This window comes from Geotrypetes seraphini, chromosome 8 (assembly GCF_902459505.1).
Source record: "Geotrypetes seraphini chromosome 8, aGeoSer1.1, whole genome shotgun sequence".
NCBI lineage: Eukaryota > Metazoa > Chordata > Amphibia > Gymnophiona > Dermophiidae > Geotrypetes > Geotrypetes seraphini.
Genome location: NC_047091.1, coordinates 118223939 through 118512296, shown reverse-complemented (window position 1 = coordinate 118512296; position 288358 = coordinate 118223939). Strand labels below are relative to the sequence as shown.

General features: G+C 43.6%; 5 protein-coding genes and 1 long non-coding RNA gene across 8 annotated transcripts; 2 read left to right on the top strand and 4 right to left on the bottom strand.

The window, feature by feature from the left end:
* Positions 1 to 60347: 60347 nt before the first annotated feature.
* LOC117365509 (CENPB DNA-binding domain-containing protein 1-like) lies at positions 60348 to 60752 on the bottom strand. Its single transcript, XM_033955989.1, has one exon. It carries the CDS (start codon positions 60750 to 60752, stop codon positions 60348 to 60350), a length of 405 nt encoding a protein of 134 aa, XP_033811880.1.
* A 13753-nt stretch (positions 60753 to 74505) lies between these two features.
* On the bottom strand, positions 74506 to 101104 carry CILP2 (cartilage intermediate layer protein 2). Its single transcript, XM_033956503.1, has 9 exons — positions 100932 to 101104; positions 99287 to 99367; positions 94585 to 94854; positions 92745 to 92933; positions 87173 to 87331; positions 83569 to 83883; positions 81911 to 82019; positions 78757 to 78914; positions 74506 to 77438 (listed from the first exon to the last, which is right to left on the bottom strand). The coding sequence occupies exons 1-9, from the start codon at positions 100993 to 100995 to the stop codon at positions 75040 to 75042; spliced, it is 3744 nt and encodes a 1247-aa protein (XP_033812394.1). The 5' UTR covers positions 100996 to 101104; the 3' UTR covers positions 74506 to 75039.
* A 30688-nt stretch (positions 101105 to 131792) lies between these two features.
* Positions 131793 to 134924, top strand: LOC117365737. Its single transcript, XR_004540448.1, has 3 exons — positions 131793 to 131861; positions 134027 to 134133; positions 134245 to 134924. It is a non-coding gene; the product is annotated as an uncharacterized LOC117365737 (long non-coding RNA).
* YJEFN3 (YjeF N-terminal domain containing 3) lies at positions 134853 to 250002 on the bottom strand. Of its 2 annotated transcripts, XM_033956504.1 has the most exons (6): positions 249827 to 250002; positions 161524 to 161632; positions 154186 to 154296; positions 144452 to 144565; positions 138555 to 138705; positions 134853 to 135932 (listed from the first exon to the last, which is right to left on the bottom strand). In XM_033956504.1, the coding sequence occupies exons 1-6, from the start codon at positions 249880 to 249882 to the stop codon at positions 135733 to 135735; spliced, it is 741 nt and encodes a 246-aa protein (XP_033812395.1). In that variant the 5' UTR covers positions 249883 to 250002; the 3' UTR covers positions 134853 to 135732. The 2 variants fall into 2 exon arrangements, with proteins under 2 accessions (XP_033812395.1, XP_033812396.1); XM_033956505.1 differs by lacking the exon at positions 154186 to 154296.
* Positions 250003 to 253622: 3620 nt separating this feature from the next.
* Positions 253623 to 281784, bottom strand: NDUFA13 (NADH:ubiquinone oxidoreductase subunit A13). 2 transcript variants are annotated; one of them, XM_033957210.1, is made up of 5 exons: positions 281539 to 281774; positions 264926 to 265004; positions 264771 to 264842; positions 263374 to 263443; positions 253623 to 253845 (listed from the first exon to the last, which is right to left on the bottom strand). In XM_033957210.1, the coding sequence occupies exons 1-5, from the start codon at positions 281630 to 281632 to the stop codon at positions 253726 to 253728; spliced, it is 435 nt and encodes a 144-aa protein (XP_033813101.1). In that variant the 5' UTR covers positions 281633 to 281774; the 3' UTR covers positions 253623 to 253725. The 2 variants fall into 2 exon arrangements, with proteins under 2 accessions (XP_033813101.1, XP_033813102.1); XM_033957211.1 differs by lacking the exon at positions 264771 to 264842 and having other exon boundaries at positions 281539 to 281784.
* A 1846-nt stretch (positions 281785 to 283630) lies between these two features.
* Positions 283631 to 284536, top strand: TSSK6 (testis specific serine kinase 6). The gene has a single exon (XM_033955988.1). The coding sequence runs from the start codon at positions 283724 to 283726 to the stop codon at positions 284534 to 284536; it is 813 nt and encodes a 270-aa protein (XP_033811879.1). The 5' UTR covers positions 283631 to 283723.
* Positions 284537 to 288358: the final 3822 nt, after the last annotated feature.

Sequence of the window (288358 nt, the reverse complement as noted above, 5' to 3'; positions counted from 1 at the left end):
ACAGGAGATGTTAAATAAAAACCAAATCTAAAGAAAAGACTTCACATGAGCAAGAACCTTAACATTCACTATCCAACCACAATTCTTGGATTCTTCAGGCTACAATCTTCTTTAAATCAATAAAGGCTTTCATCTGAACAGGAAGAAAAAAAATATATACTTTACACCAAGATATTTAACTAGACATTGCAAGGATATGCTAATAAAAAATGTAGCACCCAATGCCAAAACATCTTTTCTCAAAGCCAAAAAAAAAAGTGTCCTCCGTTCTTGAGTCTGTCTTGTTACATCTGGATTTATCCAAACTTTTTTTTTTCCCCACAGAATGGAAGCTGGGAATTTCCAAAAACACATTCTCATAATAGCATTCAGATCTTGCTCGAAGATGAAAGAAACAAGAAGGGTTGCTCTTTCTGAATCTTCAGACAAAGATGCCTCCAGAATTTCTGAAATATTCAATGCCTCTGGTCTGATTTCGTCTTTGTCCCATGCTCCATTGCACCCTGAGACCCAGTCAAAATTTTAGAGGAAATATAATAAAATGTTATTCAATGGTGATACAGATTCAGAAGAAAATGTCAAGTTCTCAATTAGGTACTTTTTTTTAATGCATCTATAGGTGAGACTCCTGGTGACTCTGGAAAATTCAAGAGATGTAAGTTTAATTTTCTGTTAACATTTTCAATTTGCTCACTCTTTCAAGTTAGCACCATTTTGTCTTTAATAATAGCTGACGTTAGATATCTTGCGATTATCTAACTTCTTCTTTAACATCCTGAAGCTTAGTAGCAAAATCAGTTTAAATAACCTGAAAACCTTTTTAGTTAGCGAATCCATTTTACTCACGATATTGATCTAGTAAACATCGAATCCAACATCTAGAGAGATTTCCAAATGCTCTCCAGAGTTATCACCATGGGAGCACTAGTTTCCACTACCTCAAAGGCAGAGGCTCCAACATGGACAGACTCTTCATCTCCACCCACTTCAACCAGACCCTCGATAGGAAGGTCCAAAGGCACTCTGGGAAGATCCTTCGGCATTAAGGAGTCAGATGAATGTGATAGAGGGTTGAGAGCTGGGGGCAAAGATGTAACATCAAGCCCCCGGGAGACAGGGTCTCCTCTCTGAACTCCAGCAGGAACATCTCTCCCAGCTGCTTTCTCACCAGTGAATCCGCTGATGGTCTGCTGAACCAGGGAGCAAGTCCTTACCACTAAAGGAGCAGCCTTGTCTTTCCCCTTCCTTTTGGTATGGGGCATAGTGTACCAAAGAAAAATGAAAACTAAAGGAGTATCCTGGTGGCAAGGGTAGTCTCATAGCCTATGTTATTCAGATGATCTTCCCTTTCTTGGCCTCCACACACTATTAAGTGAAAAGTGACAGCTTCAGTCTTTAGTTCAGTTCAAAATGCTGGTCGTGCAAGTTGTTCCCACTGCATGTGAACACACTGCACTTGTGCGAATTTTCATAGTCAATTCAGCTGATTTCTTCTGCAATAGGATAATTTAACTGGTGCAGTGTCAGCCCAGGTTGGCAGGGTGCTGACCATTAGAAGAAGAAACTGCATGCTTGCAGGGCTGGTTTCATTTTTCACATGTGGCATGACAATCTGTAGGTAGGAATAGGGACAGCAGTATCTGGACCATAATATATTACACACATACAAAATTCCCTTTTCTAGCTTTACAGTTTTCCACTGCCTCCAACACTGCCCACCTGCTGCTGCCCAGATGGGTGCAAAGCACCTTATAATGATTCAAATTTAATAACAATATCTTGTATTTAACTTTGCAAGTGCATTATTGGTAGAAGAATAACACCAGCTTTGAGTCAATACCAGGACTAGAGCAGAGGGCCAGCTGGTTCTCCTCACAGCTCTGTGCCAGCTGAGTGTTCATTTACCATATAGATCAGGCTCACTGTGATGCCTCAGTTCATCCCTTTCTTAACATTTGTCAGTATCTGTCCACCAGATGTCCCTGAAGCTCAGTGTACAGAAGAGGCTCAGTGACTGATTGAAGGTACACAATGTATGCTCTTTATCCTCTGCCAAAGTAACAAAGATGCAAAGAAAGTGTGAAGCTATAGTGCCAGAGAAGGCCATTATCAAAAGGAAAGGACCCGGCAGAACTGCTCTTTGAAGAGTACAGGGCAGTGATAGGATGAGATGCTGCAGGCTTATGGAATGTTCTGGCAGAAGGCAACCCAAAACACAAAAAGCCAGAACGCAAATGTAGGGAACATTTTGAAGTGTCTCCCTTCACTGATCAAAGCTGGTCCACCTGGAACTGCTCCTATGCTTAATCTGCATGAGGTCAATTGTTCTCAGACACCAGAGAGCAGTAGATGGAAGAGCTAATCATATTCAAGGGGCACAATTCCCCCTCCTCCCCTAGTCAGCTTGAATAACCCTGGTGCAGTAAGGCCCAGATTCTGTAAATGGTGCTGTTATCGGTGGCTGCCTAAAAACCGGCTGCCAATTGCGTGACGATCATGCAATGGCGCCATTTGCAGAACTGCAGCTACGTGAAAGGTAGATGCTGGACATGTAGGCCATGTTTTTAAAGGACTACATTCCTGGCACCTACCTTTCATAAGAATTGTGCCTATGGAGGCGTTAGGCATCATGAGACACCTCCGTAGGTGGGATAACAACGGCCTTCTTGGAGGCGCCCTTAAAATTTCTTTAAAATTGCATCTTAATTGGGATTTAATTAGCACAGCCAATTAGAGTGCCAATTAAGTTAAGCAGCGGTGGAGTGCCTACTGCCACCTAATTTCGGGTACCGTTTACAGAATCAGGCCCTACTTGAAAAAACAAAGGGGCTATTTTGCTAAGGTGTGCTAAGCCCTAATGCAGCCCTAACTAAATTGGAAGAACCAATCATATTCAAGGGGCACAGTTCCTCCCCCCCCCACCTAATCAGCTTGAGTAACCCTGGTGCAGTAACTGTTTGAAAAACAAGCCCTAATGTAGGCTTAGCACCCAAAAGGCTTACCGCAGGACAAACTAAAGCTTTCTTGTTTGCACTAATTGCCCATTATTTATTTTTTTGTATTTATTTTTTGGAGGGAGTGTATTATGGGCAGATAGTGGGCAAGGAATAGGCATTAAAGAATTATCCAGCTAGTGCACTCACATTATCCAGCTAGAGCACTAACTGGTTAATGCAGGGTTAACACAGGATGTGCTCCATTAATTATTCTCAGTTGCCATGTGCCAATGGCAATATTAGCATGCAACCTGAAAAAAAGAAAAAGAAAAAGCTAGAAATGGGTTTAACACATGAGAAAATTCTGCATCTGGATGTGCTAAGTCCATTTCATAGCACACCATAGTAAAAGGGTCCCAAACAGACGAGCATGGCAAGAATTTTCCGTTTTCTCTCCACTAGTGTTGTAACTTTCTTCAGGGTCCAGCAAGGAAACATAGAAACATGATGGCAGATAAAGGCCAAATGGCCCATCTAGTCTGCCTATCTGCAGTATGGTAAACATTATCTCTTTCTCTCTCTGAGAGATCCCACGGGCCTATCCCAGGCCCTTTTGAATTCAGACACAGTCTCTGTCTGCACCACCTCTTCTGGGAGACTGTTCCACGCATCTAACACCCTTTCTGTAAAAAAGTATTTCCTTAGATGACTCCGGAGCCTATCACCTCTTAACTTCATCCTATGCCCTCTCATTGGAAGCTCACTAGCACTAATCCAGAACTGTTCGTTAGTCTAAAACCTGGTTTTTGTTCACTTTGATTGAAACTGATAAACAAAAGGGCCTTGATTATGAAATGACTTTCCCCTGTCCCACCCTCCTGGCAGTCCTTGTGATAGAAGTCATCTCATTCCCAAGTTTCTGGAGTCAGAAGCTAGGAAGGGACCCAAATTTGTTTAGTTTGGTAGTGGGGAGTACAAGCTCCTGGCCCTCCAGCTAGATTAAGATGACCCGAAGGAGCAGGCTGAACTGGTTCTGGTTTGAACCATTGGTTCCATGAACTTTGAGTTCTTTCTTTCCTTAGAGAAGTTGAAATTACAAGTCCACAGAGGTGATGGGAATAAAACTAGAGTTTAATCAACTAGGCCCAGGTGACCTGGAACTAGAGAATGACATGGGTGGGACAAATTTGCCCCCATCCCCGTGAGCTCTGTCTCATTCCTCCAAGCTCTGCCTTAACTGCACAAACCTTGAACACTTATGATTTTAAACTGTTCAAGGCTTGTACAGATGAGCACAGAGTTTGCAGGAATGGAAGAGAGACAAGGACAGAGCTCACATGGATGGGACGGGAATATTGAGAGATCTCACGGAGATAGGGAAAATTTCTGTGTCATTCTCTACCTGGAACTGGGTCACACTGTGTGCATTCTAATATACAGAGCTATCTCTTGATACTAGCCACTGATTTTTCTGGATTATGGATCCTGTTTGAGGGAATAATAGGCTTCTTTTACAGATAGCATGAAATTACTGCACAATTTGGAATTTGCAGTGAAACTGTCGATTCTTTAAGCCAAACCGATTTATTATGCATATGTTGGAAAGCAGAAGCAGTTTCGGAGCTAGTAATCAGAGGGTATGTCACATTTTTTTGTCTCTATCTAAGGATTTGTCAGAGCTGAGATCAGAAGGAGTGTTTTTGTGAGATTTGGGTGGGCAGGGGGTAATAGGGAAGAGAGTCAATAATATACAGTCTAGACTCTAGACCATAGCACATTCCTTGCTGTCTAAGCCATGGTGTACCTTAAAAGACTCAGTTTTATTGCCCTGAAACCGTAGCTTTCTACTCAACAAACATATAAAAGAATGTCCCCCTTCCCAAATCTGGTTTTAATGGGAAGAACAGGACTTGTTTCTTTCCCTTGTACCAGTGTTCTCAGCCCCAGACACCTGTGAGCATTCCGCCTGCCAGATTTATAAGGTCTGAGGGGGCGGCAGTCTCTGCTGCTTTCCTGGTAAGGGCCTCTGTTTCAGTCCTGAGAAGCTCGAGGAAGCATGCCTTGGTGAGGGAGCACACAGAAACTGAGAAGACCAAGGCACAAATGTAACACTGAAAGCTCCATTTAGCACAGGGTGTCTAGGTCAGAAAAGGGGTGTCCAAATCAGGGGGTTCAAAAGTTATTTATATTAAATGGAAGAATGACTCTAAAGAGAAAATTTAGACTTTGAACTGAATGTTTACTCTATGAAAACATAATGTTAGTAGAAGCTTGTTATTTTAAGAGATCTTATTTTTCATTGTATGTATGTCTATGTAGCTTATATAACCCTAGGTAGCATATATAATTCTATGTATAATCCTGTGTAGTGATATGCCGATTGTAACCCAACTAAGCTAAACTAAACTTTAACTTTGTATACCGAGTCATCATTCTAAGAAGGCTTGACTCTGTTTTAGTTTAGTTTATTTCTAGTCTAGTCCAAGGCAGATCACAAAACAAACATACACAACTAAAACAATTAAAACACGTGGAGGGGCATTTTCGATAGGACATCTAAGTCTGAGGTTGGATGTTTTGGGCAAGATGTCTACAAACCCAGCAGAAAAAAATGTCCATATTCAAAGCTGCCAGATGACTATCTTTTATTTTTGAAAATGACCTATGTATAAGTTTTGGTCCTTAGGACATCTAACTTTTTTGGCCATTTTCAAAAATAAAAACATCCACATGAAAAATGCACAAAAGCAAGTTTTGTAGATGTACCCAACTACCTTGTCTGATCAATCCCCATCTGCTGAGCCAGTTTTGGGGATTCCTGCCGGCTCAGCTGAGTCGCAGAGCCCTACACCCCTCCCCTCAACATCCTCCAACATCACCGGACCCCCTGCATCCCCCAACATTGCATTCCCCCCATCCCTGGACCCTCCGTGACACCCTCCACATCACCCAACCTTACTGGACCCCCCTGATATCCCTGGATCCTCCCCAATAACCCCCAACATTGCTGGCCTCTCCCCCCCCCCCCCGACATTCTAGGATGCTCCCTGACATCCCCCCCACATCTCCCCTCATGGTTGGACCTCCACATCCCTGGACCGACCCCCCCCCATACCTACTGATGACAGATCGGCAGGGAGGCAGCCCACTTCCTCCTGCCTACAGGGCTGTGTGCTGCAAATGACAGGCCTTCCTCCTCCATGGGATGCAGTGGGAGGGGTCTAAGGTGAACTCAAGGCATTTTATGATGTGCTTTCAAAGGTAACCCTTCTTCATCAGACCAGATTTATTTAGAGCTTGCTATACCACTTTTAACTGTGTAGAACAGAGAAGGCAGTGTACGATCTAAAAAATACATTAAAGGAAAAGAACTACAATAATTTGATCAACAGTATCATTTACACCAACACACAACACTACAATGCTAGGGGCCCTAAGAATAAGCCGACCTCCAAAACTCACATTTTTGTAGCTTCAAGGTAGCTCTCAAAGGCCAGGGAAGCACCACAATTTCCCCCTCAAACTCTCTGCCCAAATGAGATGTTAGCCTGTAGTTATACATAACTCAGCACAGGTGGAAATATTGACAGGATAATTTTCCATTGTATTACTGTATTGCTTCTTTGGAATACAACTAGGTCCGGATTCTGTATATCACGCCCGGTCTCAGAAGCCAACGGACGTCCTAAACAGAATCGCACCTAAGCCCGCCTAACCCCCCCCCCCCCCCCCAATTCTCTAACTGACGTCCATGTTACAGATGCCGGTTAGAGAATCAGGTTGCTGCTGAGCTTAACACGGCAAGGGATCTCCCTGCCACAATAAGTTTAGCGGCAACCTGTCCCGTCCCCCCCATGAAGAGTACAGGCAGGAGGGATGCTCAATTCCTCCTGCCAGAACTCCACCCCCCCCACCCCCCGTAGACCGCTGGAAGGAGGGATGCCCAATCCCTCCTGCCGGAACTCCCCCCACCTTGTTGATTGACAGACCTCCCTCCACCTCCTCCCGGACCTCCAACCCCCATTAGAACTCCTCCTAATCCTACCTGAATCCCCCCAGACTCACCGCCAACATCAGGGTCAAAACTTAGTCTTTTAGGTGGGTATATCTAGCTGCTAGCTTTAGCTGGCCAGCCATTGAATATTGGCAGTGACTAGCTGTGTCATGCGATGTAGCCAGTCACCGGCCAATCCAAGTAAGATATATGCTATGTGGTTGATCTAGAGCTGTTCCTGGCTGGAATACATCCAGTTGATTTCTGATTTCACGTTGCTTCTTTTATTTTATGCTAAAGCTCAATGCCCATTATTCATATTCAGTATTCATATTTGGCCGAATGATATTTGTTATTATTTGCATTCAGGTAAATAGTAAAATTTGCTTTTCGGTACAGCTCTATAACTAGAGGGAGGAGGAGAAGTCTGCATACAGAATATGGCAGGGGAAGGGGGAATTGGTGAGTCTGTAGGTAGGGGAAGAAGTCATCCATGACTATGATGGGTGCCAGTAATCAAAAAACATTACTTTAAAATAATAACTTTAGGGTGAATCCTTCAAGTATCAATACAAAGTTCAACGTTACATCATACGGAACAGAAATAGAAATGGAAAGCAGTGTGGCACTTAACGCACAAGCCAAAAGCAACATCTCCCTTGTGATCCTAAGATCAAAACATCCACATAACGTCTCGGTGAACACACAAATTACATCTTGATATTTGAAGTGCTTGTGGCACATAGAATTTTATTTTAAACGTAACCATATGTATCTTAGCCCTGGATGCATCGCAGAGCCACACGATACCGAAACCTGAAAGACAAACAGTTATTTCACAAAGAAAGAAACAAACGCTCTCTCGCTCTTTCTCGTCCATTATCTCATTAGGTTTGCAGAAAAATCAATCCTACACGCCTTCACCAACACCACAGCTAGAATCTCTCTGCTCATTCTAATTAGCACTTAGGAATGTTTTACAAATTGCATTTTTATCATTGGGAACAGGCGTTCAAGAACATGCATCTCTGTGCTCCTTCAGATAGGTCAGGGGTGACTACTTTATTTAATTTGATTACACACTCTGTCATTTAAGCCTGGAGCGAGTTACAGTTCATTTATACACTACAGCCATGAAGAAAAAGAAAAATCATACAATGAAAATAAAGTGATCTCCTCCTGCACCACACAAGTCAGATAGACATAACAACTCGCCCAGTCTCAGATTCTGTCCCATCCATATCTCCCCTTTGTCCAAGGAACATCAATCAATCCAACATGTGGTATCTTAGTCCCAGCTCTGGATTAACCATGAAACAAAATAAGCAGCGATTAGGGCACCAATGGAAGGGGGACACCACAGAGTTTTTTGCCCCTAGCTATTATGTCCTTAACTCTTTCACTACCACCTGCCACACCCATTATTCAACATGAATTTCAATGTTTTTCGAATCAATATAAATATATATGATATTTTGTTTTATACAATAACGTTATTTCTCAGCACTTGTTGAGTCTTTATGTTTTCTCAGTTGTGCAGTGAAAAGACTGAGGGGCACCTTTGTTGGGTTGTGCTTAGGGCATCAGCTGGACTTAATCTGGTCTTGCTTAGTACCTTAGGAGCTGATTCTATAAACGGCGCCTAAATCATCCGGCGCCTAGAAAAATGGCACCAGCCATGTGTCAATCACACTTAGGCGCTGTTTTATAGAATCGCGCCTATGTAAAAACTCGGGCGCCTGAAATGTGAAATGTAGGCCAGGGTTTTAAAGGCCTACTTTTCTGGTGGCTAAGTTTTTGGAGACTCACGCTTAGCCGTGCCTACACCACGTTCCACCCATAGAAAAGCCCACTAGATGTTGGGCACCACTAAGCACCATGCAATAGGCGCCTATCTTTTATAAAATTGGATAGGCGCCCAATTAAATTTTTTCCCCCAATTATTGAGGCTATTAAGGGTATTTTGCCAATTAGTTTAGGTGCCTAACTTGAGGCATCAGCCCCTAACTGCCTCTGACTCAATGACCACATATACAATCTACTGAAGATTCAATGTATCCTTTAGTACAAATTCCACCCTTCCTAGAAAAATCCTAACCTGCTCTCTGGCATTGACCACTTAGTCTAAAAGCGTAAAACCATGCTGTAAGTTTTTCATGAAAAGTAAGGTACTTAATTTCCTATTCTGTATGAGAACAGACTTAAAGATCTCAATATGTATACAATGTTCCCCCACAAATTTGCGATTTGCGAATCGTGGACTCATTCATTCACGGTCTGCTCCGACCGCCTCTTTCTGTAGTAAAATCAGGCTACACCAATCAGGAGCTGCGTGTCAAAGCAGCTCCTGATTGGTGTAGCCTGATTTTACTATAGGAAGAGGCGGCGGAGTAAACCGCGAGTGATTTTCTACACCTGCCGGCGCTCCAGCTGCCCTCTCCTGCCCTCTTCTGCCTCCCCTGCTTTTCTGAAATTTGCAGGGGTTTCTGGAACGGAACTCCCGTGAATTTCGGGGGAGAACTGTACTTTGAAAGACAGGCAGGATAGGAGAAATATAATAGAGGCATTTAAATACACAGGAGGCGAGTCTTTTTCAATTGAAAGGAAGCTCTGGAATAACGGGGGGAGGGGGGTGTCATAGGATGAAGGCGAAAGGGGATAGACTTCGAAGTAACCTGAGGAAATACTTCTTCACAGAAAGGGTGGTGAATTCATGGAATGGCCTCATGTATCTGAATTCAGAAAAGCTTGGAGCAAGTGCATAGGATTAAGTTTCATAGTTTATTTAAATTTTGATTAAATGCTTTTCCAGAGGTACGAAGCGTTGTACATAGTAATTTAAAATAGATAGGAGATGAACATATTAAATAATTAAACATTAAACAACAAAACAAACATACTTATGACATGAAAACATTAGGAGAAAGGGAAGAACTACAATTTATTATAAAAGAATACATAAAAGGAAAATACAATAGGGAAGGGAGACAAATAAGTAATGCGGAAGTAAATATATATGTAAGAAATCAATTATAGGCATCTTTAAAGAGAAAGCATTTTAAGCTACTTTTAAATTTCTGCAAATTTTGTTCTGCTCTGAGGTATAGAGGAAGAGAGTTCCAAATTAATGGGGCAGTGACTGAGAAAATGATGGTACGATGAATACCAATTATTTTTAAGGATGGGACATTAAGGGAATGTTGAGAGGCTGATCTTAAAGTTCTGGGAGGATCATAAGGAATCAGTAATCTATCTATGAATGCAGGGGTATCAGTTTGTATAGTTTTAAAGGTTAAAGAGCGATTTTATAGGTGATACAATGTGAAATAGGCAGCCAATGAGTTTTTTGTAACAAAGGGGTGACATGATCAAATTTTTTGGAGCCTGAAATAATTTTGATAGCTGTATTATGTATGAGTTGTAGGCGTTTTATATCTTTTTGACGCGACCCTTTATATAATGAGTTACAATAATCAATTTTAGATATTATAAGGGAATGAATTAAAACATTAAGAGAATTTACGTCAAGGAGGGGGACCAAAGATCTGATCATCCTAAGTTTGTAAAAACAGTTTTTGACCAGAGCATTAATTTGGGGACGGAATGAAAGTTTATTATCAATAAGAACACCTAATATTTTGGTTGTTGAAGTTGATTCGAGAGGGACATTGTCAATGGAAACTGGTGCGATTAACTCTAAACCTTCTTTCCATGGAAAAAGAACGGTACTTGTTTTAGAAATGCTTAAAGAAAGCATATTTGTGTTTAGCCAATCATGAATTTTAGCTAATTTAAGATTGATGGTAGTGATATCATTTGGATTAGTGGGATTAATGGTGTGAAGAAGTTGAAGATCGTCGGCATAAGCATAGACAGTGAATCCGATAGATTGACTAAGGGTTAGAAGAGGAGCCAGATAAATATTGAAGAGTAAGGGGGACAGTATGGAACCTTGTGGAATGCCAAAGTTAGAATTAAAAGGCTTAGAGACTGAGTTATTGAAATGGACAGTGGAAATCCTATCAGCAAAATAAGATTTTAAACCATTCAAGAACTTGATCAGATAAACCAATGGAAGCAGATCGTTGAAGTAGGAGATGGTGATCTATGGTGTCAAATGCGGCGGCAAGGTCTAAAGAGACAAGAAGGACAGACTTGTGCTGATCATGGTAGTAATGGATGGTTGTGGTGAGTCCTAAGAGAGAGTGTTCTGTAGAGTGATTTTTGCGGAATCCTGTTTAATTGGGGTGCAAGGTCTGTGTTTTATCAATAAAATCCGAAAGCTGATGAAAGATGATTTTTGGGGGTTAATTTTGCTAGAAATGAGAGATTCGTAATTGGACGATAGTTTGCGCAATCCTTTGAGTTATTTATAGGGTCTTTGATAATAGGATAAAGGATCGAATGTTTCCAATCTGATGGTAGACTGGCTGTAGTAAGACTTTTATGAATGATTTGAAGAATACAGGGACCAAAAATAGAGAAGTGACGTTTTAGAATGAAAGGAGGGAGAGCCTTTACTTTGGAACCCTTTATATTAATGGAATGAAGTATGCATTCAATATCTTTTAGAGACGGTAGAAAGAAATTGGAACAAGAAGCAGTTAGAGAGTTGCTCTTTTGTCGATGGTGATGGAAATCGTAGCACCCAAGGAGTTAGTAGCTTTACTTGTAATTTTGGACCTTATTAAGTTGATTTTCAGCTGAAAGAAATTGGCTAAACGTTAGGCTGATGGAGATTCATCAGTGAGAGTGACTGGTTTATGTTTGAAGTAAGTTAACTGTTTAATAATTTTGAAGAGACCTGATGAATTTTTTGCTTTAGTGATTTTTTAAATATATGAATTGTTTCTATACTGCATTAAGTGTTTGATGGTAATGTGAATGTTTCTTGTAATTATCCAAAATGATTTGAGTGGGCTTAGAATGCCATTTGCATTCCACAGAACACAATTGTCGTTTTAGAAGAAATAAAGAAGTGTTAAACCAGGGGTTAAGTTGTTTTTTAGGGGGGATGGTTCGAGTGATTATTAGTGCTAATGTATCTAAGAGGGAACAACAAGCATTGTTCCAAATTTTTAATTGCTTATTTGAAGTTACAGCTCTGAAATCCTTAGTTTCAATAGAAAATATAGCAGGGATTAGGGATTCATTGAGATTTTGAAAGCCTCTTAAAGAAACAGTTTTACGTAATTGGGGAATAACTAGTGGGAACTGTAAAGTGCAGAATGAATAAATGAAACTATGATCAGACCAGGGAACATTATGTATGATAGGTTTAGAGAAATGTGAATTTAAATCACAGGGGACAAATATCATATCCAGTGTAAGGCCCTTTATGTGTGTTGGGCCATAATTTAGTGCAGCAAAGTTGAGATCATGAACATGGGTTAGAAAATCTGACGTGAATGGGTTGCTTAAATCATCAAAAGAATGTTATAGTCTCCTAGTAGGAGTGGAAATTCTGAGATTGTGGAAAAATCTGAAATAATGGATAAAACCTGGGTAACTGTGGACTGATTAATTGGTGGGGGAATATATAGTAATAATATATCTATGGTTGGATTAGTGTTGATTTTGAGTTGAATAGACTCAATAAAACTTTTAACTGGAACAATATCTATGACCACGGATAGGGAAGATTTGAAGATAATTGCAAGGCCACCGCCCTTCTTACCGGAACGATGACTGAAGCAAAAGTTGTAGCCTGAAGGACTAGCGTAGGTTAGGTATGCCTCATCACCTTCGTAAAGCTAGGTTTCCACGATACAGAGAAGATCCAAGGAGTAATTAGTTATGAGATCCTTAATAACATGGTGTTTGGTACGTAGTGATCTAGCATTGATGAGGCCTAAATTTAGTGTGTTGGGTGAAAGAACTGAGGGAAGAATAAGGTCATAGCGAGAATAATTGGTAGATATCTTAGATTAGAAGGATTAGAAGTGACTGGGTTAATTTTGGCTGTGGGTCTGCAGCCCCATAGGACCGGGATCTGAGTGGAACCAGATTCCATAGAATAACGATTATTACCAGTAAGCAGGGAAAACAGAATCATAAAAGTACAAGTGTAAAATTTTACTGATGTTTTTGAAGAAGGACGTTTTGGAGAATTGTTAATTTAAAGTTAGCAGAGGGAAGGAAAACAGGGGTAACCTGGAAAGTGCGCAAAGTTGCACACAAAGGAGCACAATAAGGAGCAGGAGCAAGTGAGTGAAAGAGAGAGTCGATGATGAATCGAATGGGCCGTATGGCCTTTACCTGCCTTCATTTTTCTTTGTTTCTATATTTACAGTTTTATATTTTTATATCTTATATTTATATATCACCACTCTGTAAATCTGGGGAAACTTGCGAATTTCTTCATACAAGATCTTAAATATTAAACAGCATAATTTGAAATCTACCCGCTTGTCCACTGGGAGCTAATATAACTCCACATACAGTGGTGTAATGTGATGAAATCTTTTTTTTTAATTATTCTTTATTCATTTTTACATCAAATACATAGTGCAAACAGAAGAACAAACAAGTAATATTGCATACTGCACTCTGTTCCAATCAAATAAAATACAGTTATTAAATCCCACCTCCCAACCTCCCTCCTTCCCCCCTTCCCCTCCTGGATGTGTATAACACTCTTTCACAAAACAAAGGGAAATAATATTAATATATCATAACTTGCAGTAATTTTTAATGGGCCCCAAATTTCCTTAAATTTACTATGATGTCCCCTCTGTATAGAATAAATGTTTTCAAACTTATAAATTTGACATAAGGACTCCCACCAAAAACTATAATTCAAGTTATCCCAATTTTTCAGTATCATCTGCTTGTCTACTGGGAGCTAATGTAACTCCACATACAGTGGTGTAATGTGATGAAATCTTGATTTATAAAATATAAGTCTCGCTGCCATGTTCTGTATCAGTAGGAGTTTTAAAAAAATTAATTTCACCAAAATTCCTGGGAGTAGTGCATTACAATAGTCTAGTACTAACAGAATTACGAGTTAACTAAGAAACCTCCCCCCATTATACTAATGTATATTCAAAGGTCATACTTAAGGGGGGAATTCATCAAAGGGCGCCACCACATCAGCATGCGCCAAACGCTAAAGATGTCTATTATAGTCCTATCCTCCTTGTGCCATATTTTGATCAATGAGCAAAAAATGGTTCAAAAGCACTCCAATCCTTTTCTCTGAAGCATTCGTTTATCACAAAATCACCAATAAGCACTTCAAAGCAGTTAAATCTTAAACTCTAAAATGAGTTAAGTCCTTGAGTAGTGACCTCAGCTATACGTAAAGGAGGAGAGGTACCGGTGTCGGATTACTGTCTACAGGACGTGCCTCTAGCAAAAAAGAGGCTTATTATGTAAGCAGTCTCCCGACGCCGGTACCTCTTCTCTCTCTCTGCCGGCCCTTCTCTCCAGCGCAGGTCCTTCTCTTAGCTCAAGGCCCATTTGAAGGGCCTTTGCGCATGCATTGATGTCGGCGCGCTGATGTCACGCATGTGCGTGACATCATCACGCCAACACCATCGCACTTCCGGGTGTCTCGAGCCAGGGACACTAGGTTTAGTGTGCCCCAGCTCTAATCCCTAACCCTAATTCTTACAAATTCCAGCACAAGGGTTTTATTTAGAAAAGACCCGATGCAGATCTGCGTTTCGATGCAGAAGCGCCTGCCTCAGGAGTCAACAGTTCACTATAAACAGGTATAGATGCATACACTATTCATACAGATGAACTGCAGAAGCAAGAACAAGCTGTATCCAAAATAGCGAATCTATTTAGCACACAGGGTGATTGTCAGTGACACAGTGAAGATTATTACACATGCAGCAAAAAGCAGCAAGTCAGCAGAGGAACAGCATCAGTGCATCTATACCTTTTTACATTACATTAGGGATTTCTATTCCGCCATTACCTTGCGGTTCAAGGCGGATTACAAGTGGATTGTCAGGACATTAGAAGTATTTAGGGAGTAGTTTGTACATTTCTTTGAGTTGCTAAGGATTACATTTGAATTGTCATGGTATTAGAAGTACATTTGGAGTAGTTGCGAGTGATGCTTGGGACATTTCTGATTGAGTTAGTTTGGTTTTATGTGTTTTTTGAATAGAAAGGTTTTTATTTCTTTTTTGAAGGCTTTGTAGTCTGTGGTCGAGGTCAATAGGTTGTAGAGTTGGAGGTCGAGTTGCAGCTTTTTACATTGAATTGTTGACTCCTGAGATAGGTACTTCTGTGTCGAAATGCAGATCTGCATCTGGTCTTTAAAAAATAAAACCCTTGTGCTGGAATGTGTTTGTTCCACCTCTACTCTTCTTTCTTCCTTTCTAGAGCCATATATTATTGTTCAGTTACACTCAGTAAGTCCCCCAAACTCCATTCATATGTGCAAAAGTCAAACTGTAAAAAGAAAAAAAAAAAGTGAATCGGTGCCTTCACATTTCAATAAGCAGAGTTTCATTCTGCTGATGTCAACTTTGTTATTTCCAGTTTTCCTCAGACTCTCAAGTACTCCAAGTCTGTATCCACAATGCAGTTACATCATTCAGAATATTGAAGATCCTCATATCCAACTGACCAGTCTAAATATTTAGTTTATTGGCAAAGGTATCCAAGAGTGAAGCCAGCCCCTGGCCACAGAGGACATTGCCAGCACCCCCCAGATTCACCACAGCGCACTACTAAATTCAGCACTGGATTTCTGAAGTCATTGGAAGACAAGAGGGTGCAGTAACGACAGTGGCTTATATCCAAATAAGAAGAAAAACTTGATTCTGCAGTGAGGTTTTTCATCTTTCCCACTTTCCAGACCTGGAGTCCCACAGGAATCACCATTTGATCACAAGAGCTCCGTTTCCAAGTCTGGTCATCTTATTGAATAGTTGTTTCTCTAGCTTTCACCTCAAGATTTTGCAGGGTGAACATGCTCTCTGTTCATTACTGAACGAACACAAGAAAAGAGAGAAGACTGAGGCATCTGGTTCTAGACCCAAATAAAGTACTCCCCCCAAATTCACGAGGGTTCCGTTCTAGGAACCCCCGCGAATTAAAAAAAAAACTGCAAATGCGGTTTTTCACCTGTCGAAAGGCAGGGGAGGCAGGAGAGGGCAGCTGGAGCGCCGGCGGGTGAAGAAAATCACTCGTGGTCTGCTCCGACTGCCTCTTCCTGTAGTAAAGTTGCGCTACACCAATCAGGAGCTGCTTTGATACGCAGCTCCTGATTGATGTAGCCCGACTTTACTACAGGAAGAGGCAGTCGGAGCAGACCGCGAATGAGCGAGTCCGCAACTTATGAATTGCAAATTCACAAGGGAACACTGTACTAGTATGGGGGTGAACCCACGGCAGATGATGCTGGAAAAGAGTGGGAATGGTCTCCACTCAGTGGCATAGTAAGGGGAGTGCGGAAAGGGGGCGGGCACCCCTCCCTCCCTCCTCTCCTTGCCACAAGCACACCCCCCCTTGCCTTTCCCCGTACCTTTTATAATTTTTATGGCATGAGCAGCATGCCCATGTCAGCCTCAGCACTATCTCTGACATCACTTCCGGGACTTGCCAACACCGACGTGGGCATGCTGCTCACGCCGTAGAACTTAAAAAGCACGGGGAAAGGGGCACGCGTACAGCGGGGGTGGGGGTGGGGGGGGAAACCACTGCCCTGGACACCATTTGTCCTCTTTCATTTAAAACAGTAATCTATGTTGGGTTATTATCTGGGGGTATGCGGTCTACTTTCTTGCTGTGGTCTTAATATTTTTGTATCGCATACCAGAGGTTGCTTCCTGTTTCGGGGGGGGGACGGGGACGGGGACGGACTACACTGTTTCCTATTGCTTATCGTTCTAGTTTGTATGTGATGTGTTTTCGTCTGGGGCTATGCTCCATGTGCTTGTTTGTATCTTCATTGGAAGCCAACAAAATTATTGTACCATAAAACAGTAGTCCAAGGGTGTCCAACCTTTTGGCTTCCCTGGGCCGCATTGGCCGAAAAAAATGTTTTTGGGGCTGCACAAACACGCAAACACTGCAGCAAGACAGGAGGGAGCCAGCAAGACGGTAAACACCCAGGGGTAGCAGAGGAAAACACTGACCGGGGCCGCACAAAATACTTCACGGGGCTGCATGCGGCCCTCAGGCCGCAGGTTGGACACCCCTGAAGTTGTCTATGTTAAAGCAAGGTGTGCACAGCCTCCACCAGTGTGAAAATTTGGATTCGTAGTTTTGATCCAGTTCTGCTTGGATTTTGTCGTTCCCTGGCATAGCTGAAAGCTGTTGATCTGGAAAATGTAAAATTACCTTCAGGAAACATGAACCCAGGCACTGTGGGTATGGAAAACTCACGCATGGAGGTTAAACTTTGATGGACACCCCTAGCTCTGTCTGCTTTTATTTGGCAGCTAGGCAAAGGGGCAAAGAGCATCCATAATATCCCTGTCTCTAAAGGGTGAGGGATTATGAGCTCATTTGTTGCAGGTTACAGCTGTGAGCCATAAATCCAACAAAAATCAATCTGAGATAAAAAGTTCCCTAAAATAGGATTAGCTGTGAATGAGGAAAGCAGGGAAAGAAAGTCTCAGTATCTCTTGTCACAAATGAGGGGCATCCATCTTCCTCAGTCCTTCCATCACCGGCTATAGTCACTGAGATGGAAATTCATCTAATCCTCCCATCATCAACCACAATCACCGTGATGGAATCTCATTCATTCCCCCTCCCCCAATCATCTACCTCTATCACTGTGATGAAACCTCACTGAATTCTTCCATCATCGACTGCAGTCATTGTGATGAAATCTCCTTCAATCATCCCATCACCAGCCACCACCAGCCTCAGTCACTGTAATGGAATCTCACTAAATCCCTCCATCAACAACATCAGTCACTGTGATGAAATCTTTACTCCTGGCGGAATTATACGCATAAATTTCAAATTACAGCACACAAAATTAGTAAATTCTGCAAGTTTATTTGTCATAGTTTAAACAATATTTTTGCTAATTATTATCCATATTCCTTTTAAAAACACTCAAAATAAAATGGGAGGTTTTTTCTACAGTTGTCTGGACATTTCGTTCCAGTACGTCATGTTCGTTCCAGTTTCTCTTTCCAGTTTTCTGCTTTCCCGTCTGTTGTCTGCTAATTCTGGAAAGAGTGGATGTGAAGTAGTAGATTTAAAACAAACCAGAGAAAATATTTCTACATCACTCAACATGTAATTAAACTCTGAAATATGTTGCCAGAGAATGTGGTGAAAGCAGGTAGCTTAGCAGTGTTTAAAAAAAAAGTTTGGATAATTTCTTAAAACAAAAGTCTGTAAACCATTATTGAGAAAGCTTGGGAAAATCCACTGCTTATTCCTCGAATGAGCAGCATAAAATCTGTTTTACTTCTTGGGATCTTGCCAGGTACTTGTAACCTGGTTGGCTACTGTTAGAAACAGGATACTGGACTTGATGGATCTTCGGTCTGTCTCAGTATGACAACTCTTATATTCTCTCTCCTGTCTAACCCCTCACTACACCTGCCTCTGACATATTGATCATTCTTTTTTAGCTCTTTTCTGCCTCTTTCTCACCCTTCTTCCTCTTTTTCCCTTTTGAGCTATCAAACTTCCATCTTCTCTTCCATTCCCCTTCTTATTCCTTCCTCATCCCTCCATTCCCTTTCATCTTCCATGTACTCATCATGATGGTGTACATCTGAGGATGTTGAAGGAACCTAGGGAAGTTCTGGTGGCTCCACTGACTGACCATTTCAGTGCTTTTCTAGAGTCGGGAGTGGTACCAGAGGACTGGAAAGGGCAGATGACCCTCCACACAAAAGTGAAAGTAAGGAATCAGAAGGGGATTAAGGTCAGTAAGTCTGACTTCTGTGGGAAGCAAATTAATGGAAACGCTTTTAAAACAGAGAATGGTGAAGTTTCTGGAATCTGGTGGATTACAGAACTGGATGAAACACGGATTCACTAGAGGTAGGTCTTGTCAGACAAATCTGATCAATTTCTTTGACTGGGTGATCAGAGAATTGGATAGAGGGAATGTGCTAGATGTGGTGTATTTAGATTTTAGCACTGCCTTTGACAGTGTTCCACATAGAAGTTTAATGAATAAACTGAATGACCTCGGGATGGCCCCCGAGGTGACGGGATGGGTCAGAAACTGAGTGAAAGACGACAATGGAGATCACTCTGAGGAAAGGGATGTTACCAGTGGTGTGCCTCAAGGTTCTGTTCTTAGGCCTGTTCTTTTTAACATTTTTATAAGTGATATTGCTGAAGGGCTGTCAGGTAAGATTTGCCTCTTTGCGGATGATACCAAAATTTGAAATAGACATCCCGGATGGTGTGAATAACATGAAGAAAGACTTAGCGAAGCTTGAAGAATGGTCTGAAATTTGGCATCTAAAATTTAATAATAAAAAATGCAAGGTCATGCATTTGGGCTGCAAAAACCTGAAGGAATGGTACAGTTTAGGGGGTGAACTTATGTGCACGACAGAAGAGTGGGACTTGGGTGTGATTGGATGTGATGATCTTAAGATACCTAAACAGGTTGAAAAGGTGATGGCGAAAGCTAGAAGGATTCTAGGGTGTATAGGAAGAGGTATGGCCAGTAGGAAAATGGAGGTATTGATGCCCCTGTATAAGGCTCTGGTGAGACCTCATTTAGAATATTGTATACAATTCTGGAGACCACAACTTCAAAAAAATATAAAAAGGGTGGAGTCAGTCCAGAGGAAGTCTACTAAAATGGTGTGTGGTCTTCATCATAAGGCGTATGGGGATAGATTTAAAGATCTTAATGTATATACTTTGGAGGAAAGGGGAGATATGATAGAGAAGTTTAAATATCTACATGATGTAAATTTGCATGAGTCGAGTCTCTTTCGTTTGAAAGGAAGCTCTGGAATGAGAGGGCATAGGATAAAGTTAAGAGGTGGTAGGCTCAGGAGTAATCTAAGGAAATACTTTTTTACAGAAAGGGTAGTAGATGTGTGGAATAGTCTCCTGGAATCGGTGGTGGAGACAGAGACTGTGTCTGAATTCAAGAAAGCCTGGGCTAGGCAAGTAGAATTTCTTAGAGAGAGGAAGAGATAATGGTTACTGCAGATGGGTAGACTGGATGGGCTATTTGGCCTTTGTCTGCCATGCTTCTTTGACCATATTTCTATCCTCTGTAATAACTGTCCTCTCATCCATTTCCTTGCCACCCCCTCCTGGCCTTTCCCTCAGAGTTCTACCATTCTCAGCATCTTCTTTCCTCCACCCTTATAGCCTAGCATCTGCTCCCTCTTCCTGTAGCCTGACCTCTCCCTGTCCCTTCTCTCTTCCTTCTTGCACTCTCCCCCATGGTCTAGCATTTCTCCAACTCTCTTCCCTCACTCCCATTGTCAGGCATCTCTCCATGATTCTCTTCTGCTCATAGATCCAACATCTCCCTCCCTCTCCCCTCCACCTCTTGTGTATCTCTCCTTCCCTCTCATTCATCCCAATGTCCAACAACTCTCTCTCTCTCCCTCCCTTTCGCCCTGGATCCAATGTCTTTCTTCCTACTTTCTGAACAGCCTCCTGGTATTAACAGGACATCTTGAAGGACAGGGCTGAAGCCTATGAAGGGGAATGTGATGCTAAAAATGGAATTTCACTTCTTAGTTCTTCCAGAATGAACACAATGATGACTGAGATAACAGAAGAAGGAACAACACCGGTGTGAGAAATCTGGGCATTCTTCTCTCTTCCTGCTTCCATCAGATGCAAACAGCTGGATGCAGCTGCCATGCTACAGAACCATAGGTGTCAGAATGGGAGGACCATGGGTGCCTTCTGTGCAGTGTCTGCTCACCTCCTGCATCTCACTGCTGCCGCTGCAAGACTGCCCCCAGATCCAGGATCCTCTTCAGCACTGCTGTGCTCGTTGCCACCTGCCACCAGACTATGCTGTCCCAGGGCCACTGCGGCTGCTGCTACCGCTACTGCGGGACCGGGATCTCTGTTCAGCTCCAGCCCAATTAAGGTTAGTTGGGCTGGGGCTTGGCCTGGGGAGCATTAAGGGGGGGAAGAGCTAGAAAGCATCGGAGAGGGAGAGCTGGAGAACACGGAGGGCTGTAGAGAGCATTGGGCTTCCTCAGGAGGAGATTAAATGGAACCGAAGCTGACAGGTTCTGACTGACAGCTTTGGTCTGTCAGCTTCGTTTCCATTTAATCTCCTCCTGAGGAAGCCCATTTGGGTGAAACTTGGGTCTAAGTAGAGGAGCAGTCAAGCTAATTGCACTTTATGAGCCCGTATCACTTTGAAGCTTAAAAGAAACCAGAAAAAATATCCTGTTGGGCCGCTATGTAGCCACATCTTTCCAACATGACTAGTTTCTTCACACATTAAGATAAGTGCTACTATATTCTAAATGCATTGATCATGGTAGTAGTGAATACTTTGTAACTAGTCCATCAGAAAATATCTGGTGGGACTGAAAAGTAGCATGATGGTCCCACATTTGTTCTCCTAGGGCTCCTTTTACTAAGGTGCGCTAGGGCTTTAACGCGTGGAATAGCGCGCGCTAGACCTTAACGCCAGCATTGAGCTGGGGTTAGTTCTAGAAGCGTAGTGCGTAGTATAGCATGCGGTAATTTCCTGCATGCGCTAAAAACGCTAGCGCGCCTTAGTAAAAGGAGCCCTTAGCGGCACCAACTTTGCAGGAGATAAAGGGCACTCAGCACTTTTCATCATAAGAATAATTTATTCAATTTTGTATTTTGAGTTGATTATTTATTGAGAAAAAAAATTATGCTGGCACTGTGACACGCAGTTACTGAGGTGACATTGCATATTTTAAAGCCATCTGACTTGACCTCTCTGAAAAAAAAAGCAGAGTATAAATGATAATCAAAATTTTCTCTGCATACAGCGTGCTTTGTGTAGTTTAATTCTGTGGCTACCATTATATATTGTTTATGAGGAGTGTGTGGCGCAGTGGTTGGATCTACAGCCTCAGCACCCTGGGGTTGTGGGTTCAAATCCCGCGCTGCTCCTTGTGACCCTGGGCAAGTCACTCAGTCCTCTATAGCCCCAGGTACGTTAGATAGATTGTGAGCCCACCGGGACAGATAGGGAAAATGCTTGAGTACCTGATTGTAAAAACCGCTTAGATAACCTTGATAGGCGGTATATAAAATCCTAATAAAACTTGAAAACTTAAAAAACTTGTTAATAAGATTATGGGCTCCAAGTTTATTAGGTTTTTTATATGCTGCCTATCAAGATTATCTAAGCGGTTTCACAATCAGGTACTCAAGTATTTTTCCCTACCTGTCCCGGTGGGCTCACAATCTATCTAGCGTACCTGAGGCTATGGAGGATTGAGTGACTTGCCCAGGGTCACAAGGAGCAGCGCGGGGTTTGAACCCACCACCCCAGGGTGCTGAGGCTGTAGCTTTAACCACTGCACCACACACTCCTCCTTTTACTAAGCTACGATAACGGTTTTAGTGTGTGCAGAATTGCCCCACGCACTAGACACTAACACCAGCATTGAGCTGACGTTAGCTCTAGCCGTGTAGCGCGGGTTTAGCGTGCACTAAAATTCTGCACGCTCTAAAAACGCTATTGCAGCTTAGTACAAGAGCCCTATATTGCGTGTATATTAAGAATGAATGGAAAAAATGGCATTATAACTAGTACTATTATTATGGGGGTCTGTGGCGGAGCTTTGGCATCCCCAACCAAAACAGCGTTCCGCCGCCCCTGAGAACTGTTCCTTTTCCACTGTCACTGGCCACCAAATTCCTCTCAGGAGGGCTGGCTTAAAATTTAAAAGTATGTGAGATTGTTCTAGAAGAGGTCATGATTGTCAAGTTTATTGATCAAAATCTCAGCAGCAGATGACTGAACGCTATTCGAAGGGAGTACAATGCAAAATGTTCACCTTGGGTGCCCAAAACCTCTGGACCGGTCTTGCATTCCAGGAGATTTGGGAAGGAGAAACCAACCTCCCATCCCATTCAACTTACTGGATAATGGGGCATCATTTCATCCAAAATATGTTATATATGTTACCAGGAGTTAATCATATGAAAAGCCCAAATTACAATTACCCTTATTAAAAAAGTACAGTCTTTAGGTAGGACTCTGGGAAGAATCCAGATTGTGGTTCAAGACCGGCATTAGTAAGATATTTTAAAAAGTGTGTATGTTGGCTTTAAAGGACTATTTGTGTGAAGGTTTCTGTTATGACTCTTGGCTTTCATTCTAGCTGAAGAGGCAATTTCTAGGTTTAGAACTCCCTGTCTTCCAGCTGCTTTAGGCATCCGGAATAATTAGCTTCTCTTAATTTTCAGAATCCTGTAACATGGGTCTCATTCAGCTCTTTCAAAGCTACTTAAGAGAGGAGAAATAGAGAGTGAAAAGAAGATGGATGGATGGACAGATGTTGTGGGAATGAGTGATGGTGTGTAAGAGACAGTGAAGATCATGAATACTAAACATTTACCAAGAAAGCTGGTCATCAGATTGAAGGATCAGGAAAATCTAAGGCAAAAGGGCTGCACGTGAATTTATGAGGACAACTGGAAGTGAAATGCCTTCTGCTAAGGCTTTCAGTGCTCATAAATCCTGTAAAAAGATGTGTTGAGTAAAAGCTTTAATTGAAAGCTCCAAAGGAGTTATTGCATCCTTTTATTTGTTTTTTTTTTTTTGGGGGGGGGGCATAGCATAGGAAGTAGATAGATATTTGTAGTGCTCTTTGCATCTGATCTGCATCAGAAAAGAGGCAGGAGTAAATTATTCAACAGTTTCAAGACCGCGTAAGCAAACTGACTCTTTGGCTTTCTTCAATTCATTGCCCCTAAAATAACATAACATTATACTTATAGACCGCGTTACCAAAAAGTTCTACGCTGTTATTTTTTTTACGTTTGATTCATCTGTGGAATTTGCAAAACTGTTTCCTACTCAAGGGAGGTTACGACAAAAATCACTGAATATCTGAAAGGAGCATTTTCCAGGAGCATTTAGAAAACATTTCTTCACAGAAGTGGAAGGGGACAGAAGGAATTACAAAAGAGAGTGTGAGACAGGCACAGAGGATCCTTAGCTGCAAGAAAGGAAGCACAGAGCCAGAGATGAAGTTGAGTCTGAAGTATTACAACAGGAAGAGAAAAGAAACAAAAGCTAGATGGACCTTGTGGTCTGTATCTGGCATCATACTCTGTTGTTTCTATGAAGAAAAATATTTGCAGTTCTCCAGCAGCAAATGAAGGTCTGGGTAATGAAAAGGTAGAACCTAAGAACCATCAGGGCAGGCTAAGAGCTTGTCTTTTGTATTTAGGAACCTGTGTGTGGCCCATCTGGTTCTGATAAATCAGGGACGCGGGTGTCTGGCAGGAGCAGAAAGTCCCATAAAACTCTTTCAAAATAACTCGAGTGCTTTAATTTTAGAGCAATCATTTTCACATTGACTGTCCATGCATGTCATGAAAATGCCATTGTGGTTCTGGAAACAAAGCCCCCCTAAATCTTGTTGACTGAATTTGAGGTTTTCACCACATGTTCTGAACATCTGGAAAAGTCAGACTGAAGGAGAAGCATTGTTTGCTTTTTTTTTTGTATTAACAGGCAAAAACATGCCTTTGATTTATCGTCACTGCTGGGGAATGTGTTCTAATTGAAAAGAATATTGGAAATGGATTTTCAGACTTTTTGCTTCTTTTTTTTTTTTTTTTTTTTTTTTTTAGAACGTTTAAAGACGACCAACTTCCAGCTCTTTTTTTATATTTTTTTGTCCATATCTCTTATTTGATTTGCTATTATTAGCATTCATGGATCTATTATATAGCCCACACAATCTTCAAATGTAGGCAGATCACAATAAGACGTACATAATGAAAACAAACATTAAAGTTCAAAAATAGACAAACAGACATGTTACACTATAGAAAAAACATAATGAAATAATATAAGACTACAGCAATAAGCAAAAAGCTTCCCTATTTTCCCCAAAGAATATGAAGCTCAGCAAATAATGTTGAGCCTAGACGACAATTTGTTCTACCTAATTAAACTCAGAACATGATGAAACATCTCAGTTAGAGCAGCGGGAATACTTGTCGAAATAAATATGCTTTCAACTGCTTCCAGAATGCAATAAAAACTGGAGACTAGTTCTCAACTCAGTGGCTCGAGTGTTCCAACATGTCGAATCAGCCACTGTAGGAAGATGGGAGCCTGTCTCTGCCAGACAAAGATGATGGAATGAAGGAGCATCAAGCAGACGTGATCTTTCTAATAAGAGTGAGGCGGATGGTATTTATTTATTTTTACAAAAAAAAATAGAAAAGCACCAAACCCTACAGTAGCGGAACAAAAGGATTAGGGAAAGATAAATGATCTTCCCAAAAAAATGAGGGCTGAGGAGGTCCATATACAAATTTTATTGAGTGGCAAATGCAAAGAGCTATTAATGTCCACCAAGTTCCAAGAAGATATGACTCAACACGAGGCCTTGTTTTGGCACTTTAAAGCCTGCATCAGGAGTCATAAATCTTATGGTGATTGTGCAGTTATATAGTGTAAATTGAGAGTGTACAACATGACATAAATGCGCATGAGGTGAGTCTAATTTGAAAGGAAGCTCTGGAAGCTCTGGAAGAGAGAGCATAGCAAGAGGTGATAGACTCAAGAGTAATCTAAAGAAATACTTTTTATACGGAAAGATGCGCGGAATAGTATTCCGGTAGAGGTGATAGAGACGAAGACTGTGTCTGAATTCAAGAAAGCGTGGGATAAGGAGAGAGATAGTGGATGTTGCAGATGGGCAGACTGGATGGGCCATTTGGCCTTTATCTGCCATCAACTTTCTATGTTTCTATGGAAGGCGCAAATTTTGTGGTCGCAGTATCAATTGTTGCTGTCACGGTCTGAGGGCGTTCTGCTGCACCTTCCAAGTTGTGTGCTTCCAGTTTACACTATAGGACTACACAAGCACTATAAGATTTGCGACTCCTGATGCAGGCTTTAAAGTGATGAAACACGACCCCCACGTTGAGTCATATCTTCTTGGTGGACACTGAGAGCTCTTTGCATTTGCCACTCAATAAAATTGGTGTATGGAACTCCGTAGGCTTAATTTTTTTTTTTTTTTTTAACTATTTATCTGGCCCTATTAATTTTATCATTACAGGTAATTTATTTATTAGTGAAATGGTGTGGTGGCCATGTTAGTCCACTCTTCAAAACATAAAGGAAAAATAATAATACTTTTTTATTGGACTAACTTAATGTAGTTTAGGATTAGATTTCCAAAGGTAACTTCTTCCTCAGATCAGGATTGATTTATATATATATATATATATATATTTACCACCTTTTTGAAAAAATTCAACCAAGATGGTGTACAGCAAGTTAAGGGCCCCCTTTTATCAAGCTGCGCTAGAGGTTTTAAATGCGAGCTGGCTTGGTAAAACGCTCCAATGCTCGCACTGAAAACCTCTAGCGCAGCTTGATAAAGGGGGGGAGGGTAAGTCAGAAACAATACTAAGTGGAGCTTCAATAACTAATAGGTCTTTTTACAAAGATGCCCTGCTGAACAGCACACGCTACATGCCAAGCTGTTCATTCTTTTCCTACGGGTGGCTCAGCATTTAGTATGCGCCGCGTGACAGCGCAGTTTTGTAAAAGCCTGCCTAAGGCCTTAAAAACAAATACTGTACCAACTGGCCAGTATTCAGCACTATTTAACCGGCCAGAGACGTTGTTGACCAGTTAAATAGTTCTTAGCTGGCTAAATCCAAATAATCAGCATGAGATAACCAGTTATCTCCCCTGAATATTCATAGTTAGCAGTCAAAAAGTTATCCTGCTATATCGTGCGATAACCAGCAAATTTCAGAGCTGACCGGTCATGTTTAGCAGCCAAATTGGGCCATACAAATAGCAGTCCTATCTTTGGCTGCTATAAATGTAGGACTCATTTTACTAAACTGTGAAAGAGCTTCTTACCGTGGGCCAGCGAGGTAAATGCTCAAATGCTCATTCTATTCCTATGAGCATCGGAGCATTTACCTTGCTGGTCTGAGGTAAGATCTTTCGGGGTTTAACCCCCCCACCCCCAGCATTAACTGGTCAGTGCGAATATTGACTTAGCCAATTAATACCCCCCCCCCTTTTACTAAACCGCGATAGCGGTTTTTAGTGCAGGGAGCCGCGGTGAATGTTCTGAACTGTTCCCGACGATGCTCCTAGAGTTCCTATGAGCGTCAGGAGCAGTGCACAGCATTCAGCGTGGCTCCCTACATTAAAAACCGCTATTGTGGTTTAGTATAATAGGGGGGAGGGTAAGTTTATGCTGGCCCCAAAAAATGGATATTCAATGCCTGTCACCGGATGCAGCCTGGCACTGAATATCTGCGGTTGCCACCATGGGAATTAGCCAGCCTGCCTATCAGTCAGGAGGACCTTGAGCCAAATTCTCCAAACTGGCAGCCAGTTTAAGGAGTGCAAAACGGGGGCACTGTGATCACTTGAACATAAGAACATAAGAATTGCCGCTGCTGGGTCAGACCAGTGGTCCATTGTGCCCAGCAGTCCGCTCACACGGCGGCCCTTTGGTAAAAGACCAGTGCTCTAAATTAGTCCAGCCTCACCTGCGTACGTTCCAGTTTAGCAGGAGCTTGTCCAACTTTGTCTTGAATCCCTGGAGGGTGTTTTCCCCTATAACAGACTCTGGAAGAGCGTTCCAGTTTTCTACCACTCTCTGGGTGAAGAAGAACTTCCTTACGTTTGTATGGAATCTATCCCCTTTTAACTTTAGAGAGTGCCCTCTCATTCTCCCTACCTAGGAGAGGGTGAACAACCTGTCTTTATCAACTCTGGACCTTTTCGAGTAGTACCGTTGATCTTCTTCATGTACGGTGACCAGTGCTGGACGCAGTACTCCAGGTGAGGGTGCACCATGGCCTGGTACAGCGGCATGATAACCTTCTCTGATCTGTTCGTGATCCCCTTCTTTATCATTCCTAGCATTCTGTTCATCCTTTTCGCTGCTGCCGCAAATTGCACAGACAGCTTCATCAACTTGTCGATCAGAACTCCCAAGTCTCTTTCTTGGGAGGTCTCTCCAAGTACCGCCCCTGACATCCTGTTTTCGTGCATGAGATTTTTGTTACCGACATGCATCACTTTGCACTTATCCACACTGAACCTCATCTGCCATGTCGATGCCCATTTCTAGAGCTTGATTATGTCACGTTGGAGATCTTCGCAATCCCCCTGTGTCTTCACTACTCTGAATAACTTTGTATCGTCCACAAATTTAATCACCTCGCTCGTTGTACCAATGTCCAGATCCTGATCCCATAAATGAAGCAACATTTTAAGAAATTTGAGGAACCAGCAATGAAGAGCCTGGAAACCCCCCAAGAACAATCCATGGCATTGGTCAAAGTGGGAGATACCATAGACTGAATTACTGAATTGTCATATGTTAATAGTTAGATGCATATCATCCACCTGTTTCTAAAAAGGAAGGCAAGCAGGAACAGTTCTAAATACTGTTACCTATTTTTAGCTGAGGAAATGGAAATTAAGAAAACCAGCCAAGTTCATACAGAGAATCGCTGGCACAGCTGGGATTTGTACTGGGGGTACACAGAGATGAAGGAACTTTACTGGGGTTTTCCTTTCCAGGGGTTCAGTAGGTAGGGCAAGTCTGCCTCAAGGTTAGCAGAACCCCCCCCCCAAACACTCAAACCTAATCCAAACCTAGTTTCTTAATAGGCACTGAGAGATGTGGGCAAAACCAGTCAAGTTTAACAGTCAGTTGCTCTCAGGCATGTGAGGCGTGCTCAGAGTCCACTGCTGGCCTGAGGTTTCTTTGAGGTGTTTATAATTTTGCAAACATTGGAAAATTGAGCCTCCTGGAAGCAGCACAAGTGTTTTTTTTCATGAGACAAAAGATGTGCTTTCTTCGTTCACCCTGACGCCTGCGCTGGATTCAGGCCCTGACCACTGGTATTCCTGGGATAATCATCACCTCGTAAAGCCTTATGGAGAAAACACATGCTCAGAGAGAAAGAGAAGTACTAGCAGCCTTACAGAAGCAGACTCTGGGTGCAACCCACACCCAATATCCTATGTTCTTTGATCTCAGAAGGATGACTGGATGATCAGGAGGTAAGAAATGAATAGGACCTTCAGTGAATAGGGACAGGAGATTCAGTCTCTGGCTTCTAACATTTATATTTTTATCTAGAACTTTTCAAGTCCTGTTTTTCTGTTTCTCATCCCAATGCATCTCGCAAGGCACAAAGGCCATAATGCACTGGGGAAAGAGCTTGAAAACAGGAAACAGACAAATGTCTATGGCATGGAGTTAGGGTGACAGTGTTGTTGACCAATAAAAAATCCCTTTGATATTATAAAAGCAACAGGAGTCAAATATATTTCATTCCATTTCCTGTTCAGCTTTGTCATTCACCGAAAGGACCCTGAATAATTAAAGATGCTTAAAATGCCTTAAGGTGAATCTCTTCATAAAGGCGATTAATAAATTCCAATACATTAATAAATTAAGTGGGCCTTAGCCATAAAGGTCAGCCTCAGGAATTGGTTACTGGAAAGACAGCAAGATTCATTTAAGTAACAATACTGACTACATAACAGTTTCACACAGATTATTATACCAAACCCATGTGGCATCATCTTCAAAATCACATCACTCACCTGCAGACGCTTCAATGACATAACCTACTGAACCATATCACTCACCCTGGAGAGATTTTAATGGCAACCTACTGCCAACCATATCACTCATCTCAGAGGTTTCAAAGATATCATGCCCTAATCGTGCCACTCACCTGCAGACACTTCAATGATATAACCCACCTAACTTTATCAGTCACCCAGCAGAGACTTTAATGACAACCATCTCTTAACCACATCACTCATCAGCAGAGATTTCAAAAAGGTATCACCCACCTCCCATATCACTCACCTCCAGAAACTTCAATGGTATCACTCCCTAACCATGTCATTCACCTTCAAAAACCCCACTTAACCATATCTCTCACCCTGCAGAGACTTTAATGATAACCCACTCCTAACCACATCACTATTCTCCAGAGATTTCAAAAGTATAGCCCCCATGGGCAGGATTCACTAAACCTCCAAACCGTGCACGATCCGTTTCTCTTTGTATGCCGGCCGACAAATTCAGTAAAGGCCTGCATGCAAATGGGGGATGAACGTTAGCACGCCCCCCCTACCCACGGCCAGAGCGATCCCCGCTCATGCGCACACCCTGACATTAGTGACAGGAGAAGCAGCCTTCTGTCACTACTGTCAGGGCTGTCAGGGCTCAGCCCAGCCCAGATCTTTCTTGCCTGCTCTCGGACTCTCCTGCTGTCTGCCAATGGCCAATCAGGGACTTCCTTAGACTCCTCCCTAAGGAAGTCCCTGATTGGTTGAGGTGCCCCAGGCCCCTCCAAAGGGATGAGCCTGAGGTGCCTCAGCCAATCAGTGCCTTAGGTCTCTCCCCGTGCATCAGATGATGCGCCGGGGTGGGGCCTAAGGCCGCTATTGGGCGGCGGCTGGCCAGAGAGTAGGAGCAGGAGGACTTTCTTCCTGCTCCCAAAATCTACTTTTTATAGTCTCCGCCAAATACGTTCAATTAAAAAATTTCTTTGTCCAAAATCTTTGAATATCTTGATACATTCCTTAGTTATTTCAAAGATTGACTATTGTATTGCCTTATTTAACGGAATAAGTACAGGCAAGTTAGATGCAAGGCATTGATATAGAAGGCTACAAGAGAATTTGAAAAGAAATTTGCTGTAAAGACAAAAACCTCACAGCAGAAACATTTCCAGGTACATTAGAGGCAGAATGCCTGTGCTGGAGTCAGTTGGAGTACTCAGGGAGGACAAGGCCATAACAGAGGGACTAAATAAATTCTTTTCCTGATCTGTACTGAGGGGAATGATATTTACGGGTGATGATAAGGAGGAACTAAAAGAAATCTTGATGAACTTCAAAGATGTACTAAGCCAAATTGACAAGTTAAAGAGCAGTAAATCACCCGGACCAGATGATATATACCTCAAGGTACTGAAAGAACTCAAAATGAAATTTCATATCTACTACTGGCAATCTGTAACCTGCCATTAAAATCCTCTGCGGTACCTGAAGATTGGAATATAATGCAACATAATGCAAATATCCAACATAATGCAACATAATGCAAATAATCCAACATAATGCAAATTTTTAGAAAGGGTCCTAGGGTGGTCCAAGAATTTACAGACCAGTAAGCTTTCCCCTCCTAACCATGCCACTGACTCCCACAAATTTTGATGGCATGGTCATTCACCTATACAGTGTTTAAGTTCATATTCTTTGTGCATATACCAAACCATTCACATTCATAAATACCACATATTTCTGCAAGGATTCAATGCAGTTTACAGCAAGATTTCTAATCAATGGACATGAACAATGATCTGCAGGATCAAAAACAGAAAAGTCTTTGCATTACGAATTATCAGTTTAGAAATGTCTCTGCAGTTCGAGTTATAGGTCAGCAGAGAAATGTAAGAGAGTATAATTATTGAATGTCTCACAGATCGCTCATATTAGCTTCAGACTCTATAATGGAATTGAGGATGTGGTAAGAGCGGATAGTGTGGCTGGTTTAAGAAAGGTTTGGACAATTTCCTGGAGGAAAAATCCATAGTCTGTTACTGAGAAAGACATGGGGGAAGCCACTGCTTGCCCTGGATCGGTAGCATGGAATGTTGCAATTCCTTGGTTTTGGCCAGGTACTAGCGACCTGGATTGGCCACCGTGAGAACGGGCTACTGGGCTTGATGGACCATTGGTCTGACCCAGTAAGGCTATTCTTATGTTCTTAAATGCAAAGGCATAGGCAAGCCTAAATCTCTGCCTGGTCCTACACGAGTTGTACAGCATGTCCTCCTGATTGCAACGGAAGGTCCCAAAGAAAACAAATTGGGAATGAAGCAAGTTTTTTCTTTTACGACATTATTTTAACAATGTAGAATGACTTGGCAGCAGATCATTATCCAATAATTTAAACCTGAGATGTGGTCTCTGTCCAGATAATTGACAGGGATTTGCATGAAGACAGTCTTGATGACCAGCATTTGTGTAAAGTCAGCAGACGTTTGCAGACAGGTCCCATTCTGACAGTGGGTATCATTTCACCAGGCATATGCTCAGCTTTACTTAGCGGTTTCCCATTCCCCCCACTAAAATCTCTCTCGTCCCACTAACAATGCCTGCTATCTCATTTACTCTTGTACTCATGGCATTAGAAGAGAAATTTAGGCTGCAAAGCCCCCTGTTATTATTGTATCATGCAATCACTTAAATAAATCAAGCCTACTGTTAAAGGACACAGTCCTATCCTACAACACAGAGAGAAGCTATTCTGCGTCCAGGATAAACCACAGTTTAGCCCATAATTCATACCTCATGCCTGGACCATGTAGTAATGTGGATCATTTTACTCTGTAGAGGGTTTTGTTAGTAATTGGCCCTCCCTATGGGTAGACTTATGCTCCTGGTCCAGGTATTTCCTCCACCCTCCAAAATGCTGAGGAAAGTGACTCAGAGCCGAGTACACAATAACCAGGCTGGCACTAACCAGCCAATATATTTTTTGTGAAAGTGCTGGATACTCATCACTAGCATGAGATACTAAGAAATCTTTGTCCTCACACCCATCCATAATTCTAAATATGAAAAAGTCCATTGCTTTACATACACTTGACCAAGCTCTTTCACACAGGTAATGAGTGATCTAATTCACTGTTAGATGAATTATGTATGGTCAGTTGTAACCTGCCTAGGTGTTAGATGGGAAAGAAAATGTTTAATAAATAAATAAAGGGGGTAAGTAATTTAAGTGGTAAAATACACACCTACTATGAGGTATTTTTGTGTGCATGTGGTCACAAACAGACATAAACATTTACAGTATGTCTGTTTTGTTTTGGGGTTGTTGTTTTTGTTTGTTTTTTTTACAAACTTACTATAGCTCTCCTCTGGGCAAATCAGAGCAGTATACATTACATAGTAACATAGTAGATGACAGCAGATAAAGACCCGAATGGTTCATCTAGTCTTTCCAACCTGATTCAATCTAAAAATTTGTTAAGAACATAAGAATTGTCGCTGCTAGGTCAGACCAGTGGTCCATCGTGCCCAGCAGTCCGCTCATGCGGTGGCCCCCAGGTCAAAGACCAGTGCTCTAAATGAGTCCAGCCTCACCTGTGTATGTTACAGTTTAGCAGGAACTTGTCTAACTTTGTCTTGAATCCCTGGAGGGTGTTTTCCCCTCTAACAGACTCCGGAAGAGCGTTCCAGTTTTCTACCACTCTCTAGGTGAAGAAGAACTTCCTTACGTTTGTACAGAATCTATCCCCTTTCAACTTTAGAGAGTGCCCTCTCGTTCTCCCCAACTTGAAGAGGATGAACAATCTGTCTTTATCTACTAAGTCTATTCTCTTCAGTATCTTGAAGTCTCCTCTTTTCAAGGGAGAAGAAGTCCAGTTTCTCTAATCTGTCGCTGTACGGCAACTCCTCCAGCCCCTTAACCATTTTAGTCGCTCTTCTCTGGACCCTTTCGAGTAGTACCGTGTCCTTCTTCATGTACGGCGACCAGTGCTGGACACAGTACTCCAGGTGAGGGCACACCATGGCCTGGTAAAGCGGCATGATAGCCCTTTCCAATCTTTTCGTGATCCCTTTCTTCTTCTTAGCTATTTCTGGACAAGAATCCAAAGCTCTACCCGGTACTGTTCTTAGGTTCCAACTACTGAAGTCTCCGTCAAAGCTCACTCCAGTCCATCTATACCCTCCCAGCCACTGAAACCCTCCCCAGTTCATCCTCCACCAAATGGCCATATATAGACCATGCAAGTCTTCCCAGTATTGGCTTTAGTTCTTCAATATTTACTATTATTTTTTTAGTCTAGATCCTCTGTGTTCATCCCACACTTTTTTGAACTCCGTCACTGTTTTCATCTCCACCACCTCTCTCGGGAGTGCATTCTAGGCATCCACCACCCTCTCCATAAAGAAGAATTTCCTTACATTGCTCTTGATCTCAAACCCCTCAAGCTCAAATTATGCCCTCTGGTTTTACCTTTTTCCTTTCTCTGGAAAAAAATTTGTTCTACGTTAATACCTTTCAAGTATTTGAACGTCTGAATCATATCTCCCCTGTACCTCCTTCATACCTCTGATAAAACACAGACAGTGCAGAAGTATAACACTGCAAACTTTACCAGTGGGCGTGCACAGGGGTGGAGTTTGGGTGGAACAGGGGCAGAGCGTATAGATCATAATGTAATATAATTTACTAGTCTTTAAGCCCGTTACATTAACGGGTGCTAGAACATATGTGTGTGTGTCTGTCTTTTTTTCTCTCTCTCTCCTTAGCCGCTTTCTTTCTTTCTGCCTTTATTTTTCCTTGGCTGTCCATCACCACCCCTTGCCTGCTCCCCCTGTCCATTTTCCCTTCCTTTTACCTCCACTGTGTCCACCACCACCCCTTCACTGCTCTCCTTATGCAGCAGCAGCCCTTCTCCCTTTGTTTTACCTCCCCCCTGTCCAGCAGCACCTCTTTCCTTCTCCCTCTGTCCAACATTAGTCCTCCGTTCCTTTTTCTTCACCTCCCCTGTCCATCAGCATCTCTTTCTTTCTCCCCCTGTCCAGCAGTAGGCATCCCTTCCTTTTTTATCCTCCCTCCTCCTTCTTATCCCTATGATACTCTTACCTTGCTCTGCCCCTGATCAAAGGTTCCCAACAGCTGCCCAGTTGCACCCATTGGAAAAGTTCCCACTGCCGCATCCCGCACCCCTCCTGACGCGGCTCCCGCTGTCCTTTCTGTCTGTCTCTGTCCCTGGCCTCCTTTGCCTGTCTGTCTTTCTGTGTATCTCCCTGACTCTGTGTCTTTCTTCTTTCCTTTCTGTCTCCCTTCCTCCCTCTGTCTGTCTGTCCAAAGCAGCATTCCATCCCCCTCCATTTCCCTCCCCCACACCAATTCCCTGAGCACCTGCCCCTGTGTATTTCTTATTTTCTTTGTGTTTCCCTTCCTCTCTCTGTCTGTCTGTCCGTCCAAAGCAGCATTCCCTTCCCCTCCATTTCCCTCCCCCCCACCAGTTCCCTGTGCAGCAGCATTAGCGTTTCCTCTACCCCCCCCTTTCCCTTCCCGCGGGCCGGACTACAAAGGTGGTGATTCCAGCAGCGCTTGCATCAGTCTCCACACGCTGTTTCGGGCCCTTCTACTGCCCTGATTTACTCTGGCACGTCCCTGATGACATCATCAGAGACGCGGCAGAGCAAATCAGGGCAGTAGAAGGGCCCGAAGCAGCGTGTGGAGACTGATGAACACGCTGCTGGAATCGCCATTCGGGCCCGCGGGAAAAGAAGGGGGTGGGCGGCAAAGGAGAAACAGAGATCGGCGGCAGGAGAAACGGAGAACGTCGTCTGGCTGCGGTCCGGCTTGTGGAGGCGATAGGCTGGTGACGTATTAGCGCGCATGCGCACTCCTTAGGCCACAGACCTACAGCGCACGGAACACGCAAATAGGAATGCGCATGCGCGAGTTAGCCTTTTATTATATAGGATGGACATAATTGACAAAAAGTCATCAACTCCGGGGCTATAAATGTCTCCACTTGCCACTTGCAATCTTATTTTATAAAGACAAGTATTTGTCTTGATAGAATAGGCTTCACATGGGTGTCTTAAATGATGCTTGTTATATGTTTCTATATATTATGTACAGTTCTGGAGACCACACCTTCAAAAAGATATATACAGGATGGAGTCGGTCCAGAGGAAGGCTACTAAAATGATCGGTGGTCATCATAAGGTGCATGAGGACAGACTCAAAGATTTCAATATGTATAGTCGACTCCGCATAAGTCCTTGGACCGGGTTGCCACGTGCACTTAAATGAAGTGTGCGCTTAATAGGAGTGGGGGGAGGGGCTGTTGGAGCCTAAAGTGCAGGAAAGCTATGCCCTACAGCAGGGATGTCAAAGTCCCTCCTCGAGGGCCGCAATCCAGCCAGGTTTTCAGGATTTCCCCAATGAATATGCGTGAGATCTATTGGAAGGCACTGCTTTCATTGTATGCTAATAGATCTCATGCATATTCATTGGGGAAATCCTGTAAACCTGACTGGATTGCAGCCCTTGAGGGGGGACTTTGACACCCCTGCCCTACAGCTTGAATGGAAGCAGAGCACTCACTTTCCCAGCTGTCCCAGCACACACTTTCCAAGCGGTCCCAACGCTTAAACTGCTGTGTGAAGCCTAGCCATTCCCAGTCAGAACGTGATTGCATTTAACTGGAGTGAACGTAACATGAAAGAATAGAGGTTGGACCTATGACATCAGTGCGCATAAGCAGATTGTGTGCTTATCCGAATTGCAAATATCCGGAGTTTACGTCCATTGACTTTAATGTATAAAAAACGGGACCATGGTGATAGGGTGCGGATAACCGAAGAGTGCGCTTAACCGACGTGCACTTAGGTGGAGTCGACTGTGTACTTTGGAGGAAAGGTGAGAGAGGGGAGATATGATAAAGACATTTAAATGCCTACGTGGCATAAATGCGCACGAGGCGAATCTCTTTCATTTGAAAGGAAGCTCCAGAATGAGAGGGCATAGGATGACGTTAAGAGGTGATAGGCTCAGGAGTAATCTAAGGAAATACTTTTTTTTACAGAAAGGGTGGTAGATGCTTGGAATAACCTCCTGGTAGAAGTGGTGAAGGCAAAAATTGTGTCTGAATTCAAGAAAGCATGGAACAAACATGTGGAATCTCTTAGGGAGAGCAGGAGATAGTGGATGCTACAGATGGGCAGACTGGATGGGCTATTTGGCCTTTATCTGCCATCATGTTTTTATGTTTAGTTATTTCTTTCATTTTCTATCCTGTCCTCTCCAAAGAGCTCAGGTTAACATACATAATATAGTTTACAGTTTGCAATTTGCCATAGTTACACTGCAAGTTTTTCAATTCAAGTTTTTTTATCCTAACTCAACACATACTGAGGATCTTACAAAATTACCCTCCAGAAGTGTGCATGGGAAGAAGTTTGGCACACAGCCACACAATAAGCGAAACAAAATGAAAGACGTGTCATCAGATCCCTGGTGCTAATACTGAGTGAGGACACCACCTCGCTGTCATTCACAGAAGGGCTTAAGGAAAATAATCCCTCTCTGATCTGAAAACCCTTGAATTTTTTTTTTTTTTTTTTTTTTGCAGACTAGCATAAATTGAGCAGTAAGCCTGGCTTCTGATGTCTGCTGTGGCTTGAGAAGGGGGGAGGGCTGGGGGGGGGGGGGGAGAAGGGTACCCAGTTTTATGAAATGGATGGTTTCTGCACAGACAGCCCTTGTGTTAAAAATGAAACCATGGGGGCTGTTTTTATCATTTGGCTTCTCGTCGTGTCTCATGAGTGCGCACATCTGGAGCAATTAACCACAGCTCCCTAGAAATAAAAAAAAAAGATACATGAAATGAAGTGAAGAAAACTTTACAAAAACAAACACCATCTCCTGCAGAGAATGAAACAAGGGGCTTCGTGAAATAATGTGGTCAGAATCTTACTGTTGAGGAGTAGGGGGGAAAGATCAGGGATTTCAGGGAAGAGAAAGATTCAAGGTGAAAGATCACACTGCAGCAGCCACTGGAATATCTGGTGTGCATTAAAAGGAGAGTGGGAAAGATGAACAGCTGGAGGAATTTCTGCATGGCTAGACTCCAGTCACCCACAAAGCCTTAGGACAAGCAACTTGCAAATACCTTTCAGAGAGACATTTCTGGCTATGTGACATCATAACAACATAAGAATAGTCTTATTGGGTCCGACCAATGGTCCATTAAGCCCAGTAGCCCGTTCTCACGGTGGCCAATCCAGGTCACTAGTACTTGGACAAAACCCAAGATGTAGCAATATGCTACTGATACAGGGCAAGCTGTAGCTTCCCCCTGTCTTTGTCAATAACAGACTATGGACTTTTCTTCCAGGAACTTGTCCAAACCTTTCTTAAAACCAGCTACGCTATCTGCTCTTACCACATCTATGTTTCTATGTTTCTATCCTCTGGCAACGCGTTCCAGAGCTTAACTATTGTCTGAGTTAATAAAAAATTTCCTCCAATTGGTTTTAAAAGTATTTCCCTGTAACTTCATCAAGTGTCCCCCTAGTCTTTCTAATTTTTGACGAAGTAAAAAATCAATCCACTTGTACCCGCTCTACCCCACTCAGGATTTTATAGACTTCAATCGTATCTCCCCTCAGCTGTCTCTATTCCAAGCTGAAGAGCCCTAACCGTTTTAGTCTTTCCTCATACGAGAGGAGTTCCATCACCTTTATCATCCTGGTCGTTCTTCTTTGAACCTTTTCTAGCGCCACTATATCTTTTCTTGAGATAAGGAGACCAGAACTGAACGCAATAGTCCAGATGAGGTCATACCATGGAGCAATACAGGGGCATTATGACATTCTTAGTCTTGTTAACCATCCCTTTTTAAATAATTCCTAGCATCCTATTTGCTTTTTTTGGCCATAGAGTGAAAGCAGCGGCATAGCGAAGGCGAGACGCACCCGGGGCAGTGTCGCCCCCTCCCCTGCCCTCATCTCCGTTCCCCCCTGCTGCACATGTGATCCTCGCAACCCTATCGGCTCTCCCTCTGACATCACATCCTATGTGCGGCACTCGGAAGTGACATCAGCGGGAGAGCTGATGCAGTCACAAGGAGCACGTTGAAGTTGTTGCTTGCAGCAGTGAACAACTAGAGGTATGGGGGAAGGGGTGTACGCGTGGTGAGGGGAGGGGTAGGAAGAGGTGGTAGGGGCGGAGAAGAGGAGGGGTGCCCGTGCCCCACCAACATGGTGCATGGGGTGAACCATCCCCTTCCCCCCTTACTATGTAACTGAGTGGAAGCAATGATTTCTGTTTCCCATTGAAGATAAGAACAATAAGATGAAGAACTCATGAGGTATGCTTCAGTAATCCTTAGCAGGGTTATGTGGGGTTACGTTCAGAACCGGTGTTAGGGAAGGTCAAAAAGGGCAGCTGCCCTAGGCACCATAGCTCCAGGGAGCAGCGCGGTCTTGGCATCTCTTCCCCTTGTTGGTTTATCTCCCTCCCTTCCTCTCACCTTTGACGTCATCTTTCAGAATCAAAGCTTTTCTTTTCAGAGATGCTGGACCATGGGGAGGAGGGAATGGAAAGAGAGAGAAAGATACTGAACTATATAGTTTGTAGGGTGAGGGGAATGCTGGACAGTAAATGAACTGCCACTGGGGGAGCATGAGTCAAGAATTAAAGGGGCACTGGACCCTCAAGCCCTACCACCCCATGGCTACGCTCCTGGCAAGGGAAGACAATGGCAAAGATGTTGGACTTAGGGGAGGCAGGCAGGCCCCGGTAGGGGAAGATGCTGGATGGGCATTTGGGAAGAATAAGAAATATGTTGGAGCAGGGGATGAGAAGGAGAAAGAGAAGGAAAAATTTTGGATGGGAGTGGACAGGTGGGAGAGATGCTGGATCATGGGGGCATGAGGAGGGAAAACCATCAGGAAAGAGAGTGGAAGCAATCATTGGCATAGTGAGGGTAGGAGATGTCCAGGGTGGTGGCATCTCTTGCATCCTCCTCTCCACCCTCTGCCTCTTCTGTGCCCCCCACATCACACTTGCGCCCTCCCTTCTCCCCTCATATCTCTTTAAATCATTAACAGCATAAGAAGCTTCTCCAGCCTGCTGCTTGTGCCAGCGTTGGCTTTCCCTCTGTTATCACTTCCTGGCCCCACAACCTGGAAGTAATTTCAGTGGGAAGTCAAGCTGGCTCGAGCAGCAGGCCAAAGGATTTGCTCGTATTGATGAAGATTTAGAGAGGCATGGTGGGGGGCAGGGAAAGGATGGCACAAGCGTGGCATTGGCGTGCGGAGAGGTGCCCAGGGTGGTCTACCTCCCCGCCTTCCCTTACTACACCACTGGGAGCAATGTTGGACCATGAGCGGATGATGGATTGTGGGGGGTGGAGAGACAGGAGGGAAGAGAGATGGGACTGGAAGATGGTGGAGGAAAATGGACAAAGAGATGTCAGTCCATGGGGGGGAGGTAAGGGAGGGAGAGACACAGGAGATGCTGGGATACATGCAATCATATCCTGGGATCTGCAATCATATGGGAGAGACTGAAGGTATAGCAAAGAAATGAATGAGAGGAGGATAATAAGTACAGAGGTAGAAATGTGGTATTGAGGTAAATGAAAGATAGAAGGGAACAGGAGGCTGGGGAATGCATGAGACAGAAAAAGGGAGAGATAGAACATGAGAAAGGAAGATGAAAGTTGGTAAGTAGCTGAAATTTTTTTTTTTTTTTTTTTTTTTAAAGGACAAGAGTAAAATTTGAGTAGATGGAGAGGCAGGAATGTAAAAAAGAGCAGGAAGAGCTAAAAAGGAAAGATCAGTATATCAAAGACAAGAGTAGTGAGGGAATGAAACAAGACAGGATAGAGGAGAAAAGACAGGGACAGCAACCACTGGAAAGGGAATTATCAGAATAAGAGACAAAATGGGACCAACATGATGGAAAAATATAGCCAGACATCAATGGTAGAAAAAAGTGGTTTTTGGGTTGTCTTGGGTTTTGTTTTTCTTTTTTACAGTATTTCAAATGTATTACCCGAAATATGGGATATGTGCATCTCAGATATTTGTATTGTGTTTAGTAGCTAATAGGTGTGAGAGGTGTGGATGGGCAGTGGCCTGGAGCCCAAAGTGGGCGGGTACTAAATTTTCTTCCTGCCATTCCCCAGGCCTCCTGCCCTGCCTGCTGAGGACTTCTTTCTCCAGTCCAGTGGCCAGAACTCTTCAAGCTCTGCAGCTGGTGCCAGCTCAGGGACACTGCCACTAGCTCCTGAACTTGGAGATTTCTGGCTGCCAGGTGGTCATCAACTGGCAGGGCTCTGGGATCTCCACTAGCCACAGCAAGAGAAGTGGCTAATTTTTGGTGGACCTGGGCCTGAAGCTCCTGTGTATTCGGTACAAAAAGAAGTGTTATAATACTTTCTAAGTTTAATTTCTTGGGTTTCCCAGTTTAATTTCTATTTCTATTTCTGATCCCTTGTTCTGTATTTGGTAAAGATCTGTCTGTGTTTTGTGAGTAAAGAAGTCATTTTAGTTATTTTATGTGTGGTAGTAATGTGAGGGCACAGGGAGGAGAGGGAATCAGGGGCCTCCTCCTTAATTTCTGCATTGGGCCCCAGCCTGTCTAAAACTAGCCCTGCAACCTGGTTATGGATACAGTTTTTCGATTTTGCCGGCTATGCTGGTCAATGCGTTTGCCGATTAGACTGTTAGGCCTCACGTCTCATATCTCATGGCGTCAGCTAGAAGTTATGCCATTTCACGGCCCTGCTGGCCCCCTGGGCAGCTGACATTTTGCAGAGCCTCTCTTTGCCTAACTTTCAACCATATTTGGACATAGTATATGCTGATATGTTGCCAGTAGTATTTACTGATACTATTACCTTTCCTTTGACAATTGCCATTCTTTCCTCTCACTGCTTTGTTATCTCCTCAGGAAAGATTAAACAATAAACTACTGTATAATATATTCTCCTAGGACAAGCAGGATGAGTCAGCCACATATGGGTGTTGTCCCAACACCTCACAATTTGCGGATAAGCTCTCCAGTAGCTCAGAGAGATTTTTTTTTTTTTTTTTCTCTGAGTACGTGCAGTGCCCGGGCCCCACTGGGCATGCCCGAACCCTACCCATTTCCCCCTGCTTCCCCCTAATCCCCAGTCTTTAGTTTCCGCCCGTTCCCATCGGTCGGATTTTTCTACAGCTCTCCATTACAACTTTTCTACTCATCAACTTGAAGATGCCTGAATCATCTAAAGAAACAACTGGGATGCAGGAGGAGGATGAACACACTGGATTCTCATGAATTGTGCGCCCACTGATTGGATCCGGCGCTCGAGGTTTCCGTGTGGCTTGCATTGTGCGCACATGTCACCACGTGCACACAAGCTAAGGAAGAGGGCACTGAGAGACTTCATGAAGAGAAGTGAGGCCCGAGAATCTTCCTCCAGCAGCCATCCTCATCGGAGCGTAGCAGCGGGGGATCCACAGACGAATCCGGTGAGGAGCCTCCAGGACATCCTGGCTCAGTCAACCCCCCCCCCCCCCGACTGCAACTTGCCCGGTCGAGAAATCTCTCCTGGAGGTCCTGCATGCTGTCGCTAGCCGCCAGCCCCTGCAGGAAGCCGATAGGAGTCTCACCAGACCGAGAGATCTCTCCAGGAGTTCCTGCATGTTGCTGCTTACAGCCAGGCATGAAGAGAAGTGAGGCCCGAGAATCTTCCTCCAGCAGCCATCCTCATCAGAATGCAGCAGCGGGGGATCCACAAGCTACAGTGGCAAGGAGCCTCCAGGATGCCCTGGCTCAGCTAATCCCCCCGCCTGCACTTGTCCCGGTAGAGAAATATCTCCCGGAGTCCCTGCATGTTGCCGCTTAGAACCAGCCTCTGCAGGGCAGCCGATAGGAGTCTCGCCAGACCGAGAGATCTCTCCAGGAATCCCTGCATGTTGCCACCTACAGCCATCCTCTGCAGGGCAGCCGATAGGAGTCTTGCATGCTGCTGCGTAAATCCACAGCCTCTGCAAGCAACAGATCGGGGCTTTCACCCTCCAGACAGCATACTGCCTCTTACAGCCAGCCTCTGCAGGGAGCCGATTGGGGTTCAAAGGTAAGTCCTATCTGCTTGTTTTTGGGAAAACCTCTGATAATCTGTTGCAGCCCCGAGGGCTCTGCCCCACCCTCCTCCCAATCTGAATTTAAGGAGAAAGAATCTCCCATGCTTCTTTCCCTTGGAGGGGACCTGCAGACCTCTCCCCCCAGTAGGAGACATGCTGCCCCAGAGTTCAGCTTATAAAGGACATGCTGAAAAAAAAAACAAACAAACCAACTCAATGTTTCTTTCCCTCTTGGGGTCCTGCAGAGTCTACAATTCACACCTTTCCCACCCTGCCCCCCTCCCCCTCTCATGTTGGGAACGAGGAGTCTGCCTTTCTCAGCAGGGTGCTGATATCTTCAGAGATGCGGCATGTCAGACCATGCCTCTCCAAAGGTGGGGGTTTGAAACTCCTCAGTCTAAAAAGCTGTTTGCTCTTCATAAAACCTAGGCAGAGTGCTTTTCCAGCTAGCATGAGGGACTCTGTACTATTCATGATTTCTATAGCACTGAAAGGCATATGCAGCGCTGTACAGTTTAATATACAATAGGCAGTACAGCATCAGAAGCCCACTCAAGAGGCATTATCACTCCTCTTTCTCTGCCTCCAGGCACAGTGGGAAATGCAGCCAGGAGCACTGGCACAGATGAAGGGGTGCATCCTGCCCCTTCTCTGCAGGCTCTCCCCCCCTCTCAAGAAGGACAGAGAAGGGCGGTGGGGTACATGGAGCCACCCAACCAGTCAAGTGGAGCAGCACATGAACCTGCGAACCACCAGGGGTGGGACCAGCAGCCACAGTTAATCCTCCTGCTGACCCACTCCTCTCTCAGCGGGCTACATTCCCCACTATGTCCCCCTTTAGAGGGAGCCACGCACAACAACATGGCGCGGTTCAGCAGCATGCCATGCACCCAAGCAACGGAGGAACAAGCTACACACCAGCCTCCAGCCACGACCCGAGTCACCACCCACAAAAATAAATAAATATTTACTAAAAAAAAACAAAACCCACAAACGAGGACTCACCCCAAGTCCCTCCAGAAACTCACAGCCTTTCTCAAGATCCACGTGGGTGGACAACAAGTACCCAAGATAGAGTACTACAAGGCCTGAACTACCAGTACCAGTACTTCACGCAGGCAGTGGCGATTCCAGTCCACAAGAACCTCCTGGACTGCAGAGACGAGATTTGGCTGACTCCCTCCTCAGGGCAACCAACATCAAGGAGACTGGGATTGAAGTACCAGCTCTTTCCAGCCCAGGGATTCGACATTCCGCAGCAGCCATACATGGACTTTGCGGTAGCTTAAGAGAAACAGGGCAGCACGACCCCCCCCCCCCTCCAACCCCCGTCAGGGAAGGACCTGAAAAACCCTGGTTTCCACGGAGAAAAAGACCTTCGAGGGCGCAATGCTGAGCGCACGAATTGCTGCACTCCAGTTCCAGATGCGGCTTTATCAGGAGGCCAGTGAGAGGAAATAAATAAATAAAATAAAATAGAGACTCCAGCTCACAACTGAGCCAGTCCACACTGGCAGCAGTCTGTGCGCCAGCGCTCGCAACAGTAACATAACTGCTACGCAAACAAGCACCGCCCGAGGGGCAGGGGCATCCAAGGGCAGCCCTCTCCCCAAGACAAAAACAGAACCTTGATCACCCTCCGGCCCAGCATGATCAGATTGTCTGCGAAGGCTTGGCCCAGGATCACCATCGACCAGTGGGCCCTCAGCATCATCAAGCAGGGATTCCGAATTCGTCTCCACTCCCGCCCCCCCCCCCTACGAGTGGGCGGGGCACCCTCCATCTGACGACCCAACTTTCCTGCAGCAAGGAAAGGACCTGCTTCGGCAGAATCAATAGAGGCGGTAATGAACAGAGGAGATCACCAAGGGGTTTCTACTCCAGGAACCCCCGCGTCATCATGGACAAGGACAACGCTCGTTCCTGGATCTCTGTAAGCTCAACAGATGCATACACAAGGTCCAGACGCCCTCTCTGGGTACAGTCTTGGCCCTGTTACAGCCCGAGTATTGGCTAGTATCCCATGCACCCAGCCCACAGGAGGCATCGTCGCTTCTAAAGCCAAGACAGACGCCTCCAGTACAAGGTCCTGCCCCTTGGACTCTCAACGGCTCCAAGAGCGTTCACAAAGTACATGGCAGTGGCACATCCTCGCCTTCAAGGGGTGCGCATCCTATCTTATCTCGACAGCTGGCAGCCCCGTCAACCACCATAACCCTCCTCCAAGAACTGGGGTTCCTCATCAACTACATGAAATCCCACCTGATACCCACCCAGGGGATATCGTTCATCTGGGCAGTCATCAACACCACGCAGACCAAGGCCATCCTACGGGACTACCAGATCGACGCCATGACATCCCTGGCCCAGCGCATCCCTGCCAGCAGCTCATCGTCAGCACGCTCCGGTCTTTGTTGTGCAGCACACCAGACTACTCATGTGATCCCTGAAAGGGCACCTCAGACGTCACTGGGACCAGTGTACCCAACCTCTGACTACCCACCTACTGGAGCTCAGGGCCTTAGGGAATGCCCTCGAAACCTTCAAACAGGCAGGGCAGTCCTCACCCAAACAGAAAACCAGGTGGCCTTGCACTATATCAACAAACAGGGAGGGACAGGGTCGACCTCGCTATGCAAGGAAGCTTGCCACATGTGGGAGTTCTTCAACTCCATTCAATGCCCCATCCAGGCAACTTACCTCCTGTGGGAGCAGAACGACCTGACAGAAAGACTCAGCCACCAGCTGGATCCCGATGAGTGGTGTCTCAACCCAGCGGCGATGAAGAATATCTTCAGCACCTGGGGCACACCGAGCATCGACCTGTTTGCAACTGAACCGAACTCAAAATACTCGACCTTCTGCGCAAAGAGATCAACCCATCGCCGTCTCAGCCCCAACGGTCTGTCTGTGAGTTGGAACACCCTAAGTCCTGCAGAAGATTCTTCAGGACAGAGCAACGGTGATCATGATTGCCCTGTTCGGGCTCCTGCAACCATGGTTCCCGTTCCGGCAAGAGATAGCGGTTCACCCACCTCTCCCCGCTCCCGATCAGTGCAGTTCTCATTACACAACGCGGGAACCTTACCCTCCACCACGACTTGCATTCCTTAGCCCTGACCGCATGGATGATGAGAGGATGAACCTACCACAAGACGTGGAGCACATTCTTATGGCAGCCAGAAGACCTTCAACCAGAAAACGCTATGGGTTGAAAGGGAGAAGGTCCCGCTACCAGTGCACAGACATGCAGCGAGACCCCTACAACTGCCCCATACCGGACATCCTGCAGTACATACTGAGCTTATCTCAGGGGGACCTAAAACCCACTTCCATCAAGGTTCACCTAAGTGCAATCACGGCATACCACGCTGGCCTAGACAGCAAACCAGTGTCGAGGCTTCCAGTAATCACAAAATTTCATGAAGGGACTGTCCAATCTGCACCCACCGGCCAGACCACCACCGCCCGGATGGGACCTCAACTTGGTGCCGCATCATCTCACCTCGACCCCTTCAAACCTTTGGGGGAGGCAGATCCCGTATTCCTGGCTGGGAAAACCCTGACCATCGTGTCTACCGACACACTCCCTCATGAGAACAGGGTGGTACCCAGAACCCACCCCTGATTCTTGCCGAAGGTGGCTTCAGCGTGCCTCCCGGCACTCTACATCTCCCCACAGGGAGGCACACTGCCATCTCAGCAACACCTCCTGGACTGTGTGCGGGCCCTGACTATGCAGCAGATTAGACAAGCCTCAATTGTTCGTCTCCTACGACCAAAACAGACCAGGACTTCCGGCCACCAAACGCAGGCGCTCGCGCTGGATATAAGAGTGCATCCCCTTCACCTATAGAAAAGCGCAGCATCAACCGCAGGTGGGAGCCAACGCCCACCAGCGCAGAACCATAGCCAACACAACGGCACTTCTGCACCACACACCAATAGGGGACATCTGCGATGCAGCCACTTGGTCCTCCATGCACACCTTCACCAAGCACTACTGCCTCGACATAGCATTCCACGCTCCAAATGCATTCGGCCGAGCAGTCTTGGAAGTGGCTCTTCCCTCCCGGGAGGGACAGCAACCACTAGCACAGCCTTGACAAACACTGATCAAATAGGGGGTTATAAATATCGACAAACACTGTTCAAGAAGGGTGTTATAGATATTGATTAAGTAGGTCTTCCAGCACTCCTTCCTAGACTGAATGTGGAATAGGCAAGTATGAATTCTCACATGCAAGTACGATTTGTCACTGTTGACCAGTTGGTTTCTCACTGTTCATTGATTGTCATTGACCAATTTCACTGTTCTGTGAGTTAAGTAGGTCTTCCAGCAATCCTGTCTAGTCTGAATGTGGAATAGGCAAGTATGAATTCTCATATGCAAGTACGAATGGTCACTGTTGACCAGTTATGAATTGTCACTGTTGACCAGTTGGTTTTCTCACTGTTCATTGATTGTCATTGACCAGTTTTCGCTGTTCTGTGAGTTAAGTAGGTCTTCCAGCACTCCTGTCTAGACTGAATGTGGAATAGGCAAGTATGAATTCTCACATGCAAGTACGAAAGTAAAGTACCAAAAGAATGGAAAAAATCAATAATTCGCCCAATTATTAAAGATAAAAATGCAAGTAATACAGATCCAACAAATTACAGGCCCATATCTAATATTCCTTTTTTGGCCAAGTTAACGGAAAAGATAGTTTTTAATCAAATATTAGATTTTGTGGAAAAAACTAACGTTCTCCACCCTAATCAAACAGGTTTTAGAGAACACCACAGTATGGAATTATCACTAGTTGGCTTAACTACTTCCATCCATTATTTTCTTGATCATCACAAAACTACTTTATTAATTTCACTAGATCTTTCCGCAGCTTTTGATACAATTGATCATATACTTCTCATAAACCGACTTCAATCTATTGGGATCACGGATCAAATTCTTTCTTGGTTTAATTCTTACTTTACAGACCGTTCTTCTTCTGTTCTCTTTAAAGAATCTATATCTAATTCCACTTCAACCACTTTCGGTGTTCCCCAAGGGTCCATTCTTTCTCCATTACTATTTAATATCTTTCTAGCACCATTGCTTACACTGTGTCAATCTATAGGTTTTCAAGTTTTCGGATACGCAGACGATATTCAGCTTTTACATCCTGTAGATACTGATAATATATCAGAAATACATGAGATCAGTAAGAAACTCGATCAAATTCAACATTGGCTAAACTCTAATAAACTGGCCCTTAATATAAAAAAAACAAATTTGATGATCTTTCCATGGAAGGAAAATCCCACACTTATCACCCCTATTACCATAAGAAATATTCCTTTACAGATAGTTAACAAAACAAAAATATTAGGAGTAATTATTGATTCTAAATTAAACTTTCATGACCATATAAGTCATATTGTTAAAACTTCATTCTATAGATTACGACAAATTAGATCCATCTCAAAATTTCTGAATGCACAATCTTTAAATATCCTTATCCACTCATTAGTCATATCAAAAATAGATTATTGTAATTCTCTTTTTAGAGGTATTGCATTAAATGAAATTAAACGTTTACAAATCATACAGAATGTCTCTATAAAACTTATTACTAAATCTAAAAAATTTGATCATGTCACTCCCCTACTAGAAAAGGCACATTGGCTCCCTGTCATCCATAGAATAACTTATAAAATCTGTTTACTTACATTTAAAACACTACTATATAAGACACCTGCTTTTATTCATAAACTTTTAATACCTTACCATCCAATTAGAACATTAAGATCAATTGATCAAAACCTATTAACAGTACCTTCATTGAAATTGATTAATACTAGGCGGCAATTTATATTTTCCGTAACAGCCCCTCAAACCTGGAATGCTCTTCCAATTTTTATACGGAACGATCAAGATTTGGTAAAATTTAAATCATTATTAAAAACATTTCTTTTTAATGACGCTTTTAACTCTTGATTTTTATTTATTGTTTCTCCTAATGTGTTTTCCTATGTTTAATCTTTTATTTGACGAATGTATTTCTTAACCCTATTTTTACCCAATGTAGTATAATAAGTTTTAACCTTTGTAAGCATTGTGATTCCCAACAGTTTGTTTTGTATGTTTGTTTGTTTTCTTTTAACTAAATTTGATTTGTACATCGCTTTGAATTAGAGAAAGCGATTAATCAAGAACAAATAATAAACTTGAAACTTGATGGTCACTGTTGACCAGTTGGTTTCTCACTGTTCATTGATTGTCATTGACCAGTTCATTGTTCTGTGAGTATTATTGCTCAGTTAACACAGCACTTTATCTAAAACCTTGTTTCCACAACTTTACCTGCTTTGCCTGATTACCCTGCCCGGTTCGGCCTCCACAGCCAGGCGAGGGATGCACAAAGCGCTAAGGCGCAGGTCCAGTCGGTACATCCCTCAGCTAGGGAGTCACCCATATGTGGCTGACTCATCCTGCTTGTCTTAGGAGAAAGTGTAGTTACTTACCTGTAACGTAGGTTCTCCGTGGACAGCAGGATAGTCAGCCACACAACCCACCAGCCTCCCCATACGGCCGACCCTGGGGATTAGGGGGAAGCAGGGGGAAATGGGTAGGGCTCGGGCATGCCCAGTGGGGCCCGGGCACTGCACGTGCTCAGAGAGAAAAAAATCTCTCTGAGCTATTGGAGAGCTTATCCGCAAATTGGGAGGTGTTGGGACAACACCCATATGTGGCTGACTATCCTGCTGTCCACAGAGAACCTACGTTACAGGTAAGTAACTACACTTTACTTAGCCAACCTTTAGCCCACACCTTCCTATTGCTTTTCAGGCCAGTTTGTTACAGCATGGCTTGATAGGTTCTTGAGCCTTCCAATACCCATTTCCGTTAGTCCTATTTTATATCATCTTATTAAAGTGTATTTCTTCCATTTTTATTAGGATTTATTAACCCAAAGGGGTTTAGAATTCATTGGATAGTAATCAAGTAGTCTGAAGTATTTTCCATATCTGTCCCAGCAAGCTCACAATGTAACTGTGGTATATGGAGAATGGCATGGTGACAGAATTTGTCACCATCCCTACAGATAACCACAGGAGAGAGGAATGAATCAGAGTATGAATGAGCACAACCACTGACCCTCAAGCCAAGCCTCTTCCCTTACCTTGTTCCCTTGTTCCCTCCAACCCAGCCAGCAGATTAACCGTTCCCCTTAACTGTATCCATGACATCCTGTTTGTCTGTCTTGTCTGTTTAGATTGTAAGCTCTTTTGAGCAGGGACTGTCTTCTTTGTGACTCTGTACAGCGCTGCATGTGTCTGGTAGTGATATAGAAATAATTCATAGTAGTAGCGCAAAGAGTTTCAGTCTTTGGGAAGCAGAACTGTGATGTCATAATGAGCCAACTTCATCAGTGATATCACAATGGCTTGATTATCCTGTACTCCCCTCTGCCCTCCAACCAAGCCAACAGATTAACCGTTGCCTTTAACTGTATCCATGACATCCTGTTTGTCTGTCTCGTCTGTTTACATTGTAAGCTCTTTTGAGCAGGGACTGTCTTCTTTGTGACTCTGTGCAGCGCTGTGTGTGTCTGGTAGTGATACTAGTGTGAAGAGTTTCAATCTTTGGGAAGCAGAACTGAGATTGTGATGTCATAATGCCTCATTCCACCAATGCCTAAGAGCCAACCTCATCAGTGATGTCATCATGGCTTGATTATCCTGTACTCCCCTCTGCCCTCCAACCAAGCCAGCAGATTAACCATTGCCTTTAACTGTATCCATGACATCCTGTTTGTCTGTCTCATCTGTTTACATTGTAAGCTCTTTTGAGCAGGGACTGTCTTAGTGACTGTACAGCGCTGTGTACATCTGGTAGTAGTAGGTTGAGATAGACACTCGGATGGTTTCCTGCGTTATCTACGAGGGTGGGGATGGTGACAAATTCTGTCACAGTGTCATTGTCTGACAGGCTCACTGTCTAACTATGGTACTTGGGGTAATGGAGCAGGCTGGGATTGAACTCACAACCTCAGGTTGCTGAGGCAGCTGTTAGGCTACCCCTCCACGCCTGACATTTCTTCTGTCTCTTGACTTTTCTGTTTTGATTTGGACTGATTAATTTAATTAGGTATTTATATACCACCTATCAAGGTTATCTAAGTGGTTTACAGTCAGGTACTCAAGCATCTTCCTTATCTGTCCCAGTGGGCTCACAGTCTTTCTGATGTACCTGGGGCAGTGGAGGAGTGAGTGACTTGCCCAGGGTCAGAAGGAGCAGTGCAGGGTTTGAACCCACAACCTCAGGATGAGGCTGAGGCTGTAGCTCTAACCACTAATGCTCCATGTGTAGGACAGTTTTACATAAGAACATAAGCATTGCCTCTGCCGGGTCAGACCAGGGGTCCATCGTGCCCAGCAGTCCGCTCACGCGGCAGCCCCCCAGGTCCGTGGTCCTTAACCTAAATTGTTTATTCCCTATTCATTTAGTACCTGTATAGCTACCCTCTGTCTGTACCCTTCAATCCCCTTCTCCTTCAGGAAGTCTTCCAATCCCTTTTTGAAGCCCAATATTGTACTCTGCCCTATCACCTCCTCTGGGAGCGCATTCCAGGTGTCCACCACCCTCTGAGTGAAGAAGAACTTCCTAGCATTCGTTTTGAATCTGTCTCCTTTCAATTTTTCTGAATGCCCTCTTGTTTTAGTTGGCCCGGTTAGTCTGAAGAATCTGTCCTTCTCCACCTTATCAAGTGTTTTGTTCAAGTAATGTAAAATCTCCCACTTGGGCACTTAAGCTCCCAGGGTTTAATTTTAACCTTGTTCAGGCAGCCAGCCTGCCATTTCTAAAACTATGTGGCATAAACAGCTTAAAGCTTTGAAGAAATAAAAACCCCATTCCAGGAGCTGGGTTTTGGGGGTGATTTAGTTTTGAATGGATGTGTGCTATGAGTCTTTATTAAAACTTCTTGAGCCCTTAAAGAATTTTTCCTTTGGCAGAGAATGGAAGAAGGGCTGTTTGAATAAGGCCAGTTATGTTGTTACAGCTGTTGTAATGGGAACTAGCAGGCTTTAAACACAGAAGGTAGAAGATCCTCAGCACTGACATTGGAGAGCTGGGACACCAGGGTTATTGGGGAGAGGTTGAGCCACCCCTGACTTGACTTTGCTCCATTATATCTTAAACTTTCCTGTTCTTAGGCAAATCCAAACCAAAGATCCTGAGATATAGAAAGGAGCACCATAACCTTTTCTCGCCGATCAGGGATCATGTAATAAACATGATGGAGGGGGGAAACAAGAGAAGACCTGGTAGAAGTGACCTGATTTAGATGACCCCCATGGAAGGCTGTCCTCACAAGTTTGAGAGACTGAAAGCCCTGGGATTAGTGAGTGGTGTTGTGTCTCAGCATATTTCAGAAGTCAGCATCAACCTCAAGATTGAATTAAACACATTTACAGTAGTAGCATCAGTGTGGCTGTTCTCATGCTTCCTTAATCTGCCCACGTGTAAATCTGTCCTCTAACCCCTGGCAACTTGGTGATTAAATCCCATAACCTCAGGTAAGGTATCAGCAGAACCAGGGCCAGTTTTAGACCCAGAGGGCCCCTGATCCCCTCTCCTTCCTGCAACCTCCTCCGTTATCCTCACCACCCATTACTACCACACATAAAACAACTTAAATGACTTCTTTACAGCCAAAACACAGACATACTTTTACCAATTACAGAACAAGGCATCACAAATAAAAATAGAAAGTGAACTGGGAAGCCCAAGAAATTAAACTCAGCAAGTATTACAACACCGGAAAAATAAAACCAGATATGCACTTCTTTTTGCACTGAACTCACGGAGGTTCCAGGCCCAGGTCCATCAAAAATTAGCCACCTCCCTTGCTGTGGCTGGTAGAGATCCCAGAACCCTGCCAGTTGATGACCACCTCCTCTGATCTAGCATCCAAAAATCTCCAAGCTCTGGAGCTAGTGGCAGTGTCCCTGAGCTGGCACCAGCTGCAGAGCTTGAAGAGTTCTAGCCGCTGGACTGGAGGAAGAAATCTTCAGCTGACAGGGCTTTGGGCAGAAGGCATGGGGCAGGAAGAAAATTTAGCAGCCACCCACTTTGGGCTCAGAACCACTGCCCACCCCATCTCTCTTACCCCATTAGCTGTCTGATAAGCTGCTAAACACAATACAAATATCTGTGATGCACATATCCCAAAGCTAGATATTTTATTTTCCACCATGTTGGTCCCATTTTGTCTCTTCTGCTTTCCTGTGTCTTCTGATGGAAACATGAAGGCAGATAAAGGTCAAATGGCCCATCCAGTCTGCATATCTACAGCATCCACTATCTCCTCCTGTCCCTAAGAGATCACATGTGACTATCCCATGCTTTCTTGAATTCAGACATTGTCTTTGTCTCCAACACCTCTACTGGGAGACTATTCCATGCATCTACCACCCTTTCTGTAAAAAAAAGAATCTTAGCCATCAAATTAGACAATCCTCGAGGGGAGGTGTCCATAGGCCTTGTCTGGCCCACAAATGACTCCATAAGCCTTCCGTACAGGTACATTTTTCTATGAATTCTACAGCGTTTCTAATCCCAGCTTCCTTTGTTACTGAATCTGTTCATATGACTGACCAGATCAAAAGTCAAGATGCCTACCAGAAAGTAGGTGTGGTTAGGGGGGCGGACCGTGGGCATGTTTTGTGTATAGGCGCCAAAAGTGGACTTAGGCACTAGTAGGCGTCTAACTTAGGTGCTGGTATTTAGGCCAAGAAAACCCCGGCATAAATAAGGTTCAGGCTCTTTAGGCAACGCTAGGCGTGACTCTGTAAACAGCGCCTAACTGAAGACTGACAGGTGCTATGCCGTTTATAGAGTCAGGCCCCTAGTGCATTTTAAGTTTTTGCTGTTAAGATGTGCTAAGTGCAAAACTCCCAAACCCTGAGAAGTCTCGTGTCTGTCTGTCCAAATAAGATTGTATGCTCTTCTGAGCAGGGACCATCTTTTGAATGTACAGTGCTGGGTATGCCTTTCAGCACTATAGAAATGATACATAGTAGTGGCAGTAGTGCTTTAGAACATAAGAACATAAGAGTTGCCTCCGCTGGGTCAGACCAGAGGTCCATCGCGCCCAGCAGCCTGCACCCGCGGCAGCCCATGAGGTCCATTGACCTGTTAAGTGTCCCTGCCTTTGGGCCCCTTTTCACCTAGTAAGGAGCCTCTTGCTATTACTACTTGCACAGTTTTCTAGTGGAAGCTGAAAAAAAAAGTCTTTCAAGAAATGAAAAGTCTTCTCCTTTCTTTACTTTCCAACTGTATAAGAGCCTGGGGCTGTGCAAGCTCTTTTCTACCCTGCTTCCAAATGTTAGGAATGGACAGACAGGACAAGCCATTATGTGAGCAGCTCCATAGTTCTGCCCCCAACGTGCCTTTTAAAATGAAAGTTATTTGAATGCTAGGCTACAATACCCCATAAATCTTCTGCATTGAACCCAGGAAAACAATTCACCAAGAACATCTTGCACAATTCTGAGCAACTGGCTGAGGAGGGGGGGGAGGTAGGAAAAAGATTGTGTTCTCTCGCAGGGCGAGACCATTAGGCAAGACTAGACAATCACCTAGAGCAGCTGCAGTCAGAGCAAAACAATAGTCCTTACACAGCCACAAAAGTCAAAGAACTATCAACATATACTTTCAGTGGCGTAGCGAGGGTGAGAGGCGCCCTGGGGCAGTGGTGCCCCTCCCCCACCCATGTCTCCATCCCCCGCTCCTTCCCCGATCTCCCCTGCTGTGCGCACACCCCCTTCCCTTTCTCATACCTCTGGTTGTTCACTGCCACAAGCAACAAGAACTTCAACGTGCTCTCGTGACTCTGTCTGCTCTCCATCTGACGTCACTTCCTATAAGCAGCACCCGGAAGTGACATTGGAGGAAGTGAAGGGGGGCACGTGCATGGCGAGGGGAGAAGTGGAAAAGGCGGGGGCAGAGAGGAGGAGGGGTGCCCCCACTAACATGGCGCCTGGGGCGGACCGCCCCCCTTACTATGCTACTGCTTTAACCTATTGATTATTAGGATTTATTTACCGCCTTTTTGAAGTACAGGAAGAATAAGTCAAACATAAGCAATATAGACAATTACAGCAGTAAAAATATTCATTTTGTAATACAAAGTATGGCATAGTATGCTATGTTGTCAACCCTCGATAACCACACCGGATGCTATTTGTTCTTCGTTCCTCCTTTTTTAATATATGGAATATATTTAGTCTGGGCTTCCAGGATGGTATTTTTGAATAACATCTATGCCTGATGGAAATTCTTGTCCTTTGCAGCTGCTCCTCTAAGTTTCTTTTTTACCATTCTTCTTATGTTATCATAGTCTCCTTTTTTAAAAGTTAAATGCTGTTGTATTGGATTTCTTATGTGAACTTATTCCAGGGATTATATCAAATCTGATCATGTTATGATCACTGTTATCAAGCGTCCCCAGCACCATTACCGCCCGTGCTCCACTAAGAACTAGGTCTAGAATTGCTTCACCTCTTGTCAGTTTTTGAACCAGCTGCTCCTTAAAGCAGTCCTTGATTTCATCAAAGAATTTTATCTCCGTAGCATACTCTGATGTTACATTTACCTAGTTAATATCAAGGTAGTTGTAACTCAATTTGTTAACCTCCCTGATTTCTGATAACATTGGTCAGGCGGCCAGTAGTATACTCCTTTTCCCCTTTACACATGGAATTTCTACCCATAGGGATTTCAAGGTGTGTTTCTGCTCCTGTAGAATTTTCAGTCCATTCTATTCAAAGTCCTCCTTAGCATATAACACTACGCCTAGAGCAGTGGTCTCAAAATTGCGGCCCGGGGGCCACATGCGGCCCGCCAGGTACTATTTTGAGGCCCTCGGTATGTTTATTATAATCACAAAAGTAAAATAAAACAGTTTCTTGATCATATGTCTCTTTAGCTATAAATTACAATATTATTATTAAGACTTAGCCAAATGGTAAGATTTATAAACTATAAAGAGTTTTACTTCATGCAAAATTGTCATTAACTATTTTTTTCTGAGACCCTCCAAGTACCTGAAAATTCAAAATGTGGCCCTGCAAAGGGTTTGCGTTTGAGACCACTGGCCTAGAGAATGATATGGGAACAAATTTGTCCCCGTCCCCGCAGGAACTCAATTTCCCCATCCCATCCCCTCAAATTTTGTTGCTGTCTCTGTCCCTGCTCCATTCCTGTAAGCTCTTCCTTAACTGCACAAACCTCGAACACATGATTTTAAAGTGTTTGAGGCTTGTGCAAATGAGGATGGAACTTGCAGGAATGGGGCAGAAAAGGAACTTGCGGGGCCAGGCCGGGAAAATTAGTTCCGCTGGGGATGAGGAAAAATGTGTCCTCGTGTCATTCTCTAGCTACACCTCCAACAATCTGGCCCACCCTATCATGGCAATAAAGTTTGTATCCTGGTGTGACAGTGAACCATTGGATACAGGAACACGTCATCTTTCTGAAGTCTTTGCTCTTTTATGGTATACTAGCTGATGCCCCGGCGTTGCATGGGTATTTAATTATAGCAATAACACTGTAAATGGATTCAAATAAAGATACTTTATAGTGGTGAATGAAATTATTTTTTTTACAGCTTTATAAAAAGTACAATATTCAAATTATAATGTGAAATATTTGACAAAATGAATACAATACAACAAACACAAAACTTGATTATAAACAACATTTTTAGTTTCACCTCCAGGAGCAAGAACATATAAATTCTTGGGTGAAGAGACCCCCCGAACATATCACCCCAGGTAGTGAGGGATCTGCATACCAAGTTTCGTTCAAATCGGTCAAGCCGTTTTTGAATTACTGTGAGAATGGCAGCTGTTTACATTTTTTCCATTGACATGAATGGGTGAAATCTGATTTTCTGTTTGTAGCTCCGCCCACGTGTGCAGGTGGGCCGAGAGACCCCCAGAACATATCACCCCAGGTAGTTGGAATTACTGTGAGAATGGCAGCTTTTTACATTTTTTCCATTGACATGAATGGGTGAAACCTGATGTTCTGTTTGTAGCTCCGCCCACGTGTGCAGGTGGGCCGCAAGACCCCCAGAACATATCACCCCAGGTAGTGAGGGATCTGCATACCAAGTTTCGTTCAAATCGGTCAAGCCGTTTTTGCGTGATCGCGGCACATACACACACACATACATACACACATACATACCTCCGATTTTATATATATAGATAGCTTTACTGTGTTTGCCAACCCCCACCCCCATTCTATAATTTTGTCTGCACATTTTTGCACTTAGTGATAAAATTGTGCATATAGATGATAGAATACAACCAGTCACGCGCACAACTGCACTTGGGGTGCAGTCATCAAAGGGCGCTACCGCGTCAGCGCGTGCTAGCTGTACAAGTGCGCGCTAAGTGCTAAAGACACCCATTATATTCCTATGGGCGTCTTTAGCATTTAGTGTGCGCTAATCATTAACGTGCTAACGTGGTAGCGCCTTTTCAGTTCCCTCCTTAGGTGTTATAATATAATGTTAGTGCCTAATGACTAATGGGGGAGGGGCCTGTGAGAGGGGGGGCAGGGACATGCCAAGCAGTTATGCACTAAGCTTTTCGAATACTGTCCGTTAAGTGCATAACTACTACATTTAGGAATGAGTCTGCAGTTATGAGCTTATGCTAGATAAGTCTTTGCAGCAAGCTATACTCATAACCGCAGACTTACAGGGTGCTAGTATTTTACAGCAGTAATTAATCACATACAGTACTTGCTGTTAGAGTTCACGCTTAGCTCACATTCTTTGAGAGACCTGTACAGAATTGACACCTCCTCCTCCCCCCCCAACCCGCCATATGCTATAGTGTACTGAATCCATTTGCAAAGCTTCTGCTAGGACTTGGGCATTCCTAGAGAGACATTACCCACTTCCCTATTTCCCCTCCCTTGCCCTTTCTCCCCATTGTTCCCCACATCTCTTAAGTTAATTCAACTTGTACGTCAACTCAACTTGTACTCCACTAATCTTTTGTAAACCACATAGAACTTAACGGTATTGCGGTATATAAACTGTTTTTATTATTATTATTACCTTAGCACAGAGAGCAGACCATCTCTCGGCAATCATAAACACCCAAGGTGCAGTTAAGCTCCAAGTAGTGTAAAGAGATCTGTGCTTTCTGATGTGATGGGAATGAACTGCTGGGAGTAGGATTATAGTACAAGCTAGAGCCAGGATCTCCCAGTACTCGCCAAAGACCTCTGTGTGTGTGAGTCGAGTGTACCAAAGTGCCCTCAGTAGCTGCAAAACAAAGCACCTCTCCCTCTCCTCATTCCAGAGAGAGAGAGTCTGTCTGGCTCATTCTTTTACCCTTACTTCACTGCTGGCTGCCATCACCTAGACTTGGCAGAGCCCAGGAATGGGTTCTTGGCAAAGTCAGGTTGCATCACATGGTGAGTGGAGAAAAGATTAGGGTGCTGCAATTAAACATATCCCCTTTCATTTCCTGCTCTCAAAAGAAAACAGCTCCAGCGTTATTTTGCTAGGTAGATAGGTAGTCGCTTATTTGGAGGTCAATCACGGCCAGTCCACGCAGCGTCCACAGAGGATGGTTTTCACAGTCAGGGTCAGCTCTCTGCAGGTAGCTCAGTGGTACTATTATGATCGGCCATGCAGAGGGACGGAAGCTAGGTTTGATTTCCAGCTGTCCTTAGGCTCTCCCATCTGGGTCATGGCTTGAGAACCCGAGGAGTCCCAATCTGTGAGCAATGCAACACCTTAGTGTAGAGTTACCAGATTTGATCACAGACTTCTTATACCCTATGCCCCCATTAGGACGCTCAGATCAAATGATCAACATTTATTAATAGTTTCCTCTCTTAAAATCATTAACACAAGTCAGCAATATATTTTTTTCACTCAAACGTGAAACTCCCTTCCCATTCACGAGAGGAACGTTTTTTTGACAGTTTCAAGAGCAAGTTAAAATGCTTTCTTTTTAAGGATGCTTTTGACCTCTGACTCTTCAAGCTAGGATAAGCCTTTAACTCTCGATCTCTGATTCCATATGTAAGGACAAGCTTCCAACTACAGGTACTCGTCAACTTACGACCGCAAGTGGTTCCGACTGACAAGTCGTAAGTTGAGCAGAACGTAAGTCGGCCTATGTTAAATTAAGGCAAGAATATTAGACTGAGTAATAATATTTTAATCATCTTAAAGTAATGAGTTAACATTTTCTTTCTTTCTAAGTCAAACTACAGTACAATTGTGGGAAAACATACAAAAATAAGAAATACATTGCAGTACATTTAATTCCTGGCACCACTGGTGCTTGGCTGCGGGTTGTCAATATCTCCTTCATCAGGCGAGGCTGCGGACAGGGTGATGGGTAGAGTTGCTCTTTTCATAAACATAGTGAGCTTCATCTGAATTGTTTGCTTTTTTTTCTCTTCATAAATTTCGCAATAAGGACAAAATGTGTTGCGTGCCATCCGTTCAATCCTCGCAAATCGTTCAATGTTTGGGTCCATGTCTTCAAAATGGGCGAGGAGTTTATTCAGTCGAGGCGCCATTTGTTGTGGCGCCTCATCCTCTTTGTCTTTGTCCAATTCTTTTATTTTTTCTTCTGCCACTCTTTCATCTTCTAATTCTATCAGCTCTTCATTCGTAAGTTCTCCTGATTTCCAGTCTAGCAACTCCTCAACATCTTCCATTTCACATTCCAATGAAAGGTCTTTTGACAGTTTCAGTATTTCTTCACGAACCTCATCAAGTTTTTGTTCACTGTTAAATCCAGCAAAGCGCTTAATACACTTCTTCCATATATCATTCATATACTTTTCGTTCACTGAGTCCCAAGCAGCAGCAAGATTTTTTATACACTTAAGAATATTATACTGTTTCCAATAGTCACGTAGTGATAGTTCAGGGTCGGCATCTATAGCAGCTATGGCTTGGGCGAAAGTCGTTCCGAGATAGTTTGCCTTCAAAGTAGCAATTGCCCCTTGGTTCATCGGTTGAATAAGTAGAGTAGTGTTTAGGGGCAAAAAAAAACCACATTCGCTTTGGGATAGAGATCAGCTAAGTGATGTGGATGTCTAGGCGCATTATTGAGCAACAGTAAAATTTTGAAGGGTATTCCTTTCTCCAAACAGTACTCACGCACGTGAGGAATAAAACAATTACTGTACCAATCCTCAAATAAAGCCTGATTCATCCAGGCATTACGGCTTGATCTATAATAAACTGGCAAAGTGTGCTTGTTCACATTCTTAAATACACATGGATTTTCAGTATGATAAATTGTGTGCTTTAAATCCTGGCATGTTTTTGGTTTCTTTGTGGATGTAAGTGCATCCTGGCATCCGCTTCCAATATAACCCTGTTTCATCCACATTAAAAATTTGCTCTGCGAGATAACCTTCAACCTTAATTATTTTGTCTAAACTATCAACATACTTATTAGCTCCTTCCTTATCTGCACTCGCTGCTTCTCGAGTCACCTGAACATTACGCAACTGGAATCTATTCTTAAACCTCTTAAACCAGCCAGTACTTGCCACAAATTATTGACTGTAGTCTTCTCCGGCACGTTCCTTTAAAGTCCCAAACAGACTTCTAGCCTTTGACTGTACGGTAAAGAAGCTTAAGGGCATCCGCTTGTGAATCTGATCTTCCATCCAAATGTTTAACAAGTTCTCCATTTCATGGATGGGCCCAGTACGTTGCTTCGTAATCACTGTTGACCGCAAAGGTGCAGAACCTTTCACAGCTTCACAAATTCTATTTTTGTCCTTCATAATAGTCGACACAGTAAAGTGTGATAACTTTATATCACATGCAATCGCATTCACTTTCTTTCCTCCTTTATACTGTTTTATTATCATCATTTTGGTGTCTAGATCTATGGCCTTTCTTTCCTTTTTGGAAGGCTGAGGAGTGGATAGAGACAATTTCCTCTTGGTAGTCATGTTAAGGGTACAAAATCACCAAAACAACAAGATGCAAACTCACATGGGGCAACACCCCATGTATGTTATTACGCTGCGTAGCGAGACTTGGGAGAACGGAAGACGTGTCGTAAAGTTGAACAGTCGTAACTTGCATAGGTCGTAAGTCAACGAGTACCTGTATCTTATTCCCACTCTATCACCTTTTCACTCTTCTTTTCTGTTTCTCCTCTTCTTTTTTCCAAACCCTACCTTATGTTTTTCCTCTACTCGTTTCTTTCCTATCTCATATTGTATTTCTCACCCCTCTTCCCCATTGGCATTGTAAGTCCTGTATGTTAAGTCTATGTCTCATATATTGTACTCCCGGAATGTTTTAAAACTTTTATCTTTGTTCATCGCTTGGAAGTATGATTAAGTGATTAATCAAATTTTAAATAAAACTTGAAACTTGTAGGAAAAAAATGAGGACACGTGGCTCCATCCCAATCTGCCCCCAGCCCCGCCCCCGCACAAACCTCATCTCTTCTTCCCTGAGTCCGGGCCACGTCTGAAGGGCCTTCGAGCATACATGGACATGACACATCATCACCCTACATCTATACGTGCTCGGAGGGCCTCCAAACTGCTGGGTTTTGGAAATCCGTCTGGACACCCGGACAGTCCTCTAAAAAGAGGACATCTCCAGGTTTTTCTGGATGTCTGGTATCCCTCCCTTAGTGGCTAGATTTAGGACCCATGATTGCAAGTTCTGGAAGGAGCCCTGGTGTAGTGATCAGATTACATATGGAATGGAGAACAGTACAGAACAAGTCATTTCTATACCGCATAACCGATAAGTTAAACAAATAATACAATTGCAAATGATGGCTTAGATAGCCACAGGCAGGCCGATTCTGTTGCTCGTCTCTGAGAGCGAAACATAAATGGGTCAATATTCAGCCACTGACGATCAGTGTTTTTTTAAGTGCTGACTGCCCACAATTATATTAGATTTGCATTTTCAATGCCAGGCCATGTCAGGTCACTGGCATTGCAAAATCCAAGTCTTCAGCACCACTGTAAAACCATTGGTAAGCAGGATGGGACAAGATCAGCCACAGACCAGATGGATCAGGGGCACTGCCAGCTGGCAGGAGGCAGGATAGGGTAAGGATCTTAGACTGGAAGCAGGTCCCCCAGAGACATAATCCAGAGGGAAGACCTGGAGTGCAGAGAGTGTATTTAAATGAGTTAATCAAGGAAATACTGCCACAAAAAGGCAGCAAGAGCAAACACAACCACTTTGAGCTGCATACGTGTGTTTGTGTGCACCTCTCTGTCAATGTGTGTTGCATGTCTGTGTGTGCGTTTCTGTGTACCTCTCTAGGGTGTGCTTCTGTAGAGATGTCAAGGGTGAGCCATCCCAAAGAGTGAGATTCACCACACTAAGGAGTGAAACTGAAAGCCAAAGAGTGAGATTTTTCACATGGTACATGCAGGGTATATATCTAATGATTTAAGTATAGTACTTAGGGTTACCAGATTTTACGTATGTAAAATCCGGATCCCTAGACCCACTCCCCCAGGCCCACCCAATTCTACCCATCCCCACCCCATCCTTGCCCCCTAAGCCTGCTTGTCTTGGTCAGAAGGGCATCTGTGCATACCTCTCCCTTCAGATCTAGTATCTGTCTCCTTCCTCTTTTCCTCCTTCCAGATCTGGTATCTGTCTCTTCTCCTTCCCCCCTGTTCTGGCATCTCTCTCTTCGCTCCCTTCCTCCTGTTCTTCCCTGGTCTTCCTTCTCAATTTATTTTCTGCCTCTGTCTAAATTCTTTTTTAATATTCAGTACTCAATTTCCCTCTTTCACTGTGTCTACCTATAGCTTGCCACCTCTTTCCCTCACCCCTTCCAGTAACTAACTCTATCCTCTTCTCTCAATCCTCCATGCACCCTTTTTTCTTTCTCCTCCCCACTTCCTTCCAGCATCTGCTCCCCCTGTCCCTCACACTTCCATTCAGCGGCTGTCCCTCCTCTCCCCCACACTTCCATTCAGTGTCTGTTTCCCTCTCTCTACCCCTTCCATCTACTGTTCACCCTCTGTCTTACCCCTTCCATTCACTGCCCTCTCTGCTCTTTCCATCCAGTGTCCGCCCTCTCTCTCTCTCTTCCATGTGGCATCTTCCCTCTTTCTATGGTCCTTCCATAAACTATCTATCCCCTTCCCCTTCTCTCCTTTGTACATGATTGATTTCTGCTCTGTCACCTCCATTTTTCTCTCTCTGTCACCACCCTCTCCCCTATGCTCTGGCATCTCTCTCTTCTTTCTTTTCTTCCCACTCCACGGTCTGGCATCATCCCTTCCCTGATTCCCTGGCATCTCTATCCTTTTCTTTTCTTCCATCTCTCCCTCCCCCTTCATGCTCTGACATCTCCTCCTTACTTTCCCCCTTCCTTTTCCCTTGGTCTGGCATACCTTCCTCCTTCCCTCCATGCCCTGGCATCTCTTCTTTCCTCCAAGCCCTGGCATCTCCTTTCATTCCCTCCCTCATCTTCCTTCTCCGTCCAGTTGGGTACAGCAACACTCTCCCCAATTCTCTCCCCCTCTACTCCCTTTCCTCCTTCTGTCACCCAAGGCCTGGTGTCCTGAACTTCATCAGGCAGCAGCAGCATTCACAATTCACTGCTGTTGCCGGGTTCAGGCTTTCCTCTCTGTCGGGTCCTGTCTTCATGAAAACAGGAAGTGGGCAGGACTCAGCAGAGAGGAAGGCCTGAAGCTGCCAACAGCAGCAAATTGTAAACGCTTCTGCTGCCCGAAGAAGGTAATGGCGTCAGGCCTTGGAGCACCCGAGGCAGATCGCTTCTCCCCCCTCCCAGCCGAACCCCTGCTGATCCTCCTATCTCTCCCTTCCATGCGAACCCTGCTGAGCCTCATCATCAGGGACGCGGCAGAGGGACTCACCAGCGGGAGAAAACCGCGAAGCAACCTGTTTAGCGTGCTGCGGCTGTCAACGCTGCTGGAGGTTTGTTGCTCAGTCATCTCGCTGGGAGGATCGGCAGAGTTCGCATGGGAGGGAGAGATAGGAGGGTTAGCAGGGCTCGAGCGATGATGCTGCCACTGCCAAATCCAGGCTGTGATCCCCTGTCCCATTGTCCCTACTCACAGCTTCGGGACGCCCTCTCTGAAAACGGAACATTTTGGCATCCCGAAGCTATGAGTGGGGACAACGGGACAGGGGATCTGAAAAAGGGACGATCCCGTTCAAAATGGGATGTATGGTCACCTTAGATATGGACCGTAAAAGAGAGAACAGAGCTGAAGTGAATGCAAGCTGGGCGGGGCATGGGCTGTGATACAAAAATAAGTGGGTGAGGGATGGGCTGAAGAAAGAGAAAGAGATGAGGACAGGGAGAGGAACTATGTGCTATTCAAAAAACAAGGGGCTTATAGGGGAGATAAGCTGAAAAAAGGGTTCTGAGAAGACAGGATCAGATTGGAGGGAAGAAGCATAAAGAGGTGAAAAAAAGGATGGATGTGGCAGGAGAATGAGACTAAAAAGAAAAACTAAGAACAAGCAACAAGATAATTTTTAGATTTTTGTGCTCCTGGTTTGAATTTATCAGCCCTTCCCCACAATTGAGTGAGCCCAAGATTCACTGGGTGGGAGATGTAATATTACTAATTGGGCTGGGCAAGTTTTGGATAGCTTCTGGTATCTGTTCTTTCCTTCTAACCTTGCAGTCACTGGGGATAAATAAGGATGAGTAAAGGGGAAGAGGTTGTGAAAGGATGGAATTCCATGAACTCAAAATCTCCCTTTTAAAACTTACTTTCTCTTGGCAGCTCTGATATTGAGAGGGGCTTAAGTCAGAGTGAACTGTGGGAGAATGGAGTGTAGCTTTACACACCACAGGAAGTAGAAATGGTGTGCCTAAAGAAGTAACACAGCAACAGGAAGAGGTGGCAATGGAAGTGTTGTGGGTCGGGAAAGGGACATACTGTCTCACAAACTGTGTGTTTCCTGGTTTGACTCCTTGGCTTTCTTCTTGCTTAATTGCTAAAGCCTTGCTCCCCTCTTTGCTCTAGGTAAAACTCTGCGACCACCTTCCAGGTGTCAACCTGGCTGTTGCTCAGGTTACAGCTTTTGTCTCTCGGCAGACAGAAAATGTTACCCAAGCAGAGGAAGTGGTTCCATGTGCAAGCTGTCTTCAGCTTGAATCCCAGTCATGAAGGAAGTACAGAAACTGAGAGAGAAGGTGGCAAGACTAAGAAACATCCGTGAGAATGAGAGGTACATTGATGAAATGCTTCATGAGACATCAAAGATTTTCAGGAGTGGGGAAGAAGAGGCTGTGCTGAGGGAAGATTCAAGGTTCCGTAATCTGGATTCTGAGGCGTCCATCTGCAGTCCATACATGATGTCCCGGAGAACTTCCTAAGACTCATCAAGCCTAATGACTATTATCCGAAGCTGCTCATCCATGTTGGAACTAATGATACTGCAAGGTACCTCTGAACATATCAAAACTGACTTTGTGGCTCTGAAAGAGAACGGGAAGCAGTCAGGTGCACAGGTATTCTCATCGATCCTCCCTGTCAAAGGTAAAGGCCAGGGCAGAGAAGCTCGCATCCTGGAGATGAATGCGTAGCTATGTGGATGGTATTGTCGATGATTTTCCAAGGACTGCTGAGCAGGGATGGTGTGTATCTATAAAGGAAAGGAAGAAGTGTCTTCAGCAGCAGACTGGCTAACCTACTGAAGAAGGCTTTAAACTAGAATCATTGGGGCAGGGTGATCAAAGCCCCCAGGTGGGTATAAATCCTCAGGTAAGTGAATCACTCAATACCTCTACACAAATAGGAACAGGGGAAATGTCTGAAAAGCAGTGTATACTAATGCTCGAAGTATGAGAAACAAGGTTCTGGATCTAGAAGCTGTGATGGAAAAGGCTGAGTTGGATTTAGTGGCAATCACAGAGATGTGGTTCATGGGGAACCATGACTGGGATATAGTTATACCAGGCTATAATATGTTCAGAAAAGACAGAAATAGGGATGGAGGAGTAGTAGACCCTGATCGATTTTCAGAGGGTTGTGTTCAATTAAAAGTAGACAAAGCGATGGGGCCAGATGGTGTACATTTGAGGGTGCTAAAGGAACTTAGGAAAGTTCTGATGGCTCTTTTCAATGCTTCTCTAGAGTCAGGAGTGGTACCGGAGGACTGGAGAAGGGTGGATGTGGTCCCTCTCCACAAAAGTGGAAGTAAGGAAGAAGTAGGGAATTACAGGCCTGTAAGTCTGACTTCTGTGGTAGGCAAATTAATGGAAATGCTTTACAACAGAGAATGGTGAAGTTTCTGGAATCTGGTGGATTACAGGACTGGAAGCACCATGGATTCGCTGAAGGTAGGTTTTGTCAGACAAATCTGATCAATTTCTTTGACTGGGTGACCAGAGAATTGGATAGAGAGCGTGTGCTAGATGTGGTGTATTTAGATTTTAGTAAAGACTTTGACAGTGTTCCACACAGACATCTAATAAATAAACTGAGTGCCCTTGGTAAGGACCCCAAATTAACAGATTGGGTCAGGAACTGGTTGAATGGAAGGCAATAGAGGGTAGTGGTCAATGGAGATCACTCTGAGGAAAGGATTGCTACCAGTGGTTTGCCTCAAGGTTTGGTTTTTGGGCCTGTTCTTTTTGACATTTTTGTAAGTGATATTGCTGAAGGGCTGTCAGGTAAGATTTGCCTCTTTGCGGATAATACCAAAATTTGAAATAGAGTAGACATCCCAGATGGTGTGAATAACATGAAGAAAGACTTAGCGAAGCTTGAAGAATGGTCTGAAATTTGGCATCTAAAATTTAATGATAAGAAATGCAAGGTCATGCATTTGGGCTGCAAAAACCTGAAGGAACGGGACAGTTCAGGGAATGAAGAACTTTTGTGCATGAAAGAGTATCGGGGCTTGGGTATGATAGTATGTGATGATTTAAGGTGGCCAAACAGGTTGAAAAGGTGTCAGCAAAACCTAAACGGATACTAGGGTACATAGGAAGAAGGAGGTTTTGATGCCCCTGTATAAGACTGTGGTGGGACTTCATTTCGAATACAGTGCTTCCACGGTCATTCACGGTCGGTGATTCGCAGTCCCAGTCATTCGCGGTATTTTCCGACTGCGAATGACCGGGCAGGAGAGGGCAGCTGGAGCACCAGCGAGTGAAGGAAATCTCTCACGGTATGCTCTGACTGCCTCTTCCTGCCCGGTCATTCGCAGCTCCTGATTGGTGAGGCCCAACTTTAGTGCAGGAAGAGGAGGTCGGAGCATACTGCAAGTGATTTCTTTCACTCGCAGGCACTCCGGCTGCTCTCTCTTGCCTCTCCTGCTGCCCTCTCCTGTCTCCCCCACTAAAAACCATATTCGCAGTTTTTCAAGATTCGCAGGGTTTCCTGGAACGGAACCCCTGCTAATGTCAGGGGAGTACTGTAATGTGTACAATTCTGGATACCGCACCTTCAAAAAGATATAAATAGGATGGAATTGGTCCAGAGGAAGGCTACCAAAATGGTTGATGGTCTTTATCTGAGGAAGACTGGGATGAAATGGGTTCTATTTCAATGCCTTTACTCTCCGTCAGGGTCCTCTGTAGTAGGTGATGCTGCTTCGTGTCTAGAGGGGCCCGGATGATCCGAATCTGGTGGAGGCCACTGATCTCAGGGAGAGCCTGACTGTGCGCAGGCGGTTTAAGTCCTCAGCACTTTTGGAGGTGATCATAGAATCCCTCCAGGAATTAAAGGTAGAGACTCCACAGACCTCTGCTACATAGTGCTCGCTTATGAGCAGCACAAAGGCACAAACCTCTTGTTTTCCCTCTCAAGACATTACCAAAATGCTCACGTATCATTGGATGGTCAAAGCCATGGTGAAGCTCTATGCAATGGATGTGGAATTTAACCAGTTTTTGTTCCTCCGAAAGTGGATTTACTGGTGGCACCCCTAGTGAGTGACACTTGGCATCTGTGTGCATGAACCTCTCTGTGTCAATGCATGTGCATGTCTATGTGTACCTCTCTATAGCAATGTGTGTGTGTGTGCATGTACACCTCTCTGTGTCGCTGCCTACATATGTGTTGACCTCTCTGTGTCAGTGCGTTAATGTGTGTGTGTCTGCCTCTCTGTAATAATGTGAGCGTATGTACCTCTCTGTGTCAATGCATACATGCATGTGTGTATGTATACTTTTCTGTCTCAATACGGGGGGGGTATACTTTTCTGTCTCTACATGTGTGTTATCACCTCTTTCTCAGTTTCTCTATGCAGCTCGCACTGTGGAATCTCTGCTTTGTCCAATGTGCCACCCACTTGACCTTGAGATGAGGCCCACTTGAGATATGTAGCGTAAAAATGTACCTAATTAGCTAACCCACCTTTTGGAAGCATTACAGAGCTATTTAGCGGTCATGAAATCACAATTTTAGACAACATGCACACAAGTGTAAATCATTGACATAGTGTCACATGTATGGATATCTGATCCTGTGGCCCATGCCTGAAAACACTGGGATGCCCCTGGTAGAATTGATCAGAAGCTCAGTTTGATGCTTGTGACTCCGTTCAGCTAGAATTTACAATGATCCTCAGTTCCCCTTTTACAAACCTAGCTTTTTGTAAGCAACGTTAGCTGTTTCTTTTGAAAAAAATGTATAATAGCAAAATTCTTTAAAATTATCGCAATGTATGCTCCGCATAATAGAAATATTCTACCCCCCTCCCCGGACAGGTCTTAATGCCTCATCTGGATTTATCACTCAAGCACACTGAGTAGTAAAGCACATACCCAAAGAGGATTTATTGTGTAAAGAATCATTCCCTAAGAATTCCCAGGAATCAGTGGTACCATTCCTCCTTCAAAATTCTAGCAGATGGCTTCATTAAAATTTCTGATAATTTTAAAAGGGTAAAACTGGCACAGGATTTAACTTGTGGGGTAAGGTTCACAGACTCAGTTTGAATTCAAGGAACCACCCAGAAAAACAGTGATTGTGCATATCCCGAGGGTGCATCCAGAACCCCACCCCCCAACCCATTAGTACCCTACTGGAATTCATACAGCAAAGAGTTGTCCGTCTTTTACCTAGAGCAGTGGTTCCCAATCCTGTCCTGGAGAACCACCAGCCAGTCAGGTTTTCAGGATAGCCTTAATGGGGCATGCCTGTCACCTCCATTATATGCAAATCTCTCTCAAGCATATTCATGTTGGGCTATCCCAAAAACCCAACTGGCTGGTGGTCCTTTAGCACAGGGTTTGGAACCACTGCCCTAGAGGCTCTTTCACAGGTTTGTGAGCTGGTGTGAGAGACTTTGACAGCAGCTGGAACGGAGGCAATGATGTCGTTATTATTGTTTGAAGCCTGTGCTAAAATCATCAGCTTATCTGGTCAAAGAAAAGAAGAGCCTGAACCAGAAAATCCATTCTTCTGTTTGGATTTCTACACCAGATTATTTCTGTCAGCATTGTTCCTTTTTCTTTTAGGCTCTTTGCTGAACCCCTTACCCCTTGCCTCTTCATGTGCCTTTTCTAGACTTTTGGTCCTTCCCCCATCTAAAATTTAGGTGATGCGTCCTTTACTGCTTTTCCTTTTGTATCCATCTTTCCCCTTTAGTGTGTCTTTTTGTTTGTCTCCTTTATTTAATTATGTTATGACCTTTGAAGCATTTGTGCAAGTGTGTTTCATTTTGCATAAACCGCCTAGGTACTTAGGCAGTATGTCAAATACAATAAACTTGAACTTGAAAGTCATGTCTGACCCTGCTATACACCAAAGGCTGGGCACACAGGGGGGGGGGGGCAAGGGTTGGTAGCATACTAGGCTTGAAGTCATACATATTTTAGAATAAATGATAACTTATCTAATCTAATCTTCTATTTGAGCGTCGCTCATACCTATACTGGCTTAAGGTGACTTAAAGAGAGGAGAGGGGAGAGAGTAGGGGGGTGGATAGGTAGGAGGGGAGAGGAAGTGAGGAAAGGGGATGGGTAAGAAGAGAAGGTGTGGGAGGGGAAGGGAGAGGAGGAGAGGATACAGGAAGATGCTTTCCAAAAATGATTTTGCAATTCAAAAATACCTGCATATAATGTAAGAGGTATGTAAACCACTTGGGTTGTATCGCAGAAAGGTGATATATGCCCACAAATGTGGCATAAAGAGGCTTTTCTTGCCAAACTCTTCCAATGTGCTATTTTTGAAACTTGTTTTCTAGATGGATGTCTATGGTGCTTGTCCACAGTACATGGCTTGGGTGGGACTAGGGCAGGCTTATTATTTGGACATTTTTCTGAAATAATGAAACATTTTAGAAAATGTCCAGAGCACAATTTGGACATTTGGGGCTAGACCTGTTTTAACAATGAGTAAGTGCCAAAAAGGTGCCCAAACTGATCAGATGACTACTGGTGGGAAGAAGGCATGACCCCCCCCCCCCACACACACACACGTACTCCCCCAGTGAGCACTAATCTCTTCCCACCTCCAACGATGTGAATAAAACAGTATATACCTGCCTGTTATGATGCTATGGCCAGTCCAATTAGAGCAGCAAGCAAGTCTCTGGAGTAGCCTGGTGGTCAGTGCAGTGGACTGCAGAGGAGGGAAGGCAATGGGGACTTGTATACTGCCTTTTTATGGCTTTGGCATTGGGGAGAGCACTGTGATTTGATCTCACAACCAATTCTACAAGTGAGCCACACCTTCCACCAGTGAGCCATAGCCCACTCTTATCTACTAGCAGTGGAGCGTATGAATCCACTAAAACCCACCCTAATTCCACTGTATTTATATATAGGTGACACCTGCAGACATAAGGGCTATTGGTGTGGTATATAGTTGGGTCCAGTAGGTTTTAGGTGGGTTCTGGAGGGCTCACCAAACATTATAAGGGGGTTATGGGGAGATTTGTACGTAGGCTTTTTTAGGTGAAGTTCACTGCAGTGCCCCGGAAGGTGCTCCACTGATCTGCTGGGGTGTCTGTGTGGCTAGTCTACTAAAACTGCTGGCCCCTCTTACATACATCCCATTGGCTTGTTTTGTGCATTTTTCTTTTGGACTTTTTTTTTTTTAATGGTTCAAAAAGATAGACACACATCTAAGAAATGGCCATTTTTTTTTTAAACAAAAAGACAGACATGTTTCTGTTTCGAAAATGGTCATGTTCGCTACTGGATTTTTGTGCTTCTTCCATGAAACGTCCAAACTCGGATTTGGACGTCATATCGAAAATGCCGCTCCAAATCAGTGACCTTTTCCTCCTTTACAATAACGATTCGGATCTGGCTGCAGGTTCCAAATCTGGCTGGAGGTTCCAAACCCAGGGAATGTATCTGCACCTAAGCTATCAAGATGAGAAACAGAGACCGGGACTGTGTTATATCCCTAATTACTGAGTTTCCCAAGCCTACTTCTTGCTTTTAAGAATGGAGATGGACAGTGGTGTAGTAGCCCCAGGTGCCATTTAGGTGGGGGTGCCAGCACCTTTCCTCCTCTCTGCCTCCCACTCCTTCCTACTCCTCCCCCACCGCACATGCGCCTTAAATCCTCCTCCCCCCCAATACCTCTAGCTCTTCACCAGCACAAGCAGCAGCTCCAACCTGCTGCTCACCCTGGACTCAGCACTCCCTCTGATGTCACTTCTGGCTCCTGCAACCAGGAAGTGACATCAGATGGAGAGTCAAGGCTGGTGTTGGCAGTAAGCTGGAGATGTTGCTCATGCCAAGGAAGTTAAAGAGGTAGGGAAGGAAAAGGGTGCATGTGTGCAATGGGTGGTGGGGAAGGAGTAGGAGATGGAGAAAAGGGTGGGAGGCGCCACCACCCCCGGGTGCCTCCCACTCTCGTTCTGCCCTCACTGGAGATGAATAAAGCCCTACTGTGCCTCCTCATTCCCTTCAGTCACAAAATGAAACAATGAAGCATAAAGGATGCCAAGAGATAAGGCGAGGACCACTGGATCTAACCCAGTCTGAAACCAAGAGAACTGTGGAACTGATGATCTTGAAATCTTTATTTGAATGAGGTGCAAATAAAAATCAAAATGAAACACAATATAAAACACAGTAAAGGTTTGTGGTATAGACCCGTGCTTCAGTCGTAAAAGACCTTCTTCCGTGGTCCGGTACTGCTATGAACCACAAATGAAGGATTGCAAAATGAGCAAAACAAGTTACTGTGTATGGGCTTACAAACTGCCTTTTACAATCCTTCATTTGTGGTTCATAGCAGTACCAGACCACAGAAGAAGATCTTTTAAGACCAAAACATGGTCTATACCACAAACCTGTTACTGTGTTTTAATATAGATCTTTGCTTGCAAAAGTATATGGAAATGATCGGAAGTTAGATGAGTGAACATGATGTGAAATTAAATGTTAACAAAATGGAGGTATGACTGGATGGAAGACCACAAACTGAAACTCAACCCAGACAAAACTAAATTCATCCTCCTAGAAAATAACAAAATCCCAACCATAACCAACTTAGAAATCAACTCTATCAATTACCCTTTGCAAACCACCCTAAAACTTCTAGGTATGACTATTGACAAAGGCTGCACCATGCAACCACAAATTAACAAAACAATACAGAAATCTTTCGCAGTTATGAGAAACCTTAGACAAGTCCAAAAATTCTTCAAAAAAACACAATTTCAGCTCCTAGTACAATTTCTAATCCTAAGTATCCTAGACTATTGCAACATCCTCTACCTCCCCTGCCCTGCAATAATGATTAAACAACTACAGACAATTCAGAATACAGCTCTGAGACTCGTCTATTCATTGAAAAAACATGATCACATTACTGAGGCATTCATCAATTCTCATTGGCTTCCAATCCAGGAAAGAATACAATTTAAATTCTACTGTATACTATTTAAAACTATAAATGGAGACAGCCCAACCTACCTAAACGACCGCCTCATCCAAACCACCTCTACCAGGCATAGAAAAACACCCCCCCCCCCCATTCACTTACCCCCCAATCAAAGAAGTAAAAAGGAAAAAACTATACAACGGACTACTGGCCATTCAGGCAGCGAAGATAGACAACCAAGTCTCCAACCTATTGACAACAACCCCAGACTACAAGATGTTCAGAAAGGAAATAAAAACTATACTCTTCAAGAAATCCCTTAATAAAGCTTAATACCATGATAAAGCTTAACCCCCCTCTTACCATCCCCTCCCTAACCCCAGATCCTACTTTTCCCTCTCTTGGAAACCTTCTCTGATCTAACGTTGTAACCCTTCTTCCATAACTCTTTTTGTAATCCGTTTTGAACCGAAAGGTAATGGCGGAATAGAAATCTGTAATGTAATGTAATGTAATGTAATGGTGGTGAAAGGCTGAAGAGATTAATTTTGAGTTGGAAAATGTGGTTGTTATGGGGAAAAGACTACCAGTAAAAAAGGAGATGACTTTCCTGGAGTGTGCTTAGATAGTTGTTTGACAATGGAAAGCCAAATCTTAAAAATAATCAGGGTGAGATACATGCAACTTCAAATGCTTTATAGATTGAAGCCAATATTACCAACATATGATTTCCATACTGTGGTTCAGACATTGATCCTGAGTAGGGTAGATTATTGTAATTCACTATACTTAGGAGTTGTGATAGGGAAGTTGAGGGCTTTGCAAATGCTTATCAACTCCGCTGCAAGATTAATCACAGGGGTTCCAAGGAGTACTCATATAACTCTTGTGTTACCTATGCCACAAAGAGTGCAGTTTAAGATTGTTGCGATTATACATCAGACATTATATAATGCTTCCCCAAAGATCTTACAAGAATTCTTTGAGATCTATAAACCGAGAAGAGAGCTTAGAGATATAAACGGGATGAAATTAAGTTTGGAGGGTAGAATGTCGATTATGCATGCTAGAATCAGAGCATCAATGATATCTATGGCTGGCGTAGAATTATGGAATGCCTTGCCTGGTATCCTGCAGTTTTATATGGGGAGGATGAATTTTAAGAAAATGCTGAAAACTCAATTATTTTCCAATGCCTTCTTATGCAAGGGTATATTTTAGTTGATAATCGCCTTTTAGAATTTTTTTGACAGCAATGTATGATTTAAAGCTTGCTTGTATTTCTGAATTGATTGAATTTGCGACCTATCCCTGTTTATAACAGGGATGATTAATGATGTTGTTTAGACATGTCTATGTTATATGTGATAATAGTAGGGAAAGATTTTATGTATGTGATATGGAAACCGCATAGTTGTATGCGGTATGTAAATTTTTAAATAAATTTATTGGGTTTCATTTTGATTTTTATCTGCACCTCGTTCAAATAAAGATTTCATCAAGATTGTTTTTTGCTCTGCTGTCTTTTGGTGGATTTTTTTTTTGTTCTCTAACCCAGTCTGCCCATCTCTGCCTGTTGACACAAGTCTTACTTAGTCCATTTGCTCCCTCCTTCCACCACTAAGGTCCCTTTGTCTATCCCCTTCATACCTGAATTCTACCACAGTTGTTGCTCCTATAACCTCTACTGGAAATTTGACTCAAGTGCTATAGAGGGGCACAGTCACTAGTGATAGTAGTGTAAGTGACATGGGGTAGATGTGGAGGGTATAAAGGGCAGAAAATTGATGTTGAAGGTTCCATCTCATTGATACTGGAACACTGGCCTTTCCACTCTACAAACACATAGACTCTGTGTTGTCTCTGGCTGCCATGAGCTAAGGGGCCAAGAGCATAGGAGACTCGAGAAAGAGAACTAGGGAAGCAGAACTAATTTTAAAAAAAACAGCCCAAACCATATATTTTCCCCCATTGGTTAATGAGGAGTGATACAGACAAACTAGAACAAAATGCTTCCCCAGTATGTCTGCTGACAGTAAGTTATTAGGAAGTTGCAAAGAGAAAAGAGCATTGTTTGAATATCATTAACAATAAAAAAAAGATATATTAAAAGTCAAGTAAAAAATGGATAAACCTGAAATGTGCACTCTAGTTTATGTTGTATTGTGAAATTCTTTCACGGTACCTTCTTCATTTTCTTTACCAATGTTTCACTAACGAGACATGAGTTTTTTGGTCCTTGTAGAATGAATATATGAATATGACTGTTCTCAGTTTCATTTTGGGGCTACTCAGAGGGTGCACAATGGCAAGGTCTTTCTATGAAACAAGTTCATTTGCTGGAGTCTTGCTGTTAGGATGATGTTGAGGTTATAGACAGTACTAGAGACTTCAAGAACAAAAAAAGTTGCATAACACAACTTGAGTTGGAGCAGAATGACTGTTTTTCCATTTTCTTGGCGAATTACTGTAGGGAGGGAGAACGGAGGGAATTCACCCTTCTCCGGATGCTTGTAATTCTCCTGGATTGGCTTGGAAACCGACTGCTCATTCCTGCAGGGTAAGGCACCACTTGGGAGGGACCCTGCAGCTGCTCATTCTCCCTCATCCCGCGCCGAATCTCAGACAGGGTGTCGCCAGGGGAGGTGAGCAGGCGCTGAAAGAAGCTATGACGTGTCACAGCCTTTTCCTGGCAAGTGAAGGTCAGGGCTGTTCCCATATCTGACTTCATCTCCCTGGAGAAACCATCAGAGGTGCCATCAAAGCACCTCCCAATAGCAATTTCCTTGGCCAGTCGTGGGTTCTGGTCAGTGACGGTGTAGATCCCATAGTTATGGCCCAATGGGTCTACAGGGGCAAGCATGCCAAAGGAAGAGGTGTCATTCTGTTCAATCAGTGGAGGGTGCCTGTTTAAATACTCCTGTAATAAAGGATTTATTAATGTACGACGACAACTTCCTTGCGGCATGATTGAAACAACAGTGCGGTCAACCTGGGCCTGATCAAAAAGCATCCCACTGCACTTAAATTCTACACAGGCAGCTGAGCTATTGTATATGGTCATGTCCCGCACGCTACGTATATCTCTTATCCCATAAAGTCTACCTCTGGTCCTAGGGTGGGTACCCCCAACATTTTGGGATCTCACTATGTACTCTACTGGACCATTGAGTTTTACTTTAATAAAGCAGGCTCTAAACTCTTGAGGGTTGGGCCACCAGGAAAGATAATCCCCAGTCCAAGAGGTCAAATCACTTTCTTGGAAGGGTACCACATTATATTCATACTTGTCTGCTTCAACTCGGTAAAATCGAAAGTGGTTAGCAGAGACAGGAGCATCATCACAGCCTTTAAAATTCCTGTAAGCATATATGGGACCATTGGTTTCATCAATGTTGTTGGGATTAGGCTTAGCCAGATTAATCTTGAAGGCTGTTTTCTTGAAGCTAGAATCTTCATGATCAGTTCTCCTGTAACCCAGCTTGTTAAGGTATGGCTGAGAAACTCCAATAATATTGGGGTTTAACCTAGGAGTGGAAGGTGCTGCCTCCATCTCCTCTCCTCCAAGAGTGGCAGTGACATAGGCCGTGTAAGCATCAACTCTTTTTTCATCACAAAAAGCAGGCAGGCAAGCTCCATTGGGTCCAGTTATAACACTGTCAAACCTGCCCCAGGCTCGAGGGTTGGAAGAGAAGCCAGCCATTGGCTCAAGATTAATAAGGTTGATGACCACTCCTTCCATCTGCTCATTAGGGATGAACTTCTCATTCATGTATGCCCGGACTTTGACAAAGCAGCGCCTATATTCGGGCACATCTAAATTAAAAAGACGTCTCTCCCGTATCTGTAGGTTGCCAATTAGGAAGGTTCTTTCCTCTCGCTTCTTTCGTTTATTTTTCTGGTACTGAAACTCACTCTCTTCCTCCCAGATACCTGTTTCAGGATTTAGAGACCAAAGTTTCATTTTCTGGATATGTTCGGGCATTTTGATCTGTTCCACATCCATATGTACTTCCATTTGGCCTGTCTGAAGGACCTCATTGGAAGCTTCTTCTCTGAAGTCCACTGCAAACATGCCATATGTCCTCAGAGGGATCAAATCACCTTCATTATTGACAAAAGTAAGGTCACTGGAGGCAGCAGCTGCTGCAGTAATGTTCCGGGGATCCAAGAAAGTGACACTAGCTTTAACTGTCCCATTGTACACCTCACCATTGGCTGTAATGAATGAATTCGGTGGTATCACAATCTCTCCAATAGGATTTTCCTCCTCAGCATCTCCCAAAATGATAGTATTGGTTTTCTTGGCATCTAAATCAATGGGATCTTTTTTCCTCATCACTTTGACATCATGATAGACCGAGCCCCCCCTTTCATCAAAGGGAAAGACTTTGATGGTGTCCAGAAACTTTTGGAAGCGATCTACAAATTTCACCACCAGCCTTTTAGTATTTGGTGGTACTTCAATGGTGAATGCTCCCTTGTATCCTGTGAAGCCAACCTGCTCCTTCCCAATGAAAATCTCCCCAAACTGAAGGGGTTCTCCATTGTCCACCGCCACCACTCGGCCACGGACCAGCATTTTGGGCTTGATACACTTGGCACATCCACATTCAGTCACTACTTTGATTGGGAGGGTGTATCCAAGGCACTTCACCTCCTGGATCTCCATGCGTTTGACCCCACAACAAAAGTTGATGCTGTCATTGCACTGAAGGTCAGATCCTCCCTTCCCAGCACATCGACTGTTGGGACACTTGCCTACATTGTAATAATGGGAGCGGGTTGCAGCTTGAAAGCACTCGGTGGGCATTTTTATCTGATGCTCCTGAGGTTTACTGTCACAGACAGACTGTCCTTTGCCTAGAGATAAAAAAAAAAAATTAATGAAATCATACAGTGACTGGAAAAGTCAGACAGGAGAAAATTATCCCTAATTCCATAATATTCCTTTTCAAATTCATAAATGATTCGGAGTGGGCACGGTGAATGCTAAGCTTTTTCTGTGCTCTCCTCAGCTTTGAGACAGGGATAAGACATGAGCAAGTGATGCTTGGGGGGGGGAAAGGGCTCTTTTCAAGTTTGTGTGAGTGCAAAACTTTAGTTTTTCAAACATCATAGACATAATGATACCAAATCCATCCCACCCCCTCATTCCCAGAGAATGGGATTGATATATGCTGATATGGGAACCTCCACCCCACTTAGCTACATAGAATTAGAGTAATGAGGCCCCTCACTACTACACTTTGACATTATAAAATTATAGAGAGAATGACACGGGGACAAATTTGTCCCCATCCCCGCAGGAATTCAATTTCCCCGCCCTGTCCCCGCGAGTTTTGTCGTTGTCCCTGCCCCATTCCTGTAAACTCTGCCTTAACCTCACAAGCCTCGAGCACTTATGATTTTAAAGTGTTTGAGGCTTGTGCAGATGAGAACAGAGCTTGCGGGAATGGGGCAGGGATAGGAAAAGAACTTACGGGGACGGGACAGGAAAATGAATTCCCACAGGGACAGGGAAAAATGTATCCCCGTGTCATTCTCTATATAGCTTCTCATGGGATAGCTATGTCCTTCTGACACACTCTCAAATGGATGCACCATAACTAGCAGAAAGTTAAATGTTCCAGTGCTAAGAAATTAAGCACTTCCTACTGGATGGAGCATAGATTTCTTATTTTCCTGTAATATGCATTTGTTTTATTTTTTTCTAATCCTGTGTTTTTTAAACACAGCAGAAACCTGATTATAGTTAAGGAGGCAAGTAGGCTGTTTTGAAGACCAGAGCCTGAATGTCCTTTAGAAACATAGAAAAAAGCAGCAGAAAAGGGCTATAGCCCACCAAGTCTGCCCATTCCAAGTATCCCCTCCCCTGAATTTACTCCCTTAAAGATCCCACGTGAGTATCCAATTTTCTCTTAAAATCCGTCACGCTGTTGGCCTTTATCACCTGGAGTGGGAGTCTGTTCCAATGATCCACTACTCTTTCGGTGAAGAAGTACTTCCTGGAGTCGCACCAACAAATCAGATATCATACTGTAGAATCACACTGAGCTTGCCCTGCAGTTTCTCTGTTTCAATATAGCGGCGAGATGTGGAATTGGTACAGTGTAATCCTCAAAAATTGCCTTCTTGCTAGCAGTGACTCTACATTTGCACTCCACATATATGTACTCACCTACGACGGTGAGATGAGCTGATGCAGATTTCATTACTCCGATGTTACTGCTTGCTTTGCAGTGATATGTTCCGGCCTGCTGTGGCTGCAGATTCCGCAGAATCAGGCGCTTGTCATATTTGTACACCTTTTTGTCCAGGAGAGTTTCATTGTGGTACCTGAGCGGAAAGACAGGCACCTTAGAGAGGAGAAAGGACTGGCACACAGCAGATAATAATAGGGTTACCAGACGTCTGGATTTCCCCGAACATGTTCTCCTTTTGAGGACATGTCCGGGGGTCTGGACAGCTTTTCAAAACCCAGCACTTTGTCTGAAATTGCGTCGGGCAGGGAGAAAGTCCACGCATACGCGGATGCCACGTGACATCATCGCATGGCATCCACGCATTCATGGACTTACTCCCTGCCCGGCAAGAGCAGGCAGTGGGAGGCGGGGCTAGGGTGGGACTGTGGGCAGGATTAGGGCATTACAAGGCGGGGATGGGCGAAACTGGGAAGGCCTGGGGGAGGGTCTAGGTGTCCAGATTTTCCGATTGGAAAATCTGGCAACCCTAGGTAATAACATATAACCTGAAGAACTGGAAACAGAATGCATCATCTACTTCTTCCACCGAGCACAGGAGGAGCTGGAGCACATGCACTTGATGACTCAGATACTTGGGGAGTAGAGAATGACACGGGGACAAATATTTTCCCGTCCCCGCGGGAACTTATTTTCCTATTCTGTCCCCGCGAGTTCTTTTCCTGCAAGCTCCGTCCTCGTCTGCACAAGCCTCAAACACTTTAAAATCATAAGTGTTTGAGGCTTGTGCAGTTAAGGCAGAGCTTACAGGAATGGGAGAGGGACAGCGGCAAAACTCATGGGGACGGGTCGGGAAATTGAATTCCTGCGAGAACAGGGACAAATTTGTCCCCGTGTCATTCTCTATTGGGGAGGTTAAAATGAGGTGGGGCTAGGATGTGGCAGGATAAGGTGTAGCAGGGCAAGTTAACATCTTTGGGGTTGGGTGGAGGAGCAACATTTATCGGTATGTCAGAAATATCTAGAGTGTGGGGACACTTTTGAACACAGCAGAGAAGGATCCCTTTACTGTGTTGCTCTGGTGCAACTGATACAGGTACTGATGGTAATAGTCACACTGAACATACTCCAGGAAATTATGTGCCAGAAAAAAATCAAAACAATGTACCAGAATAATACAATAGCAGGCTCATTTTCAAAAAAGATATACGTCCAAAAGACAGTATAAACTGGCACTTGGACATCTTACTAGTCAAAATGTCCAAGTGGCCATTTTCAAAACTGACTTTCCAGATGTTTTTCAGGTCATTAGGTCCCCAGTACATCTGAATTCTAAAGGGACATGTTAGAGGCGTGTTTTGGGTGACTTTCCAGATGTTTTTCAGGTCATTAGGACCCCAGTACATCTAAATTCTAAAGGGACATGTTAGAGGTGTGTTTTGGGTGGGTTTAGGACTTGGACATTCTGCAGGGATAATTCAAACTTTTAACAAAATGTCCAGGGCGCCATTTAGACATTTGGGGTTTGACCTGTTTTAGAAACAAATAAGGGTCTAAAAGGTGCCCAAACTGACCAGATTACCACTGGAAGGATTAAGGCATACCCCACTCCCCTTATTCCCCCAGTGATTACTGATCCCCTCCCACCACCCAAAGATGTTCTCCTACCTGTCAACAGAGCCTTTCCTGCTCCTCTTTTTCCTTCCCCTCAAACAAGGCCTCCTCTCTAAGTTCCCCCCTGTCCCTTTAACCCTCTCTGTAAGTCGCCTAGAGTCTGAATAGGTATGAGCGACACACAAATGGAAGATTAGATAAGATGTAAAAACAACAACAGTACATTGCAGCCTACTGTACATTATAGCTTCAGATGGCCACACAGACAGCTGAGCAGAGCAGAGGGGCACTTCAATGAACATAACATAAAAAGTCCCAGGTATACATTTCACTATAACCTGCTTATATTGCATAGCGAGCCCACCAAAACCCGCTATACCTACTTAAAGATGGCACCTGCAGGCATAAGGGCTACTGTGCAGGTGGGTACAGTAAGTTTGGGTGGATTTTGGAGGGCTCACCATACAAAATAAGCAGGTTATAGTGACGTGTGTACCTAGGACTTTTTAATGTGACTTTCACTGCAGTACCCCCTAGAGTGCCCCTATGCTCTGCTCCGCTCAGCTGTGGTCAGTTTGCTAAGAATGTTGGCTGCTTAGATGTCCTACTAGCTTGTTTTTGTGAGTTTTTCATTTGAATGTCTTTGTGTTAAAAAATATACAAAACATTCGATATACTTAAGGACCAAAACATCTAAATTAAAATAGATAGATAGATGGTAGAAACATAGAAGATAAGGGCCATAGCCCATCAGGTCTGCCCACTCTACTGACCCACCCCCAAGTCCCACTCCTGGTGACAGGTTCCCTTGGCTTAATCCTCTAAGGGATCCCACATGGGTTTCCCATTTGCTCTTAAATTCTTGCACGCTGTTTGCCTCGATCACCTGCACCGGGAGCTCGTTCCAAGGATCAACCACTCTCTCGGTGAAGAAATATTTCCTGGTGTCGCCATGAAATTTCCCACCCCTGAGTTTGAGCAGATGCCCTCTTGTGGCTGAGGGTCCTTTGAGAAAGAGAATCTCTTCTTCCATCTCGATACGGCCGGTAATATACTTAAACGTCTCGATCATGTCTCCTCTCTCCCTAAGTTCCTCAGGTCAGGTGTCTTGCTGTTTTGAAAATGGATATTTTACTGGATTTGTGGACGCCTTTCCCAAAACGTCCAAACTCCTTTTGAGGACATGTCCAGGGGTCCGGACAGCTTTTCAAAATCCAGCACTTTGTCTGGGCTTTGAAAAGCTTCAGACGTCAGGATGGCATCTGTGAATGCACGGATGCAACGCAGTAACATTGTGCGCAAGCATGCAATGTCATTGCGTCACATCCATGCATGTGTGGATGCTGTCCCGAAGCATGAACAGGTTAATGGGGGTGGGGCCGGGGATGGGGGCATGACAGGGCATGATGCAGGTGGAACTGGGCATGCCTGGGGGCATGGGCATGGCCAAGGGTCTGGATTTTCCATCAGGAAAATCGGGTAACCCTACTTCCGAGCTCTCTGCATTCAGGATCTCACCAGTAATATTTGAATGGCACTGGGGTGCCCGTTGCATCACAACAGAAAGCCACTCGCTGCCCTTCTGCCCGGACCCTTGACTCTGGGTGCTTCAATATATAAGGTTTCTCTGAAAAAGAAGAGAAATGACACCAGTTACAATATAGAACACAAAATGGCCCCCAGGAGCTATCAGCCAAAGAAATGTTCATTTTCATTGTGCTAAAACAAGGAGACAGAATGAGAAGATTCCATTAATATTAACACTGCCCTAGAATTAGCCATAAGATTACAATGGGAAGACCAGGTTGTGTCTCCTAAATTGACCTTAGCCATATCATCCCCATCCTAGGTTCTGCTCCTCCACTGCCCAAAAGCTGAGCACCTCCTCTAGTTTCAATGGACGAGGAATCGCTGGAGTTTGACTCACTTCACAAAGGAACTAACGTCCTTTGTGACTCATTACAGAGGTGCTAAACACAAAGGAAGAAAAACCTTGCCTCAGTATATAACAAACAGACATAAAGTTACATTTATTCTCATAAAAAAGTCCCAATATAGTTGCTTGAATTGGAAACAGGTCTTTAAAGCTAAAGGTCCCAGCTAGGATCCCAATTTCGGCAATCTGAGATGCCTTCCTCAGAGGACAAAACAGTAAACTTAGGCTCTAGGTCAGGTCTGTATGGCCCATTTCTCTTTCTTTTATTTTTATGCAATGTATTCCAACCATTAGCATGCTTTGTCTGTATTGTCCATATGACCAGTTTTTTCTTTCCCTTTTTTAAAATATATACACTTTGGCATTTAAAGCGGTATATCAAGACTAAATAAACTGGAAACTCTTTTTCTGGCTGGATTCTGCTTCACAAGCCAAGATGTATTGTTTTCTTAGCTTCTGCTGCCTAGGTCTGCTCCGTTCTCCACCACACCCAGAGAGCCATACAGACATGACCTAGGGCAGGGGTCTCAAAGTCCCTCCTTAAGGGCCGCAATCCAGTCGGGTTTTCAGGATTTCCCCAATGAATATGCATGAGATCTATGTGCATGCACTGTTTTCAATGCATATTCATTGGGGAAATCCTGAAAACCCAACTGGATTGCGGCCCTCAAGGAGGGACTTTGAGATCCCTGACCTAGGGCCTAAGTTTACTGTTTTGTCCCCTGAGGAAGACATCTCAGATTGCTGAACCTTGGATCCTAGTTGGGACCTTTAGCTTTTAAGATATGTTTCCAAGTCAAGCAACTACGAGTATATTAGGACTTTTTAATGTGAATACATGTAACTGTTGGTTGATATTAGACATCTCACTTGTCTTTTTTGTCTGTTCATTAAAGAGGAGGAAATCATAAGTGTCTCCTTCACAGAGCCGTCAGAACCCTACACTGGAGCTACAGGGCTTAAGTCAAGTAATTGTCCTGTGTTTGGAGGTACGGTTCCTTCCTTTGGTTTTAAAAAACGTTCAGGCTAGCCTTCGGAAATGTTAAACAGACCTAAATCTGTACTGCACATATTCAATCCTATGCACATCGACAGGACTTTTTATTGTTCCCTCTTTTACACTTATGTCCCAAAATACGAGCAGACTAGATCAATGTTTCAATAGACAAATGGACGAAGAAATAGAACTCCTGCAAATAAATACATTATTTGCTATGTTTTCATGTAAGATCTCTCTCACCTACTCGTCTGAGAACAACTTGAACGCTGGAGGTCTTAGAGCCATTGATAATGGTTGGAAGGGTGGCAGGTGCGTACTTCTCTAGCCGAATGGTGACATTGGTTTTGCCATCGGCACAGATCCCCAACACACGAAACCCGCCACTCTGGCCTGATGTGGTGAGAATGTCCAGAGGTTTCTCCTGCAGTGCTACTTTGGCGTTGGCAAGAGGCATGCCTTCGGTGGAAAAAACACGGCCCTCCAGCACATGGTCATGACAGCTGCAGCCGCTGCAGTCCTTGTTAACACCGTCCGCAATGCATGTTAACGGGCAAGCTGAAATGGGCAAGTATCAGAGATACAATGTTTGTCAGTTTGGGGCAAAACCTATGGCTGCTCCTTCAGCAGGTTACCAAGTGCACAGACTTCACAAGGCCAGTAAAACTCCATTGATAAAACTGATCTGCCTATAAAATGCTGACAATGTCAGGACTTCTGGCCCACTTCCACGCATTTACACCCCAGTTAAATGCATCAGAAGAAAACTGGGCTTTGAAACTGATGAGTAGTAGAGAATGACACGGTGGTTATTACCCGCGGCTAGCTGCAAGTAGCCGCGGGTAACCTGCCGAAATGGGGAGAGAAAAAATAGTGGTCGCTGCGGGGACAGGGACAAGGCCATTCACCACCCTGTGGAGCGGTGAATGGTCTGGTCCTGCAGTGAGGCAATCACGGATCGCATGGTCCAGCAGCCCCCTCCCGCCCGATCACAGTGTTCCGCCATCTCCCTCCCTCCACCTCACCTTAGATGCCAAGTTTGCCGACTTTCTTTTTCGCCCAGCCGCACGCTTTCAAAAAGCTGTGCACGCGTGGCTGCTCGAGTTGATCAATCTTCTCCTCTCCTGCAACTTCCTTTTTCCGGTTGCGTCAGAGGAGAAGATTGAAAAACTGGAGCAGCCGCGCATGCGCTGCTTTTTGAAAGCGTGCGGCTGGGCGAAAAAGAAAGTCAGCAAACTCGACATCTAAGGTGAGGTGGCGGGAGGGAGATGGTGGAATGCTGCGATCGGGCGGAAGGGGGCTGTTGGACCGCGCAATCACGCGTGTTCCCGGCTCACACTAGGAGGAGGGAGTGAAAGGAAAGAGATTCTGGGCCAAGGGGATGAAGAGGGAGAGAAAGAAACCCACAGCAGGAAAGAAAGGGGAGGGCAGGCAGGTGAACCAGATGCTGGAAGCAGGGAGGGGAGAGGAAAGAGGGAAAGAAGCTAGATGGGGTTGAAGAGAAGAGACACATAGGTGTGGAAGAGGAAGAGAGGGGAAATTTGGACACAGGAAGGTAACAGAAATAGAGGGGAAATTATGTGCATGGGGGCATAGGGACAGAGACATAAAGGGGACATACATGCCATGGGGATGGTATATGGACACGGGGGGGGGGGGGACGGACAATGCCAGATACATAGGGAAGTTATTAGAAATGGGGAAAATAGGAACACAGAAGTGAGATGGTTTGTGGGGATGGGACGGGGACCGAGCTCACAGGCTCCAGCGGCTTGCACAAATTACATTGTAACGCACCACGAAGGTAAGAGGGAGGGAGGGAGATAGGGAGATAGATAGATAGTTAGTTAGTCTGCTGAAGGGGAGCTGAAGGGTGGTAGAAAGGAACAGATGGTGAAGGAGGGAGGGAGGGAAGGGTGGTGGTGGAAAGGAATAGAACAGACGTTGAAGGAGGGTGGAGAAGAACAGACGCTGAAGGGAAATGTGGAAGACAGAGTGGGGAGAAGACGCTGGAAGGGAAGAAGACAGATGCCAGACTATGGGGGAGTGGAGGGAAGAAGATGGGTGCCAGACCAATTGGGGGGGGGGGGTTGAAGGGAGAGTCACAGTAACAGAGCAAATGGAAGACGCAGAGAGAAGACACACAGTGGATGAAAGGAATTGAATGAGAAGATGAGGAAAGCAGAAACCAGACAACAAAGGTAGAAAAAAAAATTTCTATTTCTTTTCTTCTTTTTTTTTTTTTTTTTTTTTGCTTTAGGATAAAGTAGTATATTAGTTGTGTTGATAAAAATTTATAAACAAAGCCCTGCCAGCTGAACATCTCTTTCTTTAGTTCAGCAGCCAGAACTTTGATTTATAAGGAAGGAATAAGCTAAATATTGCAGTACTGAGGCTTGTATGGATGCTGCAGGGACGGGGACGGGGCGGTGAAGGGGATGGTGGTGATGGGGCGGTGAAGGGGATGGTGGTGACGGTGACAGGGCGGAGAAGGGAATGGCGATGACGGGGCAGTGAAGGGGACAGTGGGCCGGGGACGGGGCAGTGACGGGGACAGATTTTTTTCCCCGTGTCATTCTCTAATGAGTAGCACTAGTGGCAGGGGCGTAGCGAGGGTGAGAGGCACCCCTCCCCCTCCCTCTTCTCCACCCCCTCCCACATAACACTTCCTCCACTATGAGCATCATCATCAACTTTGCTGCCCGCGACCGCCGTGTCAGCTCTCCCTCTGATGTCACTTCTTAGGCACAGGACCCGGAAATGACGAGAAAGGGAGAGCCGACACTGGTGCAAGCAGCACACTAAAGTTTCTGCTCATGCCAGTGAATGGCTAGAGGTACGGTGGGAGGACATGAAGGCACGCACAAGGCATGGGGAGAGTGGAGAGGAGGAAGGGTGCCAGCCCCTCCTCAGGATGGCGTCTGGGGCAGAGCCCCCACCCCCCACCCCCCCCCCTTATTACACCACTGACTAGTGGAAATCATAGGTTAATTTAATTGGGTCTCTATCTAATCCGATTGAATCTGAATTTTATATTCCGTAATTATCCTTAAAATATAAGATCCAAAATAGTTAACAAAAGCAGAGATCAATTCCACATAGCCCTATAAAATTAATAATCAATAAATTTCAATTTAAAAATCTCTGAAATTTTAAGAAACATCTCATAAGAAGAATGTACATTTCTCCCTCAATATTCACAGGGGTTAGGGGCAGTGTCGGCCCGCGAATGTTAAAAAACTGAAAATAATATTCAGGCTAGTTCTGACCCACCCCTTGCCTTCCCCCGGAATCCCAGACCTTACCTTAAGCCCTCTGAGACTCCCCAGAACTGTACCTGGTGGTCTAGCGGTCTTTCAGAGCAGGAGCGATCTTCCTACGCTCCTGCCCTGTGCAAATCACTCATAGGAAATGGCTGCCGTGAGCTCCCGTCATAGTCTCGAGAGACTATGGGAGCTCACAGCAGCCATTTCCTATGAGTGATCTGCACGGGGAAGGAGCGTAGGAAGTTCGCTCCTGCCCCAAAAGCCCGTTAGACCACCAGGTAAGGTTCTGGGGAGTCTCAGAGGGCTTAAAAATAGCCCCCCAAATTAAAATCGATTAAAAAAAAAAATTGCGAATAACCGAATCCTCGGATACTGAAACCACGGATTCGGAGGGAGAAATGCAATCTAATTGAAAGAGGAAGAACATTCCACATAGCTACTGCTTTATAAGTAAAGGCAGATTCAAGTAATCCTTTCTATTTTATTCCCTTGTCTATTTCATTAACATTTCCACAATTATTATACTATAGTTGTAACTGCAGTGGATATGGAATCTACAAGAACTGGCAGCAAAGTCCTACCTTGACAAGGGGAGCCAGCACACTTCTGAACTTCGATAGGTCGACCAACACAGAGGGATTTCTTGGAAGACTTTTGACAGCTCCTGCGCCTGACCCGGCGCCCTCCACCACATGTCTTCGTACATGGGGTCCAGGGACTCCATTTGCCCCACTTTGCCTCTGCATGGCATATAAAAATAATGTAAAACTGGGCTGGAGTATCTGTGACACCCAGGTCAGTGGAAGGAACAAATGATTTACAAATTATCTGTTCAGAGGAGATAAACCCATTAGCACCCTAGGGAAATAAACCTGACCTTATAAATTGATTCCCCTGACAACCAACGATGTCTGCAGTTTGGGCAAAGGATATATAAGTTAGAATGAGGGAATAGTCAAGATAAAAGGCCCATGGAGGTACCTCAACACCAGGAATCTGTGAGGGGCAGAGGATCATCCAGATTCCCCAAAGATAACCTTTAGACAATCTATGCCAGTGGTCTTCACTAATTTTTAAAATGGGTCCACTTTGGATCCAACTATGCTGCCATGCAGGGCCATGATACTGCTGACCAGCATGTGTCCATGACATTCATCCCTTACAGTCTACTCTCAAATTTTTCACTGGGAGTATTCTCAAGGAGGTGTGCTTTTCCAAATGCATTCTCTTCTTCTTTTGAGAAATAGAGCCATGGGGGTCTTTCCCTTAGCCACTTCCCCTTTTCTGTTGTGAGCTTAGATAGAGAGGCAGAGAGTAGAGGAAAGAAAGAAACCTAGAATATGATGGGGGCTGCCCCAGAGGTCTCCAGGGGCCACCAATGGCACTGAACACCCATAAACCCATAGGCAGAGGAATGCTATTTTGAATGGGGGGGGGACCCAAAAGCTCCACCCCAGACCTGCCCCCATAATAATAGTACTAATTGTAATGCCATTTTCCATTTATTTTTCATATATACACACAATATAATCTTTTTAACAATACAAAATGGTTAACCACAAAATTAAACTACACAAAGCACATTGTATGCTTCTCAACATTCATTCCTACCAGAACACCTGGCCTTGGTCACACATGCAGAACACAGATAACCCCTATACAAATATAGGATCACAAACTAAAAGTACTAATATACACAAATGAAACCCTAAGATGCCAGACCCTACATTTAGTACAACACCAGAGAAATAGAAAGAGATTCATTTCTTTCTGAACAGTGAAAAATATAGACAGCAGAAATATATTCTCAAAACTGACACATTTCAATCACTAAATTGCAAATAAAATCATATTCCCTACCTTTGTTGTCTGGTGGTTTTATTTTCCCAGTCTCTGGCTGCACTCCCTTCTGTCTGTGCTCTTAATTGTTTCCAGGGCCTTCTTATCTATTTGCTGTTTTTCTCTCCTTCTTCATGTTCTGCCCTAAATCTATCTTTATATATATCTAGGGAACTGGATTGTAATATAATAGGTTATGATTCTACCCCACTCATGTAAACTTCAAAAGGACGCCTCAGCCCCACTACTCCACCGCTATGTTATCTCAAAATCGTGGGAAGAATTACATGGTGCCTCATCATTGGCTGTTCATCTTGAGTACAGTTGTGATAATTTTCCATTTAGTCATATTTCATAATTATAAATTAAATAGTATGCCTTACTTGGAGTCGGATGACGGCAGCGACCTTGGGAGACCCTTGAGGCAGCACTTGTTGTACGAAATATGTCGGGTCAGACTCCCAGGTTTGGCTGTGATTAAGTTAGTACAAACGCACTTTATATCTATATTTATACTATTTAATTTATAATTATGAAATATGACTAAGTGGAAAATTATCACAACTGTACTCAAGATGGACAGCCAATGATGAGGCACCATGTAATTCTTCCCGCGATTTTGAGATAACATAGCGGTGGAGTGGTGGGGCTGAGGCGTCCTTTTGAAATTTACATGAGTGGGGTAGAATCATATCCTATTATATTACAATCCAGTTCCCTAGAGATATATATGGACTTGTAAAGACAGGGCTGGATAATATATAAACAGATAGGTTTTTGCCATTGACTGTTATGCTAAATCTATCTTTGGCATTTACTTTTAATATTCAGCTTTCTTCCATTTTTCTGCTTTCTTCTCAAAATCTATCTACTGTTCCATGTCTTCCCTTCCCTTTCCATCTATGCATGTGTACCATCTCCTCCCTCTTTTTTCTCCCCTATTCCCATCTATCCATAAGAAGCATTTCTTCTATCTCTTCTCTTCCATACCCATTGCTGTGCACCATCTCCTCCCTTTCTCTTTTCCTCTCCCATGGTCTGATTTTTCTGTCTTACCCCTTTTATTGTTTTGATTACTTCTGTATGTTAGCAATATATCAAATGAAACAAATCTGTAAATCTGTTCCCTCCTCCTATGGTCTGGCATCTCTCTTCTCTCCCATGGTCTGGCATCTCTCTCTCTCCTTCCCTCACCCTTCCTGTGGTCCAACATCTTTCTCCTTCCCTGCCCCCCACCCCTTCCTGCGGTCTGGCATCTCTCTCCTCTCCTTCCTGCAGTCTGGCAACACTTTCTCCCCTCCTTTCCTTCCAATCCTTGGTCTGGCATCTCTCTCCTCTCCCCTTCCAGTGGTTTGACTTCTCTCTCTCCCTCCTTCCATCACCCTTCTCTGGAATCTGACATCTCTCCCTTCTTTGAGTCATCCCTTTTCCCTCCCAGTGTAACATTTCTCCCTCCATTCCTCCTTTCTGCCCCTGCAGTCCAACATCTCCCCTCCCTTCCTCCTTTCTGGCCCCCCTCCCAATCCAACATTTCTCCCTCCTTTCCATCTATCAGTCCAATATTTCTTGCTCTCTGCCTCCTGCTTCCTCTCCTCTAGTCCTCGTTCCCTCCCCCAACCAACAACTCTCCCACTCCATCCATACATCTAACTTTTCACTCTCTGCCCTCACCCCCTTCTTCTGAGTGTGACATTTCTCTTTCCCTCCTTTCTGCCCTCCCCATCCAACATCTCTCCATAAGCCCAAAACTTTCTGCCTCCTGCACACTTTCTCTCTCTCTCTCCTCACCCCCTTCCCTTGAGTGTGACATTTCTCCCTCCCTTCCCCCTCCCCAGTCCATCTCTCCCTCTCTGTCTCTTTTGCACTCTTTCTGCCCCGGCTCTTCTCAACCCAGCTCCATGATCTACCTTCATTTGTGTCCCAAAGGATGTTGACGGCAGCAGCCAATCACATATGCTACCCTGCTGCCATCTCTTCTGGTCCACCACTGATGAAAACAGAAGTTACATCAGAAGGCAAGCCGCAGTAGTGAGAAGATGCCAGTACTGGTAGCAGGGCAGCACCTGTGATTGGATACCACTAATAACATCCTTTGGGCTGCAAATGAAGGAAGAACTGCCCCTACTCCGGATGATGATCATGCCAATTTTGGGGGGGCATGGACCCCGTGGCCCCCCCCCTGTTCTGACGCTTAGGCTTAAACCTGTCCTGGGGACCCCCAACCTGTCAGGTTTTAAAGATATCCCTAATGAATATGCATGGGTTTTAAAGATATCCCTAATGAATATGCATGAGAGAAATTTGCATGCCTACTATCTACTTTATAGGCAAATCTTGCTCATGCATAATCATTAGGGATATTTTGAAAATCCAACAGGACAGATTTAAGAACCACTGGTCTATGCTGTCACCTCATTATGGCTTGTGGTGAAAATACATTATGAGAGTCCCAAATAAATGCATTATTTGCTGTAATTAGATTGTAGAACATGAGTGTATTTTGCCTGGGACCAATTCAGCATTAGCATCCACACTGCTCCCATGCCCATCCCAAACTTCATCTATGTTATAGAAGCAGATGCCAGGGTCCTGTTGCACCTTGCTGCACTCCTGAGGATGTTGGGTGTGTCATGTTCCCCAGCAGTCAGTCTATGAAGTATCTGTGGGTCTGATGTACTTTTTTGATCTGAGGACACAGCAGATCACATTCCAGACATGCATTGGCAATTGCTGAACATGATCACACAATACCATGATAAGATGTTGCCTGAAGTCACCACACAGCAAAAATTTCCCTAACCAAAGCAGCCCCTTTCTAATTCAGTCTCTCTCAAGCTAAGCTAGGGCTGCTACCTGCTGGGCAAATCTGCATGCAGCAGTGGCCATGGTTACAACCTTAATATCAGTGAACACAGGACGGCTGCAGGTTCAGGCAAGAACTTCACTACATCTGGCATTTGTGTAGATTATTTCAAATCCTGGTGTTAAAATATAAAGGGAGACCTGCATGCTGGATTAAATGCAGCATTTGGAAGAAGCAAAAAGCAAGACCACAAGCCCTGAAATGACCTCCTAGTGATGGTCAGCATTGCAGTCCAATTTAAACATGTTTGGGGCAGATATAAAGGGTAGTGATAGAAACAAAAATATGGGATGGGGATGCTGGAACTGATTTAATCAAGCAAATTTAAATTTGCATCTATCCAATGTGCTAGTAATGGCAGTAATTATAATAAGCAGGATAAAAGGGGGCCCATAACTCAATATGTATAAGACACCCCTGGCCTGGGAATCCTGAAAAGACACCAGTATATAAATAAATAAAATATAAAGCTGAATGATATAGAAATGCATCAGAGTTACAGTAAAAGGAATATTGCTTGGTTAGATGTTTGACCCAGCTACATCCTGTTCCATTAGCAGAATATAGGAAGTACCTACATCCTAAAACATGTGAACAAGGTCAGTGTGCCCTACATGAACACATTGTTATAAGATGTGCAATGCACTGGAATAGAACACCCCCTCTATTGCTGACAGAGGCAAAAATAAAAAAACATGTGATAACTAAGTCATTATTGTTGCTAGGGAAAATTACTAATGAATTAAAATTAAAAAGAAACCATGTGGCTTGGAACTAACCAAAAGAACATTGCTGGCGTATGCAATTTATCACTGAATCTTAATGAAGCAATTGTAATTCAATTTGAAGATGTACCAACTACGCATGTTTAATTATTTCCTTAAGTGGTGTCATAAGCCCAATAAAATGGCAGTCACTTGTAATTCGGGGAGATTCTTGGTTGGTACCAGTTAGTAGGATGCCAAGAACACCCAAGGCCTTAAATGTTTAAACTATCATTTTTGTGTCTGATAATTATTTCTTTGGCCTCCCCCCCAGAGATGTAGGTATTCAGAGAAAACAGTAGAGAACCATAAAGATAGAGGATGGATGGATGGATGGAATGGTCTCTTGGTCGAGGTGGTGGAGACGAAAACTGTATCTGAATTCAAGAAAGCTTAAGACAAGTATGTTGCATATCTAAAAGAGAGGAAAGGATAGTAGATGGCATGAATAGGCAGACTAGATAGCCCATATGGCCTTACCTGCCTTCAGTTTTCTCAGTATCTATGTTTCTAGAACTGGGAAGATTGAAAGAGCAAAATTGGTCCCTGTCTTTCCTCCTCTGCTCTGTACATTTCTTTACTACACTTAATGAGCCCTTAAAAGAGCAAATTCTGAAAATCCCAGCAAGTTCCCTAGGAATTTAAACACTGGATAGAATCCTTCCCAGTGTGGTCTTGCTTGTGTACCTGTGCAGGATGTGGTGGTGCACACCCTCCGTTCTATTGCATGGCCTTCACACTTGGGAATTGGACCGTCGGATGATGGGTTTGCATTGTCAATCTCACAGGAGCGCTGGCGGATCTGGATCCCCATTGCCCCACAAGCAGTTTGGGAGCAGGCGCTCCAGCGCGACCAGTTTAACCAGTGCAGCTGATCTAAAAGGGGTCCAGACAAGTGCTAAAGTTAGATCGGTTTTCTGGGAATAGCACACTGCAGAGCTAACATCACCTAAGGCAAGAACATATTTTTTACATTACATTACAGAAATATTTATGAATCACTAATATACCCCAATAGGCGTTCAATGCAATTTCCAGGCTGATAAGAAGCTGACCATCACCAGGAATTAAAATCTTACATTAAAAATAAAAACATAAACAGATAGAAGATCTGCTCATCTTTTAGAATGAATGAGATATCTTGCAAACAAATAGGTCTTCGGGCCTTTACGGAAGCTCTTATAAGAGGGGATGGTTCTTAATTGTATGCTACCAAATATGGAACAGATATAGAGTGTATTGTATTATATTTAATACCCCTAGGATTCAGAAATCATAATCTCAGATGATTGCTAATTGAGCTATAGCTCTTAACAGATGGTAGATCTACTAGATTCATCATATAGTCCAGGATTTTTTCATTGATAGAACATTGCTACACACTTGAAATCAAACACTCTAAAAAAATATATTTGATTTTCAAAAATATGCAGGATTATTTTTTTTAAAGTCTAGCTTTCACAAGTTTTGCATTTTGTGAAATATGTTTCTGTGTATGGTGTTTAAAGCATTGCATGGTGTACGGCCAGTCTATTTGAAGATAGATTTGCAAGTTTATGCACCTAAAGTGGAAGCTTTACTCTAAGAATATTAATAATCCCGATTTAAGTTTCAAGTTTCAAGTTTATTAAAATGTGGAATGCTCAGGTGGGCCAATTGCGACTGTGTGTAAACCAGTTTCAATTTAAGAAACAGTTAAAATCAGCTGTTTGTTACTGCATTTTTGTAATTTATTAGTTGTCATATGAAGAAAAAAATCTGCTTAACCATGTTTGCTATTGTAATCTTGCGATTTATTAGTTGACATTTGAAGAGAAGAAATTGTTTAATTATGTAGATTTTATGACATGGTTTGTTTTTATCTTATGTATGTTTTAATTGATGTAAACTGTTTAGCTTTTTTGTAAATGGTATAAAAAAGTTTTAAATAATAAATAAATAGAGCTGAAGATTATGAACTCTATGCGTTGTGGAGAACTTTTGGATATTTCAGTAAAAATGTGTGCATGTCTCGACACGATCCGTGTTTTGGCCGACACAAGCCTTCCTCAGGGGTCCAGGTCAGTATGCGCTCAATAAATATGAGGAAGTGGATATAAATGTAGGTAAACACCTTGCATGAAGGAGAAATAGAGCGAAAATATGTGCATGTACTTAGCCTCTGCACAACAGATACGCACATATTTTGGCTCTTGTTCTCCTTCGAGCAAAGTGTTTATCTACATTTATATCCACTTCTTCATATTTATTGAGTGCATACTGACCTGGACCCCTGAGGAAGGCTTGTGTCAGCCAAAACATGGACCGTGTTGGGTCCACTGCCAACCCTTTTGGGTCAGCTGTTCTTTATAGTGGATATATTCACCTATAATTAATCTCAATAAATATCCTGTCAAGAACATTGGATTCCACAGTTTCTGACTTTAGATGTAGGCCACATGAATGTGCGTGTTTGACTTGGAGCTTGTCAGCATGGCAGGAAAGACAAAGGAACTCCAGAAATACACTACTACTGCATTTTACCTACCCAGGGGACACTGGAAGCGGACATGGTAGTTGGAGCATGTTACACCTTCAGGCTGCTCCTTGTTGACACACCAAAATCCTTTCTCTGGGCTGTAGTGCACAATCTCCCCTGTTTCCTCTGGAGGTACCCATTCCGTGGTTCTTGCCTCTATGGCAATAGGGCGGGCACAGAGACGTTCCCGGTAATAGAAGCGGATTGCCTCCAAGCTCTCATAGTCACCATCGCCTCCAGGATGGTCAACGTTAAACCAGGATGTCCACTCTGATGCACCTGGGGAGAGGAATGAAGATTTATCAAGACAAAAATGATAACAGAAGAAAACTTTACTCTGAAGTTTTGCTTCCAGCAGTGCTGAGAGAAATTTATCTTCCAGAGAGAGAATGACCTACATGAAGGGCAGATGTGACCCCAGACCATGGGTTTCTCCTGCTGGAATCTGTGGCTGAAGGCACTTTATCTTCCTGGATTTATTTTGCCTCAAATTCTTTTTGGGTGGGGGCTTCTGTACTTTTCTTTTGCTGACCATGACAGAGGAAAACAAAATAAACCCCTGATCTTCCCCCACTCCATACATACACTAGAGAATGACACACCCATCCCTGTGAGTTCTTTTCCTGTCCTTGCCCCATTCCTACAAGCTCCATCTTCATCTGCACAAGCCTCAAACATTTTAAAATCATAAATGTTCAAGGCTTGTGTGGTTAAGGCAGAGCTTACTGGAAAGGGACAGGGACAGCGACAAAACTTGCAGGGACAGGACAGGGAAATTGAGTTCCTGCGGAGACAGGGACAAATTTGTCCCCATGTCATTCTCTAAACACACAACAGGATATTTCACAAATGCCTTTATCATCTATCTACTCCAGTAGATGGAGCTGAGGTAAACTGCTAGGACTAGTTTACCTATCTAATCCATCATATTTAGACTGAGTGCCTAGACTTTTCTTAGTGCAAGAACATATGAACATAAGAATTGCCGCTGCTGGGTCAGACCAGTGGTCCATCGTGCCCAGCAGTCCGCTCCTGCGGCAGCCCCTAGTTCAAAGACCAGTGCCCTAACTGAGACCAGCCCCACCTGTGTAAGTTCCGGTTCAGCAGGAACTTGTCTAACTTTGTCTTGAATCCCTGGAGGGTGTTTTCTCCTATCACAGCCTCCAGAAGAGCGTTCCTGTTTTCCACCACTCTCTGGGTGAAGAACTTCCTTATGTTTGTACGGAATCTATCCCCTTTTAACTTCAGAGAGTGCCCTCTCGTTCTCCCTACCTTGGAGAGGGTGAACAACCTGTCTTTATCTACTAGGTCTATTCCCTTTAGTATCTTGAATGTTTCGATCATGTCCCCTCTTTGACACCATTTTATTGTCTCTGGCATCTGGGTCACATGGGAATAGGGCTGTCACCAATGCTATTGAATGATTGTTTTTGAGGACCACAGAGAGGTCAAGTTTCCGTGATGCTCCTAATGAATATGTATGAGATATATTTGGCATACAGTGGAGTTTTGCATGTATATCTGCAGTGGCATAGTAAAGGGGGGATGAGGGGGGAGGTCCGCTCCGGACACCATGTTGTTCGGGGCGCCAATACCCTTCTTCCTTTCCCCCGCCTTTTCCCATTCTTCCCCTGTTTGTGCGCACCCCCTTCCCTTCCCTCATACCTCTAGCTGAAGTTGTTGCTCGCGACGGTCAACGACATGCTCTTTGCGACCCTGTCGGTTCTCCCGCTGATGTCATTTCCAGGTGCCGTGCATAGAAAGTGACATCAGAGAGAGAGCCGATGGGGTCGCGAGGAGCATGTTGTTGATTATCGCAAGCAACAACTTCAACTAGAAGTATGGGGGGAAGGGGGACACAGCAGGTGGGATCGTGGAAGGAGTGGGGGGGGCAGAGATGAGGGCAGGGCAGGGGTGCCTCTCACCCTCACTACGCCACTGTATATCTGCCTCATGCATATTCATTAGGGATATCCTGAAAATCTGACGTGTTTGTAGCCCTCATAGGCTGGAAGTGAAGATCACGGGACCAGGTTGACCTAGTTGCCCCATGGCTTTTTGTACATTTGGAGCTCTGATTTTCTCATTAATTTCATTGCAAATCCATGCATGCCTCAGAGTCAAGACCTGGTGAAAAGATTTAGCAGCCAGCAAGGTGCGCAAGCTCTGTGAGTTGCAACTAATTTTGTTCATATTTTGAATTGGGAAGTGCATCTTTGTCCCAGATATGGAGGGAAACCTCCTTTACGCAGGACGTATTCTGGAATCTGCTATCCTCTGCGTTCCAGGAGATGAATCTGTTTTTCCTTTTCCACTTGTTTATGTATTGCAGCTGGAGATGAGTCCTTCATTCCTGGACAGGGACTGCTCTGTCATTCAGTTGCCCTCTGTTTGGCTGCTCCTGTCCCATAGCCCTGCAGGTCTAAATGAGTTCATTCATGCCGTGATGTGGCTAGGAGAGACTGCTGTCTGATTTTCCCTTTCAAATGCTGAGCTGGAAGGGAACTTTCAGAAAGGGGGAACGTGGTGGTAACTGCAAAGACAGAGAATGTGTGTGAGTCCAGGGAAGAAGAAACACTGGCACAAAAGGATGAACTGGGTGTGGGCACCAAGCTGAGGGCCGAATGAATCATGTCTGGCGTAACCACAGAGGATCCTGGTGAAGGCCAGTCCTAAGTATATTCCAGGGCAAAAAGGTGCAATTGTGGAGGTCCTGAGGAAAACAGGATTGCATCTCCAAATATGCAACGAGACAAAATCCAGACTTAGGGTCGTATTCTGAAAACTTACCGTGCCTTTAACGACAGCTCCAGCTGCTTTAGCGTGGCAGTATTCTAACGCGCAAATTATCAGAACGGTTCAATGTGGTCTTTTCCGAGTTTCCTAGCAGCCTCCAACTCTGCCATGCAAATGTATTAAAATGGATTCAATAATACTTAAATGAGCACTCCGGACAATTCTCCATCATGAACGGGTGCTGGCTTTTGATGAACAAAAATTACCAGCTGGTCTGGAGGTGCCAAAACTGAAAAGCACATCTTGGGCACCTGTTTCTGGCTGTAGCTCATGATAATTTTTTTTTAAAAATACACCATTCACATAGTAGTAAAGCTGTATAAAAGTTTTGGCGGGAAAAAAAATCTCAAAAGCACGCATCTCAGGCGCGTGTACTAAAGGCGTGTCTTATGAGTGCTTGTTGAAAGCCACCTCCCTTCCCTTCCATCCAATATTGCTGGCACACCTATGATTGACACAACAGCCACATGTGACGCACGCCCATGACGTGTGCATATATTGCACGCCAATAAGGTATGCCTACGATACGTGTGCCCGTGGCGTAGCTTTTTTCCTGGCACTTGCGCCTCTTTCCGTGGACTATTCTGCACATATGCCGATTGCTATCACCAATGACTCATCTCATGTAAATTTGGCGAACCTCTGTGAAACCCGGTGAACCTCATTTGCGCGCATGGCTCTGCGAGAATGACTCATCTTTTTTTAAATCATTGCATTTACAGCCATGACAGTGGCCTATCGGATTTTACCAGCAATATTAGCGCATCCAGCCCTTAGTCAGGTGGCTCTCTGCACATTCTGTAGCTGTCGTCTTCCCACATTACCTGCCTCCCGGCATCTTTCACAGAACCTGGTCAGATTCTACTCCTAAGATCAACTAGGGAAGTTGCTGGAGGTGGAAGTGGGGAAGGAGTTAGGTGTAGGGGAGTCCTAGTCATCTATCAACACCCAGAAGATGACGGAAAAATTCTGGAAGGAACCCTAGGGTGTGCTTTCCGGTCAAAAATCATCATTGCAATAACTGGGCTAAATTTTGGATGGGACATAAAATGGGGCGCCATTTCTTCAGAGAGAGAGCCGATGGGGTCATGAGGAGCAACAACTTCAACTAGAGGTATGGTGGAAGGGAAGGAAAGGGGGTGAACGCAGCAGGTGGAATTGGAGAAGGAGCGGGTGGGGGGGGGGGGGGAATTGGCTCCACAGCAGAGTTATTCCATTCTTAGTTTTACACTATTGCATGTATTGATATGCAGTGCTGACACCCCCACTGAATTCTCTAAGAAAAGTAAGACTGCATATCCCAGCAGGCAGTCGGGTAGAACCAGAACTGGATCTGCAGATTCTGGAATCAGCTGGTAGCACTATTTCAGACAGCTGTGAATGAGGGCTCATAATACTTGATCCACATCCCAGCTATTTCAGACAGAGCTGGAAGCCCAGAGGACCAGGCAAAGGTAGTGGAACACCTTTTTGGTTGGAAGGCAAACAAATCAATCTATAGTTTTGCCCCCAAGCTTTGCAATTGCTAATGCTCTGTTGAGCAAAATATAGGTGGGGCCAAGGTCCTTCTGACCCTCCTCATTCTGCTGCCTGTGGACTAAGAGAAAACTGTTAGCTACCTTCTACCCCCCCCCCCCCCCACACACACACACACCCATACTGAACTATTCACAGCACTGTTAAATTACCCAGTTCCAGGAAAAAGCATCATAGTCAGTCCTAGATTTCCAACAACCCTCTCCTGGTGCATTATGGGATCTGCAGTGCTAATTAACAATAAGTATAATCTATGTTGCTTTGATGTGCAGGCTCAAAAAGCAGGATTGGTTTAAAAAAAAAAAAGTCTCCCTGCTGGATCTGGGGAAACTTGTTAGAAGGATTGCAAGGTGGCCTCGGGAACTGGCCCCATCCTCACCTGTGCTAGCCAGGTCCGGTGCAGCAGCGTAGCCCCTCTTCTTCTGGCTTGGTTCGGGAAGTTCACGCTCCATGGTCAGCTCTGTTGGGATTACAAAAGAGGGGAAAGAGCACAAGGAATGTTTTCAGAAAGCTACCCCCCTCCCCTAGAGCCTCAAGTCTGAATTCCTAGGTATCTGGAGGAAGCTGGCACTTCTCCTAGGGGAGTCTGAGCGTGCCGGGCTCTCACTTAACCATGAAAGCGACTGGCCGAGTGTTTTTCTTTTCAATAAAAAGCTTCTGTTTCCTGAATGAAAATTTCTAGGAGGAATGAAGAACACTCAAGCAGTCTTGCCTGCACTGTGCAGTAAGATTGCCTTGCGTTATTACAGCAAGATATTTACTGGAACAGGGAGATTCCCTCGGTATAATAGGATGGGCAACACCATTCAGTATTACTTCCAATGGGAAAATATGAAGACTCTTTGCAGAAATAGGCAGGGATGCTGGATATCTCTGCGCTTGTAAGGAATTCACTAGATCCAGACAACTTTTCGAAATGATTGGGGTGCTAAACCCAACACAAATTCCTACCTAGACATAGTGAAGAGCTCACTAAGCTATTCAGAGGATGATATTTGCACCTTTCTGATCTAGCCACAGTGCCTTAAAATTATTCAAAAGCGTTATAAAAGGTGCCTTGAACGGTGCAGGGTGATGCATTTACTAAGGGTAGTTTTGGGAAAGAAACCCCCTTCACCTGCGAAATCCGGACAACCTGCTGAGAAAATATGGGGGAGGGGGGAAGGGGGAAGAGGTTATTTCACAAAAAAAGAATAATTTATTTGCTCACCTAGGTGTCTTATAAGGCTCAAGAGTTGCAGTAAATACTGTATATAATTTGCATATGGGCGCTGCAGCCTCCTTGGGAATCCGGTTACATAAGGAAGCCCATGAGAGGCTGGAGCCCCTGCTTCCTCCGTAATGGAAAGGACCAGGCATATATTTGGCGTACAATTTTCATCACAAGCGCGCCCTAGAACTTGTCCACGCAAGGTCATAAGATGCTTTTATCTATTGAGAAGAGGCACTTTTAGTCCCACAACATCTAATTGTAGTCTCCTGGTCGGAGGTCCGGGACAGATGTGTCCTGTCCATCTGCGTCATTTCGCCACCTTCCCCGTAAAATCGGAATAATTATTGCGATGGGCCAGAATGTGCTTTAAAAACACTGAGTTTTTTCCCCCTAACTCTGCTTACTTTAATGTTCAATAATTTATATTGAGTTTTAAAAATAAAATATACATAAAAATCTTACAAAGAATATCACCTCAACTCATTTAATACATTGTAGATATATAAAATCAAAAAAATCAACAATCAATTATCATTACAATACAGACAAGATAAAGTATCTCCCAACACCCCCCCCCCCACCCTCCACCCATCCCATTCCCAAATGCTTACTTTAAAATTTGTATTTATAGTTCGGAAGTTTCGATCTGAGGTTTTTAAAAATACACCTGCGCCTTAAGGGCACCGTTTGCTGGTCCCAGTTAGGGATCGCACGCCCGATTCCAGGCACTGTCCGCAATACACAAGTTGCAGAGCAAGAAAGGTGCATCTGGGCTGCAGGAGACAAGGAAAGCTGTTTCTCCGGGTCTTACCTTGGGCTGAAGCGAAGTTTAATACGAGCAGGAGCCCCAGGGCGCATTTCGCCGGCCGTTGCATCCTCTCCCCTCGATCAGCTGTTTGCCCAAGGCCCGGCCTCAAACTGCAGCTCTGGGGTCCGGAGAAAACGATTCTATATAGGCGGCTTTCCCCTGCCCCGCTTCATTGGCTTCTGAATTTGGGCTACAGATCATCTGTGAAATGGAAACAGGCGAGGGATGGGGGGGAGGAGAAGAGCCTCCCGCCTGCCTTTTCCATGGAGTTGGCAGCAAGTCGGAAAAACAAAAACACAACCCCCCACCCCACCCCCAACTACAAGATTTTGCAATTTCACTTTTTGGGAAGGTTTCTTTCGCCTCCCCCCCTTTTCTTTCCAAAATATGAATGTACTTGGGAATACAGATGTGCTGTGCAAAACACTGCAGCTGTATCTGTCCTTTTAGGGAAGCACAGAGCACCGAGGCCCAGGTGTGCCACCTCCTAAGGGGTGGGCACCATTACTTGAAAGGTGTGCAGTGGGGGAGGGGGGGGTGGAGGGGTTAGATCTCCTGGCTCACCTGTATGTTCTTTCTGTCTGGTTCAACTTTTGTTTTAGTATCGTTAAACCCGCTAAATCAGGGGTAGGGAACTCCGGTCCTCGAGAGCCGTATTCCAGTCAGGTTTTCAGGATTTCCCCAATGAATATGCATTGAAAGCAGTGCATGCAAATAGATCTCATGCATATTCATTGGAGAAATCCTGAAAACCCGACTGGAATACGGCTCTCGAGGACCGAAGTTCCCTATTCCTGCGCTAAATAAACACTTTTTTTTTTTATAAGACTTTTGAAATCGCAGGCAGGATCTGTGAGATAAAAGTAGACATTTGTGACTTGAGAGCTGGACCGGGCAGCTCAAATACAGGGAGATGGGGATTCTCCTTCCTAATCAAGAGTTGTAATTCTATCAGACTATAATCAAGAACCCCGTATAATTATGGGGGAGGGGTGATAATCTTTTTTGTCATAGATCAGGGGTAGGGAAGTCCGGTCCTCGAGACCCATATTCCAGTTGGGTTTTCAGGATTTCCCCAATGAATATGCATGAGATCTATTTGCATGCACTGCTTTCAATGCATATTCATTGGGGAAATCCTGAAAACCCGACTGGAATACGGCTCTCGAGGACCGGAGTTCCCTACCACTGATCTGGAGGGTAACAAAGAATAATCATGAAAGCATGGATAAGCCTAGAGGAGAAGGTAAAGAAGATTTCGACCTATACATAAGATCTGATTAAAATTAGGTATTAGAATTAGAGCATAAGCATTAATGATAGACGAATTATCCTATCTATGTCTCAAATGCGTCCTTATACAAGAAACTTTTTAAAGAGCTTTTGATTTTTTCTAGTGATCCCACTGGGACAGATAGGGAAAACAAAGTGGTATATCAAATGCCAATAAACATAGGGGTCCTTTTATCAAGCTGTGGTAGGGGTTTAACACGCGTAATACCGCACATTAAACCGCCTGCCGTGCTAGCCGCTAATGCCTGCATTGAGCAGGCGTTAGTTTTTTAGCGCGTGATGAAATGTCTGGCGCGCTAACCCCGCTAGCGCGGCTTGATAAAAGGACTCCATAGTTGTTCTCAGCACTTGCGTACTAATATCTATACCACTAATAATAGTGTCTTTTCTCTTCCAGAAGCTTTTGTGTAGTCCAGATTCCAGGCGGGGGCTGGAACAAAAGTAAAGTTCTTCCCATTTGCATGGAATGAACTATTATTATTATTATTACATGGCCGCATTATTATTACATGGCTGCATTATTATTACATGAGTTCCTGAACTCCCCCCTCCCCCTTCTCTCCCTTTGCTTCTAATTCCATGGTAAGCTCTTCAGAGCAGGGAACTCTCCTTTCTCTTACCAGGTTAAGCTTGAGTATTGGTGCTGCCTTTTTTTTTTTTTTTTCTTCAGTTGATGCTACCTTGCCTTTCACAAGCAATTCCCACTGAAGTAAAACAGAAAATAGAGTCTGTGTGTTATTAAAGAATTCATCAGCTGGTCTCTCTCCATCCAGCCTGGAGAGTTTAAGGTATTTGAGTTTACTGACACTCGGCAGTGGTGTCTGTGTAACTGTGCAGGACTTCTCTTACCCTGCTGTAACCTACAATGAACCCATTTTTCCTAGGACCAGTCAAAGCCTCGCTTCACAATGGTCCGATTGTAGCCCTACAATAATGAAGAGCAGATGCGATAAACACATATCCGCTTATTTCTCTCACAAAGCCAGCCTATTTGAGAGGAGGTAGGTTTGCCGGATCACTACAGAATCAGGACTAAGCAGGTTTTTCATCTCCAGAAAAGAGAAACTGAACTTTCAGAGCAATTTCCCACCTCTCCCACACCAGAAATTATTTCAACTCTCTTCTTGCAAGCCTGGCTCTGCAGTTGGGTGACTTCTGATGTATTCTCTAGGAAGAGCAAGCAAGATAAAGAACCAAGTTCAATAACAGCGGAACCTGGATAGTAAATACATCCATTAACCTGTACCCCACTACCCTTTTTCTTCTAACAAAAACACAAACTCTACTTATGGTGAAAATTAGTCACAGCCCTGTTTATTGGAAATTACACATTAATAAATATATAAACATCATATTAACATGATAACACAAAATTCCCAAACTACCTTAAGCAAAGTTATGGCCCCTGACCCCGCCATGCTAGCAAGGATCTGAGAGGTGGCATGTCCCCCACATGCCCCATTCTCCAGGGTCACCTGACCCACCAGGCATGGCTCCCAGTCAGCCCACCACTCATCCCCTGATGAGCCCAGCAGCCAGTAGCTCGGGATACTGCACCAAGTCACTACTATCCTGCCCTCCTATCTGGGACCCAAAGGGCTGGCGAGCGGGAAAGCCGCCTCAGATGACCAGGTACGCCCTGAGTCCTCCCAAGCCCCGGCTTTTAACTCTCCCCCCTCCCGACACCCTCCTCGGCCGTGGCCCTCCAATAGCAGGTCTTCCCAATGGCGGGAAAGACCCGCCAGCCAATCTCCTGCCTCCTAACTTCCCCAGCCTACGACAGGCTACCGGCTCCGCATTAGGTTCACCCGTCGAGACGGGCTCTCGGGCTACCTAATCCCACCATTCAGTTGCTCTAACTGTTCCCTTTTCTCGGGACATTTTAGGGCCTCCCATAGCTACACCCTATTTCACTCCAGAAAGGGCCACGGTTCCTCCGTGGTTAGTTCGGAGAAGCTATTTTGGGCTTCATCTTCCCTGTTTACGAAAACTGTTAAGCAAATAATAGGACTGTTAAGATGGGGACCTACACCTGCCCTTACTTTGAATGATTCAATTTATACCCAACCTCCTTTTCCCCACACACTTTATCCTATTCGGTCCCACCCCTATAGTTTAATTATCTTTGACACCTATTATGCAACTAACATTAGCAAACAATGATACCAGTATGGAGATAAACAGGCTGCAACATCTTTTACTCTCAAAGAAATTAAATCAAACATAATTACACCCACTCAAGCTAGGATAGAAGTTGCATGGAAAGAATAACGTGAACAATCCAAAATTGTTACAGCCATGTAAGTTAAGCAGCTTGTCCTTTCCGCAGGTAAACATTGCTTTCAGCCTCCCTATTCCCGCTAAGGCTTCAGGAAACCAGCAGGGACCCGCCTTGCTAGGAGTCAAATGACCCAAACGATAGCTTAATTGCACCACCAGGTGGAATTAAGGAGGGCTATTTGTTACCTCACAGTGAACTCAGCTGGGGTTCCCACCAACTGTGACAATTGAAACCTAGTGGCCTAGTGCAGTGGTAGGCAATTTCGGTCCTCGAGAGCCAGAGCCAGGTATGGTTTTCAGGATCTCCACCATGAATATGTATGAGATGGATTTGCGTGCACTGCCCTCTTGAGATGCAAATCTATCTCTTGCATATTGATTGTGGAGATCCTGAAAACCTGACCTGGCTCCGGCTCTCGAGGACCGGAATTGCCTCACGGCCTAAGGTTGTGAGTTTATTCCCAACCTGTTCCTTGTGACTCTGGGCAAGTCACTTAACTCACCATTGCCCAGGTACCACAGTTAGACTGTGAGTCTGCCAGGACAGATAGCAAGAAACACTATTCAATGTATTGTAAACTGCTTTGGGTGAATCTCTTCATGAAGGTAGTTAATAAATCCCAATAAATAGATAAACAACTGTATACAGAGAGCATGAAAGAACTCCCCCCTAAAAAAAAAAAATGGTTGAACCACAACCACCTGTCCCCTTAAAGGCAAAGGGAGCTCCTCAAGACACAGCAACTAAGCTACCCAGTTCTCCTCCCTCAGTTACTATACAGCTGTTCAGAACATGGTTTTTCTGCACCAAACTGGGTTTAAACTATTACAGTCCATCTGGGGCTAAGGCGTTGGCCTATAGGACAGCATCATACTAGCCCCTCCCCCCCAATGAATGAGCTACCCAGCATGTAGCCAAACCGGGCAGTGCTGCCTCCTGTTAAGGTGAGGGCTTGAGATGTGGCCCTTACCCTAGAACAGGGGTGTCAAAGTCCCTCCTCAAGGGCTGCAATACAGTCGGGGTTTTCAGGATTTCCACAATGAATATGCATGAGATCTATTTGCATGCACTGCTTTCATTATATGCTAATAGATCTCATGCATATTCATTGGGGAAATCCTGAAAACCCGACTGGATTGTGGCCCTCAAGGAGGGACTTTGACACCCCTGCCCTAGAAGCTAAGGACCCAATGCTCAGAACCTAATGCTGGTGTTAGAGCTGAACAGCAATGGATGAGCACCCTTCTAATCTGTGCAGACTGCTCAGCAGAGAATGATATAGGGACAAAGTTTGACTCTGTCCTTATTTGTACAAACCTCAAACTCTTATGATTTTATATTTAAATCTTTTTATTAAAGTATAAAAAGGGATGCACAACTGTTTATAAACCACAAATAGAGCCTTCCATTTTGATCTGGTTTTGGGACAACGTTCCCAAAGATTCAGTTGCTATGGTTTTTACATCATCTGGGAAGGCAATTGGATTGTCTTTCAGACATGAGTGTAGAAGAGAACCTAAACTGTGTAGTGAATGAACAGGAAAATAAGTGTCTATTAAATGTTGGAAATGTTCCTCGATGTCGACAACAATGGATGAATCTGTTGCAGTAACAGTAAGATGCTTGAGCTGCTGGGCACATGATGGGAGGACGTTGCAGATGGTAGGAGCCTGATCAGCAGACAAGACTCTCGTTGCCACATCAAAGGCAGACAAGAAACAAATTATGTCATTTAAGTACAGTATTTCATTTAAGTCCAAAAGCAGCTTTTGCAGTTTTTTTGTAATCATATTTTCAGTTGCCAATTGTCTAAGATGTGTTAAGTTTTTACATGTTGATACTAGTCTCAAGTTTTTAGAGAATGACATGGGGGTCAAAATTTGTCCCTGTCCCCACAGGCTCTGTACCTGTCCCTGTTCCCACTCCAGCCCCACAGGCTTTGTCCCTATTCCCATCCTGTCCCCTCCCTATGGGCTCTGTCCCCATCCCTGCCCCGAGGTTAATTATGGGTACCCGTTCCCCGTGTCGTTCTCTACTGTTAAAGGGCTCTAGTAAAATGTACTCAAATGGCTATAAATGAGGTCCCAATGCTGAAAAAAATCCAGCTTTTACCACTGGACAAATAGTAATATTGGATCATGTTGGTTTGATGTTGGGGGATGTTGGGGGGAGCAATGTAGGGATGAAGGACAGGGGTTCTCTGTGGAGGGGGGCTGGGGGGAATCAGTGGGTGTGAGGGAAGGAGAGAGGAATTACGGTTCTCCCTTCTAGTTCAGCTGATCCTGGCAGGGGAATCCCCGTTCAGCTGAGCTGGCAGGACTCCATGAAACTGGCTCAGCTGACTGGGATTCCCCTGCCACAATCAGCTGATGGCAAGCCTTTCGGACAAGGTAGTTGGGTACCACGTCCAAAAATCTGGCTTTTGTGCCTTTTTCATGTGGATGTCTTTATATCAGCGAATGGGCAAAAATGATAGATTTACCAGGGACCAAAATGTCATTCTCAAAAGAAAACAATAGACATCCTGCTGTTTTGAGAATGGGCCTTTCTCTAATGGATTTCTGGATGTCTTTCCCAAAATGTCCAGACTCAAACTTAGATGTCCTATTGAAAATGCCCCTCCACGTGTCTTTATAAAATATTAGAAGCAAAGCAGCTAGATGGAAACCCAGCACATTTACACTGCTTGAAAGTTGGGATCCGGAAGGTTCGCCCCCCACATTTCGCCCCCAGCAATTCGCCCCTCACATTTCGCCCCCCACATTTCGCCCCCAGACACATTTCGCCCCCACACATTTCGCCCCCACACATTTCGCCCCCCGGATGTTTTGCCCCCACACATTTCGCCCCCGCACATTTCGCCCCCGCACATTTCGCCCCTGAGCGTTCCTCCGTTCTCTCTCTCTCACTCTAACTTTGTCTCCCTTCCCACCTCCCCTTTCTGCGTCTAAGATAGGGTCGGCAACATACAGCTTGTGAGCCACATGTCCCATGCCCCCCCCCCTCCTCCCCCTGAGACCTATCAAAGTACCTAGCAGTCCAGCATTGATCTTTGTGGCAGGAGCATGGCCCTCTCGCTCCTGCCTTCCCAAATGGCTGCCATGACCTTTCGCAGCTGCTCACGGCACTTCCTGTTAATACCATTAGCTGCTGCAAGAGGACAACAGCCATTTTAGAAGGCAGAAGTGAGAGGGCTGTACTCCTACCATGAAGGCCCCCCCCCCCCACTGGATCCAGTACCTAGTTAGGCCCTGGGGGGGAGACCCTTTCCGACTGTCCTGCCAGCCCTGCAGCCCTGAAATCAACCTGCTCTCTGCCTCCCCCAACTCTCTCTCTGGCTCCCCGGCTCTCCAGTGCATCGCGCCCTGCCCGGGGCCGGAGCAGGGCGGCTGGGAGACAGCGACGCGGCCGCCAGGGTCGGAAACCCCAATCCCCCCTCCCACACAGCCGGGCCGCCCAGGGAGGGGAAGGACGCATTTGCAGGGCTCTACCTCGGCCACTGTGGTGCAGGGTTCACGGCCCCCACCTCCCACAAAGTGAGGGCGGCGTGGGGTGGATTTTACACCACTGTACCAGGTTGCTTAGAACAGTCAAAGAGGCAAAGGATTCTCTCTTCCTTCCTCCTGCCTCTATCGCAAGCCCTTACATCTCCAGAGTAGGAAACCGCAGGTGCTCGGCTTACATGAGACGCCAGCCACGCTGAGCAGATGAGACGGCGGCAGCCACACCACCCCTTCCCACCCGGCGATAAGGTACTGGGCCTCCGGCGACGCACAACCCCTCCCTCCCGTGGCGTGTGCGGCGGCCCTCCCGCAGGAACCAAGGGAGCGTCTCGGCGGGCTCTGGCAGGCCGCGGCTCAACAAGGGAGAGTCGGGGTGGGTGCGACTCTCTCTCTCTGGCTCCCCGGCTCTCTGCCGTGACCTGCTCTCTGCCTCCCCGGCTCTCCTAATCTCCGCCGTGACCTACTTTATGCCTCCCCCAACTCTCTCTCTGGCACCCCGGCTCTCCGCCACAACCTGCTCTCTGCCTCCCCGACTCTCTCTCTCTGGCTCCCCTATGAGCGTTGGAGCTAATACCGCAGTGGCCAGCGCTAAACTAGCCCAATGCGAAATGTGCAGTACACATAATCAGGGGCGAAATGTGCGGGGGCGAAATGTGTGGGGGCGAAACATCCGGGGGGCGAAATGTGCGGGGGCGAAATGTGTGGGGGCGAAACATCCGGGGGGTGAAATGTGCGGGGGCGAAATGTGAGGGGCGAATTGCTGGGGGCGAAATGTGGGGGGCGAAACTTCCGTGAACCTTGAAAGTTAGCATATAAAGTGCATTCCTATCTTATAAAAATGTGTAAATTTCAACTCCTCTAGAAGGATCATAGCATCATTCGCTCCTTCTACACTTTTGTTTTCACAAATTGGCTTGTATATTTGGCTGTTATTATCAGGGACTCCTGATGCAGGCGGTTTAGCCAAAACGCGTTGCATGTCGAGTCCATGACTTCTTGATGATACACTTTTTTTCTTATTATTTTCTTCACCAGATCAGTAACACAGAAAATTCCACAAGAGGTAGTATAAACTGTATCTCAATATAAGCACTTTATTGTATTGAATGTATTTTTGTATTATCCTATTGTACTGATTATTTGATTCTTTCAATAAAAATTGTTATACATAAGCACTTTAATGCTCAATGCTTAGGCATTCTAGGGATTTTCAGACATCCACCTCAGTAGTAATAATAATAATAACTTTATTCTTCTATACCACCACAATCTTGCGACTTCTAGGCGGTTTACAATCAAGAGTGCTGGACATTCAGCAGAGGAAATACAGAGATCAGAGACCTCAGGAGGCAATAGTATAGAAATACAATTTGCTGAGCGAAGATGTAATATGTACATTTTAGTAGGTAATGTCCGACAGGACCTGTTGGGGATAAATAGCAACGTAAAGTTACGATAAGATGAAGATAACAGATTATAACTTATGGTGGCAGAGATCCTCATTACTCCCAGCCTGGCATTTTATCGTTTTGACGTTTTTTTTTTTTCTTTTTCTTTTTTTATCTAACTTTTGATTTTCTCAATAAATAATTAAATATTTTGTATGTTTCAGCAACATTTAATTAATATAAAGCAGAACTTAGCTTTGGTTTGTAGTTCTTATCCCCTTGCTGACGCGTTTCGCAAATACTTCATCAAGACAAGGAAATCTTAATTTATCATTCCTGCTTCATTCTCATAGCTAGCATGCTAGCGACTATGAGAATTAAGCAGGAATGATCAATTAAGATTTCCCCGTCCTGGCAAGGGGATAAGAACTACAAACCAAAGCTAAATTCTGCTTTATATTAATTAAATGTTGCTGAAACATACAAAATATCTATTTATTTATTCAGAAAATCACAAGTTGGATAAAAGATAGAAAAAGAAAAAGAAAAAAAAAAACCATCAAAACGATAAAATGCCAGGCTGGGAGCAATAAGGATCTCTGCCACCATAAGTTATATTACTGAGGTGGATGTCTGGAAATCCCTAGAATGCCTGAGCATTCAGCATTAAAGTGCTTATATTGAGATACAGTTTATACTATCTCTTGTGGGAGTCCATGACTTGCCAGATGTTTTGATTGATCGATTGTTTTATGCATGCTCTGTATTATTGGTTCCCAATATAACAACTGGGTAAAAGTACAAAAGCAATGTCCCAAAAGGAATAAATCAAAACAAAACAAAACAAGGGACAGTGAATCTTATGTAATTGCCTTTAAACCTTAGACTGTGCTCAGATTCCACGAATGGAACAGAAATTCTCAAAACAGGGGACAAACCCCTAAAAGAGATTTTCAGAGTCTATCACTGCACCAACTTCTTAAGGTAGAAAAATAGTTAAAATATGTCATAGTGACACCAATGTGTAGAAAGTTTTTTTCTTCCTTTTTTTTTGCAGTTTAAATTATATGATGAGTGCAATAAGGTGAAACTTAACTTGAGTGTTCATACAGCATAAACTGGCAAGGTTCTAACGCGTTTCGCCAGGATGGCTTCTTCAGAGAACCTACTAGCGCTGAATGTAGCTCCAGTCTAAGTTATGGGTCATGTGAGAGAAAGAATTAAATCATTCAGGCCCTGATTTCTCAAGAGTCGAAGTTCCTCCGGGTGCCATTCTCCTGCAGAACTAGCAGTATTGTAAAGCTTGTGAGCCCACAGGGACAGATAGGGAAAATACTTAGATTAGATTGTAAACTGTGAGCGACTCAGATGGCGGTAGCTCAGGGGGTGTCAAAACCCCTCTTCGAGGGCCGCAATCCAGTCGGGTTGTCAGGATTTCCCCAGTGAATATGCATGAGATCTATTAGCATTCAATGAAAGCAGTGCATGCAAATAGATCTCATGCATATTCATTGGGGAAATCCTGAAAACCTGACTGGATTGTGGCCCTTGAGGAGGGACTTTGACACCCCTACTAGCTGATGGGCTTATATCAACTCCAAAATGAACCTGAACCTGAACTTTTTCACAAAGGTGCTTTTTTAGCATTAAACAAAAGTGGGGCATGACTGTTCTACTTAAAAACTATGGGGGAGCGAATTCTATACCATAAGACAGGGATGTCAAAGTCCCTCCTCAAGGGCTGTAATCCAGTCAGGTTTTCAGGATTTCCCCAATGAATATGCATGAGATCTATTTGCATGCACTGCTTTCATTGTATGCTAATAGATCTCATGCGTATTCATTGGGGAAATCCTGAAAACCCGACTGGATTGCGGCCCTCGAGGAGGGACTTTGACATTCCTGCCATAAGAGCTGTGGTGAAAACTGCTGCGTTCCTGGTTGTTTCCCATTTTATTTTATTTTTTATTTTTTTGAAATTCTTTATTTAAACACTGTGCTCACAAGTACTACAAGTACATAGTATAACAAAACATCAACAGCAAGAATACAGTGAAAACAGTATATCAAGTCTCCCCCCAATCCCTCCCCCCCCAACCCCCTCCCTCCTCCCCCCCGATCCTCCTAAAGTTCCCAACTTCCTATACTCCTACAACACCCCCCCCCCCACCCAGGAGATATCATGAAAAAGGAAGAAGAAGTTGAATACTTACCCGCCAACGGCAACAATTTGAGGACCTGTGGGGACGCTTTCTAGAGGTGGAGGGGGACCTTGAGGTTCAGGATCAGGCATTGGAGACTTAGATGGGGTAATCCCACTGTGAGTTCTATTATATTCCCATTTTATTTTTGAGGGATGGGAAATAACTAATCTATTATCAGTTAAATATCTTATCCTGCACCTTGGAGTTATACAGTAGAGAATAATCAGTGCAGCAAGATATATGGGGACTCCTGTATGTAATAGTGAAACAACTTTGCCCCCCCCCCCCCACCACACTAGCAGAATTCAAACAAATAAAAAAGAGGTAAATACCATAATACAGGGGTAGGGAACTCCGGTCCTCGAGAGCTATATTCCAGTCGGGTTTTCAGGATTTCCCCAATGAATATGCATGAGATCTATTTGCATGCACTGCTTTCAATGCATATTCATTGGGGAAATCCTGAAAACCCGACTGGAATACGACTCTCGAGGACCGGAGTTCCCTACCCCTGACCTAGATAATGCTGAAATAAGTACAGTAGTTTTTCAGACTCTTATGGAAAAAAAATATAAGAAATTTGTTTTATAGCAGTAGGGAGATTGTTCCAAATTTGAAAAGGCAGGACTGTACACCTGGCGTAATTTTTAGTCACCCATATCCTTCTATGCCTCTCGTAAGGAGATGTGCATCTAGTTTGCTTTTGAATCCTAGGACGGTTGATTCCACAATAATCTCCTCTGGGAGAGCATTCCAGGTGTCAACCACTCTCTGAGTGAAGCAGAACTTCCTGATATTAGTCCTGAACTTGTCCCCCCTTAGCTTCATTTCGTGTCCTCTTGTCCGTGTCAAATTGGACAATGTAAATAGTTTTTTCTGCTCTATTTTGTCAATTCCTTTCAGTATTTTAAAGGTCTCGATCATATCCCCTCGAAGTCTCCTTTTCTCAAGGGAGAACAATCCCAGTCTCTTAAGTCGATCCTCATATTCCAGTTTCTCCATACCTTTTACTAGTTTTGTTGCTGTGGGTGAAAAACTCCCACTCAGCTTAGAGGAAAGAGTTCCTGAAGGTAACGTACATTTCTGCAGTTTGGCGCATTGTCCCTTATTTCACAGCCAGGCATTTAAAGCCTCAGCTTTAGAAAATTACAGTCAGACCTTCTGCTCTTCTTTGCATCCAGATGTAATAGCTAATCCTATCATCAGCACTGGAGTTAAGGTGATCTTGTGCTTAGCAAATCTGTACATAAGGCAATCCGAACTGCAGAAAATTGTATGTAGAAGCCCCGTTGAGCTATTTGCTAAGCCTCTCGTGCTTCATTGTATCAACTGGTCGCTTTTAGGAGCTCAGTTACTATAAATTCCAGTGTGTAAATTAACCTAAAATATGAAAGTCACTGATTTTTAATTCAATTATCCAAATTATGAAAATTAAATAAATTTACTTGTGTGTATATAAGTGTTCAGTGCTATGGCTCCAATGCAGGAGATTGGGCCCTGAAACCAAAGGAAACAAAGGGTCCAACCTTGTCTGCAGTAAAAAACCAACCAGAAGCAAACAATCCAAAACTGCAGATATGTACACGATGCAGGCAAATTTTATTGTGACAAATAAATTATATCTAAAAACCTTTTTACCAAGCAAGGAACCCAACACGGTCCGTGTTTCGGACAACCTTCATCAGGGGTCCGTGGTAAAAAAGAAAGGAAAAAATTGTTACAAAAAAAAAAAGTGGAAAGATAAACGTTGTGTATTTCGCCAAAGCTCGCAAACTACTATGTGGCGTTTACCCATAGTAGTTTGCGAGCTTTGGCGAAATACACGTTTATCTTTCCACTTTTTTTTGTGACAATTTTTTCCTTTCTTTTCTACCACGGACCCCTGATGAAGGTTGTCCGAAACATGGACCGTGTTGGATCCCTTGCTTGGTAAAAAGGTTTTTAGATATAATTTATTTGTCACAATAAAATTTGCCTGCATCGTGTACATATCTGCAGTTTTGGAGATTGGGCCCTGAACACTTATATACACACAAGTAAATTTATTTAATTCTCATAAATTGGATAACTGAATGCAAAACCAGGGGCTTTCAAATTTTCATCAGCCTGGAGTCAGCAGAGGTGAAAAATAGCCCCTTTGCTCCAAGCACATCTTCCACATCGGACAAAAATTAGACCTCAAATCAATCAATCAATTAGAATCGGAGTGAGAGAATCAGAAAAGACCAACGATTAGGGGCTCCTTTTAGGGCCTTAATGCGCGGAATAGCGCACGCTAAAATGCCACGCGCACCCACCTCCCCTTTAGCAGGCGATAGTTTTTCGGGTAGCGCGCGCTAATCCGGTGCGGTGCGCCTAAAAACGCTAGCGCACCTTTGTAAAAGGAGCCCCGGGGTTCCTTTTAGGAAGCTGCGGTAGGGATTCCCCTATCGCAAATGCACCAAAGCCCATTCCATTCCTACCGGCTTTGGAGCATTTGCCGCGGGAGAATCGCTACGGTGGCTTTGCAAAAGTGAGGAGAGAAGTTGGACGAAAAGGATCTCAGACTAATAAATAGGATAACTTTACTGAATGTTTTTTTTTTTGTTTCTATTTTTATAAACCTGCTTATGGTCTATTGTATCTTGAATTGTAACTGTTGAATTGAGTTTGCTCATATAAGCAGGATATACATCAAAACTGTATTGTAAATGAATGCATCCTTTATCCTGTTTGAACGGGGAAACTGGTTTATTGTTATGTCTTGCTTTGTGTGTCTGTCCTTCCTGTTTAGAAGGTTCCACGATGTCACCTCTCTCAAGTACCTTATATTTGAGGACACAGAGAACAGCACAAAATGCTGGGCTCTGACTTTGGGAATCACATTTAACTTCACATTATATTCTCTTTGCTTTTTATGACGGTCGCTTGCAAAAATGGTTTCTACAACAGATAACGTTATCTTTTTCTCAGTAAGGCCACACAGTTTCATTTGCTCTTTCTAGAAACATCAATTTATTACGCAGGGCAACAGTGTATCTAGATGTCTTTATTAAGAGTAATTTCACTCAAGGATGATTTTAATCTCTTAATCCTCCTGTTCTGCCTTTATTTCAGGAGCACTTCTCTAGTGCACTGTCATAGTAAAATATGGAGACCCATGTCCCCATGTGACCTTCAAAAAGTCGCTAATCTAATCTGATCTTGGTGCTTTTAGTCTGCATGCTCTCAATAAGGTCCAAAGCGGTTTACATTTGTTCTGAAAACAAATGTATCAGAATTCAAACCAAAAAAAGAGGTAAATACCATAATAATCATTAATAGCCACTATCGCATTGATATTGCTGAAATAAGTACAGTAGTTTTTCAGACTCTTATGGAGAAAAAATATAAGAAGAAATTTGTTTTATAGCAGTAGGGAGATTGTTCCAAATTTGAGAAGGCATTTGGCGATTGGATTATACGATTTCCACCAATGGTGAGTGGATCAATATTTAGTCAGGTTAAATGATCTGGAACGAGATCGTGTAAAATCTTAAAAATAACACAAGGTTTGAAATCTATACAAGCATGGCCTGGAAGCTAGTGAAGTTTTTCTCAGTAGTGGAGCAGAATGATCAAATTTATGATGGCTAAAAATTAAGCGGGCTGATGTGTTCCAAAGTAACACAGATGTCTTTTTTGGCATCATTTATTGAGTCACAATAGATGTCATGAACCTTTTCTTTTTATCTGACCTCTTTACACATCCGGGGTGGGAGGGAGGGTGGCGGGAAATGTATTATCGTTTGTTATTCCTATTTTATTTATTGTATGGAAATTATAAATGTATATCTACTTTTATTAGTTAAGGGGGGAGAAAATGAGTGCTTTTTGAATTACATTTGCATATTTAAAATGTGTTTCTTGATTTGTTTATGTTTAAATTCATTATATTGCACTATTTATATATATATATTTTATTTTTTTGTATATCATTTTTATTGAAGAGTCAACAAGAGAAACAAGCATATTACAAGGATGAAATACGCAAACAATCAAAGGCATCCATGAAAAAACACAATGGCCATCAACAAGAATATATAATATGCCAAGAAAACACTAGAGTGTCCAAGAGCAAGAACAAAAATTAATAAAGATTTACAAACAAAAAATAATAATTTATTTTACTGACATTTCAAGACACAGTTTACTACAATAATCTAATTGGGAAAGCATTAAACCCTTTATCAGTAATGCAAAATGTTTTTTCTAAGAAAAATATGGTCAGACAGTGCTTAGTTCTTCCAGTCTAAAGAAGACTTTTTAAGCAAGAAAATTTACCTGTTTTTTTACAGACAGAGAGTAGTCCAAGTTTGCACTTAAAGCTCTATAGGCAAATTAGCATTTAAAGGTTGTGGTAATAGACTGTAATGTTAACTTAGCCAAAGTATTTTTGTTTTGTTGGTGTTTATTTTCAATAATTGTGATGAAGCCCAGTCTTTGAATTTATCAATAGTTTGTTATTCTTAAAAATGATTGATTCAGGCGTTCAGTGTTACTAAAGCAAAGGTAATCAGCATAAGAGAGAAGTTGTTCTTTCTCTAAAAGAATTTAGCTCAAAGAACTGATTTAAAAACAGAACTCCAGCATTGAACAAGATGGATGACAAAGGGAAACCCTGAGGCACTCCTCAAAGAGGCCTCCTAACTTCCCTTAAATATTTCACTTTCCTTCTCCACCTCCCTATTTGCCATTCCACTGGTGCCATAATTATAGCAGCTAGAACAGACTCTTTTGTTGGCTGAAAAACCTTATGATTCACTGAGTTTGCAATTAAAAGCATACAGATGTACTAGGTTGTTGGGGTTTTTTTTTCCCTTTAAATCAAGCACTACCAGGTGAACACAGTATTGTACAGAAACAGTAGGAGAGACGTCCCCTGCTTCGTAGAGCTTACAATTTAATTGAGACAAACAGACAAGACAAACAAGAGTCTAGGAGAATGTGAAAAGTGAAATATTCAAGATATAAAAAGCAAGAAGGTGAGTTTTCATTTGAATGGCTTCCTGTCTGTTTCAGGATTCAGTTTAAATGTACCTGCATTGTTTTCAAACTCCTGTTTGGTATCTTTATACCTCTGGTTCTGTTAATCTGGAATGTCCAAAGATCTAGTTTTTTGGTGACGTGTCAAAACTGCGGAAGACAACGGCGCACTGATAATCCCACACCAACGTTTGAGCGCAGGACAAATGCGTGCCACCACTTCTGCCACTGCTTTCCCTTTTGCGATCTAAGGGGGTTGGGGGACCCCCCCCCCCCCCCGACTACCCTTAGAAGTCCTCGCACTCACATTGGGGGTGTGTGGGGGGGTTTAGGGAACTCCCCCACTACACTGAAAACTCCTGAAGAGCGCGTCAGCAATCTTGTAAGCGTAGTGGGGGGTTCTCCCATGGTAGTGGGGCAGGCATGGAACAGCGGGGTGAATGTTTTAAAGGGGACATACAGAAGACATGTACAGAATATAGACCGAATTATTGTGGTCTATATAAATGAATAGATATTTATTTTTCCTTTTTCTTTTTTTCTTTCTTCTTGGAAATTATGGATCTGATTCAAGTTGTAATTATTATACTTGATTGTAAATAAGAAATGCGATAAAGAATTTTTTTAAAAAGGCATGTACAGAAGTGGGCGGGGTGAATGTTTTAAAGGGGGCATATGGAAGGCATGTATGGAATTGGGTGGGGTAGGCATGGGACAGCGGGGTGAATGTTTTAAAGGGGTGTGCATTTGTCATGCTTGCAAATGTTGGTGCGGAATTGTCGGCTTACGGAAGGCATGTATGGAAGCGGGTGGGGTGACTTCTAAAGGGGGCATACGGAAGGCATGTACAGAAGTGGGCGGGGTAGGCATGGGACAGCAGGGTGAATGTTTTAAAGGGGTGTGCATTTGTTGTGCGTGCAAATGTCGGGGCGGAATTGTCAGCGCACAATTGTCCAGTGTTCCCTCTAAGGTACAGCATAAACAACCTCAAACTGTTCTTAAAATGTGGCCATGCATCATTCTTGAATCTGCTGCAGAAGGGTAGGAGTCTATGCCACTGGAAACACTGCCCAGTGAAATGAAATGAAGCTGCAACCGCGTTCTTAAGTATGAGTCGTGCTTAAGTCGGGTGTCTGCAACTTGGGGACTGCCTGTATTGCAGTGAGATTGATATATGGTCTGAAGAGATACAATAGTGTTTCTATATTTTACAAGAAACTTCATTGGCTGTCTATAAAGAAACATATAGAGGTTTTTTTACGAAGGCGCGCTATTCAATTTAGCGCCCACTAAAGATTAGCATGCGCTAAATACTAAGGCGCCCATAGACTATAATGGGCACCTTAGCATTTAGTACATGCTAATCTTTAGCACGCACTAAATCAAATAGCGCGTACTAGATCGGTTAGTGTGCGCTAAATCGGTTAGTGCGCCTTAGTGAAAGGACCCCATAGAAGTGTTTGTCTGATTCATCATATTATACAGGCAGAGGCTTCTGATCATCTCACTTTGTTCTTATCACAATTGCATTATTATGTTATATTATATGTGATCTTCTATCCCACCAAATCCTCTGGAGTAATACATTTTTATTGCAGGTTCCCTCTTTTAGAGGTATACATTTTATAAATCAATTTAATTCTTCTTTTACATATACAGTGGTGCCTCGCATAACGAACGCCTCGCACAACGAACGCTGCACACAACGAACTTCATGTCTTGATTCACACAACGAACTTCGTTTCACACAACGAACTTCACACAACGAACTTCGTTTCACACAACGAAGTCGCCCGAGCTGCCAATGTATTGCATCCTTCCGCGCAGGCACTGCAGGCAGTCGTTAGTCACTGCGCTTAACTGCCCTCTCTCACTGTATACAGTCGTCCTTTTAAGATAAACTCAATATTTTTTATATATCATGGCTTCTAAAAAAAGCAGGAAGGTGATTTCTGTTGAAATGAAACGGGAAATAATTAGAAGGAGTGAATGTGGGGTAAAACAGTGTGACCTTGTCAAAGAGTTTGGCCTCAGCAAGACCACCATTTTCACCATTTTGACAAATTTATCTTTTTTTATGTCATCTTAGCCTATTTTATGCTGCAGAACGAATCATTTTTTTTAACATGTATTGTTATGGGAAAACGCGTTTCACATAACGAACTTTTCGCATAACAAACTTGCTCCTGGAACGAATTAAGTTCGTTGTGTGAGGCACCACTGTATTACTATTGGTTTTTTTTGGGAATGATTTACCTATACAAATAAGGACAGAAGTTAGTTATTGGAAATTTCATAGAACGTTGAAAACATTTGCCTATGATAAGAACATAACATAAGAACATAAGAATTGCCACTGCTGGGTCAGACCAGTGGGCCATCGTGCCCAGCAGTCCGCTCACGCGGCGGCCCTTACATCAAAGATCAGTACCCTGAATCTAGCCTTACCTGCGTATGTTCTGGTTCAGCAGGAACTTGTCTAACTTTGTCTTGAATCCCTGGAGGGTGTTTTGCCCTTTAACAGCCTCCGGAAGAGCATTCCAGTTTTCTGTCCCTTTGGGTGAAGAAGAACTTCCTTACATTTGTACGGAATCTCTCCCCTTTTAACTTTAGAGAGTGCCCTCTCGTTCTCTCTACTTTGGAAAGGGTGAACAACCTGTCTCTATCTACTAAGTCTATTCCCTTCATTATCGTGAATTTTTCGATCATGTCCCCTCTCAGTCTCCTCTTTTCAAGGGAGAAGAGGCCTAGTTTCTCTAATCTCTCACTGTAGTTAAAGAATTGTAAGGACATCTTTTTATCCAAGGAATTGTACTTTCCCATAGAATTATTATGGCTTCTTTTTGATGTAAATTGTCTTGAACTAAATAGTATTAGAGCGATTCAGAAATCTTGTTTTAGATTAGATTATCTCCCATTAATCAACTCTTTTTCAAGCACTAATCTGTTTAGCCTCCATTTATTCCTTGATCAAACACTACCTTAAAGTGAAGAGTCTCTCCTTGTTCACTCTTCAAAACATGATATTAGGTCTTTGGGCTAGATTCACTAAGCAAACTGATCGTGTACTGATCGGTTTGTGATCCAATTTTACTCCGGCCCGATTCACTTACCTCTCTGCTGATCCAATTCCAATCCACGCATGCAAATGAGGAGAATGGCATGCAAAGTAGGCAGGGACCCGATTAACTAATGAAATCTTGCAAACCAACTGGGCTGGCCGATCAACCCATGAAACGACTGCTCTCCAGCTCCATTGCAGCCCTGCTCTCTGCATGCCTGCCCCAACAATATTTATCTCTCTGCCCCGAATCTCTCCTGCCTGCCGCCCTGCTCTCCCCCGAATCGCCACCCTGCTCTCCCTCGAATCTCTCCTGCCTGCTGCCCTGCTCTCCCCTGAATCTCTGCCCTGCTCTCACCCGAATCTCTCCTGCCTGCCGCCCTGCTCTCCCCTGAATCTCCGCCCTGCTCTCACCTGAATCTCTCCTGCCTGCCGCCCTTCTCTCCCCTGAATCTCCGCCCTGCTCTCACCCGAATCTCTCCTGCCTGACGCCCTGCTTTCCCTGAATCTCTCCTGCCTGCCGCCCTGCTCTCCCCTGAATCTCCGCCTTGCTCTCCCCCGAATCTCTCTTGCCTGCCGCCCTGCTCTCCCCTGAATCTCCGCCCTGCTCTCACCCGAATCTCTCCTGCCTGCCGCCCTGCTCTCCCCTGAATCTCCGCCCTGCTCTCCCCTGAATCTCCGCCCTGCTCTCACCCGAATCTCTCCTGCCTGCCGCCCTGCTCTCCCACAAATCTCTCCTGCCTGCCGCCCTGCTCTCCCCTGAATCTCCGCCCTGCTCTCACCTGAATCTCTCCTGCCTGCCGCCCTTCTCTCCCCTGAATCTCCGCCCTGCTCTCACCCGAATCTCTCCTGCCTGCCGCCCTGCTCTCCCACAAATCTCTCCTGCCTGCCGCCCTGCTCTCCCCTGAATCTCCGCCCTGCTCTCCCCCGAATCTCTCCTGCCTGCCGCCCTTCTCTCCCCTGAATCTCCGCCCTGCTCTCACCCGAATCTCTCCTGCCTGCCGCCCTGCTTTCCCTGAATCTCTCCTGCCTGCCGCCCTGCTCTCCCCTGAATCTCCGCCCTGCTCTCCCCCGAATCTCTCTTGCCTGCCGCCCTGCTCTCCCCTGAATCTCCGCCCTGCTCTCACCCGAATCTCTCCTGCCTGCCGCCCTGCTCTCCCCTGAATCTCCGCCCTGCTCTCACCTGAATCTCCGCCCTGCTCTCACCCGAATCTCTCCTGCCTGCCGCCCTGCTCTCCCACAAATCTCTCCTGCCTGCCACCCTGCTCTCCCCTGAATCTCCGCCCTGCTCTCAGCTGAATCTCTCCTGCCTGCTGCCCTGCTCTCCCCTGAATCTCCGCCCTGCTCTCACCTGAATCTCTCCTGCCTGCCGCCCTGCTCTCCCCTGAATCTCCACCCTGCTCTCACCCGAATCTCTCCTGCCTGCCGCCCTGCTCTCCCCCAAATTGCCACCCTGCTCTCCCCTGAATCGCCGCCTTGCTCTCCCCCGAATCTCTCCTGCCCTTACCCGCACAGCGAGCCTGTGGTTTTAACCTGCGGGTTGCCATGAGAGATTCTAGAAATTTACTGTACCTCCCTTTTACTAAACCGCAATAGCAGTTATTAGCACAGGGAGCCACGCTGAATGCTTCGTGCTGCTCATAGGAACTCTAGGAGCATTGGGAGCTGCGCGGAGCATTCAACGCGGTTCCCTGCGCTAATAACCGCTATCACAATTTGGTAAAAGGGGGTTTTATTTTTTTTAAATTCCCTTCATAAGTATACACTAGAATAGATGACATGTATGTCACATACACAAGAGTCTGTCAATGTTATGAGCGTCTGTGTGCGTAAGGATACAACCCCCCAGCAAGCATCATTCTTTGATGTGATTGGTCCTTGAAAACTAAACAGCAAGTAATTTTATTTTTATTTTTTATTCAGTAGTTATCCTAACTTGAGCAACAAAGCAATCTAGGCTTTGTTACCTTTTGGATCTTTATATCTTTGCAAATTTGGATTTTCAGTTCTGACAAAAATTAAATTGAAAAACAGAGAACGACTATAGATGGTGGATGATGAATGTCGACTATTGAGCCTCATTTTGAGTTAATTTACACTCAAAAACAAGCACATCCATCGCATTGATTAGCAATTTTATTCTATCTACTTTCGTTCATCGTTGTTACAATTATCCATGCATAGCTTAAAGAACTTTAATTAAATCTCAAATTTAATTTTTTGTTGGTTTTGAAATTGTATAATTTCAATTATAATGTGCCATGAAAAACATTTGCTCCATTTAGTGTGCTGGAGCTAAAAAAGTTTGAGACTGTGTTAGAGAATAATAGCAGATGGACCCATCCAGTCTTCCCATTCACACCTTCTAAGTTCCACAATCCCTCATACTCTGTGCATAGAAACAGAAAATGACAGCATATACGATCCATACAGCATATCCAGCCTACCCGTATATACCATCTACTAAACATAGTTCCAGATTCATAAAAGTTCTTCAAACAACTTTATTTGTAGAGGCTTTTTTTTTTTTTAATGATTATCTTCAATTATTTCTTAAATTTCTGTAACTCAGTAACAACCAAAGAGGTCATGTCAAATTGTTCCATAACAATACTCCTGCCACTGGGATAATGGAAGTCCTAATTTTCTCATAATGTAAAGTTGTCAGCTCCTCACTAACTAATTGTAACATCCCTTCTGATCTCAAGGATCTTGATGGCTGGTACACCTTTAACACTTGTATCAAGTACCATGGGATCTCAAAATGCACCATCTTAAATATCAACACCAGGACTTTATAAGTGACACGATATTTAACTGGTAGCCAGTGGAGCCGCTTCAATAGTGGTGAAAGCTATAAGGATGATAGGGTGCATAGAAAGAGGTCTGGCCAGTAGGAAAAAGGAGAAATTGATGCCGCTGTATAAAACTCTGGTGAATCTTGTGTGCAATTTTGGAATATTGTGAGCATTTCTGAAGAACCCCCCCCCCCCCCCCACCTTCAAAAAGATATAAAAAGGATGGAGTTGGTTCAGAGGAAGGCTACTAAAATGGTGTGTGGTCTTTGTCATAAGATCTCAATAAGTTTTCTTTGGAGGAAAGGTGGGAGAGGGGAGATGTGATACAGACATTTACAAATGTACATGGCATAAATACGCATGAGATGAGTCTCAATTGAAAGAGAACTCTGGAATGAAGGCACATAGGATGAATGTGAAAGGTGATAGAAGTAACCTTAGAACATACTTTTTCACAGAAAAAGCGATGAATGCTTGGAATAGCCTCCCAGTGGAGGTGGTGTAGACAAAGATTGTATCTGAATTTAAGACAGCTTGGGAGACTTCCACTTGACAGACATGGGGGAAGCCACTGCTTGCCCTGCATCGGTGGCATGGAATGTTGCTACTCTTTGGGATTCTAGAATCTTGTTACTCTTTGGGATTCTGGAATCTTGCTATTCTTTGAGATACTGTATGGAATGCTACTACTATTTGGATTTTTGCCAGGTACCTGTGACTTGGATTGGCCTCTGTGAAGACAGGATACTGGGCTAAACAGAACATTGGTCTGATCCAGAAAGGCTATTCTTATGTTCTTATGTGCTTATCCCATGCTTTCTTGAATTCAGATATAGTCTTTGTCTCCACCACCTCTACTGGGTTCCACATATCCACCACCCTTTCCATAAAGAAGTATTTCTTTATTTTACTCTGAGTCTGCCTCCTTTAACCCTTTCAGGACCAAGGGACATATTTGTCCCATAACTTTAAAATCCTATAAATTTTGATTGGGATAGTCTACAGTTCTAAATTTGATATGTACAGATTCCATATGATACTGCCTTTATGTAAACAAACTGGTTCCGACATTCATTCATTAGCGTCGTTGCTAGATTGACGAGAAGATTCACTTGCCACACTGTCCATAAGCCAGAAGTGTGATTTTTTTAAATAAAAATAATGATATTTCACAAAAAAAATCAATTTTTTGGCATCTGAAAGCCCTTTTTACCATAAAAATGTCGTCAAAACCACAAAAATTGGCCTACGATCCTTATGGTCCTGAAAGGGTTAACCTTCATCCGATGCTCCCTCATTTCAGAGCTTCCTTTCAATTGAAAGAGACTTGGCTCCTGAAACTGGCCAACACTCATTTTGATGCCTCAAATGTTAGACCTGTTTCTGGGTATATTTGACCTGATGATTCAGTGTTCTCCTATCAGCTCTAGTTTTTGAGATAGAGAACATGTGCCATATACCACTCTTCACTCTGTCTGCCCATTCAATATCAGGATATTTTAGTGTTTAAATTAATATCTTTTAAGCATGAAGGAAATATATTAAAAACTAAAAGAAAAGTGTACAACATGAAAATCTACTTATTTCATACCAAAAGCACAAGTTTATGATACAAACTTTCCAGTCATTCGAAACACAAGAAACTCCTTTTGTAATACTTCCGAGAGTGGGATCTGCCAGGACAATCCCGCGTAAGATTTCAACAATAGTCTGCCATCATGTGTGCATCCCATCTTCCTGGTATCTGGCTTCCATTGTTTTTATACCTTGGTGAAATCTTTCACCTTGCTCTTTGCTTAAGTTACCAAGATTCTCTGGAAAGTGATCTAAGTGACTGTGCAGATAATAGACTTTAACATTCGTGTTACAGCCAAGCCTGTTGAAATGAAAGAGCATATCCTCTACTAATTGTGTGTAGTTGTCGGCCTTCTTTTTCCAAGAAAGTTTTTCACAATAAGAATAAATGAAGACCAGGCACTTGATTCAATTTCATTCATTGATGCTATGAAATGTGGGTCATTTATAAGTTGTCTGATCTGTGGACCATCAAAAATTCCTGCCTTCTGTTCTTCCATGGTATGTACAGGTAACATAGATGCTATTTATTCAATGCATGAACTGTCTTTATTCAAAGCCTTTACAAATTGTTTCATCAGGCCTAGCTTTTTTTTTCCTCTCTCTCTCTTTTTTCTCCATCAAGCCTTGTGGCAGTATGATTCTATCTCATGCTACCAAAAGGTTCATTGATTACATTTTGTCCTCCAACCACCATATATTCCCTTGGAGGCCAATCTTTTTTTGGCCAATGTTCATGTTTATCTCTACTATTTCAAAGGCATATCTACTATCCCATATCTAAGAAACTAGAGCTAATGCAGTATATCCAATGCAATTTTCTGAATCAGCGCCCCCAAATAACCCCAGGAACAGGTCAAAAACCCAAGGCACCATGAAAAAAAATTTTTTGTTGGCCTGTGATATTTATACTATAGAGATATCTAAATGCCTATCACACAGGTGTGAAACTCAAGGCCCGCAGGCCGAATCCGGCCCACCTGGCCATTTTATGAGGCCCACGGTGCAATGCGGCATTTTCATTGCCGCCCACGGTGTTATCTTCTGGCCTGCTCCCTTCTCCTCACTGCTGCAGTGTGCACTTGCCGTGGACAGCGGCTCCTATGTGCGTCCTGCGCCTGAACTGGAAGCCTTCTCTCTGACATTGCAATGTCAGAGGGAATGCTTCTGGATGAGGCGTGGGACGCGTGAGGAACCACCGCCCATGGCTTTGAGCACACTGCGGCAGTGAGGAGAAGGGAGCAGGCCAGAAGATAATAAATGTTTGGCCCTGAATTTGTTTAGGATTGTATTTTAGCTGCCAAATTTTAGACCATTTTTCAAGATGCTCATTCAACAAAGAGGCAGATATCTGACACTTTTCCACAATATTAGTAGCAAAAATGTTAAAAAGAACTGGATCAAGAACCAATGCCTGCAGCGTTTGCCATCTCCTAATCATCAGTTTCCAACTCAGTCAGTCACTTCAGGGCCCATACTGAAGACACTCTCATGCAGCTGTTGTGTCAATCACAGGCATGCCAGCGCTATTGGATGGAGGGGAAGGAAAGGGAGGGGCAAACATCAGCTTTCAACAAGTGCGCATAAGACAAGACACGTGCTTTTGAGATTTTTTTTTCACCCTGAATCTATTGTACAACTATACTATTATAATTTATGTGGTGTATTTTAAAATATTATATCATGAGCCACAGCCAGAAAAACACGTCTGAGATGCGCTTTTCACAGTACCAGCACCTCCGGACCAGCCAGTAATTTTTGGTCATCAAAAGTCAGTGCCACACTTGGAAAATCACTCAACAATGATAGAGAATCACCCGGAGTGCTTGTTTAAATATTAATGAGTCCATTTTACTAACATTTTAATATTTATGACCTCATTGTAATACACAATGTGTAATTAAACTCTGAAATTTATTGCCGGAGAATGTGGTGAAATCAGTTAGTTTAGTGGGGTTCTAAAAAGGTTTGGATAATTTCCTAAAAGAGAAGTCCATAGGCCATTATTGAGATGGCATGGGCCATGGGGAAATCCACTGCTTATTCCTAGGATAAGCAGCATAGAATCTGGTTTGCTACTTGGGATCTAGCTAGGTACTTGGGACCTGGGTTGGCCACTATTTGAAACAGGATACTGGGCTTGATGGACCTTCAGTCTGTCCCAGTATGGCAATTCTTATGTTCTTATTTGTATGGCAGAGTTGGAGGCTGCTAGGAAGCTTGGAAAAGATCACATTCTGATTATCACATGGTAAAATACTGCCACACTATAATGGCTGAAACCGGTTTAGTACCATTGTTAAAGGCACGGTAAGTCTCCTATGTAGAACTGTATCAGAGGCTTTGCCAAAACCTAAGTACATCACATCTAGTGATCTTCCTTGGGCTAAATGTCTGGTCACCTAATCAAAAAATTAATCAGATTTGTCAGACAAGACTTGCTTCTAGAAAAATCATGTTGCCCGAGGTCCTGCAATCCATTGGATTCAAGAAACCTCCCTATTCTCTGTTTTAGGAGCATTCCCATTAATTTATTCACCACAAAGGTCAAGCTAACTGGCCTGTAGTTCCCAACCCCATCCTTACTTCTATTTTTGTGGACAGGGGCTACATTTACCCTTTTCCAGTCCTCTGGGACCACTCCCAACTCTAAAAAGTATTGAAAAGGTCAGACAGCAGAGTTATCAGAACTTCCCCACATTTCTTCAGAATCCTTGAATGTATGCCATCTGTCCCATCACTTTGTCAGCTAGCTCCTCCCAAACACAGTTTTCTGAAAATCATTCAAGGTCTACCACACCTCCATTCCTATTTTTGTTTGTCTTCTGCAGTCCTACTCCCAGCCCTTTATCTGAGAACACAATAAAAAATCTTGTTAAACAATTCTACTTTATCCTTACCAGCTTCTACATATCCCTCCTTTTCACCTTTGAGTCTAACATCAGTGGTACAGTAAGGGGTGTGCAGGGAGGGGGCGGTCTGCCACGGGCGCTGTCTTGATAGGGATGTGGCAGCCATCCTCCTCTCCACCCCACGCTACTTCCCTGCTCCACTTCCCTTCCCCGTACCTATGTAATGTTCCTAGTGGCAAGCAGCAACCTCTAACCTGCTGTTGCGCCTGCATTGGCTCGTCTTCTGATGTCACTTCCTGGACCTGCACCTAGGAAGTAATGGCCGAGGGAGAGCCCAAGCAGGCGTGACAGCCTTCTTCAGGGCTCCAAGGGAGTAAACAAATGTGGATATTACCTGAGGATTTTTTCCTGTGTTGCTCTCAAACCAGTTGGTTCCATCCATCTAGGTAATATCCACATTTGTTTACCCCCTTGGAGCTCAGAAGGTGGTTTAATCAAAACAAGGATCATGTTGTGTCCACACCACCTCAAACATATGTGGATTTCACTCTTTGAATGTATTATTGCAACATTTGATTTACTCAATAAATGATTGCATCAGGAACATCTTTTTCCACAGTTCCTTTTTGGCTTCACCATTTCACTCTGGAACATTTGGATTCGTTTTTTTGTTTGCTGACTCTTTCATATAGTTCCTCCTTATTCCTTTAATTTCCTTCTTCTTTATCAATTCCCTCCACCTTCAGTACAATCCCTTCAGAATCTTCACTCTCTTATTGCTCAACCTCCTATGTGATTTTAATATTCATCTGAACCAAAATAATGCTCCTCATAGCTCATATCAACCTCACCCAACACATCACATTCCCAACTCATCTATCTGATCATACTCTAGAATGCTATTATATCTCAAAAACATGATTATTGATCTGCTGATTGCCTATCCGATACGACGGAGGTGATCAGCGGAGTGCCGCAGGGCTCGGTCTTGGGCCCGATCCTATTTAACATCTTCGTAAGAGACTTGGCTGAGGGGCTTCGAGGTAAAATTACATTATTCGTCGATGACGCCAAACTATGCAACATAGTAGGCAACCACACAACAGATGAAAGCACAGTGCCCGATAAAAGCTCAATGCCCGACAGTATGACGCAGGACCTACTCCTGCTGGAGCATTGGTCAAAGACTTGGCAACTAAGTTTCAATGCCAAAAAATGAAAGGTCATGCACCTTGGCGGCAAAAATCCATATAGGACTTACACCCTAAATGGTGAGATCCTAGCAAGGACTATAGCAGAACGTGACTTGGGGGTGATCATTAGCGAAGACATGAAGACTGCCAATCAAGTGGAAAAAGCTTTATCCAGGGCTAGACAAATCATGGGCTGTATCCGTAGAAGTTTCGTCAGCCGTAAGCCCGAGTTCATAATGCCGTTGTACAGATCCATGGTGAGACCCCATTTGGAATACTGTGTACAATTCTGGAGGCTGCATTATCAAAAAAATGTGTGGAGAGTTGAGTCAGTTCAGCGAATGGCCACCAGGATGGTCTCAGGTCTCAAGGATCTCCTGTATGAGGAACGACTGGGTAAGTTGCAGCTGTACTCACTCAAGGAACGCAGAGAGAGGGGAGTCATGATCAAGACATTCAAATATGTCAGAGGCCGTATCGAGGTGGAAGAGGATCTCTTTTTCCTTAAAGGACCCACGGCAACAAGAGGGCATCCGTTGAAAATCAGGGGTGGGAAATTTCATGGCGACACCAGAAAATATTTCTTCACCGAAAGGGTGGTTGATCGCTGGAATAATCTTCCACAACAGGTAATTGAGGCCAGCAGCGTGCCAGATTTTAAGAAAAGATGGGATTGGCATGTGGGATCTCTTCATGGAGGTAGTTAGGGGGTGGGCCATTAGTGTGGGCAGACTAGATGGGCCGTGCCTTTTCTGCCGTCATGTTCTATGTTTCTATGTATTTTTGGACTGATCATTCTAATTACCGGTAGTTTTTATCTTACCCCTCATAATATACCCTTACCCTCAGATCCTTCCCCTAAACCCATACAAGACCTTAGTAATTTTACTGAAGGTAAGTTTCAAGGAACACTTTTTTCACAGTCCCCAAACTTTCTCTGATTTTCCTCTTCAAATACTGAATTGCAATCCTTTATTACAAACCAGCCCCTGCTAGCATTATCTCAGCCTCTTCCTCTAGGAAATTAAAAAAATCCTTGGTTCACTCCTAACTTCCTACTCTTAAAACAACATTTGTGGCACCTTGAAAAAATATGGCTTTTGTCATACTACTAATCTAATGAGGGAGTTTATATACTGCTTAACCGATAGAGCTCAAGATGACTAAGACTAGAGATAAACCTTTGAATTATAAAAGTTCAGTCACAAACCAATCCATAGCTATAAGCTTTAAATCTAAGACAAAGTCAAATACTGATGAGAAAAAGAAGTCTTCTTCTGTTCTTATATATCTGATATACAGCAGGCAAAGAAAAAATAGTTTTCATAGCAAATTATTAATGCCCTCATTCTGGAAAGATCTATTGAATTCTTAGATTTCTTACATCTATCACTCCCATCTCTCAGTTCTCTCCAGAAGGCCCAACTGCCTCTGACTTGACTTTGCATTTTTTTGCCAAGGCTAATTCTCTCAGAACTTTTCTTTCCCCACCATCTTCTATCTCACACCCCCATTCTCTTCTGTGTCCAGCTCCCTCAAGATCCCCTCTGTGTCATCTTGTAATCTTCCCTCTGTTGCTAACATTTCATTAACACTTGATTCTATTTCAAAAATGGCTTCATTGCTCGATCCTCTTCTCTCACATTATGTCAAGAAATTCATTGATGTCTTTATTTACCCACTACCTGTTATGGTATCTAAAAGTCTTGAAAATGATATCTTTCCTACCAACGGGAAAACTGCCTGACTCTTCCCTAAACAAAAACTATCAAATTAGCACCCTATCTCTCAGTTACCATTTGTCTCAAAAATAATGTAATATTTAGTTTTACGCCATAAAAGGAGAAGAAAACTGCAAAAAATCAAGCCAAGCATAAAACAGCAGAGAAGACCAAGTCATCAAGCTGAAGAGCATACTTTAATGAGAGCATACAGTATATGCAATGTAGAGTAAAAATGGACCGTTTGTACTCTACATTGCAAATATGTTCCCATTAAAGTGTTCTCTTCAGCTTGATGACTTGGTCTTCTCTTCTGTTTTATATTTAGTTTTACAACAACTTTCCGACTATTTAGAAAAAACTAATGCATTACATCCTCATCAGACCAGCTTCAGAAAAGGTCATAGTGCTGAAACTGTGCTCCTTGGGTTGACTATCACCATTCTCCATTATCTCAACCAAGATAAAATTGTTACTCTTCTTTCATTAGATCTATCAGCTGCATTCGGTTTTGTTGACCATTCCATTTTACTTGAATGATTTACTGACCTCAGTATCTCTGGTATAGCCCTTAACTGATTCCAAGAGAATTTTCAAATAGATTATACTGCGCTTATTTGCATAATTCATCTTCCAATGTATTAAAAACTGATTATAGAGACCCACAAGGCTTTATGCCCTATTCCATTCAACATCTATATGGCCCCACTACTGACCCTTATTCATACCCTTGGACTTGCTGCCTACGTGTATGGGGATGATATCCAGATTGTTGCCACCTTAGAGAATAATCACCTACAGAACATTAATGACCTTAATACGGAACTACTTACTATAACTAACCATCTGCTGCCAAGCTAAAAATAAATCCTGAAAAAACACATGCCTTATTGATGTCTTGTACCGGTTCTTTCATCCTTGATCATCCAATCTCTATTGCAGGAACTCATGTTTATTTTGAATTCTCTGTGTCATCTTCAATTGAAACCTTACCTAGCACTTCTGTATTTCTCATATAGTATAACGCTGCGATTACAAACATAAAATGATTTATTCAGTACGCCAGCTATTTACAAAACTAGCACTCCAGGTCTTCATTCACTCATTAGTAATTACAAACCTAGGGCCGGATGCACAGAGCTCCGGCAACCCGGTAGAAAGCACTGAGTTGGGAATGAGTTTCATTTTCTGGGCAATGTTCAGCAATGCTGTGTACCACGGTGAAAGGGGGCGGAATTATGCCTGGTACCTGTGCACAAGAGGTGAATGTTAGGCACAGTTCGTGTGCGCGGGCCAAGTCCACTGCAGGGCTGTGACTGCGGAACTCAGGTAAAGAGAAAGAAGGGCAGATGCAGCTGAAGACCCTTTTGCTGCTGCAAATTTGGAAGTCTTTTTCCTTTTATTTCTTTTGTTACACATTGGTTTTAGACGTGGGGCACACATGCACAAAATACATGCAAACTGCTCAAATTGAAGCATACTGCTCTGACCAGTGAAGTCACCAACAGCTCCAGACCTGCCAGAAAAGTTTCCACAGTATGAGGTGGGCGTTCCTTGCTGTGCATTACGTGAAGTGCTCCTTTTAATATTAATGAGCTCCTTGTAATGCTCTGTGGCTGCTACGTGATTGGTAAATTCCCCAAGAACTCTTTTGTGCATTGGAGGCTAAGCTAACTTGCAAGTAAGACTGGCTACAACCAGTCTTACTTGCACAGCAACCTTCTGGACATAAGGGCTCTAGACCAGTAACATAGTAGGGGGGGGAGGGGTTAGGGGGACAGCCCCGGGCGCCATTTTGGTGGGAGCACTGGCATCCCTCCTCCTCTCCGCCCCTTCCCACTCCTTCCCTCGCCCTGCATGTGCTCCCCTTTTCCTTCCCCCATACCTCGTAGTTGTTCACCACCATGAGCAACAACTTCAACATGTTCCTCGTGACCGCATCAGCTCTCCCGCTTATGTCACTTCCGGATGCCGCACATAGGAAGTGATGTCAGAAGGAGAGTGCCTGAGATTGTGAGGAGCACGCTGAAATTGTTACTCACAGTGGTGAGCAACTAGAGGTACGGGGAAGGGAAGGGGACGCATAGAGATGGGGGAGGGTAGAGAGGAGGGTGGGGGAGGGGCATCTCCGCTCCAGGCACCTCTTACCCTCGCTACGCCACTGCTCTAGACTACTGTAACAGTCTCCTTCATGAAGCTAAATCCTCAGAGTTTCAATGCCTACAACTAAGCAATGAAAGTCTTAACTGGATCAAACAAAATTCAATTATGTTACCCCTCTTCTTTGCGAGGAATACCGGTTGCCTATTACTCACTGGATTACCTTTAAAAGTCTCATCCTAGTACATAAAATTAATCATTCTGGCCTCCCATTGTATTTATCATGGCATTTGATCCTTTATTTCATTTCCAGAACTCTGAGATCCTACCAGACAAACATATTAATCATTCCTTCATTTCATCAAATACGCTTTGCCTTTGCGATCCAAGGCCTTCAGTCCCGTTGGCCCTACATTACAGAACACCCTTCCTCTACAGCTTCATTTAGAAAAACCTTCATGAAGCTTTCTAGCTTCCCTTAACAACTTTCTTTTTCATGATGTCTTTGGCCTCTAATTTCGGTTTTACTCTTCGCCTCAGGGAATCCCGGGCAACGGAAGGGGTGTGTCTGCATAATTCTCTCTGACTTTGACTTTTTCTCTAGCTTTACTGTTAACAAAATGGAGTTCCTCTTTCTTCACCTTTTCTCTTACTAGTTTTCATTTTATATATTTTTATATTGTGTAAACCACCCTGAAAGACAATTCTAGTAGATCAAGTTTTAATAAACTTGAAACTTAAACCTGAGGAGGCCTAGAGTGGGAGCAGAAGCAACTGGAAATCACTCCTGCCCCATTTTTACTGTGGAAAGTGGAAATCCTATAGATCAAACCCTTTGCAGGGCCACATGGATTTGTAGGTACCTGGAGGGCCTCAGAAAAAATAGTTAGTGTCTTATTAAAAAAATGACAATTTTGCATGAGGTAAAACTCTTTATAGTTTATAAATCTTTCCTATTGGCTAAGACTTAATAATAATATTGTAATTTATAGCTAAAGAGGCATATGATCAAGAAACTGTTTTATTTTACTTTTGTGATTATGATAAACATACCGAGGGCCTCAAAATAGTACCTGACGGGCCGCATATGGCCCCTCCCCCCCAGGCTGCGAGTTTGAGACAACTGCTATAGATGGTGCAAGCAGTCTTTGGGGGAGGGGAGAGAGAGCAGAGAAGGCACATGAGGGGGGTTTTCGATTTTTAAACTTTGGAGTTTTGTTTTCATTTCTGAAATGAAAAGGAAACAGACTCCAACATGGGAAGACACCTGGGGTTGGGAGTTGAGAAAAGCTTTTGGGCTGCTTGTTTGGGAATTATACTGGCTAATGAATGGGGTGGGTGGTGTTAATGGTTTCAAAAAAAATCTAAAATAGACATCATATATTGTGCTTATTCTAAGCAGTTTGGTTTGAAAGATATTGATGGATACGTCATACAAAACTCATTTGATGTGGTTTGTTTTAATTATGTACTGTTCTGTGTTATGCTTACATTTTAATACAAAGACCTAATGAAATTAAAAGAAAAAGAAAACAAACACGTTTTCAGTTGAAAGTTGCTCTGGGTAGTTCTGTGGTAGGACGAGGGCGGAGAAGGCTCTCTGAGTGTGGGATATTTATATAAGAATCAGGATATTAAAGAGATGAATTGAAAATGCTACACAGATATATCACAGGTAGTCTTTTACCAGATTAGAGAATGATATGGGGACAAATTTTTCCCCGTCCCCGCAGGAACTCATTTTCCCGACTCATCGAGTTCTTTTCCTGTCCCTACCCCATTCCTGAAAGCCCTGTCCTCATCTACACAAGCCACAAACACTATAAAATCATAAGTGTTCGAGGCTTGTGCAGTTAAGGCAGAGCTTACAGTAATGGAGCCAGGGGCAGGGACAGCGACAAGCTTAAGGGGACGAGATGGGGGAAATTGAGTTCCTGCGGGGACGGGGAAAAATGTGTCCCCGTGTCATTCTCTAAACCAGATCACCTAGAAAGAGAACAAGACTGAGCAGTACCATAGTTGTAGCCAGTAACATAGTTGTAGCCAGAACATTAAAACAAATCAAAAGTACATTAGACAAGTTTTGGTTACCAAAAAAAAAAGAACATGTTGGTTATTTTCACAGTGCTCTGGTGAATTGTTTAACTTAAACTGCAAACCTGGAGGAGGATCTGACACAGACTGAAAAGTATTTGACGACTTAGAAAATAATTCAGGACAGAAGATGGTAGGGTAAGACAGGGAGCAGTCTTGCTTTCTGGCACCAGTCCCACCCCACCCCTCCGAACAATATTCCTATGCCAATCATTTCCACATTAACCTTTTCTTTTCCCTCTTTTGCAGCTTAAGTAGGAGTGGCAGTGAGGAACAGGAGTGGTACTGGGGCTTTCATTGACATCAGCTACAGCTTCAAGCGGTCAAAAAATAAACACACACACTCCACCGCAGCCAAACTGCACAGGCAACATGCAGATCCTGGTGCACCATGTCGATCACAGAAAGCGTCAGTACTCTGTGATGAAAAGCCAACTTGGATGCAAAGGACTTGGTTCTTCCCTGTATATCAGCCTTCTTTGGCAGATCAGACACAAGTCCTCACCTGGAAGCAAAATGCGGTTGGCCTGCCCTGGAGAACGTTCTTCCCTCTTCCTTCTGTTTAACATTAAGATGTTACTATTCTGACAAAATTGTCCCTGTGCTGTGTAAGCACCTGTGTGTCTCAGGATATAAGGACAAGAGAGATTTGGGCTCTTCAGTTCTCTCCTGCTCTGTCAGAATTGGCCTCTGTGTTGGGCTACAGTGCAGGGAATATCATTCATCGCAGGGGTCACAGCCTATGGCTTCCATTCACACTCCACGTCTGGCAACTGGATGGCATGACTGTGTAATAGCTGAGGTGTCCTCTCCCTAGCTTGTGCATCATCCCCCCCCCCCCTTAGGAGAATATCTATGTGATACCCTGTTATTGAGAAAGACATGGGGGAAGCCACTGCTTGCCCTGGATCGGTAGCATGGAATGTTGATACTCTTTGGGTTTTGGCCAGGTACTAGGGACCTGTATTGGCCACCGTGAGAACGGGCTACTGGGCTCAATGGACCTTTGGTCTGACCCAGTAGGCTATTCTTATGTTCCGTGTTCACACTGCAGTTAAGTAAGGGATAGTGTACAGTATTTAGGAATAACTCCCTGTTAAACACCGCCATAATGTCATACAGGAAATTACATTACACTACATTGGTGTCTTCTATCCCGCCAGTACCTTTCAGTTCTAGGCGGTTTACAATAAGAAATTAGCCTGGGCATTCCAAGGGAGATTACAAGGTTGATAGCTATACACAAGGCAGCAAGCATTCTACTTCAACACACAGATTATACTGCATAGCTCTTGCCTCTCCAGCACACATGCACTTCTTCTCCCTGTGTTTTCTAACTGGGCTCCTCCTATGTCGGCCCTACCATTGCGCGACTGTGTTTTTCAGCCTCTACGAGGATCCACAGTGAGTCTCTGTACGTAGCCCTGTACCACTCCACCTCCTCCACAGGCTGCTTTGTGTCCTCTACAGGTCTCCTTCATGGTCCTAGATGAATCTGGCAGTAAGGGGCAGCTCATTCTCTAGATGACTATTTTGGAGGGCAGGGCGGATGAAAGGACGGGGTTTGGGTAGGTTAAATAAATGTAGCCCTTGAGATGATTGTTCTAGTCTTGGATTGTAAAGGAAACATGCTCTAGGTGGTCATATGTACTACCCTGTGTTTTAATTTCAAAAATCCAAACAGCTCACATTCTCCTGTTCTAATAATTATTATCGACAGATGCTTTTCTGCTCTTCTTAAAGCTGAGCGACACACTCTGCGCCACTGTACACCGGCAGGTTCAACTCAAATTTCTTCTGCAGGTCATAAGGCAGAAAGCGACCGGCTACAAAATGGTGTTTTCCTAGGAACTGTGTGGCACACTTCTTGGGTGCGGTCAAGGAGACAAGAACCTCAGGAGTGATCCCTTCTGAGTGCCCCGTCTCAGCATCCCACCCTGGCAAGAAGGAAAACCAAAACAATTACACTCCAGAAGTCATAATAATAATAATAATAACTTTATTTTCTAGACAAGTTAGGCAGTCCCATCACAGTAACAGGGCAGCTGTCTGCAGATAAGGACCCTCCTGGCCCTCTTCACCTCCGGTTCACCTTCCCCCCCTCCACCCCTTTTACTCTCACACCACGGTGACCCAAGCAGGCCCGTTGTTGAGCTACAGTTTTAAGAAGTGGCTAGTTCCCCCTGCCCCCTTTAGCATTCTGCCAGCATTAACTTCACTGATCAGGTTGCACATCCACACATCAGAGCGAAGATCACCAGGGATTTAAAAAAAAAAAAAAAAAGACCAACAACGCAAAATGCAGCAGTTCCAATGAAGTAATAAAACCAGATCAAAGTAATCCTAGGCCTTTGGGTATAAAAAGCTTTGTGGCATCCAGTTATAATATTCCAGCACAGTCCAGGCTCCTTCACTGGTAAAGGGTGGGAGGGGGTTGTATTTAGTACTGGTCAGATGTCATTTTAAAGCTATGAAATCACAGTCTGCTATTTTTGGGGCTGGAATGTCTATTGGGTCAGAACACCGCAAGTCTTTATTCATTGCCCTTCCTCCACCCGGGAGGAGGGCTCTTCTCTCTTCTCTTTATACATGTGCTACAAATACAAAGTGCAGGACAGTAAAACTTACCCTGAGCGACATTTTTATATGCCAGTCAAGAAGTGGGGGAAGGGTGGGGAGCAGAGGGAAGAAAGAAAAAAAAAAAATTCACAAAACCCCTTGAATTTTGAAGCCCTGTAATACCCTAAATTAGTGTGTTCTCCACTCAGATGGCATTAAACCTCATCCATGAGAGGGGCAGGTCCTGCCAGGGCTCCTGTGGCACCGAGTCCATGGTCACTGGCGTCTACCAGCGTTTAACTTGGTGCAAGATGAGACATCCGCCTCTGGAGCTTCTGTTTATTATTCCATCTGATGAATTCCCCCGCTTTTTGAAGGTAGCTAAATGGCAATAGCAGACGGGGCTCAGCAGACACTGGTGTGTTTTTAAATTACATCACGTCTCACATTTTCTGCAGAGCAGCAGAAAGGATGTGAAATGCTCCTCAGAAAAAAGCCACCACCTTGGAAATCTAGGTAGATGCAACCCCAGTACGCCTGAAGCCAGCGCCGCGGTACTCCTTAAAAGCCGCAAACGCCACAAGACTGCAAAATAAGGCTTATTTGACTTGACCTGACTGGAAAAATCATCTCGTATATTAAGGTGCCAGTGCTGTGGCTCAGGAATCCCAGTGAAAGGGCGCCACTGGGATTATATTCATCAAAGGAAGAAAGGAAATGGGGTCCCAGTACTGTACAAACCATTAAGACGTGGTAACGCTCTCCTCAAAGAATCCCACCCAGTCTGCCTCTCGCTGCTCACTCACAGGGCACAGAGCAATCTTAGTGACTGGGGGCCCGGGAAACAGGATATTAGGCCCTACTCCATCACACTGGGAAGAAGATAGAGCAAGATGTGAACGTTAATACAGAGAGAATGTGCTTTGCTGCTCCTGTCCCCTAACCACTGAGGATGCTTTGTTTTTGAATGTTCTCAATGCGGTTCAGGGGACTAACAGCACCCAGGCCACAACCATAGGAGTCAACGTTTCAAAATCTAATCTCATCTAGGGTTACCAGATTTTCCTTTGGGAAAATCCAGACCCATGGCCATGCCCCCACCAGGACCGCCCAGTTCTGCCTCCAGCCCCGCCCCCAGACGGCATCCGTGCATGCGCAGACATGTTGCAATGACGTCACGCGCAAGCACGGACGCCCCTTCCCGAAGCAATTATGTCAGGAAGCTTTTCAAAACCCAGACAAAGTGCAGGGTTTTGAAAAGCCGTCCAGACCCCCTAGACATGTCCTGGGAAAATCCAGATGTCTAGTAACCCTAATCCAGGGGTCTCAAAGTCCCTTTCTTGAGGGCCGCAATCCAGTCGGGTTTTCAAGATTTCCCCAATGAATATGCATGAGATCTTTGTGCATGCACTGCTTTCAATGAATATTCATTGGGGAAATCCTGAAAACACGATTGGATTGCGGCCCTCAAGGAGGGACTTTGAGATCCCTGGTAGTATTTCTGAGTCACGCTATACCTAAATAGGTTCAAGGCAACTTAAACTATAAGGAATTACAGAATATTTAGGTTACATTATAGCTGTTTGAGGAGGGGAGAGTTATGAATGGAGTAATAGGGAATAGAGCAGGGGTAGGGAACTCCGGTCCTCGAGAGCCATATTCCAGTCGGGTTTTTAGGATTTCCCCAATGAATATGCATAAGATCTATTTGCATGCACTGCTTTCAATGCATATTCATTGGGGAAATCCTGAAAACCCGACTGGAATACGGCTCTCGAGAATAGAGGTGCTAAACTCAATGGGAAGTATCTCTCCCTGGACACAGTTAAAGGGGTTGAAAAATATTGAGGGTGATCAAGCACCTACAGCATCCACAGAGCCAGCTCCTGTGGCCACAACACAGGAAGATTGAGCCCTTTGTTCCTCTCCTTCTTCTCACAAGGAGTGTTATGACACAATGAGAATGAAGTGGTGCAACATGATCCCATGGCATTCCTTACCCGAAGGGATGTCTAGGCTGACGAGAGGCAGTTTGATTTGTTTAAGAGTGGTTAAGATACCAGCATATGGTTCCTTCACTGTGGTGGGGTCAGTCTCCAATCCGAGGATGGCATCCACTACTAAGTTATAAGCGCCGTTTATAAGCTGCACCTGGGAAGGGTGAGGGGAAAATCAAAAGCAGCTCTGAAGAAGTAGGATAATGTCAACATCTCAGCACTTTCTGTTGCAAAACAAAACAGTGTCAATCCTGAAGGGAAATATATGATCTCAAATGAATTTCACTTCTGGTAGCTGTGGGCATTTCTGGTTTCTAGAGGAAGGGGTTCTTGGGAGACTTCATATCATATTAATAAATCACAATAAATAAATATCAAAAGTGGAAGAAACAGTTTTTAAGTTGCACATTGCACGTACCAGAACCTTGTGAATACTTTGAAGAGAGAGAAATAGCTGATTTCTAGAAGATGAAATTAACCCATCTCATGAAGTTTCCTCTAGTTCAGTCAAAACTATTGGGGGTCTATTAATAAGGTTTTCTCTAGTAAATAGGGGCCTAGGGGAGGGATCTGGTATTTGGAGATTTTACTTCTCTTTCATATCCCCCTCCCAAATTACTTTTTAGTCTAGTTTCCTTGGCTATGTGCCAGGGCCCCTGCAAACACAGTTCCTAAATGTGGCCACTAGATGTCACTATTGTACGATGACTAGGGCTCCCTCCTCCCAGGGCCTGCAGACACTCCCTCCAAAGCATGCTGGGCCAGGAGCACTGTTACCAAGCCAGGTTAGACTCTTTTTATTTAATTTTATGGTAATAACTGAATACTTAACAGTGAAACACAATTAAAAGGGAACCTCAAAGCTATTTAAAAGCATTTTCAGAAATAGAAAGCACAGTAGCAGGATCCGACAGGACTCCCAGAGGTTCCCAAAGTTACCGTGTCATAAGGATAAAATGATCTCGTGCAAAGTGCAGACCTTATATATGAAATATTAGAAGGTAAGATGCTACTTCAATGTGCTGTGAACTTGGCATTTTTTCTGGGCAGAGAAACCTCAGGAAATGAAATGGAGCAGGTCCCTGCTTGCAACAGCCCAGCACAAAATGAAAAGAAAAGGAAACAAATACTGAACAAAATCAAATGCAATTCCCCAAATACACTTTACAGGGAGTGTGATGGTAATTAAATCCATTATGGTGTATTTCACGGCTCCAGTAGATTTTTCAACCTTTGCTTTCCTCTCCCCACCCTAGGGCCTTGGATTCTTTTCAGCAGGTCATTAGTACTTCATTTTAATTATGCTAATAACATGTGGGTGTTTCTTTCTCCGCTTCTTATGGAGAAATAATACTGCAGCAGCCAAGTGGTGGGTATCTTCCCTTCCTTAAGATCAGGACCTGCCTATCCCCTACCCCCACCCCCTATTCAAAAGAATTTACAAAGGAGCATGAAAAAGAAAGTAGTCGGAACATCAATTTCTGGTAAACTTCTTTTTAAAGAGGAAACTCTGGACTTTGGCAATGAGCCCCAGCAGCTGGTTCTGGTCTAGGGCAGGGTTAGGCAATTCCAGTCCTCGAGAGCTGGAGCCAGGTCAGGTTTTCAGGAAATCCACAATAAATATGCATAAGATGGATTTGCATCTCAAGGAGACAGTGCATTCAAATCCATCTCATACATATTCATTGTGGATATCCTGAAAACCTGACCTGGCTCCGGCTCTCGAGGGCAGGGGTAGGCAATTCCGGTCCTCGAGAGCCGGAGCCAGGTCAGGTTTTCAGGATCTCCACAATGAAAATGTACGAGATGGATTTGCATTCACTGCCTCCTTGAGATTCAAATCGATCTCATGCATATTTATTGTGGATATCCTGACCTGGCTCTGGCTCTCGAGGACTGGAATTGCCTATCTCTGGTCTAGGGGATAGGGATGATTTTAGTACATTTAACTAATCTTAAGATTTCCTTACAATCTCTATTGGAAAGTTTTGCTGAGTATGGTGATTTTTCAGGATTCAAATTAAATATGGATAAATCTGAAGCTTTGGCTACTAATGATAGTTTAAGATTACAGTGGGGTCCTAATTTTCCTCTTAGATGGATGGAAGATAAATTTAAATATTTGGGAATTTATATTCCTATAGATTCTAAATTTTTATATGGTTATAAGAACATAAGAAGTTGCCACCACTGGGTCAGACCAGATGTCCATCGCGCCCAGCGGTCCGCTCCCGCGGCGGCCCATCAGGTCTATGACCTGTGAAGTGGTTCCTGACCATTTCTGTAACCTACCTCTACATCTATCTGTACCCCTCAATCCCCTCATCCTTTAGGGACCTATCTAAACCTTCCTTGAAACCCTGTAATGTGCTCTGGCCTATCACAACCTCCGGAAGCGCGTTCCATGTGTCCACCACCCTCTGGGTATAAAAGAACTTCCTCGCATTTGTTCTAAACTTGTCCCCTCTCAATTTCTCTGAGTGACCCCTTGTACTTGTGGTTCCCGATTTGATGAATTACACAAAACAAAAGTTATTAAAATGGCATTCTTTGCCTTTATCCTTAGGTGGTCGTATTGCTCTTTTTAAAATGGTTATTTTTCCTAAATGGTTATATACATTACAAATGCTTCCCCTAGAATTGACAAATAAAGATTGGCGGAAATTAAGAACAGTTATTACTAAATTTTGTTGGGATGGGTAAAAGCCAAAATTATTTTTTGATTTTTTACTAGGTTCAGGAACATGGAGTGGCATGGGTCTTCCTGATCTTCGGATTTATGGGAAGGCTTGCTTACTACGACATATTAGGGATTGGGTGTTTGATGATGTTTTATTTTCTCCTATATTATATGAAAAAGCCTTCTATTACCCTTTTCATTTATTATATCTTCTTCAGATACATCCATCTAAATTACCGATCCATTTTAAAGGTAATCCTATTTTATCTTCAATGAGGTCAGTTTGGGGAAATTGAATTAAATTATGAGATATAATCCATGTATAACAGATTTGCTACCTATTCAGGGTAATGGAGATTTTCAACCTAGTATGACATCTAAGATTTTTAAAATTTGGGGGCTTAAAGGTATTTATTATTTATCACAAGTATTGGATGAAACTGGGAAGATTAAGAGTTTTCCTGACCTTTCTCATTGTAGTGGGAGGGGGTCCTGGGTCATTATATGTTTATATGCAATTGGTAAATTATATTAATAAATTGAAGAGATTGAATTTTTCTTGTGGAGTTCATGACAGAATTATTTCTTTTTTTAATCAATGTGATGATGTGCCTATTTCAGTTCTTTATTACACGAATGGTGGTGGAATATATTACCTACCCGTACATATGATAAAATTCTACAAAATTGGAATGAGGAGTTGGGAATTCAGATTTCTCTTCTTGATTTTACTCAATCTATTAATAGACTACCAAAAATTATAAAAGGGTTTGTTTGGAGAGAATATACTTATAGAATTTTACATAGGGCTTATTTTTCCCAAATTCAAGCTTTTCATGCAAATTTAATAGATACCCCAATTTGTATTAAATGTAATAAAGATCCTGGCACATTATCTCATGCTTTTTGGTTGTGTCCTTTGATCAACTCATTTTGGTCTGCCATCCATTTATTTTTGGGTTCTTTATGGGGTAATTCGATAGTGGGTTGTCCTAGGCGGGGAATAATTTTTGGTAAAGCATCAGCTTGTGGGGTTTTTGGCCAACTAAAATGTCTTTTATTTCAAAAAGCCTGTATGATTGGGCATAAATGTATTATGCAATTTTGATTGCAGAAAGAACCTCCAAGTTTTTGGCATTGGAGGAATCAATTACATCGCTTATTTTTGTTTGAGAGTTGGGAGGTTCGAGGTTCGCCTAAAAATCTCTTTTTATGGAGGTTTGGGATCCATATATTCAGAATCTTTCACCAAAAATATGAAGTTTGGTTATCATTGATTTATTATGAAAATTAGGTTTATTAATTACATTCCAGTTTTTTATTTTCTTTATTTTTGTCAACTTTCATCCAGGGTGTGGGATTTCATTTATGGGAAGATAGTGGGTAGGAGATGGAATTACGGGAGGTGTAGATACGATTGAATTAATTCATATGGAAATTAAACTTGAAAGAATGATTTAAATTTGTATGAAATATTATTGTGATTCTTATTGTATTGAATGTATTTTTGTATTATCCTATTGTACTGATTATTTGATTCTTTCAATAAAAATTGTTATACATAAAAAGTATTCACTTCTCCTGCAAGGGATATTTTATCAACTTTTTGTATTCTTCCTGTGCAGACTCTGGAAGTAATTCCATAACGGGGTGCATACTTTAAGTAGAAGTTGACTGAATTTCATTTTTAGTTTCAGTTATGGTGTTAAATGTGATCCCAAAGCCTAATTTGGCCTTTTTGTTTGTTTGTTTCAGCCAAAAATACAAGTGTATTTTCAGCTGAAACCAAAACTCTGGTTCAGTCCCTGCTCTCTTCCTCTCCACCCCCCTCCCTGGATCAAGGCCCTCTGAATAAAAACAAGGTCCCCCCCAGACCCGCCACCCCTGTGAGTTCAGACCACCCACCCCCAAGCTTACCTTAAAAGCCCCTGCCAGCTTCAGTGTCAACATAGGGCAGTCTCATAAAGACTGCTGCCAGAAACGGCGGCAGCCATATTGAGATTGGAGCCTGCAGGTGTAGGGCTGAATACCTAACCATGCCGGCTCAAAGCTCAACATGGCTGCCATGACTTCTGGCAGCAGCCTCACGAAATCCCAACAGCCATGTTGACAACAGAGCCAGCAGGGACAGAGGTGAGTGCAGCAGATCGCTCCTGCACTACGAATGCTTTTAAGATAAACCCAGGGGTGGGGAAATCCGGCCCCAAAAGCGGTGGGAGGGCCTGGGGGGAGCCATTTTGCCTTTGTTCTTGGGGAAGGCCGGGGGGGGAGACTGAGCCTCTGAGGTGAACTGCTCCTGTTTGGAGGAGGGTTGAAGGAAGGGGGTGCAGCAGTTTTCATTTATGGTTTCCATTTTGGCTGAATCAAAATGATAAAAATTCAGTCACAGGTTTGGTTTCAATAGAAATTAGAAAAGATGGTTTTGGTCGGTCTCTACTTTAAGTGGTAAAATAATCATCCATTTTGGAAGGTTTTTCAATCGTTAACATGTGGTTTGGGCACTGTACATTTGTAAATGACGCTTTACAGAATACTGCATAGCTAAAATGTATGCACTGGGACATAATAATGCGTATTTTGCCAGTGAGTGTGCAGAGGAATGGGCATTTCATAGGGTTACCAAATGTCCGGAAAAACCCAGACATGTCCTCTTTTTAGAGGACTGTCCGGGCTCCCGGACAGACTTTCCAAAAACTGGCATTTGTCCTGGGTTTGGAAAGCCAAAACCAGTTCCGGCCACATCTAGAGGGCCTCTGAGCATGTGTGGATGATGTCACACACATCCGCGTATGCTCCAGACCCACCAAAGGCGGCCGGAGCTGGTTGTAAAAGAGAGGAGTCTTGCCGGGGGCAGGGCTGGGGGCAGAACCAGGATGGGACTGAACAGGGTGGGGTTGGGAGGCGGAATGGGGAGGGGTTATGTGTCCGGGGTTTTCTTTTTCATAATATGGTAATCCTAGTATTTTGGCAAGTGCTCAAGTATACAGCTAGATTATAAAATACTAGAATTTATATGACCAATATTGTTGCAGCCATTTCATCTGTTCTAGGATTGGTGTAAATATCTGTATCTGCCACTTACACTAGCCTTCTTACCCTCTTATCCTAAGTGCCTGCATACAAAATACCCCTCTACCTGTGTCCTACCTTTCAAGTACAGAAAGTTAAAAGCAGAGGCATGCCATCTACCCCATCCGGCATTAGAAATGCAACCACATACCTCTGTAGGCAGGTAGGACAGAAAGGGGATATCCATCTTTTCACATTGAGTGGTGAAGTCCTTGTACAGGGAATTCAGGGACCTCTTGGGATAGAAGATTGTCGGTTCATAGTCCTGGGCAGGAAGTAATACATTTAGTTGAACATTGTTAGTTCTCTGCTTGTTTGTCTCCTGACCCCTTCCACGCACCCCCACCCCCAACGTAGGAACTTTACCAGCCTCCTCAGGCCACTTCCCCCTCCTCAGCCCCACCAGCCTCCCTCCCAGTTTCTCCTGTGGATATTCCACAGAGCAGGTGGGAAGCAATAGATCACATTCACAGACAGACAGATATAGGCATCAGAACAGCAGTAGCCATAGGTGCCACAGCACCACCAAAATACTGAGCATGCAATCCAACATCTGCTCCCTGGACCTGGATTTCTTCTTAGATGTGTCTGCTGTCCTCCAAATCCAGCACCTCCCTTCCTACACTTTACACCTTTACCGGACAGCAGGCCACAAAGACACAGCCTATGATAGTGATAGCAGACACTGTGAAATCTAAAATGGGAATGTGTACAAAGTTGTTAAAATGCATGTGGATTGTGAAAAATTACAGGCAGACCTTAGGAAATTGGAAGACTGGGCATCCAAGTGGCAGATGAAATTTAATGTGGACAAATGCGGAGGGTGGGGTAAATTTTCCCAACTTTTATAGGTACCATCAAGCCTATATCATGCGTCAGGGTATGTACTGGATCCTCCCTGAGCTCATGGAAAACCTCCCAGACTGGTTATGGTTGGAATGGCAACTCATGTCACCATTGAGGTTGAGTCATGTGTTGAGTGTTCACCATTGAGGTTGAGTCATGTGTTGAGTGTTAAGATGCCTAGATTATATAAGGATAATAGAATCCTAATAGATACATGGAAAACCTTAAAATATGTGAATAATTTAACACCTATTTCGGTTCATATATCAACTCATCAGACCCTATGGCTGAACTCCAAAATTCAAATTGGCGGATTTAAGATCATCTGGAAGTATTAGATGAAAGCGGGTATACGTACTTTGGATGATGTTATTTCAGATGGTAAGCTGCTTGATTTTTCACAATTGCAACACAAATTTGGTCTTAATAAATCACAAAATTATAGATGGTTGCAGTTGATGCAGGCCATTCAGGTTGGGTTCCCTGAATGGAAAAATCTCAGTAATCAGTATAGTTTGCCGCTTATATGGCTTTCAGGTGGACTTCCTGGGACATCAGGCCACTCAGTGGTATAAATTAATATCTGGATTTTTAAATAAGAAACCAAAAACTGATCTTCGGGACATTTGGAGCATTGAGATCAAGCATCAAATTACTGCATCTCAACGGCCACATATTTGGGCTTGGAGGATGAGATGTTCAGTGTCTGCATCTATGAGACAAACTGGTTTTTTTCTGTTACATAGAGCATTTTGGACCCCAGTTCGTTTACAGAAATTAGATAACTCTAAATCTAATAGATGCTGGCACTGTCATCTTGAAGCTGGGACATTAGATCATTTGTTATTCTATTGTCCATTAATACTTGCTTTTTGGAAATCAATATAGGGGTCAAATAAATAATTTGTTAGATAATCCGGTAGCATTATCCTATGACACCGTATTGTTTGGCATGGCAATGAGGGCAAAAAGTCAAATATCCTCTAATAACAATAAGCTTCTACTCATTATGGCAGGGGTTGCCATACAACAGATTACGAATAATTGGAAAAATTGGAATAGGCTGAATTATAGCTTTTGGTGGAACTCTTTGTGTCACATATTCAAAATGGAAAGGATAATTGCCATGCAGCAAGGAAATTTTAAGAAATTTCAGGTTATTTGGGAACCATTAACAAGATGCTCTAAAGATTGAAATTACTGCAGAGAATAAATATAAATTTTTTCCCTTTTGTTCATACACATCCAGGGTGGGAATATTTTATGATTTCTTGTGCTTATGAATAACTTGGGTATAAGGGAGGGGGGATATTTGATGCAAGTTAGAATTTGATGATATATTAAGTGATGTTAAAGTATAAATGATTGTATTATATGTTACACTTATTGTGAGTTTTAAAAATGAATAAAAATTAACAAAAAAAAAAATGTGGACAAATGCAAAGTCATGCACATTGGGAAGAATATCCCAAATCACAGTCCACCTTGGGGGTTAGCGTCCAAGAAAAGGATCTGGATGTCATCATAGACAATACGATGAAACTTTCCACCCAATGTGTGGCTGTGGCCAAAAAAGCAAACGATGCTAGGAATTATTTTAAAAAAGGGATGGTTAACAAGACTAAGAATGTTATAACGCCCCTGTATCGCTCCATAGTGCAACCTCATCTAGAGTATTGCGTTCAATTCTGGTCTCCTTATCTTAAGAAAGATATAGCGTTACTAGAGAAGATTCAAAGAAGAGCAACCAAGATGATAAAGGGGATGGAACTCCTCTCATATGAGGAAAGACTAGAAAGGTTAGGGCTCTTCAGCTCAGAAAAGAGATGGCTGAGGGGGAGATTTGATTGAAATCTACAAAATCCTGAGTGGAGTAGAGCGGGTACTAGTGGATAGATTTTTCAGTCCATCAAAAATTAGAAATAATAATAATAATAACTTTATTTTTGTATACCGCCATACCCGGAAGAGTTCTAGGCGGTTCACATCAATTAAACAAGGTTACAAGTGGTTTACATTAGTTGAGCGGGGTTACAAGCGGTTCAATAACAAATTGATCAAAGTTGCCAGGGGGGGTGAGGGAAAGATGTAGAGGGGTTGTTAGATAGAAGGGGCGTTGGGATCTTGGTCTTGGAAGAGGCGGGTTTTGAGTAGTTTTCTAAAGCCGAGGTAGTTGGGGGCCTTGAGGGCCATTTGGGATAACCATGGGTTTAGCTTAGTGGCTTGGAAGGCGAGGGTTTTGTCGAGGAATTTTTTAGAGTGGCAAAGTTTAAGGGAGGGGTAGGAGAAGAGTTGGATTCTGCGGGAGTCCTTGATGCTGTGATTCAGGGCGAAGTGAGGGATGATGTAGCTTGGGGATAACCCAAATACTATTTTATAGCAGAAGCAGGCGAATTTGAATAGGACTCTGGATTTTAATGGCAGCCAATGGAGTTTGTGGTAGAAAGGGGTGATGTGTTCCCATTTTTTCAGGCCGAATATGAGGCGGACAGCAGTGTTCTGGATCATTTTGAGTCTCCCGATGGTTTTTTTTGTGGAGCTTAAGTAAATGATATTGCAGTAGTCCAATATGCTAAGGATGGAGGATTGTACTAGCAGGCGGAATGAAGTGTCGTCAAAGTATTTTTTTATGGTGCGGAGTTTCCAAAGCACCGAGATACTTTTTCTGACGGTATTGTCCGTGTGTTTGTCAAGGGATAGATGTTTGTCTAGTGTGACGCCCAGTATTTTTAGGTTTTGTTCAAGGGGGAAAACGGATCCTTTTACTTGAATTGTGGTGTCTTTGATTTTATCTTTGGGGGTTGCTAGGAAGAATTTTGTTTTATCCGGGTTCAGTTTTAGTCTGTATGATAACATCCAGTGTTCTATCTGATTGAGTATGCTTGAGAGGGAGGTGAGGAGCTCTGATGTGACACTGGTTAGCGGGATGACTATAGTGATGTCATCTGCGTAGAAAAAAAATTTGAGCTTGAGGTTTTGCAGAAGGTTTCCTAGGGAGGCGAGGTAGACGTTGAACAGGGTGGGAGACAGGGGGGAGCCCTGTGGCACGCCGCAGGAGTTCTCCCAGCTATATGAGAAGGCGTCGTTTTTGAATACCCTGTATGATCTGTTCCGTAAGAACCCGTGGAACCAGTTAAGGACCTGGCCCGAGATGCCTATGTAGGCGAGGCAGTCGAGGAGAATGTTGTGGTGGACCAGGTCGAATGCACTGCTCAGGTCGAGTTGTACAATCAAGGCACTGGAGCCTTGGCTGAAGAGTGTGTGAAGGTGGTCTAGGAGAGAGGCTATAATGGTTTCGGTGCTGTGGTCGGAGCGAAAGCCTGATTGATTGTCATTAAGGATATTGAATTTATCAAGGTATGTAGTAAGTTCGGCATTAACCAGCCCTTCTGCTATTTTGGTGAATAGCGGGATGCTTGCGATCGGTCTGTAGTTGGACGGGATATTGGGTGGTTCTTTTGTGTTTTTTATGATTGGGGTGATCGAGATGTGGCCTTGTTCTGCTGGGAAGCTTCCGGTAGATAGTAGGAGGTTAACCCATGCCAGCATATTTGCTTTGAAGTGGATTGGAGCCATTTTCATAACATTAGGGGGGCAGGTGTCTAGTCTACAGAAGGAGTTGGTATATTTGTTATAGAATTTGTTGAAGGATTGCCAATCGATAGTAGTGAATTGATCCCAGTTTAGGTCTGCTCTGGACCCCGGGTCTGGTTTGGAACTGTTGTTGTCTTGGAGGGTTGGAAAGTCCCCGTGGGGATTGGCAGGGGCAGTTATCGAAGTTCTTAGTTTCAGTATTTTGGAGTTGAAGAAGTCGGCTAGGGAGTTGGTGGTTAGTGTAGGTTCTTCGTCGCGGTTATCGGTAACTGTCTCGAGATTGTAAAGATCGTTGACCAGTTTGAAAAGGTTACTACTGTTGATTGTGACATTTCCAATTTTTTGGGCATAGAAGTTTTTTCGTTTATCCTTGGTTAGGGTTTTGTAGTTTTTTAGTTTGAGTCTCCATGCTATTCTGTGCTCTTGGGTTCCAGATTTGGTCCATTGTCTCTCCGATTTTATGAGGTCCTTTTTTGCCTGTAGTAGCTCTAGGTCGAACCAGCCCTTCTGGTTTGAGGATCTAATTCTGCTGGTTTTTAAGGGGACACTCGATGAAGTTACAGGGAAATACTTTTAATTGTCAAATATATTTTATTGAGCTCAACAAAAGGAATGAAACAGGTAAGAATATGCATAACAGCTAGAACAAGCTCAAAACATTTTCAAGAAACCCACACCATACTACAGCTCCCCTCCCAGAGCCCCAAACTCCCCACCCTACCCCATGTCCTCCTTCCAAGTGAATTCCCAGTAGCGAACTGCATTGCAAAAATAAGCAGATGTACTTAGAAAGGGTATAACAATATAAAAGAATATCAACAGTTAAGTAGGCGGCTACAGGCCACTGAAGTCATAGTAGTCCAGAAGGGCTCCCAAGTGTACTGAAAAAAGTGACCCGGGAACGAGAAGTCCCGCACCTCCCGACACTCCCACATCAGGAGAGTAATCATCCGGCACCTCCACAGGTAGTAGTCGAGCACCTCTCCATCAAACCATTTAAGTAGAATACATTTCAAGGCAATAAGTATTGTCCATTTGAGAAAAGCAGCAACTCCTCGTTTGCGGGGAAAATAATGTGGAACAACTCCAAACAGGACCAGTGGAGAGCGCTTGATAGTGATACCCCAAATACACTCCACAAAAAGAAAGATGGAGTCCCAAACCCGCCTCAGGAGCTTGACAACGGTGACAGGCCGCAGACATACAGAACCCAGCGAGATAAGCCCGCTTAGGAGAGATATACAAGCGAAGAGTCAGCTTATAGTGTTGTTCCCAAAAAGGAGTATATTTACGAAATGCAGACAGCCTGTGAACAGCTTGTAAAATCACATCATCAGGCAGTTCTATAATAAGATCACAAGCCCAGGCTTCCCACAACCTTGAACGGTCAAACAAAGGGGACTCATCTTTTAAATGACGATGATGGAATTTAAGCGGGACAGGAAGTTGGGAACCAATAGTAAAGGCCGTAGATAACAGCTCCTGGCAAGAAGCCGTTAAGGAGCTCAAAGGTAAAGAGTGGAAGTAATGTTGAATTTGTAGGTAAGCAAAATAATCAGTAGGCGGGAGATCAAATTCCTTCCACAGCTGAGGGAAGGACCGGAGTTTCTCATCATCGCCCACCAATTGAAACACATAATGAATACCCCTTGTTTCCCATCGTGCAAAACTTGGTCCATCCACCCCAGGGAGGAAAGAGTTATTATAGCGGATAGGCAGAAAAGGGGTTACAGAAGCAGTGGCAGAATGAAATTTACAGACCCAATGCCAAACCTTCCTCAAGGGTTGGAACTTGGACACCCCAAACAAAAAGATGTCTCATTGGCCCTGGATGCAAAGACAGCATTCTTTCCGAGCTGAAGTGCTTTGCTGGTTCCTCGTCTCTCTCACTGCAGAGATTGTATTTATGTTTATGCATATGAAAGGCTTGATATACCACCTTTCAGAACTGGAATCAAAGCAGTTAATAAATTAAGAACAGGAAAAGAGAAAAGGAAGGGATCTACAAATCTTATTGATAGGATTGCTGAGAAGGAGATAAAGGAGATATAGGGAGGGAAGTGAACTGCAGGCAGAGCCCTCCAGACAATCAGCCCTACACAGTCTAACCAAAAGCCTGGTTAAAGAGGTCACGTGTTCAAGAGGGTTTTGAAATGAGCATATGAGGACTCTTGTTTTACAATCCTGTAGCAGGGAGTTCCATGGAGATTGGACAATATGCGCAGTATCTGGAGAAAACAAACCAATCCCTAAACACCTTATATAGTTTCAGAATACTTTGCAACTGTTTAAAAACATTTAGGGCTCCTTTTATTAAGGTGCGCTAGCGTTTTTGGCGCACACATGAAATTACCGCGCGGTACACTTCTCAAATAACGCCAGCTCAATGCTGGCATTAAGGTCTAGCACGCGGGGCAGTTTAGCGTGCGCTATTCCGCGTATTAAGGCCCTAACGTACCTTAGTAAAAGGAGCCCTTAGTAAATAGTATAATGAGGGGTATTTTTCTAATTAATTCATGATTTGTGTTCAAAGTGTCCTCCTTCAACCTTGACACACTCACAAAGTCTTCAGAACCACCGAGTTGTTGGTTTAATAAATTCTGGAGTTTCATTAATTAAAAAGCTCGACTGTTTTGTATGTTTGATGCTCTGGAGCTCCATCCTGTTGAATATTGAAGTACTCAGAAATGTTTTGAATTTCAGACAGAAGTTTCTGCTGCAGTAGGATGTTTTGGGGTTATTTAGAAAAACGTTGGAAGTCCTGTTTTCTCTAGACACTGTATAGAACAATGTAACCCCCCCCCCCCTTCGATATTCAGGGGGTTCTTAGGTAGCTGGGAACAGCTACCAGACAGCTTAGTCCCATTTGGCCAGTGATTTCTATTTTTTTCAAATCAATAACAGTTAAATAAGATCCCAATGGAACCTCATTCAATATTGTTACAAGATTTGCAACCACACCTGTTTATCAGCTGTCCACCAATATTCAGCAGTAGATACCTGGCAATCTCCCACTGAATATCAGGCTCACAGGTTCATCAGCTTGCCTGGTGACTGGCTATATTGCACGGTATAGCCGGTTGCTGCCGATTTTCATTAGGTGGCCGGCTAAGGGGCAGGTCTGTCTTTGGCCATTGTGTTTTAGCTGGCCAGCTGATAAAGATCGGCATGGCTGACTAGGAGTGAGCTGTCAAACTTTGCCCCGGATATGGCCCAAGCATTGAATACCCAGGATTACCACAGCCTGCGGGAGGTACAGTAGTGGGCTGCCTCCCGCAGGCTGAATATCAGCCCCAAAATGTCTAGTGGGATCTAAGCATGAACAGAAAATTAGAGGAACAGACAGGCAATGCTCCAACGTAAAGCGAAAGGTCCTAGGTCAGTAACCACCCAGACAATTTCCACTAGATGGTTCCCACCGGAAAATTACCACCTAGATCAATTCCCATCTACTCATGATGGACAATTCCCCTCCATGACCAAACATATACCCAATAATATCATAAAAACATCAATTCCACACACAAAAAAACACCTTACTCTAACACTCAGGACGTCCCCCTAACACTCAGGGACTGCACATATTCGGAGTCTCCCCCTAATCCTAACACTCTGGGGATGCAAATACTCAGGGTCTCCCCCTAACTTTAACACTTGGGGGCTGCACACAGTGCAGTCATGTCCAGAGCAGTAGCTGGGGAAGGGAGGGAACTGTCTGGGGGGGAATGTTCAGGTGGAAATTGACCTAGATAGGAATTGTCGAGGTGGGAATTGGTGGGTGGGAACTGTCTGGGTGGCTACTGACCTGATACAGAGTGAAGGGTACAGGTAGGCCTATATGGGATGATAAGTGATGAAAGGTAAGTTAGATTACCAGAGTGGATTCTTTTATGAGCTAGTATCAGGAATTTATACTGGATAGAGAGCCAGAGATGGTGAATAAGAAAAGGGGGAACATGGTCATATCGGCAGGCATGAGAGAGCAGATGAATGGAAGTATTTTGGATTGACTGTAATTTTGTTAGAGAAGTCACAGGAAGAATAGAGTAAATGACATTATAGTAATCCATCTTGAAGGCCACAAGATTCTAGAGAAGAGTGGCACATAGGGGTGGAGTGAACGGATGAGACGAAGAGAAGCAAAACAGGATTTGACCAGACTACTGAGAAGAGTTGGGGTTGAATTTTGTTTATCCACCTTTTCCCTTCTAAACTGCAAAGTGGGTTGCAACTCAAGAATAAGCAAATCTTCAAAACAATAACAATGCAATCATTAAAACAGCCACATTCATCATACAATGTACACAGAAACACAATACACAGTCTCCAGTAATACAGTGATGCAAACACCAAATACTTTCAAAAAAACAAGTCTATAAAACATTTTGAAAAATCCATTTCATATATTCAGCTCGAATGCTTGCTGCACTAACTGAGATTTTTATTATGCGTTCTAAAAGAGAGAAATAATGTTTCCTAGAGGAAGTTTTTGAAGGGTTGGGCCGTGCAGCTTCTAATTTAACAGCAGAGAGAGGAAAGAAATAAGCAAAGAGACCCAGAGAGCACAATCTGGGACTTTGGACTCGCCTGATTGGAACACTTAAAAACAAGTGACCAGGCTGTCAGTAACCAGCGCACTGCCCTCAGAAGTGGCTTCATGCGATGGATGATTAATCCTTCTAGCCATCAAGCCCATTCTTTGTGAGGCTGTGCAGTGTCTGACATCATCTGTGACATCATAGCTAATTGACCAATCATGGTGCTGGGCTTGAAACTTTCAGCCAGTACAACAGCTGGAAAGAACTTTAGAAGTCTTTTCTCCTTTGCAGCAAAATGTTTTTTTTTACACAGAATCCTGCCAAGGGCCTAGCAAAGGGTTTTCCTCTCAGAGAGGGGCCCACACTTATAGGCACCCTATCACAACCCACAGCGTGCACCCATCCCTCCCTCTGCACATACTTGCACATCTCACAACAGTACACAAAACACATAGACATGCACACAGCCCCCAACCTTCATATGAACGCACACCAAAGCAATATCCTCTCGCACCCAACACCCCAAAATACAAACACCCAAACACATGCATACCATCTTGCAACAATACAAATCCACAGCCCACAAAGGTACACACACACACCATAGCCCACAGAGATACACAAGCACACATACACACCACCTCACAGTGTGATACAACTACACACTCCCCAGAAGTATGTACACACACACATTGCAATCCACAGAGATACAGTAATCCAAACCCACACACATATAAACACCTTCTCCCAACTACAGCAATGCCAGCAACATACCCTGGCATAGGAGCAAGGTTCATTCACATTATGCACATAAGTAACCCAAGCAAAACATATTTGCCAACACTAAGAAGTATCCTTAGTTTCCCAAAAGGGGAAATGAATTCTGGGCTCAGCCCTGGATACTTACATAGACACGTAGGTGCCGAGCACATACTAGCCCGATAGCTCCATTCTGCTCAGGACCACAGATCACCAACACAGTTGGCTGCTTCTTTGGCAAAGAACTCAAAGGGAAAACCTAGTAAGCAGAGAGAAGACCCTGACTGAAGGCAGTGCCATAAAATCTTTCCCCCCACCCAAACTTTCCCACCTCATCCTGCACCTACCCACCCTGCTGAGCACCAGAAGGATCAGGACATTGCAAAGACCAGCACCTCTTTAGTTGGTCATTCTTTACTGGAAGGCATTCATTCTGCATAACTACTCTGGGGACACACAGGTTCTAATCCCAGTTTTGCTGTCATTTCTAGCAAGTTCCATTATGTCCCTTGTATTCCCAACCATGCCTGTATCCAATTGTTCCTCGGGAAGGGTGAAGGTCTCTAGTTGGAGGACTTATGATGGTAGGATGCCTTGGGATGTCTCATGTGGATGAAAAGTACTGTATGACAGTTGATGCTTGTTAAGCAGAAAGGAAGAAGATGGATCTGCAAAGCAGACAATTGTTTGCCCCTGCAACTGTGATGTTCCTTATCCCTCAGAGGTGCTAGAGTCAAAATCTTGCCAAGGTTCAATTCACAAATCACAGGACTGGCTCAGCTGCTCGTCGACTTATATAAAGGGATTTGATGATTCCCAGCTCAGGTCTTTCACTCTCTTAATTAGCAAGACTTACAGGACTCTAGGATAGGAGAAGTCCCAGTCACGATACAATCATGACACGTGGATGGAAACTCTATAAAAGAGGTGCTTATCTGGAAACCTATGCTACAAAGGAAAGTAAGCAACTACTTTACAGAATACTAGGTGTGGCAGTATGCAAAAGCTGGACATTTGAACTCTGGTGTTAGAGAAGGATTCTTTGCATGCCATGGACTGCCAAGAGAACTAACAAATCAATTTTGGAAGTGATCAGACAGGATATGTCCCTCGAAGCCCACGTGATGAAGTTACGACTATCTTTTTTTGGTCACACTGTTAGAAGAGAGAGATCACTGGAAAAGGACATTATGTTTGGGAAGATCAAAGGAACTAGACGAAGAGGCCACCTGCAACTACAGTGGCTGGATATGTTGACAACTACTATGGGGATGATGCTGGAGGACTTCTTCGGACTAGCACTTGATCAGCTTCTTTTTGGATTTTTAACTCAGCAAGTCATGAGTACTCGAACCCAAGTCGATGTCACCTAACACAGTGTGGAAATACAAATTTTTTTAAAAAAGGTAGGGCTGCAAGTTAATTGATAACTTTGTGATTTATTTATTTAGATTTTTATCCCGTCCTCCCAGTAGCTCAGAACGGTCTACAAGTGAACATACACAATGGAGTGTAATTGGACATATAAGATATACAATAGGTTTAAATGTTTGGACATATAAGACTGTGCAGTAGTTTAAATACAGGGAGTATACAGCAAATTAAGAGTAGAGTTTAAGTATAAGTAGTTTAGTTTAAATACAAGTTATTTGAGTTTAGATACAATTTATCAAAGTACAGACTAAGAGAGGACTATACTGAAATTTAGGGAGAAGATAGACAGGAGAGAGAAGAGAGAGGTGGGGCTTAAGGGGGGGTGTAGACTGAGGGTGACCTTTAGTTGAAGAGGAGAGTCTTTACCATTTTACGGAACGTCAATAATGAGTTCTGTAGTCTGAGTTGAGGGGGGAGTTGGTTCCAGAGATGTGGAATGAAGTGGCTGTAGGATCGTTTGCGGGCAGTTTCTGAGAGGAGGGACCTTCCGGGGGAATTAATGTATTAAGTTTCAAGTTTATTTATGGCTTGATATACCGACCATCACATGTATCTGGACGGTTTACAATATTAAAAATTAGAAAAATCTAATAAAATTTAAGATTTAATTGAAATAAAATAAGAGGAGGGTAAAACTAAAGCTATGACAAATTAAGACTTGCCACAGAGCTGGCGTAAATTCTCATACCTTGATTATTTTTTTAAAATGCGTGTAAATTTATCAGGGCTGTGGAGTTGGTACACAAAACCTTACCGACTCTGACTCTTATTTTTGGTATCTCCACTTTGACTCTGACTCCTTTATTTCTATATCTATGTAGAAGTTTATGGGAGCAGGGATAGGGACAGGGACAAACTTTGTCCCCCATGTCATCTCTAGGTGCCCCTTTCACTAATATAAATATAATAAAATATAATACATTTTGCAATCATCAAAGAGCTTGATATCAAAATATATTCTAAAACTAAAATGTATCCTGAAACAAATGGGTTAATCAAATTATTAACCGTGAAATAAGAAATTTAAGCATAATAATATTTGCCATGACATACATTCCCCTCCTTTACAAAGCCGCGCTAGCATTTTTACCGCCGGCCATGGCAGTAAGAACCCTGACGCTCATATGAGTGTCGGAGTTTTTACTGCCACAGCTAGCACTAAAAACATTAGCACAGTTTTGTAAAGGAGGGGTCTATTAGGAGTTAGAGTTGGAATAGGCACATCTTCACCGACTGCAACTCCACAGCCCAAAAATTGCTTTCAACTCAGACTCCACAGCCCTGAAATTTATACTATTCCACAATTTCTACATGTAACTGTGTGCCACGCCCACCCAGGTGTATGCCCACCACCAAATTATGTGCCATCACATTTGGGTGCCATTTTCTAGAATAGAGTGTAGCTGAAAATTGGTATTTACACATGTGCCAGCATTCTGGTCATTTATACGTCATCTTCTCTTTATAGATTACCCTCCACTGCCAGATTTAAGGGCCATGATTGCAGGATTCTGGAAATAAGTAATTTGAGAGGGGATTCAAGGAGGAGGGGGCACAATCCCCAGGGAGTTGTGAATGAAAGCTCAAGGCGCCAGACCCCAGCTCCAGTATCAACTGAGCTGCACATATAAAAAGGAACAGATGGAAAACTACTGGCCAAAAAAACAATTAAAAAAAAAACAAAAACCCAAACAAATTACACTGCTCCCACACTTGAAAAAGAAGAGGCCACTCTGTCTTGTATCAAAATTCAAAGCTTTGGATCCCAAAGTGCTTTATAAAGCTGTTTTATGACCTGCTGGTTTTACTTTCTGGCCACATGAAATGCGGCCACCACAAGTGAGCAGTGCGCTCTGCTCCGCTCCAGACAAAAGAAACAATTCCAACCCCCCCCCCTCAAAAAAATAAAATCTCAGCACAAGTCAACCCAATGATGAAAAGTCTTCAACCCATCTACAGCTGATAGATAGGTTCCATGATATGCTCCTGGTAGGAGTGGGATTGGAACTCAGGTCTCTTTGTGGCCTAGCTTTGTACTCTTGCTGCCAGCCATCTGCTCTCAGAACTCAGAGGCGTATGCTCTGCAAACTTACCACCATGAAATCAGCTCTGTATATAAAAACCGAATAGGGTGATGGAAAAATTATTGGGCCATATGGAAATACTTCCTCCGTATATCCCTTCGCAAAATATACTCCCCACAAAGCCACTGAGGCCAGGACTGTGTCCCAATATGCAAGCTGGAGCCAGCTCATTGCTCATCCCCAGGCAACATGTATGAGTTTCACTGGTCCTTCCATCTGTAAGACAAATCACTCCCTCTGATCTATCACCAGCTGCAGACTCTGCTCAGTGAGCATCTCAACCACAAGGCAATGTCTAGACCCAGTTCTTCCCAGAAACAGGAGTCCAAACCCCAAACAGCCATCAGGGCAGAGGAGCTCATATCCCCCAATCCCCAGTGTTTATTGGAATATTAGGATACCTTAAATGACATTCCAGTGTCTAAGCGCAAAATTTCATGATACGCACTTTTCCTAGGAGATTTTTTTTTTTATGTAAAGAGCCACAGCTAAAGCTGCCAATGGAATGGGGAACTGGTACATGTACTGAACTAAGATTTCAGGTGGATTAACTTATTGTTATAAATATAGTGATGAAAGAATCAGAGAATAGCTTGGAGCAAGAAACGGAGACGGACAGGGCTCTTCTGACTCTACTGCCATTTCTAACACATTAGCCAGCCCCAAACTAGGGCAGGGGTTCATAATCTTTTTTGGTTTCTGTACCCCTTTAACTGATCAATGAAACCCTCACATTCCCTTCCTAAACCATATGTCGCTAACATTTGGCCGCTAACAGTGTTAACTACCAAAAATTGCTAGAATTACAGTAGAACCCAGTTATATTACCAAAGAAATCAAACTTAAAACTACAATACTACATAAATTGTACATAATGTTATTGAATAAAATTATCATTTACAAATGACATGTACTATTTATTTATTAAATTTTCTATACCATTTTCTCAGCTCAGAACATTTTATATGAATTTATTCAGTACTCAAGCATTTTTCTTCACCTGTCTCAGCAGGCTCACAATCTATTTAATGTATCTGAGGAAATGGGGGGATTAAGTGACTTATCCAAGGTCACAAGGAGCAATGTGGGTTTAAGCCTACAACCTCAGGGTGCTGAGGCTGTAGCTTTACCTACTGTGTCACCTTTACCTTTGTCTGTACCTTGACTGATCTCTTCCTGCACCCCTTAAGGATATGAGCATCGATAGTTAAGAGCCCCTTCACCAGGCCAAAGCAGTTCTCCTGCCTCCCCCTCCCTTTATCCCTTTGTACCCTGATTCAGGTAATCTGGAGTACATTGATTCAGAGCAGGAGAGAGAACTCTCGCCCTCTGCTGGTTCAGATGTGCAGGCACACCTGACAAGAGTGATCCTCAAAAGTTCATGCTTCAATTAATTGGTTAGCCTATAGCAGTGTCCTACACACTTTGTTGAGCTGCGGCACACTAAACATAGTGGCCACAGCCTGAGGCATCCGTAAGCGTGTGGATGTCACCATGATGATGTCACACGCATTCGTCATCATCATCAATGTCCACACATGGGCGAAGGCCCTCCAGACGGACCTTGAGCCGCCAGTGAGGGGTGCCAGCAGAGAAGAGGTGCTGCTGCCGGCTGATTGCCTACATGATGCGCCTCTCGCCACGAGAGGCACTTCCTGTAGGCAGTCAACTGCCGCCGGCGCCTCTCCTCCTCCCCAATGTGTTCTGAAATCTCAGGAGGCACACAGTTTGTGTTACACTAGCTTATAGGGTCCACTGCCTCTCTCAATTTTGGTTCCAACCTGGCTGCTCCCAGTGAGTGGAGCAGTGTGAAAACAACACTTACATTCAACTTGCACTGAGAGCTGCCCTGTGTGTCGCATTGTTCCTCTGAGCCGTTCTGTGAGCAATGTACGCCTGAAAGGATTTGAGGAGGGAGGATGTGCTGAAAACAATCCTTGCCTGGGAGAATGGTTTTTTTCTGACGACAGCCCTGCTAGCACTATCAGACAATATTTCAGATTTAGAAGATCTCTCATTGAATGGCAAATACTTAGCAGTGATTGCAGGAAATATTATCAAATGCAGATGAGACAACCAGAATACAGCAGCTGGTGCCTTTTTCCAGGTCTACCATGCTTAATTTGATTTCTTATCCAGGAAAATAAAGAGGTGATTAAACACGAAAAATGCAAGGTTATTAATAGCACATGCTGTAGCTAAATACATGCCCTTCATGGGTAGAATGTCTTTCAAAAATGAGCAGGGATGTGCCTCAAATACAGCAGAAAACTCTGCACATCCAGCTGCAGTGTTCAGATCCTGGACAGAATTACCCAACGTTCAGTGGCATTCAAGACATCAAGCTCTTCAAAACAAAGCTGCTTTTCCTCTTATTTGTCAAAAGGGCAGCCCTGGGTGGAGGAGGAAATAGTTGCAGCCATAAGTGGCAGTATATCCTTGAGGGGGGGGAGGGAGACTACTCTTCTCCCTCTTATCATCCACCTTCTGAGAAGGACCCTCTCTGCTCCCATGCCTAGAAGCACGCAAAATGTACATCCGAGCGTGCCTCAAAAAATAGTCATAGTGCCCAAGAAACTGGCCTTTCTCCCAGGGCACGCTTCTCTAAAATGAGGGGTGATAGTACAAGGCTGCAGGGAGATAGACTTGCATTAAATCAGAAAATATTTCTGGGATGCAGTGGCGTAGTATGGGGGGCAGGCGGTCCACTCTGGGCGCCATCTTGGTGAGGGCGCCAGCACCCCTCCTCCTTTCAACCCCTCGCTCCTTCCCACTCCACCCCCGCCATGCGTATGCCTTCACTTCCCCCCACCGTACCTCTATCTCTTCACCAGTATGAGCAGCAATACCAACCTGCTGCTCATGCCGGTGTTGGGTCTCCCTCTGATGTCACTTCCAGGTCCCCCACCTAGGAAGTGACATCAGAGGGAGAGCAGATGGCAAAGCAGGCAGTGAGTTGGCAATGTTGCTCGCACCAGGGAAGTTAAAAAAGGTATGGGGGCGCATGCATGCATGACCGGGGGGAGGAGAAGAGGGCGAGAGAGAGGCACCACCACTGTGGGCACCTCTCACCCTCACTACACCACTACTGGGAAGGGTGAAAGAATAGAAGTCGGGTCTTGAAGATCAACTTCATGCTTGGCCTTGGTCTAATCTAGAGCATATTGGGTCTAATATGGATGTTTCCAAGAGACTTGAAGAATATATAAAAAGGCCTACCTCAGGCTAGCTTAAGTATGTCTATCTTCAATGTTAGCTATTCCCATATGAAACAAAATAAGCTACTATCTTTTTCTAAACCATAAATTTACTTGTGGTAAGAGACAGCCGTATCATAATCGTGGGTGATCAGATCATAGAACCTTTTATAATGATTATTTATTGGGCTATATTAAATGTCTTTTTATGAAGAGATTCATCCAAAGTGGTTTGCAATACATTGAAGAGTAATCAGGTAATCTTAAGTATTTTTCCTGTCTGCCCCAACAGGCTCACAATCCGATTGTGGTACCTGGGGCAATGGAGGGATTGAGTGACTTGCCCAGAGTCACAAGGAACAGGCTGGGATCAAATTCACAATCTCAGGGTGCAGAGGCAGCAGCTCTAACCACTAGGGCACTCCTTCCTCATAGCCATCAAAGACACAGGTTAAGTGATCAGTGGCCATTGCCAAGCGGTTAACTCATTCTGAATATCGGGGACTTGGTCTTCACTCCTGGTTCTTGAAGGCTGCCAATGGACCAGACTTTTAGGAGATCCCTAATGAATATACACAAAGGAGATGTTCATGCAAATTTCTCTCATGCATATTCATGAAAACCTGACCCATTGGCAGGCCTCAACGATGGGGGGTTGAATACTAAGTTCCTAGGCAGAAATGAACAAGCTGCATTTTGCCCTGAATATTAGTGTGAAATGGGAGAAGGAAGGTGGAAGGGTTGCAATCCTTGGGGTGGTTTTCTGCTCACCTTAGTAACTGCTACGGCACAGGCGTGGCCAAAAATCTCAATCAGCTGCTGCCTTCCAAAGCGGTAATCTTCCAGCAGCTCCCTCTCAATCTCCTCTGCCTCCTGTTTGCTGAAAAATTACAGGAAAAAAATGAACTAAGAGACAGAGCCAAGAACTTGAGTGCTTCAGGCCAATCTTAAGGTACCAGGTACATCAGAGCCCAGCGCATGAATTGTATAACAGACAGTTTCAAGTTTCAGGTTTTATTTAAATTGTATATACTATCCATAGAGAGGCATCTAAGCAGTTTATAAGTTAATAATTAATTTAAGCAAAGTTGCAGAGAAAATAGTAGTAGGGTTGAAGTGAGAAAATAGATGGGGTAAGAGAGAGACCTACAATCATTGATAGGATAACAGGTTTGGGTGAGAAAAAGGGGAAGCTGTCTGGCCAGTACCACAAACCAATCTCAGGCTATCCTGGATGAGGGAATTAACTGATGCTTGGGGTGGGGGGACAGGACAGAGGCTGGTCATAAAAAGGAGGGGCATTGGTCATAGGCATCATCAAAGAGGAAAGTCTTTTTTTAATTTATCTAAGGATAGTATGTGTCTTAAGTAAGATTGGAGATGGTTCCAAAGGGAGGGGCCTATAACAGAAAAGATACAATGATAGGTTGTGTCATAACTTATGCGACGTGTTTGGAATAACCAGAAGATTTTGTTGTGATGACAGGAGTATATAGGGTATAAGGTATCGATCTAAGAAAGAGGGAGTATGGGATTGTCCAATTTTGAATACTAGAAAAAGAATCTTGTATGCTACTCTGTGATTTATGGGAAGCCAGTGTGAGTCTTTTAAACAAAGGTGCGATATGGTTGAATTTGTATGCACCTGTTATCGGTCTGATGGAGGTATTCTGTATTAATTGAAGCAAGCATGAGATCATACAGTAAAATGTTGGACAGTTATCCACCGAGGAGAGAAAAGAAGGGTGATACTCATAAGTTTGCATTATCTTCTAATTTCTGTAAGAAAATAATTATGAGGAAATTGGAAGATGGCATCAAAATGGCCGGGCCTGTTCTTTTCTTTTTTTTATAATAGATTTTATTAATATTATGATATAAATTAAAAACTTACCATTTAACTGTACAAATCATGATAGTATATACAAATGATTATGTAATAGCATACATGAAGTAATACAAAGTGGAGTCAGTACACACATTATCCATAGGAAAAATATTTTGAATATGGAGGAGTACACTCAACGAGCATCATATTAATCCAACAAAAAGTAGTCATTATATGTATTAAACAATATGTTTTAAATTACTGTATGTCAATGGTCCAAAATACAGTAATTTTGGACAGATTTTAAGAAATGTGCCGGGGCCTGTTCTAATAAGTGAGGATGACCACAGATCATCTCAAAAAGTACCTCCTTGCCATCTTGAATAGCACATCACAGCAGAACAAATTGTTTCTCACATGCTAGAACAGGGGTAGGCAGTTCTGGTCCTCGAGAGCCACAGACAGATCAGGTTTTCAGGAAAATGTAAATTTGACCATGTGACCCCTTTGCTTCAGAGTCTTCATTGGCTAATCTAATTTAATCTAATCTAATCCTTAGGTTTGTATACCGCATCATCTCCACGTTCGTAGAGCTCAACGCGGTTTACAGTAGGAGAAATAGGAAGGAACTACAATAGAGGGTTAGAGGTAGAAGTGTGAAGAAAATTTAGAGGACTTGGGATGCCAAGATATAAGAGTTTCCCCTGGTTTATTTTAGAATTCAATTTAAATGCGCTTGTATTTCTTTTAAAATTCTACATGGTATCTTTAATCCTCTTATTCCTTTATTTTGGAACGTTTACTGATTCTCCTTTGCAAGAGGTATCCAACAATTTAAACTCTCCCTTCCTTCTAAAAAAGGATTAAAAGAGTTAAGATCTTCAGTCAATCTCTGGTCTTTAAATTCTCTCAACTCTGGAATGATCTCCCCCTTTTTTTTTTTTTTAAGGAGTTCCAGTTTGTTTCAAATTTTTCATAAATCTTTAAAAACTACTCTATTTGCCAAACATTTTGAAAATTAATTCTTTTGAAATTTTGCTATTATCTTCTATGTATCATTTGTAAACAATTCCCTGTTTATTTAATTGCTGTAAACCGAGTCGAACTTTCTCAGAATGATGACTCAGTATACAAAGTTAAGCTTTAGTTTAGTTTAGGATATCCACAATGAATATATATGAGATGGATTTGCATGCACCACTTCCTTGAAATGCAAATCGATCTCATGCATATTTATTGTGGATATCCTGAAAACCTGACCTGGCTCCGGCTCTCGAGGACCGGAATTGCCTACCCCTGTGCTAGAAGAGTAAGCATCACCTCTGCAGACCACGAGGCAAATAAATAACTTTACTCCGCTAATAAGGCTATATGTAGAAATAAAACGAAAACAAAGGAAAAAAAATACCTTTTTTATTGGACTAACTTACCCTCCTCCCCCCCTTTACAAATCTGTAGTGTGGTATTTAGCACCGGCTGTGGTGATAACAACTCTGATGCTCATTGAATTCCTATGAACATCAGAGCTAAAAACTGCGCTACGGTTTTGTAAAATGGGGTTAATGTAGTTTATGATTAGCTTTTGAAAATAGCCATTTCTTCCTCAGATCAAAATGCCAATCATAAACTACATTAAGTTAGTCCAGGGGCAGGCAATTCCGGTCCGCGAAAGCCGGAGCCAGGTCAGGTTTTCAGGATGTCCACAATGAATATGTATGAGATGGATTTGCACGCACTGCCTCCTTGAGATGCAAATCTATCTCATGCATATTTATTGTGGATATCCTGAAAACCTGACCTGGTTCCAGCTCTCGAGGACCGGAATTGCCTACTCCTGAGTTAGTCCAATAAAAAAGGTTTTAAGGTTTGTTTGTTTTTAAATGTTTTTGTTTTATTTCTACCTATTACCTTGAGGAGTGGACTAACATGGCCACCACACCATTTCACTCAGCTAATAAGGAAGCCACAGCTGGGCTCTGCAGATTTGCCATAGTTAAACAGAGAAAAGGAAGACATTAGACAGAGCGACATACACAGGACCCTGGCATTAGAAGCCTTTATCCAACTCCCAGCTGTATTCTACTCCGTCTCTGAGAAAAGTCAGGGCCACGCTGTACTGGGCAGAAAGTTCAGGAAACAAGCTCAAGGCTCAATTGATATCTTGTGAACACAGGGTCAGAATGAGTCCTATTTCCATGAAAGAAAAAAAAATAAAAAGTGCAAAATGAAAAGTCTAAACAGCAGGGAGAGAAAGAGGAGCTCCTGGTTTACTTTCAAAGGTCAATATTCAAACACCCCCCCCCCACCCAAACCTAATAACCATCAAATTTAAATATAAAATCAAATTATTAGCAAATTTTGCTGCACCAGAAAGCACATCTGGGAAGGACAAATACTTGGCAAATGTCTGTGCACTGGCCTCCACCTCTAAGTAACATAGGGGCCCTTTAACTAAAGAATGTTAGCATGCACTGTTACTGTACAAGTATGTTACTATTACTTTACTGTCATGACTGCACATGCTAATTTCTATGCTAGTTGCTTGTTGTGTTAGGGGGCAGGACTGGATGGGGCTATGCCCCGCAAACTTTTTGCACCGGGGCACACTAAACCTGGTGCTGTGGCCAGAAGGCACCTGGAAGTGAGCAGACGTTGCTGTGATTACATCATGCGCATGTGTGACATCATCACGTTGACATCCGCATATGCGGAGGTCCTCCGGCCGGACCCTGAACCTATCCCTTTGTCGTTGGGAAGAGAAGGAGAAGCGCTGGCGAGGAGGAGAGTTGTCGGCACCGGCTGACAGCCCATAGGACATGCCTCTCACCCTAAGTAGCCAGCTGGTGCCTCTCTTCTTTGCTGGCGTCTCGCGGCACATTTGGAATCTGCTGTGGCACACAGTTTGCAATCCACTGGATTATGGGCAGAGAATGGGCATGGACTGCATTACTATGCACTACTGCCTCTTGTGGTCAAGTGCATCTCTGCTAATTACAATCAGTCTTAAATTTGACCATGTTACCCATCTTCTCTGTGATGCCCATCGGTTGCCCATTACATATCGTATAACATACAAAATACTCCTGCATACTTACAAAACCAAACACACAAATATTCCAGCTTTCATCAACCAATATCTGATGCCTTACACTTCATACAGGACGCTCCGATCCAATAATAAAAAAAAACTGCTAGAAATTCCATCCATCTGCGAGATATTCTATGACACAACCCGCAAAGCCATTTTCTCAGTCACCGCACCCTCTCTTTGGAACGCACTCCCTCTTAGACATCGGATTAGGACCTTCCATGGAGAAATTCAGATCCAAGATCAAAACTTTTCTCTTTAGAGATGTCTTCAACACTTGAAGACCAATCTATGCTGAACACTCCAGCAGAAATTGACAAACACTTCCTAATATGTGATCCCCTTCCTACTGTATTTTCCTTCCTCCCATTCCCCCCTCTTTCTTTTATTTGTTTATCTCGATGTATTTTTAATTTTTTCCTTTTCCCTTTGGATTAAGTCAGTATATTTTGGTTCGTAAACCCCAAATATGTTTTATTTTATTTAATATTGGTTTTATTTTTTTTTTTTTTTTAGCTGTATTTTACTTTAAAATTATTGTAAACCGTTTAGTTATTATTTCATAGAGGGTATATCAAGTGACAAATAAACTTGGAAACTAATAAACATTTATTTATTTAGATTTATATCCCATCCTCCCCAAAGAGCTCAGAACAGGTTACAAGTTAATATTCATTGTGTTATATTATACAGTATAGGGAAACAGTTAACACTTATAGGGTTACAGTAATAGTATATAGGGTTACCATTTGTGTTCTCTCTTATTTAAATGGAAGAAGGGAGGGATGGTTGAATGGAGCATTTCCCAAACATTTCTTTGATTTGAAAAGAATAAAATGAAGCGGGATAATATACAAGTATAAAGAGATTAGTTTTTTACCTTGATGATATTTTTTTCTAGTAGATAGGTGTGTCATTCTGGACAGTAGGGTATTCTCCCCATGCTCATAAGCTGTACAGAAGGAATCTACTCCACCTACCTTCTACCTAGGGCTCTGCTGCCCCCTTCAGTTTGTACCAAAGCAGGTGATAGTCCTATATAGATACACATATGGAAGGGTACGGGAGGGTACCATAATACAGTGCTGTTCTGCTCTGAAAATATAGCAAATATGTTAAATATTTCAATGGAGTTCAAACATTCCCCAATATGCTATAGCAATACATTATTCTTCATGCCCTTGAGGGCTGCCTGACATCAGAGTGGTAACTGTAAAGGATGTGCTGGGAATGCCCCCAGTGTTTAATGCACAGCCTTTACACTTATCACATGTTAGTATTTGGTTGTTGTTTTTTTAAATTCTTTATTCATTTTCAAATTTACAATAAGTGTAACAATATATCCAAACACAACAAGTACAAAAAAAATAATCTACTTTTTGATTTAACAATGTAAATCACTACTATGTAACTTATGAATCATTCCTGATCCCATACTGTAACAATTTTACCTTTACTGATTTAAATCTTTAAATGAAAGGTCTCAGAAAGTACTCTTGGAACCCTCCTTATCGGAATCAAAACCTCTCGACTACAGAGTGCTCCAGGGTGCATTATTATCCCCACTCCTCTTCAACTTATATGTCAAACCAGCACTCGACATCGCAAAAAAATACCAAATCAAAATACACTCGTACGCAGACGACATACAGCTCTACCTTCCTCTAGGTCAACACCGAGATGCACAAATAAAAAAACTTCACTGCTGCCTAACAGAAATTTTTAAAAAACTGGATGACTGCAAATAAACTACAACTCAATGCATCTAAAACTGAACTTTTCTGGATATATAAGGACACTTGCCCATACCCCCGCCCATCTCTCTCCTGGGGAAATGACACCCTTACAGCCAAAGACAACGTCCACAGCCTAGGAGTAATTCTTGACTCAAACTTGTCTCTCTCAGACCATGTGTCAAAATTAGTGTCATCATCCTTCTATTACCTTCGCCAACTATAATGCATCCGTGCTTATTTCTCAGAAAGCGATGTCGCCCAGCTACTATACGCATTTGTACTATCTCGCTTAGCTTACTGCAACACTCTATAGTGGGCTTACCCGCAGAAACACTCTCCCGTTTCCAAGGTGTGCAAAACGCCGCTATCCTACTCCTAAAATAACTTGGGCTTCCGCAACCATGTCACTCCTGCACTAATATCCATGCACTGGCTTCCTATCCAAAAACGATGCACCTTTAAAGCCTTGGTGTTAGCCTTTAAGACTTTCCACAAAATGGCGCCAAACTACATAGCATCAAAACTACAAATTTATGTCCCCAAATTATCACTGAGATCTCGTCCTCAGATCCCAAACAGAAAATTGGCTGGTCCTGCCACCTGGTTGCTCACTCACGTCTGAGACATCCCGAAGACGCTCATATTCTCACTACATACCCAAAATGTGGCACATCATCTCCCCATCTATTAGATCACTAGACATTCTTTGGAACTTCAGAAAAGCCGTGAAAACCTTCCTCATTACAAACCCAGCTCCTTGAAGACCCACGTCTACAAACATGCACCCACTTACTAAGAAAGCTATCTTACCTCCATGTGATATCTACACTGAATGTGCTGCAATTAAATCCACCCTATGCCCTCTAAGTCAGTATTTTATGTCTGCATGTTATGTCTATACTGTAAATGCTATAGGGTCTGTATTTCTCACTAAAGTATGTCCTAACCATAAATAGTAAAACCTTGGATTGCAAGTTAACTTGGTTTGCAAGTGTTTTGCAAGACAAGCAAAACATTTGATTAAATTTTAACTTGATATACAAGCAATGTCTTGCAATACAACTACATACAGTATATACACGTCACAACTGAACCGATGGTTCTTCTCTCTCTGACGCTGCGGGAGTGTAGTGACTGTTCTAAACAAGCAAGGTCTTGCAATACAAGTACGCATAATATTTTGTATTAAAGGTTTTGGGTTGTGGAACGAAACGTCTGAGTTTCCATTATTTCCTATGGGGAAATTCGCTTTGATATACAAGTGCTATAGATTACAAGCATGCTTCTGGAACGAATTATGCTCACAAACCAAGGTTTGACTGTACTATGAATGTACTTTTATAACCCATTCTGGGCTCCTTTGGGAGGACGGGCTGAATAAATAAATATGACACATATGAATCACTTCTAACCCTATATTGTATCTAACTATTATATAACAAATCTACCTTTAATTATAACCTGCCTCAAACTCCACTTGATGAAGATTTGGCGGGTTATAAGACCACATATAACATAGCACTTTACTAAAAGGGTCCCATAGCAAATGAATTCAGATACAATTTTCATCTGTACCACCTCCATACATTCACCACCCTTTCCATGAAAAGGTATTTTCTAAGGTTACTTCTTAGTCTATGCATTTACCTGACATGGCCTCTTATTAGAGGACTGTCCAGGCATCCGGGTTTTGAAAAGCTTTGAGCTCGGGGCTGTGGCTGGAGGGCATCAGTGCATGCATGGATGCAATGCGGTGACGTTACATGCCCTCCAGACATGACACAGAGACAAGGTTTGTGTGGGGCTGGGTTTGGGGGATGCATTGAGGCGGGGCTGTAGATGGGATTGGACGGGACCACGCATCCTCTTTTTGCCCAGCAAAAATCTGGTAACTCTAGTCTATCCCCTTTCACCTTCATCCTATGCCTCCTCATTCCAAAGAGTGGAATACTACTAGGCCTGTAGTATTTAATTTAAAAAAAAAAAAAATTGGGAGGGGGAAGGAAGTAGAGTTCAGGGGTGAAAATGGCATAGAGGTTAGAGGACCTTTTGAGAAAGGGAATAAAATATTTGGTTTATTGTAGAGAAAACTATAAAAGCAAAGGCTAGTAGCTAATAGCTCAGATGAAAAATGGGGGTTGAGAAGTGACATAAAGTAATGAAACTGTTAAGAGAACCATTTACACCAGTCTTCCTTTTCCCGATCCCTTCTGATGACTGTCTCACTTAGGGCCCCTTTTACAAAGCCACGGTAGCGATGCTGCTGCGGTAAATGCACAAAAGCCCACAGAAATTGAATGGGTTTAGGGGGGTTCCCCCCTACACACCCCGTTGGAGCTCTTTAAAACAAAGTTTTCCCGCGGTGCGCTTCTTTCTTGCGCCAAATTGTCAGCGCTGGCTTGTCGGCGCGCTGGTGTCTGGTGCGTGATTATCCCGTCACCGGTTTAGATGGTATTACCATGGCAGCATCACTACCATGGTTTTGTGAAAGGGGACCTTAGGAACAGGTCCATTTTACAAAGCCACAGGAGCATTTTCTGGGTGCCAAATTCATTTCCTATGGTCTGTGTTGCATTTGCCACCCTGGAACTTGCTACTGTGGCTTTGTAAAAAAGGCCCTTAGTTTTATTGGTTAAAATTCACTTGTATATTCTGATATGTGAAGAAGAAGAAATTGCCTTGAAAACCTAGTCAAAAAATATACTGTTAGTTCAATAAAAAAGGCATCATCTTATCTTCATTTTTTGTTTTGTTTTATTTCTATTCATTACCCTTAAAATTCACTTTATTTAATCAAATTGTCCAGCAATCTAGTCAGCAATTCTCTTAAAACCGCTGTTACTCATTTACATGAAAATCAGATTTATTAGAAAAGGTCCTATAAAGAAGAATGAGAGAAATCTACTACAGGTTGATCACCAGAAACTCTTTGATATTAATTTTCAGATATCCCCCCCCCCCCCCCCAATAATAATAATCATCATGTGAGTAATAATAAATAATAATGATCTCAAGCTTTCCTGATCCTTGGCTGCTCTCTAGTGGTCATAAATCTAAAATGCAACTCCACTGTGGAAAGGTATTTTAGAAAAGAGAAAAATGAAAGCAGATCAAGATCATATGGCCTATCTAGTCTGCCCAACCATGTCATCTACTCTCTCCTCCTCACCATTAGAGATTCAACATAATTGTCCAGAGCTCTCTTGAATTCAGATACACTAAACTAAACTAAAACTTAATTTTATAGACTGGGTCATCAACCAAAAAGAGCTTGACTCAGTTAACTGTAATGTATAATACATAAACTTGACAAGGAAAAGTGGACTAGAGTAAGTTACCGTAGTTTCCAAAATGTTTAGCAAACAAGAAGGTTTTCAGAGCTTTCTGGATTAAAGCAAAAGGACCTAAACTTCTTAATGTAAGCAGTAATGCATTCCAGAATTCGGTTAATTTAAAAGCAAAAGAATGACTAAATCTCCTGAAGGTTCTGTTTTTACCACTAAGAGAGGGAAATGTAAGTTTTAATTTTTGAGAACTTCTGGCAAGATGAGACCTATGCATTCTTTGTCTCCACTACCTCCCCCGGGAGGCCATTCCAAGTATTCACCCACCCATTCCGTGAAAAAGTATTTACTGAGGTTACTTCTGAATCTATCCCCTTTCACCTTCATCCTATGCTCCCTCGTTCCAAAGCTTCCTCTCAATTGAAAGAGACTCGCCTCATGCGCATTTATGCCACATAGGTATTTAAACAACTCTATATTTCCCCTCGCCCGCCTTTCCTCCAAAGTATACAAATTCAGATCTTTAAGTCTGTTTCTGTATGCCTTATGCTGAAAACCGCCGACCATTTTAGTAGCCTTCCTCTGGACCAACTCCATCCTGCTTATATCTATTTGAAAGTGCGGTCTCCAGAATTGTAAACAATATTCTAAATGAGGTCTCAACAGAGTCTTATACAGGGGCATCAATACCTTTTTCCTACTGGTCATTCCTCTCCCTATGCAGCCAAGCATCCTTGTAGCTTTCACTGTTACCTTTACAACCTGTTTGGCCATTTTAAGATCCTCACATAGCATCACACCCAACTCCCGCTCTTATACAAAAGTTCTTTACCCCCTAGAGCAGTGGTTCCCAACCCTGGCCTGGAGGACCAGCAGGCCCATCGGGTTTTCAGGCTAGCCCTAACGAATTTGCATGAGAGAGATTTGCATATAATGGAAGTGACAGGCATGCAAATCTGCTCCATGCATATTCATTAGGACTAGCCTGAAAACCCGATTGGACTGCTGGTCCTGCAGGACAGGGTTGGGAACCACTGCCCTAGAGTGTACTGTTCCCTTGGGTTTTGGCAGTCCAATGCATGACCTTATATTTCTTAGCATTAAATCTTAGATGCCAAATTTCGGATCATTTCTCAAGTTTCACTAGGTTGGTTCCTCATGTTATCCACACTATCAGGAGTGCCTACTCTATGGCAGATTTGGGTTTCATCCACAAAGAGGCAGCCCTTCAGCAATATCACTTACAAAATATGTTAAAAAAAAACAAGTAGAAGAACAGAGCCTTGAGGCAAACCACTGGTAACATCCCTTTCCTCAGAGCGATCTCCATTAATTACTACCCTCTGTCGCCTTCCACTCAACCAGTTCCTGACCTTCACTTTGGGGCCCATATCAAGGGCACTCCATTTATTTATTAGACGCCTGTGTGGAACACTATCAGAGGCTTTGCTAAAATCTAAATACATCACATCTAGTGCTGACCCTCTATCCAATTCTTTGGTCACACAGTCAAAGAAATTGATCAGATTTGTCTGACAAGACCTGCTTCTAGTGAATCCATGTTGTCTAAGCCACTGAATTCCAGAAACTTCACTTTACTCTGGTTTAAAAGTGTCCATTAATGACCCGCAGCGGCAATTCTTATGTTCTTATGTACTTACCACAGAAGTCAGACTTACTGGCCAGTAGTTCCCTGCCTCTTCCATACTTCCATTTTTGTGGAGAGAGACCATATGTGCCCTTCTCCAGTTCTGGATACCACTCCTGATTCTAGAGAAGTATGAAAGAGGTCAGCCAATGTTGCTGCCAGAACTTCCCTAAGTTCCTTCAGTACCCTTGGATTTTCCCCCAAAGCCTGGCTGTTTTCAAAATTTGTATCTAGAGCCATCTGAAAAATCTTACTGTCCTATTATTATATTGTAAACCACAATGAATCCTAGTAGAAAATTGTGGGATATAAAAGATTGTATGTTACGGTCTGGTATATACCTATATGTGATTGTCTCCTCCTGGCAGAATTCTGTGCACAATGTTTTAAAATTCTGCAAAGTATTTTGCTTAGAAATTCCCACATCATAAGGCCTTCTTGCCTTTTCCTCTCTTAGGATCCAGCCTGCTCAGTTCCCTCTCTCACTCCAATTGCAGTTCTTTCTGTCTCCCTCTAAATACCAAGACACAAAGGTGGAACAGAAAGTTCCTGGATATTCAGGTTTCTTCTGGTGCAAATGTTTATTATTCTCAAAATGTCAAATAAAAACAACTTGGATAACACCAGGTCTGCGGTCATTGAACAGGACCCCTGAGGAAGGCAGTGCTTTGCTGAAACATGGTCCGTGTAGGGTCTAACATTCATAATTATACTACAGAGTACAAAGAGAAATCATTGTACCATTTCTGCCACAGTCTCAGTGTTATCCAAGTTGTTTCTACTTGACATTTTGAGAATAATAAACATTTGCACCATAAGAAACCTGAGTATCCAGGAACTTTTTGTTCCACCTTTGTGTCTTTGGATTCATCTTGATCTTTGTGGAACATTGGTCCTTTTTCTCCTTTAGTTGTTGTTTGTTCCCTATAAATCCCAATATGACACAAAATTCTATCTATCCTTAAAGTCTTCTGCTGCAGTACCTCAGCCTTTCATTCTTTCTCCTCACCTCCCCAGCTAGGGTTACCGTATGGCTCCAGATAAAAAAGAAAAAAAGGACAGATTGAGATATCCGGGTTTTACTTCCAACAGGAAAGAGCATGGGGGTCCCTCTCCCACCCACCCCACTGAAGGATGGGGCTGAACTTCTTACATAAAAGTACCTTAAATTTAAACTCCTGATTTTTGATTAACCAATCACGGCCTTTCAATTTTCCCCCAAAGTCTGTGCCTTCACAAGACTAAGTTCTGTGAAGGAGGGAATCTCTTACAGTACAAGTAGATGTATTTGTAGAGCACTCTGTAAATTTACAAAAAAGCAATTCTATGTACTAGTAGCCCTTAATCTCTCTGGAAGGGGCCTTGTACCTTTACAGAAACATGTATATGTGTGCATGTGGAGAAGGCTTCATCTAAGGCTTCATCTAAGGCAAGACAGTTGTTAGGTTGCATCCGCAGGAGTTTAGTCAGCCGGAAGCCTGAAGTCATAATGCCATTATACAGAACCATGGTGAGACCTCATTTGGAATACTGTGTGCAATTCTGGAGGCCACACTACCGAAAAGATGTGCTGAGAGTAGAGTCGGTGCAATGGATGGCCACCAGGATGGTCTCGGGGCTCAAAGATCTATCATACGAGGAAAGGCTGAAAAATTTGCGGCTGTACTCACTCGAAGAACGTAGGGAGAGAGGAGACATGATCGAGACGTTTAAGTATATTACCGGCCGTATCGAGATGGAAGAAGAGATTCTCTTTCTCAAAGGACCCTCAGCCACAAGAGGGCATCCGCTCAAACTCAGGGGTGGGAAATTTCATGGCGACACCAGGAAATATTTCTTCACCAAGAGAGTGGTTGATCCTTGGAACGAGCTCCCGGTGCAGGTGATCGAGGCAAACAGCGTGCAAGAATTTAAGAGCAAATGGGATGCCCAAGTGGGATCCCTTAGAGGGTTAAGCCAAAGGAACCTATCACCAGGAGTGGGATCCCTAGGATAGTAGACTTGGGGGTGGGTCTGTAGAGTGGGCAGACCTGATGGGCTATGGCCCTTATCTGCCGTCATCTTCTATGTTTCTATGTTAAACACAGACTTTTACACATGCAGACATAGATAGATACAAGATAGACAGTAGGGATTGCAACTTGCCACATCTTGCTTTTCACTCATCCTTCCTAGACTTCCCTGGTAGAAGCCATGTCCAAAAGGAAAATCTGAATTCATTTCTCATAATCAAATAATACTTAAATAAGTCACATGGCAAAGCCAAATTATTATGTTAACCACAGGCCACTAACTCTTCATTGGGTCAACGGTAACCCAAGTCTGCACCACCTTCTTTATATAAATGTTATAATGAGGGCATGAGCACAGCTGTTCTGCACTCTCTGCAAGTCAGAGTGGCTGGCAATAACCTGCATTATCCTTCCAGCAGCATGAATAATTACCACTTTCACAAAGCTGGTGCAAGAAACCCTTCTGCCACGTGGCTGTAATTACTAAGGGTCATTGGCTGTTTGCAGAGTTTGACAGAATACAGTTCCACACATGTATCCATGTTGCAGTTTGTAGTTGGGCAAAAGGTAAGAAGCAAAAGGGAAACAGAGGGTGAAGGATGTAGACCCCTGGAACAGGGACAGTTCAAATGGTTTCTAACACCCTAAGTAAATCATAGTAAGATAGTAGATGATGGCAGATAAAGACCCAAATGGTCCATCCAGTCTGCCCAACCTGATTCAATTTTAATTTTTAAAATTTTTTTCTTCTTAGCTATTTCTGGGCTCTACCTGGTTCTCTGCTTGGGTTCCAACTGCTGAAGTCTCTGTCAAAGCTCACTCCAGCCCATCTACACCCTCCTAGCCATTGAAGCACTCCCCAGCCCATCCTCAACCAAAAGGCCATATACAGACCGTGCAAGTCTGCCCAGTACTAACATAACATAACATCATACTTCTTAACCGCATAATCATGAGTTCCTCAATATTTACTATTATTTTCTGATTCTAGATCCTCTGTGTTCATCAGTTTTGCACCCCTCCCAGGGATGGATTAAGATCATACCCCCATGTTCAGCATCTCCTGCTTCCCTTCCCTATCTCTCCATAACCCAGCATCTTCCCTTCTCCCAATGTCCAGCATCTCCCCCTTCTCTACTCCTCCTCAAAATATTTAGCATCTCCTTTTCCCTTATTTCCTCCCATTTATCTAGCATCTCTCCTTTTCCTTCTCTTCTTTCTATCCCATGAATTCAGCATTCTAGCATCTCTCTTTCCCTTCTCTCCACCCCCCCTCTCACTTTCCAGGTCAGGCCAAGATAATGTTGGCTCACTCCAATGAGGATCTTACAGGGAGATATATTTCTAACATAAGACCTCAGGATTTCTAACCTGCTCCACACAGGGGCCACTGAAAACGCAGCTGTATTCCAGGACAGTGGTAGGGATTTTATGTTGATAATGTAAATGTTTTATATCTGAAAACCGTTTAGAGTTTAGGCGATATACAAATTTTTTTAATAAATACATAGAAAATGATGGTGGATAAATACTTTCTGGGATCTACGCAGAAGCCTGGCCCCTTTGATCAATATGTTAATTTCAGATAATGACAAACACTGAATAGTTCCTGGTGGTTTATATATTTAAACACATTGTAACAAGTTCATTAGTGCTCAGAAAAGTATTTGAAAGACCAGACTTAGAGCAAAGCCCCAGCAGCAATATATCTCTCCTTTTTCAATCATTACAAGTTCAAACTTGAGTGAAATTTGCTATCAAAACAAATAATTCCTGGAATGTATTTTACTGAAAAAATCAAAATCACTTATCTGTGCTGGAGCAAGGCAAGGCTTGGCGGGTTTTGACGTGTTTCGCATCCAGCTGCTTCAGAAAACCTGACAAAAAATTTTTCCGGTGCTGGTCTATAACAAACAACATTAAATACATAATATTAGTTCATCATTCTTCAGTAATTATATACAAAGAACAGATTACAAACATACTCTGGTTACCTCAATGTATGAAGTTTCTTGATGACTCATGAAAATGCTGGCCATGCTGAGATCAGCTGTTATGCTAACCCAGAAACAATGTCACTCTTCCAGGAAGAAAAAAAAAATTACAAAAAAGGGTTACAATTATTAAACAAGCAGGTGGAATGGTGGGCTTTTCTTCATAAGTAGGGGTCTTGATTGATTTTTTTCATAACTCGTGAGTTATGAAAAAAATCAATCAAGACCCCTACTTATGAAAATTACTGCATCTCAATGGCCACGAATTTGGTCTTGGAGGATGAAATGTACGGTGTCTGCATCTATGAGACAAACTTGGTTTTTTCTGTTACATAGAGCGTTATGGACCCCTGTTAGGTTGCAAAAATTAGATAGTTCTTTGTCTAATAGATGCTGGCATTGTCATTTAGAAGCAGGAACTTTAGATCATTTATTGTTTCATTGCCCATATATTATGAATTTTTGGAAATCAATTTGGGACCAAATTAATAATTTATTAGATAACCCAGTGGCATTAGCCTATGATACTGTGATATTTGGTATGGAAATGAGAGCAAGAAGTCAGATTTCTGTGAATAACAATAAATTATTACTAATAATGACTGGTGTTGCCATTCAGCAAATTACATATAATTGGAAGGATTGGAGGAGATTAAATTATAACTTTTGGTGGAATTCTTTATGCCATATCTATAAAATGGAAAGATTTATTGCTTTACAAAGGGGATATTTTAAGAAATTTCAGGATGTGTGGAAACCATTAACAAAATATTGTCAGGATTAAGTAAAATTATTTCCCTTATATTTATCAGTTTATGAGGTAGGGAGGGGGGTATTTTATTATTACATATATTATATAATAATGGAGTATATGGTTGGGAGGGATGGGGAAGGGAAAGGGATAAGAATTTATGTAATGTACCAATGATTGTTTATAAGTGATGTATTTATTGTTACTGTGAATGAATATTTTTAACACTTAATGTAATTTTGAAAATGAATAAAGAATTATAAAAAAAAAAAAGATTTTTTTTCATAACTCTTTTTTGGGTTTCAGTTTAATATTTGTAACCCTTTTTTGTAATGATTTTTTCTTTCCAGAAGAGTGACGTTTCCGGATTGGTATAACAGTTGATCTCAACGTAGATGACATTTTCATGAGTCATCAAGAAACTTCATACATTGAGGTAACCAGAGTATGTTTGCAATCTGTTCTTTGAATATAATTACTGAAGAATGATGAACTAATATGTATTTAATTTTATTTGTTATATTTTTTCATCATATTTTCTGAAGAATATAGAAAGGTTGGAGGTAGCCCAGAGAAAGGGTCTCTATAAAAAGCCATATGAGACAAGACCTAAATATGCTTAACCTGGAGAAGAGGAGAGGGAGAAAGAAGTGGAGTGAACATTTACATAGCTCAGATGTAAAATTCAAGTACAGGAATCCAACTGCTTTCAGAGGAAAGAATGTTTCAGAACAAGGGATCATAGTATGAGGTTTGCAGGGGACTGACTCAAAAGTAGCATCAGAAAATCTCTCTTCACAGAAAGGGTGATTGGTTCATGGCATGTCCAAACAGAGGGAAATAAAAATAGTAATAACATTTAAGAAAGTTGGAGGGGAGATGCTAAGATTGAGTTAAATCTTTCTTCAACATGGCCAGATATCTCAAGAGCTGGAGAAAGGTTTCTTTCGCTTGGAGTAGCTTAGGTTGCCCTTGGTTCCTGGTGGTGTGAGTATGCCAGCAAGCACTACCCTGGGTAGTGACGCTTTCATGTACGGACATTTCAAGCAATGGAAGCTCCTCTTGGAGACAGAGTGGTTTAATTAGATCCAAAACAGTGACACCTGGAGGAGAGTGCGGCATAATGGTTAGCGCTACGGCCTCAGCACCCTGAGGTTCTGGGTTCAAATCATGCGCTACTCCTTGTGACCCTGGGCAAGTCACTTAATCCTCCACTGCTCTAGGTACATTAAATAGATTGTGAGCCCACTGGGTCAGACAGGGAAAATGCTTGAATTACCTGTATGTAAACCACTTTGAGTGTGGTTGTAAACCTACAAAAAAAAAAAAAAAAGACGGTATACATGTCCCAATCCCTTTCTATTTGGAAGGAAATTTAGGCCCTTGAGAAGTAGGTCACCAGGCATTTCTATGAGGTGTCCATTTTATCTAGAGATTTTCAGTTTAAATCAGTGTTATATGACAACCCTGTGGTAGCATGATAGGAAATTAGATAACTGAGACAACCGGGTCTCGGTTGTTTCCAAGGTTAATCAACTCTTCTCAAAGAAAATGTGATTCAAAGGGCTAAAGCTGAGACTCTGGAAAATTCCCAAAACAAACACAATTTGGGCCTGATTCTGGAAACGGCACCTGCCGAAGTAGGCGAATGCAAAATGGGTGCCTATCTCATGTCAATCACCAGTATGTGCCACATTCAGCATTACGCCTATTTTTAGTACAGATGCCTTAAATGTAGGCCAGCGTTTTGCATGATGACATTTAAGGCATCTGACTCATAGTACGGATGCCTAAGGCCACCTCCAGCATAAGCCACACCTACACCGGCCCTAGGCATCATTTGCCACATCGATATATTTTTTACGTGTGTCACAATTGGTTTGTGAGATGGGGGTGGATGCCTACCACCGCCTATAATCAGAACGCCATTTTTAGAATCAGGCCCTCTCTATGATTTCTGCTTGTGAAATGCTCAGAAAATATTTGCTGGACATTTTCAAGTGTATGGATGAAACATTGCCTCTGACTGAATTTGCCACGGATGAAAATTCAAGCACGTGCAGAGAAAGCACAGCAGGAAAAAAAAGAGTTGATTCAGCTCAGGGAAGAATTAGCTGCAATAAAAAATGGCCTCCCCTGGGTTACTAGAACATAACAATCCACCTTCACTCCCACAAGGAATCAAACAACCCAGGAATAGATAATTACAATAGGATCTGGCAGGGTATTAAATGAAACACAGAGATACCCACTCCCCCAAAGAATACCCCTGAGAAATATCTTTTCTGACTTGGAAAAAGATGATGCTACAATAACAGAGCCCAAATTAGCTTCAGAGAAACAAAGTGTCATCCAGTATACCAAAAAACCCTCAGGCAATGTCAAAATGCCACAAAACAGAAAATCGTTGCTCCTTGGAGATGTCATTTTTAGAGGCATTAATTTGTAAACAATTCAAGGGACAAAAAAAAGGCTAAGTGTCTCTCAGGATCCTCAGCTAGCAGGAGAAGAAAACAAGAAGCTCAAAATTTGAACTTAACGGTGAAAGCATATTGTAACTATAACTGTTATCTATCTGGGAACAAATGACTTGGCTAGAAACAGCATCTGAAGTGCAGAGAAACTTTCAAGTTTTATTAAAGCTGTTATACAGATGAGGACAAAGGTGATTAGAAATTAAATAAGATTGTTTTTGCCTGTTTGAGGTGCGGAGGAGCTAAGAAATGTTTCTTTATCAGCAATATGTTTTGTTATTTCAAAACAGTCCCAATAATGTGGGCTAGATTCAATTGAGCATTGTTTAGCGCAAACAAGAGGGCATAGGATGAAGATGAAAGGGGACAGACTCAGAAGTAACCTGAGGGACTACTTCATGGAAAGCATGTACCTTCTAACCCTTCGGCAATGTCGCTCACAAATATATTGAACAGAATCGGCCCCAGCACCGATCCCTGAGGCACTCCACTACTCGCATTTCCTTCCTCTTTGCGAATTCCATTAACCACCACCCTCTGATGTCTGTCCATCAACCAGTACATCACTTTGGGCCCTAATTTCAGCCCATCAAGTTTATTCAACAGCCTCCTATGAGGAACCGTGTCAAAGGCTTTGCTGAAATCTAAGTAATTTACATCTAGTGCATGCCCCTGATCCAATTTTCTGGTCGCCCAGTCAAAGAAATCAATCAGATTCATTTGGCACGATTTACCTTTAGGAAAACCATGCTGCCTTGGATCTTGTAACCCATTAGATCCTTTCGTTCATCAATGCTTCCAATATTTTTCTAATAACTGAAGTGAGGCTTACCGGCCTGTAGTTTCCCGCTTCATCTCTGAGACCACTTTTGTGAAGAGGGACCACATCTGCTCTTCTCCAATTCCACGGAACCTCTCCTGTCTCCAGATTTATTGATCAAATCTTTAAGAGGACCTGCCAGAAACTTTCTGGGCTTCTTCAATATCCTGGGAAGAATCCCATTGTAAAAATTATGGAGGGATTGGTACACACCCAACTGATGGATTATCTGGATCAGTTCTCTCTCCTACATGAAACTCAATCCGGTTTTAGACCGTTATTCAGTACTGAGACAGTAATTGCGGCTATTTTAGACAATCTGCGCCTACTGTTTAGTAAGGGCCTTAATGCCCTGGTTATGCAATTCGATATGAGTTCTGCCTTTGATCTAGTAGACCACGGGAAACTGCTGTAATGCCTAGACGCCATTGGTATCAGGGACGAGGTGCTGAATTGGTTCCGTGGCTTCCTTATGTCCCGCACTTATCAAGTACGTTTTAATTATGAACTTTCAGATACCTGGAGCAATCCATCCGGTGTGCCACAAGGGTCTCCGCTATCTCCATTGCTCTTCAACGTCTACATGTCCTCACTAGGCACGCAGCTAACCCAGTTAGGGATAAAACTATTTAGTTATGCAGATGATTTTACGATCATCATCCCATTCGTTAATTCTATCTTTGAAACTATTCCTAAAGCTTCAGAAACCATAAACGTGATGGAGCACTGGATGACAACCTTTAGGCTCAAATTTAATTCAGAAAAGACAACTTTCTTCGTTGCTTCGCCACATCCGCTTGACACCAAATCACCACTATGTATCAATAATCTTAATTACCCTAACCAACCTACTATAAAGATACTAGGTGTAACTTTGGATCAGTGCCTAACCATGAGAGACCAGGTGGACTCCTTGATCAGAAAGGGATTTTTCACTCTCTGGAAACTCAGATCCATTAAAGCTTATTTCGATACAGCGGTATTCAGAACCCTAGTCCAATCCCTCGTACTGAGTCTACTTGACTACTGCAACATCGCCTATTTAGCAATTTCCCAAAAGAACATGCAGCGTTTACAATTGATGCAAAATGCAGCAGTCAAACTGATCTTTGGGCTGAGGAAGTTTGACCAGGTGACACCCTACTACCGGCAGCTGCATTGGCTGCCAATGGAGGCACGCGTAAAGTTTAAATTTGCCTGCTTCTGCCCCTAAATATATAACTGACCTTTTCGTCTTCTCAGCCAACAGACACAAGAGAAGCTCACATTCCAACTTCGTTTCCCCCCCAGTGAGAGGTTGTAAACTGAAAAAACACCATGAACATCTTCTCTTGCACCAAGCAGCATCATGGGGTAAAGACCTAGAACAATTGCTTTCGCCCACTACTTATGAGGAATTTAGGAAACGTCTGAAAACACACCTGTTCCTAAAGTATCTAGACAACTGATCCTCTCATCTCTCTCCCCTCTATAGCGATTAACTTGTTCTATTGATCACTCTCTCCTCAAAAATGGATTTCCTGTCCTATTAACCCTCTTTCTTCCTCCCCTCTTAAAGTCAATCAATTTGTACCTTTGCTTAATCTTTGTAAACCGTATAGAACTTCACGGTATTGCGGTATATAAGCTGTTGTTATTATTATTATTTATTATTATCTGGTCCCATGGCTTTGTCTACCTTCAGTTTTTCAAGTTCTTAAATACTTCCTTCTGTTAACAGCGTGATATCCACTCCATTCTCATTTATAACTTTGCCAGCCTATAGTGGTCCTTCTTCGGACTTTTCTACCATGAACACAGAACAGAAGTATATGTTTAGCACATCTGCTTTTTCCTCATCACTTTCCACATAACTGTTCACGGCATCTTTTAGTCTCACAATTCCATTTCTAGCTTGCCTCCTTTCTCCACTATACCTGAAAAAAGTCCTGTCTCTTCTTTTTAAATATCTAGCCATTTTTTCTTCTGCCTTCACTTTCGCCAATCATATTTTTCTCTTCACTACTTTGAGTTATATCCAATATTCTTTTCTGAGTTCCTCTTCTTGCGCTCCTTTGTATTTCTTGAATGCCGCCTCTTTTGCCTTTATTTTTTCAGCCACCTGTTTAGAGAACCATAATGGTTTCCTCTTCCTCTTGCTTTTATTAGCTTTCCTTACATAGAGTTCAGTTTCCATTTTTATAGCTCCTTTCAGCTTGGACCACAGTATTTCCACTTTCCTTATATCCTCCCATCGAACCAGTACTTTCTTCAGGAACACTATCATTTTACTGAAATCTGCACGCTTGAAATCCAGGACTTTGAGTCTTGGAAGCCCACTGTCTGCTTTAGCTCTTACATCAAACCATACGGTATGATGATCAAGGTGGGTGCCAACCTGGACATTAGACACACTTTCTCCATTCGTGAGCACCAGGTCTAGCATTGTCCCTTCCTTCAAGGGTTCCATCATCATCTGTCCTTCCAAATTGGTCTGGCACCCATCTTCTTACCTCCGCTCCTCCCATAGTCTGGCATCTCTGTCTTCTTCCCTGCCAGCGTCTTCTCCCAACTCTCTCTTCCCCATTTCCCTTCAGCGTCTTCTCCCCACTCTCTCGTCCCCATTTTCCTGCAACATCTTCTCCTCACTCTCTGTTCCTCATTTCCCTTCAGCATCTTCTCCCCACTCTCTGTTCCCCATTTCCATTCAGCATCTTCTTCCCACTTCTTCCCACTTCAGCATCTTCTTCCCCATGTGCTTTCAGCGTCCTTCTCCCCCCTTTGTCTTCCCCATGTGCTTTCGCGTCCTTGTCTCCCCTCTTTTTACCCTGTTTTCCTCTCCACCCCACCTTTTCTCCCTTTCTCCCTCCCTGCCCCTTACCTTCGTGGCGCTTCCCCCCCCCTGGCCCGGACAACAGGCCCGGTCTGACAAACTGCCTTCTTACAGTAGCCGGAGCATTGTAGTTGCATATGGCTGCCGTAAAGGTCGTCTCTGATGCAACTTCCGGTTGCGTCAGAAATTACCTTTACGGCAGAAACACGTAGCTTCAACACTCTAGCTCAGGGGTGCCCACACTTTTTGGGCTTGCGAGCTACTTTTAAAATGACCAAGTCAAAATGATCTATCAACAATAAAATTATTTAAAAAAACACAAAGTACACTGTACACTGAGAAAATGTTAATTATCATTCCTATTCTGGGGGTTTTTTCAAAGAGGTCAAGGCAGATGACTCTATGCACTGTCACCTCAGTAACAATCATACAAAAATAGACAAATACCCCCCCCTCCCTTTTTACTAAAGCACAATAGCAGTTTTTAGTGCAGGGAGCTGCGCTGAATGCCCAGGGCTGCTCTCGACGCACATAGGCTCCCTGTGCTATAAACCGCTATTGTGGTTTAGTAAAAGGTGGGCCATAGTGCAAAATATAGACAGCAGATATAAATTCAGACACATTTTGATCACTAAATTTAAAATAAAATCATTTTTTCTACCTTGTTGTCTGGTGATTTCATGAGTCTCTGGTTGCACTTTCTTCTTCTGACTGTGCATCCAATCTTTCTTCCCTTCTTTCAGCCTGTATGCTTCCTCTCCTCCAGACCTCATTCCCTCCCCCAACTTTTTCTTCCTCTCTCCCTGCCCTTTCTTTCTCCCTGCCTCCCTTTCTTTTTTTTCTCTCTTCATGCCCCCTTTCTTTTTCTCTGTTTCCCTTCTTTCCTTCTGTCTCCCTGCCTGCCCCCTTTCTTTCTTTCTCCCTGCCCTCCCCCAAGCCATTGCCGCCACCATTGGGGAACAGCCCCCCAAGTCACCGCCATCAGGTAACATGCCCCAAAGCTGCTGCCGCCCCAAGTTCTCCTTCCCTGCGTCTTCCCTGCGTCAGGCCGACCAGCATTCCTCTCCCTGATGTCAATTCTGCCATTGGAGAGGAAGTTCCGCCCAGCTAGGCAGCAATTGGCTGGCCCGAACTTCCTCTCCGCCGGCAGAATGACGTCGGGAGAGTTAGGCTGATCGGCCCAGTAGAATTTTCCGGACCTGGCCAGCTGTGCACCCCCCCTAAGGCTGCACCCAGGGCAGATCTCCCCCCCATCTCCCCTTGATACACCACTGACCGCACGCTACGCTTCTAGAACTAACGCCAGCTTAATGCTGGTGATAAGGTCTAGCACGCGGGGCAATGTAGCACACGCTATTCCATGTGTTAAAGCCCTAGCACACCTTTGTAAAAGGAGCCCTCAGTTTTTGGATGTCCACAACCAGCTCTTTGTCCAGAAGTTCCATTTGTGTTGGAGGCCTATGGATGACCTCTGTGTGTATAGAGGTTCCATCTTCTCTCTTCAAGCTCATTCCTGTATTTCAGCTGCTTTAATATTGTCTTTCACTTATAGCGCTACTCCTCCACCCTTTCGGCCATCTCTATCCTTTCTAAAAAGGTTATATCCTGGTATAGTTATATCCCACTCACAGGAATCATTAGATCATGTTTCTGTGATAGCAACGATATCCAAGTCAGCTTCTATCATCAGGGCTTGCAGATCCTGAAATGTATTAGCTAAGTTATGAGCATTTGTGCTCATCACTTTCCAGCAACATTTTACTGTTATCTTCTCTATAGCTTTTTGCTTACTCTCCTCTTCTTCTTTGTTGATGATGGTCTTATCATTATCTTCTCCACTGCTATTGCATTTTTGTAGGTGACTTTGATTCCATCCACTTCACTTTGGTCACCCCCACAATCTAGTTTAAACACTTAGGCCCAGATTCTCAAAACTTTAACGCGGTTACTAAACCGGTTTCCAGACGGTTTTAGCCTGTATACATTTTAGTGGTGGATTATCAAAATGGCTTATCTAGGTCTTTAACGAGCTTTCTAGCAGTCTCTGACACTGCCATGCAAATGGGCTCTTCAATAATGAAATGAGCACTGTGGTGGATTCTTAAAAATCACTGAGCCATTCTCCATGAGCTGCATCGGCTTTTGGCGACAAAAATTAGTGACTGGTCTGGGGGTGCCAGTACAGTGACAGCACTGTTAAAAGTGCATCTTGTGTCGTCTATTTTATTTTTTAGTGGGAATAGTAAAAGCACGCTTCTTGAGTGCATATATTACAGCCTCCTTTGGCAGTGGGAGAGATGCCCAATCTCTCCCACCCAACCACACCTCTCCTGCCACCAACCAACACCCCATCCCTCTGTCGACCCAAGCCCTCTCCTCCTTACCTTATTTTCAAATGGCAGGCCAGCTGGCCCACCTCTTCAAAATGGTGGGCCTTCCCATCCCCGGTACATCCTGATGCATCCGGGGAGGTGCCTAAGGCTCTGATTGGCCCAGATGCATAAAACCCCACCCATAGGAGGGGCCTTAAACAACCTGGGCCAATTGGAGCCTCAGGCCCCTGCCATTTTGAAGAGGCAGGCCGGCTGGCTGGAGGTAGTAGGCATCCCTCTAGCCAGCCATCTGAAAATAAGGTAAGGGGGAGAGGGCGGGGGTTGTCAGAGACACGGATAGGTTATTGTGTGATGGTGGGAGAGTTTAGGCAACTCTACCACTGCCGAGGGGAGTTAGGGAGTGTTGGTTGGCACAGGGAGAGATTAGGCATCTCTCCCGCTGTGGGGCAGAGTGTGTCGGTTGGGTGGGAGAGATTGGGCATCTCTCCCACTGCGGAGGGGGGGTGTTGGTTAGCGGCAGGAGACATTGTTCATCTCTCCCGCTGCTGAGGTGTGTCGGTTGGCGGTGGGAGAGATTAGGAATATCTCTTGCTACTGGGGGGGGGGTTATTGGTTGGCAGCGGGAGAGATTGGGCATCTCTCCTGCTACCAGGTGGTGGGGGGGTGTTGGTTGGCAGCGGGAGAGATTGGGCAGCTCTCGCACTATTGTTCTTTTTTGAGGGGGGTTCATTTATTCTGTGCATGTACCCATCACTATAACCAGCAATGGGCACCGCTACTCTCCGCCAACCTCATTTGCATGAGCATTTTTTGGATTTTGACTCGCTGTTTTAAAATCACTACTATAACGGCTGCAATAGCAACCTGTCAGATTTTTATGTGTGTTTTTTTGAAAATCTAGCCCTTAGTAACATACTTTCTGTAAAGTAAATGGGTGGAATCAAAAAGTTGCCCCCCCCCTCAAATAAAAAAAAAAGTAACAGCAATGAGGAAGGTAATGCTAACATTGTTGTGCTAACAATGTTATGCTGAAATTTGGGTTGGTCTCACAGTTTCCAGTCAAGCAAGAGTTCAAACCACAAGACCAACCCAAACTTCCAGCACCAAGCAGCTCAAGCTTGCAGATAGTTGAGTTGCGGTGGGGAAAGCAGGAACATAAGAACATAAGAAGTTGCCTCCGCTGAGGCAGACCATAGGTCCATCCTGCCCAGCGGTCCGCTCCCGCGGCGGCCCATCGCCTGAGTAGTGGCCTATACCTATCTATACCTTTCAATCCCTTTTTCTTCTAGGAATCTATCCAAACCTTCTTTGAAACCATTTAATGTTTTCTTGTCTACAACAGCCTCTGGAAGCGCGTTCTATGTATCCACCACCCTCTGAGTGAAAAAGAACTTCCTAGTGTTTGTTCTAAACCTGTCCCCTTTCAATTTCTCCAAGTGCCCCCTTGTACTTGTGGTGCCCCTTAATTTGAAAAATCTGTCCCTGTCTACTTTTTCTATGCCCTTCAGGATCTTGAAGGTTTCTATCATATCTCCTCTAAGTCTCCGCTTTTCCAGTGAGAAAAGTCCCAACTGCTTCAATCTGTCGGTATATGGGAGATTTTCCATTCCCTTTATCAGTTTAGTTGCTCTTCTCTGGACTCCCTCAAGTACTGCCATGTCCTACTTGAGGTACGGCGACCAGTACTGGACACAGTACTCCAGATGCGGCCGCACCATTGCACGATACAGCGGCATGATGACTTCCTTCGTCCTGGTCGTAATACCCTTCTTAATGATACCCAACATTCTGTTTGCTTTCTTTGAGGCTGTGGCGCACTGCGCTGATGCCTTCAGTGTTGCGTCTACCATCACTCCCAGGTCTCTCTCCAGGTTACTGACCCCTAGCGGTGTTCCCCCCATTCTGTATGTGAACATCGGGTTCTTTTTCCCCACGTGCATGACCTTGCATTTCCCTATGTTGAAGCTCATTTGCCATTTTTCGGCCCACTTTTCCAGCTGCGTTAGATCCTTTTGGAGATCTTCGCAGTCTTCCCTGGTTTGAGCCCTGCTGTATAGTTTGGTGTCATCTGCAAATTTAATGACCTCACACTTGGTTCCCGCCTCTAGGTCGTTTATGTAGATATTGAACAGGAGCGGTCCTAGCACCGACCCCTGCGGAACTCCGCTCGTGACCCCTTTCCAGTCTGAGCAGTGGTGTACCTAGGGTATGTGGCACCCGGGGCCCATCATTTTTTGACACCCCCCCATGTAAAAAAAATATTTTTTGTAATGACCATGAAACGGAATAAATGGTCAGAATAGAAACAGGCAGTGAAAATTTTCTTATATTCCAAACATAACATAACGTAAATTATGTCTGAATTGTCATGATATCAGAAGTACATATGGAGTAGTTGCAGGTGATGCTTGGGACAGTTCTGATTGTGTTAGTTCGGTTTTATGTGTTTTTTGAATAGAAGGGTTTTTATTTCTTTTTGAAGGTTTTGCAGTCTGTGGTCGATGTCAATTGGTTGTAGAGTTGGGGGTCGAGTGTTGCAGCTTGAATGGCTAGGAGGATGTCGAACAGTTTTTTTCTTTTGACATTTTTGGTTGGAGGGTGTGTGAATGGTGCGTGAGTTCTCCTATGTTTGTTTGAAGTGGATTGAATTATTTAGCTGAAGAAATTAGTTACCCCCTCATCCCACACACATTAATTCTCTTCCATTTTTGTTCCCATTATAAAAAACAATGATAAGTTCCCAGAAAAAAAATACATTAAAATAAGAAGTGAAAACAAAGGCCCCTACAGATGAGAACATAACATAAGAATAGCCTAACTGGGTCAGACCAATGGTCCATCATGCCCAGTAGCCCATTCTCATGGTAGCCAATACCATGGTCAATACCATGGTAGCATGGTAGCCAATACCATGGTAGCTAATACCTGCTCAAAACCCAAAGAGTAGCAACATTCCATGCTACCGATCCAGGGCAAGCAGACACTTCCCCCATGTCTTAATAACAGATTATGGACTTTTCCTCCAGGAATTTGTCCAAATCTTTCTTAAAACCAGCTACACTATCTGCTTTTACCATAACTTCTGGCCACTTCATTTTTAAGTTTAGATCTTTCCTTTCAAACAGAGATCTTGCTAGATGTCAAATACAGCACAAGGCAACTTCACATGGACTTAGCTGTGCAGGAAATGTGAATCTCCTCATACACCCACCATATAGTGCAAAAATGTGCAAAGGTCTGTTTTTTTCTTTCGATCACTACATAGCCTAATGCCACACAAGCAGCGCTGTTACAAACATATTCTGTAGGTCAATGCTAAGGATAACAAAGTTTCCTTCCTTGGACCAGAAGGAGATACTGATAAACCACTGGAAGAGATCCCAAAACAACACCCAAAGACCCACTCAGTGTGTGAACCAGTTGAGTGGAGTGGACTAACTGGGGGGTGGAAATGGGCCCGGAGTTTGCTCAGCAGAATTTCCCAGACCACCTCTTCCTCTCAACACATTGATACGCTGCCACCACCACCACTAGGAACACCTCACTGGGTAGGCCAGCTATGCTATAAACTTTATAAAACACATTATTATATTTTCTTATAAAGCACATATTTTAACTGAACTCTCTGACATCCTCAGCCTTTCCATTCACAAAAATAGAAGGAAGAAAAGTTCCCATTTCCTGCTGTCTCATGTCCCCGGCCTATACAATATTTTTTTTCTGCAGACCCTTCAAAAGTCTGACCAAATCCTCATTTCACTTGCATTATAAAGTACTGAGGATGCCATCTCTCCCCAATCCCAGGTCCTAAAGTCTAAGACAGTAGAGCAAACTAATGCTGCCAGATTCAGGAAAAAAAATTTCGATTCGATTCAGCCTAATGAATTAGTTTTTCAATTCGATTTTCCTGCCCAGTTGGGTGATTTTTTTCAAAACTCCTGGTGGGTTTTATAGCTTTTTCACCCCCTTTGGCTTCTCCTAACCACACTGGCGCTGTGGTGTAAATAAAATAAAGAATCAAAAAGGACTTTTCCTCTCTCTGTTAAATCCTAGCTCACGTTTGCAGTCCAACACCAGCTCTGGCAGGATACACATTTCAAATCTGACATATTATAATCACAAAACAGAAAATAAAATTAACTTTTCTACCTTTTGTTGTCTGGTTATATTTCAAATCTTGTTGGTCCAAGGCTCTGGTTTTCTTCTGATAACTTGCTTGCCAGGGTCTCCTTCTTTCTTCTTTCTGCGTGCTAACCATCCACCTGCCAACTCTGTCCTCCCTTTCCATTTCCCTTCCCTCCCTAGGAAGTCTGGTATCTTTCCTTTTATTCATCTCCCTCCACAGATCCACCTTTTCTTAACTACCCTTTCATCCGGCATCTCTCCCTCCTTCCCCACCACCCCAGAGTCCACCATCTCTCCCTTTCTTTTCCCAATTACCCTCTTATCCAGTATCTCTATCCCTCCTCCACACCATCCCTTGTGTCCAATTTCTCTCCCTTTCTGTTCCTTCCCTCCCTAAATCCCATGGTCCATCATCTCTCTCCCACTCCTCTATTTTCAGACCCATTATTTCTTCCTCCGCCCCCCAAAGTTTGGCATATGCACATCTCTTTGAACACCCCCTTCCCTCCGTGTACTTCTAAACCAGAGTCCCCCCAAAGGCCTGTCCCCCCTTAAAGGTCTGCCTGTCCCCCCTTGTAGGCCTGCACCCCCCTTGAAGGCCTGTCCCTCCCCCTTGTAGGCCTGTCCCCCCCTTGAAGGCCTGACTGCCTGTCCCCCCCTTGAAGGCCTGTCCCCCCCCTTGAAGGTCTGCACCCCCCCGAAGGCCTGTCCCCCCTTGAAGGCCTGTCCCAACCCCTTGTAGGCCTGTCTCCCCCTTGTAGGCCTGTCCCCCCCTTGTAGACCTGCCTGCCTGTCCCTCCCTTGAAGGCCTGTCCCCCCCCTTGAAGGTCTGCACCCCCTTGAAGGCCTGTCCCCCCCTTGAAGGCCTGCACCCCCTTGAAGGTCTGCACCCCCCGAAGTCCTGCACCCCCCCCGAAGGCCTGCACCCCCCCTGAAGGCCTGTCTCCCCCCTTGAAGGCCTGTCCCACCCCCTTGTAGTCCTGTCCCCCCCCTTGTAGGCCTGTCCCCTCCTTGAAGGCCTGCCTGCCTGTCCCCCCTTGAAGGCCTGTCCCTCCCCTTGAAGGCCTGTCCCCCCCTTGAAGGCCTGTCCCCCCCTTGAAGGTCTGCACCCCCCCGAAGGCCTGCACCCCCCCAAAGGCCTGTCCCCCCCCTTGAAGGTCTGTCCCACCCCCTTGTAGGCCTGTCCCACCCCCTTGTAGACCTGTCCCCCCCCTTGAAGGCCTGCCTGCCCCCCCCTTGAAGGCCTGTCCCTCCCCCTTGAAGGTCTGCACCCCCCCCCCGAATGCCTGTCCCCCCCCTTGAAGGCCTGCCTGCCTGTCACCCCCTCCCCCTTGAAAGCCTGCCTGCCTGCCCGCCTGCCCCACCCCGAAGGACCGCTCGCCTCCCTGGCCTCCCCACACCACCTATGAAGCAGCACTACCTATGCTCCCGGCCTTGGCGTTCAGTCCCCCCCCCACCACCCCCGAAGGACCGCTCACCCCACTGACCTTCCTGCACCACCTATGAAGCAGCCGCAGCAGGATCGCGACGTCAGCTATCCCTGCGCTGCTTAGGCGCTGCTTCCTGCGCTGCGGTCCCGCCCCTCCTCTGACGTCTGAGTAATGGCCCTTTACACCAACCCTCTGCTTCCTGTTTGCCAGCCAGTTTTTGATCCATCGGTGGACCTCCCCTTGCACCCTGTGGTTCCATATCTTCTTAAGCAGTCTCTCGTGTGGTACCTTGTCGAAGGCTTTTTGGAAGTCAAGGTAAATGATGTCTATAGATTCCCCTTTATCCACCTGGCTGATGAGCTTCAGACAGCCAGGTAAAAGCTCTTGGAGGGCCAGGTTTTGGCCCACAAGCCATAAGGTTGAATAAGTCTGCTTTATACAAACAATAATTGGGTTACCCATCTCATAAGAGCTGAATACATGTCATGAAATGGAACCATGATAGCAAAGTTTTGACAAAGGAAAAAGGACAGTTAACAAATTACATAGAAAAGGCACAACTAGGGCTGTCTCTTCCACTAAGTTTTCTTGGTATCCACCTAGGATAGTAAAAGACGGAGGCAAGTAGTGTAGCATCAGCATAGACAGCAAAACAGCAACAAAGCAGTGGTGGACCTTTGAGTGCCCACAAATGCTCAAGGCCTGCCTTGCCCACAGTCTCCAACAGAAGAGGTGAGATGTGGCAAGTCTTTAGTGCATGCAGGTGCTCAAAGGCAACATGCCATATTCAGTTTTATTTTGATGCAGGCTTAAGTCGGGCTTGGGAGGTAGGGGCGGTGGTGACAGGAGTAATGAGAGAGATTCTGGATACTTGGAGGGAGGGAGGGACGCTAGACTATGGGAGAGGGGCATGGTTGAAGGTTCTGTGTTTTCATTCTAGAACTGTCCCTGAGCACAACATACCTTTCTTCTGCAGGGTTCACAGATGGGGTTAGGAGGAAGTAACAGGGGAGAGACAGAAACCTTGCCAGGAAAGTGCTCACAGGATCAGCTTCTTCCGTTCTTTCTTTTCTTGTAAATAAACACTAGAAGCAAGGTTACTCATCTGATGCAACTCCATCAAGGTTGCAAAGCTGTAATTACAGTAATTTTGTGCTGAATGCACTAGTACCTATTCATGTCAACACAGCTGAGTCTTATTCTGTTATTATGAGAAAAGAAATGTGGAAACTCAGGGGATACAGAGTCTGTCACCTCTAGGACTGGAAGACAGGGAATGGGTAATAAAATAAATGGTGGTAGATAAGATCTGCGTGATCCATCTGTTTGCCCAAGGTGGCCAAAGCCATATCTGCCACTCTATTCAGGTTATAGTCATTCATGATTAAACACTGGTATTGCAAGCAGGCCAGTTGTCAATATGGCAACATGACAATCACAAATGTGCCTTAGAGCAGTGGTCTCAAACTCGCGGCCCGCCAGGTACTATTTTGAGGCCCTCGATATGTTTATCATAATCACAAAAGTAAAATAAAACAGTTTCTTGATCATATGTCTCTTTAGCTATAAATGACAATATTATTATTAAGACTTGGCCAAAAGGAAAGATTTATAAACTATGAAGAGTTTTACCTCATGCAAAATTGTCATTTCTTTAATAAGACATTAACTATTTTTTTCTGCGGCCCTCCAAGTACCTACAAATCCAAAATGTGGCCCTGCAAAGGGTTTGAGTTTGAGACCACTGCCTTAGAGCCTCCCCTTTGCTTCTGCATCCCACCTGCATCTGGAAACAGGAAGTTGTGTCAGAGAGGGTCAGAATGGGACACAGCAGAGGAAAGGTGCCAAGGTAGATTATGTGACTTAGTATTTATTTATTTAAAATATTTGTAGCCTGCATATCCACCAATTCTAAGCATACATAATAAAATACTAATAAAAAACAAACAGTGTACACAAACCTACAACCTAACACATAAAACATACAAACAATATACAGGTACAAGCACTAGTGTTTTAGCCCGTTACATTTGTTAAAGTAACGGGTGCTAGAATAGCCCCACCTATACCCTGACCCTGACCCCACCCATGCTCCGCCTCTACCATGCCCAGACCCTGCCTCCCACTGATCCCAGTCCAACCACCTCACCTTTCACCATTTCCTTAGTCCTCTGTACCCTTTTGGCCCTCATAGATCCTCCACTGCATTTATCATCAAAAAGGGCCTTTCCTTCGTGTGGATCTGGCCTCCAGGACTCTCATTACTTACCCGAGGTGGCAGCAGCAGTCCTGACGTACCAACCCCTCCCCCTTCAGTGCCCCAAAGCAGCAGCAGTCCTGCCCCTTCCATCCTCCCTGAAGACTATCTCTCCCTATCCCCTACCATCTCTCACTGTCCCCCTGTAGCCCCTCTGTCCTTCTGCTCTGTCCTTCTCATCCATCTCCCAAATCTGACATCCCTCCCTCCCTCCCTTACACCATCCCTGTGTCTCTCTCTCTCTCTCCTTTCCTCACTTGACTCCAACATCTCTCCTTTCTCCCACTCCCTCCCCCTAAATCCAGCACCTCCTGCCTCATGGGCAATTCCTAGACATAATTTATTTTTCCATTTTGTACAGTTAGCAACTCTAATAGTGCCTGCACTTTAAGAAAATCCAAATAGTTGCATCTAAAAATACCATAAAATAAGATGTCCCATGATCTAATCCCTTATGTACAGTTTCAAGCACTGATAACAACAAGAACTTGCTTGAATGTTTGGGTCTAAACTCGAACTGTTGGTCATCCAACAAATAAATTTCTTTCAAAAAAGGCCTGCAACTGTTGAAGTACTGCCTTTTCAAGAATTTTAACCAGAAAATTTAAAGAAGATATCGGTTGAAAATGCTCTAAAGCAGTTCCAGACATCCTATTTTTCAGCAAAGGACAAACAATAGCTCTCTTAAATTGAGGTGGAACATGCCCCACCAATAACGATTTAGAAACAATCCGCAATACTGACGGCGACAATGCATCCAACATGGATGCCAAAATGCCAAGAGGACAAGGGTCAAGTGAACAGGTAGCTTTATTCAAACCCTGAATAATCATTCTCACATCTGTCTCAACAACACCATCAAATTCTGTTCATAGTTTCTCAGCACTAGAATCTATTACAGGTAATGAGTTCCCATGAAACTGCATTACCACCTTCTGGACTTTAGATGTAAAAAAATACATAAAGTCCTGACATGAGATAGAAGCTTCTGCTTTGCCTGAAGGAGCAATCTTTAGCCTCCTAACCACATTAAACAACTCTTTGGATGAATTCTTCACCACATCAATTTTGCAATTCAGGAAGTCCTTTTTGGCTTCCAAGGTCATGACTTTGTAGTCTTTCAATGAGCTCTGATAAGCCTTGAGAGATTAGCTGACTGGGCATTTACGCCATTTGCGTCTCAACTTATGTAAGAACATAAGAACATAAGCAATGCCTCCGCTGGGTCAGACCCTAGGTCCATCGTGCCCAGCAGTCTGCTCACGCGGCGGCCCAACAGGTCCAGGACCTGTGCAGTAATCCTCTATCTATATCCCTCTATCCCCTTTTCCATCAGGAAATTGTCCAATCCTTTCTTAAACCTCAGTACCATACTCTGCCCTATTATGTCCTCTGGAAGTGCATTCCAGGTGTCCACCACACGTTGGGTAAAGAAGAACTTCCTAGCATTCGTTTTGAATCTGTCCCTTTTCAACTTTTCCGAATGCCCTCTTGTTCTTTTATTCTTTGAAAGTTTGAAGAATCTGTCCCTCTCTACTCTCTCTATGCCCTTCATGATCTTGTAAGTTTTTATCATATCACCTCTAAGTCTTCTCCAGGGAGAAGAGACCCAGTTTCTCCAATCTCTCAGCGTATGAAAGGTTTTCCATCCCTTTTATCAGACATGTCGCTCTCCTCTGAACCCTCTCGAGTAACGCCATTTCCTTCTTAAGGACCAATATTGGACGACCAATATTGGACGCAGTACTCCAGATGTGGATGCATCATCGCCCGATACAATGGCAGGATAACTTCTTTCATTCTGGTTGTAATACCCTTCTTGATTATACTTAGCATTCTATTTGCTCTCTTAGCAGCCGCTGCGCACTGTGCCATCGGCTTCATTATCATGTCCACCATTACCCCCAAGTCCCTTTCTTGGGTACTCTCATTCAATAACATCCCTCCCATTGCATAGTTGTACCTCGGGTTTCTGCTTCCCACATGTAATACTTTACATTTATCAACGTTGAACTTCATCTGCCATCTCGTCGCCCATTCCCCTAGTTTGTTCAAGTCCCTTTGCAATTCCGAGCTCTACTAAATAATTTGGTGTCGTCTGCAAATTTTATTATCTCACACTGTTTAGATTGCCATACAGCACCAGAAAACCACAGTGCACAATTAACGCACCATGTATTAATCTCATCAAGACAGTTGATAAGAAAGGAATACCATCCATCAACCATAATCACACTGGGCCAAATGATCCAGCCTAGGTAACCAGTTAGATTTCAACTGATTTAAATCTACTTCCTCTCTGACACAAAAGGTAGTAGCCTTGTTCTGTTTACAAATTACGCCCACAATAGGAATATTGAACACGGATAGGACAACCATGCTGCTTACTCTTGCCTTAGAAAGGGACAGGGAATTCATACTTAGATTGTATTTTCGGCATCTTAATGATCAGTTCTTGGGCTCTAATGTAAGAATATTTCCAGATTTAGCTAAAAAAAAAAAAAAACCAAACCAGAAACGTAGGAAGGAATTCTTGGCCATGCTCTGGGGGCTACATTTCTCCTTAAATTTCCTGCAAAATGTTATGTACTGTATTCTATTGAAATAAGACTTTTTTGTTTTTTGAGCCCAAGCAATTGATAGAATTTCTTGAATCAAAGGAAAAGTTGGTAACCATGCCAGATGATATTGGACTTTCCATACAGCTGTAGGTTAGGTAGTCCATTGCTATTGCTCTGAATTGTAAGCTTATTTTCCCTCCAAATTTGGATGTTTTTATTTTTCTTCTTGATCTCCTATGACTATATAGTGGGCCAAATAAGAGTTTAATTACTTTCTTTTCTATGTTTTTTTTATCTGTATCAAGTGGTGAAATGATTGTAAGAACAATTTAAAATCTTATAAATATAAAATTTTTTAAAAAAGGAAAATGGAGCACAAGAACAAAATGATCCGACCAGGGAACAGAGTATGGTGCCAGAGTCATATCAGCAAGCCGACTCAGCTCAGAATTCATAAAATATAAATCCCTTCCAATGAATTTAAGAAAGTTTCCACCCTTGAATCAACAGTGGCACAGTTGGCCCAGATATTAAAATCTCCCAACAAAACCATACAAGATGGATCAATTTTATTCTCAATTAACATATCACACATGGCTGACATATCATCAGCATATAACTCCTCAGGAGGACGATAGCACAGCAAAATGTTAATACTCCGCGACAAAATCATCATCCCCACTTCACTCTCATCACGTACCATCCCGACTTAGAAAATCTTTTATAAATTCACTAGTTTTTTTAGCCTGTTACATTAACGGGTGCTAGAATAGATGTGTAACATAGAAACATAGAAACATAGAAAATGACGGCAGAAAAGGGCTGTAGCCCACCAAGTCTGCCCATTCCAAATACCCACCCCCCGAATTCACTCCCTTAGGGATCCTACGTGAGTATCCCATTTTCTCTTAAAATCTGACACGCTGCTGGCCTCTATCACCTGCAGTGGGAGTTTGTTCCAATGATCCACCACTCTTTCGGTGAAGAAGTACTTTCTGGAGTCGATATGAAACTTCCCTCCCCTGATTTTCAGCGGATGCCCTCTGGTGGTCGAGGGTCCCATGAGACTGAAGATCTCCTCTTCCGACTCTATACGTCCCGTGATGTACTTAAACGTTTCAATCATGTCTCCTCTTTCTCTTCGTTCCTCAAGTGAGTACAGCCGCAGTTTATTCAGTCTTTCTTCATACGTGAGATCCTTGAGCCCCAAGACCATCCTGGTGGCCATTCGCTGGACCGACTCGATTCTCAGCACATCCTTCCGGTAATGTGGTCTCCAGAATCAAACACAATACTCCAAGTGAGGTCTCACCATGGATCTGTATAACGGCATCATGACTTCAGGTCTTCTGCTGACGAAACCCCTACGGATACGACCCATCATTTGTCTTGCTCTGGAGGAAGCCTTCTCCACTTGATTGGCAGCCTTCATGTCATCACTAATGATCACCCCTAGATCACGTTCCGCAGTGGTCCTGACTAAGGTCTCACCATTTAGTACATAAGTTCTGCGTGGGTTTTTCTTACCCAGGTGCATTACCTTACATTTTTTAGCATTGAAGCCCAGCTGCCAAGTTGCTGACCATCGTTCCAGTAGCAGTAGGTCCTGCGTCATATTATCGGGTAAAATGCTTTTACCTACTATGTTGCAAAGTTTGGCGTCATCTGCGAACAGTGATACCTTTCCTCTAAGTCCTTGCGTCATATCTCTTATGAACAAGTTGAAAAGAATCGGTCCCAAGACCGAGCCCTGCGGCACTCCACTGATCACGTCCGACGTTTTGGATGGGGTACCGTTTACCACCACCCTCTGAAGTCTATCGCTCAGCCAATCCCCAACCCATGTAGTTAGAGTGTCCCCTAATCCTATCGATCTCAGCTTGTTCAATAACCTTCGGTGTGGGACGCTATCAAAAGCTTTACTGAAGTCCAAATATACCACGTCCAGTGACTCTCCGGCATCCAGTTGTCTAGTAACCCAGTCAAAAAAGCTGATTAGGTTAGATTGGCAGGATCTACCCTGGGTGAATCTGTGTTGGTGAGGATCACGTAGGTTTTCCTCATCTAGGATTGTGTCAAGATTCTGTTTGATCAGTGTTTCCATGAGTTTGCACACTATAGACGTGAGACTCACTGGTCTGTAGTTTGCTGTCTCTGTCCTGCAGCCCTTTTTGTGGAGTGGGATTACGTTAGCGGTTTTCCAATCCAAGGGGACTCTTCCTGTGCGTAGGGAAAGATTGAAAAGCTCAGATAATGGTTCCGCCAGGACTTCACTTAATTCCCTAAGCACCTTAGGGTGTAGGTTGTCTGGTCCCATGGCTTTGTTTACTTTGAGTCTTGATAGTTCGTAGTAGACGCTACTGGGTGTAAACTCAAAATCTTGAAACGGGTCTTTCTGGCTATCTCCCGTCTGAAGCTGTGGACCATCTCCCGGCGCTTCACAGGTGAAGACTGAGCAGAAGTATTTGTTTAGTAGTTCTGCCTTGGAAGAATCTGATTCTGCAAAGTTACCGTCCGATTGCTTCAGGCGTTCTATCCCATCTTTGTTTCTTTTCCTGTCACTAATATAGCTAAAGAAAGATTTATCCCCTTTCTTAATGTTCTGTGCTAGATCTTCCTCCATTCGGTGTTTGGCCTCTCTTACTACTTTTTTGACGGCTTTAGATCTGTCCAGATAGTCTTCTTTCACTTCCTGTTTTCCTAAATGTTTGTAGGTGATAAATGCTTCTTTTTTCTTTTTGACTAGGTCCGAGATTTCTGCACTGAACCATTGGGGTCTTTTGTTTCTCTTGCGTTTACTTACTGTTCTTATGTAGCGGGTTGTTGCTTCATGTAGGGTGGACTTCAGAGTCGACCACATATCCTCCACATTTTCAGATTGTGCTATTTTATGTAGCTCTTGATGGACAAAAGCTCCCATGCCGTCGAAGTCTGTGCCTCTAAAGTTGAGAACCCTCATTGCTGTGTTTGATCTAGAGAAACCTTTTTTGAGGTTGAGCCATACCATTTTATGGTCGCTGGAGGCCAGTGTATCTTCCACTGAGACTTCCGAGACGCTATCTCCATTGGTGAGTACCAGGTCTAGTATCGCCTGGTCCCTAGTGGGCTCCAATACCATTTGCTTGAGACGTGCACCCTTTATGGAGGTTAAAATTATTTTGCTGCAACATGTAGTCGTGGAGAGTGTGTTCCAGTCTGCATCGGGCATGTTGAAGTCCCCTAACATCACTGTGTCCCCGCGCAGTGTGATGTTCTCTATGTCCTCGATTAATTCCATGTCTTTGTCTTCCTGTTGCCTGGGAGGTCTGTATATCACACCAAGGTATAGGCATTTTTCATTCCCTCTGGCCAGGTTCACCCAGAGGGATTCCCCGGTGTATCTAACATCTGTGATTCTGGTAGTTCTGATGTTTTCCTTAGTGTACAGTGCTACACCTCCTCCTAATTTACCTTCTCTGTCACAACGAAGTAGGTTGTAGCCTGATATAACCATATCCCATCCGTGCGAGTCCGTGAACCAGGTTTCGGATATCGCTACCACATCTAGGTCGGTGTTTATTATTTCAGTCTCCAATTCTAGAATTTTATTGCCCAAGCTGTGTGCATTAACATACATAGCCCTCCATATCTGTGAAGAGATTCCCTTTTGAGTTAGTGTGGCTCCTAAATTATCATTGATAGTCCTCCCTAAATTATTGTGGATAGTATGGGTACCTACCTTAGACTCAGAAGTGTGAGTGCGACTTGCCTCCTCAGGGTGGTTACTTACTGCTCTGGGATATAAATATGTACCCTCCCCCGACTTACCTAGTTTAAAGCCCTACGGAGTAGGCGGCCCAGTCGATGACCGAATACGTTCTTACCTCTCCTGGTTAGGTGGAGTCCGTCTGGTCCTTGTAGTCCCTGGAGCGTCTCGCCGTGGTCTAGGAATCCAAAGTTCATTTCTATGCACCATTCGCGGAGCCATTCGTTAGTCCGTTGGATATGCTCTTCTCTAGCTCTGCCTTTGTTTCTTACTGGGAGAATTGATGAGAAAACCACCTGTGCACCTGTGCACCTGTGTAGACTTCGGCATTTCTTTCTTTCTCTCTCCCTGCCCCTTTTCTTTCTTTCGTTATGTCTGTCTTACTTTCTGTCTCTCTCCCTGCCCGCTGTCTCTCTGTGTTTCTTTCTGTCTCTCCCCCGTCCAGCAGCACCCTTTCCCTGCTCCCCCTGTCCTGCATCCGCTAGCCTAGGCAGCCTTGGGGCTTTTGCTGGGCCGGCCCGCCTCACATTATCGAAGTGCTGCCTTTGCTGGTCTGGAGGTGAGAAGAGGCGTCCCGGTAGCGCAGGAAGTCAGCCAGCGTCGGATATCGGGGTAGAAGGCAGGCACTGCGCATGTGCAGCACGGAAGCACAGATAACGGACGCAGGGCGCACGGAGATTGAAGTGTGCATGCACGCTAAGGGTTTTATTATAGTGGATGCTTAGTGACGCACAAGTAGGCACTGAATTTTTAGGCAACATATATAGAATGAGGGCCTTAGTGCCGATTCTTTTCCAGCACCAAATTTTGAGTACTGTTTATAGATGGAAGCTGACAGTGGTATCACCAAAAGGTCTTACTTTAATCCAGAGTCTTTTATCACCAGAGAGAGAATTTAACAGGCTTCAATACAAGTCTGTGGCTGTGTGAGGAACTTCTTTGAATACAGCCCTTACAAAATAAGGAGTGTCATTATAGTCTTTGCTTTATTGCAACAACTTTTTTTTGTCACATCCAATAACTCTATCCTCCTGTATTCAATCTAATGCGTGTTGACAATAATGCAGTTCTACATCTCTGGCCTCCATCCTGTTTTTCTGAAGGGTGTGAGTATAATTCTGTTATCTTCTGTGACCAGACACCTTGCCAGAGTTTGATTTAATTAGCAGGTTCTCTCAGTGAAACTCCCAGTGCTATGCAACAACAAAATCTTGTGTGAATGATAGCCTCCTATGCCCCTGCTTGCTTTGAAAATTCTAAAGTCAAATGAAAGATTAGGTTCTTACCTTTGCTAATCTTCTTTCTTGTAAATCCATACTGTTCCTGGACTAGTGGGTTATTTTCCTATGGTCACTAGACAGCTTGTAGTGAGCTCATTATACAGAGTCTTGAGCCCCTCCCCTCTTACCTCAGGACTGCCCTCCAGGAATCCTGTTTGTGACAAAGCACCCAGAAACATCTGTAGAGAACAAAGGCAAAAAGAGAGGGGTACGGGTATACTCCCCGACCAATAAATCTAATCTGCCCATAACATGAAACCAGAACAATTAGGGTTACCAGACATCCGGGAAAAACCGGACATGTCCTCTGTTTAGAGGACTGTCCAAGGTACCGGAAGAACTTTCCAAAACCCAACAGTTTGTCCCAGGCAGAATGGGATGGAGCTGAATGCGGAACTAGGCAGGGCAGGGCCAGGGGCAGAACAAGGCGGGGCCATGTGTCCAGATTTTTGCAGCTTGAAAAATGGTAACCCTATGAACAATTGAAACAGGTCATTAAAACACCACAGACTGCACTGACAGAAGAGGGCACTGGAACTAGGGACTCCCAAGATAAAGTGCTAAACAAATGTGGATGGAACTGTTAGAAAGGCTGGTCAAGAATTCAAAAATCCAGCTTACCAGTACATTTAAAGACAGACAATCGGCGAATCAGCAACTCACAAGGCGGGTTCCAGGAATAGAGTATGGATTTACCATAAAGACGAAAGAAATGTATCTTGTGTTGCTGGCTGTCTTCTGAACCACCTTCATTCGGGTACTGGAGGAATCGCCTCCATGAACTTATGGGTTGGGAGGCCCGTTTGGCTCGTTCTTCTCGGCGCCGGAGCAGAGACTTTGTTCACACTTGGACTCCATATTTGAACATTTTGACTCCTGAGAGTCGTAGCCGGGTCTTGAATAGACTCCACCTCTGAAACTGAGCTTCTAGTTGTCTATGCTGTTCCCTGCTTCCGAGTTTTTCTGTATCTGTGGGGGGTTGGGGAGGGGTGGGTGGGGGGTAGGGGTTTCTTTATCGGGGGGTGGGGGTATGGTGGGTCCGGGGAGGACATAAGAGTCCAGTCCTCCGCGGGTGTTTGATAAAAATGTATATCATGGTTGTTATTGCTGTTGTATTTACTGTTGCTTAATAAAATAGATTTGAACATACCATAAAGACGATTAGCAAAGGTAAGAACCTAATCTTGTACAATCCTGCTCTATTCCTGGACTAGTGGGATGTAACAGAGCAGTTCCAGAGAGTCAGGGTGGGACTGATGAGCCTGCTGCCAAAACGGAGGAGCCACAAGCAGCATCCTGCTTAGCCGCTATATCGATCCTGTAAAACTTGGTGAAGTATGCAAAGAGGACCAGGTAGCAGCCCTGAAAAATCTCCTCCAAATAGATCACTGATGACTCAGCCCAAGAGGAAGAGACACCTCTGGTAGAGTGAGCCCACATCGAATGGGGGGTCTTCTTACCGGCCACTATGTAAGCAGAGAAAATAGCCATTAGTTAAAGAAAAATAAACACGAGCAGAAAAGACAAGCTCTTACTGGATTCCTGGAGGGTAGTCCTGAGGTAAGAGAGGAGAGGCTCAAGACTCTGTATAATGAGCTCCTTACAAGCTGTATGGTGACCATAGGAAAATAACCCACTAGTTCAGGAATAGAGTGGGATTATACAAGAAAATGGTCATTGGTGAGCAGGGACAAGGAGAATAATGCAAACATTGCAAAAAACAAAACACAAAAACAACCCCACAGCTGAAAAAGACCAAAATGTTTCATCCATTCTGCCCAATCAAGATTCTTCCACTTGGGATGGATCCGTAAATAGATTCCTATACTCAACCCAATTGCAGTTCTCATCATCATGTCTGTTTTATAAAAACATAAGCACTGCCATACTAAAAGAGTAAAATGGATTTCATGATATTTATCTCAGGAATAAGCAATAGATTTCCCCCAATCCATTTTAATAATGATTTATGAACTTTTCTTACAAGAACTTTTCCAAATCTTTTTTAAAACCCTGATAAGCTAAATGCTTTCACCACATTCAATTCTAGAGCTTCATTACACATTTACCCCCAAATTCTGTACATGGCACCTAAGGTTGTGCACATACATCAGTGGGTGTAGCCAATGTAAGCACATGACTTAATTGATTAATTGGCAATTATCAACTCATAATTGATGCTGAGACTAATTAAAAGTAGGGCTGCAGGAAGATTACAAATTTGAATTGAATTTAATCTGTACGACATTTATAAAGAAAATATAACAAACACAAACATTAAAAAATTCCCAAAATCAAGAATAAACCACTTGTTTATCAGTAGTTTCCCTCTATCTTTTCCCTCCTAGCTAGTCATTCATTTCTTTCTCTGAACTCACCCTCTCAGACCTCACCACCCTTAGTTCCATCTGGTCTCTCCTTTCTCTTAACTCCAGGCCAGTGTGACTCCTCTTTTCTTTGCCTTTCATTCACACCTCATATCTAGTATCTCACTCCTTCCCTCTGTGCATTACTCCCTCTCATCCTCAATCCCCTCTTTCTCTTACCTCCTCACCCAGTGGTGTTGTAAGAGGGGTGGACCACCCCGACACCACCAGCACCTCTCCTCCTCTACGCTCCCCTCATACCTCTTTAACTGATGTCAAAGGGAGTGCCAGTGTGGGTAGCAGGTTGGAAAAGCTGCTCACGCCAGCAAAGAGTTTAAGAGGTATAGGGAGAACGGACGGCATGGGCATGGCAGGGGGTGCAGGGAGGTGGAGAAGAGGAAAGGAGCAGCACTGCCCTGAGCACCTCCTACCCTTGCTATGCCACTGTCACCAACTCCTCCTCGAGTTCAGCATCTCTTTCCCTCCTTGTCCCCCTCAATGCAGCACCTCTCTTCTTCCTTGCTTGCTCTCCTCCCCTGATGCAGCACCTCTCACCCTACATACCCCCCAAGTCCAGGGCTTCTTTCTTCCTCCATGCCTCAGGGCAGCACTTCTCTCCCTCCATGCTTACCTTCCCCTAATGCAGTGCCTCTTTCCTGCTCCCTGCCCCTCAAGCATCACCTCTCTTTCTCCTTGCCCCCTCAACTTAGCAACTCTCTCCCTCCTTGCACCCCCTGATGCAGCACTTCTCTCCCTCCTTGCCCCAAGGCCAGCATTTTTTTTCTCTCCTTTCCTCTTCAATGTAGCAACTCTCTCTCTTCTGCATCCCCCCCACCTCCGATGTGGCAACTCTCTCCCTCCTTGCTCCCACAGATGATCTGGTCTCCTGCATCGGGACCTGCTGCTTCTCCAAGTCTGAAATAGGCTGCAAAGTCAGAGTCAGTGTGTGCATGCTGCCATTGGCTCTGTCTGACCCCAAAACAGGAAGTTATATCTGAGCACTGTGAATATAGGGTTTTAAGCAGTGGTCCCAAACTCAAACCCTTTGCAGGGCCACGTTTTGGATTTGTAGATACTTGGAGGGCCGCAGAAAAAATAGTTAATGTCTTATTAAAGAAATGACAACTTTGCATGAGGTAAAACCCATTATATTTTACAAATCTTTCCTTTAACTGTTAAAGAAAAGATTTATAAGAGTTTTACCTCATGCAAAATTGTCATTTCTTTAATAAGACATTATTTTTTATTTTTTCTGCGGCCTTCACAGTTAAAGTTTAACATCTTTCCTTTCTCAAAACTGACACATTTCAATCACTATATTGAAAATAAAATCATTTTCCCTACCTTTGTTGTCTGATAGAAACAGAAACATAGAAAAAAAAGCGGCAGAAAAGGGCTATAGCCCACCAAATCTGCCCATTCCAGGTATCCCCCCCCCCTGAATTTACTCCCTTAAAGATCCCACGTGAGTATCCCATTTTTTCTTAAAATCCGTCACGCTGCTGGCCTTTATCACCTGGAGTGGGAGTCTGTTCCAGTGATCCACCACTCTTTCGGTGAAGAAGTACTTCCTGGAGTCGCCATGAAACTTCCCTCCCCTGATTTTCAGCGGATGCCCTCTGGTGGTCGAGGGTCCCACTAGCCCGAAGATATCATCTTCTGACTCGATGCATCCCGTGATGTACTTATACGTTTCAATCATATCTCCCCGTTCTCTTCTTTCCTCAAGTGAGTACAGCCGCAATTTCTTTAGTCTTTCTTCATACGTGAGATCCTTGAGCCCCATTACCATCCTGGTGGCCATTCTCTGAACCGACTCGATCCTCAGCACGTCCTTTCGGTAGTGTGGTCTCCAAAACTGAACACAGTACTCTAAGTGAGGCCTCACCATGGCTCTGTACAACGGCATCATAACTTCAGGTCTCCTGCTGACGAAACTTCTGCGGATACACCCCATCATTTGTCTTGCCCTGGAGGAAGCCTTCTCCATTTGAATGGCAACTTTCATGTCCTCGCTAATGATTACTCCTAGATCACGTTCCTCCGTGGTCCTAACCAAGGTCTCACCATTTAGTACATAAGTTCTACACGGGTTTCTCTTGCCCAGGTGCATTATCTTGCATTTTTTAGCATTGAAGTCTAGCTGCCAAGTGTTTGACCATTGTTCCAGTAGCAGTAGGTCGTGTGTCATATTGTCAGGTAATAAGCATCTGCCTACTATGTTGCAAAGTTTGGCGGTGTCGGCGAACAGTGATACCCTTTCTCTAAGTCCTTGCGTCATATCTCTTATGAATAAGTTGAATAGAATCAGGCCCAGGACCGATCCCTGCGGCACTCCACTGATTACGTCCGACGCTTCGGATGATGACTTTATTTTTCTGTGCTTTTAACTATGTTTCCAGTGCCTTCTTATCCATTGACTGTTTTTCTTTCCATCTTCACTTTCTGCCTTGCATCCATCTTTGGCATTAACTTAACATTCAGTTTTTCCATTTTTCTGCTTTCTTCTCAAAATCTACTTTTCATTTCTTCCCTTCCTATCTCTCTCTCCTTCCCTCACTATTTCCATGGTCTGACATCTCTCTCCTTCCCTCCTTGTGTAACATTTTTCTTTCCCTTCCTCCTTTCTTGCCCCCCTCCCAGTCCAACATTTTTCCCTCCTTTCCACCAGTCCAACATTTTTTATCTCTTCCTCCTGCAAGCTTCTCCTCTGGTCCTCCTTCCCTCCCTAATCTCTCTCTCTCCCTCCTTCTTTGAGTCCAACTTTTCACTGTCTGCCCTCTCCCCGTTCCCCAGTGTAACATTTCTCCTTCCCTCCTTTCAGTCCTCCCCATCCATCTTGCCCTCTCCATGAGTCCAGTACTTTCTGCCTCTTGCACGCTTTCTCTCTCTGTCCTTGCCTCTTCCCTTGAATGGCATCCCTTCCTCCCACCCCCCAACCCAACATGCTCTCTCCCCATGCACAATCACACCCTCCCCTTCAGTATGTAGCACTTTTCCTTTCCCTCCCTTTCTGCCAGGTCCAGCAATACCTTTTCTCCCTTCCTTTTACCTGCCCCCTGTCCAGCAGTACCCCTTCTCCCTTCCCTCATCTCCCCTGTTCAGCAGTAACTCTCCTCCCTTCTCTCCCCCCTGTCCAGCAGTACCTCTCCCGCTCCCCATGTCTCCCTTCCCTCCTTCCCTCTCCAGCAATACCCCTCTCTTCTCTAGCCTAGCGGCAGCTCACTGTGTGATTTTTAACTTAGCTACACAGCTGCCACTAGCAGTATTTTACACACGGTTTCATCAGGCAGCCTCGGGGCCTTTGCTAGGCCGGCCCACCTCACATCATTGAAGTGGGCCAGCCCTGAGGCTGCCTGATGAAACCACGTGTAAACTACTGCTGGTGGAAGCTGTGTGACTAAGTTAAAATCACACTGAGCTGCCGCTGCTGGTCCAGGGGTGGGAAGAGAAGAATTCATATGTCTCCAGAGTTCCTGTCATCCTCTTCTTCGGAGGGGGCTTGCCCTTAACGCTCGCCCAGAATGAGGCCCGCTCTCGCGCTCTCTCCTTCCCCACATAAACAAACCACACGCCAGCACAGATGCCGCTCCACTGGAGTCTCCAATGGCGGCCGCCACCACCGACCCTCTTTCTCGCCTCAGGACACACCAGAAGCGGGGCGCCAATTGGCCGACGCGGGGAGGGAGGCACAGGGCTACTGGTTGGAGGAGAAGAGGAAAGCAGGAATCCCGGTAGCAGAAGGCAGGAAGTTGCAAGACAGCTGACACCGGCACCAGAGCCGGAGCCTCTCTTCCTGCCCAGTGTGCCGCAACAAATCTGAGTTGTCACCTTGTTTAGAGCGACTGTGGGCCACATATTAGTACTTGGGGGGGGAGGGGTCGCATGCAGCCCATGAGCCACGGGTTTGAGACCGCTGGTTTTAAGGTACCATCAAGGATGACACCTAAATCCTTTTCCTAGGCAGTGACTCTAAATGTGGAACCTTACATCCAATAGCTCACCTTTCAATCCCTTCCCCAACACTGCCTTCGAAATCAGCCCCAAGCATTCCCAGAATTTATTACAGAATCATCCTGTAACACCCAGGTCCCCTACATGTCATATTACCACATTTTCTAATCTAGAAATTCATCAAAGCTAGAAAAGCTATTGTATCAAACAGTGGTCTCAAACTCGCGGCCCAGGGGCCACATGCGGCCTGCCAGGTACTATTTTGAGGCCCTCGGTATGTTTATCATAATCACAAAAGTAAAATAAAACAGTTTCTTGATCATGTGTCTCTTTAGCTATAAATGACAATATTATTATTAAGATTAGCCAAAAGGAAAGATTTATAAACTATAAAGAGTTTTACCTCATGCAAAATTGTCATTTTTTTAATAAGACTAACTATTTTTTCTGATGCCCTCCAAGTACCTAAAAATCCAAAATGTGGCCCAGCAAAGGGTTTGAGTTTGAGACCACTGGTATAAAACATCTAGATTCCCCATGATTAGTGAAACTTGGGTTTAAACCATGGTCATTCTTCACAGGTTACCTCATTGTAGGGTTACCAGATTCTGAGTTACTAAGGCCCGGAGGCACTACAATTGCCATTAAAATCCTTTGGGGGTCAGTAAATAGTCTGATTTGAAAACGGCAATTGATGTTCAATCAATTTTGCATGCAAATGAATTTCCTGGAGGTCCGCCATAATCCCATCCGATCAGTTGTTGGAGAAAGCAACTGACAAATACAGAGCTGGCAGGGGAAGCCCTGTAGAGCTGAGTGGTAGGGGAAGCCCTGAAGCAGGGTCCTGTCGCTCAGCTGTTCAAGGAAGGAAGAGTAGGGGGGTGTTCTTTATAATGGGCATAAATATGCAAGTATTACACAAGTACAACATATGTGCCCAAACCCCCAAACTTAAAAAAAAATCAGCAGGAGGGAAGCCCATTCCCTCCTGCCTCAGTCACCCAGACCACCCCCCTAATTCCTGACCCCCCCCCCACCTTTAAATGGAAGATCAGTAGGAGGAATGCCCACTCTCTTCTGACACTGGGGCCCCCCATGAACCCCTGACACCCCACACTAAAACCCCAACACCCCCCAACCCCATGCCTGGGCCAATCAGGCCCCTCCCAATGCATTCCAGGATGCACCAGGAAGGCCCGCCATTTTGAAAAGGTGGGCCTGCTGATAGGAGGAAGTGGGCATCCCTTCTGCCAGAAACCCTGAGTTTTCCCATATTTCACTAAATTTAAAATATATTGATAATTATTGAAACTCCAGGGAAGATTCACAAGATTTTCAAAGGAGTTACGTGTTGGCTAGCATGAGATATGTTTGCATGCAGTGAGGTAGGGCAAACAAATTTATCTCATGCATATTCATTGTGGTATTTGGAAAAGCCAGCTGACTAGGTTTGTCTCAAGGACTGGGTTGGCAGTGGTAGAGCTGCAGCCTCTGCACCCTGAGCTTGCGGGATGAAATCCCGGCATTGCTCCTTGTGACCCTGGACAAGTCACTTAAACCTCCATTGCCCCAGGTACAAAATAAGTACCTGTATATATGTAAACCTCTTTGAATGTGTAACCATAACATAGTGCTATACAAGTTCCATTCCCTTTTGCCTTTCCCCCTATATGGATAGCAATGCTGAACATAAAGACTACCGTAAGTACCATTGCTCAATTTAATCTGGTGACTGGGTTAGCTATAAATCTGGCCCATATTTAAAGTATTTAAAAATCACTGAGCCATGCCCAGCCTTCTCCTTTGAAAGAAAATGGGGGCACTGGGGTGCTAACACTCAGATAGATCACTTGTGTATTATTCTGATTAAAAGGATAAACTCTTCCTAATTACTCAAATTCCATTTTAATACATTTTGTTCTTGATGTTCCCTGTCTAGGAGGGGGCAGGGAATGCTCTTCCATCCAAACAGAAATAATTTCCTAGGCTCATGGAGAGGGAGGAAGGAAGGGAGAATGTGAACCAGGACTTACTGTACTGGTTCTGATCCGTGAAAGAATCACCTTGTTAAAGGGGTGACAGAGCTGGAAACTGTGCAGATGCTCTACAGGGCCACTGACCATGGATTTGCAGGCAGCTTTGGTGCATATTTCTAGAGTTTCAGCCTTGGACCAGCAGTTGCCATAGTAACCCCTTCACCCCCCCTCCTCCCCCCCCCCGGCCCATAGCACAGTAAATGATTCCTTGTAGTTTAATGTCACATCTTCTGACAAGACCACACAGGCACATGTGTGTCCTTCTGAAGAGGAATTTCAGTGCATAAGGTAAGGTATTCAATAATTCATCCTTCAGATTTGCTACCCAGCTGTTAACATCTGTTCTTTCTGTGTTGCTCTTTCCCAAATTAGTTGGGGGTGGGGGGAGAAGAGGAAGGAGCAGAACAACCATACACTATGTAACAAATTCTCATTAGTGCTTTATCCACATGACCTAGATAGGTTTAATATAACAATGGACTAACATAGTAACATAGTAGATGACGGCAGATAAAGACCCAAATGGTCCATCCAGTCTGCCCAACCTGATTCAATTTAAATTTTTTCTTCTTAGCTATTTCTGGGCAAGAATCCAAAGCTCTACCCGGTACTGTGCTTGGGTTCCAACTGCCGAAATCTCCATCAAAACCTACTCCAGCCCATCTACACACTCCCAGCTATTGAAGCCCTCTCCAGCCCATCCCCCCCCCCAAATGGCCATATACAGACACAGACCGTGCAAGTCTGCCCAGTACTGGCCTTAGTTTAATATTTAATATTATTTTCTGATTCTAGATCCTCTATGTTCATCCCACGCTTCTTTGAACCCAGTCACCATTTTCCTCTCCACCACCTCTCTCAGGAGCGCATTCCAGGCATCCACCACCCTCTCGGGAAAGTAGAATTTCCTAACATTGCTCTTGAATCTACCACCCCTCAACCTCAAATTATGTCCTCTGGTTTTACCATTTTCCTTTCTCTGGAAAAGATTTTGTTTTACGTATTTGAACGTCTGAATCATATCTCCCCCTGTCCCTCCTTTCCTCTAGGGTATACATATTCAGGGCTTCCAGTTTCTCCTCATACGTCTTCTGGCGCAAGCCTCCTATCATTTTCATCACCATCCTCTGGACCGCTTCAAATCTTCTTACGTCCTTCACCAGATACGGTCTCCAAAACTGAACACAATACTCCAAGTGGAGCCTCACCAATGACCTGTACAGGAGCATCAACACCTTCTTCCTTCTACTGGCTATGCCTCTCTTTATACTAAATGTGCATAACTAAATATCCTGAAACATGTGCATAACTAAATTGACAAGAAATCCAACTAGCACTAATAATTGGGGTGCTAAGAATTATTGACATTAACATTAATTGGCAACAATTTGGATTTCCACATGCATCTTGCGAAGTGCTATTCTATGAGATGTACGGTGTCTGCATCTATGAGACAAACTTGGCTGTTTTTTTTTTTTGTTACATAGAGCAGTTTGGACCCCAGTTCGGTTACAGAAATTAGATAGTTCCAAGTCTAATAGGTGTTGGCACTGTCATCTTGAACCTGGGACATTAGATAATTTATTATTTTATTATCCCTTGATATTTCAATTTTGGAGATCCATTTGGGGATCAGATAAACAAAGTAATGGACAATCCAGTGGCACTAACATATGACACTGTGCTATTTGGCACTATGATGAGAGCTAAAAGCCAAATATCATCTCACAATAATCAGCTTCTCTTTATTATGACAGGGGTTGCCATAAAGCTTATTTTAAGGAATTGGAAAAACTGGGATAGACTGAATTATACCTTTTGGTGGGAGTCTTTATGTCACGTTTTTAAACTGGAACGTACTATGGCTATACAACAGGGACTTTACAAAAAGTTTCTGAGGATTTGGGAGCCAGTGACAAAATTGTGCAAAGAGTGATTGGTGAATTTGCCCTTTGGTCATACACGTCCAGGGTGGGTTGGAACATATTTTTAATTTCTTAATTAGAGTATACTTATTGAATATAGTTATGGGGCGGTGATATATCTATTTGTCATAGATTACAATTTTAATATATTTAAGTGCTTTCATAGTGTAATATGATTGTATTATATGTTGCACTTATTTGTGGTTTTAAAATGAATAAAGATAATAATAAAAAAGAAAGATCCATGTGCAAATCTTATAATGTACAACTGAAAAGTGGAAATGGCCATGGCTGGGCCGGGGCATTCGCCAAAGATGCACGCAGTATTATAGAACTTGCGGAATCTGTACTTAACTTACATGCCAAGATTTACATCAGGTTTCAGTTGGAAGAAGATTTGCCTTCGACTCACAAATTTTTAGTTATTTTACACAACCATGTTGTCTGCCATATGACTCTCTACTGGTACATTGGACATTTTGGACCCCTGAGGAAGGAGTGTTTCTCTGAAACACACTCCATATAAATGAGACTCGCTTCTTTGGATTACAATTTTTTATACATTTTTAATAAACATTCCTGAACCTTGTACATTCCATTCTGCAGCCCTCTTTTTGTCTATTGTGGTAATTTTATTATTCAAATCATGTTGGTCCCAGGCTCTGGTTTTTGTATGTCTTCTGTTAACTCGCTTGCCAGAGTCTCCTGCCCTTTTGACGTTTTCTTCTTTCTCCATGTTCACTATCCTTCTTCCATCTCTGTACCTTCCCTTCCACTGCCATATCCAATATTTCTGTTTCTTTCCCACTATCTACCATCTCTTTCTCTCCCTGTCTTGTGCCCTGGGTCAAACCTTTCTATTACTCTCCATGCACATTGCGGCAGTGAGGAGGAGGGAGCCAGCCAGAAGATAACACTGGAGGCATCGCACTGCGGGCTGCTTAAAACGGCCAGGCGGGCCAGATTTGGCCCATGGGCCTTGAGTTTGACACCTGTGCATTAAGGTCTGACCTTAATGAGGAGTGTGTGGCGCAGTGGTTGGATCTACAGCCTCAGCACCCTGGGGTTGTGGGTTCAAACCTCGCGCTGCTCCTTGTGACCCTGGGCAAGTCACTTAATCCTCCATAGCCCCAGGTACGTTAGATAGATGTGAGCCCACCGGGACAGAGAGGGAAAAATGCTTGAGTACCTGATTGTAAAAACCGCTTAGATAACCTTGATAGGCGGTATATAAAATCCTAATAAACTTAAACTTAAACCTCCCACACTCCCCTCTGCTCATTGACCCCCTTACACCTCTAAAAAATCTGAATGAAAAAGTATATACCTGTCTCTAGAACAGCAGCACTTGGTATGGGAAACCCTAGTAGATCCTCACACAGGTGTCTTAAATAACCTGGTTGAATGGGCTAGTGAAAGCCAAAACAAAAATGGCTCTGTGGAATCAATGCTCTTGATGTAAAAATTGTTTATTGTAACAAAATATATCCAGTAAATGTATCAAGTGATGCAGAACGTCAATAAGACAATGAAACACAATCACAATGTAATGTGGCCGTATTTCGGCTAAAATCGCTTTCCTCGGGGATTCTGTAAAAGTGCATGTATATATGAATAGTCATGATAAGCAAATGTGCAAGAAAATATATGAATATTCATGATATGAAAAAAAAATAAAAAAAGAGAGGAATATATGAATATTCATGATATGCAAATGAGTGGAGAAAATATTAATATCCATGATATGCAAATGAACATAAGAATAGCCTTACTGGGTTAGACCAAAGGTCTATCAAGCCCAGTAGCCCTTTCTCATGGTGGCCAATCCAGGTCACTAGTACCTGGCCAAAATCCAAGGAGTAACGACATTCCATGCTACCGATCCAGAGCAAGTAGTGACTTCTCCCAAGTCTTTCTCAATAACAGACTATGGACTTTTCCTCCAGGAAATTGTCCAAACCTTTCTTAAAACCAGCTATGCTATCCGCTCTTACCACAACCTCTGGCAATGCATTCCAGGGGAGGTGCTGCTGGACTGGGGACAGAGGAGGGAGAAGGAGAGGTGCTGCTAGACCTGGATGGTGGGAGGGCAAAGTGCTGAACTGGAGGCAGGGTAGGTGAGAAGGAGAGGTGTTGCTGGACCAGGGGCAGAGAAGGGAGGAGAGATGCTGCTAGACTTCGATTGGAAGAGAGAAAAGTGGTGCTTGTTAGTGCATGAATTCTGGGAGGTTACTAGAATGTGTCAAAAATGAAAAAAAAATATTGAAGCTGTTTATTTGTTAACAGGCTCCTCAATCCTAATACCCCTCACAGACCACTGCGCTCAAGCTCACAGAACTTGCTTACTGTTCCTTCTCTGAGGCACATTAATACCATGCGTACTAATATCTTCTCAGTAACTGCCCCATCTCTCTGGAGCTCCTTGCCAAACTATCTAAGAGAAGAGATGTGTCTAAATAATTTTAAGTCCAAACTATAATCTTTCCTCTTTGCTGATGCTTTTGGACTTTAGCGGTCCTTCTAAGGACTAAATCAATCAATAAAAACAAAACCTTTTATTTCTTCTCTTTAGTGGTCTTTTAGTTTTATTTTCTGGTTTAGTTCCTTACACATCCAGGGTGGGCGGGTGAGGGGTGGGTAGGTTTGCAATATTATTTGATAAAAGAGAAGGTTTATGAAAGAATATATGTATTAGTGATTTCATTGATTAATTTTTAGGGGGGATAAAAATTGATTGTTCATATATATCAATAATAATAAAACGCTAGAGCGCGCATGCGCTCTCAAAAATTTATGTGGTGTGGCGCCGTGAGGTGTGCTTCTGTGGCAACATTCTAACCTCACGGCGCATGCGGGGGCTGAAGGTGCGTGACTGTGCTCTCTACAAACCTCCCGGCTCCAGCGGAGTAGGCAGCACCAGTGGACAGCAGCCCCGCTCCGGCCGTTCACCTTCCACAAACCTCCCGGCTCCAGCGGCGTAGGCAGCACTATAAACACGCTGCTTCACGCCCTTCTCTGCCGATTTCCTCTGCTGCGTCTCTGATGACATCATCGGAGACAGACGCGGCAGAGGAAATCGGCAGTAGAAGGCTGCGAAGCAGCGTGTTTAAAGTGCTGCCTACGCGGTTGGAGCCCCGAGGTTTGTCAGCGGTGGGAGGGTCAGGAGCAGGACAACGGCAGTACAAGAAGGGGGAGGGGCCGAACGGAGCAGGGAAAAGAAGGTAAGAGAAGGGAAAGGGGGGTGGGGGAAAATGCTGCTACTGCTTCTGCACAGGAAAGGGGGGGGATAGGAGGGAAATGCTGTTGCTGCTGCATAGGGAAGTGGGATGGAAATGCTGCTGCACAGGGAAATGGGGAAAAATGACAGACAGACAGCAGAGAGAGGGAGACAGAAAGAAAGAAAGACACAGGGGCAGGGAGAGGGACAGAAAGACAGACAGAGAAAGGGGGCCAGAGAGAGAGTCAGCGGGAGAGGGAAAGGGGGCTGCTTTGGGGGGAGGGGTGTGCTGGGGGAGACAGAAGGGGCCATGGAGAGATAGGGAAAGGGGGCTGCATTGGGGGGAGGTGTGTTGGGGACAGACAGCTTTGCTCTGGGGGGGAAGACAGAAGAGGGCCATGGAGAGACATTTGGGGGGAGGTGGGTGCTGGGGGCAGACAGCTTTGCTCTTGGGGGAGGGGGGAGACAGAAGGATACAGACAGCGACCAAGGAGAGAGAGATAAAGAAAGACAGACAGACACATCTATTCTAGCACCCGTTAATGTAACGGGCTTAAAGACTAGTATATATATATATATATATATATATATGTAAGTTGAATGTGCTTTTCTTGATTTGTTTGTTATATGTTGACATTCCTGTGTATTGCACTGTTAAAATTTGAAAATCAAGAAATAATTAAAAAAAAAACAAACCTGTGCCTTTCTCACCCCTCACTATTCTTTCTTCCTTTTCCATCCTTTACTTTCAAGATTGTAGTTCTTCCCTTTTTCCTTTTCTTCCAGTTTGTCCCAAGTGATGTTTGTTATCTAACCCTTGTGATGTTTGGTTTTATCTATTTAATTAGTCTACATTTTCTTAATGTATTGTCTGATTTTATTAATACTGCCTAAGTTCTATGTAACTCCTTTTATTATTATTGTACACCACCTTGAAGTTTGATTAGGTGGTATATCTAATTTTGAATAAACTTGTAAACATGGCCTGGCAGAGCTGAAACACTGATAAGCAAGCAGAGAAAGAAAAGGTTAACAGCCAGGGAGTTGGATAGAGAAAATTCACTGAAATTCTGCACAAAGAAACATTGTCCTAGCAGAGAAATCCTCAGACCTAATTCTCTTTGATTTCTCCAATTACTTTTTCTGTGCCTGTCTCTAATATAGATTATGAATGCCTTTTCTAATTATTAGTACCAAGAATAATTACAACATAGGTTTTCTTAATCTAGGCCATCCTCTTTAATTGGGCCCTGTCTTCCTTCACTATCTGGTATATGAGTGATGGCTGGGAATGGATATTATAGGCCCAAGTTTCCCTAGACAGATGTTTTTTGGGAGTAAATCTTTTTCTCACCAGATAATGTGGAACCATAATTGGGCAGATGACTTGGGCATGAGGCCTAGCTTGTTAGAATGATGAGCGTCTTGGTGTCATTCTGTCCCATCTTGAACATCTGGACCTACCTCATCCATAGTCCTTCCTATTAGTAGCCCCCATAAAATTGTGTTTTAGCCCTGGGAACAAAAAAACACTTGTGTGTGATCTCATTATAACAGAAAAGCGTTATCTTTAGCGCATTAGTTTGCAAAGTATAGTTATGATTTATATGAGAATATTGACACTTCAAAGAATTGAAGACTATTATTTACCTGTGTGTGTGTAGAGGGGGGGTTCGGGGGTGGGAGAAATTGGATCTGCTGCTACCCCTAGTACCTGAGGATATTTCTTATAGACTCTCTCTTCTTTTCTCCCTTTTTGTAATGTGCATTTATCTTCATTTGATTCTCAAGCATCAGCCATGTGCTCATTGTGAAACCTTTCATTTTTCTCATTGTAAAGCTCAAATTTCTACATGTGTGTGTGACCAAATAATTATGGTATACCATTGTCATTTGTATTTCTGGGATTGAGTCACTAAGGGGCTCATAATCGAAAGAGAAAAACGTCCAAAATCCGGCCTAAGTCGGCACTTGGACGAACATTTCTCAAAAACGTCCAAGTGCCGATAATAAAAACGGGTCATGGACGTATTTCTAAACGACCTAGGCCTACATAGTGCCGCTTGAACGACCAAAGCTAAACGGGGCTTTTTGGGAGGAGTGTCGAGGGTGGGAGTTGGGCGGGACATGGGCCGGCTTAGACTTAGTCATACAGCATGTATAACCGAAAGTTATACAGCCCACAATCGACGGAATTGGACCCTGGGCAAGTCACTCAGTCCTCCATAGCCCCAGGTACGTTAGCTAGATTGTGAGCCCACCGGGACAGAGAGGGAAAATGCTTGAGTACCTGATTGTAAAACCACTTAGATAACCTTGATAGGCGGTATATAAAATCCTAATAAACTTGAAACTTCATAATTTTTCACTTTGGATTGACAAATCAAGTTCAGCAACCACGTTTTCCAGCCATTATTTCACCTGCAAAGACTTTTAAGAACTGCACCATATTCATTGAGAGAGGTCTTTTTTTGAAATATTTCTCTTTTGATATGCTGTTGTGATTTTTTTCCAACCTTTTGGTTGGCTGGTGCGATGATATTTTAATTATACCACTGCTTGCTGGGTGGGTACAATATACTGAGCACTTCATTCACATATTTTTTTAAAAAAAATTATTATTTAGCGAGATTTTTGTTATGGCTGTTTTGGTAATATTTATAGTGAACAGGAACCTGACAAGGAACTGAACAGGAACTGACAGGAACTGAACAGGAACCTGACAAGACCACCCTGGGAACACCCATAGCATCCAAAACGGCCACCTTGAGACAAACTACCGGAATGCAGGAAGTGGTTGGAGACGCTGACTCTTGGCAGTTGGTGACTTCCTCCACAAGAAAATGCAGAGGACCTAACTCTGTCTCTTTTTCCTCCATACAGGACAGCTCAACATCGACACCTCATATTGCCCTGAGGAACAGATATCAGCTGCTACAAGTAGTTGTTCAGCAGAGGGTTCCAACTCCGGAATCAACAGTACAGCCCACCCCTAAGAAGCGCAGAGTGGTGGTCATCGGAGATTCGCTGCTGAGGGGCACCGAGGGACCAATCTGCAGACCAGACCTACAATCAAGAGAGGTCTGCTGTTTGCCAGGGGCCAGGATCCGGGATGTCACTGCTTGCATTGACAGACTCATCAAGCCCCGAGACCACTTCCCCATGGTTCTAATCCACGTCGGAACCAACGACACCGCAAGGAGCAGCCCGGACAGCATACCTGAAGACTTCAGGGCCCTGGGGGAGAAGCTGAGGAGGATGGATGCGCAGGTAGTCTTCTCCTCGATTCTCCCAGTGAGGGGCAAGGGCAGAGCCAGAGAGGATCGAATACAAAGGGCGAACGACTGGCTGCGAGGATGGTACAAGGAGATGAACTTCGGGTTTCTGCACCATGGAGAAGCATTGCAAGGACTACAGGGACACGACGGGCTACACCTAACCAGAAGAGGGAAGAATGTCCTTGGACACCGCCTAGCCCGCCTACTCCACAGGGCTTTAAACTAGGTAAGTCGGGGAAGGGTACAGGCACAAACAACATACCAGGCGAACTAAAATGCCAATACATTTATGAGGCTGAGGAAAGTAGACACCAAAATTCTGGGTCAGGGGTGAGTGCACACACTTTTGAGTCGGGAGTAGGGTCACATCATATTTATGGGTCACATTGTAATTCCGGGTCTAGGGGGAGTACACACTGTAGTTCTGGGTATATGGGGAGTACACATTGTGGTTCTGAGCCTCAGGAAAGCACAAATAACACAAACAATGCTAAAGGTGTTCAAATAGCTCAAACAGGAATATCCCCACTGAGACATAACAAAAATATAACATGGAGGGCTATGTGCGTCAAAGCACACAGTTTAGGAAACAAGATCCTGGAATTGGAAACAGAAATAAGGAATGCCGACCTGGATGTGGTGGCGATATCCGAAACCTGGCTCACAGACTCCCACGGGTGGGACATGGTCATACCGGGTTACAACTTGCTTCGCCGGGACAGAGAGGGTAGGAAGGGAGGGGGTGTAGCATTATATACTAAAGATGACATTAAGGTCACGAGAATCTCAGATGTCCAGTATACTGGGGAATCCCTTTGGGTTAATTTGGCCAGAGGGAAGGACAAATGCTTATATCTTGGCGTAATTTACAGACCCCCAAGACAACAGGATGACCTGGATATGGAAATAATCGAAGATATAGAAAATATCACCTTGCGTGGGGACACAGTATTGCTAGGTGACTTCAACATGCCTGATGTGGATTGGGTTACACTTACCTCTGCTTCCGGCAGCAGCAGGAGGCTATTAAACTCTATGAAAGGAGCAAGCCTCAGGCAACTGGTGTTGGAACCGACAAGGGATCAGGCAATACTGGACCTGATACTTACCAATGGAGAAAGTGTCACAGAGGTCTCGGTGGGCGACACATTGGCCTCCAGTGACCACAACATGGTATGGTTCAATATCAGGAAAGGTTTCACTAAATCTACTACACTAACCAAAGTCCTCAAATTCAAGGACACAAATTTCAAAGAAATGGGAGACTTCGTTCACCAGGTGCTACAAAGCCAAGAAGAAACCGATAACGTGGAAGACATGTGGTCGACTTTGAAAGCAACCATACAAGAAGCAACAAACCGCTATGTAAAATCAGTAAGTAAACGGCGAAGGAACAATAAGCCACAGTGGTTTACTGCGGAGATCTCAGACCTGATCAAGGAGAAGAAAAAAGCATTCATCTCTTACAAACAATCAGGGAAGCAGGACTCTAGAGCAGACTACCTGGCCAAATCAAAAGCCGTCAAAACAGCAGTCAGGGAGGCTAAATTCCTCATGGAGGAGTCTCTAGCAAAGAACATCCAGAAGGGAGATAAATCCTTCTTCAGGTATATCAGTGATAGAAGAAAAAACTCAGGCGGGATTGTACGTCTTAGGAAACCAGACGGAGACTATGTGGAAAAGGATTCGGAAAAAGCCCAACTATTAAATGAATACTTCTGCTCAGTCTTCACCCGAGAAGCACCAGGGCTCAGCCCTCAGCTACAGACTAGGGTTGGCTCAGTTGACCCGTTTAGTAACTTTGAGTTTACGCCCAGCAGTGTCTACGGTGAGCTGTCAAAGCTCAAGGTTAACAAAGCAATGGGGCCGGACAACCTGCACCCCAGGGTGCTTAGGGAGCTGAGTGATGTCTTGGCGGAGCCACTGTCCGTGCTCTTCAACCTCTCCCTTAGTACAGGCAGCGTCCCGTTGGACTGGAGGACAGCTAACGTCATTCCACTCCACAAGAAAGGCTCAAAGATGGAGACAGCAAACTACAGACCAGTGAGTCTAACATCGATAGTGAGCAAACTAATGGAAACTCTAATCAAACACCAATTAGATAAGATCCTGGATGAAGAGAATCTACGGGATCCCCGACAACATGGATTTACTAAGGGGAGATCCTGCCAATCCAACCTGATCAGCTTCTTTGACTGGGTAACGGGGAAGCTAGATATTGGGGAGTCCCTGGACATCGTGTACCTGGACTTTAGCAAAGCATTCGATAGCGTACCACACCGCAGGTTACTGAGCAAGATGAGTTCTATAGGATTAGGTAACACATTGACGAAATGGGTTGGGAGCTGGCTTGGAGGTAGGCTCCAAAGGGTGGTGGTGAACGGCACCCCCTCCGAAATGACGGAGGTGATTAGTGGAGTACCACAGGGCTCTGTCTTGGGCCCAATCCTATTCAACATCTTTATAAGAGACTTGGCAGAAGGGCTTCGAGGTAAAATAACATTATTCGCCGATGACGCCAAACTGAGTAATGTAGTGGGCAAATGCACAACAGACGAAGATTCAGTGCCCGACAACATGATGCACGACCTACTCCTACTGGAGCGATGGTCTAGGACATGGCAACTCAACTTCAATGCCAAAAAATGCAAAGTTATGCACCTGGGCAGCCAGAATCCATGCAAGTCTTATACCCTTAATGGCGAGATCCTAGCAAAAACGGTAGCAGAACGAGACTTGGGGGTAATCGTCAGTGAGGACATGAAGTCTGCCAATCAAGTGGAGCAGGCTTCGTCCAAGGCAAGACAAATCATGGGCTGCATACAAAGGGGTTTCGTCAGTCGTAAGACGGAAGTCATTATGCCATTGTATAGATCCATGGTGAGGCCCCACCTGGAATACTGTGTGCAATTCTGGAGGCCGCATTATCGCAAGGATGTGCTGAGACTGGAGTCGGTGCAAAGAATGGCCACCCGGATGGTCTCGGGACTCAAGGATCTACCATACGAAAAACGGCTTGACAAATTACAGCTATACTCGCTCGAGGAGCGCAGAGAGAGGGGGGACATGATCGAGACGTTCAAGTATCTTACGGGCCGCATCGAGGCGGAGGAAGATATCTTCTTTTTCAAGGGTCCCACGACAACAAGAGGGCATCCGTTGAAAATCAGGGGCGGGAAACTACGAGGTGACACCAGGAAATTCTTTTTCACTGAAAGAGTGGTTGATCGCTGGAATAGTCTTCCACTACAGGTGATTGAGGCCAGCAGCGTGCCTGATTTTAAGGCCAAATGGGATCGGCACATGGGATCTCTTCACAGGGCAAAGGTAGGGGAGGGACATTACGGTGGGCAGACTAGATGGGCCGTGGGCCCTTATCTGCCGTCTATTTCTATGTTTCTATGTTTCTATTTTTTTTCACACATAAAGTTGTTGCACTCTGAGTCCTTGGAGTTATGATATGGTAAGATTCCAACCATTTTTTGCAAACATTTGTACATAGTATTTTGCAGTGGCAGGATTACATTACATTAGGGATTTCTATTCTGCCATTACCTTGCAGTTCAAGGCGGATTACAAAAGAATTATCCAAGATATATTACAACAAGAACTTACAAAAAAAAAAAAAAATTGGTCATTTTCAAAAAGAGTAAGAAATGGGTAAGGTTATTTGTTTGGGGTAATTGGCTTTAGTGAGAGGTGGAGTTTGAGACTTGCGGTATTATTTCTTTTTTCAGAGTTTTCTTGAAGAGTATTGTCTTTATTTCTTTTCTAAAAGTCTTGTAGTCAAGGGATGCCGTCAGTAGATTGGCGATTTGGTTGTCTAGTTTGGCTGCTTGAGTGGCCAGGAGGCCATCATATAGTTTTTTCCGTTTGACCTCCTTAATTGGGGGGTATGAGAATGGGGTGTGAGTTTTCCTATGTCTGGTTGCGGTGTTATGGATGAGGCGGTTATTCAGGTAGTTTGGACTGTCTCCGTATAAAGTCTTAAATAGTAGGCAGTAGAATTTAAATTGTATTCTTGCTGGGATCGGAAGCCAGTGCGATTGGAGATATGCTTCTGTAATGTGATCATGTTTCTTTAATGAGTAGATGAGTCTTAGTGCTGTGTTTTGGATAGTTTGTAGTTGTTTTGTTATGGTTGTAGGGCATGGGAGGTAGAGGATATTACAGTAGTCAAGTAGGCCTAGTATTAAGGACTGAACTATGAGCTGGAATTGAGTTTTCTCGAAGAATTTCCGAACTTGTCTTAAGTTTCTCATGACTAAGAATGACTTTTTATTGTTTTATTGATTTGCGGTTGCATGGTGCAGCATCTGTAAATAGTTATTCCTAGCAGTTTTAGGGTGGTTTGTATGGGGTAGTTGATTGCGTTGATTTCAATGTTGGTTATGGTTGGTATTTTGTTGTTTTCTAGGAGGATGAATTTTGTTTTATCTGGGTTCAATTTCAGTTTGTGATCTTTCATCCAGGTCACAAACTGAAATTGAACCCAGATTGTGTATTGGACTTACTAAGGTGATATCAAAACTTTTTAGTATAGTTTGTTATAACATCAAACAGAGCTTTTTACATTTTTCAGTAACCAATATGTGTTGAGCTGTAAGAAAAGTCTGGTGATCTTGTAACTCCCAGTCTCATGAGACAGCAAAATCAACAAGCTCTCTGTGAGAAGGGCAGGGTGGCTGAGGGAAGGTGGGATGTGTGTGTGAGAGAGAAAGAGAAGGGCAGAGTGACTGAGGGCAGTTGGGATGTGTGGGTGTGTGAGAACTTGCCCATAGTAACCAATTGAATGTTTCATTTTCCCAGAGAAAAGATGAATCTGCATTGGTCACTAATTGCAACTTTTATGGAGGTCTTCCTTTTCTCCTGTTCTTAGAAATAGGCTGTCAAAGGGCCAGTTTATATAACAGATCATGCCAAATATGCCTGGGTCTATGCCAGCTGCAGTGACCGGTATTTGATATGTATGTTGCTCGGGGATACTCAGTTGAATATTTTTCAATCTAGGGGGGATACTTTGCTTAAAGAAGTTGGGAAACGCTATGTTACTGAGAGCAAGAACTATGCCCCAAGTGCAAACGAAAACCTCTACAAGTCTTACCGTGTGGCTCAGGGCACACAGTGCTGAAGCTTTGTAGCGCTGAAACATTGTGCTAGGTTGGGTATGTCTGACTTTGTATAATAAACATTTCTCTGGGGAATCTTTTGCTCCTGCTTGGAAGTCCATTGTTCAACCCTACTACTTTTGGTTCAAATTTGAGTGCCATTTACTGAAGTTAGTCTTAAACCTTTAGCCTAGTGACATATCCCATACCCCCAACACAGCATTTTCAGAAGCCAGGGAGAAAAAAATAGCAGGTCTCACCCCACCAAGCATCTACCAATGCCAAATAGAATGTCAAGACATGGTTGGAATAGGGGGAAGCTTGTCCTGGCCTTGGCTGTGCCCATTAAATATGTTGCTAATTAGGAACATAGGGCTACATATTCAGCTGGCAACGGTCAGCATTTTTAAAAAGTTTCTGCTAGCATTATGCCCAGATATTATTTATATTTGCTATACTGCAAATTCTGTGCTAGACAGGTCTAAGTGGTTTACTGTCTAAGAAAGAGATTTTTTTTAATTTAAACTTTATGATTTTCCAAATAAGACAATAAAAGCACATTCATCTTACAGACATATCTGGTCAATCATTTTAACCCACCCACCCTTTGACTAATCAATAACAGCACAAATACATATATTCATTCAATAACCTTCCCTTATATAAAATAATAATGCAATCCCACCCCCCACTCACCCTAGATGTATATATTCAAATGTGTAGAACTAAGATAGATAGAAATATTCCCCCCACCCACCCACCCCTCCCCGGATGTGCGTGTGGAAATCAACAAAAAGTTAAGACATAGAAACAACTATAATGAGGTAATAAAAGATGTCAACGTGCCCCAAACCAGTTGAAATATATTGCTATGCCCCAACACATCAGCATTCATTTTCTCATATCTATAACTGGAGCATAAATTCACCCACCAAAAAGGAAAATTGAGGCGATCAAAATAAGTGGTTTACTGTCTGAGAAAGAGAATTGACAGAGTAGGAAACAAACACCAATTTATAGGTAGAAAAGTAGCATAGAAAAAGAGTGCCAATATTTAGATAGCAAAGTAGGATATCCTTCATTCAGCATGAAAAGTGGAGAAGAAGACAAGAGATTTGAAGGGCAGTCTACTGCAATGCGCTAGTCAACAGTCTCACGGTGAAGAACATACGACGTCTCCAGCGTGTACAAAATGTGGCAATCAGACTTCTAAAATACCTCCATCCCCGCAACCCTGTCTCCCAGGCTCTGTCATTGGCTCCCTCCCCTCCCGTAGCCAAACATTGTGTCTTCAAGGGCCTGATGCTAGTGTTCAAATCCTTGCCTAACTTGGCGCCAGGCTACGTGACAACCAAGTTTCCTCTGTACGTGCCTTCGATCCCATGATGAAATACACCTCAAAACACCCCCTGGCTGTGCCCTTCAACTGCAAACAGCCAAACAACGTTCCTACTCCCACTTCATACTGAGCCACTGGAATCAACTGCCCCTGCAAACTAGATCCCTCGAAGAACTCCTCAACTTTAGGAAAGCAATAAAAACATACCTATTCACCTAACTACCCATGACCGATAGATCACAAAGAAATGTATATTGATACAAGATCCTCGATATGGGTCACATTAGGATAAAAACTTGTATTGAAAAATCTTGCACTATAACTATGACTAATTTAACATGTGTAAACTGTATATTATGGATATTGATATTAGATCCCTAGCATGCATTGAGTTAGGATAAAAACTTATACCTGAAAAAACTTGTACTGTAACTATGGCAAATTGTAACCTGTTAACTTTATATTGTATATCAGGGGTGTCCAACCTTTTGGCTTCCCTGGGCCGCATTGGCCGAAAAAAATGTTTCTGGAGCCGCACAAACATGCAAACGCTGCAGCAAGACAGAAGAGGGAGCCAGCAAGACGGTAAACACCTGGGGGCAGCAGAGGAAAACACTGCATCGCCCTTGACCGGGGCCGCACAAAATACCTCACAGGGCCGCAGGTTGGACACCCCTGTTGTATATGTTGACCTGTAACCTGTCCTGGGCTCTTTGGGGAGGACGGGATAGAAAATTAATTAAATAAATAATTTTTTATTTTTTTTTAAAGGGAGGTTTCTACCCGATAGGAAATGGATGCCAGGGAAAGCAGAATATCATTTGTTCAGTACATAAAGTGAAGTGATAGTTAAGAATCAGAGGTATAATTTTGTGGAAGATGACTGCATAGGTGGAGTGGAAATATCTGGGTTTGTGCAGTCAACTATTCCTTTACAGTTAAGTGAAGAGAGAGATCGATCCCCCAGAGGGCCACAAACAAAATCCATAGATTTATAATAAATTGGCACACCTCCTTGTGACTCTCACTTCCAAGAGCTCATTACAGAAATAATGCACTGGCTCCATACCACCCACTAGCACCTCCCTGCCTGCTAAAGCATTGTCTGTACCAGTGGTGGAATGCATTTCATCTGCCTCAGTATCCAGCTGGGCAGTCAGGTGGGACAACTGTGCCCTCAGCTTCTGATTTAAAGAGCAGCAAAATGCAGGGAACTCTGCTGCTTTCAATTAGAGAATGACACGGGGAGCGATCCCCACGGGGAACCGCGGCGTGGCTGCGGGCTATGGAGACTCCATAGCCAAATCACTGCAGACACGGGGACAAAAGTTTTCACCGCCCGCAACAACGGTGAAAAGATTTGTCCCCGCAGGCAAATGTATCCCCTTCTACATACCGCGATTTACCGGGTCTTCACCGTGTGTTCGGTTCACTTCGGGACAGGTGTCTGATTTTTTTCCAGCGGCCATGCTTGTCGGCCATGTGGTCTCCTCCAACTCGTCTCTCTCCACCCGACTTGCACGTTGCCTGACTCCACCCCCTTCAATATTCTGGCTCCTCATTAGTCAGTTCTTTCCTGCTCAAGAAGGGGACCAATCGCTACTGCCACACATGATATTTAATGGGTTGCAGTAGCAATTGGAAATCGGGGGATTTTGGAGCTGAGAGGCAAGCCCAGGATTTTTTTTGGAGTCGCTGCCTGGATTGGAGAGGAGTCACTGATTCAGACTTGGAGGAGCTGAAATTTCATTGAAAACTTCGGCGCTACAAGTAGAGGTAAGGCGCACACTTTCCTACTACTTGCCTGCCCAGGGTTGGCGGAGGCGGCGGCCGGGGTGGGGGGGGGGAATTCTTTGACCGGTTGGATTCGGGAGTCTGGCTGAGCTGGGAGCTGGTTCTTTTTTTTTTTTTTTAATCTGAGTACTAGTGTAATAGTGTGCTGTGTCCATTCCCATGGATTACTGAATCCTATTCCTGAATATGTGCTGCAAGAATGGAGGAATCCAGCACATGTTCAGTATGTAACCCATGGGAATACGTTAATAAAGATAAGTATATAAAATCATATCTGTTTGAGGCTTTTATGCATGCTGCGGTGACGGTGACGGTGACGGTGACGGTGACGGGGCAGTGAAAGGGATGGCGGTGACGGTGACAGGGTGGTGAAGGGAACGGCGGTGACGGGGCAGTGCAGAGGATGGTGGGACGGGGACGGGGCGGTAACGGGGACAGATTTTTTCCCCGTGTCATTCTCTACTTTCAATGACAGTGAGGAAGCAAAAGTCTTGTGAAAGTGAATGCTTTTCTGGGCAGTGGAGGTAAGGCTATATAGATGCACTGGCAGCTGAATCCATCCACTTCACTACCTACTTTTCTCGTGGAGTTTAATTCTAAGCCTCTTTCTCTTTCATCTTTAGGTGGGGGAGGTTGTTTGTTTTTTACACAATTTTAGCCTGGGGTCTCACTAAAGTTTCAAGTTTCAAGTTTATTAATTTCTAATATACCGACTATCAACTGGTATCTAGCCGGTTTACAATAAAATGTTTAAAATAGGGATAAAAGATTATACTTATAAAAGAGGAGTTTAATGAAAGTATACATTAAGGACATGGACGGGACAAACTTGAAAGTGATGATAAAGGGGAAGGGGAGGGGTAAAGTTACATAATTAGAAGAGGAAGAGAAAAAAAAAAGAGAGAGAGACAAAAAAAAAAAAGACTCAATATTTCTGGTTCAGTGAAATTATCTCTCAGGCAGTTCCAAACAGAGTAATATACTTCATTACAACCAATCTTACTGTGTCTTTCACCTACTCATACCTTATCCCTAGCCCCCAGCTCCCTCCACTCCCACCCCCTCCAGTAAAAAAAATCTCTCTCTCTAAGACACTAACAGAAACAATCCAGACTGGCTGAGGCCTTTGGTACCAAGGAAGCAGTTTCCACAGCAACTAGCCTGGTGGTTCACCATGGAGAACACTTGTCAGTCGCTGGATGCGGCTTTGAATGGACTGCCAGCCATGCAGCACTGTAGCTGTGCCAGGGCTGTGGAATGGTGAATGGGACAATAGCCATTCATACAGCTCACCAGCTGCTGGGCTACAGCTGTTCTCTTCCAGACCAGGAAGGGAGTGGACTACAGTAAAAACACCAGGACTGGAAGAACATTCCCTACCCTCCCAAGCATGTAGTGAGCTGGACAACTAATTTGTAGCACCTGAAAATTGTAGCAAGGCTTTCCCTGAACTAAAATACAACCAGCTATTATGATGGCATCAAATTTTCGCTATCTGTATTTTTTTATTTTATTTTTTTTTAGGACAATGTTGTAAAGAACAATATGAAACCCCACATTCACTTAATGCAAACACCTTACTCCAAATTAATGCATACGAGGGGTCGCTGAAAAATTCTCAGCCCAACCAACAAAGTTGGGGCAGTCTCCATCGAGGGTTATACATGTGGAGGGGCATAATCAAAAGGGACGTCTAAGTCCATTTGCATCCAAATCACAAGTCATCCAAAGTAAAAAAACAGCCTAGGACACATTTTCGAAAAATATGTCCCAAATTTTTTTTGTTTCGAAAATCGTCTAATTATACGTCCTGCCGATCTGATAATTTAAGCCGCTAAATCGTCCATTTTTATACCACATTTCCATCCAACTTTTCGTCCAAGTCAAAAACAAGCCCTGTTGGACGTGGGAGGGGTCTGCAAAGTGATGGACTGAACACCCAGACATGCCACCTAAATAGTGGGGAACCTTACAGGGCACTGCTGTGAACTTCACAAAAAGGGTGCAATGTCTTCATCTCACTACAGCTTCCTTGGCCTTATAGATAATGGTGAGCCACCTCCAAAATCCCCTAGACCCAACTATCTACCACCCCAATAGCCCTTATGGCTGCAGGAGCCACTTATATGTCAGTACAAAAGGATTTTGGTGGTGTATAGGGGAGTGTACATGTTTAAGTATCAATGCAGTGATTACAGAGGCTTATGGGCATGGGTCCCTAACCCACCCCCAAGACGGCTTAAGCCGCCTCTGTGCTGGACGACTAGGCTTTCCTATGCCAGGCGACCAGGTGATGATGGTCTGGAAGCTGAATTTTAAAGGTGTGATTAATATTTTTATGGGGGTGGGGGGAATCGGTGATCACTGGGGTAGTGTATGGGGGGTCTGTGTTATGTGTTTTCAGTGCTTATCTGGTGAGTTTAGGTGGGTTTTTGTGACTTAGACCATGTTTTACATGGTCTAAGTCACAACGTCCAAGTTCCGTCGATCGTGGGCTGTATAACTTTCGGATATACATGCTATACGACTAAGTCTAAGCCAGCCCAACTTCCGCCCAACTCCCGCCCTCGACACTCCTCCAGAAATGCCCCGTTTAACTTTGGTCGTTCAGCGGCACTATGTAGGCCTAGGTCATTTAGAAATACATCCAAAACCTGTTTTTATTATCGGCACTTGGACGTATTTGTGAAATGTTCGTCCAAGTGCCGACTTAGGCCGGTTTTTGGACATTTTTCTCTTTCGATTACGAGCCCCTTAGTCGAGTGATTTTCCACTTTTTTTCTTTACAAAAAAATGGAAAATTGCTGGGACTAAGTGTATAGCCTTCGATGGAGATTACTCCAACTTTATTGGTTGGGCTGAGAACTTTTCAGCAGCCCCTTGTAATACAGCCAGGGCCGGATTTTCCTATAGGCTAACTAGGCTTCAGCCTAGGGCCTCAAGATCAAGAGGGGCCTACATTCAAATTGTTAGCAAAATTAAAATTACACTATTCTATAAACAGTGAACACTAAAACACTGAACTGAAAATAAGGAGAAATTCTACGCTTTGGAATCGGAACCAGCTCTGGCCGCAACGGGGCGCCGACTCGGCTTCTCCCTTTCTTTTTCTCGCCCTGGGAGGAGAATCGGGGAGGGAAAGACGTCAGTCCGGAAACAGCTGGGCAAAGCCCAGCCCCGCGGGGAGAGAGGCAAAACGTGGATCCGGCATCGGGGGGGGGGGGGGTTCAGTGGATGGGGGATGAGAGGCAGGCATCGGAGGGGGGTGGGAGGGTTTAATGGAAGGCAGGCAGGCAGGATGGCATGGGGGTGTTCAATGGAAGGGGGATGGGAGGCAGGTGGGCATCGGAGGGGGGGTGAGGTGAGGAAGGACGCACTGGGGGCACTATGGACATAGGAAGGGGCAATGTTGTGTGTTATGTTTGATTAGTTATTGTTACAAGTACTATATATGGTGCTGAGAATAAATGTCCAAATAAGTGTTCTCGACTTTTTTTTATTTATTATCCGTGTCACATTTTTTATAAAGGTTAGTACCAATAACAACATGTTTCATTTAACATATTGATATATATCACAGTAATGATGTATTTTATTATCTCTCATGTAATTTACAAACTTAAAAATGGGAGGTGAAAGGGCCTCATAAGTGGAATAGCCTAGGGCCTCTTTTCATCTAAATCCGGCCCTGAATACAGCACACACAGAAATCACCCAAATTTAACTACGATTGTTGGACAATTAAATATTTTTGTTGCAATTAATCTGGAGTTACGTATTAAGCCATGATACTTTACTTTCCATCTTATCCAGTTCTGATATTGCTTCTTCCTGCTGGGCTGTTCTTTCCCTTCCCGACCCGTCCCTAGCTCCTGTGGGTCCTGCATCACCTGCACCTCCAACTCTCTACCCCCACCCAATCCTGGAAGTCTAACATTACTCTTCTCCCTTCCCTTCGCTAGGTCAGTGTCTGCAATGCAAGCAGGATTCCTCTGCCAGCCCCAAGAGCCTTCCTGCAGCCACATCTCACGTGTGTGGAAACAGGATGTTATATCAAAGGAGGCAGAACATAGCTGTAGATTAATCACAATTAAAAATTTTTTTCGCACAAAAAAATTAATGCATCAGTTAACATGATTAATCCACAGCCCTAAATGTAACAGTTACTAAGGACCATGTTCTGCTTTATTGTGGGGGAGGGGTCTTCCAGTTCACGTGCAACTCTCCAGTTCAAACTATGGCCTTTAATCTGAGTTATAGCAGTGATAACTTTTTTAGGTTGGAATCAGTATTACAATTGAGAAGGAAGCTTTTGGATCCTACAATACAATGGCCAAAAAAATCCTCATTCCATAACCCAAAACATTTCACAGCTCACCAATTTTATAGATGGGAAGCAGATGTGCTTTGGGAAGATATGGATTTTTTAAAATTTGTTTTACACAGAACCCTTTCCTGACCAGGAGACGCACTCCCTCTGCTGCCATCCCTGCTAGGGGCTCATGTCTCCACAGAGTTGGTACAAACTTTCAGCATTACACCCCGTTCTAGCAGAAACATAGAAACATAGAAAATGACGGCAGAAAAGGGCCATGGCCCATCAACTCTGCCCACTCTAATGACCCACCCCCCCTAACTTCTTCCACTAAGAGATCACACATGCCTATCCCATTTTTTTCTTAAAATCTGGCACGCTGCTGGCCTCAATTACCTGCAGTGGAAGATCATTCCAATAATCAACCACCCTTTCGGTGAAAAAATACTTCCTGGTGTCACCATGAAATTTCCCGCCCCTGATTTTCAGCAGATGCCCTCTTGTGGCCGTGGGTCCTTTAAGAAAAAATATATCATCTTTCACCTCGATACAGCCCATGATATATTTGAACGTCTCAATCATGTCTCCCCTCTCTCTGCTTTCCTCGAGTGAGTATAGCTGCAATTTACTCAGCAGTTCCTCATATGGGAGATCCTTGAGTCCTGAGACCATCCTGGTGGCCATTCGCTGAACCGATTCAGCTCTCAGCACATCTTTTTGGTAATGTGGCCTCCAGAATTGTACACAATATTCAGGTTTCAGGTTTCAGGTTTATTAAGTCTTGATGAATCGCCTATATAATTTGCTAGGCGATGTACAATAAAAAATAACATGTATTAATAAATGAAACAAGTACAATGTTAAAAATGACATAAAAACAAATTTGTTGTGAAGATATGAAACATACTTTACAAACTAATCAAAAACCTAAATTCACAATAATGTGAGGGTAAAACATACACGACATGTGAGGCTAAATAGGGAGATAGTTACAATTTTGATAGAAGAGAAGAAGAAACATAAAAGGGAAAAACAAAAGGTGGGTAAGAGGTGGCTGTTTTTTTAAAAAAGAAAAAAACCGAAGATGTATATAAGATTGTCAATTTTACTACTCGTAATCACCATACGCATCTTTGAAAAGAAAAGTTTTTAGCATTTTTTTAAACTGAGTTAGGTCTTTTAGTTCTCTGATGTGTTGGGGTAGAAGATTCCATGATTGAGGGGCATTAACTGAGAACATATCTTGTCTTCTGGTTCCTATCATTTTAATAGAAGGAACTGTAAGAAGATTAGTTGAGGATGAACGAAGTGAGCGTGTCGTACTATAAGGGATAAGCCATCTGTTAATGAATTGGGGTTCATTGTAATTTAAAGCTTTGAACACCAAAAGCAACAATTTAAAGGTGAATCGATGGCTTATAGGAAGCCAATGAGATTTAACTAATAGTGGAGTAACGTGGTCGTATTTTTTTGCTTTGTGAATTAGTTTCACGGCGGTGTTTTGTATGAGCTGCAGTCTTCTTTTTTCTTTTAGAGTTATATTAATGAGAAGAGAATTGCAATAGTCTAGTTTAGTCATAATGAGGGAATGAATGAGAATGTTGATTGCTTCTGGTTCTAAGAATTATGTTAGTGATCGAATCAAACGAAGTTTGTAGAAACAAGATCTAACTATATTATTTATGTACTCATGATAAGAAAACTTATCGTCGATCATAACTCCTAATATTTTTAAAGAAGTGACCTGTTCTAAATTGGTGTTGTTGATCGAAATTGGAGAACTCAGAATTATATCTTTTTTCCAAGGGAAAAGCATCGTTTTTGTTTTGTTAATGTTTAGAGATAATTTATTTATAGTTAGCCAATTTTTTATTGTTACCAGTTTATTGTTAATTGCTGTTATATCATCGGTGCTTTCTGGATCCAAAGGATGAATGAGCTGAATATCATCTGCATAGACAAAAGCTGTGAAACCTAGAGATTGTGTTATGTTTAGAAGGGGTGACAGAAATATATTGAATAGAAGAGGAGATAGTTTTGAACCTTGCGGGATACCATATTCTGATGAATAGCTTTTGGATATACTATTGTTAAATCTAATGAAAGAAGAGCGGTTAGACAAAAAAGAATTAAACCATTCAAGAGCTTGATCAATGATTCCAATAGATTCTAGTCGATTAATTAACAGGTTGTGGTCAATGGTATCGAAAGCGGCGGTTAGGTCTAAAGAAATTAGAACCACGGATCTATGGTGTTCAAGGAAATAGTGAATGTTGTTGGTTAATCCTAACATGGTATATTCAGTGTTATGGAATTTTCTGAATCCAGTTTGAAAAGGATGAAGAACATTAGTGGATTCAACAAAGTCAGATATTTGTTCGAAAACGAGACTCTCTGCGAGTTTTGCCATAAAAGGGATATTCCAGATGAGGTCTCACCATGGATCTGTACAACGGCATTATGACTTCGGGCTTTCGGTACAGATACAACCCATCATTTGTCTAGCCTTGGATGAAGCTTTCTCCACTTGATTGGCAGTTTTCATGTCTTCACTAATGATCACTCCTAAGTCTCGTTCTGCTGCAGTCCTAGCTAAGGTCTCACCATTTAGGGTGTAAGTTCTGCATCTAATCTTTCAGGTCCTTGTTGCAGCAGCTCAGCACTCAAGATTTTGATTAAAAAAATAATAATCAGCTATTATGATCATCCTACTACAATCCTATAACAATGTATAATTGAACATCACACTTATACATATTAAAATGTTGTTCCGTATAGAAACACACACAATGAGTATTTCTAAAAATCATTTACTGAGGTTCATTGGCCATTTCAGTGGTCAATCTTTTCTGTGCAAAGGGCTGCAAGGTGGATTTGAAAAAGCTCCAGGAGCCACAAAAAGATTTGGGGGGAGATTCTACGAGAGTGTTAAAAAAAGTCACAGCAACTTGAATATTTTGAGATATATTTCAATTAGAGATACAAATTATATGTAATTTTTCTACATAATCACCCTGCTTTTCAACACATTTCTCACACCATTGTATCAACTTCTCTATTCCATTGGAAAAAAAACATTTTTTCCATTGGAAAAAACGTTTTTTGTTGTGCCTTCAGCCAGGATGCACCGCTCAAGGCCTTCCAAGTTTATTGTAAATTTGATTGAATACTTATCAAATACTAAGGGGCTCATAATCGAAAGAGAAAAACATCCAAAAACCGGCGTAAGTCAGCACTTGGACGAACATTTCCCCAAAACGTCCAAGTGCCGATAATAAAAACAGGTTTTGGACATATTTCTAAACGACCTAGGCCTTCATAGTGCTGCTGAACGACCAAAGCTAAACGGGGCGTTTCGGTTTGAGTGTCAAGGACGTGAGTTGGGCAGGACGTGGGCTGGCTTAGACTTAGTCGTACAGCATGTATAACCGAAAGTTATACAGCCCACCTAAAGTCACCAGATAAGAATTGCAAACACATAAAACAGACCCCCCACACACTGCCCCAGTGATCACTGACCCCCCTCCCACCCCCATAAAAATATTAATCACACCTTTAAAATTCAGCCTCCAGACCATCATCACCTGGCCGCCTGGCATAGGAAAGCCTAGTCGTCCAGCACAGAGGTGGCTTAAGCCATCTTGGGGGTGGGGTAGGAACCCATGGAGAGGAAGACCCATGCCCATAAGCCCCTGTAATCACTGCATTGATACTGAAACATGTGCACTCCCTTATACATCCCCAAAACCCTTTTGTATTGGCATATAAGTGGCTCGTACAGCCATAAGGGTTATTGGGGTGGTAGATAAGTGGATCTAGGGCAGGGATCTCAAAGTCCCTCCTTGAGGGCTGCAATCCAGTCGGGTTTTCAGGATTTCCCCAATGAACATGTATCGAAAGCAGCGCATGCACAAAGATCTCATGCATATTCATTAGGGAAAACCTGAAAACCCGACTGGATTGCGGCCCTCAAGGAGGGACTTTGAGACCCCTGGTCTAGGGGATTCTGGAGGTGGTTTGGGGGGTTCACCATTATCTATAAGGGAGCTGTAGTGAGGAGAAGACATGGCACCCTTTTTGTGAAGTTCACAGCAGTGCCCTGTAAGGTTCCCCACTATTTAGGTGGCATGTCTGGGTGTTCAGTCCATCACTTTGCAGACCCCTCCCACGTCCAACAGGGCTTGTTCTAGGCGTTTTTGATTTGGACGAAAAGTTGGACGGAAATGTGGTATAAAGATGGATGATTTAGTGGCTTGGACGATCAGATTGGCAGGACGTATAATTAGACGATTTTCGAAACAAAAAAAATTTTGGACATATTTTTCAAAAATATGTCCTAGGCTGTTTTTTACTTTGGACGATTTGTGACTTAGATGCAAATGGACTTAGACGTCCCTGTCGATTATGCCCCTCCATGCGTTTTACAATAAAATAAGGGTAAGAACAAAATTAAAACCAATAATAAACAGACCAATTTTACTCAGTCAAACACAAAACAAAATAAATGTACTAAGAACAAGCAGGAGAGGCAGGAGAACTACAGGAAATACAGGAAAGAGAATGTATATTTTTCTATAAGGGTGGTAGATGCGTGGAACAGTATCTTGGTAGAGGTGGTGGAAACAGAGACTGTGTTTGAATTCAAGAGGGCCTGGGATAGGCAGATGGGATCTCTCAGAGAGAGAAAGAGATAATTGTTACTGCGGATGGGCAGACTAGATGGGCCATTTGGCCTTTATCTGCCGTCATGTTTCTATATTTCAAACACATGATAATCAGAAGAAGCAAGATCAGGGCTGTATGGAGAATACTATAAGATCCGAAATCTCGATCTCTGAATGGTGTCGAGTTGCAGTGGCTGTGTGAGGACATACGTTATCATGAAGGAGAATGCTTTTAGACAAAAGTCCTCTGCAGCGGCTCCTTATTTATGGCTTCAGCTCCTCCTCCAGCATTGTACTGTATCAGGCACTGTTCACTGTTTCACCCTTTTCCTGACAGAGCTTCAAAATTGGTCCATTCACATCCCAGAAGAGAGTGAACAGGGAGGGTTGACACTTGAACTTCTTCTTGACTGGAGATGATATGTGACGCCATTATGAAGACTGCCTCTTGCTTTCAGGCTCATAGTGATGCACCCAGGTTTCATCCCCTGTAACAATACATGCCAGTGCCAAAAAGGCTGTGGAAGACTGCACATGAATCATCTTGTGCTCATCAATCAGCATCCTAGGCATCCACCATGCACACAACTTGAGAACTTCCATGACATCAGTATATGCGGATCCGATACTGACATCCAATTCCCAAGCTAGAACTTCTAAAGAAATGCGCCTGTTTCACAATTAATGGCACCAGCATGACCCACCTTCTCATCAGTGATGGCCGTGTTGGGACGACCGGAACATTTCTTATCAGGGATTGATGTTTGCCCATTTTTGAACGCATCTACCCACCTGTTCACTCTTCTCTCGCCAACGCAAGCATCTCCATACTGTTGCAGCATTCTTCTATGAATTTCACAAGGTTTCACACCCTCTGACCACAAAAATCTGACGACGGCTCCTCTACCGTGCAAACAGCTATCAGATCTGCCATTTTGTATATGGTGCCCTACCGATTAAGCACACCATGCCATTTATTGGGTAGTGTCAACACTTCCTCTAAGAATGTATCTTCCCTGCACTGAAGTTTGAAATGCCAGGGGTGTTCAATATGGTTAATTTGCTGTTACTTTTTGAAACACCCTCTTTAAACAGCGCCGAACCTTAAGCTCCCTACCAGCGCCTAGGTTAATTGAGAATTGCCATTTAAAATGGTGAAAAATGGTAAAAATTAAAGTGCCAGAATAAAATAAAAAATAAAAGGTGCCAGAATTGTACCTACGTAGGTGCTTTACGGCGCTTAACACCACTATGGGCATGGCTAACACCAGAAGTAGCGTTAGGTGCGATTCATGGCATAGATAGGCACCAGAAGTGTAGGACTAGAAAACCCTGGCCTTCATTTCCAGCACCTATCTGTCCCAGAGGCGCGATTCTTTCTATGGTGCTGTCATGTGATTGGCAGCTGCTTTTTGGCAATCACTGATAGCAGCACCTTATAGAAAACCCGGGCCGTTAGGCTTACAAATAGAATTTTAAATATTCATTTTGATTCTACAAGCATACTGCCATCCAACAGTGTCACATCATGCAGGTAAATGCAAGCAACGAGGGTGCTCATAACACAGCCACAATCCACTTCTGCCTGTCAGTCCACCTTGGTGCAAAGTACCACAGCCCTTTGCTCTAATTTTCAACCCTATTTAAGCCAATATTAAAAAGGGAGGTGTATATCCACCAACAACCAATAAACTTGTAATTCCATTTTGCTTAAATTTGGGGGGGCTGAGCTGGAGGAGAGGTGCACAGTCGGGAGGTTTTGACCCTACTGGAGAGTGTGGAATAGTGGCTGGGCAGGAGAGTATGGTGTAGTGGTTAGAGCAACGATCTCAATACCCTGAGTTTGTGGGTTCAAACCCCACACTGCTCCTTGTGACCCTAGGCAAGTCACCTCATCCTTTACTGGAGGATTGTGAGCCCACCAGGACAGATAGGGAAAATGTTTGAATTGCCTACTCGTAAACCTCTTTGAGTGTAGTTGTAAAACTACAAAAAGGTAGTATACAAGTCCCAATCCCTACTGTGGGTAGAGAAGAGGCCCTGCAAAGCCCTACTGGGTCATGTGTGACTGTGTGGTCATATTTGTGTATGTATGCACACAAATGCCAGTTAATTCATCTCTCCCCATGTGTATAACCCAGTGCAGCTAAACAGAGCCTTTTCTTTACCCAAAATAGCAGCGGGGGTGGGGTGAGCACTGGATAAGAGAGTCGTGAAAATGGACTGCAGGACAGCATGTTGGACTCCACTGGGCTATTTAAAATTTGCTTTAAGTACTGCTGATGCTTATTTGAGTTTGTGAAGCTGTCAGGACTTATTGTTTTACCTTGATTGCACCCGCTTTTGCAGGAACCTCCCCCCCTCACTAAAGCTGTTGCCCTGTGTGACTGTCTAGTCCTCCCAATACCAATCTTGCCTTCATGCCAAAACAGCACAAAGACAGTCTGTGATTCCTAAGGAAGAGTTTTAATCTGTAGTGGGGTGGTTTTGTAATAAAAACAAAATCCTTTTTTTTTCTTCAAAATCTTCTTAACTGTTGGGCCCGTTCCAGAGATGTCAGGGCCATTGTTTCAATGATCCCTGCTGGTCTTCTTTTTGCAACATGGCTCCAGCTGAGCACTGCCCTTTCCAGCCTCCATGCTGGGCACCAGCACAGACCGCAGGCATCTGTACAGACCCTGGCAGGAGCGATGCAGATAGGACAGAGGCTGTGAAGAAGTGAGCTGCACCCATACAGTGTTCCAAAAGGGCAGCTCTCCTCCAGCTGGAAAGCACTCCCTGCTTACTGCAAGATGAAGCTTTTGTGAGCTCTGAGGCCCAGATTTTCTAACCAGCACCATTTTTTTAGGTACCAGTAGGCATCCAAGCTCAGTAAAAAAAAAAATGCCGTATAAGTTATGTTTTTAGCTGAGTTTCAAGGCACCTACCAGCACCAGTGGTGTACCAAGGGCGGGGGGCAAACTGCCCTGGATGCACAGCCTAGGAGGGTGCACAGCCGGCCATGTCCGGAACCTCCTGGGATCTGCACTTCAGCGCGGCTACCGGTCCACCCCTGCGGCCAAGAAAAATGCTAAGAAGCCAGCGGGAGCGGCAAAAAGTCCTTTAATAGTGACGGGATAATCGTGCGCCAGACACCAGCACGCTGACAATTCAGTGCAAGAAAGAAGCGTGCCGCCGAAAAACTTATTTTAAACAGCTACGACGGTGGTGTGGGGGGGAACTCCCCCCCCCCACACACACTTTACTGCATAGTGTTCGTGCTGCCGTTGGGGGGGTTGGGGGGAGTGCAACCGCCCATCGTAGCTCTCTAAAAATAAGTTTTTCGGCGGCTTTCGGCGGCACACTTTTTTCTTGCACTGAATTGTCAGCGCTGGATTGTCGGCGCGCTGGTGTCTTGCGGGAGCAGCAAAAGTGTCCTTTAACGAACACCCTCCCGATCTGGCTCTATCCTGCCCACTTCGTGGGGGACAGCGTTCTCAGCAAGGCAAGGCAAGACCCAGGCAAGGTCGACCAATGGCTGAGAACGTTGTCCGGTAGTGTCATGAAGGGGGCGGGATAGAGCCAGATTGGGAGGGTTTTCCTTAGAGGACAATTTTGCTGCTCCCGCCAGCTTCTTAGCCTTTTCGAACTGTAGCAGTGGCTTACCAAGGGTGTGCGGTAGGGGGTCAAAAAATGATGGGCTGGGGATGCGTGTGTAAAAAATAATGGGCCCAGGGTGTCACATACCCTAGGTACGCCACTGAGCAGCACCTAAAAAATCAAAACCAGAATTGCGCCTCCATAGGCATTTTAGGTTGCCTAATGACACTGGGGGCGAAACATAGCCTATGTTGGATGAAGATCCCTTGCTATGCTTCATAAAGAGATGAGTATCTGAATATTATATTGATCTAATGAAAATCGAATCAAATTAATAATTAAAATGAAAAAATAAAAATGAATAGACCAATGAAGATTCTGGTGCTAGTGAATCTGTGTATGAAAATTGACACACAGCTTGCATCGCTGAGGTCCTTAAACGGGTTTTATGTTGGTGGTTCTTTGGTAATGCCAGAAGTGGCATTAGGTGGCCTACAACAACTACAGAGGCATGATTCACATGAAAGGTAGGCACTGGAAATGTAACATAGAAACATGAAGCAGTGGTATAGCGGGGGGGGGGGGGGCACCATCTTCCTCGGAGTGCCGGAAACCCTCCTCCTCCTCTCCACCCCCCCCCCTCCTTCCCTTGCTGTGTGCATGTGCCCCTTTTTCCCCCGTACTTTTTTAATTTTGGCGCCAGCAGCCACCAACTTATTGCCCATGTCGGCTTCAGCGCTCTCTCTGGCGTCACTTCTGAGACCCGCGCCTAGGAAGTAATGTCAAGAGAGAGCGTGCCAAAGCGGGCAGCAAGTTGGTGGCTGCTGGCGCCAAAGTTCAAAAGGTACAGGGAAGGGGCATACGCGCATGCAGCAGGGGAGGGGCGCCACTGCCCCAGGCGCCACTCGCCCTCACTGCGCCACCGACATGACGGCAGATAAAGGCCAAATAGAAACATAGAAACATGATGGCAGATAAAGGCCATCCAGTCTGCCCATATGCAGTAACCACCATCTTCTCTTCTCGCCAACAGATCCCACGTGCCTATCCCATGCTCTCCTGAACCGTCTCCACCACCTCTTCCGGGAGACCGTTCCATGAGTGTAGGCCTGGAAACCCCTGGCCTATACTTCCGGCACTTACCTTTGCTGGAGGCGCCGTTGCATGATTGACACACAGCCAACAACGGTGCCAGTTACAGAATCCGGGCCCGGGAGCACCGGTGTCTGAAATGAGAAATAGATCCATAGGGAAGCAACCTGGGGCAGTGCTGCCCCCCTCTCAGAAGAAGGCACACAGCCCCCTAGTAGCACCTGCCAGACAGAAATCCCTGCTCATCTTGCATATCTGTATGGGGATAATTCTGAACAGGTCACCTAAAATGTGTGCATTAAGCATGAATGCTATAATGGCAACTGCATGTATAATTGCTATTAGAGAATACTAGTGTAAGTCCACATGGGTTGTCCAGAAAATCCTAAAGTTGGAAAAACTGCACGAATTGAAGTTTTTCCCATGAATTTGATTGTGCTTTTTTAGAAAATAATTTTAGAAAATTCTTTTTAAAATGCATCCTGGGGGTCACTCAAAGTCACTGATTACAGAAAGCTCAGTTATTTCTTAAAATGTGTTATTGTTTTTGTTTAATGGAGCAAATTTCTTGGTATTATAACTATAACTTTTATGTTTTCACACTCAGCAATGACACATTGATAAAAAGACATTTTATGCAAAAGATCGAACAGAATTTTATTAAATGAACCTTCAATATCTGCATTTTATTGTAGAAAATAACAAAAATTTAACATACTTCACTAATAGCTTAACACTTACACTTTGGCGCAATCATCTACCAGTGGCGTTCCAAACACTCAAGCATTCAATGTTTTCTTGAGCTAGTCAGGATAAAGCCAGCGATACTTGTTGAAAGGAGCTGAACAGCATCACAAGATTTATCCTATCTCAAGAAGACATTGAATGTTTGAGTGTTGGGAACACCATTGGTAGACGACTACACCAAAGTGACACATAAGGACACCAAGTGTGATTCTACATATGGTGAGCGCTTTTATAGAATTGTACTACCATTCTGATCAGTGTCATTTTTTTTTGTACCATATATAGAATTTGGAGGCTATTACACAAATAATAATAATAGCTTTATTTATATCCTGTCCTACCTTTCAGTTCAAGATGGTGAACAATAAGGGAGGCTATAAGGAACACAGGGAGGTAACATCAATTAGTTTTGGGAAGGGGTAAATAGACAGTTATGCGGCGGGACAACATACGGGATAGGAGAAAGGAACGTGTAAAGAATAGGTTTGGAGGTTCAAACAAATTTGTCAAATAAGTGGGTTTTTAGTGATTTTCTGAATGTATAGTATGTTAGTGAATTCAGGATTAGGTCGCTTAAGGCATGCAAGACTATAAAATTAGGAAGCTAGTATTTAACAAGGGTGTTTGCTCCTTTGCCTCTCAGTCTGTTAAGGCACCAGTGTGGAAGGGGTTTTTTGATTGCTGTAGACCTCAGAGAATGACACAGGGCCAAATTTTTCCCCATCCCACCCCATGAGTTTTGTCACTGTCCCCATCCCTGCACCTTAACCACACAATTCTCGAACACTTATGATTTCTATGTTTCTAAAATAGAGGAAGTATAAAAAAAAACTCACACAGATATATAATGTCACTCAAACAAAGAGAGAAAGTTAATGTCAATAGTGTAGTTTCAAGGAACAAAAGACCTTTGATCTTGAAAACCTAATTTATTATTTATTTTTTACATTATTTGAATCTTTTTTAATAAATTAACAACTTAATTCATTGTGTGCAAAAATATCAAGTGAAAACATCACTAAAATTTTAAAACATACATCCACGTATTCATAATGTTCCAAAAGGCACTTAACTTTATGTTAGAATGATGCAAAGAAACACAACAGAGTCCTTATAAAGATCAGCTATGTAGTCCTTTAATCAATCTGTTGATCCGATCCTTTTGGGCCAATTCAGTCCTTTGATCAATTGATTAATCCAATCTTTTGGGGTCCAATCTTTAAAGTTTGATTCTTGATCGGATCTTTCAAAATATCTTCATAATCAGAACTTAATCCAATCTTAAAGTACGTCATCAGTACGTGGATGTATGTTTTAAAATTTTAGTGATGTTTTCACTTAATATTTTTGCACACAATGAATTAAGTTGTTAATTTATTTAAATAATGTAAAAAAATAAATAATAAATTAGGTTTTCAAGACCAAGGGTCTTTTATTCCTTGAAACTACACTATTAACTTTCTCTCTTTGAGTGGCATTCTAAAATAGAGGAAACAATCATAAAAGATAAAATTGTGGGACATGTAGACAAATGTGATTTAATCAGAGAGTGGGAATGGGTTCAGCCAAGGGTGATCTTGCCTCACCAATTTGCTTGACTTCTTTGAAGGTGTGAATACACATATGGATAAAGATGAGCCGGTTGATGTAGTGTATGTAGACTTTCAGAAAGCTTTTGACAAAGTTCCTCATGAGAAGCCCCTGAGAAAATTAAAGAGTCTTGGGAAAAAAGGCAACATTCAGTTGTGGATTAAGAATTGGTTATTGGACAAAAAACAAAGGTTAGGGTTAAATGGTCATTTTTTTTCAATGGAGGAGGGTAAATAATGGAGTGCCGCAGGGGTCTGTACTGAGACAGATGCTATTTAACTTATTTATATATGATCTGGAAATTGGGACAGGTGAGGTGATTAAATTTGCAGATGACACTAAACTGTTTAAAGTTGTTTAAATGCATGCAGACTGTGAAAAATTGCAGACAGACCTTAGGAAAATGGAAGACTAGGCATTCAAATGGTAGATGAAATTTAATATGGAAAATTTGTATAATTTTAAGTGATTACCGGATGCTAGGGTCCACCTTGGGGGTCAAAAAAAAGATCTGGGTGTCACTGTAGACAATACACCGAAACCTTCCGCCCAATGTGCGGCAGAAGCCAAGAAAGCAAACAAGATGCTAGGAATTATTAGAAAAGGGATGGTAAACAAGACAATGAATGTTATAATGCCTCTGTATCATTCCATGGTGTGACCTCACCTGGAGTATTGCATTCAATTCTGATTGCCTTATCTCAATAAAAATATATATAGCAGAATTAGATAAAATTCAAAGAAGAGCGACCAAGATGATAAATGGGATGGAACTCCTCTCGTATGAGGAAAGACTAAAGAGCTTGGAAAAGAGATGGCTGAGGGGAGATATAATTGAAATCTACAAAATCCTGAGTGCTGTAGAATGGGTAGAAGTGGATCGATGTACTCCATCAAAAATTACAAGACTAGAGGATACTTGAAGTTACAAGGAAATACTTTTAAAACCAATAGGAACAAATATTTTTTTTTCGCACAGAGAATAGTTAAGCTATGGAATGTATTGCCAGAGGATATGGTAAGAGCAGTTAATGCAGCTGGTTTTAAAAAAGGGTTGAACAAGTTTCTGGAGGAAAAGTCCAAAGTCTGCTGTTGAGACAGACATGGGAGAAGCTACTGTTTGCCCTGGATTGGTAGCATGGAATGTTGAAACTATTTGGGTTTTTGCTAGGTACTTGTGACCTGGATTGGCCTATGTGAAGACAGGATACTGGGTTAGATGGACCATTGGTCTGACCCAGTAAGACTATTCTTATGTCTAAGTCTCATTGTTAATTTTTACTCAGTTTGAAAAATAAACACACCACCTGTCAAGGGGCCACACAGTTTATATGAGGCTGAAATATAACAGATCGTGCCAGCTGTGCTTTGGTCTGTACCCCAGTTGCAGTGACCTTTGTTATGTATGTTAACTAACTAGGTAACTGTTTAACAATAATAAATGTCCATTTCAAAATCTCTGCTGCTTGGAGCTCAGGGGCACTCAATTGAAATTTGTTTGACTTAGGGTAGGGTTATCAGACATCCAGGAAAACCCGGACATGTCCTCTCTTTAGAGGATTCTCTGGACTCCCAGACAGACTTTCCAAAACCTGGCATTTGTCTGGGTTTTGGAATGCCCTGATGAGCTCCAGCCACATCTGGAGGGCCTCTTGCGTATGCAAGGATGACGTCACACATATCCGCGCATGCTCCAGGCCTTCCAGATGGAGCTGGAGTGTGTCCAGAAGAAGAGAGGCTTTGGGGGGGAGGAGCTTATAGATGAATGGGGAAGGGCTGAAGGCAGAACTAGGTGGGACTGGAAGCGGAACAGGGTTTTCTGGAGAAAAATATGGTAACCCTAACTTAGGGGGTTACTTCACTTGGAAGAAGTTGAGAAACATTGATGTAAGACACACAACATGATAGATGAGGGAAGATTAAGCTTGCATTTTTCTCTCCATATTGAGTGCATGAATCCCTGCCCTACCCCTAAACTAAAAGGGCTAGATTTTCAAAATGATGGGCTGCTGTCACAGCCATTATTGTAGCAATTTCAAAAAGGTGAGTATTCTCAAAAAAAACTGTGCATGCAAATGAGGTTGGCGGAGAGTAGTGAAGGATCGCCAACTTTACATGAGATGAGCCGCTGGTGATAGTGATCAGCACATGCACAGAATACACTATGAAAGAGGTGTAAATGTGCGCATGGCCAGGAAAAACAATGCCGTAAGTGGTGTGTCAATCATAGGAATGCCAGAGCTATTAGATGAAGGGAAGGGAGGGAGATGCAACATTGGCTTTCAACAAGCGCACATAAGACATGCCTTTTCTGCCCCCATAACTGCTATACTTCATGTAAATCTTGTAATTTGTTTTTAATGTCAAATTTTATCATGAACCACAGCCAGAAACACATAAGAAACAGCTATAATACACGCACTCAAGAAACGTGCTTTTGCCCCCTCCCAAAAAAAAAAAAGACTACAATTTATGTGAATCATGTAATTTTTTTTTCATGAGCCAGTCAAAACACACGCCAGAGATGCACTTTTCACAATACCGACACCCCTGGACCAGTAGCTGAATTTTGGTCGCTAAAAGCTGACACAGCGTTTGAAGAATCACACGGCGATGATGAAGAATTGACTGGAGTGCTCGTTTAAATACTGATGAGCCCATTTTCAAGGCAGAATCAGACACTGCTAGGAAGCTCAGAAAAGACCACGGTAAGCCGTTTTGATAATCCAACACTAAAATACATGCACGCTAAACCAGCTGGAACCGGTATCGCGACCGCGTTAAAGGCAACCTTAAATTTTGAGAATCTGGCCCTAAGTGACTTCTCAATCCCCCCCAGCTAATCTTGATTGCATTTTAATTCTGTAATTACTGTGAAGTAGCTTACTCAACCATCAGACCCTGATGTTTCTGCCTTTCATGTCAAATTTAAACTGGAACAATCAGAATTTAAATGTAACATACAGGAAAGGAATGGGGGAAGGGATAATTGAAATGAGAAGGCAATCTAACAAGCTCCTGGACATTCTCCAGGGTTATTTTCATGCACAATAACATACTAGATGACCAAGAAAGTCCATCTTGTCTGTCCAGTAAATGTTTAGAGTTATAATGGTATTCTATGCAAGTCATTTCCCCCCCCCCCCCCCCTATGTCTGTTTAGAATTGTAACCATCCCTCCAGGCAGCTCACCATCCCATCCCACACGTCAGAGGAAAGGCCATGCCGGGGTTGGCCACGAGCAGCCAGTATTCAGTGCTGTCTCTGCTGACCAGTTGCTGCTTTAGGTAAGGGAGACAGGGTGTGTGTGTGTGTGGGGGGGGGGGGGGGGGGGGTTTGCAGTAGAGAATGCCACGGTGACAAAATTCATCACCGTTCCCGTCCCATCGTCATGTCATTCTTTAAAGAGAGAGGGAAGAATCGGAGTATAATTGGGCACAACCACTGACCCGCAAGCTTTGCTTTGAAGAATGCTGGTGTAGAAGGACCGAGGTTGAAATAGACACTAGAAAATGACATGGGTTTATTTCTCGCGGTTATCCGCGGGGAGGGGAACGGAGATGAATTTTGTCACCGTATCAGTCTCTAGTTTGCAGCTCAGGACCGCTGCTGTTTCTGCTGCTTTAGGGCGGGAAGGAAGGAGGTGGGGGCTTTGCGGCTCCGGACCACTGCTGCTGTTTCAGCACTGAGGGAGGGGGAAGGGGGTTGCAGCTCAGGACCGCTACCACTGCTGTTTCAGGGGATGATTTTTTTCTGCCAGTTGGGTGAGAGTGCCAGTTTCTTGAGTACTGGTTCATCAGGATTCTACTATATTACTACTGAAGAAATTGAGCCTCAAGAAAAGCCAGTTATTTTACAAGAGGTGTGTCAAGTTGTAAAGCAGGGATCTCAAAGTCCCTCCTTGAGGGCTGCAATCCAGTCGGGTTTTCAGGATTTCCCCAATTAATATGCATTGAAAGCAGTGCATGCCCATAGATCTCATGCATATTCATTGGTGAAATCCTGAAAGCCCGACTGGATTGCAGCCCTTAATGAGGGACTTTGAGACCCCTGTTGTAAAGCAACTTGAATGTTCCATGCAAGGAGCTGTTGTTTCATTGTGTCAGTTTTCCCAGGAGGGAGACTGAAAAAAGTTTAGGTGAGACCAGTGCTCCCTCTAAGCGGGCGGGTGTTGTGAGCAAACTTTTTTCGCTGTGCGCTAAAAGCCAGCAAGTTATGAGCCAACTCGCCCGATTCTCCTCTAGCCGCCCTGCCATCTGCCGTACGCCGTGCGCTGTGACGAGAAACTTGTGCGCAGCGATGTAATATTTTGTGCGCCAGCGCACGCCAGCGCAGCTTAGCGGGAACACTGGGTGAGACTATTAAACTTACCAGGGACTCATTATTTGGCTCCTTTGGAACTGCTGAAAACATATTTGAAAGATATATTGCAATATCTGAAAGCTGATTTATTGTCAGTTGAGAATATATGCTATGTATAAAGGATTATATTAGGAATGTATCAAATTGCACCTCATAATTTGGGATTTGTTTCAGTTTCTTGAGTCTTCTCAAGACGTAATTACCAAGCGTGCTACATTAGTAACTTTTGTTTCAGAGGCAGAGAAAAATTTGATTTTGAAATTATATTTTCCTAAAAGGTAGGCTCTTTTTTGTAGACAATGTGTTTCCAGATGTGGCCAGGCACACTCGGCTTCCTATGAAGCAGTTTCTACAGCTTAAGGCTAAGGGCTTGGCTTTGAGGGTGACATTTTTCCTTATATTTTCCTGGTCAACTATGGGAACAATAGATACATTTTTCAGGACCCTTCTAATTTGGAATCTTTTTTTGCTAGATAAACCTGTTCTTCAGGCTACTAATTCTTAATTTTATTTTCTGTTGGTTGAGTTGTATGAGTAAACTCTAATAGTACAGTAAAACCTTGGTTTGCAAGCATAATTTGTTCTGAAAACAGGCTTGTAATCCAAAACACTCGTATACCAAAGCAAATTTCCCATAAGAAATAATGGAAAAACTCCACAACCCAACAACTTTAATACAAAATACTGTATGTACTCGTAATGCAAGACCTTGCTTGTTTAGAACAGTCATTACACTCCTGCAGTGTCAGAGAGGGTGACAGGACTAAATCGCGAGAGACAACGGCGCGCTGACAACTGAGCACAAGGTTGATGGCACGCCGAAGAAAAGCACTATTTTAAAGGGCTCCGACGGGGGGTGTGTGTGGATGGGGAACCCCCCCACTTTACTTAACAGACATTGCGCTGGTGTTGTGGGGGGTTTGGGGGGTTGTAATCCCCCACATTATACTTAAAACTGAACTTTTTCCCTAAAAAACAGGCAAAAAGTTTGGTTTCAAGTATAATGAGGGGGGTTACAACCCCCACAACGCCAGCGCGATGTCTTAAGTAAAATAGGGGGGTTCCCCACCAACACCCCCCTTCGGAACCCTTTAAAATAGTGCTTTTCTTCAGCGCGTCGTCAACCTTGCGCTCAGATGTCTGTGCTCAGTTGTCGGCGCGCCGTTATCTCGCGCGATTTTGTCTATGAACCGTCAGAGAGAGAAGAACCATCAGCTCAGTTGTGATGATGTGATGTGTGTATACTGTATGTACTTGTATTGCAAGACATTGCTTATATAAAGTTAAAATTTAATAAAATGTTTTGCTTGTCTTGCAAAACACTTGCATACCAAGTTACTTACAATCCAAGGTTTTACTGTACAGTGCTCCCTCCTCCCCCCCCCCCCCCCGATTTTGCGGTCCACGATTCGCGGTCCTGGTCATTCGTGGTATTTTCTGACCACAAATGACCAGGCAGGAGAGGGCACCGGTGAGTGAAGGAAATCACTCGCGGTATGCGCTGACCGCCTCTGCCTGTACTAAAGTCGGGCTCCTGCTGCCCTCTCCTATCTCCCCTGCTAAAAACCATATTCGCAGCTTTTCAACATTTGCGGGTTCGGGGGAGAACTGTATATGCATTTGAGTTGATGAATGTGGAAATTTGGATGTGGATTAACTGTGTATATTACCTTCATTTTCCTAATTTGCTTTGTTTGCATGTAATAATAAATGAGATTAAATTAAACAAAAATAAAAGGTTTCTAGACAAAGCCACACCACCCATCAATGTGGAATGGATAGTGGACAGTAACGCTTCTCTGCCAATCTGATATCCTCAAGACCTGAGACAAATCACCAAATGAAGGGCTTCAAAATCTGGCCACACTCAACACAAACCGTTCATACTGTTCTATACTTTTCATAACTTTCTATTTTAGATCATAGACAAAAGTAGATCAATGTCCATATATTTTTTTTCACAGATTCAACTGTCTCCTCCCACATCAGAATCTCTCCTACTTTGCTTTCTTAGTGTGCACAGTCCCAAAGATGCTGCAACATCTCCACACATCCCCCAACAGATATCTCAGCACCTGTCTTACACATAGCTGAATTTTAAGGCAACTTGCAGTGACTTCAGAACTGGACAGACAACTCACCAATCTGCTGATTTCGACCACAGACTACAAAATCTTCAAAAAAGAAACAAAAACCCTACTCTTCAAAAAATACATAAAACCAATATAACACAACCAAACATGTCCCAAGCTTCACCTGCAATACTATGTACTCCTATTCCTTATGTACTTCTTAATATCATAACAATTCTTATGTAATCCGCCTTGAACCGCAAGGTAATGGCGGAATAGAAATCATGTAATGTAGTTATAACATCACAGATGCTTCCCTACCGATTGTGACATCATTAAATGGATTACGAGCTCAAAACAGTGGAGTTTGAATTCCACCTGCTTTAGGGAAAAGCCAGATGCACTCACATGAGTACATCTCTCCTCCACAAGCTCTTTCACCCCACCCCCAGCAAAACTACATTCAGTGGGAGCTCTAATCTAATCTAATCCTTAGGTTTGTATACCGCATCATCTCCACGTTCGTAGAGCTCGACGCGGTTTTGTTTGCAGGCTCATTCCTCAAAATCACAGAGCAAATATCAGAGAACAAGAAGAAACCTTTGGCCAGAGCCAGTGTTAAGGCATACCAGGACCCAGGGCTTCTGCTTAGGTTTCAGCAAGCATGCCCTATCCCACTCTCTTCCCTTATGAGGACCTCATTCCCAGTGCTTCTCCCACTCTTGCAATACTGAAAGTGATGTCTAACAAAAAGTCTGTCTCTTTCCTGCACAAATATTGAGATAACTTCATACATTTGGGGAGAAGTTCCCTTTCCATATCCCACTCTCATCCAGTGCTTAGCATTCCTTGCCCAGGCTTAAGTTTCAAAAGTTGTTACAGATTAATTTTTTTGTCTAATCGTTGTTTTCCTTTGTCTTTTTAATTTTGTGAACCGGATCAAGTCCCTAGTGGGGATGACCCGGTATATAAGACTAAGGATTGGATTAGTTATATTGGACATTAATACTACTCCTATATAAAGATATACACATTGACCCAATGCTATTTACTCAAAAACTCTATGAATCTCCCCAAGAACACTGCAGGGAAAGAAAAAGCCAGCAGAATGTTTGCCTGGGCTACCATAGGCCAGTTCTGTGGGTGCTTCAGCATCCTCAGTTTTGAGCAAATTCCATTACTCTGACCAGGGAGTATTCACTTATGTTAGCACCCACAATCATTTACAAAAGTTGGCTCTTATGGAGTCAAATATGACATTTTTCTAGACCTATTACAAAGGAGGTGATTGGCAGACCCAGCCCAGCTAAGACTTTGCAATGAACTATCAGAGATCTTTTCTGGAAACCAAACCAAACACCAGTCAGGCTCTAGGTGCACTCAAATGCAGGCTGAGAAAAATAACCTTCTCCCTATTATTTTCTGTTCTGCAGAAAGGGGGAAGGGGAAGTCACTTACCTGAGAAGTTTGATGGGGTCATACCTGTCCCTGTCCCAGGTGGAGGGGCAGCTCATCCTTTCCAGGGGCTGTGCAAGTGCTTGTTCTGGATGTGCACACACCTTGAAAGCAGGGGGAGAGCACTGAAGCAGGGGCTGGCTCACAGCTCTCTATTTCCATCAAGGCACCATAGCAAGAGCAGCAGCTAGGGAGGAGGAGGAGGAGGAGCTGCTGCAGGCAGGGACAGCCATTGGTGAGCCAAAATTGGAACAGTCTTTACTGATTGCACACACACACACACAAGAAAGCTGGGAATTAACCCTCAGTTAACCAGGTGGCAATCTGCAGAGCTGCTTGGTTCAGTGTGGGTGACACATTCACAATGCAGAGCAACTATTAACCAATTTTTGGAGGGAAATTTTAGATCAGCTTATAATTAGAACTTTAACTGATGAACACCAATGTAACACCACCAGTGCAAAGAAATTAAAATAAGTGGTTACTAGATAAACATTGGAGAAATACCTCTTTCCCTAGTATTCTCCCCCCCCCCACCCCCCGGCTTGTATTCTCCACTCAGTTTCTGTGTGAACCACTCCCAAATGACACAAACATACATATTATATATAACTGGAAAAGATATTAGCAATGGGACCTGTACCAATAAACACTGATTTTCTGCTATTCCCTCAAAGAACTTCAAATTAGCTGGAAAATAAAGAGCTAAATTTACAATGAAAAAACACCTAACAAGAGGTTCTAATTATAATACACCCACCTACCTCAAACTTCACTCAGGAGGATTTGGCGGGATATAAGTCCACAAATAACATAACCTGATAGAGCCTAGCATGTCTAATACTGATGTAAAATAAAAAGTGACCTCAAGTCCCATAATGCTTTGGGATGCAAGCTCCAAAACCAGGATCAGTCACCTGTCTTCAAGGGGAAACTAACTGCAATTTAACTGATCCCAAACTGGGCTGCATTGTTTCACTAGTATTACTACCTGCATCTGCCATGATTCTGTCAGTGTTTCAAGATCAACAAGCAATAGCAATGATAGCTATTCATGATCCAATCTCTTTGACTCTACTTCACCTGGATGCATTTGAGATATCTGGGGATCCTCAAGCCAATGGAGGCTGGGCCAAAGGCTGAGTGCAGCCTGCACACACTGGTTCAAAGGGGGCTTATATTTCCAAAGGTCTTCCACTGAGGCATAGGAGCCAACTTTTCAAGATAATTGGGGGTGCTAAATCCAATGTAAATTATCCCTCCCTGGACACAGGTAAGGAGTTTGCTCAATATTGGGGGTGTTCAAACACCCACAGCACTGGCACCTATGAGTTGTGTTACCATATGGCTCCAGAAAAAGGAGGGCGGATTGAGACATCCAGGTTTTACTTCCATTGGTTTCAACAGAAGCCCAGATGTCTCTATCTGTCCTCTTTTACTTCCACTGCTTTCAGTAGAAAACCTAAATGTCTCAATCCATCCTCCTTTTTCAGGAGCCATATGGTGACCCTACCTATGAGGTGTTCTATGCAAAAGTGCCTGGGGAAAGCTTGAAGCGCATAGGGAATAAGCAACAGATTTACAGTTGGTAGTTTCACCCCCCCCAACACCCATAAAATGATATGAAACCAGTGACTCACACAGCACTTACCTAGTCTGGCTGCTGGTTGTGATACTCCTTGCCTTTTCTCCTTCACAGGCTCCAGCTGTCCAGGATGGATACCTCTCAAGCTGAATTTCTCTCCACTTTCCATTTTTGTGAGCCAATTTCTCTAGAGACATTAGATCAGTTTTGGCTTTGAAGTCATCTCTTTTACTAATCTTTAAACTGGACTAACACAGCACCCTTTGATCTAGGGAGCAGATCACTCAGCAGCTCTGTCCAGGAATTTCCAAGACACTAATATTTTTTGCTTTTTTTCAGCCCCCTTGCTCGTTTCTCCACAGAGTTCAAAATTTGTCCTGCAGCAAAACCCCGATGTACCTTAGGTGGCTGATACACTTCCCAGAAGTGCTGGGTAGCACAGGATAATTGAATCTAGGGCATTTCAGAAAACTTAAGTGGAGTGACAGATGAGGCATCTGGGGTGGAAGTGATCAGTGAAGGCCTTCCTGTGCTTGGACTACAACAATCCTGGGAGAATTTAAAGGTTCTGCTTATAAATAGTATTTCCAGAGTCTGAACAGTACAGACATGGATCATTCACAGAGCATTCAGAAGAGAAGGGGGAGAAACATGCCCTAGGCTGGAGAGGCAGCATAAGCTGGCTCCCCCCTCCCATCACCAGGGGGCCACAGACCATTCTCTCTCTGCAGCTCTGCTACATCACTGCTTTGGCAGGTTCTGTTGCTTAGCAACCTTCCAGCAGCTAGATGCTGATGGGAAGAAACTTCAGCACAGGCAGAGGATGGAGATGAGAAAGCAGAGCAGATCGTGCTGGTGTTGGGTCAGTAACCCTTAGTGAGCACCCTTCACTCAACTCCCCCCCCCCTCCCAAGTTTTGCCAAGTCTCAGAGCATGCTCTTCTTCCTTCCCCCATCCCCTGGGATTGAAGGCTAAAGACTGTCTGTGAAAATAAGACACAGTGGGAAAGGGTGCTGAAAAAGGCAAGTCCTCACAAGGCAATATGGGAAATTAAAAACCCCAAAACAAAACCTACAAACAAAAAAAATCCTCTCTCAGCAAGTGAAAATATGAGACCTTCTGGATACCTGTGACTGCTCTGCATTTTCCAAATCATTGCCGTTGGGGTACTGCAGTGGTAAAAGAGTACAAATCTCAGACTGTATAAGTGAAAAGAGACTCTGTTGTAGAGAATGACATAGGGACAAATTTTTCCTCATCCCCGCGGGAACTCGTTTTCCCGTCCCATCCCCGCAAGTTCTTTTCCTGCCCCTGCCCCATTCCTGCAAGCCCCATCCTCATCTGCACAAGCCTCAAACACTTTAAAATCATAAGTGTTCGAGGCTTGTGCGGTTAAGGCAGAACTTACAGGAATGAGACAAGGACAGGGACAAAACTTGCAGGAATGGAACAGGAAAACTGAATTCCTGCTGGGACGGAGAAAAATTTGTCCCCATGTCATTGTTGCTCTCATTCTGGAGGGTAGGGGGGTGGCTATATCATCTTTCTAGAGGCTTTTCACTTACTTCAGCATGTTACCTTAGCATGACATCTTTTACCTTAAACCAGGAGAGGGGCAGTATGTCTTTCATGGAGAGGTTCATTGCCAGAACATAATATCCATTTCTCAAACTATTTTAAAAGTCCAGAATGTACTGTATGGTTTTTCACCCCACATATGTGCTTTGCACACACTGCCTTGGATGCTATCAGGACACTATAAAATTAAACAGAAATAAATGTTTGTACTTCTGCAAGTAAGAGGTAGAAGAGGGGAAGCTGAGGAGTACCACAGGTTTTCCTTGTGTAGGCAAGACTTGAGAAGCTCTTCTAGCTGTCTTATAGCAGATGCTCTCCCCTTTCTTTCACATGTAAATCTATTCCCCTGATTTCTTGCGACAGGCATCAGCTTTACTACTATAAAATAAATGGGGATTTATGCTCCAATTCTAGTTCTGCCTTCTGCTGCTTATGCATGGCTGTAAGAAAAGAATGAGAATTGACTTATAAGGGGAAATTCAGTAGCCTCATAATTGGCAGCATGTAAATAAGCTCTGTAGTGAGCTGCATCAACATCTGCAAGAACAGGTGTGCTGTAGAACCAGATGCACTTCTGAAACTTTCTTCATAAAACACAATGCAATGTTCTAAACAAAAATCATCACACAAAGAAAATTCATCAAAAAATGCAAAGATATGTTTTATTAAGCTCACTCCTTTACAACACGCACTTGGTTTGGACACATGTACAGTTGAGAGGGTGGTCCACTGGGGGGCACTACACATACCACTGGAAGCCATAGCGTTCATGAAAAAGCTCCTCCTGAGGCCTGAGATTGTACAGCTCATTTAGGGATGGATTCACCCAACGATCAGTGTGGAAGACAGACTCCCCAACCTGCACAGAAAAAGAAAGATAGGTCCTTTCTAAAAGTATAGACATCTCCTATAGAACAGCTCAGCCCCTTCTCCATAGGAAGTCACAGGCCTGCATAGAACATTCATTTTATTGTATGACTCTTTCTTTCCAGACCAGTTTAGAAAGTAAACGTTTTAAGCTTTATTTTTCCTTAAAAATAGAGAAATATTTGTTCACCAAGGGGCATTTTGCACTTTCTAACCACAGTCAGATCATTATTTCTTCCTGAGAGGGGGTAAAAGTAAAGGGCACACAGCAGACAGCCTCATTTTCATACACACATTGATCTCTCTCCCCCCTGTCTCATGCACACAGGGAACCAAAGTTTCACTTTCAGTCATACACAAACGCGGCTTCCTCATCTCTCTCTCTCTCACACACTGAACATTTGCACTCAGTTCAAAAAATACCAAATTTTATAAAATACCACAAGCTGAACAACACGTCAGAACACATGGGAGTTTGGAGCAACTGATTATGAGGATGAATGCAGAGCAGTTCACAGGTTATATCTTACTGAAGAATCACAGTATAGAATAGTGGATCAGTCACATTTGATAAATTATATTGGAGCTAGTCCAGAGGAACTTGACAAAGAGGGAAATTTCTTCCGCTGGTGGAAGAAATACCCCTATACAATATTAAAAAGGATTGGGATATTAGCTAGCATTTGAAATTTAGATCAGGTGTTTCTTCTGCTCTTGAAAAAGAACAATGCTCCAGTTTAGTGACAAGCAGAACTGAGGTGATCTGAGAAAAGGGAATATGGCAAAATGAGCACAACCACCCTTCACTGTACTCAGAAATGCCTGGTTTTCAGTGGCATGCAAATGTACAAAACTCCACCCGAGACTCTCTGGTCTACTTTTCTACTTATAATGCTGAAAATGTTTTTGTGAGAAAGTAGGTGCTATCTATCAAGCACTGTCAAACAACAAATATTTTGAGTTAAATGGCTAAAAACTGCTGTCACTCAAATTGATATAAGCTAGATCTGGCCATCTCTGGTAGTCTGTTTAATGTGGCAATGATTATACCTGTGGCTCGCTGCAAATTAGAGAATGATGTAGGTAAAAAATTTGTCCCCGCGAACTCGGTCCCCATCCCTGCCAACTGTCTGATCCTATCCACACAAGCCTTGTTTCGAATATATTTTTCAAGGAAACCAAAGTAAGAATTAAACAGCTTGAATGCCAGACTAATACGAGTGAAATTGGGTCAAATGGTGTTATTCTATTCTATCATGAAAGAAGTAGAGAAGGTTAAGAACATAAGAAGTTGCCTCCACTGGGTCAGACCAGGGGTCCATCTCGCCCGCGGCGGCCCATCAGGTCCGCGACCTGTGAAGTGGTTTCTGACCACTTCTATAACCTACCTCAAGTTCTATCTGTACCCCTCTATCCCCTTTTCCTCCAGGAACCTATCCAAACCCTCCTTGAACCCCTTTACAGAGTTCTGGCTTATCACTTCCTCCGGAAGCGCGTTCCATGTGTCCACCACCCTCTGGGTAAAAAAGAACCTCCTAGCATTTGTTCTAAACCTGTCCCCCTTCAATTTCTCCGAGTGACCCCTAGTGTTTGTGGCTCCCCTCAGTTTGAAGAATCTGTCCTTATTCACTTTCTCTATGCCCTTTAGGATTTTGAAGGTTTCTATCATGTCCCCTCTAAGTCTCCTCTTCTCCAGGGAGAACAGCCCCAGCATTTTTAACCTGTCAGTGTATGAAAAATTTTCCATACCTTTTATCAGTTTAGTTGCCCTCCTCTGCACTCCCTCTAGTACCGCCATGTCCTTCCTGAGGTACGGCGACCAGTATTGAACACAGTACTCCAGGTGGGGGCGCACCATTGCGCGATACAGCGGCATGAAGACTTCCTTCGTCCTAGTTGTTATACCTTTTTTGATGATGCCCAGCATTCTGTTTGCTTTCTTTGAGGCTGTCGCACACTGCGCCGATGGTTTCAGTGATGGGTCGACCATCACCCCCAGGTCCCTTTCAAGGTTACTCACCCCTAGCAGTGTTCCCCCCATTTTGTAGCTGAACATCGGGTTCTTTTTCCCTACATGCATGACCTTGCATTTCTGTACGTTAAAACTCATTTGCCACTTGTTTGCCCAGTCTTCCAGTCTCGTTAGGTCCCTTTGCAGGTCTTCACAGTCTTCCGTGTTTCTAACCCTGCTGCAGAGTTTGGTGTCATCAGCAAATTTGATAACCTCACATTTTGTCCCCGTCTCCAGATCGTTTATAAATATATTGAACAGTAGAGGTCCCAGCACCGACCCCTGCGGAACTCCGCTCGTGACCCATTGCCAGTCTGAGTATTGGCCTTTTATTCCAACCCTCTGTTTCCTGCCTGCCAACCAGTGTTTGATCCATCGGTAGATATCCCCTTGCACCCCGTGATTCCACAGCTTTTTATATAGCCGTTCGTGAGGTACCTTGTCGAAGGCTTTTTGGAAGTCAAGGTAAATGATGTCTATGGATTCCCCCTTATCCATCTGGCTGTTTATTCCCTCAAAGAAGTGCAGCAAGTTCGTGAGGCACGACCTTCCCTTGCAGAAGCCATGCTGGCTCGCCTTCAGTTGTCCATTGTTTTCTATGTGTTCGCAGATTGCATCCTTTACCATTGCTTCCATCATCTTTCCCGGAACCGAGGTCAAGCTCACAGGCCTGTAGTTTCCCGGGTCACCCCTTGATCCCTTCTTAAAGATGGGCGTGACATTTGCTATTTTCCAGTCCTCTGGGATCTCCCCAGTTTTTAGGGAGAGGTTACATATTTGGCGAAGTGTCTCTGCTATTTCGTTTCTCAGTTCTTTTAGTACCCTTGGATGGATGCCGTCCGGGCCCGGTGATTTGTCGCTCTTCAGTCTGTCTATCTGTGTGAGGACATCCTCTTTGCTTACCTCCAGTTGTACCAGCCTTTCGTCGTGTTCTCCGTTTATAAATCACCTCGGGTTCTGGGATATTGGATGTGTCCTCTCTGGTGAAGACTGACGAGAAGAATTTGTTCAACCTGTCAGCTATCTCTTTTTCCTCCTTTATTGCTCCTTTCCTGTCTCCGTCGTCCAGTGGTCCCACTTCCTCTCTGGCTGGTTGTTTCCCTTTCACATACCTGAAGAAGGGTTTGAAGTTTCTTGCTTCTCCTGCCAGTTTTTCCTCATATTCACTCTTTGCTTTCCTGACCTCTCAATGGCATTCTTTCTGGTGTCTTTTGTGCTCTTCCTGGTTTTCCTTTGTTGGTTCCTTTTTCCATTTCTTGAAGGATGATTTCTTGTCACTTATCGCCTTTTTAACTGCAGTTGTTATCCATGCTGGGTTCTAGTTCAATTTTTTTTGCACCCTTTCCTAAACCTTGGGACGCACAGGTCTTGTGCCTCAAGCACTGTGCCTTTAAGCAGTGTCCAGGCTTCCTTTACGGTCTTCATCTTCCCTGAGCTGTTGCTGAGCTTTTTTCCTACCATTTTCCTCATGTCCTTGTAGTTTCCTTTTCTGAAGTAGAGTGCTGTCGTTGTGGTTCTTTTCACCTTTGATGTTCCCATGTTTAATTTGTACTGGATCATGTTGTGATCGCTGTTCCCTAATGGTGCTATTACCACCACTTCCTTTGCTGGTCCCTCTAGCCCGTTGAGGATTAGGTCTAGAGTGGCCTCCCCTCGCGTTGGTTCCGTGACCAGCTGCTCCATGAAACAGTCCCTTATCGCCTCTAGGAATTTAGTTTTCTCGTGCAATTTGAGAGCCCAATGTCCCAGTCTATTCCCGGATAGTTGAAATCCCCCATAACCACCACCCTTCCACTTTTGCACATCTGCCTCAGTTCGGCCTCCAGGTCCAGGTCGTTTGCTTCTGGCTGTCCTGGTGGGCGATAGTACAGTCCTAGTTTGATGTCAGCTCCTTCCCCTCCTGTCAGCTTAACCCATAGTGACTCCAGACTGTCTGCCCTTATTGTTGTTTCTGTTCTGGATGAAGGAATGGAGTCCTTTATATACAGTACTATTCCTCCCTCCTTCTTGTGTGCCCTGTCCCTCCTGTAGAGTTTGTACCCTGGCAGGGCCACATCCCATTTGTTGTCCTCTGACCACCATGTCTCTGTGATTCCTATTATGTCTAGGTCCTTATTTCTGGCTATAACTTCTAGCTCCCCCATTTTAGTCCTTAGGCTCCTAGCATTTGTATATAGGCAATTTAAGTCCCAGTTTGTTACCTTTTCTTTTGGATCATAGAAACATAGAAACATAGAAAAAGACGGCAGATAAGGGCCGCGGCCCATCTAGTCTGCCCACCCCAATGACCCTCCCCTATTTATCTCTGTGCAGAGATCCCACGTGACGATCCCATTTCTTCTTAAAATCAGGCACGCTGCTCGCCTCGATTACCTGAAGTGGAAGTCCATTCCAGCGATCAACCACTCTTTCGGTGAAAAAGTATTTCCTGGTGTCACCGTGCAATTTCCCGCCCCTGATTTTCCATGTATGTCCTCTTGTCGCCGTCGGACCTTTGAAAAAGAAGATATCTTCTTCTACCTCGATACGGCCCGTGAGGTACTTGAACGTCTCGATCATGTCTCCCCTCTCTCTGCGTTCCTCGAGTGAGTATAGCCGTAACTTATCCAGCCGTTCCTCGTACGGGAGATCCTTGAGTCCCGAGACCATCCGGGTAGCCATTCGCTGGACCGACTCAAGCCTCAGTGCATCCTTGCGGTAATGAGGCCTCCAGAATTGTACACAGTATTCCAGATGAGGCCTCACCATGGATCTATACAATGGCATAATGACTTCAGGCTTGCGGCTGACGAAACTCCTACGTATACATCCCATGATCTGCCTAGCCTTAGATGAAGCCCGCTCCACTTGATTGGCAGCCTTCATGTCTTCACTGATGATTACCCCCAAGTCCCGTTCTGCAATAGTCCTTGCTAGGATCTCACCATTTAGGGTGTAAGTCTCGCATGGATTTTGACTGCCAAGGTGCATGACTTTGCATTTCTTGGCATTAAAGCTCAGTTGCCAGGTCCTAGACCATTGCTCCAATAGGAGTAGGTCGTGTTTCATATTGTCCGTTGTGCTCTTGCTTGTTATGTTACACAGTTTGGCGTCATCGGCGAATAACGTTATTTTGCCGCGAAGCCCCTCAGTCAAGTCTCTTATAAAGATATTGAAAAGGATTGGGCCCAAGACCGAGCCCTGCGGGACTCCGCTGATCACTGCCGTCGTTACAGAGGGGGTACCATTTACCACAACCCTCTGAAGCCTACCACCAAGCCAGTCCCCAACCCATTTAGTCAAAGTGTCACCTAATCCTATTGAACTCATTTTGCACAATAACCTGCGGTGGGGGACACTATCAAATGCTTTGCTGAAGTCCAAGTATACAATGTCCAAGGACTCTCCAACATCGAGCTTCCCTGTACTGCATCTTTGGGTTTATGTCCATAAAGTGTCCATTTTGTCTCTAGTCCACTATCGCCATTTCCTATTTCAGTATCCTTGCTCGATACTGTGGTCCGATGTGTCGAGGTCAGATCGACTGTCGGCTTTCCCCTTGTTATCAGTTTAAAGTCATGTCTAAAGTCATGTCTATGCAGGTCTGGAAGTTTCGTGCCAGCATCCTCGTCCCAGCCGTGCTCAAATGCAGTCCGTCTCTCCTGTAGAGCTTGTTTTTTCCCAGGAAGGTTGACCAGTTCCGTACAAAGAGGAAACCCTCCTCATCACACCATCGCCTCAGCCATCCATTTGTTGCTTGCAGCTCGGTCTGCCTCCTCACATCTGCCCTTGGTACTGGCAGGATCTCTGAAAAGGCTATCTTCCCTGTCCTCAGCTTCAGCTTCCTCCCCAGGATCTTAAACTGCTCAGTCAGTGTAGTCATGTTGAAATTCCTTCTGCTGACGTCATTGGTTCCGAAGTGGATTATCACTGCTGTTTCCTTTGTCTCAGCTCCCTCCATAATTCTCTCGATTCTGTCGGAGATGTCCTTTGTCCTCGCCCCTGGGAGACATGTCACTAGGCGATCCGCTCTGCCTCCTGCTATGTGACTGTCCACCTCTCTCAGGATTGAGTCTCCCACCACGATAGCAGATTTTCCTCTCCTCAGCTTCCTCCTGGGTCTCAGGTCTGTGTCGATGATTGGGTCCTCCAATCCTTCTTTCTCCTGATTGGTTTCTCCGCAAGGTTCCTCTCCCTCGGCTCCTGGTGGGTCCTGAAGGCTCCTGGCTGGTCCTGTCCTCCATCCGTTTGTTCCCTTCTGAAGAGCGGGTGATCCTGTGTTTCTACCATCTTGCAGGCCTCCTCGATGAATCTTTCGAGCTCTCTGACCTGTTCGTTGATGTGGTTTTCTCTGGTGGTGTCCTCAGTTGGTTCAAATTCCCTTGGTTCCTCTATGGAGCGGAGTCCCTCTAGCTCTTGTACTTTGATCTGCAGTCTCCCGACCTCCTTCCTTAGGCTAGCCAGTTCCTGACATCGACTGCATATGTAGGCTTGCCTCCCGGAAGGGAGGTAGTCATACATGTGACAGTCAATGCAGTATACTGGAAAGCTTCGCTGGACTTCTGCTGCCTCCATTTTTCCTTCCTTGTGATATAAAGTTGTGAGCTGGAGTGTGCCCGACGTGTAGCTAGGTGGAAAAGTAGAGAGAGAAGAAATAATGAGTATAGAAGAAAGAATAGGGTTTTTTTTGTTAGAAGTTATTTAAGAAGATTGAAGATTGAATTTGCTGCTGAGCAGCCTGGACCCTTGGCTCCTTCTCTCGGCTCCTTCGCAAAGGTGCACTCGCTAAGGCGAGCGCCTTTACCGCGCGCCGAACGGCCGCGCGCCGTTGGCTCGCCCCCTTTTAAGGGGGAGCCTGGGCACTGAAGCGACCTCTGACGCGGTGGGGGTGGGCGGAGCCTACTCTCGCCGCTACCCCGATCAGTCTTCCACCCCTCCTGGCTGGATCCTGTCCTCTGCCTTGCTGCCCTTGTGTCTCCTCTCAGCCTGGCTATCTCCCTTCTGCCTCCCGATCCTGTAAGTAGAGAAACAAGCAAGTTAGAACGCCACCGCGGTCTGCCTCGTGCTCAGACTTCCTGCCTTTTAAGGGGGAGCCTGGGCACTGAAGCGACCTCTGACGCGGTGGGGGTGGGCGGAGCCTACTCTCGCCACTACCCCGATAAGTCTTCCACCCCTCCTGGCTGGATCCTGTCCTCTGCCTTGCTGCCCTTGTGTCTCCTCTCAGCCCTGGCTATCTCCCTTCTGCCTCCCGATCCTGTAAGTAGAGAAACAAGCAAGTTAGAACGCCGCCGCGGTCTGCCTCGTGCTCAGGCTTCCTGCCTTTTAAGGGGGAGCCTGGGCACTGAAGCGACCTCTGACGCGGTGGGGGTGGGTGGAGCCTACTCTCGCCACTACCCCGATAAGTCTTCCACCCCTCCTGGCTGGATCCTGTCCTCTGCCTTGCTGCCCTTGTGTCTCCTCTCAGCCCTGGCTATCTCCCTTCTGCCTCCCGATCCTGTAAGTAGAGAAACAAGCAAGTTAGAACGCCACCGCGGTTTTCACTCAACTATTTATACATGACAGAATGGAATAACACCATTTGACCCAATTTCACTCGTATTAGTCTGGCATTCAAGCTGTTTAATTCTTACTTTGGTTTCCTTGAAAAAGATATTCGAAACATGGTCCATGTCGGGACCTGCAGAAAACCCTAAAAGATAAGTGGGATTATTCCTATTTTGCCATTGAAAATACTGATTCTAATTTTTATTCACATTTTTCTACTATTCCATACACAGTGATTGGGTGGTGGGTTCGACTACAGGAGCTTTGGCTCTTGGCCGAATTACACAATTCTGAGTGTATGCGAAGGCGATTACATTATAAATTCAAATGTTTATAAGACAATCATTAGAAAACATATGATTATGAGTCTTATTTTTGCATTGTCATATTTAGTCAATTTGACTTCTTTGTTGTTCAATATTTTTGAAACAAGCTCCCCTACTCCACCTATTGTGACTACCTCTCCTGACTATTTAACATTTCTTCTATCTGTGTATGTATCATTCCCCATGCTCAGCATCTCCCTTCTCTATGTCTCCTATGTCCCTTTCTAGTATTTCCCCTGTGCCCATCTCCCTGCCTTCATCATCTCACCATTCTATGATCCCCTCCTCCTGTATACAGTATCACTCCTCTATATCCCTATGCCTCCCACCCACCTTAAGTCCAACATCTTCCTTTTGCATTCTTATTCTCCCCCATGTCTAGTCATCTTTTGTGTCATTCTTATTCTCCCTCATGTCTAGCCATCTTCTCTCTGTGTCCATATACCCTCCCATGTCTGGCATTACCCCTCTGTTTCCATATACTACCCCCAAGCAGCATTTCCCCTTTTTGTCTCTGTTCATATGATCCCATTCATGCCCACCATCTCCCCTCTTTTTGTATATCTCCCTGTGTTCAGCTTCTCCCCCTCTTACACCAACCAATGTGTCTCTCACACTCTCTCTTTCTTCCCTCCCTTTACTAGTGTTCAATATTTCACTCACTTGTCTTTCATGCCCTTGGTTCAGCTTTTCTTTTTCCCTTCCCTCTCCTCCTCCCTGCAGGTCCTGCACCTCTCTCCCTTCCCTCTAGCCCAACTCCTCTATCCCCTCCCTTCAGCACTCAGATGTGGGTCTGGCAGCTCTCCCTTCCTTCCTTCTAGCTCCAATCCCCAGACCAGATCCAGCACCTATCTCCCTACCCTTCAGCTCCAGCTGGTCCAGCAGCCCAAGCAACCCCCTTCATGGGTGCAGTAGCAGCCCCCCACAATTGTGGATCCAGCATCTCCCCTCCCTCCCTCCTGATTGCAGGTTCAACAGCCCCACTCCCTCTCTCCCAATCATATGTCAAATGGCAAAAAAAAACCAAAAACCTACGACTCTCCTACCAGGTCTGCCCCTTTGCACCTCCTGCCCTGGGCATACCAGCTTCTTAGAAGCTTCAATGACAAAGAGGCAACGTCACAGGTCTGCTCCAGGACCTTCCTCCGACCGAGTCCCTCCTTCCAACGGAAGGACTCAGCCGGAGAAAGGTCCTGAAGCAGGCCTGCGATGTTGCCTCTTCATCGATGAAGCTTCTAAGAAGCTGGTAGGCCAGGGGCGGGAGGTGCAAAGAGGCCAACCCAGTAGGGGAGTCGCAGAGTTTATTTTTGATGTTGGACCTGCGATTGGAAGAAAGGGGGTGGGCTGTGTGGTGACTCGCAGCGGTCATCTTTTACTGTGGGAACAAGGGCCTTTACTGTTCCCGCAGGACAGTGAAAAACCTTGTTCCCGAACCTGCGGCAAACGTCCAAATTTTTCCCCATTCCTGTGGGTTTGCTGTGGGAAACAGTCATCGTGTCATTCTCTACTGCAAATCTTAATTGATGGTGTCTGTAATTTTTGGAAAATTTGAACAAAACAAGATGCAAAGAAACCAAACATAATGAAACACTGTGTACATATGAATCTCGCCTTGTTAGGGAAAAATGCAGGAAGGAGTGAGGGAACAGACAGCACAAACCTTCCAGCCAGGAACATCTTTCATGATGATAGCTTCCTCTTCCAGGTTCATCCTCAACCGCCGCAGAAGTCTGAACGGAAAGGAGAGCAGCTCTCAGTTCAGCTCACATGGCAGATCCTGGCTTTACAACCTAATTGTCCCAGTGTAGAGCCTGCACTTAAGCTCATCATGAATACTACTGGCATAGAATCCTTCTGTCATGACTTACATCTGGGGCAGGAGCTGCGTTTCTGTCTGAAAAGATCTGTGCAGTCTCAAACACTTAGCATAATACTTTTAGCTCAGTTCACACAGACTCCAAGATACCCTTCACTCTTCTTACACATGGACTCAGGTCTAGGGATGGGTATCAGTCGGGCAGTGAAATTACCAACAAAGAGGCAAATTGTAAAATTATACAACATTAGGGAAAATGACCATCCCATGACTCCATAATAAAATTGCTCAGGCATACACCAGTCATCTGAAGACATATAAGGATACAGGAAATATTTTTATTTAGGATACAAAATACCCAGGAATTTTTGGATAAGTGTACAGTAACACATTTACATATTGTGACAAAAGGCAGCACTGTACTGTTTTTGATCTAAGCATTAAGACCATCCTTAGGCCTTTTCTTTTTAATTAATATTTTTTAAAATTGAATATCGCAAAGAGCATACAAATCATAACATAATGACATCATCCAGATAAGTGTAGGTAGTTGCTGTCACACCCCATCAGACTGCTCAATAAAGACATTGAAATCATCTATACAGAGCTACTAACATATCCCCTTCCCCACCAAGCCCCCCCCTTTTTGCATCCAATATTCAACAAATAACAGCATCTCCTATCAAAAGCTCCCTAAAATATAACTTATCCAAAATATTGTTCATGGCATTCAAACGACCTCCAAATCCTACCATAGCCATGAGGTCTTCCATGTTTTACTGTGGTCAATTTATACATATCATACCAACCACCCAGTTTGGCCATGCCTCGCCACCAATCAGGATAGATTGGTTGCTTCCAACTAGCCGCAAGGACCAGTTGGGCAGCTATCAGGGCCCATCCTTAGGAAATTTCTAACTTTTCTCTAAAAGGCATAGCCAGTTATAGATCTTCCTGAAGCACAGACAGGGCCTCAGTTTCTAAGGGGTGAGGGAAAAAAAATCATAATTACAAGAGATATGGAAAGGTTTGATCACTAAAAGCAAAGGCAAGCAAGCTCTGCCCCCTGGTGGCAATTAGGGATGCTACCACCTCAGAAGCACAGGATAGCTGCTGCTGTTCTTGAAAGTGTAATAGGGAAGCCTTATTACTATTAGTGTAGTTAGGTTATTCATTCTGCATATGTTTTAACAAAGGTCCAATAAATTGTAAATATTTTGCATAAAAAAGAAAAGCCTTGCCTTCGATCCTTTTCTGCCTGCAGGAGGGGATAAAGGGCAACGCGAGTCTCCAGGTCCTCTAACTGGAGGCGCCTATGAGCAAAGCAATACAAAGGCTGTGTCAGAAAAACAGCAAGCACTGGGGGATACAGGAATTCTCTGAAAACTTGACATACCTCCTCTCTCTGTTCCATGTGAATATTCTCCAAAATCCAAAGATCAAAACACCAATACCAGTTGCAAACATACTATAACCTGCAAAGAAGAAAGGAAAAACCCATATGAGAGCTCTGGATCCACCAATTCCACCAAGCCTCAGCACTGCATGCCAATTCAGGGCTCCCCACAACTCAGGCAGAAATGTATAATACACAAAATATTCATATTTAGAGTTGTCACCTGGCTCCAGATTCATCAACAGTGTTAATCCTAGGTCTAGCACATTCCAGAAATCACTATGTAAGATATGCTGGCAAATGTCACAGGACCCTACAGCTACCCACATGGGAAAGACATTTAAAATAAAAGGCTCATATTCATTTTTTTTTCTATGAATGGAGTGTATTTGATCTGTTGCAAAAAAAATGTGAAGGGGTGTTATATCGGAGAAACAAACCAAAACTGAGGACACATCAATCTCATATTACAGTGAAACAACAGATGACCATTTGTCAAAGAAAGATACCACACATTTATATACTGTATTTGTTATATTAGATTTGTAAGTCACTTTTTCCATAACTGTTCCACTATCCAGGAGGCACAACCTTACAATTATGATGCTAAAGGATACAATATACAAGAAACCAAAACATCTGAAATAAGCTTCAAACTATCATTCTAGCACAAAAAGACTTAACAGAGACCTATAATCAGATCAAGAGTTACTTATCACCTGTCTTGCTCTCCCCACCACCCTCCTATTGAGTCCTTTTTTTTTTTTTTTTGAGTCCTAATGGCATATTCAGGCAGCCTAAGACCTAGATAACTCTACTATTTAAAACTCAGCATATCTTTTGTTCCATGAGTAAATCAAGGAAATTTTTGTTGTTTACCTGCAATTACATCATTTTCTTTTTCAGAAAAAAAAAAAAAAAAAAGATTTGAACATGTCTTAAGAAAGAACTGAGTATTTTATGGGGTGTCCTAATTTCTTCACATGACTGTATCCCTACCATTTTCAGGGTTCAGATTGTAAAAAGGTCTGTCCTGCGCAGGGTCTACTTCCCAGCTACCAGAATTGCTGTCAAAACTTACTCGTGTACAGGACAAAGAGAGTAGAAGTCCATCCGGCATTGGCTACAATGCCCTATTACTGGAGTAGCCGTCAAAGCCCACTCCAGTCCATCCTAATTTCTCTTGTCATATACGAGGCACATACCTTAGCAGTCCATCCAGCATTGGCTTCACTTCCCCACTGCTGGAACTATTTAAGCACCTCTCTTGCACATCACAAAGTTATAGTTGTCGATTTGTAAAGTTTTGTAATGATACTATCCTCTTTCTATTTAGGGATCCTTTGTGCCTATCCCACACTTTTTAACTCAGTCACTATTTTTGTCTCCACCACCTCCACCAAGAGGGCATTTCAGGCATTCACCACTCTCTCTGTGAAAAAGTATTTCCTGGTGTTACTACCGTGTTTCCCCGAAAATAAGCCCTAGCAGAATTTTCAGGGTAGGTCTTAATATAAGCCCTACCCCCAAACAAGCCCTAGTCCCGAGATTCGCCGGCAGTTTCCCTTCTCTTCCTCCCATCCCTTGAGCAGCAAAACCCTTGAGAGAGCACCCCCTCCCCCCCGAGCACTCGCACCCGCCACGCAGCCGAATCCCCATCCTTCCTTCCCTCCCATCGGAACCCGGCCGCGAGCTCTACTTACCTCCCTAAGCAGCATCAGGCCGGCAACACTCTAACAGGCTCGCTCAAGGATCCTGCTGCACAAGGGATGGGAGGGAGGGAAGGGAAGCTGGGCAAGGGTCCTGCTGCACGAGGGTTGGGAGGGAGGGTAGGATAGAAGCTGGGCAAGGGTCCTGCTGCACAAGGAATGGGAGGGAAGGGAGGAAAGATGCTGCACATGTGGGGGAGAGAAAGGAAAGAGGAAGAATTGGGGTGAAGGAGAGGGAGAGTTGCGAGGGGACAGAAATCCCACCCATCCCCGCCCGTCCCCGCCAGGATCCTCTCCGTCCCCGCCCGTCCCTGTCAGGATCCTCTCCATCCCCACCCATCCCCGCAAGGAATTACCTCCATCCCCACCCGTCCCCCATAAAAAGCAGCAATTACTTCTGACAGGATCATCAATTCCACAGTTTCTTTTGTGTTTGCGCTGCTGTTTTCCTTGTGGAATCTCTTTGGTGGAACCCTTTTTTTTCTGTTCAGGTAATTAACTTATAAACCCCCTCTTTTACTAAGGCTGACGTGTCCTTTATATTATATGGATGAACCCTGCTTCCAAAGCCTTCCATCCCTGTGGGAGTCCCGTGGGCTAGAGGGGGGTCCCTGTGGGAGTCCCGTGGGTTAAGGGGGGACCCCCGCGGGACCCGCGGTATTCCCACGATCCCCGTTCCCATGCAGACCTCTAGAAGGGAGAGATGATCATTTATATACCCCAAAAATAAGACCTAGTGCCTTTTATGGGCCTAAAATTAATATAAGACTCTGTCTTATTTTTGGGGAAATACGGTATCACCCTGCAACCTCATATTATGTCCTCTAGTTTTACCACTTCTCCATCACTGAAAAAGATGTTTGTAGATTAATACCATTCAAGTATTTAAATGGCTGTTTCATGTCTCTATCCCTTCTTTCCTCAGTCTAGGGCAGGGGTCTTAAAGTCCCTCCTTGAGGGCTGCAATTCAGTTGGGTTTTCAGGATTTCCCCAATAAATATGCATGAGATCTATTTGCATGCACTGCTTTCAATGCATATTCATTGGGGAAATCCTGAAAAACCGATTGGATTGCGGCCCTCAAGGAGGGACTTTGAGATCCCTGCTCTAGGGTATGCATATTCAGGTATTCAAGTCTCTTCTCATACACCTCTTGGCACAATCCTGATATCATTTTTGTTGCCTTCCTTAACAAGATACTACCTCCAGAAATGAACACAATATTTCAAGTGAGGCCTCAGCAATGACTTGTACAAGGGCATCAACACTGTTCTTTTTCTGCTGGTGATTCCTCTATGCAGCACAACATCCTTCTGGCTACGACCACCGCTTAGTCACATTGCTTTGCAACCTTGAGATCCTCAGGCACTACCACCACAAAGTCTCTCTCCTACTCCATACATATCGGTTTCTCATCCCCTGGCACATACAGCTCCTTTGGATTTTTTCCTCCCCAAGCGCATCACTCTTCTCAATAAATTTTAAGTGTCAAGCATGAGACCATTTTTCTAATGTTTGCTGATCTCTTTTCATGTTTTCTATTTCCTCTGGAATGTCCACTCTATTGCAAATCTTTGTGTCATCTGCAAAAAGACACTTTTCCTTCTAACCCTTCTGAAATATCACTCAAATATATTGAACAGAATGGGCCCCAATGCCAATCCCTCACCTTTCTTTCCTCTGAGCAAGTTCCATTTGGCACCACTTTCTGTCATCTGTCAACCAATTTCTAATCCAGGTCACCGCTTTGGGTCCTAGCTTCAGCCTTCTACGTTTATTGATGAGCATCCTATGAGGAACTGTGCCAAAGGTTTTGCTGAAATTCAGGTAGACTACATCTAGTGCACATCTTCTATTTAGTTTTCTTGTCACCCAAAGAAATCAGATTTGCTTGACACAATTTCCCCTTGGTGAAACATGTGTCAGATTTTGTAACCTGTTTGATTCCTGGTAGTTCACTATTATTTCTTTCAGCAGAGCTTCCATTATATTTTCAGCCACCAAAGTGTGGCTTACCAAGACTGTAGTTTCCTACTTCTTCTCCGTTATCACTTTTGTAAAGAGGGACCACATTCTCTCTTCTCCAAAAAATTTATTAAACAATATGAGAAAGGACTAGCGAGAACATCTTTGAATTCCGTCAGTATCCTGGGGTGGATCTTGTCTAGTCCTGTGGCTTTGTCCACTTTTAGTTCTTCCAGTTGTTCATACACACTTTCTTCTGTGAACAGTGTGATATCTATACTCCATTCCCAAATATACCTTTGTCAGATAACTGAGGTCCTTTGGCAGACTTTTCTTCCATGAATACAGAAGTATTTGTTTAGCATGTCCACTTTTTCCTCCTCACTTTCCACATGGCAGTTCTTAGCATCATTTAATCTATTTCTAGTCTTCTTCCTTTCTCCAATATACTGAAAAAAGTTGTCTCCTCTCTTTACATCTCTATCCATTTTTTCTTCCTTCTGCACTTTTGCCAATCTTCTTGTTTCTCTTCTTGTGTTTTAATTTTTCCCCCAATAAATTTTTATTAAAATTTTCCAATACACAAATACAGCAGTAAACCGGTCAAACTGGCCACAATCCAATCTCATACTGATCATTAACAAAATACAAAACAATACTTTGGAGTACCAAGTGACCACACTCAGAAAGATAGTACAAAAAATGACAAACAACTGTACTCCTATACAACCCTGATGAATATCAGAAAACCATAAAAAAACCCAACCTTACTGGATCATCAATAACCCCTCATTCTCCCCCACTCCAGCAAATGCCCCCATACAGTACAAATATATCAAAACAATCCACCAGTAAACCATCCAATGCTTTGCCTATTTCAATATCCCTCCCCCCCCCCGGCTCATTTAGTCTAACAGCCATCAATCTTCCGCAGGATCAATACCCAATCTTTACGCTGAGTCTCATATAAACCTTTCCGGGTAGCTATAATACATTCCTGGCTCACCAACTGTTTTGGATGTAGTTCACTCAGTAATGGACGGAACCTCTGCCTGTTTCCAGTGCAATGTAAATAAGCATTTTGCTGCCGCCAACCCTTGACGGATCATGCAACATTTCCACTTCAGGGATCTAGCATTCATCATCCCCAACAAACAGCTCTCTGATGTGAGGGGCACAGTGCCCTCAATCCAGCCAGAAAGCCATTGCGTTACTTTTATCCAAAAGGATCGTACTATAATAAATGTCCACCAAATATGAAGAAAGATCCCTCTTGGATTCCCCACATCTCCAACAAGTATCAGGTACATATGGGAAAATACTATGAAGCCAGTCAGGTGTCAAATACCATTTGGAAAAGACCTTATAAGCATTTTCCTACCAAAACACACAAAGAGGCTTTCTGGACCTCCAAATTGTCTGCCATTGGAAATCTGTAAATATTTGGTTCAAATCAGCCTCTCACTTCACTCTAAACCCACAAGAAAACTTCTCCTAGTCTCTAAGGTAAGAATACAAAGCTGAAATGGGCCTGGGAATTCTCTGTAACAAAACCCATAAATTTTCTAAGTATTCCAATGGAATAGGACTATCCTTCAGCCATTCCTGTCGTTGCATGTAATGGCGGAGCTGCATATACTGTAGGAAATCACCATCAGGAATCTGATATCTATCTTGGAGGGTGTGAAATTATCATGCCTGTACCCTGAAAAAATCCCTAAAAACCCATAGTCTCAGTTCTTCCCACATAGCAAGAACCCTACTGTCCAACCCCACTAGAAAAGATGGTTCCCCTCTAATAGCTGCTAATGTGGATGCCTTACCACCCCTTCCCCACTGAGTTCTAAGTTTTCCCCAAAGCTCAACCAAGCGGGATACAAAAGGATTTATATTGTACCTCTAGGTGTTCTGCCCATATTCGAGGCCCACATTCTCCATGTTAAGGGCTGACCTGCAAAATATCACTCCAGCTGCACCCCTGGATTATCTGACTGTAGACCAATCCAAAATAAACTGCAATTGGGCAGCTTGATAATACTACTGCAAATTAGGGACTGCTCGTCCTCCCTGGTCATGCAGGGCCCATAATACTTTTTTCCCTAACCATGGGGATTTACCATCCCAAATGAATCGAAAAAATTCCCTCTGTAAAGTCTGCAACATTCCTCTAGGTATAGGTATGGGCAGTGTTTGGAACACATTCATCTTCGGCATTGTGTTCGGCAAAACATTCATCTTCAACACTGCTATTTTACCCCACCAAGACAACCAAAGTCCCCGCCAGCCCTGTAGTTCACTCCTCACCTGCTGCACAATCCTGCCATAATTAACTTGATACAAACAATTCAAGTTGCATGGTAAATTGATCCCCAAATATCTAATGTGAGATCCTGCAATTTTAAAAGGAAACAGCACCTATCCTTAGCTCTTCTTCTTCAGTCATCTGGAGACCCATAAATTCTGATTTATCTATACTAACCTTAAAATCCGCCAAGTTTCCATACTGCTGAAAGACCTCCAAATAGGTCGGAACTGTAATCTCTGGGTCTTGAATATACAGGACATCATCTGCGAACAACGCAATTATATGTTCCTGATGCCCAATCTTGATTCCCTATAGATCTAGATGTGCTCTAATACAAGCTGCTAAAGGTTCGATGGAGATAGAAAATAATAAGGGTGATAATGGGCAGCCCTGCCTCGTCCCTGTCCCTATATAAAAAAAAAATCAGTATAGGAGCCATTAATTCTCAAACAGGTATTTGGTTGTACATATAGAGCCTGAAACCAGAAACAGAAAGTTTCACCCAGACCTAATTTCTACATCATTGCCCATAAAAATTCACAATTAACCCAATCAAATGCTTTTTCAGCATCTATGGCAAGGATAGCAGTCTTCTCAGGATGGCGTTTGGCATGCCAGATCAAATGCAAAGTACGTCACACATTATCCCGCACCTGCCTCCTCATAATAAACCCAGATTGGTCCACACTAATAAGACTTGGTAAAACCCCTGCCAACCACAATGCCAGCACTTTTGCTATTATTTTGGCATCTACATTCAATAAGGAAATAGGTCTATAAGACTTATAAGGTCTTTTCTTGGGCCTGTTCTTTTTAACATTTTTATAAACGATATTGCTGAAGGGCTGTTGGGTAAGATTTGCCTCTTTACAGATGATACCAAAATCTGCAATAGATACCCAGGATGGTGTGAATAACATGAAGAAAGCCCTGGCAAAGCTTGAAGAATGGTATGAAATTTGGCAGCTAAAAATTTAATGTTAAGAAATGCAAGTCATGCATTTGGGCTGCAAAAACCTGAGGGAACGGTACAGTTTAGAGAGTGAAGAACTTATGTGCACGACAGAAGAGAAAGATTTGGGTATGATTGTATATGATGATCTTAAGGTGGCCAAACAAGTAGAAAAGGTGACGGCGAAAGCTAGAAGGATGCTAGGGTGCATAGGGAGAGGTATGGCTAGTAGCAAAAAGGAGGTATTGATACCCCTGTATAAGACTTTGCTGAGACTTCATTTAGAATATTGTGTACAATTCTGGAGGCTGCACCTTCAAAAAAATATAAAAAGGATGGAGTGGGTCCAGAGGAGGGCTACTAAAATGGTGTGTGGTCTTTGTCATAAGGCGTATGGGGACAGACTTAAAGATCTCAATCTGTATTCTTTCGAGGAAAGGCGGGAGAGGGAAGATATGATAGAGATGTTTAAATACCTACGTGGCGTTAATGTGCATGAGTCAAGTCTCTTTCATTTGAAAGGAAGCTCTGGAATGAGAGGGCATAGGATGAAGTTAAGAGGTGATAGGCTCAGGAGTAATCTTAGAAAATACTTTTTTACAGAAAGAGTGGTAGATGCTTGGAACAGTCTCCCAGAAGAAGTGGTGGAGACAGAAACTGTCTGAATTCATGAAAGCCTGGGATAAGCACATGGAATCTCTTAGAGGAAGAGATAATGGTTACTGCAGATGGAGACTGCATGGGTCATTCGGCCTTTATCTGCCATCATGTTTCTATGTTCTATGTCATAATGCCTCATTCCATCCTGTTGGATCTTTTCTAGGTTTCAGCAAAACTGTGATGTCTGCTTCCCCCAGTCAAAAGACCGCCCAGGATATCACTGAATTGTTTATAAAAGTGTCCTGTATACCCTGGGGATTTGCCAGGCTGTCAAAACCTCTGAGAGAGCAATTGGTTGATTCAATCTCTTCCAGGTGAACTCAGAAAGCTCTGGCTGTTGTATATTAGCCAAAAAAGCCTCGATCGCAGGCCTCTTTGCACTTTCCGCTCTCTGATAAAGTTTTTTTTTATAAAACCACATAAAACAAGCCTGAATACCCAAATCTGAACAAGAGGTCAAACCTCCCGGTTCTCTAACTTCTTGAATTGTATTCTGAACTCTCCTTTTCTTCAAGTATCTGGCCAGCATAGTTCCAGATTTATTCCCAAACTCAAACACCCGCTGTTTTAATCGTGCCCTTAAAAAATCCACTATCGCCTTCCCTCGGACAGATCTCATTTGTTCCTCTACCTCAAACAGATTTAACATTTTCATAAGTTCACAAAAAAGCTTTCCTATGTTGATTACCAGAGCCAGCCCCCCCACCCCCCTTTGGAATGGTCAAGCAATGCATTAGGTGTAACATTAAAGTCCCCTCCTACAAATATCACCCCTTGCACAAATTTTAGTAAGGGCTGCATAAGAGATTTATAGTACTGTGCCTGTCCTGTATTGGGCCCATAGATGTTAATTATGGTAAACAAGTACCTTTATAAGTTTCCCATATAGCTAGACATCTACCTTCAACATCCTTATATTCCCGCTCTATGACCAGGCCTGTCCCTCTTCAAACTAATATAGCTAGGCCTCCTTTCCTCTGCCCTCCCCCTGCTTGATGAGTGACCACTGCCTCAAAACCCTGATGAGCCAGTAACCCATGATCATGTGCCCGCAGATGAGTCTCCTGAAACAGAACCACATCCCACTACAACCGTTTCACTTCTTTTAGGACTATACTTCGTTTCCATGGATTATTTAGACCAATCCATGAACCAATCAAATTCTACATTTGTTGAACACACAGAAGATAACTGCACAGTTCCCACTGTACCCCCCTTGCTCCCCCTTTTACTCCCCCCCCAGTCCCCTCTCCTCTCCTTGACCAGACAGTATATGTAAGGAAATGATAACTCCCCCAGTCTGCTTGCATATCACAATCATTCTCTTTCATCCAACAATCACCCTCATTCACTCCCTCAAACTTGAACCACAATCGTAAACCTGCAGCACAAAACCAAAATCAGTCCTGTTCCTTAGGTAGCAGTCTTAGAAGCAGGCTTCCTGTTGCCCCACAGTCTGACACGCTCCATCCATCTGGGGTACCTCTGGCATTTACTGTAGTTGGTCTGTAGTGGGTAAATTACAGCACCCCAGCTCCCTGAGTACCGTCCACACCTCTTTAATAGTTTGGATATTTCTGGATTTCCCATTGAAGGTTATCAACATCCCAAAAAGAAAAAGCCATCTATATTTATGCCCTTCTCTCAACAACTTAGTAATAACTCTGAAAGTCTGTCTCCTCTGCAGCGCTGCCCATGCCAGGTCTTGGAAAACTCTCACCTTTAAATCCTTCCAGCGCCATTCTGGCTTGTGTTTGGCTTTGATTAATATGTGCTTCATAATAATAAATTTTATTTTTTATACCGCAGTACCTCTCAGTTCTATGCGGTTAATAATGAAAAGCTGAATAAAAACAGCAATAGTACAGCAATAGCATTAAAATTTGTGGTAACATCAGGCAAATTTATCAAAAAGATAAGTTTTAACATTTATCATAAAAGTTTGGTAGGAATTAGAAGCTGCAATCAAACCACTTAAATGTTTTACTTCATTTGCCAGCTTGGAAAGTTCTTTCAAGAAATCTTGTACATATATCCTTTTAAGGATGGAAAAAAGAACATACACAAAACCATTTAGAAAAGTCAAAATGGACAGTAGACTATATCCCAGTTAGTATTTTATTGGATTTTATATATAGGGACAAGCCTCAGATTATGAAGCCGATCTCCCCATAATGGGGTTTCTTCAAGAGAAAGAAAACCAATCTTCTCTTGCTCCTCGTAACATCTCCGGCTTTGTCCCAACCTCCCTATCAAATTAATTAATGTTTAATATTATAATCTATTATCTACACTTAAAAACTATTTAATTACTGTCTAACTTTATTTCATTCTTCTTCCAATCATAAATCTACTATATAAAATTTACCAATTCAATAATTTATCATGATAGGGGATTCTAAAAAAGTCCACATTCCAAAATGACACTCAAAACCCACTGAATACTGACCTTATAAATTTTAAAAAGTATTGCTAAATTAAAATGCTTTTATACCATAAATATTTCAGCTATTCTCAATTCATTTAGTTCATTAAATACCTTGCTATATTCCTTTAACTATTTGAGATATTAAATTCAGCAAAACTTATTCTAAAGTGCTTATTTTAAAAGTGCTTGTTTGAAATATTTCATTAAAAGTGCTCATGTGCTATAAATATAAATACTAAATTCATAATTCACTATAGTTCATGTTTGAATTCATCTTCAATTTCTTCTAAACTTCACTTCATAAAGCAGTTTACTATCATTCATCATAATTTTCAAATACTTAGTAGTACTTAGCTCAACATTGCTCTTTAAGGAACCACAGGCGTTGCTTTGTCATTTATCTGTCTTCCAACGACAAGGCCTGCGTTTCGCGGGAAAAACTTGAGACCCGCTGCATCAGGGATATATCTTAAGCAAAGCTTATCTGAAAGTGCCTGTGTGGGTTCCGAGCTGTTTGTTCGGAACCCACACTAGCATATATACTTCCAGATAAGCGTTGCTTAAGATATATCAATGCAGGCGTCAGTGACTAGCACGGCAGGCGGTTTAACACGCGGTATTACGCGCGTTAAACCCCTACCGCAGCTTGATAAAAGGACCCCTTAGTATTTATAGTGTAACCCAGGCAATTTCCAGTTACTCAGGAAATAGCCAAAGCTGCATAAAAAATTTATTTCACTCAAATATTTCAAATAAAATAAATTTAATATGCATTTAAAATTTACAATATATTACAGTTACCACAACTGTAGCTCAGGAGAAGTTTTTTTTCTTAATGTCTAATCACACACCGGTCCAGGACAGATGACTTCAGGCAAACAGGCGTTTATTTTTCTCTTCTTCTTTCTTTCTTGCGTGGGCTAGCGTTTGATTGCAGTTCTTGTTGATCCCTACTACTCTATTAACAAATCAATAAAGGAAAACCCTAACTACTCCCCAAGATTCCACTTTAAACTAACTATATAAAAGAATAGATAATTGAGATAGCCCTAAACTATACCCACCCACAATTAACTAATATTTCAATAAACCTCTTATAACCCCAAAACACAAGTGCATGTCACCAAGGTTAAAACTTGGAAAAAAAATCCAAACATTGAATAATGTTTCAGAAATACTATTATTACTATACAAATTACTCCAAACAGGATACAGTATTCTAACCAAATCTAAATTATTACTGTTCTTCAATAAATTCAAAATTTCCCTTCAAAAACACAGACAACTTCCAACACACAGCTGTCTCCAGAGAAAACCCACCCAAACTCAACTGCTCTCCTTGGCAGTTTTGAATACTAGCCACTTCTGACTTCCTGGAGAGAGAGCTGTGCTGTCCAGAATTCCAAAAGTGACATGTACAGCTCTGAATTTTTAAAGGTACAGAAATATTTTTTATAACCTTGGTTACAATAGCACATGAGCACTTTTAATGAAATATTTCAAACAAGCACTTTAGAATAAGTTTTGCTGAATTTAATACCTCAAGTAGTTAAAGGAATAGCAAGGTATTTAATGAACTAAATGAACTGAGAATAGCTGAAATATTTATGGTATAAAAGCATTTTAATTCAGCAATCCGTTTTAAAATTTCTAAAGGGTTAGTGTTGAGTGGGTTTTGAGTGCCATTTTGGTATGTGGACTTTTTTAGTATCCCCTATCATGATAAATTATTGAATTGGTAAATTTTATATAGTAGATTTATGATTGGAAGAATGAAATAAAGTGAGATAAATAAATGAAATAAAGTTAGACAATAATTAAATAATTTTTAAGTGTAGATAATAGATTATAATATTAAACATTAATTAATTTGGTAGGGAGGTTGGGACAAAGCCAGTGATGTTACGAGGAACAAGAGAAGATTGGTTTTCTTTCTCTTGAAGAAACCCCATTATGGGGAGATCTGCTCCTTAATCTGAGGCTAGTCCCTATATATAAAATTCAATAAAATACTAATTGGGATATAGTCTACTGTCCATTTTTGACTTTTCTAAATGGTTTTGTGTATGTATTTTAATTAATAGACAAACATTTAATTTTTGGGGGTCTTTTGTTGGAAAAAAAGAACAGCCACGTGTATGGCGTTCATTACCTGAGAGTATGAAATGTTCCATGGTACATTTCCAAATAGAGTCTTATAACTGATATAATCAAATTTGAAAAGTATTCTGACTTCAACAGGAAGCCAATGCAATTTCCTAAAATAAGATGTTATGTGTTCAGATTTCTTCAAATTATAGATCAAACGAACCGCTGTATTCTGGACAACTTTTATCTTCCTAATAGTTTTCTTATAAGAGCCCAAATAGATAATATTACAATAATCTAGTAGGCCCAAAACCAGAGACTGCACCTTAGCCCCAAAATCACCAAAGCATGCAATAATGTTCCACACATTGGTGCCCCTAGGAGAGCCCAAGCAACGATGTGCCCTTTGGATATGAAATTTTGCTCCCTCATCTCCATCATCTACCTCCAGCAACACGCTGCAAATCCATACTGTCTTTATAAGCATCCGTTTCAGGGATACCTTTGAAGATTGCAGCGTCGTGACCTATTCTCTAAATCTTCAACCTGTGTCTGTAGGTCCGAAATCAGTTTAGCTTGACTATTCACAGATTGTTTAGTCAGCTTCACCTCTTTTTCTATCGCCACCACATGATCCTCCGAGGCAGTTACACGTGCGCCTCCGAGGCAGTTACACATGCTCCCAATTCATGCACTTCATTCTTTATTTCCTCAAGGGTTGCTTTAACATCTTGGTAGACTCCCACCATCTCAACTTTTAACTTGTTAATGCATGTAGGCATAGCTGGTACTTTCGAGCTCATTCCCTCTCCAGCAGTATTCACCAAAGTGTCATCCTCCGAATCGAATGATTGTGTTGCAGGCCCTTTTCCACGCTCTGATCTTGTAGGCCCTGGCCCGGATTTCAATTTTTTTGCCCAATTCCGCCATGAAACTGAATTTTTCAAGTTTTTTTCCCGAGTGACCGTCCTTTAAACACTGAATCATACCGCTAGTGCACAAAGTTATGAGGTTTTGAGAATGTTTCCCCAGCAAAAATTAGCAGCCCAGGTGGAGATCTGAAATTAAGCGGCCATCCTGGGCTATGATGTCACTTCCTTTCCCGTGGTTTTTTCTTTTGTATTTCTTGATGCTGCCTTTTTTGTCTATTTCTTCAGCTAACTGTTTTGAGAAAAATAACATTTTCCTTTTCCTCTTGCTTTTATTAACTTTTCTAACAGTTGCCATTTTTATAGCTCCTTTCATCTTGGACCAGTCTTTCCACTTCTCTTATATCCTTCTATCCTATCAGTTCTTTCTTCAGGAATGCTCTCATTTTACTGAAATCAGCATGCTTGAAATACTCTATGAGGATCACTGTTACCCAGGTTGGCACCCAGACATCAGACACTTTCTCCATTTGTGAGTACCTTCTCTCGTGGGTTCCGACACCATTGGTCTGAGCAGAGCACTTTGAAGGGCATCTACAATCTCTTGGTTTCTTTCTTATTCTACAGTTGGGTCATTCCAGACTCCATCAGGAAGTTTGAAATCTCCTAGTAACAGCACCTCCACTTTTAAACTCAATTTTTGGATATCTACAACCATCTCTTTATCCAGTTTATCTGTCTGCATTGGATGCCTGCAGTTGACACCTGTGTGTATAGAAGTTCCATCTTCTTTCTTCAAGCTAATCCATAACACTTTCTCAATTCCCCACCCCTGTATTTCAGCTGCCTTAATAGTGTTTCTTACATATAGTGCCATCCTAATGACCATCTCTATCCTTTCTAAAAGGTTATAGCCTCGTATAGTTACATCCCACTCATAGGAATCATTGAACCATATTTCTATGACAGCAACAATATCAAAGTATCCTTCTAACATCAGAGCTTGTAGATCCTGAACTTAAAGAAGAAGCATTTGTGCTCATTGGTTTCCAACAACATTTTACTGACCTGTATAGTGTTTTGCCAACTCCCCCCTTCTCTTTTGTTGATGATGTTAACATTACTTTCTTCACATTGTGACTTTTTAATTTCACCTGTTTCCCTTTGTCACTCCCACACTCTAGTTTAAATGCCTAGTAACATACTATCCGATTTTCTCACCAAGTATCCTCCTTCCCATCACAGAAAGATGTGGCCCTCCTTACAATAGAGCCTTTTGTTTTTCCAGATATTGCCCCATCCTCCTAAGGACTTAGAGGAAAAGTATCACTGTTTGCCGACGATGCCAAACTATGCAACATAGTTGGCAAAAGCAGTGTGCCTGACTTTATGACGCAGGACCTAAGACAGCTCGAGCAGTGGTCATCAACTTGGCAGCTAGGCTTCAATGCTAAAAAATGTAAAATAATGCATCTAGGCAAAAAAAATCCACACAGAACTTACACACTAAATGGTGAAACCTTGTCCAGGACCACGATGGAACGTGATTTAGGAGTGATCATTAGCGACGATATGAAGGCTGCCAATCAAGTAGAGAAGGCTTCATCCAAGGCAAGACAAATGATGGGCTGTATCCGTAGGGGTTTTGTCAGCAGAAAACCTGAAGTAATAATGCCACTGTACAGATCCATGGTGAGACCTCATCTCGAGTATTGTGTTCAATTCTGGAGACCACACTACCGAAAAGATGTGTTGAAAATTGAGTCGGTTCAGCGAATGGCTACCAGGATGGTTTTGGGGCTCAGGGATCTCACGTATGAAGAAAGGTTAAAAAAACTGCAGATGTACTCATTGGAGGAGCGAAGACAGAGAGGAGACATGATTGAAACCTTTAAGTATATTACTGGGCGTATAGTGGTGAAAGATGATATCTTCAGTCTTACGGGGCCCTCGGTAACCAGAGGACACTCGCTGAAAATCAGGGGAGGGAAATTTCAGGGTGATGCTAGGAAGTACTTCTTCACCGAAAGGGTGGTCGATCATTGGAACGAGCTGCCTCAGCGGGTGATTGAGGCCAGCAGCGTGTTAGATTTCAAGAGGAAATGGAATATTCATGTGGGATCTCTAGGAGAGTAAGAATCACTGGTATGGGCAGACTCGATGGGCTATGGCCCTTTTCTGCCGTCAATTTCTATGTTTCTATATGTATCTAAAACCTTCTGACACCAGGATTTGAGCCACTTATTGAACATCTTTATATTATGAAACCTTTACTCTCCCTTACCACAGTACTTCAGAAAAGGTTATAATCTGTATCAACATCTTCAGACCCTCCCACAGCTCCTAGAAAGTTTTCTGTGCTTCAAATAAACCACTTTTGGCCAGATCATTTGTCCTCAAGTGGATTACAATGTCAGTTTTAAGAACATAAGAATAGCCTTACTAGGTCAGACCAATTTCAATTTTTCAGTTTCAAAACAAGTTCAGTAGTCTATTCTCACAGTGGCCAATCCAGGTCCCTAGTACCTGGCCAAAAACCAAGGAATGCTACCGATCCAGGGCAAGACGTGGCTTCCCCCATGTCTTTCTCAATAACAATGGACTTTTCCTCCAGAAAATTGTCCAACCCTTTCTTAAAACCAGCTGGCCAAATGCGTTCCAGAGCTTAACTATTCTCTGAGTGAAAAAATATTTCCTCCTATTGGTTTTAAAAGTATTTCCCTGTAACTAGTCTTTGTAATTTTTGTCAGAGTGAAAAATCGATCCACTTGTACCCATTCTACTCCACTCAGGATTTTGTAGACTTCAATCATATCTCCCCTCAGCCGTCTCTTTTCCAAGCTGATGAGCCCTACCTAATCTTTTTAGTCTTTCCTCATATGAGAGGAGTTCCATCCCCTTTATTCTCTTGTTTGACCAGTTGGTATCTCTGGTGGCTGAGAATCCTGGAAGGCATTTAACTTTGAACCCATGGATTGAGTCCATAAATTAATGCCTCTGATAATTGAGTCCCCTAACAAGAGTTTTTACCTCTCTGCATTGCATATTATTCCACCCCCACCCCGCTTGTCTTTAGGTTACCCACCCTTTGTCTTTAGAATTGTAGTTGGTGCCCAGTGTAGTCTGAAACCACTTTTGTCTCTTTAGTGGTGTTTCTTTTTCTTGATTCTTACTGTGAGTGGAAACGTTTAGTACTTTCATTCCATCTTTGTAGGAGAAACCTTTGCGTTTATCCCTGGACTTTTTGAATTCTGTCAGCATCACTTCCCATAAAATACTACTACAGGCACCACCCTTTCCATGATCTCCTGACACTACGTTGCCTATTTCTTGCCATGTATTACCACGAATTTTTTTTTTTTGGTGGGGGAACCATATTATATTATAGTATCAAAAAAATACACTGCATTCCATGCCATACAGGAGGACTGGGGGCGCATTCTGTTTCACACCCCCTCCCAAGTAATACTAAGAAATAAACTTCATTAGAGACCCTGAAAACCCGGAGTCCTCAGGACAGGTTTGAAAACCCCTAATATACGTAATGCAGTCTCTCTCCCATCAGAAGATACACTGTGCAGCACACTTCCTCCCACCTAATGGCACACTCCTGGTTTTGCGCCCATTAAGCCCTCACCAGACAGGCCTCTCTTGGGTAGGTTCCGCCTGTAGTCGATGGGCCCGTAGCCCCCGGAAGGCGGCATGTCCTGTATCACCTTGGACGCCGCCATCCTGGTTCCTGCTTGTCTCTTCGCCCGAACAGCGCCAACACTGTTAGCGCATGACGTCACGAGGAACGTAGTACGGAGCGACGTACTCGCCACTAGAGCATAGCAGCTGGTGATTTTGCTGCTTTGGTGAACCCAGCTCTCTGCGCAGGGCGTTCTCTACGCATACTACTACTAATTATAGAAACCTGGACTACAATGCATTTTAAATAAAAATATTTGAATGCAGGAAACCTCTCAAAAGTAGATGGATTGACTGCAGTAAGTAGCCCTCATAAGTAGCTGAGTTGACTGCAGTAAGTTATCATGGAAACAAGACAAACTCGTACTAAATAAACGTGGTATTTCTGCCTTTATTTTCGTGTTATTACTTTTTAAACTCATGCCTTTGAAGGCAGCCATCTTAGCAATATCATCGATAACGTCACACACATTGAATTGGCTTATCATAGCAGCTTTGACGTCAGAGGCGACACCTTTGCCCACAGGTCAAGTCCCAGGAGGATCCTCGAAGAACTGAGGGAAATGATCTTTTGGAGGATGATTTTCAGTCTATAAAAAGTAGGCCCTGCTCTTGCTGCTAGATGCATGATGCAGGGTAAATTAAGCTTTGTTCTTCTTTACTTCTAGCTAACCAAATGTTCATGCAATCCTGTGTTTCCCAACCAGGGTTGCCAGCTGGTTACATCTGACAAATGTTGATCCAATCTTGAGTTTGTTCCATTGCCTGCAGCTGGGAAATCAGAGAACTACAAATTTCTGCCTGCAGTGGGGTTAATCAAGGACTAGATCAACCCTGTCAGATGAAATCTGGAGCAAGCTGACAACGCTACTCCCAAAATCAAACAACTTAATGCACACATGGGCGTTCAGGTGCTGTTGGTACAGCCTGAAGAATCACTCCACTTGCTCGGTTCCCGTCTTTCTTTATCCCCTTTCCGTCCAGTAGGTGTCCACACAGACTTTCTGACAAAGTAGCTCCTGGATACAGTACTATAATAATAATAATAATAAAAAGAATAGGCAGAATATAATTTATCAGCCTGTCTGCAATTAACATCTCAAAGCTATTTATTCCATTTTTCTGTTGAAAATATTCATTAAATTTAAATTCTGATGTAATGTAATGTAATTTATTTCTTATATACCGCTACATCCGTTAGGTTCTAAGCGGTTTACAGAAAATATACATTAAGATTAGAAATAAGAAAGGTACTTGAAAAATTCCCTTACTGTCCCAAAGGCTCACAATCTAACTAAAGTACCTGGAGGGTAATAGAGAAGTGAAAAGTAGAGTTAGAGGAAAAATAAAAATAAACATTTTAACAAGACAGCATTGATCTAAATACTTTGGAAGGTAGAAGAGAGGAGAGATGTGAAGGACTATGGATGTTTTAACGTAGCAGTCGTTTCCTGCTACTGCTCCAGAGGGGTCAAGATAATCGATGTAACGTAAATTGTACGGATTTCAGAATATCTGACAACTGTAAATACAGGTAAATTTGGTTTTAACATTGGGTGAAACACTGGTTTAAAATATTAGAAAACGAAAAATTGCGATTATCAGTTGTTTTCCAGATATAGGGAGAAATCTAGATGCAACTTTGGTTAATTTTCTTGCGGTACCACCATTCTTGCGGAATGGGGAGAAAATAGTATGAAATTAAAAACTGCCTCACCGCTTGAAAAGAGTTTAATTTCTCCTGGTTCTCTGCTTCCTTTGTTACGGTGAGCGGGTGCTGAATTTTATGGCATCGATGAGTGTCACTGAAATCAATAAATTGCCCAAAAAACAAGTCTTGCAAAACTGATGGTAGTTGCCCTTCAAAATCGTAGTTTAGCCCTTTAAAAACAGAAAAAGAAGCCACGGTGTCCATGCAAAACGGGCTCTGTCCTCTAAACCTAAGCAGATGTGTTTGGGGAGGGAGGTGGCTCCCTGCTCCCCATGACGCCCCTCAAAACTTCACAAGCGTCCAAATTATTACCGAAGTGTATAAATGCAGCCCCGGGCGCTGTGTGACCTCCCCCCCAGAGGATGATGGGGTGCCTGGAGGATGAAATTATGTCTTTGTTAGCGCTATGGCTTAAGCCATCATGTCTTCAACCGACACACTTTTAATGGACCTGGGCTACAAAGTGGGGAAGACGATCGGCGAAGGCTCTTATTCCAAGGTGAAGGTGGCCACATCTAAAAAGTACAAGGGCAACGTGGCGATCAAGGTGCTGGACCGGCGCAAGGCCCCCCCGGACTTCGTGACCAAATTTCTGCCGCGCGAGCTGGCCATCCTGCGGGCCATCCGGCACCCGCATGTGGTGCAGGTCTTCGAGTTCATCGAGGTGAACAACGGCAAACATTACATAGTGATGGAGCTGGCGAGCACCGACCTGCTTCAGCTAGTGCAGAAGAGTGGCCACATCGGGCCTGCGCAGGCGCGCCAGATGTTCGCGCAGCTAGTCAGCGCCGTGCGCTACCTGCACGAGCACCACGTGGTGCACCGCGACCTCAAGTGCGAAAATGTGCTGCTAACCGAGCAGCTGCAAGTCAAGCTCACCGACTTCGGCTTCGGCCGCAAATCACAGGGCTACCCGGAGTTATGCAGTACCTATTGCGGCTCGGCCGCTTACGCGCCCCCCGAGGTGCTGCTGGGCATACCCTACGACCCCAAGAAGTACGACATCTGGAGCCTGGGGGTCATCCTCTACGTGATGGTGACCGGCTGCATGCCCTTCGACGACTCCAACGTCAGCAAGATGCCCAAGATCCAGCAGAAGGGGGTGGTATACCCGGACAGCACCCCTGTGGAGGAGAGGTGCCAGGCCCTAATAGGCCAGCTGCTGCAATTCAGCCCGCCCGCTCGCCCCGATGTGGCCCTGGTAGCCAAGCATGTGTGGATGCGAGAGAGCTAGGCGAGGGGCAGCGAGGAGGGAGGGGGTGGGGAGGGTCGAGGAGAAGAGAAGGGAAGGGGGCGTTAATCTGCTGCAAAACAAAAAAGAGAGAGAAAATCCAAAGAAAGCGAAAAACCAATAAACCCCTTCACTCGGTTTTCTCTTTCCTTTCTTTGACTTTTTCCCTGCAGAGGCTTTGTGTTCGTTATTCTGACAGCCCCCCTCCGCTCCCCTCTTATTGAGGGGAAGGAGGATCATTCCTGTGCCCTTTTCCCCCCAGTGGGACAGGATTAGGAAGGAAACTTCATTCTGGGAAATATAAATTATTTTGGGCCCCTTTTATCAAGCTGCCCTAGAGGTTATTAGCGCGAGCACTTATCTCGCAGGCCCGCGATAAAAACCTGTACCGCAGCTTGATAAAAAAAAAAAGGGGGGGGGGAGGGTTAATGGTATAAAAGGTATATAATTTGGTTTTAAAACAAGGATTTTTAGGGTCAGTTGGTATGGATTTTCAGTTTCTTTTGAATAATGCGAAATAGTTACGAGAGCACCGAGTCATACGATTGCAATCCTGAAGCCAGACAAACAGGGCCTATATAAATCAAACTTATCACGAAAACTTCGAAGGTCCTTTCCAGTCCAGCCCTCGTCCACTATATCCACGTGAACTGGATAGAGTCAGGACAGAAGCTGGGTTGAAATGATGGCAGAGGGTTATAATATACATACGGATGTTTGTTTTGGGTGGCCTGGCCCTAGTGATTTGTTCCTATATCGGATCTTTGAAATTAAACAATGGTTCAAAAATTGCGCCTGTACACCGGGGATTGGGCTTTAGTTCTTAAATGAATTAGCAGTGGATAAAGAGCTCTGCAACTGTAGTAAGGCATAAATTTTGCCTAGTGAACCTCAACTCTGTTGAAGGGTGGGGGGATGGTAAATGAAGTGCACAGTCCTCCCGCAACCAGTGCTAGTTTGAATTGGAAGACTAATTCTAATCTAGATGGATAATACCTGTTCAGATGGTTGGTTACTGGTGTACAGGCGCAGTTAGTCTAGTAAAAACACTTCGCCTATAGCTTCTTCCTTGGCCAGTGCGCTCTCACTGCTTCAGTGGCGTTGTCCCTCTCACCACAAAATGTAAGGTGCGGGCGTAGCAAGGGACATTTTTGAAGCAAAGGGAAACTGATATAATCCAAAGAAGTGACTTCAGAAAGTCTCATCAATAAAGGCAATACGAAAACGTGTTTTTAAATAATTAAACAAAAATAGAAGGTATTTGGACTATTTTTTTGGTCTAGCTCTTGAAAGTTAACCTCCCCCCTTTATTTCTGCTGTACTGTGATGAGAAAAATATTTGAACTGGCCGAAACTAGACAACTTGTATTTAGTCCAAACAAAAGGTAGGGCTTTAAATTCTTCTTTAGCTTTACTTTTTATACTAATTAAACTTTAAAGTAAACCACATAACTTTCATCAACGCAACCCAGTATCATATATATTTTGGACTGCATGGAATAGGAGAAAGTTTTGGCAGAGAAGGAATTTTGCTTGTTAGACCTTGACATAAAGAATAGCACAACCTCCTCACTAATCCTAGCACTTAAGACCTGCAGAACTTCAGTACCTACGTTCAGAGATTAACTACAGTATCTTTAATCAGTATTACCTACTTTTCTCTTATATCCTATTTTAGTTTTGTAAGGTACACATCGGAGTGTGAATACACCAGTGTGGAAGTTCAGCCTATGACGTCACCAGCTGTTTCGTCATAGGCTACTGTTTGTTTTTAAGTAAGGCAGGTGAAGGGTTTTCTGGTCAAAAACTGCTTTGTAATGCTGTGCGCAATACGTACACCGTTCTTTCTCTTGTCTTTGCAGCTGGTATGAACTAGGTTTACTTGCTTCAAAGCACAAAAGTATGAGCATTTTAAAACAGCTTAATGGTCCCTTGTTCAAAATGGGTACGTCTACCGACAAGTACTGAGAAATCACTCTTAATAAATTACATAAAATGGGATTTGGATGCTGAGGCAGAACAGAAACAGTGGAAAGGGGAATAGATAGTTAAAGGGAGAACTGATGCTGCAAGCAGAAGTATGAAATGTTTAGATTGCACAGAAGTTCACTGTAGAAGATAGCAAGGCAGCCTGTGCAATCGCTGCTGTACTCTGTTGGAGTTAATCAAACTAGCAGCTCATAGTTTTGGATAATCCCATGATATACTTGCGATTTCTTACCACACCTGGTCTACCCAAAACTGCACCTAACGCTAGGAAAGGTGGGAGGGATATTATGGCATCAAGATTGCTTCCTTCTAGCCCTGACTAGCAATAAATACAACTGCTATTTAGTACTGCCCATAGAAACAGGAAGACAGTCTCTAAGATAGAGATGTCCAATCTTTTTCTATCAGGGGTCAAGTTACATTTTATAACATTCACAGGACCAAAACACACACTGTTGGTTACCACATTTCATCCAATAATAGTAAAATACTACAGTGTATTGTCCCCACCCCAGCCTCACATACTCTTGCCAGCCTTCACACAGGCTCCAGTCTACCAACAGCTTGTTCCTAGCTCACAGCAGCTTGGCAAGGCTTGGGGCACTTACAGCAGGAGCCTTGAATCCCCATGGCAATACAGATCTCCGACTACTTGAACTATGGAGTATTGGAAGTTTGGGTTAGTTGTGTGGTTTCAACTCTCACAAGATGTGAAACCACAACACTAAAACAAATTAAAAGTGCATAGCTTAAGCATACAGAGCTGAGTTGTGGTGAGGAAGGAAGCCTACTGTTAAGCGCCACAAGACTTGCAAATGTCTGAGGGCCATAAAAAAGCTCATGGTAGGCTAGAGCTTGGACAAGCCTGCTTTAGGAAATCTATTTCTCAATACAAGACCTAGCTTGATCATGACCTTGGGCTCAAAGGAAGATGGGAGGAACCTAGTGCTTACAGAGGCACTTTTTTAAATGGCTGCGCTTGCCTGGCTTGTGTGCAGGTCCAGGCTCAAAATTTGACTAGAAAGCATTCCAGCTTTGACAACATCATCATAAACCTCTAGCAAAACTAAAGAAGTATGAATTCAGTCTTACCGGCACAGAGATGTCTTCATTAAATATCATGTCTCACTTTGCTATTAGGGATCTGTGGCTCAGGTCCTTTGAAAAAAGAGACACCCAGAAAGCTGAGGCCCAGCAACACTGTGACATCACGATGACAGCACTTGGGGGACCAACCACACAGAAGCCTCTCAGCCTCATTTTATTGTGTTGTCATAAGCTACGGCATAGACAGGGGCTAAAGCAGTAGGTACTCCATAAAACAAGGGTTTTGCAACTTTGAGAAGGCACAATCTTTCCTGCAAGCCTGACTGAGCTATCAGGTTGCAGAGTTTTAATTTACAAGGTTGGCTGTGAAAGAAGTATGGGCCTGGAGCCAAAAGGGAGAGAGGATGGGACTGAAATGACCAGATTTTGCTTATGTCCAAATTACTACTATCTTGAATAGGGCGCTCAGAGCCTCATTGTGGGTGAGGGAGAAGGAAGTTGGATTAATCCTACAGGAGGGGGGAGACCAGAAATGAAATTTTGAGCCCTCACATTTTGGTCTCAAGCCCACCCTAAACCAACCATCTGGCTACAGCCACTGATGATGCAGGTTCAGCATTCAGACTGCTAGGATCATACCCATTATCATCATCCCAGGCACAAGCTGGATAGCAGAATTTGCTTATTACTTCTGTCATATTTTTGAAATATAAACAATGGTGGTAGTCATGGCAGGCTCTGTCAGAATACCATCCTACTTGAAGACACGGTAGCCCAGTGGTTCTTAAC

Excerpts from the sequence above, each read along its gene's own strand:
- NDUFA13 (XM_033957210.1), bottom strand. The coding sequence starts at position 281,632 with ATGGCGGCGTCCAAGGTGATACAGGACATGCCGCCTTCCGGGGGCTAC. Across the intron at positions 265,005-281,538 it reads ACCCAAGAGAGGCCTGTCTG|GTTATAGTATGTTTGCAACT; the intron begins GTGAGGGCTTAA and ends TCTTCTTTGCAG. Across the intron at positions 253,846-263,373 it reads AAGATGTTCCTGGCTGGAAG|GTTGGGGAGTCTGTCTTCCA; the intron begins GTTTGTGCTGTC and ends TTTTCTGTGCAG.
- TSSK6 (XM_033955988.1), top strand. The coding sequence starts at position 283,724 with ATGTCTTCAACCGACACACTTTTAATGGACCTGGGCTACAAAGTGGGG.
- YJEFN3 (XM_033956504.1), bottom strand. The coding sequence starts at position 249,882 with ATGAGCTGCCCCTCCACCTGGGACAGGGACAGGTATGACCCCATCAAA. Across the intron at positions 161,633-249,826 it reads GACCCCATCAAACTTCTCAG|CAAACAGGAGGCAGAGGAGA; the intron begins GTAAGTGACTTC and ends GTAATTTTTCAG. Across the intron at positions 144,566-154,185 it reads CTCGGCACCTACGTGTCTAT|GACTATGAACCGACAATCTT; the intron begins GTAAGTATCCAG and ends CTTCCTGCCCAG.
- LOC117365509 (XM_033955989.1), bottom strand. The coding sequence starts at position 60,752 with ATGACTACCAAGAGGAAATTGTCTCTATCCACTCCTCAGCCTTCCAAA.
- CILP2 (XM_033956503.1), bottom strand. The coding sequence starts at position 100,995 with ATGCAACGGCCGGCGAAATGCGCCCTGGGGCTCCTGCTCGTATTAAAC. Across the intron at positions 87,332-92,744 it reads CACCACCACATCCTGCACAG|AGGCAAAGTGGGGCAAATGG; the intron begins GTACACAAGCAA and ends TATGCCATGCAG. Across the intron at positions 83,884-87,172 it reads TGCTGGCTCCCCTTGTCAAG|CTTGCCCGTTAACATGCATT; the intron begins GTAGGACTTTGC and ends TGCCCATTTCAG.